Source organism: Odocoileus virginianus, unplaced genomic scaffold (assembly GCF_023699985.2).
Source record: "Odocoileus virginianus isolate 20LAN1187 ecotype Illinois unplaced genomic scaffold, Ovbor_1.2 Unplaced_Scaffold_14, whole genome shotgun sequence".
Taxonomy (NCBI): Eukaryota; Metazoa; Chordata; class Mammalia; order Artiodactyla; family Cervidae; genus Odocoileus; species Odocoileus virginianus.
In genome coordinates this window covers 826,355-1,114,712 of record NW_027224276.1, presented here as the reverse complement: position 1 = coordinate 1,114,712, position 288,358 = coordinate 826,355, and the positions used below count along the sequence as shown (strand labels likewise).

The window sequence follows — 288,358 nt, the reverse complement described above, 5'->3', positions numbered from 1 at the left end:
CCCAAGCCCACAGAGATAAATGGTATTTTCTGTTGCCATAAGTCAGTTTCACTTCTGTGCATGTTTGCTAAGTCACTTCAGTAGTGTCTGACTCTTTGTGACCCTATGGACTGTAGCCTGCCAGGCTCCTCTGTCCATGGGATTCTCCAGGCAAGAATACTGGAGTGGGTTGCCATGCCCTCCTCCAGGAGATCTTCCCAACCCAGGGATCGAACCCATGTCTCTTGTGTCTCCTGCATTGGCAGGCAGGTTCTTTACCACTAGTGCCACCTGGGAAGCCCAAGTTTCACTTCTTGGACTTTCAGTTCAGTCAATTCAGTCACTCAGTCATTTCCAACTCTTTGCAACCCCATGGACTACAGCACGCCAGGCCTCCCTGTCCATTGCCAACTCCCGGAGTTTACTCAAACTCATGTCCATTGAGTCAGTGATGCCATCCAACATCTCATCCTCTGTTGTCCCCTTCTCCTCCTGCCTTCAATCTTTCCCAGCATCAGGGTCTTTTCAAATGAGTCAGCTCTTCACATTAGGTGGCCAAAGTATTGGAGTTTCAGTTTCAGCATCAGTCCTTCCAATGAACACTCAGGACTTAGATCTCCTTTAGGATGGACTGGTTGGATCTCCTTGTAGTCCAAGGGACTCTCAAGAGTCTTCTCCAACACCACAGTTCAAAAGCATCAATTCTTTGGTGCTCAGCTTTCTTTATAGTCCAACTCTCACATCCATACATGACTACTGGAAAAACCTTAGCTTTGACTAGATGGACCTTTGTTGGCAAAGTAATGTCTCTGCTTTTTAATATGCTGTCTAGGTTGGTCATAACTTTTCTTCCAAGGAGCACGCATCTTTTAATTTCATGGCTATAGTCACCATCTGCAGTGATTTTGGAGCCCAAGAAAATAAAGTCTGTCACTGTTTCCATTGTTTCCCCATCTATTTGCCATGAAGTGATGGGACCAGATGCCATGATCTTAGTTTTCTGAATGTTGAGTTTTAAGCTAACTTTTTCACTCTCCTTTTTCACTTTCATCAAGAAGCTCTTTAGTTCTTCTCGCTTTCTGCCATAAGGATGGTGTCATCTGCATATCTGGAGGTTATTGATATTTCTCCCAGCAATCTTGATTCCAGCTTGTGCTTCCTCCAGCCCAGCGTTTCTCATGATGTACTCTGCATTTAAGTTAAATAAGCAGGGTGACAATATACAGCCTTGACATACTCCTTTTCCTATTTGGAACCAGTCTGTTGTTCCATGTCCAGTTCTAACTGTTGCTTCCTGACCTGCATACAGATTTCTCAAGAGGCAGGTCAGGTGGTCTGGTATTCCCATCTCTTTAAGAATTTTCCAGAGTTTGTTGTGGTCCACACAGTCAAAGGCTTTGGCATAGTCAATAAAGCAGAAGTAGATATTTTTCTGGAACTCTTTTGCTTTTTTGATGATCCAGCAGATGTTGGCAATTTGATCTCTGGTTCCTCTGCCTTTTCTAAATCCAGCTTGAACATCTGGAAGTTCATGGTTCATGTACTGTTGAAGCCTGGCTTGGAGAATTTTGAGCATTACTTTACTAGCGTGTGAGATGAGTGCAATTGTGCGTATGTACTCTTTTGTCTGTTTCTTCTTTCAGTCATTATTATGTCTGATATTAGTCCATATTGTTGCATGTATCAGTCCTTTGTTCTTTATTACTGTACAGTTTTTTTATCATATATATATATCATAATTTATTCTTCTGTTGATAGAATTATTTATAGTTTGGTGCTCTTAAATAAAGCTGTTGTTAGTATTCTTGTTTATATTTTTGGTGGACATATGTACTTATTTTTCCTGGATAAATACTTAAGAGTAGGATTGCTGTGCCATATGGCAAATATATGTTTAGCATAATAAGAAACTCCCAAACTGTTTTTCAGTTCTACCAATATATATTCCTACAAGCAGTGTATTGGACTTCCAATCACTTCATATCCTTGCCAGGGCTAGATATTTATAATCTTAAATTTTAACCATTCTGGAGGATAAATAGTGATTTCACATTATGGATTTTCTGTATGTTTAAGTGGTTTTGGTTGTAATGTTCATACCTTTTGAACCAGTAATTCCACTTTGGGGACATTTTCCTAAGGACATAATTTGAAATTCAGAAAAACTTATATGTACATATATGTTCTTTGTTGTGTAATTTATAATAGCCAAATGTGAGAAATAACTGAGATGTTGGGTATTAGAGAAGTAGTTAAGTAATTTATGATACACTTACAATGATAAAATATTCAGCCATTCAAAATTATCTTGTAGTATAATCAAAGCAAGACTTGAAATTGTACATAGAGTATGGTATCAATTATAGAAAAAAATAAATATTGGGTTGGCCAAAAATTTGTTCGAATTTAGACTAACTGTACTTCAACCCCCAGAAAATGAATTTTAAAAATCATTGGGAGGAAAAAAAAAATCAGTGGGAGGAAACACATCAAAATATCTTTGGGTGATGATACCGTGTAGTTTTTTTCTCCTATCTTTATTTATTTTTTCTAATGATCATGTGAGCATTTTAGAATAGCACAAAATGTGAGTAGAGTTTTTAAATAATTTCTTTAAGTATTTGAGCTTTTATGTTCTTTAATACTCTTTCCCTACCTAATCTTTTCTGCAGCATAAAAAATTGCTCTCTTGGGTTTTTTAAACATTTGATTTCTGCCACTGTTTTGAATCTGAAATTATAAAATTGCGTGAAAAAGGCACACTCATGTTATTTCTCCTTCTGAACATCTGATATTCCTATATCCAGTCCAGGACAGAAGATAAAATAGAACGATTCAAGAAAGCAGTTGAGTACTATTCAGTCACAACCAAACTCTCTTCGCTGCCAGTGGGGCCCTCCTCCTTTCTAGGTAAGGCTTCTATCTGACCCCAGGCTGCTCTTTATGTAGAAGAAACTGAGTCTCTCAGAACTCCTGGGACAGAGTGAAATCACTTATTTGTATTGCACCCTCCTAGAAGTTATTCCTATTTGATAGACATTTGCCTTTTGATTTCCATGTAATAAGAGAGATGACATCAAACAGGGCCTTCATTTCTTGAATTTTAGATGGGGTCCAGTGCCATTTCCTTAGCTTGGGCTTCTTCTGGTGCTAATCTCTGTTGTGGTCTGGTATATGTAAAATTGTCCCATCTGTGGGGTCAGGCCTGAATTTGAGTTCTACCTCTGTTATGTACTCACTATGTGATCTTTTCAAGTCACATTTACATGAAATGTAGCTCATGATACTTCCTTAATAGAGTTGTTATCAGAGGAAATAATTTATGTAAGGTTCTTAGTGTAGCTCATAGTAGCTGTTCAATAAATTGTAACTCATATATTCATAATAATTTCTCAGGTGATATGAGGTTACCAGAATGTAGCAGGGTAGAATTATTAGGATTGACTAAAGGAGATATCCCTTTCTTTTTGCTTCAGGTTTTCAAAATAATCGCCTTGGAAATCCTCCCATTCCACGAAATCAAATGGGCACTATCTCTGCTGGGAAGCCTATGGTAAGTATCTTTTAAGAAGCTTGAGACCATTTGATAGCATTAGACTAGGATTGTTTCCCAATTTTTATAATCTGAGTTAAGGAGTTCAGGTGATTCAGTATTATCAGAATGTCAAGGTTATATATACCTATGTCATATTCTCAACTTGAGGCTGGCAGACTCTAAAGAAAACATTCAAATCAGCAACCACTAGGTCATCGTGAATGTAGATTAGCTAATATTGAAAGAATGACTCTAGGAGACATATATTGGTCCATTGTCCTGCCTTTAAGGGATTCTGTCCATACATCACTGTTAAAATTATTTCTTGTGATTCTCAGTATGTTCTTTGTATCCCAACAATTCTAGCTACTGGCCTCATCCACTGTGCCACAACCTTTGGGGGAACCATCTTGGAGCCTGGTAAAATGTTAAATAAATAGCTTTTGTGTCTGTTTCGTCCTTTAGTTTTCTCACCACGTGCCCCAGAGAATGAAATATCCACCACCATTCCCAGTGGGACCCAACTCCTCTCTTCTCTTCTCCCCCCATGCTTTGGGGGAATCCCATGGTTTTTCTGAGGATTCCATGCTGCAGGACAGCCCCTTTGCCAATTGGGCTATCTCTTATGATTCCTCTGCATCCCAGTTTCCCAATTACCTTACTTCTAAAGCCTCAACTCCTTTGGGACCAGACTCTTCCCACTCCTCTTCCTCTGATGGTGATGAGCCAGAAAGAGCCAGCTCTGAGTAAGTAGCTATACAGGCACCCTAAGGAATAGATTTCTGAAGTATCTGTATTCTTTTTCTGTTAACCTAGGTAGAGAATATGGGAAACTGTATGTTCCTGGCTTTTTTCTGTGACTCTTTGCACTTAAGTGAAGTAGCAAAACTCTATGTTTTGTCACTTCATGATCACTTGGACCCTGTACAGGTAGTAATTTTCAGATACCCAGGCCAGTGAGGTAGAAGACAGCATAGCAGCTGGCTAGGGAAGCCCTGGTAGGGGTGTGCTATGTATCATGTCTGTCATCTCTCAGTTTGTGAAGAGGAGTACATTGAACATAAAAAAAAATGAAAGGTTTTATAGAGCTGAAATACTAGAACAGTTGAATATGCAGCTTGATAACTAAAAAAGGGTTCTGAGGATCAAAACAGTGGGATTTTGTATAATCTCATTTTTCTTAGATTATTCCTCCAAGCAGATTATTCCTGGAAGACAGAGCTACTTTGAGGTTTTAATTGTAGTTATTTCCTTAGAACATAAGCAGACTTTAAACATGACTTTTATAAGGTATAAAGGACTCAGAATGGAGCCTATGACTTTTGATTGCTTTGGTTTATATCTGAAGAAAGAAGCTAGGAAGATAGTGATGGCCACTGAGAGGAATGGTATCAGATCCAGTGCTAACCCAGTGTCCTGGCTTCTAGAGGGTTTGTAAGATTCCTTGTAATCAGAATAGACATCTTGAGTTGAAATATCTTTACTAACCTCCTTTCTGTCTTCCACACTTATCTTTTTAAACCTTTTAGTCGCATCACAGAAACACTTCAGCAGCAGCCTGGTTGGGAGGATCCAAATGGTGACAGAGGGTCTTGGGTAGAGCCCATTAATGCTGGAGTTTCAAATGCCAGCCTGGGTGATGGTGAGCCCCACATCCCATCTCTGCTATCTATGTCTACAAGGAACCACATGGACATCACCATTCCACCCTTACCTCCAGTAGCTCCAGAAGTCTTGAGGGTTGCTGAACACAGACATCGAAGGGGTCTTATGTATCCATATATCTACCATGTCCTCACTAAGGTAAGAGAACACATCGACACTTACCTACCTCCCTGCTCTCAACACTGTATTTCAACTTCCTAGGACTGTAGGTTACCAGAGAAAAGTCTGATCTTTGTATCTGAAAGGAGATCAAAGGAGACCAAGTGTGCTAGGGCCCTTCATGTGTCAAGGGTCTCTAGTGAGGTGAGACCAGCAAAAGATGGGACTGTGCAGGAAATGAGACCTAGAGGAGAAGGGTAATTGTGAGGTTTTGGAGAAGACAGTGAACCACATGTGTAAACTCTGGTCTATGGATGAACACACTCTTAAGAAGAGGCATTATAGCCTTGGTCATTACCTCTCCCTGTCCTTCTACTGAGCTATTCCCCTCCTCTAGCCTTACCGTACAAATCCATTTCCCAGCAGGATGTCTAAGATGAATTTTCCCCATTTAGTCAGCTGTAGTTAATCATAGCAGAAACTTTAAAAATGGAATAGCTTTTTCTGTTTTGCATATTGGGTTATTGTTACCATCTTTTTAAATTCCATATATATGCATTAGTATACTGTATTGGTCTTTATCTTTCTGGCTTACTTCACTCTGTATAATGGGCTCCAGTTTCATCCATCTCATTAGAACTGATTCAAATGAATTCTTTTTAATGGCTGAGTAATATTCCATTGTGTATATGTACCATAGCTTCCTTATCCATTCGTCTGCTGATGGGCATCTAGGCTGTCTAATACTCAGCTGGGCTTTTACAACTTCTTTTTAGTCTGAAATCTTTTCTAAATAAAAGTAGAAAATTTAATAGCTAGGCTACAGTTCATTACTTGTTCTTCTCAGCTCAATTCCAAACCTTGAGGTAACTCATTTTCTCCTTTGTCCTGAACCATTTCCTTTTTAGGGTGAGATTAAGATTCCTGTATGTATTGAAGATGAGTGTAACATGGAGCTTCCTCCAGCTGCCATCCTGTTCCGGTCAGCTCGTCAATATGTATACGGGGTTCTTTTCAGTCTGGCAGAGACACAGCGAAAAATGGAACGCCTGGCCATACGGCGGCGGCTACCTGTAGAAGGTAAATGTGGTTCTAGCTTTGACAGTTCTCTGAAAGCTTTGACTCAGAACAAAAATGTCTATGCAAGCACGTCATACTTCTGGCTGTGGAACAGTCTTTGATAAAGTGCATAATTCACCAGAATACATAGTGATATGGGAAATACATTAACTTAAGCCCAAATTCTTTAATCGTTAAGCATTCTTTTACTTATCCATGCTGAACTTCGGGAATGTGGAGATGTATCTGATATGGTCTCTCCTCCTCAGTGTGGTTTTTGTTTTGAGATTTGATCTTGTAGGTAATTAGAGCCATTGAGGTGTGTTAAGCTCCAGAGTAATATGGTCAAATTAGTACATTCAAAAGAGCCAACTAGATTTTTGCTTATGGGAAGATGGAGTAGATGTATTTTTACCTATTCCTCCTGCTATATTAAAAAGCACAAGATGCTCTAGAAGGTGAAGAGGTGACAGATTGGCTAAGAGCCTTGGGCTCCAAGGAGTGAAGCAGTAGTGAGTTCTCTGGGTTTTCCCTGTGTTTTACATATCCCTTGCTGGGTACAGGACAAGCTCACAGCCCAGAAATTCCAACAGCTACAGACCAAGAAAACCAAGTATTTTGGTTTTTTCTAGCCAAAGTACCCAAAGGAACAACCTAGCAATACAGAAGGTGTTTAGATATAACCATTCTACTCCAGCCAGACACTATAGAAAAACTATAACCTACTCTTGCCCCAACCAACAAAGGCCAAATGAAGAACCTGGAATTCTACCTTTGCCATACTACAAGAAGGTATGCCACCTACACCTGCTGTGGAGGTGACAGACATAGCCAGGTGGGAAGCTAGGACTTCTACTCCCACTTGGCAGTAAAGAGACAGCATCCTCCTTCACCCACCAGAGTGTCAACAGAAAAGACCTGCTGAAACACAAAATTTAAATAAGATCCAGAGTCTCTTAAAATGATACCCAAAATATCAAGTTTTGAATTGAAAATCCCTCATTATACCGAGAACCAGAAGGATTTCAAACTCAGTAAAGAAAATCAATAGATTTGTGTTATCAATAGAAAATGAAATCATTGTAACACAACTGATTAAATTACCTGCTAAGGATTTTAGAGCAGCCATGAGAGAGAAATGCTTTAACAAACAATTTTGAACATTGTTTTTCTTCTTTCTATTTTTTTTAATTTTTGGCCATGCTGCTTGGCTTGTGGGATCTTATTTCCCCAACCAGGGACTGAATCCAGGCCCTTGGCAGTGAAAGCATCAAGTACTAACCACTGGACTGCTAGGGAATTCCCTGAACATTCTTAATGCAAATTAAAAACAGAAAGTCTTAGCAAAGAGATCTAATATACAAAGAAGAATAAATAGAAATTAAGAATTAAGAGATACAATAACTGAAATAAAATACACAAAGGATGGGTTAAACTGCAGATTGGAGACAGCAGAGAAAATAATTTTGAACCTAGAGAAAGAGAAACAGAAATTATCTAGTCTCAGTAACAGAAAATACTGAAAAATGAACAGTGATCAGTGGAATTATAGTAAAAGATCTAATATTTGTGTAAATCAGTCTCAGAAGAAGAGAATTACTTAAAGAAATAATTGTTTAAATATTCTCAAATTTGGCAAAAACAAGCTCACAGGGTCAAGAAGCTGAAAGTGAAAGTTGCTCAGTCGTGTCCGACTCTTTGCAACTGCATGGACTATACAGTCTGTGAAATTCTCTAGGCCAGAATACTAGAGTGGGTAGCCTTTCCCTCTCCAGGGGATCTTCCCAACCCACGGATCAAACCCAGGTCTCCTGCATTGCAGGCAGATTCTTTACCTGCTGAGCTACCAGGGAAGCCCAAGAATACTGGAGTAGGTAACCTATCCCTTCTCCAGTGGATCTTCCTGACCCAGGAATCGAACTGGGGTCTCCTACATTGCAAGTGGATTCTTTACCAACTGAGCTATCAGGGAAGCCCCAAAGTGAAAGTGAAAGTTGCTCAGTCATGTCTGACTCTTTGCAACCCATGGACTATACAGTCCATGGAATTCTCCAGGCCAGAGTACTGGAGTGGGTAGCCTTTCCTTTCTCCAGGGGATCTTCCCAACCCAGGGATCGAACCCAGGTCTCCCACATTGCAGGTGGATTCTTTACCAGCTGAGCCACCAGGGAAGCTGAGTGAGTTATAAATAGTATAAACCTAAAGAAATCATGCCGAGATAGATTACAGTCAACCCCTTTCAAATCTAAAGACAGGAAGAATACCATTTTATTGATGTATACTTGAATTATTATGTGTGTAGGTTTTAGGTGTACAGCGAAATTGGTTCCGTTATAGATATTGAACATATTTCAACATAGTTCCCTGTGCTATAGGTCCTTGTTGGTTATCTACTTTATATATAGTAGTGTGTATCTATGAGAGGGTAGCAGGCAGAAAGGCCAGGAGTCTACAAATGGAGGAAATAGGCTGCAAATGTCAGATATTTTTTCTCTCTCTCTTAAGTGGCAGAAGGAAATTTTCCCTTCTCTATACAAAATTAAAAGGAGGGTTCTCTTAAAATTTTGTGTTGCCATGATGGCACCTGGTTCCACCTAATCTTAACTTTTCTCCAACCTTGAGCTAACCAATGCTTTTTTCTTATGGAAATGGTTTCCTTAAGGTATGTTACTGATCTATGTATTTACTCTAGACTCTGTCTTTCTTAAGACTCAGTACCTCAGAACTGATAAGGGCTCAACAAACCAGTATGTTTTACTCATACATTGTTCTCCTAATCTATGTTAATGAAACTATATATTTACTTGGAAACCTGCCTTTCTTCAAGATTCATGTCAATCATTTTATGGCCCAGGATGACTCACCTTGTGCCAATGTTATCTCAAAATGCATGTTGTGGGTGAGGGGCCTGGTGCCACTCTGAGTTTTGAGACATTTCCTTTCTCTAATTAACAGCTTGCTGATAGGTATATAACATACTGCTAAAGGCTAGCAGGGGGCACTCTTTCTGCCCCCTTCTGATGTCTATGTCAGAAGCTTTCTCTATCTCTTTTATACTTTAATAAAACTTTACACAAAAGCTCTGAGCGATCAAGCCTTGTCACTGGCCCTGGATTGAATTCCTCTCCTCTGGAGGCCAAGAATCCCAGTGTCTTTCATGGCTCAGCAACAACCTTTCATCTGTTGATCCCAAACTCCTAATTTATCTCCCCCTTCCCCCTTTGATAACTGTAAGTTTGTTTTCAAAGCCTGTGTGTATGTTTCTGTTTTGTAAATAAGTTCCTTTATATCATTTTTTATATATTCCACATATAAGTGATATTATATGATATTTGTCTTTCTCTGTCTGACTTATTTCACTGAGCATAATATTCTCTAGGTCCATCCATGTTGCTGCAAATGGCAGAATTTCATTCTTTTTTATGGCTGAGAAGTATAACTATGTGTGGTGGTGGTGGTGTTGTTGTTTAGTCGCCAAGTCGTGTATGACTCTTCGTGCAGCACGCCCAGATTCCCTGTCCCTCACCATCTTCCATAGTTGAGCCAAGTTAATGTTGATTGAATCAGTGATGCCATCTAACCATCTCATCCTCTGTCACCCTCTTCTGTCTTCAATCTTTCCCAACATCAGGGTCTTTTCCAGTGAGTTGGCTGTTCGTGTCAGGTGGCCAAAGTATTGGAACTTCAGCTTCAACATCAGTCCTTCCAAAGAGTATTCAGGGTTGATTTCCTTTAAGATTGACTGGTTTGATCTCCTTGCTTTCCAAGGGACTCTCAAGAGTCTTCTCCAGCACCACAGTTCAAAAGCATCAATTCTTCAGTGCTCTGCCTTCTTTATTGTCCAGCTTTCACATCTGTACATGACTACTGGAAAGACCTTAGCTCTTGACTCTACCGACCTTTGTCAGCAAAGTGATGTCTTCTGATTTTTAACACACTGTCTAGGCTCACCATGGCTTCCCTGCCAAGAAGCAATCATCTTTTAATTTCATGGCTGCAGTCACCATCTGCAGTGATTATTGAGCCCAAGAAGAGGAAATCTGTCACTGCTCCCACCTTCTCCCCTTCTTACTTGCTGTGAATAATGGGACTGGATACCATTATCTTAGTTTTTTAATACTTTGGCATAGTCAATGAAACAGAGGTAGATGTTTTTCTGGAATTCCCTTGCTTTCTCTATGATCCAGTGAATGTTGGCAATTTGATCTCTGGTTCCTCTGCCTTTTCTAAACCCAGCTTGAACATCTGGAAGTTCTCCAGTTCACATAATGCTGAAGCCTAGCTTGGAGGATTTTGAGCATAACCTTACTAGCATGGGAGATGAGTGCAATTGTCCAGTGGTTTGAACATTCTTTAGTACTGCCCTTCTTGGGAATTGGGATGAGGATTGACCTTTTCCAGTCCTGTGGCCACTGCTGGGTTTTCCAAATTTGCTGATATATTGAGTGCAGCACTTTAATAGCATCATCTTTTAGGATTTTAAATAGCTCTGCTGAAATTCCATCACCCCACTAACTTTATTGGCAGCAGTGCTTCCTAAGGCCCACTTGACTTCACACTCCAAAATGTATGGCTCTGAGTGAGAGACTACACCATTGTGGTTATCTGGGTCATTAAGATCTTTTTTGTACAGTTCTTCTGTGTATTCTTTCCATCTCTTCTTGATCTCTTCTGCTTCTATTAGGTCTTTACCATTTCTGTCCTTTATTGTGCCCATCTTTGGATGAAATGTTCCTTTGATATTTCCAATTTTCTTTTTTTTTATTTTTTATTAGTTGGAAGCTAATTACTTTACAATATTGTAGTGGTTTTTGTCATACATTGACATGAATCAGCCATGGATATACATGTATTCCCCATCCCGATCCCCCCTCCCACCTCCCTCTCCGCCCGATCCCTCTGGGTCTTCCCAGTGCACCAGGTCCGAGCACTTGTCTCATGCATCCAATCTGGACTGATGATCTGTTTCACCCTAGATAATATACATGTTTCGATGCTGTTCTCTTCAAACATCCCACCCTCGCCTTCTCCCACAGAGTCCAAAAGTCTGTTCTATACATCTGTGTCTCTTTTTCTGTTTTGCATATAGGGTTATTGTTACCATCTTTCTAAATTCCATATATATGTGTTAGTATACTGTAATGGTCTTTATCTTTCTGGCTTACTTCACTCTGTATAATGGGCTCCAGTTTCATCCATCTCATTAGAACTGATTCAAATGTATTCTTTTTAATGGCTGAGTAATATTCCATGGTGTATATGTACCACAGCTTCCTTATCCATTCGTCTGCTGATGGGCATCTAGGTTGCTTCCATGTCCTGGCTATTATAAACAGTGCTGCAATGAACATTGGGGTGCATGTGTCTCTTTCAGATCTGGTTTCCTTGGTGTGTATGCCCAGAAGTGGGATTGCTGGGTCATATGGCAGTTCTATTTCCAGTTTTTTAAGAAATCTCCACACTGTTTTCCATAGTGGCTGTACTAGTTTGCATTCCCACCGACAGTGTAAGAGGGTTCCCTTTTCTCCACACCCTCTCCAGCATTTATTGCTTGTAGACTTTTGGATAGCAGCCATCCTGACTGGCGTATAATGGTACCTCATTGTGGTTTTGATTTGCATTTCTCTGATAATGAGTGATGTTGAGCATCTTTTCATGTGTTTTTTAGCCATCTGTATGTCTTCCTTGGAGAAATGTCTGTTTAGTTCTTTGGCCCATTTTTTGATTGGGTCATTTATTTTTCTGGAGTTGAGCTGGAGGAGTTGCTTGTATATTTTTGAGATTAATCCTTTGTCTGTTGCTTCGTTTGCTATTATTTTCTCCCAATCTGAGGGCTGTCTTTTCACCTTGCTTATAGTTTCCTTTGTTGTGCAAAAGCTTTTACGTTTCATTAGGTCCCATTTGTTTGTTTTTGCTTTTATTTCTGAAATTCTGGGATGTGGGTCATAGAGGATCCTGCTGTGATTTATGTCGGAGAGTGTTTTGCCTATGTTCTCCTCTAGGAGTTTGATAGTTTCTGGTCTTACATTTAGATCTTTAATCCATTTTGAGTTTATTTTTGTGTATGGTGTTAGAAAGTGTTCTACTCTCATTCTTTAACAAGTGGTTGACCAGTTTTCCCAACACCACTTGTTAAAGAGGTTGTCTTTTTTCCATTGTATATCCTTGCCTCCTTTGTCGAAGATAAGGTGACCATAGGTTCGTGGATTTTGATATTTCCAATTTTCTTGAAGAGATCTCTAGTCTTCCCTTTCTGTTGTTTTCCTCTGTCTCTTTGCATTGTTCATTGAAGAAGACCTTCTTATCTCTCCTTGCTATTCTCTGGAACTCTGTATTTAGTTGGGTGTACTTTCCCTTTCTCCCTTGCTTTTTGCTTTTCTTCTTTCCTCAGCTATTTGTAAAGCCTCCTCAGACAACCACTTTGCCTTCTTGCCTTTCTTTTTCTTTGCCATGGTTTTGTTCACTGCCTCCTGTATGTTGTTACTTTGTCCATATTCTTCAGGCACTCTGTTTACTAGATCTAATCCCTTGAATGTGTTCGTCACCTTCACTGTTTATTCATGGGGATTTAAGTTGTATCTGACTAGCCTCGTGGTTTTCCCCACTTTCTTTAGTGTAAGCCTGAATTTTGCTATGAGAAGCTGATGATCTGAGCCACAGTCAGCTCCAGGTCTTGTTTTTGCTGACTGTATACAGCTTCTCCATCTTCAGCTACAAAGAATGTAATCAATCTGATTTCAGTATTGACCATTTGGTGATGTCCATGTGTAAAGTTGTCTCTTGTGTTGTTGAAAAAGGGTGTTTGCTATGACCAGTGCATTCTCTTGGCAGAATTTTGTTAGCCTTTGCCCTGCTTCATGCCCTGCTTCATTTTGTATTCAAGGCCAAACTTGCCTGTTACTCCAGGTATCTCTTGACTTCCTGCTTTTGCATTCCAATCCCCTATGATGAATGTGCTGTGTGCTACGCATAGTTGCTCAGTCATGTTCAACGCTTTGTGACCTATATAGCCCAATAGGCTCCTATGTCCATGGGGATTCTCTAGGCAAGAATACTGGAGTGGGTTGCCATGCCCTCCTCCAGGGGATCTTCTGAACCCAGGATCAAACCAGGTCTCCTACATTACAGGTGGATTCTTTACCATCTGAGCCATCAGGAAAGACTATGATGAATCAGTTCAGTTCAGTTGCTCAGCCATGTCTGACTCTTTGCAACCCCATGAACTGCAGCATGCCAGGCCTCCCTGTCCATCACCAACTCCCAGAGTCCACCCAAACCCATGTCCATTGTGTCGGTGATGCCATCCAACCATCTCATCCTCTGTCATCCCCTTCTCCTCCTGCCCTCAATCTTTCCCAGCATCAGGGTCTTTTCAAATGAGTCAGCTCTCCTCATCAGGTGGCCAAAGTATTGGAGTTTCAGCTTCAACATCAGTTCTTCCAGTGAACACCCAGGACTGATCTCCTTTAGGATGGACTGGTTGGATCTCCTTGCAGTCCAAGGGACTCTCAAGAGTCTTCTCCAATACCACAGTTCAAAAGCATCAATTCTTCAGTGCTCAGCTTTCTTTATAGTCCAACTTTCACATCCATACATGACTATTGGAAAAACCATAGCCTTGACTAGATGGACCTTTGTTGGCAATGTCTCTGCTTTTTAATATGCTGTCTAGGTTGGTCATAACTTTCCTTCCAAGGAGCAAGCATCTTTTAATTTCATGGCTGCAGTCACCATCTGCAGTGATTTTGGAGTCGCCAAAAAAAAAAATAAAGTCAGCCACTGTTTCCACTGTTTCCCCATCTATTTCCCATGAAGTGATGGGACCGGATGCCATGATCTTAGTTTTCTGAATGTTGAGCTTTAAGCCAACTTTTTCACTCTCTTCTTTCACTTTCATCAAGAGGCTCTTTAGTGCTTCTTCACTTTCTGCCATAAGGGTGGTGTCATCTGCATATCTGAGGTTATTGATATTTCTCCTGGCCATCTTGATTCCAGCTTGTGCTTCCTCCAGCCCAGCGTTTCTCATAATGTACTCCACATATAAGTTAAATAAGCAGGGTGACAGTATACAGCCTTGACATACTCCTTTTCCTATATGGAACCAGTCTGTTGTTCCATGTCCAGTTCTAACTGTTGCCTCCTAACCTGCATACAGGTTTCTTAAGAGGCAGGTCAGGTGGTCTGGTATTCCCATCTTTTTCAGAGTTTTCCACAGTTTATTGTGATCCACACAGTCAAAGGCTTTGGCATAGTCAATAAAGTAGAAATAGATATCTTTCTGGAGCTCTCTTCCTTTTTCAATGATCCAGCAAATGTTGGCAATTTGATCTCTGGGTTCCTCTGCCTTTTCTAAAACCAGCTTGAACATCTGGAAGTTCATGGTTCACGTATTGCTGAAGCCTGGCTTGGAGAATTTTTGAGCATTACTTTACTAGCGTGTGAGATGAGTGCAATTGTGCAATAGTTTGAGCATTCTTTGGCATTACCTTTCTTTGGGATTGGAATGAAAACTGACCTTTTCCAGTTCTGTGGCCACTGCTGAGTTTTCCAAATTTGCTGACATATTGAGTGTAGCACTTTCACAGCATCATCTTTTAGAATTTGAAATAGCTCAACTGGAATTCCATTGCTTCCACTAGCTTTTGTTCATAGTGATGCTTCCTAAGGCCCACCTGACTTCACATTCCAGAATGTCCAGCTCTAGATGAGTGGGAGTGATCACATCTTCATGATTATCTGGGTTGTGAACATCTTTTTTGTACAGTTCTTCTAGGACATCTTTTTTTGGTTGCTTCTGTGTCTTGGCTATTGAAAATAGTGCTCCTATGAACATTGGGATGCATGTCTCTTTTCAAATTAGAGTTTTCATCTTTTCTGGATATATGCCCAGGAGTGGAATTGCTGGATCATATGTGGTAGCTCTATTTTTAGTTTTTTAAAGAACCCCAGTATGGTTCTTCATGGTGGTTGCAACAATTTACATTCCAACGAACAGTGTAACACGATTCTCTTTTCTCCACACCCACTCTAGCATCTATTATATATACACTTAAAAGCTTTTTCTTTGGAGTATAATTGCTTTACAATGTTGTGTTAATTTCTGCTGTACAACGAAGTGAATCAGCTATATGTATACATATATCCCCTCCCTCTTGAAACTTCCTCCCACCCCATCCCCATCCCACCCATCTAGGTCATCACAGAGCACTGAGCTGAGCTCCCTGTGCTATATAGCAGGTTCCCACTAGCTATCTATTTTACACATGGTAGTGTATATATGTCAATCCTAATCTCCCAGTTCATCCCACCCTCCCTTTCTCCGCCCCCCCCCCCCACCGTGTCCACAGATCCATTCTCTGTGTCTCTGTCTCTATTCCTGCCTTGTAAATAGGTTCATTTGTATCATTTTTCTAGATTCCACACATGTGTGTTAGTTTTTAATGATGGCTATTCTGACTGGTGTGAGGTGATACCTCATTGTAGTTTTGATTTGCATTTCTCTAATAATTAGCAATGTGAGCATCTTTTTTCATGTGCCTTTTGGCCATCTGTATGTCTTCTTTGGAGAAATGTCTATTTAGATCTTCTGCCCAGTTTTTGATTGGGTTGTTTGGTTTTTCAGTATTGGATGTATGATCTGTTTGTGTAGTTTGGAAATTAAACCCTTGTCCATCCTAAGACAGAAAAATTGTTGAAAGAAGCCAGAGAGAAATGATGCTTTCATATAGAGGGAAATAATACAAATAAAGGCTGATCTTTCATCAGAAGTCATGGAGTCCCTTCCGCCTTTATAAAATTAAAGGCTCCACTGTTAAAGGATATACACAAAACACTCACACAGTCCAAGACTCAGGACAGAAACAATAATTTGTAAGGAGGCTGGATCAGACCAAGTGCTGATTTAGAGAGCCTCCCATAGAGACAAGAGGCAGTTGAAACATCATCGTGCGGACATCAAGCCAGTCGTAGCCATTTTGGGGAGTTCATCCTATCATGGGTATATTTGTGCTGTAAGTGCCATCTTGGGACCTTCCCTTTAGTTTATTAGTGCCTGGACCCAGCCCCACCCACCAGCCAGTTAGCACCAGTCCTAGGATATTCCAGGTCAGAGAGATAGCTGGGCAGATACACAGACCTACCCACCAGTACACTGGCTGCTATACTGAGCTTCCAGCCACACCAGGACCCAGCCCTGTCCAGCTGCAGGCCAACATCAACTCCAACACACTGGGACCTATCTCCACCCACAAATGGGCCAGCACTGGCCTCAGGACCTGACTTCACCTACTAGTGGATAGACAGCAGGCCTTGGACCCTCTGGCCTCCAGCCCCACCCATTAGCCTTTCAAGACCAGCTCCAGGCCTAGAGACAAAGAAGGACATTACATAATGATCTAAGGATCCATCCAAGAATATACAAAAATTATAAACATATATACAGCCAACATAGCAGCAACTAAATACATAAAGCAAATATTAAGAGACCTAAAGGGAGAAGTTGACTGTAGCATATTAATGTTAGGGAACTTGAACATCCTACTTATATCAGATGACAGATCTTCCAGACAGAATATAAATGATACACTGGCCTTAAATGACACATTAGTCCAATGGACTTAGTGGATATATAGAAGTTACATCCAAAAGTAGCAGAATACACATTCTTTTCAAGTGTGCATGGAGTATTCTCCAGGATAGATCACATGCTAGGCCACAAAACAAGTCTCAGTAAATTAAGAAGACTGAAATCATATCAAGCATCTTTTCCAACCACAACAATATGAAGCTAGTTATTAACTACAAGGGGGGAAAAAAGCCTGCAAAAAAAGTCTCAAACATGGAGGCCAAGCATTATGCTACCATGATAAATTGTAGCATAATAAATAATAATAATAATAATACCATATATAAATGATCAATGGATCACTTGATCCATTGATCAAGAAGAAATCAAATAATACCTAGAGACAAATGCAAATAGAAACATGGTGATTGAGTATATGCGGTGGAATGTTGCAAAAGCAGTTCTAAGAGGCATAGTGATGCAAGCCAGCCTCAGGAAAAAGAAAAATCTGAAACAACCTAACCTTACACCTAAAGAAAGTAGGAAATAGGAGCAAAAACCCCAAAGGTAGTAGAAGAAATGATAAAAATCAGAACAGAAATAAATGCCATGGAGACTAAAAATAAGAAAGATCAATGAACTTAACACCTTGTTCTTTGAAGTGATAAAATTGGTAAATTTTCGGCTAGATTCATCAAGAAAAAAAGAGGGCCCAAATCAATAAAATCAGAAATGAAAAAGGAGCAGCTACAACCAACACCACAGAAATACAAAGGATCATAAGAGATTACTATGGACAATTATGCACCAATAAAATGGACAACCTATACCAAGGGGAAGGTGGGAGGAGAGATTGGGAGTTTGGGATTGATATGTACATACTGCTATATTTAAAATAGATAACAAGAATTAGGGAACTCTGGTCAGTACTCTGTAAAATAACCTAAATGGGAAAAGAATTTGAAAAAAGAATAGATGCATACATATGTATAACTGAATCACTGCAGTATGCTTGAAACTAACGCAACATTGTTAACCAACTATATTCCAATATACAACAAAAATTTTAAAAATTAAAAAATAAATAAAATGGACAACTTAGAAGAAAAGTATAAGTTCCTAGAGATGTACAATCTCCCAAGACTAAATCTGGAAGAAATAGAAAATATGAACAGGCCAATTTAATGAAATTGAATCAGTAATCAAAAACTCCCAACAATGACATAAAGATTAAAACAAACCAGTACAACACTGTAAAGCTATTATCCTCCAATTAAAAAAATTAAAATACCTGGGAATAAATCTAAGCAAGGTGTTAAGGGACCTGTTTTCAAGAAATTATGACTTTGATGAAAGAGATTGAAGATGGCACAAACAGAAAGATATAAGTGCTTGTGGAATGGAAGAGTTAATAGAGTTAATATTGTCAAAAACCATACTATCTGAGGTAATCTACAGTTTCAACACAATCCCTATCAAAATACCAACAGTGTTTTCCACAGAACTAAAACAACTCTAAAATTTATATGGAAATACAAAAGACCCAAATAGCCATAAAGTCTTTAAAAAAAAAAGAAAAACATGGAGAACAGTATGGTGTTTTTCCTTAAAAAACTAAAACTAGAACTACCATATGATCCAGTAATCCCACTCCTGGGCATATATCTGGAAAAAGTGAAAACTAATTTGAAAAGATAGATGCAACCCAGTGGTTATAGCAACACTATTTATAGTATCCAAGACATGAAAGCAGCCTAAATTTCCATCAATAGAGTAATGTATGAAGAAGATAATGGAATACACTCACACTCTCTCTCTCACTCACACACACACACACATATTAGGATATTACTCAGCCATTAAAAAAGAATGAAATAATGCCATTTGCAGCAATACAGATGGACCTAGAAATTATCATACTAAGTGAAGTAAGTCAGACAGAGAAAGACAAATATCGTATGATACTGCTTATATGTGGAAAATCTGAAAAGTTGTTCAAAAGAACTTACTTACAAAACCGAACCAGACTTACAGACTTCAAAAACAAACTTATGGTTACCAAAGCGGAAAGGTTGGGGAGAAGGGATAAATTAGGAAGTTGGATTAACATAAACAACGCTTGCGGTAAAGAACCTGCCTGCCAATGCAGGAGATGCAAGAGACATGGGTTCGATCCCTGGGTCAAGAAAGATCCCCTGGAAGAGGAAATGGCAACCCACTCTGTATTCTTGCCTGGAAAATTCCATGGACAGAGGAGCCTGGTGGGTTACAGTCCATGGGATCACAAAGAGTTGGACACAACTGAAGCGACTTAGCATGCACAGCATGCATGCATAAAGCAGATAATCAATAAGGATCTACCATGTAGCCCAGGGAACTCAACTTAATACTCTGTAATAACCTATATGAGAAAACAATCTGAAAAAGAACATATATATGTTATACATATTATATAGTTATAATTATATATCTTGTATTATGTATTCAAGTTCAGATTCTCTACCGCCTGGCTACCAGGGAAGCCTGTATATAATGTGTGTATATATGTATAAAATGGAATCACTTTGCTGTATACCTGACACTAACACAATGTTGTAAATTTTAAAGAAAAGAACAAAACAGGAGGCATCACAGTCCCTAATTTCAAACTGGATTACACACAAAGCTTCAATAATCAAAACAGAATGATACTGGCACATAATCAGATATATGGATCAGTGGAACTGAATGGAGAGCCCATAAATGAGCCCAAAATTATATCAGCAATTTATCTATGAGAAATGAGGCAAGAATATACAATGGGGAAAAAGACAGCCTCTTCAATAAATGGTGTTGGGAAAACTGGATAGCTACATGCAATGGATTAAACAGTTAAACATAGCACCTGAAACCATAAAAACTTCTAAAAGAAACCTAAGCCCTATTCTCTTTGACGTCAGCCTTAGGGTTTTTTTTTTTATATATATATATCTCCTCATGTTAGGTAAAAAAAAACAAAAATAAACAATGGGACTTCATCAAACTGAAAACTCTGTGCATAGCATATGAAACTATCAACAAAACAGGAAGGTTATTCACTGAATTGGGAAAGATTTGCGAATGATCTATCCAACAATGGGTTAATATCCAAAATATACAAAGAATTCATACAACTCCACATCAAAACACCAACCCAATTAAATAATTGGCATAGGATCTGAATAGACGTTTTTCTAAAGAAGACATACAGGTGTTGGTGGCCAACAGGTGAAAAAATGCTCAACTTCTCCAGCCATCAGGGAAGTGCAAATCAAACCCACAGTGAGATATCACCTTACACCTTTCAGAATGGTTATTATCAAAAAGACAACAAATATTTGCAAAGGATGTGGAGGAAAAGGAACTCTTTTTTAAACTTTTATTTTATATTCGGGTATAGTTGATTTACAATGTTGTGTTAGTTTCAGGCGTACAGCAAAGTGAATCAGTTATATGTGTCTCTTTTTTTTTTTGGCCTCACTACTCTGCTTGCAGGATCTTAGTTTCTCTGACCGAGGATTGGACCTGGGCCCTGGCAGTGAAAGTGCCCAGTCCTAACCACTGCACCATCAGGGAATCCCTTGTGTCATCTTTTTAGATTCCACAGTGTGTTTAATTGGTGTCATTAGACCAATTTACTTTACTTTACTTTACCAAGTTATGTATATTTAATGTAATTATTGGCATGTTAGAGCTTAAGTCTGTCATTTTATTTTTACTTGTTTGTTCCATTTTTTATATCTCTGTTTTCCTATCCTTCCCATCCTATAGATATGTGAACTTATTTTAGAATTCCATTTTTATTTATCTATATGTTTTTGAATGTATCTCTTTATATAACTACTTTAGTAGTTGTATACTAATAATACTTTAGTACTTTACACTTAATACTTTAGTGTATTTACTGGGTATTACATTGTATATACATAACTTATCACAGTCTATACTGATGTTGACATTTTACTAGTTGAAGTGAAGTGAACCTGACCTCTATTGCATCTCTTTACCTTTCTCCATTTATAATCATCTTAATTATTTTCTCTACAGACATTGTTACAGTTTTTGCTTACTGTGAGATATAATTTAGAAAACTCAGAAGAAAGAAAATATATTGTATTTATCCATATATTTGCTCTTTTCATTGTTTTTTCTTCCTTCCTGCTAATTCTAAAATTCCTTCTTTTATCATTTCCTTTTTGTGTAGAGAAATACCTGTAGTCATTCTTTTAGGATTGAAGGATATTTTTGTTTTATATAGAATGAGTTTAGAGGCATTCCTTCCTCTTCAATTTTTTTTAAATCATTTGAGAAGGATAGGTGGTAGCTCGCCTTTTAAATTTTTGGTGAATTCACTATCAAATTGTCTAGTGCTGGACTTTTGTTTGTTGGGAATTTTTTTTATACTGATTGAACAGAAATTAATTGTATATAGATTTAACAGAGTTTATTTCTAATTCTGTCAGGATTCTGTATATATGAAGATAAGATTATTCTAATATTTATATGGGAAAAGAAAGGACCTAGCATAGCTAAAACATTTTTGAGAAGGAATAATAATTTGGGAGCAATCACTCTATCTGATTATAAGACTTAAGATGTCACTACAGTGATTAAGACTGTGATTAGCAGTGGTATAGACCAATGGAACAGAATAGAGAACCCAAAAATTGCCTCACACAAGTACAGCCAACTGATTTTTGACAGAGCTGCAGAAGCACTTCGTTGGAGGAAGGATTGTCTTTTTAACAAATAGTACTGGATCAATTGGAAATCCACAGGTGAACAAGTGCCACATATCTAGACTAGTATCTGAAATACTCTGAAAGAAAGTATCTGCAAGAACTCTTGAAACTGAACAATATAAAAATAATCCAATTAGAAAATCAGCAAAAGGCATTCAGACATTTCACTAAACAAGATATATGTATGGAATATAAAGACATGAAAATATGCTCACCATCATTAGCCAGTAGAGAAATGCAAATCAAAACCACAGTGAAGTATTACTACATACCTATCTATCAGAGTGGCTAAAATGAATAATGGTGTTAATAGAGCATGCTAGATTGAGTGTGGGAAAACTGGATCACTCATGATTTGCTGATAGGAATATAACATGATACCACCACTCTGGAATACAATTTGGCAGTTCCTTAAAACTAAAAGTAGACTAAAAATAAGTGTGTAGCACTACATTTTTGAAGCATTTATGCTAGAGAATGAAGACTTATTTTCATGCAGGAACTTATACACAAATATTCATAACACCTTTATCATAATAGCTCCAAACTGGACATAACCTAGATGTCCTTCAAAAGGTAAACCGTGTACATCTATACCATGGCATATTACTCATCAAAATAAGAATGAGCTATTGATACATGCATCAACATGGATAGATCTCAAGAGCATTATGCTGAGTGTAAATGCCAGTCTCAAAAGGTTGCATACTGATTCAATTTATATAACATTCTCAAACTGACAAAATTATAGAGATAGAGAGCAGATTAGTGGTTGGCAGAGATCACGGATGGTGCTGGAGAGCATTGCATATAACCATAAAAGGGGTAGCACAAGAGAGATCTTTGTGGTGATAGAATATTTTTATATCTTGATTGCGGTGATAATTGCATGAATCTACACATGACATAGAACTATACACACAATTGTACCAATGTCTATTTCCTATCTTTGCTATTAAAATCTTTTTATTTTATTTATTTATTTTTTTGGCCACACAGTGCAGGCCTGCAGGATCTTAGTTCCCCAACCAGGGATTGAACCTGTGTCCTGTAGTGGAAGCATGGAATCTTAACCACTGGACAGCCAGGGATCTCCCTATAATCACTTGAAGTGTTTGTGTTCAAGTAATCATTAGTTTACTTAATAATGGCCCCAAGGTGCAAGAGAGTGATACTAGCAGTTCAAATATGACAAAGAGAAACAAGAAAGTGCTTTCTTTAAGTGAAAAGGTAAACGTTCTCAATAATTAATAATTGTTAAGCTCTCAATAATTAATAAGGGGAGGAAAAAATGATATGCTGACGTTGCTAGCATCTGTAGTAAGAACAAAAAGATATATGGTAAGAACAAGTCTTCTACCTGTGAAACTGTGAAGAAGGAAAAAGAAATTTATGCTAGTTTTGCTGTCACATCTTGAACTGCAAAAATTATGGACACAGTACATAATAAGGGCTTAGTTACGATGAAAAAGGCATTAAATTTGTACAATAAGATATTTTGAGAGAGACCACTTTCAGATAACTTTTATTACAGTATATTATAATTGTTCTATTTTATTATTGTTGTTAATCTTTTGCATACCTTTATCATAGGTTTATAGGTATAGGAAAAACCATAGTATATACAGGATTCAGTACTATGCATGGTTTTGGGTGTCCATTGGGGGTCTTGGAATGTATTGCCTATGAATAATGGATGGACTATTATATGACTGTAGAACTATGTAACAGTTAAGCTTTGATTGTTTTTCATTTATAAAATGGGTACTATATTTTGTGATAATATAATCATAATGCTTCTCTCTCAGGTTTGTCTAGAGGAGTAAGATTTACATTTATATATAAAATACTTAATACATACCAAGCATCTGATAAATGCTTACTACTCTCACCATTTCTGCTGCTAACAATAAAAATTATAGTGACAGAAAATACAAAGATGTTGAAGTGTGATGGATTCTGTCAGTTGTGACCAGCAGCAAAGTGCTCAGAGTCTCTATAACCTGTTTTTCAATTTGTCTTTTAGTTCCTTCAGTGATTCTTAAAGAGTGGTCTGCCTATAAAGGGAAGTCACCTCAAACCCCAGAGCTGGTGTCTGCACTGACGTTTCGGGAATGGACTTGCCCCAACCTCAAGAAGCTCTGGCTAGGCAAAGCAGTTGAGGACAAAAACAGAAGGATGCGTGCCTTCCTGGCCTGTATGAAGTCAGACACACCCAGTATGCTCAATCCAGCTAACGTCCCCACCCATCTGCTGCTCATGTGCTGTGTACTCCGGTAAGCCATGTGACCTGGAAGTGGTCAGTTCATTTCTCTTTTACTTTTTTGACATTTCCCTTAAGCAAGTGGTTTTTATGGTATTTTGAAGTGGGAAGGTTTTATGTTGACTTTAGACTTCAGAAACACTGGAATTGATTGCCATGACACATATATGAGCTTCCCTAGTAGCTCAGACAGTAAAAAGAATCTGCCTGCAGTACAGGAAACCTGGGTTCAATCCCTGGGTTGGCAAGATCCATATCCATGTACAATCTCTAGTGATGTTTATTTGTGTAGATTTTTTTTCTTTTTAAACACAAGAGTTATTATGTTGTACATCTCATTCTATTTATTACTTTTTTCACTCAGTGTTCTTTTTTAGATCTATCCATATTCATATATGGTTCATTCCTGATGACTGCTGAATTATATTCCAACATGTACCAATATCACAGTACTTTATTTGTTTTTTGATTGATAGTTTCCAGTTCTTAGGTATTCCAAACAGTGCTGCAGGGAATATCTTTACAGATGTCTCTGTCTCTTTGTGTTCCTGTGTCAGTTTATCTGAAGTGTGCATTTTGGAGAAGAAGTCCTGGATCCTATAAAATGTGCATATGAATTTTTCACCAAATATTACCAGATTTCTCTAGAAATTTGTTCTAAATTATGAGTGGTGCATAAGAGTTTCTGTTTCTTCATATTATTGCCAGTTCTTATATAACTTCTTAGTTTTTGCCAATCCATTGGGTTTCAAGTAGTATCTTTTATTTTACTTAGCATTTATTTGATCTTCTATTTTATATATAGGGCTTCCCTGATAGCTCAGTTGGTAAAGAATCTGCCTGCAATGCAGGAGACCCTGGTTCAATTCCTGGGTCGGGAAGATCTGCTGGAGAAGGGATAGGCTACCCACTCCAGTATTCTTGGGCTTCCCTTGTGGCTCAGCTGGTAAAGAATCTGCCTGCAATGCGGGAGACCTGGGTTCAATCCCTGGGTTGGGAAGATCCCCTGGAGAAGGGAAAGGTTACCCACCCCAGTGTTCTGGCCTGAAGAATTCTATGGACTGCATAGGCAATGGGGTCATAAAGAGTTGGACACGACTGAGCAACTTTCACTTTCACTTTCCTATTTTATATATAATATATTAGCTATTTGTTTTCTAATTCTCTGAAGTACCTATTTATCTTGCAAATTTTCTTTTAGGTTATTTTATCTTTTCCTTGCTGATTATGTAAGTTTTCTTGTGAGATATATATACGTATAGACATACAAATATAGCAGATACCTTTTCTATATCTGTGTGTGTATGTGTCAAATTTCTTTTCCAATCAGCCACAGTTTTTTAAAACTTTATGTACAATATCCTTTTTGAACAAAATTATTTCACTTTCACTGGCTTTTCATTGTTGGGATTTCATACATACAGAAAATTGGGACTTCCCTGGCCATCCAGTGGTTAAGACTCTGTGCTTCAACTGCAGGGGCCATGGGTTCCTGGTCAAGGAATTAAGATTCTGCATGCCATACCATATGGCATGGCCTATATATATACATTAGGCTCCTCTGTCCATGGAATTCTCCAGGCAAGAATACTGGAGTGGGTAGCCATTCCCTTCTCCAGGGGATCTTCCCAACCCAGGGATCAAACCCAGGTCTCCTGCATTACAAAGGCAGATTCTTTACCATCTGAGCCATCAGGGAAGCCCCCCCACACACACATACACACATACACATACATATATGTGTGCTTTGCTCAGTGACTCAGTCATGTCTGATTCTTTGTGACCCCATGGACTGTAGCCCACCAGGTTCCTCTGTTCATGGGATTTTTCCAGACAAGAATACTGGAGTTTGTTGCCATTTCCTACTCCAGGGAATCTTCCCGACCCAGGGATCAAACCCTCTTGTGTCTCCTGCATTGGCAGGCGGATTCTTTACCACTGCACCACCTGGGAAGCCCATATACATACATACATATAAAGAAAAATTGGAAGGATAGTATGGCAAACACTCATATGACCACCACTTAGATTCTATAATTATTAATAATAACAGCTTTATCCAATATAACTATCCCTCTCTCTATCTCTATCCATCCATTTATCTATCCTTTTTGATTCATTTCCAAGTAAATGGCAGATATCAGTACATTTTACCCCTAACCAATGAGTATTTAATTTGATTTTGTCAAACCCATCAATCTGTGCGTTTATGGTGTGTGCTCTGGGGATCTTATTTAATAAATTCTTCCCTACCCATGGGTCATAGATGTTTCTACTTTTTCTCTAACTATGATGTAACTGTTTGCATTATATTTTTATAATATTGCCTTCCATTTCAGGTCTTCAGTGTGTATTTATTCTGTATATGCATTAAGAAAGGGTCTAGTTTTATTTTCTCTACATAATAATCCAGTTTTCCCAACTCCATTTATTAAATGATCTCTTCTCTCCCCATTGATTTGTGTTACCACCATTCCTAGGTACCAAGTTCTTATATATACTTGACTTCATCCCTGAATTTTATTTTGTTCCATTGCCTATTTGCTCCCTCACCAATATCACGTTCATTCATTTATGAAGGGTTTGTAATTTGTCTTAATAGCAGGTAGGTTAAATCTCTACTCTTTGCTTTTCTTGTTTCAGACTTGTACTGACTACTCCTGGACCACATGAATCTTTAATCTTCCATAAATTATTTAGAATTAGTCCATTTTCCATGAAATCTTATTGGGTTTTTTGGTCGATGAATTGGATTTATAGAGTAATTTAGGGAGAATTGACATCTTTATAATGTTGTCCTTCTACCCTAAGATCATAGTTTACCTTTCCCTTTATTCAGATCTCTCTTTCTGTCTTTTTTGAGGTATAGTTGATTTGCAATGTTATATTAATTTCAGGTGTACCAAACTTTATGTCCTAAGTAGAGTTAATATTCTTTCATAAAGGTCTTCTGCATTTTAAATTAATTCCTAGGCACTTGATATATATCATTGTAATTGTTGATGGTATTCAGTTTTTTTTATTAAATGTTCTCATTGTTTATTTGCTGATGTAGAGTAAGTAAATTTTGTACAAAGAGGAAGTCTGTCCTTACAAATCACCAGAGGGTTACAGATTTTTGAGCTTTGAAATTGAACAAACCTTAAATTCTGACTCTGGCACTTTTCAACTTGAATAAGTCACTTTAACCTTTTAGAATATCCATTTCCTCACCATAAATGGGTATAATAATTCTTACTTCTCAGAGCTGTTTGAGGATTGAGATAATACATGCAGGGGCCCTATCACATAATCACATAATAGATGCTTAATATATGTTAATATTCTAACTACCTTGATGTTAAGATTGGTGACTTAACAAGTCTTCCCAATAAGAATAATGGATTATATTCATTCCTCCTAGCTCCTAACACATTCCTGGGTCACAGCCCTACATTATCTCATATTAACTCTAGAATTACATGTTTTGTTTATCTTTTTTTTTTTTCAAAAGTATAGTAGTAGCTCATTTTCCCATTTATTTGATTCTCTGGGTCTTTGAAACACATCCAAGAACATGAAAATAAGTAAAAATGACTTATTAACAGCTCTACCCACTATCACAAAGACTATGCTCTAATAGATTCTATATTCTTCTCCTGAAGAGAACCCCTTAGCCTTCTGATCAACCTCTTTATTCTTAATTTAGACACATTTCTGACAATTTGGTCATCTGATTTCCCAGTGTAGAACAAATTAGAAGCAGAAAATTGTAAGGGAGGTGAGACAGAGAGTGGAATCTATTCTTAGAACCAGCCCCAGGATAGCAATAAGTGATAGGCCACTCCTTAAAAGTAGGGTAAAAAGATATAAAAGATTACTTTAAAAAAGACCTAAGAACCCCAAAAGAAGAGGCATCATTTGAAGTCTTTTAGTGTTGGGGGAACTGGCCTGTAAAAATCAGTAACTCATACAAGATCATTATTAAAGCACAAGGCAATTAGCAGTGTTCACAAAATCAACAAGAACATGTTCTATAATATTACATGTTATATACCTGGCAGTGTGCTAAGTCAACCCTTTGTGTTCAGCGCTTCTAATCCTCATAAAGATCTGAAAAGTGTTATTTATCTCCATTTATAGAAGAGGAAACAAAGGGTCAAAGAGAAGTAACTTACAAAGTTTAGGTAACTAATAAGAGATTTTATATGTAACTATAAGAGTTTGAACTAAAGTCTGTCCAACTTCAAGCTCCTATGCTTTTTAAAAGACAAAATGGTAGAAAATACAGTTTTAAAGATTAACAGAAAATCGTAATGGGAATTTAAAATTAAACTTTTAAATGAAAATTAACTTATCCTAAATACTGCATTGCCCATCAGTGTAAAGACTTTGTAGGAGTATTGAACTATGGCCTGATTGAGTGTTAGGAATCTAAACTCCTCAATTGCTTCTACTAACTGTAGTTAAGAGATACGCTTATGAAAGTAATGCTGGGCAAGTTGTAGCTAAAACTTAAGTTGGTGCAGCTCTTGGACAGTTGGCTTAGAGAAATGAGTATCTACTAGGAAAACTTGGTATGTTTGAGGAAGGCATTAACACATATAATATGTATTAATAAACCCATAAAATGGGCTTCCCTCATAGCTCAGTTGATAAAGAATCTGCCTGCAATGCAGGAAGACCTGGGTTCACAATCCCTGAGTTGGGAAGATCCCCTGGAGAAGGGAAAGGCTATTCACTCCAGTATTCTGGCCTGGAGAATTCCATGGACTGCATAGGCAACAGGATCACAGAGTCGGATGTGACATAGCAACTTTCACCCACTTCACTTAAGACATATAATAGTCACTGCTGAGAAGGGAAGGATAATGAGGAACTCTGTCAGGCTTCTAGGGGTGGGATGCAGCCCTGTTGAATGAGGCAAAGCATGTGCCAAGGCCCTACCATTTCTAGCATAGGTTCATTCCAAACTCAACAATTTTCCAGAAATGCAACATGAAATTGGACAAAGTTTGTCCTCTAGATTCATGGCGAAAATTTAGGCGTCTCTTCAGAGGAACAGTTCTATTAAGAAGCAGAAGATTGATTCATAGCTATAATAAAACATTTGAGTTAATCATGTGCCCTCCTGATATATAAAGATGCATAAGAAATAGTTTTTGTTCACCTGACAGAATAATTCTAAAGTATGTTGGAAAAGCAAATGAATAAGAATAGATTATTATTTTTTAAAAGAGCAGTAAGAGGAGTCTTGACTCAAACAACACCAACAAAAAAGCCAGGGTGTATTATAAACATATACTAAAATGATGTGATACTGGCACAAAAATTGACAGGTCATTGTTTTAGTGCAGCTAATACTGAGTGAGACTCTAGACACATGATAACTTAAAATATGCTAAAGAAAGCTTCTCAAATCAATGAGGAATAGATGAATTGTTAATAATTGTTGAGAAAATTGGGCTGGTATTTGGGGAAAACACATCATGTTAGAGTCTTACTACACATAAATTCTAGACAAATTTGTTATAGACATAAATGTAAAGGAAAAAATAACAGGTAGAATAAAAGGTGAGCAATGATTTACCTGATCTTGAGACAAGAAACACATTTTTTCAATGAAAATAAAGAAGCCCTCAAGCCCAGAGCATTGTCAAAAATAATAGCAAAATCAATGGCAAACAATCAGGTGGGACATATACCTTAGTTGCCTGTGATTGAAATACACCATACCAAAAATTTAACTGGGAGATCTGAGCAATAAAACAACCATAAAGGGCTTGGATAAGCTCCCATATAGTCCTGGGAATCTGAAAGATTGTGTAGATATACATGGCTACATACAGACTCAGGAGGGTCCAAGAAGAGCCCCAATTACATATTCATACCTGGTTGAACATGAGACCTGCACAAGGAAAACAAAAGCCAGACATAAATTGCTTGAATTTTTAATGTATGCCCTAACCTACACATTGATCCCTTTTGTAAAAATGAAAGCTTTATTGGCCCAAGATGTTTCTGCACAACCTTTGACTAATCATTGGCTGATTAATAAGCTATCATGATCCTAGGGAGACTCCTAGGAAGCTGGACTTAAAAATGACATGAATTAAAAGTAAAAATCTGAGCAAGGACATCAGGCTACACATTGCAGGAGAGACAGACTGTCCAGAATTAGTTTAGACATATCACTAAACAAATAAACTAAAAAAGCAGCAACTACAGTGCTTTGGGAAGGAGGAGTCAAAAGTCCAGAGTTGCTATATTATCAAAACTGTCCATTGTCAAATACAAAATTACAAAACTTGCAAAGAAATAATAATATGTGGCTTATACTCAGGACAAAAACCAGTCAATAGAAACTGTCTCTGAGGGCATATGTATATAGGACATAGTAAATAAACACTTTCAAATCAGCTCCTATAAATACATTCAAAGACCTAAAGGAAACCATATCTAAAGAATTAAAGTATGCTGACAATGACCCATCAAATAGAGAATAGCAATAAGAAAATAGATCTATCAAGATGGTCGAATAGAAGGAGACGTGCAACTCACCTTGCCCCATGAACACATAAAAAACACATCTACATATGAATTCTCACTGAAAACTAACTGGAAACTGGCGGAAGGACTCCTGTACAACCAAGACAACAAGGAAAATTCATCCATAATTAGGCAGGGAGGGAAGAAAAGCAATCAGGTCAGGCCCTGTACCCCTGGGAGGGAACTCAGAGGAACAGGGAGATTACGTGGGTGGAGATTCACCCTGGGGAGTAAGCTGTTTGAGCCACAGATTGGGACGGCCCAGGATCCGACACAGGGAAGACAAGCCCTCCTGACTGATTGGAGGACTACAGGGACTAACAACAGTGCTGTGAGAAGCTTGGATTGAGCATGAGAAGCATGTGTGTACTAGCTTACCAGCAAGGCAGGGCAGAGTAAGGACTGCCTCAGTGACTGCCAGGTTTCCCACAACTGCCTCAGTGCCAACCCCAATCGAGTGACTGCTCCAGACCCACTTATCCACAGTGCAGCACAGCACTGGGTCTAGGGCTACCACAACCAGGTAGAAAGCTCAGATGTGGGACACAGAGGCTACTGAGTTCCAAGAGGGGGGGGTCTGGGTGGGGCTGTGATGTCCATCGTTGGTGCTTACTCAAGATCAAAGTGAAAGAGGAAAGTGAAAAAGTTGGCTTAAAGCTCAACATTCAGAAAACTAAGATCATGGCATCTGGTCCCATCACTTCATGGCAAATAGATGTGGAAACAGTGGCTGACTTTATTTTGGGGGGCTCCAAAATCACTGCAGATGGTGATTGCAGCCATGAAATTAAAAGACGCTTACTCCTTGGAAGGAAAGTTATGACCAACCTAAACAGCATATTAAAAAGCAGAGACATTACTTTGTCCACAAAGGTCCATCTAGTCAAGGCTATGGTTTTTCCAGTAATCATGTATGGATGTGAGAGTTGGACTATAAAGAAAGCTGAGTGCTGAAGAATTGATGCTTTTGAACTGTGGTGTTGGAGAAGACTCTTGAGAGTCCCTTGGACTGCAAGGAGATCCAACCAGTCCATCCTAAAGGAGATCAGTCAGTCCTGGGTGTTCATTGGTAGGACTGATGCTGAAGCTGAAACTCCAATACTTTGGCCACCTGATGCGAAGAGCTGACTCATTTGAAAAGACCCTGATGCTTGGGAAAGATTGAGGGCAGGAGGAGAAGGGGACGACAGAGGATGAGATGGTTGGATGGCATCACCGACTCAGTGGACATGGGTTTGGGTAGACTCCGGGAGTTGGTGATGGACAGGGAGGTCTGGCATGCTGCAGTTCATGGGTCCGCAAAGCCTCAGACACGACTGACTGACTGAACTGAAGTGAACTCAAGCAGTACATTAGAAGTAGCCTAAAACTTTTGACGGTGGCCACTCTAGCACAGCTCACCTCCCCATAAGCACCAAGAATCAGTGCAGGCCCCACCTGCCCTGAGTGTGACTCCACAGCAGGGCTGGGGCAGTGGAGGCTGAGGGCAGTAATTGGATGTGAGAGACAATGGGGAGTTGAACCAGGCTGCATCTGAGCAGAGCAAGGGAAACAGTTGCTGGCGCCTGCACAAGCAGTGCCTTGGAGACAGCTTGTACCTCTTTCTACAGCAGACATGAGCTCTGAGCTTGCATGGGCCCCCCTTGCTTCAGCATGATCTCCGTCTGGGGCAAAAGTCCTAGTGCAGGAAGGGGGAAAACACATACCAACTCAGCTAGATCCTAAGGGCTTCCGTTTCAGGATCTTGGGACCTGACCCAAATCCCTGACAGGATGATGATGGCCACTGAGCAGAGAGGAAGCCCTGCCTCACACCAGACTCCACCCGTAGCACCTCCATCTCCAGCCCCACCTCCTACCACGGTGATAGCTGCCTGCACACCCTGAGGAAAGACAATGACTTGCATCCAGATCAAATCCAGCCCTCCCACCAAAGGCATTAGGCACACACAGTCTACATGGGACACTCCCTTATAAAAACATCCCTGCAAGACCACAATAGGTAACGGTTTCACCTAATTTCATAGGCACAGAGAAAGTTTAGCAAAAGTGAAAAGACAGAAGAACTGGTCTCAATTGAAACAGCAAGAGAAAACCCTTGGGAAAACAAATAATGAAAAGAAATAAAGAATTTGAAGCATTAGTAATAATGTTAATTGAATTAAAGAATAGAACAGATGAGCACAGTGAGAATTTTAACAAGAACTTGAAAATATAAGAAAGACCCAATCAGAAATGAAGAATTCATAAGAGTTGGATTCTGAATATACTCCCTTTGAAAGGCCATTTAGATATCTAAATAGAAATGTTCTGTAAGCTGTTGGTCCTTTAATGGACCGGAACCTGGTGGTCCGGAGTCGATGATAAGAAAGTGAAAGAGAGAAAGAAGCTAATATTCCCTGGTTTATGCAGAGAACCAATAAAACCCTAGAACAGGGCTTGCACTGCTCACGAAGGCACAGGGCGCCCTCTCAAGGGGGTCTTGAAAGCCCGGGCAGGAGAATGAGCTCGGCAGGTTTCTACGCTCCAGAGAATTAGCCGGAGGGGGAGAGAGAGAGAGAAAGAAAAAGACACGGGGACCCAAGCTCTGATGGAGCAAAGGTGCTTTAATGATCTTTCTGTGAGTATATATAGGCTGTTGTACAAGGAATTATCTTTCGACAATGATAAAGATCAGAAAACCAAACGTACAGCAACCGTTACCAAGGGAACAAGGGATTAACAATGGTCATAAGGTCAGGAGACAATCCATATCTCAAGAAAGAGGATCGAGACTAAGCAGTTTTGTCATAAGGAGAATGTTTACTGAAGGAGATTCATGCATGTCTCATCCTATGACCTCAGTCCTGGGAGTGGCGTGCCATTCCACTTGTTTCTGTTGCCAGAAACTGATAAGAAACAGCACGTAGGAATCCTCCCATTAAACATCCCCTGACAATTCCCCCTTATTTATTTATAATATTTGTAAAAAGGGTTTTGACCATTTGAGTTTGTTTAGTTTTAACAATTTTTGCATGAAGGCAACAGTAAATGCAAATATAATTGTCAAGACAATCACCAAAATTATAGTTCCAGACCCGATGCTGTGAGTGATGCTTTGAAACCATCTGCATGGGTCTAGCCCAGATAATTGATCAGCTAGTTGTTCAGCTAAAGTTTCCAAATTAGTGGAAGAGGGCAGATTTTTAGAAAAGGTTTCAAAGATTTCTTTTTGTAATATTGTACATTCAGAGAGACATTATCATGTATGTTTTGTAAATGAAATTTGATTTGTTCCCAGTTGTAGGCACTATGATTGAATTGAACAGGAGTAACACAAAATTGAGTAGAATTCCAATCACATTTTAGTATCACTTGTTTTTGTACATCTATTAATTGATCTCCAACCCATTTGATGGCTGTTTTTAGTTCCTGTATTTCATCTTGAATATCCTCATCTATCTGAGCCTGAGTGGCCCACATAGTATGAGCATCTTTAGTCCAATTTTGGATAAAATTATGTGTTTGAATTGAGGTTTGTAAAGCAATGCCAGTGATGGCAGCAGTGGTGCAAATAGCTATTAATCCCAAAATGCCAAGAATCAGCCATCCAATGAATCATTTAGATCACCAGAGCAGTTTAGTAAGTAACCGGGAAGCAAGTCCAGCCATGGGACCTTCTTCCCAGGGCCATTGGAGATTTATTGGTAACCACAGACTATGTCGAGATTGAAGAATCAAAAGGGATTCATTTCTTAAGGAAATAGAAGAGTTAAGACAAGTATATAATTTGCAATTTATACAAGTTACAGAATGTAAAGTCTTATTGAATTGTAAACTCCCTATAGCTAGAACAAAAGGAAGGGGAACACAAGCTTGTATGAAATATGATTGATTATAACAAAAGAAATAGTTACTATGACTACGATTGGTCCCTGTGAAATGTCCAGTCTAAGTCCCAAGTTCTTCAGTGCTCACAGCAAGTTTCCAGATGTCCCATTGTTTAGGCCCAATCTGTTTATCGAGGACGATTCGAGGATGGGGGGGCCATTCCACTGTCAAGCCACCCAAGAAGTCCTTTGTCATGGTAATGCTCCATTGTAGTGTTAGTAACCTTCCATGCTACTTGAGTAGCATAGTCACACACAGTGCTGTTAATATCATCTGAGCAGTTAGATAACCATATACCATGGGGTCCCCAATCAACAATGGTGTAATTGGCCATAAACATTAATTTCCCTGATTTAGCTTGACATTTATCTCAATAAACAGGAGTATATTTAAAGTCTTTATAAGTAAACCCCTTACATTCTAACTTTTGTCCTTTTCCTAGAGTTTTGGTAGTATTGACATGGTTTTCATAAAAGGACAGGGCAGTAAACAGTCCAAGCAATGTGTGGAAGTTCTTTTTTGGAGGCAGGACGAAAGCCCATGTTTGTCGACTAACATTAATACATAATTTTGTTGGGCCCATGCATAAAGGAAGGATTTCATAGCCTAGAGAAATGTTAATTAGTCTTCCTTCTTTCTCAGGATGAGAGGGCCCCTCCAAGCTCCAAGGAGGGGGCATATGTGTTGAGTCATTAGTGGATACAATTGGTCCTATATCTGTCCATTCTACAACCTACAATAAAAGGGGGGTTAGGTATATAAGCCCAATAAGTGTGATTAATCAAGTCAGCCTGAGCAGGGGAAGCAAAAGCAAGCAAAGCAAGCATAGCAACAAAAATATTTTCAGGATTCCAAGGCATTCCCTGTTGAGAAATCAGATTTTCAGCTTGATTAGTAAGGGTTTTTATTTGTCCCCAAGTAGGGAGATCATAAGGTCGATGACATCGAGTGCAGCGTTTTTTGGAAATTTTTAAAGCCGCCATGGCTTGTATTGGAATTTCTTCCTCTTGGGGTTTTTGTTGTTTCATCTCTAGTTTGAATGCTGGGGGCCCCCTTAGGTCGAATCTTCCGAAGAGGAAGCCATGTGAGTTCGTTGGATCCATCTGGAGAAATACAAGCATACCCCTTTCCCTGTAAGATTAGTTTCCTAGATTTCCATTGATTAGTTAACCCATCTTGATACCAAATGGGCAGAGGAAGGGAGGTGTCCTTCAATGCCTCAAAATGTTTTTCTGCTTTTGTCAAAATATCTCCTTGTGGTAAGTTTAAAAAATTTAAAACAAATAAAGCTATATTAACAATAGTTATAGGCTTAAAGAATATATTGCATTGGAATCTAGTAAAGTCTGTTCTGGATAAGGAAGATAAAAGTGTTCCTGTGTATTCCCCCTTTTTTAAATTTTTTATTTGTAGTTTCAGTGTGTGATGTGTTTATTTAACTATGTCTTGTGTTTGTGGATTATAAGGAATGTCTGTAATCTGTTTAATAGAGAATGAATGTAAAAATTGTTTGAACTGTCTAGAAATATAGGCAGGGCCATTGTCTGTTTTTATAGAATTAGGTGTTCTCATTATTGTAAAGTAAGCTAACAGGTGGGTTATAACATGTCGTGTAGTTTCACCTCGGAGAGGTGTGGCCCATATAAAAGAAGAATTTGTATCGATTGAGACATGTAAGAAGGAAGAGGAAGAAAGTTCAGGGCAATGAGTTACATCCATTTGCCATAAAATTCTCTTCCATTTGTCATAAACCTTTTTTATATTTTTGTATTCATCATTCTATTTGTTATTCCTTATACCTTTTTATTAAAAACATATATCTTATTTTTCTTTAGCAACCATGAAGTGTCTTGTATATTAGCATTTTATAGATTGGTGAATATATTTATATTATATTATATATTATAATATATATTTATTTTTATATACAAATATATATTTATATATATATTAATAGTTTAAAATCTCTTTAGTTTTTCTCTAAGAAAAACTTAAATTTTAACATCTTATTTTATTTGGAAATGACCTAGCTATTTATTTAATAAACTTTTATCATTTAGTTTAGTACAACTCTAGAAATTTAAGTTATTCCAATCCTAAGAGATTATTTTAGATAGACATTTTTAAAATACAATTCTTTTTAATAGAGTTTATCTAAAAGTTTTCATCTCATTTATATTTATATATATATATATAAAGAGTTACTTTTTTGTTGACAAATTTAGTTTACCTTAAACCTAGGCACAATAAAAGTATTATACAATGTTGATGACTTAAGACATGTCTTAATTAGATTAGCAAACAAACATTATATTTAATATTGAATATTTTTCAGTTCATGTGAACCTGAATTTAAATAGAGCTCATTTATAAATTAATTTCATATTATCCAAAAACAAAGACATACATTGAGACACAGATAAATTTAGATAGACATAGTTTTCCACTTGAAATTTAAAATATCCTTTTGTTTTATCTTGGTGTTTTTTTTTTTTTTTTTGAGTTTTACCATTTTGTTTATGGTTTGAGTCCCAGAGAGAGTGGGCTGTGTATCCCAAGGACATGATAAGAGTTAACTTTAGGTTTTTTCTTAGGCATGTTTTTGTTTCTTAGAATTTGAGCTCTAAAAAGTATTTAAAATCCAAAAAAATATTTTAATAAGTCAACTTTTTACTAATTGCATGTGTAAGAAGGACCAGTTTTGCAATTTCAAAAAAGATTTTATTTTAATCAGTTTTTTCTGGAGTCTAAAGAATATCATGGCCATTCAGTGTCAAAAATGTCATTTCTCTTTTTTGTAGTCACAGTATATCATTAATGATATATGCATGAGGGAATTGCTGTCACATTGGGTGTAAAGCCTTGGCTACAAAATTTTGACAAATAGTAGGACTGTTAAGCATACCTTGAGGTAACATAGTCTATTGAAATCTTTTATGAGGCCCGATGTGATTAGGAAAAGGGAGAGAGAAAGTGAATCTCTCTCGGTCTAAAGGGTGTAAAGGTATATTTAAAAAGCAATCTTGTAAATCAATAATAATAATGTGCCAATTTTGAGGAATAATATTAAAAAGCAGAGGCATTACTTTGCCAACAAATGTTCATCTAGTCAAGGCTATGGTTTTTCCAGTGGTCATGTATGGATGTGAGAGTTGGACTGTGAAGAAAGCTGAGCGCTGAAAAATTGATGCTTTTGAACTGTGGTGTTGGAGAAGACTCTTGAGAGTCCCTTGGACTGCAAGGAGATCCAACCAGTCCATCCTAAAGGAGATCAGTCCTGGGTGTTCATTGGAAGGACTGATGCTGAAGCTGAAACTCCAGTACTTTGGCCACCTCATGCGAAGAGTTGACTTATTGGAAAAGACCCTGATGCTGGGAGGGACTGGGGGCAGGAGGAGAAGGGGACAACAGAGGATGAGATGGCTGGATGGCATCACCAACTCAATGGGCATGAGTTTGAGTAAACTCCGGGAGTTGGTGATGGACAGGGAGGCCTGGCGTGCTGCGATTCATGGGGTCACAAATAGTTGGATATGACTGAGCGACTGAACTGACTGAGTAGGTGATGGGATCCTGGTTGTAATGCACCCATAGGTTTCATAGATGCATTAACTTTTCTAAGGTCTGTTAAGAGACGCCATTTGTTAGATTTCTTTTTTATAACAAAAATAGGAGAGTTCCAAGGAGAGCAAGATTCCTCAATATGTTTCAATTCTAATTGTGTGTCTATAAGTTCTTTAGTAGCCTGTAATTTTTCTTTCATAAGGGGCCATTGCTCTGTCCAAATAGGCTCGTCATTCTTCCAAGTTATTTTAATAATTGTTTTGTTTGTTAAATGAGCAGTGGCCCCTAGGAAAAATGTGGAATATATATCTGAGTTTGCCATTGCATAAGTAAGTCCCTTCCTATTAGATTAAGGGGTGCATCTATCACATAAGGTCTTAATGTTGTAGGCTGGCCTTTTGGTCCTTCATATGGGTAGATTTGAACATTTTGATAAATTTCTTGTACTTTGGTTTGAGAAATTCCTGCAATTTGGCAAGAGATTTTTTGTATAGGCCAGGATTTGGGCCATAAGTGTTTGGAAATAATAGTAATATCAGATCCAGTGTCAAGACCAGAAAATCTTTTACCATTAATTTTGATATTTATATTTGGTCAGGCATATTCAGATACCAATGATGTCCATAAGGATTGTTTTTGATCTGTACTGCCAAATCTGCCTGTCCATACATCATTAGAGGAGTTAATAGAAATGTAAGGCAAAAGAAGTAATTGAGCAATTTTGTCCCCCCCCCTTTTTGAATTGCCATAGAATCTGAGATGACATCATGATTTGAATTTCTCCTTTATAATCTGAATTAATTACTCCAGGGTGAACAGTAATTCCTTTAGAAGTCAAACTAGATTGGCCAAGTAAAAGACCAAAGGTTTGTGGGGGCAGGGGCCCAAAAAGTCTGGTAGGTATTCTAGAAGGGACTGCTTGAGGGTAAAGGAGAAAATCATTTAGGGCTGGTATATCGATGGCAGCACTGCCAGATGTTGAGGGTTTGAGGGAAAAGATGGAATTTGCCCCTGGTTTTTGTTGAAGGGGACCTGGGGGGTCCCCTGCTTGGAGTTTCCTGGAATAGGTTTTCCTTCAATATCAAATTTAGATTTACACTCTTTGGCCCAATGCATTCCTCTACAGCAGCAAGGGCAAATTTTTGGAGGCTTTTATTAGCCTTCTTAGGGCAGTCCCTTTTTCAACGGTTTTTATCTCCACATGTAAAACATCCTTCATTTTCCTTTCTAAAGGCAGCAGCCATTGTTTCAGCTAGCATTTGCATCTTTTGAGTTTCTGATCCTAGATTGTGACAAGCCTTCAAATAATCAATAATAGTCCCAGTCTCATGAATTGGAGTGATAGCTTTTTGACATTTCTGATTTGCATTCTCATAAGCAAGTAATTTCTCTAGCTGTTTTTTGGTTTTTTCTCCAATTACAGTACAGGAAATAGCAGTTTCTAATCTAGCTAAAAAATCAGCATAATTTTCATTAGGTTCTTGTAATATTTTAGTGTAGCTACTTGTAGGCTCTCCTTGAGGAGTAATTCGATCCCAAGCTTAAAGGGCCACTGTTTTTAATTGTTCATGCAACAAGGGAGGGCATTGTATTTGAGCTTCTATGGCATCAAATTGTCTGGTGCCAGTTAACATTTCAAAAGTAATTTGGTTTTGGGGAGTGCCAGCTCGAGCATTCTTGTTAGCATGATCTCTGGCTATATCATGAAACCACATTGTCCATTGAAGATATTCTCCTGGTTTAAGGAGAACTTTTACTAAAATTTGCCAATCATAAGGAATAAAATTTTAATAGAAGATGTCATAGCATTTAGAAGTTCTTTAGTGAAAGGTGAATGAGGGCCATACATAGTTATAGCCTTTTTCATTTATTGTATGTGAGAAAAATCAATGTCTTCATATTGAGGTATTAGTTGTCTTTGAGCATTAACATTTTTTAACATAGGAAAGGCAAAAAGATCATTGGCCTCAGAGACTTGAGATTGTAAAGCCAGCAATTTAGAGAGCCTCTGTCACAAAGGAGAGTGAGTAAATGTCAATTTTTTGCAAATATGAGTCTGTGTTAAGGACTTATCATTATTATCTAAAAAAGTATTGCCAGTTTTGGTGTCAAAAGGTGTCTCAGGAGAGTCGTTGTCAGAATTATTAGGTTCTAGCAAAGGAGAGACTTTTGGAGTTGCACCTGTTGGCAGAGGAGGAGCATTTGGAGCAGCCAGGGTAGGATTAGTAGGAAAATTTTGAAATATTTTATGTTGTTTTAATTGGGCCTTTTGTAAAGTTTCATCATCTAATTTATATTCATGTTTTGTCTGTTGTCGAATATTGGAGGGCTAGAATTACCTTGAAATGGCAGAATTACAGCTTTAATGAGAGCCCATAGGGGCCAGAAATCAATTGGAATATTTTTTCTCCATCTGGCGGCTCATTCAACATTTTCTTTGACCTGGTGCCAAATTTCTAAATCAAAACTGCTTTATCAGGGAACCAAGGATTACATTTAACCACTGTTTGAAGGCAAGCCTCTATTCATTGGCGTGAAACCAAAAGTCCCTGAGCTTTAAACAAATGGTGAAGTAAAGTAGAGAAATGATGGGGCTTTCCAGCCGTTTGACCCATGTCTTAGTACTTACCGACCTCAATAGGTCCTGAGTCACTCCGTCCGAAATGCCACATATACCAGGTCCCTGTTCTGGGCGCCACTTGTTGTGGTCCTTTAATGGACCAGAACCTGGTGGTCCGGAGTTGACGATAAGAAAGTGAAAGAGAGAAAGAAGCTAATATTCCCTGGTTTATGCAGAGAACCAATAAAACCCTAGAACAGGGCTTGCACCACTCACGAAGGCACAGGGCGCCCTCTCGAGGGGGTCTTGAAAGCCCAGGCAGGAGAGTGAGCTCGGCGGGTTCTCCACTCCAGAGAATTAGCCAGAGGGAGAGAGAGAGAGAGAGAGAAAGAAAGACACGGGGACCCAAGCTCTGATGGAGCAAAGGTGCTTTAATGATCTTTCTGTGAGTATATATAGGCTGTTGTACAAGGAATTTCTTTCGACAATGATAAAGATCAGAAAACCAAACGTACAGCAACCGTTACCAAGGGAACAAGGGATTAACAATGGTCATAAGGTCAGGAGACAATCCATATCTCAAGAAAGAGGATCGAGACTAAGCAGTTTTGTCATAAGGAGAATGTTTACTGAAGGAGATTCATGCATGTCTCATCCTATGACCTCAGTCCTGGGAAGCGGCATGCCGTTCCACTGGTTTCTGTTGCCAGAAACTGATAAGGAACAGAGGATTTATGAGAAACAGCACGTAGGAATCCTCCTGTTAAACATTCCCTGACAGTAAGCAGTGAATGTATGTGTTTAGAATGATAAACTTCCAAGATTATAGATAAATCAAAATAACACTTGTGGTATTTATTTATTCATATGATAAAACACTTAGAACTTAACTGATTCAAGTAGATTAAATAAATATAGTAAGTATAATAAGGTTGTGAAAATTATCAAGATAGCTGAGAAAAAAGAACTTACTACAAAAAGCATACCAAAACAATAAAAACTTAGAATAGGAAAAGGAATAAATGAATAATTCATTAATTTAAGTAAAAAACACACTAGAAAGAATGAATAGCAGACTAAGTGATACAGAAGAATGCATAAGTGATCTGGAAGATAGAATAATGGAAATCACTCAATCAGAAAAACACAAAGAAAAACGAATTTTTAAAAATGAGAACAGTTTGAGATCTCTGAGATAACATTAAGCATACAAACATTCATATTATAGGGGTCACAGAAGGAAAAGAGATAGAAGGGGATCAAAAATCTATTTGATGAGATTATGGCTAGAAACTTCCCTAACCTAAAGAAGGAAACAGATATCCAAATACCTGAAGCACAGAGGGTCTCAGAAAAGATGAACCCAAACAGATCCACATCAACACATATTATAATTAGGATGACAGTCTGAGTGTAAATCAATAGATGAATGGATAAAGTACATGTGGTGTGTTTCTATCTATGTCTCTGTGTGTCTGTGTGTGTATACACACACACATAGACACACACACACACATATATATACACACACACATATATATACTGGAACAATGCTGAGCTGTAAAAAAAGAATGAAATGCTTCCATTTACAGCAATATGGATAGACCTAGAAAATATTAGGCATGATGAAATAAGTCAGACAGAGAAGGACAAATTACTGTATGATGTCACTTATTTGTGGAATTTAAAGTAAAACAAATTAATGTATATAGCAAAACAAAAACATTTTCACAGATACAGAAAACAAACCAGTGGGGAGATGGAAGAGGGAAGTGGCAAGATATGGTTATGCAATGAAGAGATACAAACTACTATGTATAAAATAGATAAGCAACAGGATATATTATATAGCACAGGAACATATAGCCATCATTTTGTAATAACTTTTAATAGTGTAATCTGTAAAACTACTGAATCATGGTCCTGTATACCTGAAACTAATAACAATGTTTAAACTAACTATGCTTCAATAAAAAAAGATAGAAATTATTAAACAAAATAGATATTCTGAAGTTGAAAAGTATGTCTGCATTGAAGTGAAAAATTAACTCAAGAAGTTCAATAGCAGATTTGAGCTGAGAGAAGAAAAACAATCAGAGAATTTGAAGGCATATCAATAGAGATTATCCAATCTGAAGTTCAGTTCATTTCAGTTGCTCTGTTGTGTCCGACTCTTTGTGACCCCATCGACAACAGCATGCCAGGCTTCTGTGTCCTTCACCAACTCCCAGAGCTTGCTCAAACTCATGTCCATCGAATCAGTGTTTTTTTTTTAATATAAATCTATTTATCTTAATTGGAAGCTAATTACTTTACAATGTTGTAGTGGTTTTGCCATACATTGACATGAATCCACCATGGGTGTACATGTGTTCCCCATCCTGAACCCCTCTCCCACCTCCCTCCCCATCCCATCCCTCTGGGTCATCCCAGTGCACCAGCCCCGAGCACCCTGTATCATGCATCGAACCTGGACTGGCGATCCATTTCACATATGATAATATATATGTTTCAATGCCATTCTCCCAAATCATCCCACCCTCGCCCTCTCCCACAGAGTCCAAAAGACTGTTCTATACATCTGTGTCTCTTTTGCTGTCTCGCATATAGGGTTATCATTACCATCTTTCTAAATTCCATATATATGCATTAGTATACTGTATTGGTGTTTTTCTTTCTGACTTACTTCACTCTGTATAATAGGCTCCAGTTTCATCCACCTCATTAGAACTGATTCAAATGTATTATTTTTAATGGCTGAGTAATATTCCATTATGTATATGTACCACAGCTTTCTTATCCATTTGTCTACTGATTGACATCTAGGTTGCTTCAATGTCCTGGCTATTATAAACAGTGCCGTGGGGAACATTGGGGTACACGTGTCTCTTTTAGTTCTGGTTTCCAGCAGTGGGATTGCTTGGTCATATGGCGGTTCTATTTCCAGTTTTTTAAGGAATCTCCACACTGTTTGCCATAGTGGCTGTACTAGTTTGCATTCCCACCCATAGTGTAAGAGGGTTCCCTTTTCTCCACGCCCTCTCCAGCATTTATTGCTTATAGACTTTTGGACAGCAGCCATTCTGACTGGCATGAAATGGTACCCCATTGAGGTTTTAATTTGCATTTCTCTGCTACTGAGTAATGTTGAGCATCTTTTGATGTGTTTGTTAGCCATCTGTATGTCTTCTTTGGAGAAATGTATGTTTAATTCTTTGGTCCAATTTTTGATTGGGTTTATTTTTCTGGAATTGAGCTGCAGGAGTTGCTTTATATTTTTGAGATTAATTCTTTGCCAGTTGCTTTCTTTGTTATTATTTTCTTCCATTCTGAAGGCTGTCTTTTCACCTTGCTTATAGTTTCCTTTGTTGTGCAAAAACTTTTAAGTTTAATGAGGTCCCATTTGTTTATTTTTACTTTTATTTCCAATACTCTGGGAGGTGGGTCATAGAGGATCCTGCTGTGATTTATGTCGGAGAGTGTTTTGCCTATGTTCTCCTCTAGGAGTTTTATAGTTTCTGGTCTTCCATTTAGATCTTTAATCCATTTTGAGTTTATTTTTGTGTATGGTGTTAGAAGGTGTTCTAGTTTCATTCTTTTACAGGTGGTTGACCAGTTTTCCCAGCACCACTTGTTAAAGAGATTGTCTTTTCTCCACTGTATATTCTTGCCTCCTTTTGTCAAAGATAAGGTGTCCATAGGTGCATGGATTTATCTCTGGGCTTTCTGTTTTGTTCCATTGATCTATATTTCTGTCTTTGTGCCAGTACCATGCTGTCTTGATGACTGTAGCTTTGTAGTATAGACTGAAGTCAGGCAGGTTGATTCCTCCAGTCAGAATGGTTGATTCCATTCTTCTTTCTCAAGATTGCTTTGGCTATTCGAGGTTTTTGTACTTTCATACAAATTGTGAAATTATTTGTTCTAGTTCTGTGAAAAAATACCATTGATAGCTTGATAGGGATTACACTGAATCTATAGATTGCTTTGGGTAGTATACTCATTTTCACTATATGGATTCTTTCAATCCATGAACATGGTGTATTTCTTGATCTGTTTGTGTCCTCTTTGATTTCTTTCATCAGTGTTTTATAGTTTTCTATGTATAGGTCTTTTGTTTCTTTAGGTAGATATATTCCTAAGTATTTTATTCTTTTCATTGCAATGGTGAATGGAATTTGTTTCCTTAATTTCTCTTTCTGTTTTCTCATTGTTAGTGTATAGGAATGCAAGGGATTTCTGTGTGTTGATTTTATATCCTGCAACTTTACTATATTCATTGATTAGCTCTAGTAATTTTCTGGTGGAGTCTTTAGGGTTTTCTATGTAGAGGATCATGTCATCTGCAAACAGTGAGAGTTTCACTTCTTCTTTTCCAATCTGGATTCCTTTTATTTCTTTTTCTTCTCTGATTGCTGTGGCCAAAACTTCCAAAACTATGTTGAATAGTAGTGGTGAGAGTGGGCACCCTTGTCTTGTTCCTGACTTTAAGGGAAATGCTTTCAATTTTTCACCATTGAGGATAATGTTTGCTGTGGGTTTGTCATATATAGCTTTTATTATGTTGAGGTATGTTCCTTCTATTCCTGCTTTCTGGAGGGTTTTTATCATAAATGGATGTTGAATTTTGTCAAAGGCTTTCTCTGCATCTATTGAGATAATCATATGGTTTTTATCTTTCAGTTTGTTAATGTGGTGTATTATGTTGATTGATTTGCAGATATTGAAGAATCCTTGCATCCCTGGGATAAAGCCCACTTGGTCATGATGTATGATCTTTTTAATATGTTGTTGGATTCTGTTTGCTAGAATTTTGTTAAGGATTTTTGCATCTATGTTCATCAGTAATATTGGCCTGTAGATTTCTTTTTTTGTGGCATCTTTGTCTGGTTTTGGTATTAGGGTGATGGTGGCCTCATAGAATGAGTTTGGGAGTTTACCTTCCTCTGCAATTTTCTGGGAGAGTTTGAGTAGGATAGGTGTTAGCTCTTCTCTAAATTTTTGGTAGAATTCAGCTGTGAAGCCAACTGGTCCTGGGCTTTTGTTTGCTGGAAGATTTCTGATTACAGTTTCAATTTCCGTGCTTGTGATGGGTCTGTTAAGATTTTCTATTTCTTCCCGGGTTCAGTTTTGGAAAGTTGTACTTTTCTAAGAATTTGTCCATTTCTTCCAAGTTGTCCATTTTATTGACATATAGTTGCTGATAGTAGTCTCTTATGATCCTTTGTATTTCTGTGTTGTCTGTTGTGATCTCTCCATTTTCATTTCTAATTTTGTTGATTTGATTCTTCTCCCTTTGTTTCTTGATGAGTCTGGCTAATGGTTTGTCAATTTTATTTATCTTCTCAAAGAACCAGCTTTTAGCTTTGTTGATTTTTGCTATGGTCTCTTTTGTTTCTTTTACATTTATTTCTGCCCTAATTTTTAAGATTTCTTTCCTTCTACTCACCTTGGGGTAGTGTCCCATAGATTTGGGTTGTTGTGTTTTCATTTTCATTCGTTTCTATGCATATTTTGATTTCTTATTTGATTTCTTCTGTGATTTGTTCGTTTTTCAGAAGCATGTTGTTCAATCTCCATATATTGGAATTTTTAATCATTTTTCTCCTGTAGTTAATATCTAATATTACTGCATTGTGGTCAGAAAAGATGCTTGGAATGATTTCAATTTTTGAACTTACCAAGACTAGATTTATGGCCCAGGGTGTGATCTGTCCTGGAGAAGGTTCCGTGCGCACTTGAAAAAAAAGTGAAATTCCTTGTTTTGGGGTGAAATGTCCAACAGATATCAATTAGATCTAACTGGTCTATTGTATCATTTAAAGTTTGTGTTTCCTTGTTCATTTTCTGTTTAGTTGATGTATCCATAGGTATGAGCAGGGTATTAAAGTCTCCCACTATTTTTGTGTTATTGTTAATTTCCGCTTTCACACTTGTTAGCATTTGTCTTACATATTGCAGTGCTCCTATGTTGGGTGCATATATATTTGTAATTGTTATATCTTCTTGGATTGATCCTTTGATCATTATGTAGTGTCCTTCTTTGTCTCTTTTCACAGCCTTTGTTTTAAAGTCTATTTTATCTGATATTAGTATTGTTACTCCTGCTTTCTTTTGGTCACTGTTTGCATGGAATGACTTTTGCCAGCCCTTCACTTTCAGTCTGTATGTGTCCCTTGTTTTGAGGTGGGTCTCTTGTAGACAGCATATATAGGGATCTTGTTTTTGTATCCATTCAGCCAGTCTTTGTCTTTTGGTTGGGGCATTCAACCCATTTACATTTAAGGTAATTATTGATAAGTGTGATCCCATTGCCATTTACTTTGTTGTTTCGGGTTCGAGTTTATACACCCTTTCTGTGTTTCCTGTCTAGAGAAGATCCTTTAGCATTTCATGGAGAGCTGGTTTGGTGGTGCTGAATTCTCTCAGCTTTTGCTTGTCTGTAAAGCTTTTGATTTCTCCTTTATATTTGAATGACGTCCTTGCTGGATACATTAATCTGGGTTATAGGTTTTTCTCTTTCATCACTTTAAGTATGTCCTGCCATTCCCTTCTGACCTGAAGAGTTTCTATTGAGAGATCAGCCATTATCCTTATGGGAATCTGCTTGTATGTTATTTGTTGTTTTCCCTTGCTGCTTTTAATATTTGTTCTTTGTGTTTGATCTTTGTTAATTTGATTAATATGTTTCTTGGGGTGTTTCGCCTTGGGTTTATCGTGTTTGGGATTCTCTGGGTTTCTTGGACTTGGGTGACTATTTCCTTCCCTATTTTAGGGAAATTTTCAACTATTATCTCCTCAAGTATTTTCTCATGGTCTTTCTTTTTGTCTGAGGGAACTGTCTGAGGTGGACCCTGGAGTGTGTGCACTTCCCAGATCTTAGCTGCTCAGGTCCAGGTTCTTGGGTACTCCACAGAGGCACAGACTTGGTTGGACCTGCGTTTTGTGCCCTTCCCAGGTCTGAGCAGCTCAGGTGACCAGGTACTTGGTGAGCGCAGTCTCCACCAGTTGTGGGGTGCATCTTATCAACTCCCCCTTCCCAGTTGCTCGGTTTTCTGGGTGTACAACAGGTGCCTTCTCAGGTGTGCCGTGTGTCTCTTCTGGGGAGCTGATCTCTGGCTGCAACCCTCCCGGCTGGATGTCAACCGTCCAGAATCCCAAGAAGTCTTGGTTAGCAAGGAGAGCCTACTTGCCGTTTGGTAGAGGATGTCTCTCTAGGGCCATGATTGCCGCCTATTGGCTCTGGCTGCCCCCACCTGCCTGTCTCCAGCAGGGGGTGGGCCGGTCTACAGCCAGCTAGCGCTGCTCAGTCCTTTGTTCTGTGAGAGGGCCTGGCAGTGTCTTAGGTTAGGGCTTTTCGTGGGATAGTTCTCTCTCTCTCTCTCTCTCTTTTTTTTTTCTTCTCTCTCTCTCTCTGGCTATCCCACAGTCTGGGTTGCTATCTCACATTGGCTCCCTCAGATTGCCCTCGGGGCATTCAGGCCTGTTCCTTACTCTAAGCAATGCAGCCCACGCTTGCCTATCCAGCCCCCACTTGCTAGTGGCATATGCATGTCTGGGCTGCTTCTCCACTGGGAGTTGCCATTAGGCACGTAATCTGTGGGTTTTAATTATTTATTTATTTATTTTTCCTCCCAGTTATGTTGCCCTCTGAGATTCCAAGACTTGCCACAGACCCACTGGTGAGAGTGTTTCCTGGTGTTTGGAAACTTCTCTCTTTTTTAAGACTCCCTTCCTGGGATGGATCTCCATCCCTACCTCTTTTGTCTCTCTTTTTATCTTTTATATTTTTTCCTACCTCCTTTCAAAGACAATGGGCTGCCTTTCTGGGTGCCTGATGTCCTCTGCCAGCATTCAGAAATTGTTTTGTGGAATTTGCTCAGCATTCAAATGTTCTTTCAATGAATTTGTGGGGGAGAAAGTGGTCTCCCCGTCCTATTCCTCTGCCATCTTAGGACCACCACCACCCCCCAGTCAGTGTTGTAAAAAGAATTAATAAAAATTGAAAGAGACTAAAAGACTCGTAGGACAATATCAAGCATACCAACATATGCATAATAGATGACCCAGGAGAAGGAGGGTGGTTTGAAAAAATATATAAAGAAATAAGAATTGAAAACTTACCAAATGTGATGAAAAACATAAATCTGCTCATCTGAGATCAAAATCTCCATTTAATTCAACCTCAAAGATTCACACTTAGACACTGTTGAAAAGAGAAAGCCAGTCTTGAAATAGGCAAGAGAGAAACAGCTTGTTACATACCAGAGAACCAGAAGAAGATGAAGAATAGTCACAAGTTAGAAGTAACCTATTTTCACTGTTGGATTAATTAAGGAACAAGAAGTTATATATACATATAATACAATATTATTCAATCTTAAAAAGGAAGGAAATTCTGACACATGCTACAACATGAATGACCATTTAAGATATACTCAGTGAACTATGCCAGTCACAAAAAGACAAACATTTTATGATTCCACTTATATGAGGTATCTAGAGTAGTCAGATTTAGAGATAGAAAGTAAAATGGTGGTTTCCAGGGGATGAGGGGAGGGTGGAATGGGAAGTTACTGTTTAATAGCTATAACATTCAAGTTGGGAAGAAGAAAGTTCTAGAGGTGGGTAGTGGTGGTTATGCAGCAAAATCTGAATGTACTTAATGCTGCTCAACTGTATACTTAAATTCTTAACATGGTAAATATTGTTATATGTCTCTTACCACAAGAAAAACAAAAAGGAAGACAAGGTATGGGACCTCCAGAGTAAAGAGGGTAGGGCAAACCCTATACTGAGCAAAATTATAACTTAACTACTGAAAATTATTTTTCAAATCATTTTACCTTCAGGCATACCACAGCCTAGAAGACAAGGACTCCTTCTCCTCCTAGATCCCATTCTTAAGTTATAGTTTCACCCTGGAATAGGATTACTCCCAGTTCTTATCAACCCCAGCCCTGTGTCCCAGTAGGTGTGGTAAAGAGGCTTATTTAACCAGCCTCCAGTCATGGCAGAAGCTCTAATCCAGGGGCAGCATGCCAATGATACTTGGGTCCCTGATCATTCCCACTGAGCTCATGTGTCAGAAGGAGTTTCCATACTGGGAGGGTCAAGCAAAAAGACGAGGGGCTGCCAACCCATCACCCCATCCTCAGTACCCACTTTCAGAATGCCACTTGTCACTCTAAGAAAAGCAGCCCCAGATCTGGTCCAGTGTCTAGGAGCTCTTCTTAGGGGAAAAAGCAGGCCATAAGAATGAGGAGCTCTATACTTCTACCTAAAGTGACTGCCTTTATTTGGAACACAGTTGATGCTAAGGAATTAACATGAGGCTGGTCACTCCATGATACAAGCAGAATGACAGAGCATCTAGAAGTTTTATAGAGGGAATCAGGGAAATAAACAACCAAGAAGAGCCATCCTAGAGCTCCCCTGGTGACTCAGTGGTCAAGAATCTGCCTGCCAGTGTAGGAGACATGGATTTGATCCCTGATCTGGGAAGATCCCATGTGGTCCCAACTTTTGAGCCTGTGCTCTAGAGTCCAGGAGCCACAACTACTGTGTGGATCACAACAAAATGTGGAAATTTCTTAAAGAGATGGGGCTACCAAACCACCTTACTGCCTCCTGAGAAACCTGTATGCAGGTCAAGAAGCAACAGTTAGAACTGGACATGAAAACAATGGACTGGTTCAAAATTGGGAAAGAGTACTTCAAGGCTATATATTGTCACCCTGCTTATTTAACTTATGTGCAGAGTACATCATGTGAAATGCTGGGCTGGATGAAGCACAAGCTGGAATCAAGATTGCCAGGAGAAATATCAATAACCTCAGATATGCAGATGACACCACCCTTATGGCAGAAAGTGAAGAGCAACTAAAGAGCCTCTTGATGAAGGTGAAAGAGGAGAGTGAAAAAGCTGGCTTAAAACTCAGCATTCAAAAAACTAAAGATCATGGCATCTGGTCCCATCACTTCATGGCAAATAGATGGGGAAACAATGGAAACAGTGACAGACTTTATTTTCTTGGGCTCCAAAATCACTGTGTACAGTGACTGCAGCCATGAAATTAAAAGACGCTTGCTCCTTGGAAGGAAAGCTAGGATAACCTAGACAGCATATTAAAAAGCAGAGACATCATTTACTTTGCTGACAAAGGTCCCTGTCGTAAAGCTATGGTTTTTCCAGTAGTCATGTACGGATGTGAGTAGTTGGACCATAAAGAAGGCTGAGCACCAAAGAATTGATGCTTTCCAACTGTGGTGCTAGAGAAGACTCTTGAGAGTCCCTTGGACTGCAAGGAGATCAAACCAGTCATTCCTAAAGGAAATCAACTCTGAATATTCATTGGAAGGACTGATGCTGAAGCTCCAATACTTTGGCCACCTGATACAAAAAAATGGATTCATTGGAAAAGATCCTTATGCTGGGAAAGATCAAGAACAGGAGGAGAAGAGAGTGGCAGAGGATGAGATGGTTGGATAGCATCACTGACACAGTGGACATTAGCAAACTCCAGGAGATAGTGAAGGACAGGGAACCCTGGCATGCTGTAGTCCATGGGGTCACAGAGAGTTGGACATGACTGAGCGACTGAACAACAATGACAACAGTTAAATAAGTGGGAAAACATCCCTTGTTCATGTATAAGAAGATACAAGATTTTTAAGATGGCAGTAGTCCCCAAGTTTGACTACATATTTACCATAATCCAAAATCCCAGATGGCTTCTTTGCAGAAATTAACAAACTGACACTAAAATTAATGTGTAAATGCAGTGGGCTCAGAGTAGCCAAAACAGTCTTGGGAAAAAAGGCATAATTGTAGATTTACACTTCTTAATTTAAAAATGTAGTACAAAACTACAGTAATTGAGGCAGTAGTATAAGGGTAGGCATATAAATGATGAAGTACATTTGAGTGCCCAGAAATAAACCCTTCCATTTATGGTCAATTGATTTTTGGCAAATGTACCACAATAATTCAGTGGGGAAAGATAGTCATTTTAGCAAATAGTTTTGTGATAACTGGATATTCATATGCAAAAGAGTGAAGTTGGCTCTCCACCTCACATAATATACAAAAATTAACTCAAAATGTATCATAAGCCTATATGTAAAAGCCTAAATTATAAAACTTTTAGAAGACAACACATGTAAATCTTCATGATCTCAGATTAGGCAATGATTTCTTAGATATAGTGCCAGAAGTGTGACAGAAAGAGAAGTACATAAATTGGACTAGATCAAAACTAAAAGCTTAATTCACAGCAAACATTATTTTCAATGGTGAAAAACTGGAAGTATTTCCTCTAAGACCAGGAACAAGACAAGGGCCCAGTCTCACCACTATTATTCAGTATAGTTTTGGAAGACCTTGCCATGGCAATTAGACAAGTAAAAGAAACACAAGGAATCCAGAAAGGAAAAGAAGTTAAAACTACTAGTGTTTGCAGATGACATGATACTATACATAGAAAATCCTAAAGATGCCACCAGAAAACTACTGGAGCTAATCAATGAATTTAGTAAAGTCACAGGATACAAAATTAATACACAGAAATCTCTTGCATTCCTATACACTAACAACAGAAAAAACTCAGAGAGATTAATGAAACAATCTCACTCACCATTGCACCCAAAAGAATAAAATACCTAGGAATAAACCTACTTAAGGAGACAAAAAATGTATGCAGAAAACTGTAAGACACTTATAAAAGAAATCAAAGACACAAATAGATTGAGAGATATACCATGTTCTTGGATTGGAAGAATCTATATTGTAAAAGTAACTGTAGTATCCAAAGCAATCTGCAGGTTCAGTGCATTCCATATCAAATTCCCAGTAACATTTTTCACAGACTAGAACAAAAAATTTTACAATTTGTATGGATATGCAAAAGACCCCAAATAGCTGAAGCAGTCTTGAAAAAGAAAATGGAAAGGAAGGAATTGGGCTCCGACTTCAGACTATACTACAAAGCTATGGTAATCAAAACACTATGGTACTGGCACAAAAACAGAAATATAGATCAATGGAACAGGATATAAAGGCTGGAGATAAACCCACACACCTATGGTCAACTTAACTTTGACAACAGAGACAAGAATATACAGTGGAGGAAGGATAGTCTCTTCAATAAGTGATTCTAGGAAAACTGGACAGCTACATGTTAAAGAATGAAATTAGAACACTTCTTAGATCATACACAAAAATAAATTCAAAATGGGTTAAAGACTAAAATGTTACACCGAATACTGTAAAGCTAGAGGAGAACATAGGCAGAACACTCTTTGACATAAATCACAGCAAGATCCTTTTTGACCCACCTCCTAGAGTAATGGAAATAAAAACAAAATAAACAAATGGGACCTAATTAAACTTAAAACTTTTGCACAGCAAAGGAAACTGTAAACAAGATGAAAAGACAACCCTTAGAATGGGATGAAATAATTGCAAACAAAACAACTGACAAAGGATTAACTTCCAAAATGTATAAGCAGCTCATGCAGCTCAATATTAAAAAAAAAAAAAAAAAAGCCCAATCAAAAAGTGGGCAGAAGACCTAAACAGACATTTCTCCAAAGAAGACATACAGATGGCCAACAAACACATGAAAAGATGTTCAACATTGCTCATTATCAGAGAAATGCAAATCAAAACTACAATGAAGTATCACCTCACACCAGTCAGAATGGCCATCATCAAAAATCTACAAACAATAAATGCTAGAGGATGTGGAGAAAAGGGAACCCTCTTGCACTGTTGGTGGAAATATAAATTGATGCAACCACTATGGAGAACAGTATGAAGGAAAGTAGGAATAAAATTACCATATGACACAGCAGTCCCACTACTGGGCATATACCCTGAGAAAACCACAATTCAAAAGACCACATGTACCCCAGTGTTCATTGCAGCACTATTTATAGTAGTCAGGACATGGAAGCAACCTAGATGTCCATCAACAGATGAATGGATAAAGAAGTTGTGGTACATATATACAATGGAATATTACTCAGCCTTAAAAAGGAATGAAATTGGGTCATTTGTAGAGATGTGGATGGACCTAGACTGTCATACAGAATGAAGTAAGTCAGAGAAAAACAAATATTGTATATTAACACATATATATGAAATCTAGAAAATGGTACAGATGAACCTATTTGCAGGGCAGGAATAGAGACACAGATGTAGAGAACAGACTTATGGACACAGTAGGGGAAGTGGAGGTGGGAGATGAATTGAGAGAATAGCATTGACATGAATGAATATGCATTGAATGAATGACATGCATGAATATGTATTGCCATGTGTAAAATAGATAGCTACAGGAAATAGCTGTATAGCACAAGGAGCCCAGCTCAGTGCTCTGTAATAACCTAGAGGAGTGGGATGCTGGGTGGTAGGGAGGGAGACTCACAAGGGAGGAGACATATGTGTACTTATAGCTGATTCATGTTGTTGTACAGTAGAAACTAACACAACATTGTAAAGCAATTATACTCCAGTTAGGAAATGTAAAAATTGTACTCCAATCAAAAAAAAAATTATACTAAAAAAAAAAACAAAACTAAAAGCTTGTATGGTAGGGACAATGCCACGAAGAAAAGTGAGAACCCAACTCACAGAATGGGATAAAATGCAAATCATATATCTGATAAGTGTCTAAAGTATCCAGAATGTATAAAGAATTCTTACAACTCAATAATGAAGGAGAGATAATTTGATTTAAAAATCAAATGGGCAAAAAAACTCAATTGACATTTCTCCAAAGTAGATATATAAATGGCCAATAAGCATATGAAAAGAGACTCAACATCACTAATCTTTAAGGAACTGCAAATCAAAAATACAATGAAATGCCAGTTTATACCCATTAGGGTGGCTAGAATAAAAAAGACAGACAACAAGTGTTGGTGAGGATGTGGAGAAATTGGAACACTGCTGGTAGGAACATAAAATGAAGACATATTCACACAGAAACATGTTCTTGAATATTTAGAATACCCAAGAAGTAGAAATAACTCAGATATCCATCAACTGATGAATGGGTTAACAAAATGTAGTATAGTCATACAATAGAATATTATTCAATTATAAAAATTTTATCTCAATAAAGCTGTAAAGTAGAAAGGAAAATGAAATAGATTCCCAGATAACCAAAGATTAAGAGAATTTATTGCTGTCAACTTGCCATGTAAGAAGTATTAAAAGCTGTCCTTCACATTGAAAGGAAATGACACCAAATGAATGAATAATAACCACCTGTAGTGGTAGTTACATAGGTATATGTAAAAAGTGGTATAAATATGTATTTTTGTCTTTTGTTCACTTAACCTATTTAAAAGACAACTGCATAAGTCAATAGTTATAAAATTATGTGTTAGTTTTTGAATAACAGCATAATACACACGACAATAACAACACAGTGGAGGGAGAAAAGGAGAGAACTGTATTAGAGTAGCATTTCTACCTTCTACTGGAATTACTTAGTACTAATTTGATGTGGTGTGTCAGTTAAGATGTATTTTGTAATCTACACGGCAACCATTATGAAAATAACTAAAATATAGTAAAAAAAAAAAAAACCAAAATAATTAAAATGCTATACTGGAGAGTATTTAATGCAGTAGAAGGCAGTAAAAGAACAAACAAAAAAGCAAAAAAGGTATGAAACCTATAAATCTAAACATATCAACAACTATATCAAATGTAACTGGACTGAACTTTCCTAGCAAAAGGCAGAGATTGTGAGATTCGATACAAAGCATGAGCTATCTATAGGAGATATACTTTGGATTCAAAGACACAAATAGGTTAAAAGACAAAGAATAGAAGAAAATATACCATGCAAGCAATAACCATATGAGATATAATAGCTGTACTAATATCAGACAAAATAGACTCTAAGACAAGTAATGTTCCAGTAGACAAATAAGAAAATTTTGTAGTAACAAAAGGGTCAGTTCATCAGGAAAATATAATAATTATAAACATATATTCCTAACAACAATGTCCCTAAATACATGAAGCAAAAACTGATAGAATTTAAGAATGAAATAGACACTTCAACAATGATAGTTGAAGGCTTCAATGCCCTACTCTCAATAATGGCTAGAACACCTAGACAAACAGCAAAAATATGGAAGATTCATGAAACATCATCAACCAACCTGACCTGACCTGATAAAAATGATGAATATAGATCCTTCACACTATACACAAAAATGGATCATAGACTAAAATGTGATAGTTAAAACTATCTAATTTACAGGAGAAATTTTTAATGATTTTGGGTTAGGCGAAGATTTCTTAGATACAATAGCCAAAGCAAAATCAACCTAAAAAAATAGATTTCATCCAAATACAAAATTTTTACACTTCAAAAGCCACCATTAAAAAACAGAAAAGACAAGCCACAGACTAGAGAAAATATTTACAAATCATGTATCTGATAAAGGGCTTATATCAGAATATATATAATGAACTCTTAAAACAGACAACTCAGTCTAAAAATGAATAAAAGATGTAAATAGACATTTCACCAGAGATGATATAGGGTTGTAATATAAGCACATGAAATGATTCTCATCTTCAGTAATCATTGAGGAGATGCAAATTTAAAACCATAATGAAACACCACTTCACTCAGCTGAAATGATTATAATAATTTAAAAAAAGACAATGACAAATGTAGGCCTGGCTGCAGAGAATTGGGATTCCTTCATACACTGATGGAAATTTAAAATGGTATAGCTACTTTGGACATTAGTTTGGCATTTTCTTAACAGGTTAAACATAAATATATAAATAGTCACTCAGTTGTATCCGACTCTTGTGACCCCATCGACTATAGCCCATCAGGCTCCCATATGGTATAGCTACTTTGGACATTAGTTTGGCATTTTCTTAACAGGTTAAACATAAATATATAAATAGTCACTCAGTTGTATCCGACTCTTGTGACCCCATGGACTATAGCCCATCAGGCTCCTCTGTCCATGGGATTCTCCAGGCAAGAATACTGGAGTGTGTTGCCATTCCCTTCTCCAGGGAATCTTCCCAACCCAGATATCGAACCTGGGTTATCTGCATTGGCAGGCAGATTCTTGACTGTCTGAGCCCCCAAGGAAGCCCATACAAATAACATATGACTCATTTATTTCACTCCTAGGTATCTGTTGAAAGAATAGGTCCACACAGACTTGCACATGAATGTTCAAAGAAATATTATTCATAATAATCAAAAAGTAGGAACAACTCAAGTATCTGTTAACTGGGAAGTGGATGTGATATGTCCATCAATAAAATATTACTCAGTAAAATAAAACTACTAATACATGCCAGAGCACTGAACCAACCTCAGAATCACTATGCTTCATGGCAATGAAAATAATCAAAGAAGGAACGTTCATGGACTTACCATTGTAAAGCTGTCAGTTCTCAAATTGATCTGTAGATTTAACACAATTCCTATGGGCTTAATGCAAGGTTTTTTATGAATGAAGACAAACTTATTCTAGAATTTATGTGTAAACTTATATAGGCCCTTACAATAGCTAAAACAATCTTGCAAAAAAGAAGTATAGGAATTACTCTACCTAATATTGTAGCCAAAATAATCAAAGACTGGAGTTACTTGCAAAGGGATAAGCACATAGGTCAATGGAACAAAATTTAGAACCTAGAAATGAACAAGACAAGTATACACAAAAGTGTAAAAACAATTCAGTGGAGAAAGAAGGGATAGCCTTTCAACAAATGGTGCTGGAACAATCGGACATCGATAGGCCAAAGAAACAAACGCTTCAATCTGAACCTCACACATTATACAAAAATTAACTCAACCCTGTCTAAAGAAGGCAACCTAGGAACTTGTTTAGAAAACTGGGAATTTTTGAAGAAAGCATTAACCATTCTGTCTCTAGACTGCTGTTCTAATCTACAGATCCCGGACTTGAGTTGTCACATTTCCTGCTTCCAGCCAACCCTGCTCGCTTCAGACTGGCCCCCCATAATCGTAATTGGCAAGAGCCAATTCCTTAATACATATCTTGTTGCTCCTGTTTGTCCTGAATTCAGTGGTTTCTGTGTACTGGTAGACTCCTTGGTTTGTCTCAAGGCTGAAGTCAAGGGGAAATTCTCTCAGCACCAAGGACCTCTCTGTTCAGTCCTGAATGGATTTTTCCCTCCAATTGCAGGGCCTGTGCCTATACTTGTGCCACTAAATGTATAAAGGTATATAGTTATACCACCTCCAGATTCTCATTGTTGAATATATTGTGCAGTGTTAAATACATTGCACCCTTAAAGCCATGTGTCCATTTTAAAAATCTGAAAAAAGGGCCGGCATATACTTGAGGTCAGTGTTTGGTGAATTTAATAAAATAAAAATGATCAGCACTTCTAGAAGTCTATCTTGAATGAATAATCAGAGATACAGATGAGATTTAAATATGTGAATATCTTCATAGTAATTTTATAATAAAAGAAAATGAATAGTATATTTCTAATATTATAAGAATATTTATATAAATTGATAAAACACATGAGGAACATGAAGTCATTTAAAATCATGTTTTTGACAAGTATTTAATGAATGAAAGGTTCTTATAATATTGAATGAAAAAAGCAAGATAGAATATTCTATATGTAGTATGAAAAAGAGAAAAAACTGAGATTTGAGATGCTAGGAAGAAAGAAGCCTAAACTTAACAGCAGTTATAAACATGAATGGTGCCTGTCTTCTCTACCATCTAGATGAAGTAACCAAAGGCAGAGATTCTTTTACTTTATTTCAGAACCTAGCTAGTATCTAGCCCATGGTAGGTTATACTTAGTTTATTAAGTGTCTGTGAAATGAGTAAATGAGCTTTTATCACTTAATAATGCTACTTTTATCTTCTAGATACATGGTTCAGTGGCCTGGCGGCCGAATCCTGCATCGCCATGAGCTAGACACCTTCCTGGCACAGGCAGTTTCTACTCAACTTTATGAACCAGATCAACTTCAAGAACTCAAGGTGATTTGAACTGTCCTCATTTATTTTATGAGCTCATAGCTCTATTTTAGATCTTTTTTTTCCTGCAGCTGGGAAGAAGAGTAAGTTCTGCAGGTAAATGTTTGATTTACTTTAGCCAAATATTTATGTCTATTAATAAACCCAACACTGCTTACATACTGATGGGTGAGAATGGGTAGAAAAAATGGTATTGTGTAAGACTGGTAAGTTGTGGCCCATAGATCACAGTAAGGTTTCCAACTCTTGCAGAAGATGCTACAGGGGACTTATCCTGGTGTTCCCTGTTTGTCTTTGAGTATAGGTCTACCTTCTCTCCCTGGTGGCTCAGTGGTAAAGAATTCACCTGCAGTGCAAGAGGTGCAGGGGACACAGGTTCGATCCTGGGCTGGGAAGATCCTCTGGAGGAGGAAATGGCAACCCACTCCAGTATTCTTGCCTGGAGAATTCCATGGACAGAGGAGCCCATGGGCTACAGTCCATCAGGTCGCAAAGAGTCAGACACAACTGAGCACGCACACAATCTGATACTTGATTTACAATATTACATTAGTTTCAGGTGTTAGCACAGTGATTTGGTATTTTTGAAGATTATATTACATTGTAGACTATTATAAGATAATGGATATAATTCCCTGTGCTACCCTCCTTTTTAAAAATAATACTTACTGAGTGTTAGAGGGAAGTCTAGACAAGCAAGAAGAAGCAAGTAAATCCAGCATAACTGAAGGCAATAGAATATAGTAGGTTAGAGAGTAGGCTCTGAAGCCAGGCTGCCTTGGCTTTGAATCTTAGCTCATTAGGTTGCTAACCTCCGTAGTTTCAGTTTCCTTACTTATAGTATTATAAGGATATTAAATAAAATAATCCATGCAAAACACTTAGAAGAATGCCTAGCATGTTCTAAGTATACAGTACTCAATTAGGTATTAATGCAGGATACTCCTCTTGTGACTTAAGTAGCTATGGTCCTTTGAGACCCTAGTATAAACTAGAAGAAAATCAAGTCTAGTAAGACTTAAAAATCTTGACATGAGATCAACTAAGGAAAGATGAAAACAGTCTTAGACAAACAGTGTTGGTTCCTTTCTACAGTAAATGTGATATTGCTTGGTACTAGAGCAGGTACTGACAACTCCACACCACACCTAGGAGGGGACCTGCATGTCTTAAAATTTTTTAGTAAATATTTTATCATATGGATGTATCATTTAATTATTCTTATTTTGGCCATTTGGTTTCCAGTTTTCACTTACTATATGTAATAATTAACATCTTTATATATTAGAGCCTTATTCACATCTCAACTTCCTTAGAATAGATTCCTTAAAGTAGAATCTCTGAGTCAACAAATGTGACCATTTTAAGGTTCATGATACATAAATACATACATATTTAATTTTAATATACATTGCTCATTAGTTTTATTTGAGTGTGCCATTTATTTCACCATATCCTCATCAGCATTGGATGTTCTTTTGATTTTTTGTCTTGTTTTAATTTTTTTTATTTGACAGGCAGAAAAATTGGTATCTCAAGTGGGTATCTTTTTAAGATTTGAAAGTTGATTTTTTTTTTTTTTGTAATGAGTATCTTCCAAACCATCTCAGGGATAGAAATGGATAGAGGCTGCTTATGTACTCAAATGTCCATATTGAAAAGTAACATGTTCTCATTTACCTGAAATAATCAGCAAAACAGGAATAAGAGCAAATGTAACCAATAACAGCAATTTCTTAATGGTAGTTTTTCCTCTGTGGTGGTTTCAGATTGAGAAACTGGATGCTCGAGGGATCCAGCTTGCTGCCCTCTTCATGAGCGGAGTTGATACAGCCCTGTTTGCCAATGATGCCTGTGGCCAGCCAGTTCCTTGGGAGCACTGCTGCCCCTGGATTTACTTCGATGGCAAGCTGTTCCAGAGCAAGCTAATTAAAGCAGGCCGGGAGAGAGTATCCCTAGTTGAGCTCTGCGATGGCCAGGTACCAGCATGTTGGGTAGCTACTAAGATCAACTGTCATCTGCTGTGAAAGTGAATGGCGGAAAAGGGTAAAGGAGCAGAGACACTGGGGAAGGAGGTAGCAGAAGTGGGAAAATGTGTCTGACCTTAACCTAACTTGGTCAAGGATGGTCCCAAAGGCCCAGGGTCTATGTACATGTTACAAAATCATGTTGGGAAGAGTTTTGGTGGTGGTTTTTTTTTTTTTAATAATGGGCTTCAAGTTTTCATATTCCCTTTTTTTTGCTCTGAGTTATTTTTTCCCCATGGAATGAATGCTCAGATATACTATATGCCTTTCCCCTCATTCTTAGAATTTCATTTCGCTTACTTACAAAAACTAAGTCATTTTTTCAAATGATATTTTTTTGTAAAGAAACTAGTTTGGAAATAGAAGAGGGTAGTAAAATAGATGGCAGAGTAAAAGCAGGGGATACTTTTTGCAATAAAGCCTTGGGAAAGATGAAAGAAGGCAAGGGAAAGGAGCCCTTACTTTCTTCTTTGTCCGTTTGTGGGGAATAAGCTGAGAGATTAGAGAAGAGGCCAGCAAACTACAGAAAGATTTTTTTTTAATTTGAATTTTTATTCCAATAAAACTTTTTGAAACATGGCCACATTCATTCATTCACATATTGTCCATGACTGCTTTCATACTACAATGGAGAGTCAGGTAGTTGTGACAGAAACAGTATGGCCTACAAAACCTATCTGGCCCTTTTCAGAACAAGTTTGCTGACCTCTTGACTAGAGGCATGGACTTCTCCTGGATAGAGGTTGTGGTCTCTGATCCTGAGTATGAGAGAGAAGGTTAAAAGGGTTTGTATGTGTCAAGTTTTGTTCTCTCTTTACGTAATTCTGTTACCTCCCGCTTAAAAAATAACCTAGCCTATTGCTGGCTATGTGATTGGCCATTACTAAATACTCATTGTTGTATTTGTCTTTCTTGACCTAATCATGGTGCTTCATAAGCACTTGGTCAGAACTTAATATGATGGTAGTTTGACATCATGCAAAGAGTGGGAGCTTTGGTGTCAGGCAGGCTTCCCTGAGTATATTACCTTGAGCCATTTAACTCCAGGCCATGATTCTGTTCGTGGGAATAGACTTGTGAGTTTGTACATAGACCACCCAATACTGTGCCTGAAACATAGGAGAAGTTTTAAAAATTGCAGCTGCTATTATTACTCTGTTCCTCATTTGAAGACTGACCTGGCAACCAAAGTGGAGAAGATGAGACAGAGCATACTTGAAGGAGTCAACATGAACCATCCACCACCGCCTTCTCTACTTCCATCACCTACCTTTGTGCCTCCCATGGTGCCCTCTCTCTACCCTGTTTCACTTTACCCCCGAGCCATGGGCCCAGTGCCACCTCCCCCTCAAGGAAGGAGCCGGGGATTTGCAGGTCAGTACCTAAAAATAAGGTGTTTGTCAGTGTCAATCTATTTCATAATAACCCATCCAGTAATTATTGCCAGTTACGGAATCAGCAGTTTCATATATATCTTATCTCATTTACCATCTGTGCTGTAGTGTGGTTTGAAGAGTAGCTTATTGAAATGGAGGGGTGTATCCTGGGGAAGAAAGCCCAGTGACTTCCCAGACTACTCTCCATGGAAGTGATTAGTCCCTAAGGTTTTGAATTATGAAGTAACTGATGTAGAAACCAAGAGTCACATTTTACTTTTGAGAACTGCAGTTCATGTGAACTGGGTCTTCATGGTTGCTGGTTAGCTCACTCATTCCCCATAGACAGGTGTACACAGGAGCTTGCAGGAAGAGCAGTGGGAAGTCAGTAAATGACTAGTGTCAGCAAACAACCATAGTTTGATATACCCATTTCCACTCTGAGAGTAGATCTAACACATTTCCAGAAGCATAGAGAGAAATAAGTCACAATCTGTACCCTCTAGGGGATTGCGTTTTAGTGAGGAAAGCAAATACATACACACACATGTGGATCCACATATACATATACTGGGTTAGCCAAAAAGTTCCTTCATTTTTAAAGTAAAAATAAAAGGGTCTTTCCATTTTCACCAAGAACTTTATTGAACAATGTATTTACTGTTTTGTTCCACTACCTTCTGCCATTTTTCAGGCAACTTCATAATTCCATCTTCCCAAAACTTTTTTTTTTTTTCTTTTTTTGCAAAGAATTGTTCCAGGTGCCTTTTATAGTCTTCCAGGGAATTGAAATTTTTTCCATTAAGAAAATTTTGTAAAGACTGAAATAAATGGAAATCTGAAGGTGCAATGTCTGGTGAATATGGTGGATGAATCAGAACTTCCCAGCCAAGCTGTAACAGTTTTTGCCTGGTCATCAAAGAAACATGTGGTCTTGCATTATCCTGATGGAAGATTATGCATTTTCTGTTGACTAATTCTGGATGCTTTTCATCAAGTGCTGCTTTCAGTTGGTCTAATTGGGAGCAGTACTTGTTGGAATTAATTGTTTGGTTTTCCAGAAGGAGCTCATAATAGAGGACTCCCTTCCAATCCCACCATATACACAACATCACCTTCTTTGATGAAGACCAGTCTTTGGTGTGGTTGGTGGTGGTTCATTTCACTTACTGCATGATCTCTTCCATTCCACAGTATTGTCCAGTATCCACTTTTAATTATCCATCACAATGAAACATTTTCATTATGTTTAAGTAGAGAATCATATGCAGAAATATGGTCAAGAAGGTTTTTTCCACTTAACTTATGTGGAACCCAAACATCAAAGCGATGAACATAACCAAGCTGGTGCAAATGATTTTCAACACTTGATTTGGATATTTTGAGTATGTCGGCTATCTCTCACATGGTGTAACATTGACTGTTCTCAATTAATGTCTCCGTTTGATCCCAATCAACTTCAAGTGGTCCACCTGACTCTGGCACATTGTTCAGTGAGAAATCTCTAGTACAAAACTTCTTAAACCACTTCTGATGTGTTCGATCAGTCACAGCACCTTCTCCATACACTGCACAAATCTTTTTTTTTTTTTTTTGCATTTCAGTTGTGTTTTTACCTTTCTTTTTTAAAAAAATGCACACTGATATGACAGCTGTCACAATACAATCTAACAAAATTGTTTCAAATGAAGTTAAAGACAACTAAGCACTACTAGAGCCATCTTACAGAAAAAAACAAACAAACCTTTTGACCAACCCAATATATACACACACATGTATGTATAAATTATGGTGATATCTGAACTGTGGCTTAATGACAAACAAACATTCTTGCTTAGGTAGGTCAGGTACTGATCCTGATAATTCAAACAACCTTTTTTCCTGGTGAAGCAGTATTTTAATGGGGACATTTTAACATGAAATGTCAAGATTCTGTGATTGGGTGAGAGTGGTATGGTTGAAGTGTTTGTTGTGTATTGCTCATCACTTTAAAAATAGTAAAGCTTGGAAGTCGAAATTTGTCTTAAATTAAGGGTCACAAAATTCAGCATGGATGTTTTAGTTCAAGGATGTGCCTAGGTGAGCAGTGTAAATGTCTGCTCAGTTAGTTCACTCAGGCAATGACTAGGTCTCACAAACCAGGGAGCCAACCCTTCATTCCATCCTTTGAACATGTTTTTACAGATGCCTGCTCTCATTCTTTACATGCTGATTTTATTGTGTCTCAGAAGATAGCTTTAATTAAGGCCAAGTTCTCAGAAGGTCCTCACCATTGTCCCAGCTCCCAGTGATAAAACCTAGTCTCCAATTACTGGTGGCCCCCAAATGCAAGTCTTTCTTGCCCTCTTAGGATTGGCTAGTCACCTAGTTCCTTAGACTCCCATTTTTATATAAATGAGGGGCTCTTTGCTAACAACCTGCTAAGTGAGTGAAGAGTTATTAATATTTGGGTTTTTTCCATAAAATAAAGTTAAAGGCTTACTAGCATTCTCTGTTTTATGAAAGCTTTCTTTTGTGCCAAATTGCAGACCTGTACTCTGTTTGTGAGTTCACACAGAGTTGGAATTTCCTGTTTTAAGATGATATCATGCTATCTTGTCTTTAATTGGTTCTGGTTTTCAACTGTTGCTATTCTTACTTTGTAATCATAAATCACTGTTAGTTTGTTGTTGTTGTTCAATCGCTAAGTTGTGTCCAGCTCTTTGCGACCCCATGAACTGCAGCACACCAGACTTCCCTGTCCTTCACTGTCTCCCAGAGTTTGCTCAGACTCATGTCCATTGAGTCAGTGATGCCATCCAACCATCTCATTCTGTCTCCCCTTCTCCTGCCCTCAATCTTTCCCAGCATCAGGGTCTTTTCCAATGAGTTGGCTCTTCGCATCAGGTGGCCAGAGTATTGGAGCTTCAGCATCAGTCTTTCCAATGAATATTCAGGACTGATTTCCTTTAGGATTAACTGGTTTGATCTCCTTGCTGTCCAAGAAGACCCTCAAGAGTCTTCTCCAGCACAATTCGAAAGCATCAATTCTTCATTAAACTGTTAGTTTAGTTTCATTATTTTTTGTTCTGTTTGGTTATTTGACTAATCCTCCAGTGTGTAGTGACATGCATTTGAATCAAAAGTAGTTTTGGTCTGTTACATGAGGATGTATAAATTCATGTATCAGTTCAGTTCAGTTCAGTTGCTCAGTCGTGTCCAACTGTTTGCCACCCCATGGACTGCAGCATGCCAAGCCTCTCTGTCCATCACCAACTCCCAGAGTTTACTCAAACTCATGTCCATTGAGTCAATGATGCCATCCAACCATCTCATCCTCTGTCGCCCCTTCTCCTCCTGCCTTCAGTCTTTCCCAGCATCAGGGTCTTTTCCAATGAGTTGGTTCTTTGCATCAGGTGGCCAAAGTATTGGAGTTTCAGCTTCAACATCAGTCCTTCTAATGAATATTCAGGACTGATTTCCTTTAAGATGGACTGGTTGGATCTCCTTGCAGTCCAAGGGACTCTCAAGAGTCTTCTCCAACACCACAGTTCAAAAGCATCAATTCTTCGGCGCTCAGCTTTCTTTATAGTCCAGCTCTCACATCCATACATGACTACTGGAAAAACCATAGCTTTGACTAGACGGACCTTTGTTGGCAAAGTAATGTCTCTGCTTTTTAATATGCTGTCTACATTGGTCATAACTTTTCTCCCAAGGAGTAAGCGTCTTTTAATTTCATGGCTGCAGTCACCATCTGCAGTGATTTTGGAGCCCCAAAAAATAAAGTCTGTCACTGTTTCCACTGTTTCTCCATCTATTTGCCATGAAGTGATGGGACTGGATGCCATGATCTTTGTTTTCTGAATGTTGAGCTTTAAGCCAACTTTTTCACTCTCCTCTTTCACTTTCATCAAGAGGCTCTTTAGTTCTTCTTCACTTTCTGCCATAAGGGTGGTGTCATCTGCATATCTGAGGTTGTTGATATTTCTCCCGGAAATACATGTGTACATGAAATAAATTCATTTCCTGCTTTAAAAAGGTAGTTTTGGCCTATAATTTTCCAATAGCTAGATCTTAAGACCTCATTCTCTCTCCACAAATATTGAATGCCTACAGTGTATAGGCTCTGTAGTTGAAAAATGAATCTGGCACACCCCACTTGCTAAAGTGGATGCATGTAGATTTTCAACCCCTTCTGAAATTTGCTTCCACCATGACCCTTTGTTGTTATCAGTCTTTTTATCATAGAGAAATGGAAAAATACATAGAGTAGGTGGGCTGTGGATCTTTCATTCCACCTCTTATCCTACCTTACACTTGCCATTCACTGCTGCCATTGTTCCTCTCTTTCTAGGACTCCATCCAATCCCACCCCAAGGAGGAAAACTGGAGATCGCTGGGATGGTTGTGGGCCAGTGGGCTGGCAGCAGATCCTCCAGGGGGCGAGGCTCCTTTGGCATGCAAGTGGTTTCTGTCGGTGGGCCAGGAAAGGGGTATGTATTTGAACAGGTTGGTATAAGCTAGTATCAATTAAGGTGCTCTTGGGAAAATGCCCAGCTGTTGAACTCTTTTATTAAGGTAAGCGGCATGAACTAACTTTGCATTTTTAAAGCCAGTTTTCAGTTGAGTTCAGTAAACATATAATAAATGCCCTGCCTTGAAACAGTTTTTGCCCTAGAGGAGGACTTGGGACATGGGACAATTCAGTATAATGTAGAAGTGACAGAGATTTACACTGGTAACACAGAGGAGAGGCATCTAACCTAAGAGGGTCAAACTTGCTAGTGGAGGTGAGTAGTTAATTAAGTGAAAATGGAAGTGTGGGCTTTATGTGTTCCTTATGATCACTTTCCCCCCCCCTTTCTAAAGGCATGGAAAAGAACAGACTGGTAGAGGAGCCAAAGGACACAAAAAAGGAAATAAACAAGTAAGTACCTTTTTGAGATGATCTACCTCTTCTTGTTTTTGTTTTTGTTTGCAAGAGATCAGATCCGGCATGGAAACCTGGGAGCTTTCATAGCTTCTCCCAGCATTTGATTTCATCTGCCTACTCTCTAGCAGTCTGTTGAGGGTTAACCTGCCCAGGCTGTTCCCACAGGGCTGCAGAGTGTTATCCTTTTCCCTGAGTGAGGCCACAAAATAGAAACCTGGTACTGTGTCCTAAAGACCTGCATTTAGCAAAGCATTACTACATGAACCATAAAGAGGCCAAAGTGAAATTAACAGTGGGATTCCAACAGCACACCTCAGTTTCTGTGGTGCTACCAGAGATGCTTAGAAAATTGGACTTTTGCCTTTACTGATGATGGAAAAGGAAGAGGCACTGCAATTCTGCTTATTCTTGATGGTTCAGAATGGTCTGAAACTCACTGGTCTTCAAATTCACTGGTCCCCCATCCCCTGTAAAGATCCAAAATCTTGTACTGGCTTCAGACTGCTGGGCTCCTCATAGCATAGTAACTATCATTTCTTAAGTGCCTGCTTTCTCCAAAGCCCTCTACTAGACATTTTACATGTGGTTTCTAATCCTCACAAAGGTCATTGATGAGACCATACTGCAAGGCAATTTTATCATCAGTCCTCAATTCCAGCTCAGCTCTCATATATACAGCCAGCCCTCATTGCATCCTTGTTACTCCCATTTTCTAATGTTTTCTCAAGGAATAAAAATTTGCTTTAGTGTTATTTTGAGTCCAACATGAAACTACAGTGATAAGTCCCCTACACAACGTATTTTGTAATGTACTCCAAAGCCGGAAAGCAGTGACTTTGGGTTTTTCCAAAGCTTCTCAGCTTTTTCCAGAAACTGCTCAGTAAGGGAAAAGGGATTGCACTGTTCAGGAAAACAGATCACTCAGGTAGCCTCCCATAAGGTAATACCCTATAAGATAGTCCTCTCATAAGGTTGGAGAAGGAATGGCAACCCACTCCAGTATTCTTGCCTGGAAAATCCCATGGACAGAGGAGCCTGGTGGGCTACAGTCCATAGGGTCACAAAGAGTCAAACACAACTGAACACACATACATATACATGAGGTAGTACAGCCTTGATGAATTCACCATGATTCAGGGACTGATCAGTAAACATGTATACAGCCTTAAAAACTTGATATCTAAAAAAAAAAAACTTGATATCTTTGGTACAATCATAGTGGATCCATCTTTCAGTGGTTGGCTCACATTAACCAACATCACAGAAATAGCTTTGTGGATATGGCTAAAGGAGTGGGGGAGGGGACGAGAAGGGAGAAGGTGAAAGGTAAAGTACTAATTTACAGTGGAAAGAAATAATTATCACAATATGTTGTATACTTTTCCCTAGTCCCTCTTATAAATACATGTGTTTATTATTTCCATTTTAAACAGGAGAAAACTGAGGCTCAGAAGAATGCAGCATCTTGCCCAAAATGACCATCAAGTTACTGTTAGAGTTGGCATTCCAGCTTGAGCTGACTGATTCCAAAACCCTGTACTATGCTAATTCTGATACAGTATAACAACTGTAATTGTTAGACAAGATTCAGACCTAGGCCTTGCCTGACTCTTGTATGCATGCTCACATGTCTAATCAGATCTTTATTTCTCTAAGAGCAAGCTGCCAAGGAGGCCATGGTATCAGAAGTTTGCCTGAGGCTGTGGAATCAGAACAGTAATATTAGCTAGCAATTATTGAGTTCTTACAGCATGCCGGACACCACCATGCTTTACATGGTGTGTGTCATTGAATCCTTATATGAACCTATGAAATAGATAATATTATTCTCTATGGTTTATGGATACTATTTGATATCTAGTTAATATATACTATTCAGTTCAGTCACTCAGTTGTGTCAGACTCTGCGACCCCATGGACTGCAGCATGCCAGGCTTCCCTGTCCATCACCAACTCCTGGAGCTTACTCAAACTCATGTCCATTGAGTCAGTGATACCATCCAACCATCTCATCCTCTGTCATATACTGTTATTCTCTTCTAGATGGGGAAACTAGGGGGGGAAAAGGGATAATAGATGATCTTAAATTCCTCTTAGCTAAGATTTCTTGGGGTACTGTTATCTACTCTAGAGATAGCCTGGCCAAGGAAATCCTTACATTGACTTTGTTTGTAGCTAAGGCATCTTCCCATCTGAGATAATTAATTGTTCCAGTTTATTAAATCTCCATTACAGTCCTATCTTCATGAGATTATTCCTAGGTCAGTGGAGTTTTGTGTATTCTCAAATTCTTCAGTCCTTTATTTGTTACATTTTTATTTCTTTGTTGACTCATATGGCGAATTCCTTCCATTACTAGTTTCATCTTATTTTCAGGTTCTTGAGAAGCACTTCACAGTAACCTCTATGTTGTATAGGTATTGGAGACAAATGACCTAGCTTTGAATCTGGCAGTGCCACTTACCAGTTTTGTAACTTTGGGCAAGTTACTTACCCTCTCTCTGCCCTAGTTCCCTCATCTATAAAAATGGAAGAATTGGCATCTACCTCAGTATTATTCTGAGTGTTAAATGAGATAATACATGTGAAGTATTTAACATAGAACCTGGTACATGGGAAGTGCTCAACAAAATTAGTAGTTATTATCTATAATGACCACATATTCAGTGGGCATTAGATTTCCATTATGTATTGCGTCAGTGGAAAGAACAATGTCTTTGGGATCAAACAGACTTGGATGCAAGTCTGAGCTTGTCAGTGACCTTGAGCAAGTCATTTTACTTTTTTGAGCCTCATTTGTCTTTCTTACCTGTGAAACCAGCATCAGAATACCTGGCATGCCCAACCACTTAATAATCAGAAACTCTTATTATTCCTAATAATACTCACTGGGAGCCAGTACTGCACTTCAAGGTCATGTAGTTCATGACAATAACATTTCAGGAGCAGTTACCATTGCTGAAATTAAAACCAAGTGATTGTTTTTAGTTATGAAAGATTCTGTGAAATATTGCACATAGATCTTATCATTTGTTTTCTTTTCCTTTTATTTACAAACCCAGCTGTCAATATTGGACAGCGTTGCATGGAAGTTAAGAGAATAAACTTGAGAGGCTGACTGACCTGGAGTGGAATCCTGGCCCCACTACTTTCTACTTGTATCTCCTTGAGCAAGTTACTTTAATCTTTTTGAGCCTCAGCTTCCTCATCTGTAAATGGGATGTCATAATATCTACCATATCAGGTCCCTTTTGGCATTTGAAAAAATACATTGTAAAACTTGGTAAATAGTAGCTGGGCCATTATTGTGTTGTTGTCATTGCCATTAGATTCGAGTTAGATCCTTTTGTTGTCACCCTAAGTTCTCCAGACAGTGTCAGAGTGTACTAGGTGCTAACAAACATTGGGCTTTCTGGTGTTTTTGAAGAACTGAAGCAGTTTCCACAGGCTAGCTTATCAACATGCTTGGGAAGGATCAGCCAATTTTGGGATTACCATTCCTACTGACTATCTCTGTTTTTGACAGAGCTTTTCAGATGGAGTTTCTAAATCCCTGGAGCCTCAACAAGGTCGGTCTCGCTCACAGGTAGATGGAAACAGTGGCACATTGATCAAGGAAGAGAAGAATGATCATCTTCCACCTCCATCACAGTGTGCCTTATCCAGAGACAGCAGTGTGTGTAATAACGGTAACCGGTACTTCCCCGGGAAGAATGGCGAGAAGAGCCGCTTACAAGAGCAAAAGCTAGGAACTGTGACACATCAGAAAGAGGAGTAACAAGCAAGAAGATGGCTTCAGCAGATCAGGAAGAGGGGAAAACCTATACTTCTCTGATTTTAGGCCTAAGTTAGAGGAAGACATGACATGCTTACCCTAGTTTTGTTCAGGATTTTGATGGGGGTGTTCTTTTGTATCCATCTTTTCCCCTTCCCTGTCTTTTTCTGGGCTTCCAGACTCAGCAGTCTGTTTCTAGAGAAGCTCTGATCAAATATGAATGGCAACAAGACTAGTTCCTATTCTCAAATTGAATATATAGTGCCAATATTCTCTTTACCTCCCCTGGGAGGCCATTAAGGCACAGACTATTGGGTATCATCACGTAAGGACCTACAGAAAAGGTCTAGCTTTGGTTTTCTGAGTCTTTATTATGATGTTCATTTACAAAACCCATGGGATGGTGGATACAGCTACCTATGGCTTCCTAACTTGGTTTTTTCTTTATGAACTGGTAGGGCCTTCGTATATAATCAGTATCCACATCCTTCTAACTCTTTTCCCCACTCACCTATGCCAGGGATTTATACTACCGCCTCTAGCTCTGGCCTGACAATCAGATAGGTAGATGTTTTCAGGGAAGTGAGGTAGTATTGGTTATTTTATTTTTTTTATTCTTTTTTTAATTTTATACACTTAAAATAACTACCAATGGCCTTTGTACTGGGGGATTCAAGTGAGTCGAAAAAGTACTGGGCAGATTTTTCCTGCCTCTGAACTAAAGCATTATTTGTAAAATAGAAGATGTGGTGCAGTTCACCCACTCCCTGCTTCCCACTCCCTGCAAGGGTGGGAATCAATGTAATGAAGTGATGTTCTAAAGGGAACTCAAAAGACTGTGTGTGTGTATGTGTGTGTGTGTGTCTGTGTCTGTGTGTGTGTGTGTGTGTCTGTGTGTGTGTGTGTGTCTGTGTATATATATGTTGTATATATATATTTATATACATGCACACACATACATGATGATGTCCCAGAAGATTTACTGAATTTCCCAGAAATGCTTCCACTGCTATGGAGTGGTGGGTTTCAGAAGACCACATTTTAAAAATCCTTACTAAGTCATAGCCCATCACAATTACGAGAAGATGGGCTTCTCTAAGCAGACAAAAAGTACTTTCCAGAGATTGCCTGTTCAGAACAACAAACAGTTGGGTTGTCACAAGCTTAATCTTGATCAGAGTCCTCACATCCCCTATCATAAAAACAGGAGGTTGGAGTAGGATTGGGAAGAGTTGGGCATTTTCTTATGAAGGAGCAGCCTGGTTGGGAAAGAGAAAGAGGATGGAAGGTAATTACCAGGGCTTGTAGCCAGTTTGGGGAAATCTCATCTGAAACTCTAGGATCAAACTGGCCTTAGGCTAGAATTGATTGCCATGAATCCCTGAAGGAGAGCAGGTAGAAAGTGTGAGGAAACCGACAATTTGATTTTACATGCCTAGATTGTTTCATTTATTCATTGACATTTTGACTACTGGATCTTTTCATTTGCTTTGCAAGGAAGACTTCAGAGGACTCTGGCCTGGGCCAACAGGGGTATTCTATGAAAAGTTCCCAGCCCCCAAGTAAGATCAGAATCTGCCCAGGACAAAGAATCTGTTCCTCTTTGCCAGAGATACTCTTGAAACAGCCTTGCACTTCCAGTTTCCCTCCTCAGCAGCCTAAGTATGAGGGACGGGAACAAGGCTTGCAACAGATTAGCATGTGTCTTCATTCAGGAATTGAGGCTTCTAGCCTCATACACCTCCTTTTTGGGCTTTATAATATTCTTGCCCAAGAAGTACCATTTCTACAGGAACACAACTGACTAGACTTCTAGCAGGGTCCTCTCTCTTTTTAAAAAACCTCACACACCTTAACCCAGAGCAGGTCCTTGGTGACATTTTTCCAGACAACCAGAAAGCTGTTTGCTTACTGCCCGCTTACAATGAGTGTATCATCATGAAAGATTGAAGATGCCTCAGACTGTTTTATCCTAGTCTGGCCCAGTTTAAGAGAACCCACAGTTTGCAGAGGTGGGGAGGTCTAGAATGCCTCTTCCCTTACCCAGATACTTCTTACATAAACCAGAGCAGGATGACAAGAATGCACACCCAGGCAAATGTAACCAATAATAAAGTGTACAAAAGCTTCCTCTATGGAATTGGCTCCCGTAGTTTTCCCCGCTCTTCTCCTAGCTGCCCAATCTTTTACAACGTCTTGACGGCTAGGACTTCTGTGTCCAGCAAGAGAAGGATTTAGTAGCGAACTTACATGACTTGGAAATTTTTTTCTGGAACCACAGAGGGAGGAATCCTTTGGAGCTCTAAAAGTAACCAGAATCATCGAGCTGTGTTAACTAGCTAGCTAGCTCCATTTTCTATTAGGAAGTACTTGGAGTTATATGGAAATGTATTTTCTTCAGTTGCAGTTTCTGTGAATCTTGAGTCTATTTGAAATGATCAAATGACAGTATTGTTAACTCTCACAGCATTAAGAAGATTTATTATTTAGTAGGCATTCACTGTGAGAAGTAAAACTACTGTTTGACAGGGATGATTCCAGTTTGCCAAAAGGCTTGCTTTTCTCCCTTCCACACACCTCTACTTTATCCTAGCCTGGCCCAGGATGAAACAAGTGACTCACTTACAACTTTGATTTTTATTTAGTTTCAGAATTTTGGATTTGTAAGGTTACAAGAAAGAACTATAAAGGGTCATAGTCCTATATTTTATCTGCCAAGACATATAATTTAGAAGTCAGAAAGACTAAGGTTTATCACTGGAAGATTAACTTTTTCTAGTTTCAAGATCAACTTTTTCTAATTTCTTTCAAATTCAGGAACTGAGTCTGCTCTTTGTTGTGAGTACCACTTGAAGAGACTGTCATCCTTCATTTGAGGTTCAACTTCTGACTATGATGTGGCCTTTCTTGAACAAAGTCATACATCATTTAGGAACCCCCAAAAATGACCCCTTTACTTTGTAGGGCCATAAGCAAAAGCACTCTGGATATATACAGCCACAGATCCTCAAGGACTTGCAGTTCTTGATTTCTGCTGGTGTATCTTGGGGTCAGCCTATAACTCCCACCTTTATTCAGTGGCCAGTCTAGTCTGGACCAGGCCTGATAAACTTCTGCTCACTTGTACCATTTTCATTCTAAGCCAGTAGGACTTTGGGTATACTTTAAAACCCAAGAAATGGCACTTGCTTTGGCTAGTGACATTTGATTTTTGTCTGCATCTTGATTTCCTGGCATCGTTGGCCAAGTCACATTAACTTGTTTTAATCACTGAGAAAAACAGTCGTGTAAGGCATTAGAGAAGGTGGTTAAGAAGGGGCGTGGGGAATGAATGTTTATGTAGGGTAGAAAGAATGTGGAATTAACTGCTTGGCTATAGAGATCCAGTCCACTGGAACCTTAGAAGGCTTCTGTAAGCATGTCAGTGCTACCCTTTCAACCTTTAAGACTCCCCACCCCACATCAAAATGACAATACAAGTAGACCACAGTTTAAAATAGCTAGTTAATTCTACTAAGGTTTAATCATTCTACTTGTTCAGTTCCTAATGCATATTTCCCAAATACGCTTGGGGTTTTGGGGGGTAAGTTCCCACTGTTCTATTGTGTGTCACCCTATATTTTTCTCTCTCTTGTGACTTTGGCACCTTCTTTTATTTGACTTTCCATTTGCTTTTCCCTTAGCTTATTGCTATAGTCTGCTGGTGCAGGTAGGCTCAGTGTACCTATTCCCCTATTACTGCTAATTATCTTCAGGATTGTCAGAGGTTATTTTGCTGTTCTAAGAAAAGAACTTCATATTTTTTTTACAAAACATTTTTTCCAAGGTAAAAGCAAAATAAAATACCCCCTGTGCTAGGGTGTCCACTGCAGCTTTTGACATTGCCCTTGTACTTTTTTATAGATGCTCTCTTTGTCCGTGTTGGTAGTAACTGATGACTAGTGGATTTTCATGTAAATGAAACAAATTACACATTTCACTTTTTATTAATCTTTCATAACCCTGCCAAAGCTGATGACTTAATTTTAGTTACTTCCCAGAAGACACTTCCTCATCCACCTTTTATTTTATTCTATTCTATTTCTAGAATAACATACTAGGTAAAGAAACTTTAACTACAAGGATTCATTGATTTTTAGTGCTCCATGAAATAAATGATGTTATTGACAAAAGTAAAATCTTTCATTGTTTTTTCCTGTGTTAATATCTCTTCTCCTGTGCTCTTGACAGTGTGTTTAGTGGATGGATAATATGTATTTCTCTTCCAAATTCCCTGCCTTTTTTGGCCCACCTCACCACAAAAGCTCCATAGTTTATTAATGTAAGTTTGAATGGATGCTTCTTAGGGGAAACTGCAGGAGTTAAGGAAAGTGTTTCAGAAAGGAATGAAAATGTCTCAGGAGTTGTTCTGTGATGGAAATTGGTCTGGTGTTCTGTTAATGCTGATGGAAAGAAACTTACAGTGCTTAATAAAAGTCTATTCTTTTAGTTAAAAAATGTGAAATAATTTTGGGTGTGTGAAGTTTAATTTCTTCTCCCATTTCTGGACTTTTTTCTGTAAATGGAGGATATACTTGTCTCAATTCAGAAGTGTTACACAGAGACTTAAGAATCTGTTTGTAGTTGAACATTATGGCAAGAGAGCCAGTACAAGAATCATTAAAAGGAAGGGCATATATAGTTTCCTGCTGAACTTCTTTATTTGGATGTTCTAAAGGCACCTTTGACTTCACATTTCCCAAACTAAGCCTATCTTCTCTTCCACAGCCTGCTTCTCTCCATGAGTGACACTACCTTCTACACAATTGTCTATACCACAAACCAACCTGGGAGTTATCCTTGATGCATGCCTTTCCCTCATTTCTCAAGTCCAGTTTGTGACAAGATCTGTTGGTAACACTCAACCATCTTTCTTTTTCTCACAGCTGTCTCTTTCATCTCCCCACTTGCTGTTGCTTAATTCAGGCCTCCTTATGTCTCACCTGAATTGTTGTAGTTGCTCCTCTGCCTTATTCCTAACCAGGCAACTGTGAGCAAATTTTGTGTCTACGTGTATGTACCTTTTCCCAGTGAAAGAGTGCATACCTTTTTCAGTTGCTTTAAGAAGTCTTAAGAAGTTAAGAACAACTGCTTTAATACATCACGCTTATCAGCTTCCAGAGAAATCTGTCCGAACATGCTACATGCCTGCTTCCATGGTGCCTTCATGATCTGGCAGCCTCATTTCCTGCCACCCCAACTTACTCTAGCTACACTAAAGCGCATTCTACACATTACACTGTTAATATCCATTTCTTCTCATTTGCTTATATCATTTCCTAGAATCCCTCTCTCTTCTTATCTCTGGTACAGTGTCAACTTTTCCCTCCAGATTCAGCTCATGTCTTTTTGGTTCTTTTCCTGATCCCTTACTGGGGATCCCTGTACAGACTCACCACAGCCAGTCCCTATAGCACTTCACTGCATCTCTGCCACTAGACTAAACTTGAACAACTTTGTTTTGGCATCTGCCACCATGCATGCACTTAGAAATGTTTGATGACTAAATTAAGGACAGCTAAAACATGTTTGAAAATGTTCTATGGTGCAAAACAGATTGTAGATTTTTGAGGCAGAGGATGTGTTGGTGGCAAAATGCCGAAAGATTGAATATGAAGGTTCATCACTGAATGCTATTCATTTAAGTGTGCTTTTATTTTTTTTTTCATTTATTTTTATTAGTTGGAGGCTAATTACTTTACAGTATTGTAGTGGGTTTTGTCATACATTGACATGAATCAAGTGTGCTTTTAAATGGGGCTCTTAAAAAAAAAGAAAAAAACAGAGTCCTGACTTCCCTGGTGGTTCAGTGGTAAAGAATCTGCTGTCAATGCAGGAGACATGGGTTCCATCCCTGATCCAGGAAGATCCCACATGCTACAGAGCAACTAAGCTACTGAGCCTGTGCTCTAGAGCCTGGGAGCCGCAACTACTGAAGCTCATGTACCCTAGAGCCAGTACTCCACAACAACAAGAGAGACCACCGCAATGAGAAGCCTGCACACCTCAACTAGAGAGTAGCCCCTGCTCACCGCAACTAGAGAAAAGCTTGCACAGCAGTGAAGACCCAGCACAGCCAAAAATAAAAATAAAATTTAAAAGAGAGTTAAAAAAATTTTTAAAAAGAGTTCTGAGTCATCTATGAGCAATAGACTGATGCTTAAAGCAGAATCTGAAGCCAGGACTCTAGAGTAGATTCTTACCTTACTGCTTCTGCTGAGTATTGCTAGCTAGGCTTGACCTCTGTGACTGCTCTGTGCCCTGAGTGTACAGGTTGCAGAAGGAAATAGCTGAGCCTAAAGGCAAGCATTAGAGGTTACTGAAGTTTGTAAACACTTTCCCTTAAATGAAAACTCATTTGTAAAACTTTGTTTTAAAGTTGGTTCATTATGACTATAGATGTTTTTTCCTAACCTTTGCTCTCTAGGTGTTGGGTCTCAGAATTTGATAGTGGGAGCCTTGATAATCTGTTCATCTTTTAAACCTTGCTAATAAAGATGAACAAATGTTCACATGGACATGGACTAGTCTAATCAGATGGACCAAAGAGGTTACTTTTCAGAACCTATTTTCATATCTAAACTGAGTCACTTCAGACCAAAACAGAGCTCATCCTTTTCTAAAATACTACTATCTCTGTAATACTTCTAGGGTTTGACATCATTGGGAAGGCACAGTGCAATTTAAGACATAGATTGTTACATCTATCATGGCTGGAAGAGTACTTATTCATATAGTGATACATGTGCATTTCCTTTTTCACTAGTTTCATATTCCTAGGCTTTCCTTTTGTTTTTGTGGTGCTTATAAGGAAAACAGGCAGAATCTGATAAGAAAGTTGTAGTCAGTTGAAGAGACTTTAAAATCAGTAAGTTTCTTGCTGTCATAGGATGAGCAAATGAGGGATCAACTGCAGAAACTGGGCATTCAAAATACCTCTCCTAAAAACCAGTCCCACAATCCTATTTTGGCAGAGTATGTGAAGAGGAGACCCAATTTCTAAATGAAGAAACTTTGCCTTTTCTCTCTCATGTTGAAAAGCTGACATACAATGTAGGTGATACTCTGTCCCTTAACTGTGCCTTTTTTTGACTTTGTATATGTTGAAAGAGAGAATATCTTTTGAGGAACATGTGTCAAGCAGGAACCTTGACATGGATTTGGTTTCAGTTGTTTTAAGGCTTAATTAATGAAATGCTTTTATCAGCTTTCCAAACTTTTTTATGTATGAATACAACAGACTGAGGAGCTGGATCTTCTGCTATACTCACGTGCCTAAAGCTATCATTACTGTCTTGGAAAAGTGGCAAAAGATAACATAAAATCTTTGTGTGAATTAGTCAGTAGGGTCTGACACACGCTAACAAGGTTCCTGACTAGTGCCTCAGTTTTTCAGCACCTTAAGCATGATAAGGGCTTCCCTGGTGGCTCAGACAGTAAAGCATCTGCCTGCAATGCAGGAGACCCAGGTTCGATCCCTGGGTCGGGAAGATCCCCTGGAGAAGGAAATGGCAACCCACTCCAGTACTCTTGCCTGGAAAATTCCATGGACGGAGAGAGCCTGGTAGGCTACAGTCCATGGGATCTCAAAGAGTCAGACATGACTGAGCAACTTCACTTCACTTCACTTCAAGCATGATAAAATTTAGTCAACAATAAAGTGAGTGTTTCAACTAGAAAAAAGAATTTGATAGTGGGAAATCTTTACATTTGGCCTTTAAAAGTTACTGTTAACTGAGGACCTATTAGGTACCAAGCATAGTACTAGGCTTCTCAGGTGATGCTAGTGGTAAAGAACCTGCCTGCCAATGCAGGAGACATAAGAGACGTGGATTCAATCCCTGGGTTGGGAAGATCCCCTGGAGGAGGGCATGGCAACCCACTCCAGTATTCTTGCCTGGAGAATCCCATGGACAGAAGAGCCTGGCGGGCTACAGTCCATGGGGTTGCAGAGTCAGATACTACTAAAGTGACTTAGCACAGTACTGAGAGTAAACTTTGGCAGGTTGATAAGAAGTCCAAGCCTAAGACCCCTTTAAGGAAGAGGTAAACATTCTTTTTCACATTCTTTTGCTTAGACAAGTAGGCCTCATAGGCAGCAGTATCTCTTGTTCAAGGACATGCCTTTTTTTGAGCTTTGGATGTATGTTATGGGAAAAGGTCTGGGTAAAAACTTCCACAGCCTTGAGCTCTGGGTTAACCTGTTCCTTCTGGCTAATCTCGTGCTGATGTCATCCCAGGATGTATGTTACAGGAAAGGATCAGCAAAGTTCTCACAGCCTTGAGGTATTTTTTATCTATTCTCAGCAGCTAGTTGAGAAGTGTATAAAGCCTTGCTTAAACTAGTGAGGTGGGTTCTCTCCTCCTGCCCCCTTCTGATGTCTATGTCAGAAGCTTTTTCTGTCACTTTCACTTTAAATAAAATCTACACAAAGCTCTGAGTGACTGAGACTGTCTTTGGTCCTGGAGTTAAATCTTCTCCTTCAGAGACCATGAATCCCACGGCCCTGTTCACCATTTACCGCTAAGCTATCATTTGGGTGCTCGTCCAGGATCTTCAAGACAAGGTAAGGACACTTGGAGCTCTAGTTCCTTTGTTCTCCTAGTAAACACGTTTTCTGCTTTGTTAACTCTACAGTGTGCCTGTGCAAGTGATTGACTGAAAGCCAGAAATGCACAAAACAAGTGCGAAGCGAGAGTAGAGCCCAGTTTGTGTTTCTGTGGCACCTCATAACGACTGAGGGCAGCCCCAAAGGGGAGCCTGTCGAGGATTTATACTGACCTGGCGATACCAAGAGGCAGCCAACATCCCCGTGAGGGGAGCGGCCAGGAATGGATGAAGTGTATGGACCAAACTTTGTTTTCTCAGTCACCTTTTCCTGGTCTTTTTGACCATTTTATAACTGCCTGGAGAAATTGAAACTACTAACCTAATCTGTCAAATCATAGACTTTCAAGGGACTTGCCATCCATTCTGTTACTGTGTACTGTTACTTAGACCTCAAATTTGGATTGACAGTCACAAAGCACCTAGTCTTGCTAGAAGCCAAAAGTTACACCTGGGTTGTCTTTTCATGCACTGCAGACAGGAGCACATTTGGGAGCTGGGTGGAGCTCTGGCTCCAGGAACATCTCTCAGGCTAGAGGTTGCTCTCTTAGCTGCCTGCCTCGGGCCAACACCCTGAAAATGAATCCTTGTCACAGCTGTGCATCTGGTCTATATGGATGGAGGCACTGCTGGCAACTGTGAGATTTCTGAGGACACAGATTGGGAATTCCAGGATCTGGTCAGATTGGAAGTGCAATGGGCTTCATTTGGTAAGGCTGGCTCTTAGTGGACCAGAGGAGGCTCTCCAGTGGCTTTTGTCTCAACTCCTTAGATATTCTTTCTGTGGAATCTGTGGGAATGAACTGGAAGGACTGGCCCTAATAGCTCAAGGACAAAAATCACTTTTTCCTCACTGGCTGGCCCTTTACCACATATACCTTTTTATCACATATCACCCCAGGTGGCATCAGAGGAGGAGCAGAAATCAGGCAAAGGTGTTAATGGTGAGGAACTGGACATCAATCTGGGATGCCATCAGGTCTACCCCTGGTGCATCTGCACCCCACCTCGGTGGTAGAATGGGGAGGGATGGTAATGAGACACCTGCATCGGTAAGTTCAATTCAGTTCAGTTGCTCAGTCGTGTCTGACTCTTTGCAACCCCATGGACTGCAGCACACCAGGCTTCCCTGTCCATCACCAACTCCTGGAGCTTGCTCAAACTCATGTCCATCGAGTCAGTGATGCCATCCAACCATCTCATCCTCTGTTGTCCCCTTTCCTCCTGCCTTCAATCTTTCCCAGCATCAGGGTCTTTTCCAGTGAGTCAGTTCTTCCCATCAGGTAGCCAAAGTATTGGGGCTTCAGCTTCAGCATCAATCCTTCCAATGAATATTCAGAACTGATTTCCTTTAGGACTGACTGGTTTGATCTCCTTGCTGTCCAAGGGACTCTGAAGAATCTTCTTCAACACCACAGTTCAAAAACATCAATTCTTCAGTGCTCAGCTTTCTTTATGGTCCAATTCTCACATCCATACATGACTACTGGAAAAACCATAGCTTTGACTAGACAGACCTTTGTCAGCAAAGTAATGTCTCTGCTTTTTAATATGCTGTCTAGGTTTATCATAGCTTTTCTTCCAAGGAGTAAGTGTCTTAATTTCATGGCTGCAGTCACCATCTGCAGTGATTTTGGAGCCCAAGAAAATAGTCTGTCACTGTTTCCATTATTTCCCCATCTATTTGCCATGAAGTGATGGAACCAGATGCCATGATCTTAGTTTTTTTAATGTTGAGTTTTAAGCCAGCTTTTTCACTCTCCTCTTTCACTTTCATCAAGAGGCTCTTTAGTTCCTCTTCGCTTTCTGCCATAAGGGTGGTGTCATCTGCATATCTGAGGTTATTGATATTTCTCCTGGCAATCTTGATTCCAGCTTGTGCTTCATCCAGCCTGGCATTTTGCATGATGTACTCTGCATATAAGTTAAATAAGCAGGGTGACAATATACAGCCTTGATGTACTCCTTTCCCAATTTGGAACCAGTCCATGTTCCATGTCCAGTTCTAACTGTTGCTTCTTGACCTGCATACAGATTTCTCAGGAGGCAGGTCAGGTGGTCTGGTATTCCCATCTCTTTTAAGAATTTTCAACAGTTTGTTGTGATCCACACAGTCAAAGGCTTTAGCATAGTCAATGAAGCAGAAGTAGATGTTCTTCTGGAATTCTCTTGCTTTCTCTATGATCCAACAGATGTTGGCAATTTGATCTCTGGTTCCTCTGCCTTTTCTAAATCCAACTTGAACATCTGGAACTTCTCAGTTTACATATTGTGAAAGCCTCACTTGGAAAATTTTGAATATTTGCTGGTGTGTGAGACAAGTGCCATTATGCAGTAGTTTGAACATTCTTTGGCATTGCCTTTCTTTGGGATTGCAATAAAAACTGACCTTTTCCAGCAGTGGCCACTGCTGAGTTTTTCAAATTTGCTGGCATGTTGAGTGCAGTACTTTAACATCATCTTTTAGGATTTGAAATAACTCAGTTGGAATTCCACCACCTCCACTAACTTTTTTCATAGTGATGCTTCCTAAGGCCCACTTGACTTTGCACTCCAGGATGTCTGGCTCTAGGTGAGTGACCACACCAGCGTGGTTATCCAGGCCATTAAGATCTTTTTTTTGTATAGTTCTGTGTATTCCTGCCACCTCTTCTTAATGCCATTAAGATCTTTTTTTGTATAGTTCTGTGTATTCCTGCCACCTCTTCTTAATATCTTCTGCTTCTATTAGGTCCATACTGTTTCTGTCCTTTATTGTGCCCATCTTTGCATGAAATGTTTTCCTTTGGTATCTCTAATTTTCTTGAAGAGATCTCTAGTCTTTCCCATTCTATTGTTTTCTTCTATTTCTTTGCATTGATCACTTAGGAAGGCTTTCTTATCTCTCCTTGCTATTCTTTGGAACTCTGCATTCAGATGGATGTATCTTTCCTTTTCTCCTTTACCTTTCACTTCTTTTCTCAGCTATTTGTAAGGCCTCCTCAGACAACCATTTTGCCTTTTTGCATTTCTTTTTCTTGGGGATGGTTTTGATCACTGCCTCCTGTACAATGTTATGAACCTCCATCCATAGTTCTTCAGGCACTCTATCAGATCTAATCCCTTGAATCTATTTGTCACCTCCACTCAATCATAAGGGATTTGATTTAGGTCATACTTGAATGGTCTAGTGGTTTTCCCTACTTTCTTCAATTTAAATCTGAATTTTGCAATAAGGACTTCATGATCTGAGCCACAGTCAGCTCCTGGTCTTGTTTTTGCTGACTGTATAGAACTTCTCCATCTTTGGCTACAAAGAATATAATCTATCTGATTTCAGTATTGACCATCTGGTGATGTCCATGTGTAGAGTCTTCTCTTGTGTTGTTGGAAGAGGGTGTTTGCTATGACCAGTGTGTTCTCTTGGCAAAACTCTGTTAGCCTTTACCCTGCTTCATTTTGTACTCCAAGGCCAAACTTGCCTGTTACTCCAGGTATCTCTTGACTTCCTACTTTTGCATTCCAATCCCCTATGATGAAAAGGACATCTTTTTTTTGGTATTAGTTCTAGAAGGTCTTATAGGTCTTCATAGAATTGTTCAACTTCAGCTTCTTCAGCTTTAGTGGTTGGGGCATAGACTTGGATTACTGTTGGTAAGGGACAGGTTAACTCTGGCCAGGGAAGGAAGCTTAGGTGGAAGACCTGTCTCCACCCCCATCTAGAGCAGGGAGGGACGCCTCTGGTAGAAAAAAGCCATGGCACTGGGCACCGCTTTTTTCTCTCTTACAGATGGGAGCTAACAGTTCCAGAACCACCCCCTTTGAATTGTATCTTGGAAAAACCGGGAAAAGTTTCATCCTCAGAGCCTAAAAAGTCCCTTATATACAGGCTTTCTTTAAGAGAAGACCTCACCTACCCAGAGAGACAATCCCTGCTGGGACAACATCTTATCAGTCAGTCTACCCCTGTCATCAGAGCCAATTTGAACACTGGTTTAAATTTTAGCTATGAAACTATGACTACAAAAAGAGAGATGACATTTTTGACACTGAATGGCCATGATATTTTTTAGACTCTGGAGAAAACTGGTTAAAATGAAATATTTTTGAAATTGCAAAACCAGTTTTTCTAGCACATGCAATTAGGAAAAAGCTGACTTGTTAAAATGCTTTTTTTGGAGCTTCAATCCTGCCTGAGAAACAGAAAACATGCCTGGGGAAAAACCTGAAGTTAACACTAACCACGTCCTTGAGATACACAATCCACTCTGTCTGGAACTCCAACCATGAGCAAGTTGGTAGAACTTCAAGCCAAGGAAAAAAAAAGGGCAAAAAGACATTTTAAATTTCTAGTGGAAAACTGTGAGGTCTGTGTTTGTCCTTGGACAATATTGCTGAAGCCTAATTGGCCTACTAAAGAGAAGTAAGCACTTACAATCAAACAATTCTAAATTCAAGAAAATTAAACTAAAATGAATTTCAGGCTTGTGTGAACTGGGAAATATTCACTATTGAATTGATACCTGGTATTGATGTTTGTTTATTGATCTAATTGACATAGACATTGTGAAGATACTTTTGCAAATGACATAGCTTTGGGTGATTTATATTTACCAGTCTACAAAATGATGATATAAAGTACAGTTCATGGTTGCTGAAAGAAAGTAGGACGCTGTGTTTCTCAATAAAAAGGTATAAGGAATGAAATTACATTCTATTAAGAAAAAAGGAAGTAAATCTGAACTTACAGGTGGCTGTTCTCTGAATGGGCAAATAAAGTGATGAATACAGAAAAATATAAAAAAAGGTTTGTGGCAAATGAAAAAAGGTTTGTGGCAAGTAGAAGAGAGTTTTGTGCAGGACACAAGTTTCTTAAGACATTAAACTGCCTTTGAAATCTTTTATTGTTACTTTGACTAAGTGAATAACTATTGTTTCACAGTGAATGTAAGCTGGTACCAAACTGGAATTTGGTTTTCTCTCCCTGATTAAAAGAACAAAGTTTTCTTGGAATATGGCTTTTGATAATGGACTATGGCGCACATAAACAAAGCTCATTCTGCTTCTACAAAATTAACCCCTCATCAGGGCATTTAAAATGGATAAACAATGGCTGTAAACCAGTCAGGGCTATGGGAAGTCCAAGATGGCTGCTTGGCTTTTCCCGGCTCCCTGACAAACCTCACTTTTATTTGATAGGACAAAGCCTTTCCTGGCTGCAGGGTTAATATCTCACAATGGAAAAAATGGTTAAAATGTGTCTTCTGCAGTCTCCAGCGATTGGGGCACCCACTTTGCTGCACAGGTCATACAGACATTGGCAAAAACTTCATGAGCTTCTTCGAGACTATTGCTTTCACTGATGTCCTTGGTCATCCGGCAGGAGTGGCAGAATAAAGGGGTTGGTTGCATGGGATTGAATAGACTGCAAAATATGACTACAATTTTCATGACTTTTTGTCTGATGTATTACTGTCTTCTAATCTTTGTTTTCAGATATAAAGAAGCTCTTCTTCTCAAGTTACTGATGGTTTAAAACAATTTAGTGATTTACACCTGTGGGTAAAATGATCGCATTTTTCTCTCTCTCTCTGCCTCGTCGCTCCAGAAATTGGAGACACTTGGGTTCTGAACAGCCTTATCAAGGTAAAAAAAAGACTGTGTCCCAACATATACAGAAATCTCAAAGTATACTGGGGAGCTCTAAAAGAAAAATCACCCAACTGATGTCAGGCCTGTGGTATCTATCATGTTTCACTGAGTATTACACTCTAGTTTTATTAATTAAGGTCTATATTTACTGACTCGCTTCTGAGTTAGTTCCTTGTGGTTATGTTATATTGCTAAGAAGTTTAATTAAGTTATTTAAAAGGACACTCTGAGTTTGTTTCTAAAGCTTCTCTCAGTAACCAGCCTTTGAATAAAGATCAGATGCTCCAGGATCTACAACCAGGAGGTTAACAACAGGCTATAGTCATTTAACAAACTAAGTCAGATGACCTGGAGATATCACTGGGCTATACCTAATGAAGTTCTTGACTTAAGTTCTTACTTATTGATTTTACTATTACTGCTAACTATATTGTTTTCTATATTGCCTGTTTCAAGAAGTGTTGTCCCTTACATTATCAAGTGTGTGACTGAGCCACTGATATAATGATGGTATACAGTTCCATATAAAATCCATAATTATAATGGTGTGACTCTGTATATGAGAAGAAGCAACAAGAGGGAATATTTTCCTGGACCAAGAGACTAGTGAGACAGGTGCAGTCCAGAGACTTTTGCTACTCACAGGGCCTAGTCCAGTAACAGCACATTGAGTGGCCTATCAGTGAAATCTTCAACAGATCTGGGAATGAGCCTTCCCAGCACCATGGGACAAGATGGTCATGAAATGCCCCGCAAACCATGGTCAAACTCATGGCCATAAAAGGGCCCTGCTCTGGAAACTGGCACTTGCTATCTGCCTCTACAAAGATTAACTCATGGACACTACAGCTGCTGACCTTCAACATCCCCTGAAAGGAGTTCCGGGTGAAAATCAGAAATTAGGCACTCGCTCTGTGCTCTGGAAAAATGGACACAGCAGGCCTTTGGATAGTTAGATATTTTCAGGTAAAAAAATTTTTGAGCCCAAATTCTTGCATCTTCTCATACCTAGAAAAACACTATCTAAATTGTTAATGGTGACAACTACTTTGGCTTATATGTTAATACCACAATAAGAGGCTAAAGCCTACTTGGACAAACTTAGACAATTAGCTATGACCATAGTGAAAGTGAAAGTCACTCAGTCGTGTCCAACTCTTTGCAACCCCATGGACTATACAGCCCATGGAATTCTCTAGGCCAGGATACTGGAGTGGGTAACCTGTAAGTCTCCCTAAAACAGCTGTCTACATAGGGGTTCAGACTCATTCTTCTAAAAAGAAATGGTAAGATTTATTTTGTCTGTTAAATTTCAGGTTGTCATTCTTTCAACTACTTCTAACTGGGTTTGTTATACCTACATTCAAAATGTATATGAACATGCCAAATGGCTCCATTCTTATAAATAGGGCAGCCCAAGTGTTGACTCTATCTAGACCAGGATCAAAGTTACTACCAAATGTAACCTGATTCTTACTCTTGCTTGGACTGCTGATTACAATAATTCTTTTACTGATTTTTGGTCTCTGCCTTTTAATCTACTTGTCTAGTTTGTTCTTTCTAAAGGATACAACAGCTTCCCAGACAAAGTAACATGATGCAGAGATTCTGGTCACTCTTCAAAATGGACTCCCCTGATGTTCCACTCTGGTCATAGATACAATCTTGGTTTACAAGCTCTCCTTGGTGAAGAACTATCTTGACTGTAATAGTTGTAATCATTCTGATTTTGCTGTTTGTTCCTTACATCTGTAACTGTGTAACAAGATTTGTCTCTAACCGTCTGAAAACACTTAAATTACAAATGATTGTTCATGCTCCTACAATTTCTACTGCCTCCTCTAGCTATTACTTGGGATCCTTGGATCAGAAACCCTAAATAAAGGGGTAATGAGAATACGCTGCTTCAACAACTTAGGGTCTGCCCCCCTCACCCGCAGGAAACAGTTACTGACAGATTTCTCCACCCCTTTCCCCTCAGCAACAAAAAGGGGAGACTGAGAGAGTTAATTTAGGCAGGTTGATAAGGAGTCCAAGCCTAAGGCCCCTTTAAGGAGGAGGTAAACATTCTTTCTTTTTCACATTCTTTTGCCTTAGACAAGTAGGCCTTGTAGGCAACAGTATCTCTTGTTCAAGGACATGCCTTTTTTTTGAGCTTTGGATGAATGTTATGGGAAAAGGTCTGGGTAAAAACTTCCACAGCCTTGAGCTCTGGGTTAACCTGTTCCTTCTGGCTAATCTCGTGCTGATGTCATCCCAGGATGTATGTTACAGGAAAGGGTCTGGGCAAAATTCTCACAGCCTTGAGGTATTTTTTATCTATTCTCAGCAGCTAGTTGAGAAGTATATAAGGCCCACTTAAACTAGTGAGGTGGGTACTCTCCTGCCCCCTTCTGATGTCTATGTCAGAAGCTTTTTCTGTCACTTTCACTTTAAATAAAATCTACACAAAGCTCTGAGTGACTGAGACTGTCCTTCAGAGGCCACGAATACAGCAGCATCACTCACCACTAAGCTGTTCAGTACTAGGCTCTTGTATATTGTTTCTAAACCTTGAACAACACTGCAAAGTAAGTGCTATCCTCACTTTACACATGGGCAAACTGGTTCAGTATTACATAAGTTCACACACAACTAATAAGTGATTAAGAACCAGAGTTCTAAATCTAAGTTTGTGTTGACTAAGTAGATAATACTGAACCCTGCTCAGCATTCCTTCCTCCTATGGCAGCAGTTAAGCCTAGTTTTTTCCCCTTTGGGAAACTTCTCCTCCCAATCTTGGGGTAGAGGTGGATTGACCATCAGTCACATGGTTTCACCTCCCTCAGTGCAACAATGGGTATATGACCCAAGCAGCACCAATTGTGTTATTTTCATGGACTTGAAGGAGAACGTGACCAAGAAGGCAGATATCTCTCCTAAAATCACAAGCATTAAGAATAATGTGAGCCTGGAACATTGTCTTCTATTTATATCTTCAACTAATCTCTATTTGTGTGTAAGAAATAGGAAAATTCTGTGCTCATTTATTAGGAGCAGATGCAGAAAGTGATCTTTTTGAGGGATTACGATGTGCCAGAGAGAATTCTAGGTACTTTATACCTTTTAAAATTTTTCATTTTATTATTAAGTCCTTATACATTTATAATCTTCAACTCTAGAAAAGGGGAGTTTATCAGTTGTATAGCCTAGATTTTGCTGCTATGTGTGTATGCATACTCAGTTGCTCAGTGTGTCTGACTCTTTGTGACCCTTTGGACTGTAGCCTGCCAGGCTCCTCTGTCCATGGGATTTTTCAGGCAAGAATACTGGAGTGGGTTGCCATTTCCTCCTCCAGGGGATCTTCCTGACCCAAGGATCGAACCTGCATCTCTTGCATTGCAGGTGGATTCTTTATCACTGAACCATTGGGGAAGCCCTTTGCTGCTATAATAATCCCGAAATCTCACATAATAAAGGTATACTTCTTGCTCATTATGTCCAACATAGATTGGCAGGGGAGCTCTGTTCATCCAAAGCCACTTGAAAACTCAAACCAACAGAAGCCCCAGCACTGAGTTAGGAAGGGATGTGACCAAAACACACACTGATCCTTACAGCTTAAAATGTCACCCATCACTTCTCTCTTCATTACCCAAGAAATGGCCCACATGGTTGCACCTAATTTCCTGGAGGTGGAAAGTACAAACCTACTATGTCCCTGAAACATGGAAGAAATAAGTTTGGTGAGTCAAAATAATAGCATCACAGGGAGAAATGACCCATTTCTGGGTAGATTTGATTCATTGCCTTTTTTTTTCCCCTGGGTTGGCAGTTTATTTTTTTTTTTTAAAAAAGCAGTTATCTTATTTTCTTCCTTGACCATCATTTTCCTTAACAGAAAAGGTTACAAAAAACTGGGGAAGGGGGTTATATTATCTTTGCAGACTGAAATATTTGCGGATGACCCGTAACAATGATTCAAAAGCTCCTAGGTTTACTCCTGAATCCTTTGCAAAGAGCAAAGGACAATGCAAGAAAGAATTTTGTTTACAACAAGCTCCTAATACAACCTTGATTATGACAGTGCAGTGGTTACAATTATGTTCACGATGGGATATTCCTTGCCCAAACACCAGACAGGCTAAAATCACTTGGCTGCTTACAAACTGGAGGAACAAGTGCAAGCAGTCATCTGAAAAGCGAGAACCAGAATGGGTAATGCTTCTCTGACATCAGCGGCTTCTCACCTGGGCCACCCTCCCTCACTTAGAGTCCTGGTCTTTCGTTTCATCTAAGAGGGCAGAGCGGATCCCCAGCTTTTTCAGTTCTTCCACCAGGTCCCCGTTCTGGTGCATCTGCAGGAGAATGTCACAGCCCCCCACGAACTCGCCGTTAAGGTACACTTGCGGGATGGTGGGCCAGTTGGAGTAGTCTTTAATGCCTTGCTGGAGCTGGGGGTCATCCTGCACGTTGTAGGTCATGTAGTCGCAGATGCTGTGCTGTCGGAGAATCTGCACCACCACGTTGCTGAAGCCACACTGGGGTTGCTCCGGCGTCCCCTTGAGGAAGACCACCACCTTGTCCTTCACCAGCAAGTCCAGGTGCTCAGATGAGCTGCTGCCACCCTCAGGCCAGGGCCCTGCAGGCCACTGCCACCGGGCCCAGGGACCCACTCCAATTAATTGTCTTTTGATTGGTTGCCACTGCCTAACCACTTCAGTTATTATACCTAAAATTTGTAATGGAATAGTAAAGCATTCATTCCCATTCTAGTGTCATAGGGCTTCTCTGCATGTGCACTGAAGTGGATATAATCTGGTGGTAAAGCAAGCATTGAGTTTAGCTCCCACTAGCCCACCCTGTGGGAGAAGGTAATGGCAACCCACTCCAGTACTCTTGCCTGGAGAGTCCCATGGACGGAGGAGCCTGGTGGGCTGCAGTCCATGGGGTCGCAAAGAGTCGGATATGACTGAGAGACTTCCCTTTCACTTTTCACTTTCCTGCATTGGAGAAGGAAATGGCAACCCACTCCCGAGTGTTCTTGCCTGGAGAATCCCAGGGACGGCAGAGCCTGGTCAGCTGCCGTCTATGGGGTCGCACAGAGTCGGATACAACTGAAGCAACTTAGCAGCAGCAGCAGCAGCCTACGCTGTGAGGGTGGTCCTGAGGATTAAATGACATAGTGTATGTAAAATGCCTGGCATATAATGCAGCCTCAATAAATGTTAGCTGTTACAGGTTTGGCCAGGGCGTGGGGGAAGAGTTGGTAGTAGATGAAAGACTTGTCTAAGCTCCAGGTCCTGATTTCCTCATAACACATTTCTCCCTGGCCTATAATCTGGCATCAGCCCTTCCTATTTGAATGTGGCTGCTTCCAAAGGTGATGTATGCACCCTGTCACCAAGTCCACAGTTTTCATACAGGCATCTTGCTGAGGCCTTCCACAGCAATTGACATTGAAATACAACCCATTCATGAAACTCTCTGGCTTCCTTGACACTTCTCTGCTGTTTTGCTTTCATTTTTTGACTATTTAAAAATATTATTATGTACTATTTAATAAGGGCTTCCCAGGTGGTACCAGTGATAAAGAACTCACTTGACAATGCAGGAGACTAAGAGGTGCGTGTTCAATCCCTGGGTCGAGAAGATCCCATGGAAGGAGGGCATGGCAACCCACTTCAGTATTTTTGCCTGGAGAATCCCATGGATAGAGGAGCCTGGCGGGCTACAGTCCATAGGGTCACAAAGAGTCGGACATGACTGAAGCGACTTAGCACACTCACATACATTATTTGATAAATGCAAAAGGATATGTAACATATGTTATGAAATTCAATAAGAAACTGAACTCTCCTGAGCCCACTGCCCAACCTAAGAACTATCCCATCTCTCTGCCTTCCCCAGAGGTAACCAGTATTTTCACTTTTAGTTTTCATTCCCTTGATTTCTTCTTAAATAGTTATATCACATATGTAATTATTCTTGAACAATATATTGTTAGGTTGTACTTGCTTTCTAATTTTATAAAAATGTTATTTTATGTAGGTTCTGCAACTCCCTTTTCTCATCCAACTTTTTTTCCTCTAAGACACAAACATATTGCTGCTGTAGCTGTAGTTAATTTTTCGCTTCTATATAGTATTCCATTGTGTGAATATACAACAATTTATCTACCCATTCTTTTTTTTTTTTCTTGGAGTAAAAATTTATTTGACCAAAATGTAGAAAAAGTGATACTATTACATATGATACAGTTGCAAGAATCTAAATGGAAAGTGTGGGTTTTATTCAATTGCACAATTTGCTAGTGTATCTCTTGCATAGTGTGGTACTTAATAAATGGGAGTGAGGGCAGAGGATTCAGATAAGCTAGAAGCAGGGTGATTCTTTTAGTCAGAATTGTAAACTTGAGTTGGCCCCCACACTGCTGGGGAATGTGGAATGTTTCAGCTCTGAGATGTTAACTGAGAAAGCAGAAATATAACAAAGATAAAACGTGCAGCCCTGTCTACAAAATACTGCATTTCCAGTTTAATCAGGAGTTTCTTGGTTTTTTATTAACTTGGTCCTGAAAAAGGAATTAAAATTCTAAATAAGTAAATCTCCAACTTGCCATTCCCTCGAGTACAGAGGTGATGAAGTTGGGTCAATTACTTCTTTTATTTTTACTTTGTAGTCTGAGAAGGCCATTCTGTCCAATATTTGTTCATAGAAAAACAGTCTTGCTCAATTACTGATGGCTAAGCAGTCTTTCTGAAAAAGACAGCTTCTCCTAATAGGACTGAATTCTCCAACATTCATTTCTCCTGAGTGAATGGCCTCATATCAAAGCAGATAAGCATGTGTCATTACTGGAATAATAAGCTCCTCAGAGAACAACTTTAGAGTGAAAGAAACATATAGAAGAGTATATCAAAGATCAGTCCAGAAAACATTTGGGTAATTATTATGACTTTTTTCCAAGCATTCTCACACTGACTACTCAGATAATGTTCTGAATGGTGGAGTGTGGAAAAGAGCCAGGATGATCAGGTTAACCTCTTGGTAGTTTATAACTTCCCACAGTAACCGCACCCCGCTTTTTTGCTCTGGTGGAAAATTGCCACCCATTTTAATGTAGTGTTGGGAAGATCCACTGGAGATTTTAATATGATGATCACTGGCCTCCTACAGTGTGACCAATGGTGGAATTCTTCAACCTTTTAAACTGACCCATGACCAGATGTCGGAATCTGTGTTTTGAAAGTATGGGGTTGTCTATTCTCCCAGGAACCAAATGCCCTCAGTCTTAAAAGGGAGTATGTATGCTCAATATGAAATACCCTGCCTACCTTAGGAATATATGCAATGTAAGTGTAAAAATAGAGCTGAAAAAACTGGTGCCACTTGAAAAAAAGAAAGGAGTAGACTTAACTGGTGCTCAAAGTTTCTCTGATACAAAATATTTTTCATGTATTCATAATTTGCTTGACATTTCCAGCAAAGCGAAGAGGCAATAACAAAAGAAACTTCTTACAAGAGAAGAGAAAGACACGGCGCTCTGGAGTTTCTGTTGGAACAAGACTCTTCTGTTTTGGTTATATACAGTTTAGTTCGTTTAGTGTCTGATCCAGTGTCTGATGTAAGCCCACGTTCTCTTCTTTGGCCTGGGCAAGTTTTTCTTCCAGGTCATCAATTCTCTTTTCCAGTTATACAACTGTTCTCTCTGCAAATTTGATATGGGTCTCAGCCTCTTTCAGTTTGTCCGACAGAAGTTTAATTTCTTCTTCATATTTGTCCTCCTTTTCAGAATACTTTAAAGATGCAGCCTCTAGTGACTTCAGGTTGTTAGTGACATTCTTAAGTTCTTCCAGGTCACCACATTTTAGTTCAGATACCTCACACTCTTCCACCCTCTCCAGCTCGCCCTCCAGGATGACCAACTTACGAGCTACCTCCTCGTATTTGCGGTCGGCCTCCTCAGCGATGTGCTTGGCTTCTTTAAGCTGCATCTCCTGAATCTCCATCTTCTCCTCATCTTTCATGGCGCGGTTCTCTATCACCTTCATCCCTCTCTCGCTCTCATCTGCAGCCTTTTCTGCCTCCTCCAGCTTCTGCAGGGCTGTGGCCAGTCATTCCTGAGCCCTGTCCCATTCCTCGACAAGCTGGATGTGTGAATTGAGAGCTGCCACATCATCTTGGTCTTTCTCGTGCTGCTCACGCTCGCCATCCAGCTCCCACTGCAGGCCCTGCATGTAGTCCTCTGCCTCATCTGCTTGCTGCTGCAGGGACTGCATCTTGCATTTCACCACCTCCACGGAGTTGAGGCCAGCCATGGTGCAGAGGTGTACACAGTGGGCAGCGGTGGGTGCTCGGCTCTGGTCAACTCTGGCAAGCTCTACCCATTCTTATTTCCATCAATTTTGCCATGAATGCTTGTGTACATGTCTCCTGCTGGGACCTAAGGCAGGCAAATGCTGTTTTATAAGATAGTGACAAAATTATTTTTAGAAGTAGTATTAAGTGGGAATAGTAATGCCTGCTTTACCTCCCTTATAGGTAGTTGTAAGAGTAACACAAGCTAGTGGATGTGAAAACACGTAATACATTAAGATGGCACAATTAGCATGCTGGTTTTGAGGCCAAGGTCAGACTCCTGAAGGATGTGTCATGTGCATATTGGTTTCAAGGACCAGAAAGACTGTTCCATATCAATTTAAAGTATTTCTAGAATTTTCTCATGATAAAGACTAGACTCTTAGATTCTGAGGCAGATGTCTGTTTGTTTTCCTACCTGATCAGCAGCCTTTCCTCATTTCTTCCAATAACAGCACCTCAGTTTTCCAAAGAACTACCTCTGTTCCATTTTTTAAAGTGTCTCAAGTGCCCCACTCTCCCTAGCCAGCTCACTGGAGTTTATTACTGCTATTGTCATGTCTTTGTTTCTTTGCTTTATCTTGCTTACTCTTTAAAAACTTCTTTCACTTCTAAGTCCAGCATGATAAACTGATTACAAAAATGGTCACAGCTGTTTGCACCTCCCTGTATGTACACCTTTTGCAGCTCTTCCCTTTAAGAGATGGCATCTGTTTCTCTACCCTTCAAATCTAGAATAGTCTTGTGTTTTCCTTTTATCAATAGAATGTTGCAGAAGTGATATATCAGTTCTAAGCCTTGCATGCTTCTGCTCACTTTATTGGACCCCTGGAGTTACCATAGGAATGAGCCTGTGCTAGCCTTCTGGAGGAGAGACCCATTTGTCTAGCTATATCCAGCCAGACCAGCTTAGACCTGTCAGTCCTCAACCAACCCACCAGCCACAGATACATAAGTGAGCCCAGCTAAGATCAGCCAAGCCTAGTGCAGATCAACAGAGCACTGACCTATAGACTCATGAGCAACAATACATGGTTTGGTTTCAAGCTACTGAGTTTTGGATGGTTTATTATGCAGCAGTTGCTAACTCACACGTCCAGCAATACAATAAAAAATACGTTTTATGCAGAATCTGGTTGTTTAGTAGGAAGGCCCTTCAAGATATTTATTCTTCTGTACTATCTCTCCCACTGTTTCTCCATTTTCTTAGAATGTCTCTTAAGATTAGCATTTCTCAGAGTTTCTGTTTTCAGCCACCTTCTCACTATTCTTTCTCCCTGGTCAGTTTCATCCTATCACATGGCCTCAGCTCTTACAGATGACTCCCAAATCTACCTCTATGTGAACTTTACTGAGCAGAGTCAGAGTTCAAATGGTCTACTGAACAAGTCTATATAATATTCTCCCAGAAAAATCATGACTCAATATGTTCAAATGTGAAGTCTTACTCACACTCCTTCATTGTTTCCTATACCTCCTCCTCCTCTAGCTTGATTTCTCTATCTCTAGATAGTGTCACTACCATCCTCACATCACCCAGGCCAAAAAGTTCATCACCTAAGACTCTCCATATGCCCAATCATTCTACAATGTCTCATATCTGTCCCTTCCCTCTATCTTCATAGTCCCTCCTCCTTCTGCTGCTTCTTTTCCCTCTTTTCCTCTTTCTTTGTTCTTGCTATCAAAGTGTGACCAGTAGTCCAGCAACATCAGCGTCATTTGGGGAGACTATTAGAATGCAGAATATTGGGCCCCACCTAAAGATCTATTCAATCAGAATCTGCATTTTAACAAAATCCCTAGATAATTCATATGCACATTAAAGTACAATAAGCAACTCCCTAGTTAAGTCTCAATCAGGATAGGTATAAGTCCTCACCAGCATATATACTATGCACCATGTTAGTGGCACTCAAGCCTGGCTGCACATCAGAATACCTGAGAAGTCTTCAATTTTCCATTTATCTTTTCATTATTTAATCTTTTAAAAAATAATATATTTATTAGTTGTTTCTTCAATAGAGAAATACAAAGAAGGAAATTAAAGTTGAATTATGCCTTGCCCAGATAACACCAAATGACTTTTCTTTTTTGACAAAAGGAAAATTTACCTAAGGTTAGGCAACTCAAACAGAATAAAATATAAAAAATGAGGACCGAAAAACTGCTAGCACCACCTCAGTTCCAACTCTTTTTCTCAAATATTGCTGTTCTTAATCAGAATTAACCTTCCAGGAAATAAGTAAGCACATACCTGCATATATGTTTATTCTTTTGTTTAATCATCATGATTTTTATATTTAATATATCTTAGAGATATTTTTCTACAAGCATATACAGAGTATTTCATAATTGTTAAACCACATGGTATTCCATTAGATGGATGATTCCATCTGATGGATCAATTCCCTATTGACAACTGCTTTGACTGCTTCCAGTTTTAGCTATTACAAACAATGCTGCAATTATCATCCATTGGTATGTGTGTGTGTGTATGTGTGTGTGTGTGTCTGTATCTGTGTCTAGTCGTGTCCAACTCTTAGTGACTCCATGGACTGTAGCCTGCCAGGCTCCTCTGCCCATGGGATTTTTTTTCCATTTATTTTTATTAGTTGGAGGCTAATTACTTTACAATATTGTAGTGGTTTTTGCCATACATTGACATGAATCAGCCATGGATTTACATGTATTCCCCATCCCGATCCCCCCTCCCACCTCCCTCTCCACCCAATCCCTCTGGCCCATGAGATTTTTCAGGCAAGAATACTGGAGTGAGTTGACATTTCCTTCTCCAGGGGATCTTCCTGACCCAGGGATTGAACCTGCATCTCTTGCATTGCAGGTGACTTCTTCACCTCTGAGCCACGAGGGTAGTCTATCCATCAGCATATGTTTTGATAAAGTTCTGCAAGTATATCCATAGGGTAAATTTTTAGTCCAAAATTGCTGAATATATTGGTTAGGATGCTTTTGGTTACAAGTAACAAAGCACAATTCCAGGGATAGGGTGAGCTAGAGCTACCCAATTTCTTTAAGTCTCTCTGCTGTGCAGTCCCTACTTTATCCAAGTAGTTTTTTTCAGTGTGATCCCTGGACCAGCAGCATCAATCTCACCTGAGAATTTCTTAGAAAAGGAAATTCTTTGTCCCTACCACAGACCTGCAGAATTTGAAACTCTGAGAGTAGATAAAGATCAGTAATCTATGTTTTAACAGATTGGGTGATTCTGATGAACACTAAAGACTGAGAACCAGTGCTTTAGCCAAGGTGCCAATGAAATGGCTGACAATGGCAATGGAGGCTTTGAATCTCTTCCTTAAGTCCAACAGAGAAGAGAAAACTCTGATCCAACATTCCAAGTAAGTAGGACTCCCGTGGTTCTCCCTCACTGACTTGCTTAGGTCACAAGTCCTCTGAACTAATGATGTCTGTGGTCAGAAGAACTGAGAGTAAAATCTGTTTACCCACAAATACATGGGCTATGAGTGGAAAGAACAGACACAAAAATAAAAATCTACAACTTCTTGGCAAGGAAAAAATGGGGAATGTTTGCTGAGAAGGCACGAGCAATGCGTACAACGTTCAAAGAATATCTGCATGTTTTATTTTGATATATTCTACCAAATTATACATCAAAAAAGTTGTAACAACTTCAAGCCCACCAGTAGCATATGAAAACATCTAGTATTTCTTCATACCCTGACTTGCTGTTTAATCAAACTTTAAACAATTCCCAGGCTTATAGATAAAGATGGCATTTTATTGTTTTGATTTATATGCCTTTACTCATGGATGAAATTAAACATCTTTTCAAATCTCTATTGATGTGTGCATGTCTTTATAGATTACTAGCTTATTCTTTAGCTCACTTTACTATTGGGTTTTGTCTTTTTTATATTAGTTCTTCTGAACTCATTGTAAATTAAAGAAATTAGCCTTTTATTATATATGATGCAAATATGTTTTCCCAGCTTTGTTGATCTTTTGAATTTGTTTATGGTATTCACCCCCTCCCCCCACCAAAGCTTTAATGTTATGCAGTGAAATTCATCAGTATTTTTCTTTACTGGAATCTGGATTTGGGATTTTGCTTTAAAAGGGCCTTCCCCCATGTCCACCTTTCCAGGTGAACATCAGTCAAGTCTGTAAAGCTTTTAAAAATTAAGGATGCTGGGCCTCCATTCCAGACCTAATAAAGCAGACTTTTTAAATGTGACCCTCTGTACTGGGTTGAATAATGTCCTCCCAAACTGTGATTGTGACTTTATTTAGAAATATGGTCTTTGCAGATATAACCATGTTAAAATGAAATCATATCACATTAGGGTGGACCTTAGCCCAATGACTGAGGTCCTTACAAGACAGAAATTCAGGTACACACATGTGATGATGGAGGCAGAGTGATACACCTACAAGTCAAGGAATATCAAAGACTACAATCACCAGAAGCTAGAGACAAGAAAGGATACTTTGCTAGGGCTTTCAGAGTAAGCATGGCCCACCATCACCACTTCTGGCCTCCAGAACTGTGAGACAATAAATTTCTGTTGTTTTAAGCCACTCAGTTTGTGGTACTTTGTTGTGGTAGCCCTAGGAAACTATATACACTCTTATTTGTTCAGTCGCTCAGTCATGTCTGACTCTGCAACCCCATGGACTGCAGTACACCAGGCCTCCCTGTTTTCCACCACCTCCCAGAGCCTACCCAAACTCATATTCATTGAGTCAGTGATACTATCCAAACATCTCATCCTCTGTCATCCCCTTCTCCTCCAGCTTTCAATCTTTCCCAGCATCAGGGTCTTTTCCAATGAGTCAGCTCTTTGCATCAGGTGGCCAAAGTATTGGAGCTTTAGCTTTAGCATTAGTCCTTCCAATGAATATTCAGAGTTCAGTATGAAAAGGCAAAAAGATATACACACTCTATATCTAAATTTAAAAATAAATCAAGTGTGATTCCAAAACACCACAGGTTGAGAAACACTGGACAAAATAATAGTCATAACCATCCTTGACTTACTCAGTATTTAGTAAGAGGAGAAAAACAGAATGACTGAAATATTTCTCCTTTAGAAAAGGGAGTCCTGGGTGTTGTGACAATCCTTTGGAAAAAATTAAGTCATCATTACCAAGTTCACTATAATAAACTCTAAATGTGTTCTAGAAGCTAGGGACAGGACAAAATCCCTACTTTCATGGAGTTTTCAATCTAAGGAGAGACAGACCATGAACATATAAACAAAAGTTGGGTAACTTCAGTAAAAGGTGATCTATGAAGAAAATAAATTTAGGTAATGAACTAGGGCACATCTTAATGTAGAGAGGGTGGTTAATTTAGTTAAGGTTGTCAGGAAAGGCCTTTTGGAATAAGTAATATTTGAGCTGAGCCCTGAGGGTGTCAGCCGTAGGAACATCTTGGGGGGAAAAGAGTTCCAGATAGGAGAAATGCAAAGGTTTTGAGAAGGAAATGAGTTTAAGGTAGGTTAAAGACCTAAATGAAAAGCACTATAACAGAATGAGAAAAAAAAGATATGGTTGTTGCCTTGGATAAAAAAAGGTCTTGCAAAGCAATAAACAAAACAGAAAATCCACAGAAGACTGATATAAATATCCTGTATGACAACACAAACCATAAACATGGTACATACTATTGGAAAATATCAGCTATATAATAGACAAAGGATTAATATCCAGAAATATAAATGACTCTGACAACTCAATATGGAAAAAAACAAACAACCTGTAAGAAAAACTAGGCAAAGGTTACAAACAGTTCACAGAGAATAGGCCAATAAACATCAAATAAAAAGATGCTCAACTGCACTAGTGACGGAAAATGCAAAGTTAAAAACAAACACAAGTTGCCATTTTTTTTTCTCCATCAGATTGGCAAACAGTTTAAAGGTTGGAGTCTTAGAAAATGTGAAGCTACACTGCTGATGGGAGTGAAAACTGACATAATGCTTTTGAAAGGCAATTTGGCAGTATGTATTAAGATTGAAACTATCCATACTCTATGGCCCAGCAACTCACTTGTGAGTGTCCACCTACAGAAACATGCCTGTGCACAAGGAGGCCCTTACTAATATGTTCACTGCAGCTCTGTATTACTGAAAAATTAAACCACTGTAAATATCCATCAGGGAGTGGAGAAATAAATCAAGAGCCAGGATGACCCAGAGGGATGGGATGGGGAGGGAGGTGGGAGGGGGTTTCAGGATGGGGAACACATGTAAATCCATGGCTGATTCATATCAATGTATGGCAAAAACCACTACAATATTGTAAAGTAATTAGCCTCCAACTAATATAAATAAATGAAAAAATAAATAAATCAAGAGCCATCCAAATCATGGAATTCCCTGAACAAGAATTCAAAAAAGAAGAACAAGGTTGATTATTTTCCTTGTAGAAAGATCCCCAAGATGTTGCTAAGTGGAGAAAGCAGTTGGCCAAATGATATGGACAGTATGATCCCGTTCACATGGAAATGACTGATATCTACAATAACCTCCATTTTCTGTGTTGTTATCTTGTTTCTACCCACCCCCACCTCCTACTCCCAGTTAAAAGGAGTTTGGTTAGGGCAGTAACTGTTTGAGTGGCTACAATTCCCTCAAGTCATCTCACAATTACCATCCAGCAGGAGTGAGAGCCTGCTACATAATTTGTAGGGCCCACTGCAAAATGAAAATGGAGGGTTCCTTGCTCAAAAACTAGGGGAGAGGTGGGATGTACAGTTAAAGGCATGAAAATAAAATGTGTTTTCTTTAAAAATATTTTATTACTTATAAAACATAATGGTGATAATAGTGATACCTGAAAAATAATTTACAAATTGCAGAACAATATTTTTATAATTTTATAATAAAATAAATAACATGTTACTAATGAGATACCTTGATTGATCATAAGATTTTTCTGCCTCTCTTTCCTGCAAATTCAATTACTTAGTCATTTTAGCAAGCTCATTTTGAACCAATATGATTGAAGGCAACATCAGTCACAAGATTGTAAATATTTGAAACTTTTCATTTTGATAAGGAGCTTTCTGCTGATGCATTGGTGCTGCTTTTGTAGGCTGTGACAACAATGGGATAGATTCCTGATAAATTATTTCAAAATACAAATTTTCACACATCTAAACCTGTAGATTCCTGTAGAACACCTCTAAAAAGACTTAACTCTTCATACAGATCAGTTTTGTCCAAGTCTAAATCTAATTTTAAATATAATTTTTACAATGCCATTTAATGTTTCCTCTGACACTTCATGTAACTTGTGGAGGTATGCTATATAGACTGAATGCTTGTGTCCCTGACCCCCAAAGTCATATGTTAAAATATTAACCCCCACAATGTGATGGTATTAGGAGGTGGGGCCTTTGGGAGGTGATTAGGTCTTGAGGGTGGGACTCTTATAAATGAGATTAATGACTTAGTGAAGTTGCCCAGTGTGTCCGACTCTTTGTGACCCCATGGACTGTAGCCTACAAGGCTCCTCTGTCCATGGAATTTTCCAGGCAAGAGTACTGGAGTGGGTTGCCATTTCCTTCTCCAGGGGATCTTCCCGACCCAGGGATCGAACCCGGGTCTCCCGCATTGCAGGCAGACGCTTTACCATCTGAGCCACCAGGGAATAGTGCCCTTATAAAAGAACTCCAAAGAGCTCTTTCACCCCTTCACCCACACAGCAAGAAGATTACCATCTATGAGCCAGACACTAAGTCAAGCTAGCACCTTGATTTTGAACTTCTCAGCCTTCAGAACCATGAGAAATAAATCTTTGTTCATTAGCCATGCAGTCTATGGCAATTTTATTATAGCAGCCTGAACAGACTAATACAAGGTCATACAGGAAATGAAAATGGCTTCATAATTTATTTATAATTTAAAACATATTTGTATTCATTCTACCAGTATACCTTCAATTATAAGGAAAACACTTTTAAGTTATCTTCCTCATTAATAATTGGTTAATCCAAAGTTTTTATTTAATGTGTCTACTTTGATGATTTTTAAATTTAATTTTCATTTCCTAGTCTGTGGATATTTGCTTTGCAATTTTGCACTAGTTTTCAAAATGAGATATCCTACACTGCTCAAAAAATTCTAATAACCACACCTCAAAGTAATTTACTTTGAAGGCAAACCATTCAATATAACAGAAATCCAAGTCTATGCCCCAATCACTAATGCTGAAGAAGCTGAACGGTTCTATGAAGACCTACAAGACCTTCTAGAACTAACACCAAAAAAAGATGTCCTTTTCATCATAGGGACTGGAATGTAAAAGTAGGAAATCAAGAGATACCTGGAGTAACAGGCAAGTTTGGCTTTGGAGTACAAAATGAAGCAGGGCAAAAGCTAACTGAGTTTTGCCAAGAGAATGCACTGGTCATAGCAAACACCCTTTCCAACAACACAAGAGATGACTCTACACATGGACATCACCAGATGGTCAATACTGAAATCAGATTGATTATATTCTTTGTAGCCAAAGATGGAAAAGCTCTATACAGTCAGCAAAACAAGACCTGGAGCTGACTGTGGCTCAGATCATGAACTCCTTATTGCAAAATTCAGACTTAAATTGAAGAAAGTAGGGAAAACCACTAGACCATTCAGGTATGACCTAAATCAAATCCCTTATGATTATACAGTGGAAGTGACAAATAGATTCAAGGGATTAGATCTGATAGACAGAGTGCCTGAAGAACTATGGATGGAGGTCTGACATGCACAGGAGGTAGTGATCAAAACCCAATAAAAAGAAATGCAAAAAGGCAAAATGGCTGTCTGAGGAGGCCTTACAAATAGCCAAGAAAAGTGAGAAGCGAAAGGCAAAGGAGAAAAGGAAAGATATATGCATCTGAATGCAGAGTTCCAAAGAATAGCAAGGAGAGATAAGAAGGCCTTCCTAAGTGAACAATGCAGAGAAATAGAGGAAAACAATAGAATGGGAAAGATCATCGATCTCTTAAAAAAAATTAGAGATACCAAGGGAATATTTCATGCAAAGATGGGCACAATAAAGGACAGAAATGATAAAAATGTAACAGAAGCAGAAGATATTAAGAAGAGGTGGCAAGAATATACAGAAGAACTATATAAAAAAGATCTTAATGGCCCAGATAATAATGATGGTATGATCACTCACCTAGAGCCAGACATCCTGGAATGTGAAGTCAAGCAGGCCTTAGGAAGCATCACTATGAACAAAGCTAGTGGAGGTGATGGAATTCCAGCTGAGTTATTTCAAATCCTAAATGATGATGCTGTGAAACTGCTGCACTCAATATGCCAGCAAATTTGGAAAACTCAGCAGTGGCCACAGGACTGGAAAAGTCAGTTTTCATTCCAATCCCAAAGAAAGGCAATGCCAAAGAATGTTCAAACTACTGCACAATTGCACTCATCTCACATGCTAGCAAAGTAATGCTCAAAATTCTCCAAGCAAGGCTTCAACAGTATGTGAACTGAGAACTTCCAGATGTTCAAGTTGGATTTAGAAAAGGCAGAGGAACCAGAGATCAAATTGCCAACATCTGTTGGATCATAGAAAAAGCAAGAGAATTCCAGAAAAACATCTACTTCTGCTTCATTGACTACACCAAAGCCTTTGACTGTGTGGATCATAACAAACTGTGGAACATTCATTCTTCTTTTTTGGAACATTCATTCTTAAAGAGATGGGAATACCAGACCACCTTACCTGCTCCTGAGAAATCTGTATGCAGGTCAAGAAGCAACAGTTAGAACCGGACATGGAACAATAGACTGGTTCCAAATTGGGAAAGGAGTATCATCAAGGCTGTATATTGTCACCCTGTTTATTTAACTTATATGCAGAGTACATCATGTGAAATGCCAGGCTGGATGAAGCACAAGCTGGAATCAAGATTGCCAGGAGAAATATCAATAACCTCAGATATGCAGATGACACCACCTTTATGGCAGAAAGCAAAGAGAACTAAAGAGCCTCTTGATGAAAGTGAAAGAGGAGAGTGAAAAAGCTGGCTTAAAACTCAACATTCAAAAAATTAAGATCATGGCATCCAGTCCATCACTTCATGGCAAATAGTGGAAACTTCATGGAAACAGTGACAGACTTTATTTTCTTGGGCTCCAGAATCACTACAGATGGTGACTGCAGCCATGAAATTAAAAGACACTTGCTCCTTGGAAGAAAAGCTATGATAAACCTAGACAGCATATTAAAAAGCAGAGACATTATTTTGCTGACAAAGGTCCATCTAGTCAAAGCTATGGCTTTTCTAGTAGTCATGTATGGATGTGAGAATTGGACCATAAAGAAAGCTGAGTGCTGAAGAATTGAATGCTTTTGAACTGTGGTGTTGGAGAAGACTCTTGAGAGTCCCTTGGACTGCAAGGAGATCAAACCAGTCAATCTTAAAGGAAATCAGTCCTGAATATTCATTGGAAAGACTGATGCTGAAGCTGAAGCTCTAATACTTTGGCCACCTGATGCAAAGAACTGATTCCTTAGAAAAGATTCTGATGCTTGGAAAGACTGAAGGCAGGAGGAGAAGTGGATGACAGAGGATGAGATGGTTGGATGGCATCACCAACTCGATGGACATGAGTTTGAGCAAGCTCTGGGAGTTAGTGATGGACAGGGAAGCCTGGCGTGCTGCAGTCCATGGGGTCGCAAAGAGTTGGACATGACTGAGCAACCGAAATGAACTGAACTGAACTGAAAGTTATTGTTCTGCAGTGTCTGTGAGTACCTTTTTATTTTGTAATAATTTACTGACAAAGTTTACTGCCTGAATGCTAGCAGTTCCTGACCCAGTTCTCAGGCCAGAGTTAATATTTGTGTATAGTGGAAGGGACAGGTTCTGTGACAGAAGGGCAAGATTGCCTCTCACCACAGGTCCCATCACTACCCCCATGCAGAAGCCATCCTTTCTCTCAGGGCTATGGCTACTGATACCTCTGCTGCTGCTGCTGCTGCTACTGCTGCCACCACTGTCATTGGCTTAACATCCCCCACTCCAGGCCCCATAGTGCCCCAGACTGCCCCTGATTTGCTTATACATACCAGGCACTGCCATGTCCACAGGCTGTGCTCACTGCCACTCAGTATATCTCTTCTGCTCATGTATGTGCTCCACTGTCACACTGGACCATACTTTAAAAGACACAAGTTGAAACACAAAATTAAGAATGTCAAGACAGTGACAGGAGAGCATTAAATCAAGCCTGAAGTCCTTTCTGGGAGTATAGCTCTGTATATCTGGCACACCCCAAGATGGCCATGGAGGAGTGGGCTGGTGTTCTTAGTTACCTACTATGGCACCTGGGGGATATCTTGTTAGTTTTCATTCCAAGTGAGTGTAAACCCTATTTTGCTTCTGTGATTCAAATTATGCAAAAAACTGTTGATCACCTTCTACTATTATATGGATCTTAGAGTCACCAGTTCCTGTTATATTCACAAATGGAGTGGTGAAAAGCCTGGAGTCTTGTCCTGTATCACCAGGAACCCCAGCTTGCATACATACTAGCCGTATGGCCTCGAGCAAGTGGTTTTAAGTGTCTACACTCAGCTTCCTCATCCATAAAATGGGGATAGTACTACTACTAGTACCTACTTCATTGGGTTGCTGTAAGGATTGAGTTAATGCATATAAAGAGTTTAGAACAGGTGCTTAACACAATAACTTCTCAGATAATGTTATTTATCGTTACTCTGTCTTCTGTTTTCACTGTCTTTGTACTTTCAAGTCTATTTTGGAGCAAGTCTGTTCTTATGTAATGCTTTCCCATCCCCCCCCCCCCCCCGTTTTTCTTCATGAATTTTATAGTTCACTTTGGCCCTCATATTTTTTTATCTCAACAGTTATATGTATGTATATTTAGACAGATGAATCAGAAAAGAGCTTGCTGAGGTTCCTTCTAGGAAAGCAGGGATTGAATGGTGGTCAGGGTGGATCTTCAGCTTGTTTGAATGTTAATTTACAATGGGAATGCATTTACTATTGTTTATGTAATTAAAAGTAAATGTTTACAGCTGTTAAGTGGAGGTAGGGTAGAGGAGGAAAGTTTCCAGGGCAGCCTTGTGCTATGGCGGCCAGTTCAGATCATGCACTGATGATGTAAGGCACAATTGGAGCACACATTTTCAGGGCATCAGCGGGCTGCCTCCCAACCAGGGCAGTGTGAGTTACTTTGTCAGCAAATCTAACTGGCTCGATTTAGCCCCCTGACAGCTTTGCTTTCCCCATTATCTTTTATCCCACCAACCTTACCACCCAAGATCACTGAGGATAATTTTAGGGATGGGTACCACTGTACCTAGGTCAAACACCACCTCCTGTGAAGCCTTTCTCGACACACCCACTGAATACATTTGAATTAAGTGGTTCCCTTTCTGTTTATACATGTTATTCATACCTCTAGTTAGCACTTGAGAGGGTTTGACCTTTTAAGCCTTGTTATTGTTCATTGAATCTTGCCTTCCTAATTAAATTGTACAGGGTCTCTAATTCATGTCTGGAGACCCCACCCCCAAACCCCACCAGTCCATCATAAATGTTCAGGAGGTGTTATTGAGAGAGAGCCCTGAAATGGCCCCACAATCAAATTAGGGACTTTACACTTTTTATTCCTTCTATCCTGTCCCTGGCCAGCTCTTCCTGTTATTCAGGTCTTCTGCTCACATGTCAGCTTCTCCAAGAGGCCTTCCTTGACTATTTAAAATAGACTATGGGCTTCCCTGGTGGCTCAGACGGTAAAGCATCTGCCTATGCCAACAATGCGGGAGACCTGGGTTCGATTTCTGGGTTGGGAAGATCCCCTGGAGAAGGAAATGGCAACCCACTCCAGTACTTTTGCCTAGAAAATCCCATGGATGGAGAAGCCTGGTAGGCTATAGTCCATGAGTTGCAAACAGTTGGATACAACTGAGCAGCTCACAACTGAGCGACTATTTAAATCTTTGTCTCATAACTTGTTTTATTGTCCTCACAGCACTCACTGCAATTTAAAATTCTCTTACTTAACTCAATTGTCTTGCTCTCTGGAATGTGAACCACAGGAGGGCAGGGACCTTGTCTGAATCCTCAGTGTCTAGAACAGTACCTTGTATATAGTTGTTGTTCAGTCGTGCCTGATTCTGTGCAACCCCATGGACTGCAGCATGCCAGTCTTCCCTGTCCTTCACTGTCTCCCAGAGCTTGCTCAAATTCATGTCCATTGAGTTGGTGATGCCATCCAAAAATCTCGTCCTCTGTTGTTCCTTTCTCCTCCTGCCTTCAATCTTTCCCAGCATCAGGGTCTGTTTCTAATGAATCAGCTCTTCACACCAAGTGGCCAAAGTACTGAAGCTTCAGCTTCATCATCAGTCCTGCCTGCCAGTGAATATTCAGGATTGATTTCCTTTATGATTGAATGGCTTGATCATTTACAGTAGGTGTTCAATAAATATATGAATAAATTGTACATGACTATTGACTGATCTCCATGAAGAATGTTAATACCACCAGGGCCAGGACCTTATCTTGGTTACTACTACATCCTCACACCTAGTACAGTACCTAGTGCATTCTAGATGCTCAAGAATTGTTGGGTAAGTGAATTAATGTTCGACACACTCTTTAACCCAGCATATTCAGAACTGAGTTTAGTCTCTTCTGCACAAAACCTGCTTTTCCTTCTATGTATCCTGGCTCAGTCAATGGCATTATCATCCAGAAATGACACCCAATCCATAAATGAACTCACACTCCTTTCACTCATTCACCTACTATTTTCAATTAGTCTCCTAGCCCTGGCTATTCAACCTCCAAAATAGCCCACTTATCTGATCATTTTCTACCCCCTGCTGCAACTATTCTGATTCAGGCCTCATCTTTTTTTCATGACTATTCCAACTGCCTCCTCTCTGCCTTCCCCCTTTTCTGCCATTTATTATGGAATCCTTCATAAATTTGTATGTCATACTCATACAGGGACCATGCTTAATCTTCTCAGTGTCTTTTCAATCTTAATATATGTGCTGCTTAAGCAAACATCCTTTTGCCTTCGTGTGAAGTTAAGAAAGCTTAGCTGCAGGGTTTGTCACCTGCCATATGGTTATGTGGTTATATGTTTTATAAAGTTTAGAAAGTGTAATTAAACCACAATTGGTTAAAATTGCTGTCCCTTTCTACTAAGAGTTTTCCTGGTCACATTTTCCTTGTAGGTGGTGTTGGAGCTGCCTCAGACATTTTTGAGATTCAGCTAAGTAGAAGTTGATTTGTGGGATAAATTTAGTTTGGGTTTAGTGGGGACATCTATATGTTTGTGGCTTTTCCATTTATTCTTCCAGGTGTAAGAATGACTTCTAGAAAAACTTTACCTTTTAATGTAATTTTGCATTTGCAAGTCTATATTCTTTTCCTAATGAAATGAACCTCACAAACTGTATAAGCTTTAGGTCCCACTAAACCTGGATTGTCCTCTGTCTAAGCCACAAATGTGACCCTGTTGCTTCTGCTCAAAAACTATAGTAATTTCTTATTGCTTACAGCATAAAATTTGTCAACTTTTTTGTAAATGTTTTCCCATGTGCATCCATGCATCTGTACACAATGTTTGCTTGTGTGTGTGTGTGTGTGTGTGTGTGTGTATGTGTGTGTCTGTGCATGTGCACGCACTCAGTGGTGTTTGACTCTTTGCAGCCCCCATGGACTATATAGCCCACCAGGCTCTGTCCATGGGATTTTCCAAGCAAGAATACTGGAGTGGGTTGCCATTCCCTTCTCCAGGGGATCTTCCCCACCTAGGGATCAAACCTGCATCTCCTGTGTCTCCTGCATTAGCAGGCAGATTCTTTATCACTGAGCTACCTGGGAATCCCATTTGTACATCATAATCCTTTTACATACAATGTTCTTGTTAATTTAGTGAACTTTTATATACTCTCCAAGTCTCTCTGAAATCTTCCTTGACATCATCAAGCAGCTTCTGAGGCACTTTCTTAGCCTCATTCTACATTTTGCAACAGGTATCTGTGTACTTATTGGATGCTGTATTCCAACCATTTACCTGCAGCCTTGTCTCCTGCACTGGCTGGCAATTTCCCACTGCAGTGTCCCTCTTTTTCATCATTCTATCCCCAGGGCCCCCTCATCACTTAGGAAATCAGTGTGCACACACGTGTTTTCTTTTCTAAAGCAGTGGGACCCATTAAGAAAATGAAATAGAGGATTCTTAGAGAATTTTCTAGACCGTCTGAGAAAACCAGCGCCACCCTGAAGCATGTGTGTGGAGTTCCATCCCCTCAACCTATTCTACTCCATCCTCAAGCTGCAGTGAGAAAATCACGGGACAGGTATATGGAAACCCTTCAATTGTATCTGAACTGAACTAGGGGGGTGGTGTGGGTGTGAAAGTTGCTCCTTTGGGTCTGACTCGTTGTGACCCCATGGACTATACAGTCCACGGAATTCTCCAGGCCAGAATACTGGAGTGCACAGCGTTTCCCTTTTCCAGGGGATCTTCCCAACTGAGGGACTGAACCCATGTCTCCCATGCTGCAGGCGGATTCTTTACCAGCTGAGCCACCAAGGAAGCCCAGACGGGGTTGGGGAGTACCAAAGAATAGAGATTTCAGAGGGAGCTGGGGAGTTGACAGAGGCTCTATGGAAGGACTGAGGGCAGGACCCCGGGGGTAGTAGAGAGTGCAAGGTTCAACTTTCCGGCTCTGAAACTCAAGCAACTTGGCTTCCCTAAGCCTGTGTCTTCACTCGGGGATGATAGCTTCTCTTGCAGACCTGGAGACCCTGTGAAACAGGCCGACCTGCTGAAGGTGCTCAGTGAACAAGAGCCTCGGTGAGTACTCGCCCTCTCCCCCCTCCCCCACGCTGCCGCCACCTATTAAGTTTGCGGCGCACAGTTGTAGAGTTCACGCCCTCTCATAAGGAAAAGCTGGGGAGGAGTGAGAAGAGAGAGAGTATGTGTGTGTCTCAGTGTCTGTGTTGGTGGTGGGTGCTTAACTCCCTGCCTGCCCGGAGGAGGGGTAAGGCAGGGAAGACTCTGGCCCCACTCAAAATGGAGCCAAGTGCCTGCCTCGCCTAAGATGGCGGCCCCTCCGCCTCTTGGTTCCGGGTCCTCGGCGTCGACTGGGTACCTGGGGAGTCCAGCGGGTCCAAAGGTGGCCGAGCCCCGCCCTGCTTCCCAAGGTGACGCTCCGCCCCTCGTGGCGTCACGCGGGAGCCGGGGCCCGCCTCTGCCGCGGTTACCTCGCGAGTCCGGACCTCATAAGATGGCGGTTGGGTCGCCTCCCCACGGCGGTGCCGCCACTCTCAACATGGTAGCTGTTTACCCCGTATTTCTCCTGCTCTCTCCGCCCCAACTTCCTCGTTGTTTTGAATAAACTTTATTGACTACTACGAATTGCCTAACACCGCCACTGAGCATCTCCCAGCGACTTTCCGGACTGCTTTTCTCCAACCCGGCCGCCGGTTCGTCTCTTTCTTCATTGGTTTGCTCGCGGCGATCTCCTGCCAGCCCAGCGACGCCGCCGCTAGCCCGTTCATTGGGTGGCCGCCGGACTAGGCCCGAGCCGAGGGCTCCAGTAGGCCCTAACGGCCGGGCCCGAGGCAGAGCTGTGGAGAAAGCTGCCCTGAAGCACCGCGGGGCGGCCAGCGAGACCCAGCGGGTGGCTCGAGGGTAAGGCGAGTGAGGTTCGCCGCGTTGCCGTGACGATCCCACAATTCGGCGCGCGCAGCCTGTGGGGCCGGAACTGCCGGCCGAGCCTCCCGCTGATCAAGGCGCTGAGCCGCTCCGGAGCGAGCCTGGCCGCCGGCAGTTGGGTAGGACTGAGCTGCGCGGGCTTGAGGACTCTCTGCAGCTTTACGGATGAGGATGTCCCTGTAGGGTTCGGGACCGAAGACGTTCTTGTCAGGTTTGGGGCATGAGGAGGTTCCTGTCAGTTTGGGAGGCGTGAGGAGATTCTCCTAAGTTTCGGGGGCTGGAAGGATATTCCTGTCACTTTGGGATCTGTGATGAGATACCTGTCAGTTTTAAGGGGGCAGAGGAGTCTTGGTCAGTTTGAGGGGGGCTGTGAGGAGATGTCTGCCAATTTCAGAGCTGTGGGAGGAAAATCCTCACTTGGTTGCGGAGTGTGAGGAAATTCTAGTCAGTTTCAGGGGTTTTGAAGAGAACTATTTGAGTTTCTGGGGTGCAACAGAAGCCTGTCAGCTTTGAAGTAGTGAGTGAGCTGATCAGTTTTGAGGTTGAGATTTATTTCAGTTGTTGGGGTGATGAGACTCCCGTCTGGTCGTGGATGGAATAAGTTTGAAAGTGAAGGAGCAGATCATTTAAAACTCGGAACACGACCCCAGAACTGTGATTTTAGTTGGGCGCCTAGTCTTGTCTGCCTCGTTCCTGTAGGCATCGAGGTAATTCTCGAGTAATCTTAGGACTTCCAGGGATCCCTATTCTTTCTCTTGTTGCCTCTATTTTTGGAGTGAGAGAAGGGGCTTTTTCTAAGATACCCCCAGCCTCATCCTCTAGGCTGTCGTTTGCGTCATAATAAAGAGAGCCCTGGGAAGCAGCGTTGCTAACAAGGAGAGGGTGCAGTTAGAGATTAAAGGAGCTTCCTGAAAAGGCGTCAGATCTTTCCCTGAAATCCGGAAAGAAGTTATCACTGACCCAGGGGGCTGAAGGAGGTAAGGAGGGGAAATAAAGCTTCGAGAGCAGAGCGCTGTTCTTTATTTGTTAAAGCGGCCCGTGGACTTTCTCCAGTTGCCCCCTACAGCTCCAACCAGCTGTGTTGCATCCCAGCGGCAGCGGTAACTGTCCATATGAGAGCTGAGGGTTGGTACCCTGGGGGACCTGATTCACTCTGTAAAAGTGTCGTTTGTGCCCAGGCTTGGTCCAGAGGGGACGCGTGCTGCCGCCTCCTGCTCCTTTTGAAGCTAAGAACCTGGCCCACTGCAGAACGCTCCAAGGCCTGGTGAAGATGGCTTCAGTACCAGTGTATTGCCTCTGTCGGCTGCCTTACGATGTGACCCGCTTCATGATCGAGTGTGACATGTGCCAGGACTGGTTTCATGGCAGGTAAGGAGGGCAGGGCACCCTGGATAGGGTGCAGTGGCCAGGTGCTCACAGGCTTGCTCCTTTCTCAACTCTGGTTCAGGTTCCTCCTCAGAAACTTAATTTCCCCTCTCTCAGGGATAGTTAGGTCCAACCCACCCCCAGACACAGGTTCTTACATCCCTCCTTGTAGATTATGGCCTGGCTTAACATTGACATTTGGTTTCTCCTCTTTTTTCTTTTCCTATATATATTTCTACTTTGAATCCTTCTTCTATTTTTTTTTTTCTTAGAAAAATACTTTCTTTTCAGTTACAAAGAATGTGTCATCTTTGTATTCTGGTAATTTTGTTTTTCCTCAGAGGCTGGCTTTGGGAGAGACTGTACTGCATTTTTGAGATATCTGAGTCCAACAAACATGGATTTGAGTTGTGGTTTTGCAGCTTACTATCAGAGTGACCTTGGACAAGTTGCTTTGCTTCTCTGAGCCTCTTTGTCTTCAGGCAGACAAAGTGTTTTCTTTATCTATTAGATAAAATATATCTAATACATCCTTCCTCTTTATTTAAAGCATTTTTGCATGCACCTAGTAAATGGAGGCAGAAATGCAATAGTATTTTATTTCTACAGTATTAGCTGCAGAACCATCCAGGTAAATTGAATTAGGCAGAGGAGATACTGGGTAAAACAGTAGGGTAAAACCACTAATGAATTCCCTCCAGGTAACCATGTGTGCACATAAGCACCTGTCACCCAGGATTCCAGAAAGGTAGTGTGTGGAATAAACCTGTAATATTATCCCATTATTGGGACTTATGTCCCAGCTCTGGAAAGAAAACCATGAGAGGATTTGTACATTGGAGTACAACAAAACAGTGTATGGCGCCCTCCTGCTGTTGCATGTTGTTAGGTTCTAGAATTTTCAGTTGTTATCAGTCCTTTTCAAAGGGAGGCTTCACAGGGGCTCTAGTGACCTGCCAATGCAGGAGACACAGGAGACGTGAGTTCAATCCCTGGGTCAGGAAGATACCCTGGAGGAGGAAATGGCAACCCACTCCAGTATTCTTGCCTGGAAAATCCTATGGACAGAGGAACCTGGCAGGCTACAGTCCATGGGGTCGAAAAAGAGTCAGACATGACTTAGTGACTGACCACTTGTGCACTTTCCAAAGGAGGTGTTCCTGTTACCACACCCAAGACCAAACTGAAGGTGTTGGTACTGGTAAAATTCTACTCTTAGCAGGGACTGCCCCATGCAGCACATCCAAATTCATATTGAGCTGATCTTTGTTGAGTATTTACTGTGTGCCAGGTGCAGAGTTCTATTTACTGCCTCATATTATTTTATTTAAGATGGGACAGACTTAGATGATGGGGCCTTTTTCTTTCCCCTGGAAATGGGATTAAGATGTCTTTCAGAAAAAAAAAAAGATGTCTTTCAGGATTTCTGGTATCTTTGCTAGTGCTGATCAAGTCATTCCTCTGCTTAAAATTCTTTCAGTGATCCTCCTACAGAATAAAAATCAGTCTCTTTTGTGTGACAGACAAAACCTTTTGTGATATACTTGTTCAGTCTCATTTACCACCACTCCTCCTCCCTTGTTCTTTATATCCCAGAAAGACTGAACTACTTATAGTTCTGGGGAGATTTTATACTTCGTTGTGCCTCTTTGTCTTTGCACATGCTATTCCCACTAATGTCCTTCCATTTGCAACTCATAGCGTACCTCTTTTGTAGAAGGCCTCCTTTTAGGTTCCCATGGCACTATGTATGTTCTATTGAAAGTAATTATTTCATCATATCATAGTTATAAATATATTGTTGTCACTCATTAGCAAGAGCTACCTCAGGGCAGAGATGCAATCTTTCCATATTTGGTATCCTCAGAACCTAGTTCAATGCTAAACATGTAATAGATGCTGAGTACATTTTTCAATGACCAAATGAATGAATCTTCTTGATTCATTGCCTGTGGCCCTTGCTTTGGATTGTGTAGGTTTAAACCTGAGAAGTGAACTTCTGCACACAGTACAGACACCCTAACTCTGCATTGTGGGAACAGGAAATAGAAATGAATGCTTCCTGAGTGCTTACTGTGTGCCAGGCTCCATGACAGAGACTTGGCATCCATTTATCTCATCTAATGCAAATCCAAGCCTGAAAGTTAGATATTTCATTTTCAAATAATATTAAAAAATTTTCCCTGATTGTGTAAATGAGACATGCTTATTGTAGAAAATACAGGAAAAGAGTAAAGAAGGAAATAAAAATCATCCATGGGCCTTTTATCCAGCACAATCTACTGTTTAATTTTTTGTTGCATTAACTCCCATCGTTTGACTTAGAATATAAACATATATTTTATTGGGTTGGCCAAAAGGTTCATTTGGGTTTTTCTATAAGAGGTTATATATATATATAACCTCTTATAGAAAAACCTGAACCAGTTTTTTTGGCCAACCCAATACAATGTGGGATTGTATTATAAACACCATTTTGTAACATGATTTTTATTCCTACTTAACATTATAAAGTTAAGGTCATTAAATATTGATCTAAACATGATTTCTGATATCCCATCATATATCTGTGTCATCATTACTCGGTCATTTCCTTTGAGGTTGGATACTTGGGTTGTTTCTACTTTTTTATATTATAAATAATACTATGATATGAGGTAAACTTAAGGGTTTCTGGAAATGTTTGGCATTTTTATTTGGGTGCTGGTTGAAACAAAAAGGAAAACATTGTGGTAAGCATCTTTCCACAGTAGAGACCTGACATTTATATGGAGTACCACTGAGGCCTTTAAGAATTCCAAATTTACAATATGAAAATGTGTTTATGGTCCAGGCCCCTCCTTAATCACATTTTTGTGGTGAGTCCTGTGTTTCTGTGCATACCCTGCCATAAGTTAACTGCCTTAATTTTTTTCCCCATGAAAGAGACCAAAATTTTATCTCTTACCGTGCTTTTCTTTGAACTGCCAGAGAATAAGGAAGCCAGCTGAGAATCAGGTCCTTGGTTGGTGGCTATTCTTGGTTACTAAGTGCATTGCGCACATGCACACAGATGCACATGCACACACACACATACATATACACACATCCTAAGCTCAAAGTACTTTAGTATAATTGAAAATTACTAAATATTGTGCATTTTTCATGGTTGCCCACAGTAGTTAAGCCCACAGATGCCTGTAGATGATATAAATCTGTTCATATCTCTGATGACTTCCAAAGGCCAGATTTCTTAAAGTCCAGTTAGGGGTTAGTAATGCCATGTTACTTCCTGGAAAGGTTATAACAAGAAAGATGATTATTCCATTTTGCTGGTGAGAATCTGGAACTCATGGAAGTTAAGGTACTCTTTGAGTCTAGATTTGAACTTAGAATTATCTGGCTTGAGACCAGATTCTCAAAAGTGGAAAAAACAAGGTATAGCTCCATTCGCCTATTGTAAAGGGCTGGATTTTGAAGAGCACTTTGATTTGTAGAGCAGTGGTTCTCAAACTTTAGCATGTATCAGAATCACTTAGAAGACCTCTTAAAAAATGAGATAGGTAGGCCCCACCTGCAGGATTTCTGATTCAGTATGTGAGTGGGAGCCACTCTCAGAACCACTGATTTAGAGTATTATTCTGTCTCAATTCCTTCCCATTCTGTGGAGTGTGACAGCTTCTGATATTGTGGGATGGGTGGGCTAACATATCATAACTGTACACTGTTGTTCTCAAAATGTGGTTCATTAACTGGAAATTTGTTAAAAATGTGAATTCTTGGGTTGGAACCCAGCAGTCTATTTTAACAAACAGGTAGATTCTGATATATCCTAACTTTTGAGAAACCTTGTTGTACACTAGTGGGGGAAGTTAGTTGGCAAGCATATATCTGGGGCTTTGACAAAACCTCACTCCTTTACAGTTTTCCTATCTATAAAGGAAGTATTGTTGGCACATCCCCAAGGTGGTGGCTGTGGTGTGAACTCTTAAACTCTAGGGAAATTGGCACTGGCTTCAGATCTGGGTTCAAATTCTGACTCTGTTACTTTTTAGTAAAGGATTTCATCTCTGTGAAGTCTCAGTTTCCCCAAGAGAGGTTGTGATGATTTAAATAAAATGGTAGTGACCATTGTTTATTGAGTATTAGCTAGTCTGCCAGTCATTATGCCAAACACTTTACTTATGAAACTCCAGTACTTTGGCCACCTGATGCGAAGAGCTGACTCATTTGAAAAGACCCTGATGCTGGGAAAGATTGAGGGCAGGAGAAGAAGGGGACGACAGAGGATGAGGTGGTTGGATGGCATCACTGACTCAATGGACATGGGTTTGGGTGGACTCGGGAGTTGGTGATAGACAAGGAGGCCTGGTGTGCTGCAGTCCATGGGGTTGCAAAGAGTCGGACACGACTGAGTGACTGAACTGAACTATCTTTAGTCTTTTTTTTCTGAGTTTTAAAATTATCAATTAAAAAAAAAATATCAATTCAATTCATTTAATAGTTATAGGACTATTTAAATTATCTATTTTATATTGGATATGTTGTGGTAGTTTGTGCTTTCCAAGGAATTGATTCATTTCTTCTAAGTTGTCAAATTTAGTGTGTACAGTTGTTCATAATATTCCCTTATTATCCTTTTGATGTCTGCAGGCTGGCTCTGTGGTGACATCTCATTTCATTCTGATATCTTCTTTTTTTCTTTTCAGACTTGCTATAGGTTTGTCAGTTTTATTGATCTTTTCAGAGAGCAAGCTTTTTATTTCATTGAATTTCCCTATTGTTTTTGTTTTCAGCTTCACTAATTTCTACACTTTATTATTTCCTTCCTTCTGCTTGCTTTAGGTTCATTTTGCTCCCCTTAATGTCTTGCAATGGGAGCTTAGGTTATTGATTTGAGACTTCCTATATTCTAAGTATTTAGTGCTGTCAGTTTTCCTCTTAGTACTGATTTAGCTATGTCCCTCAAATTTTGATGTTTTCCTTTTCATGTAGTTCACTCTAATTTTTAATTAGGTTAGGTACTTCATGTTTGACCTGTGAATTGTATAGAAGTATGTTGTTTACTTTCCAGGTGTTTGCAGATTTTCCTGTTATTCTGTTACTGATTTCTGGTTTGTTTCCATAGAATATACTATGTACAATTTCAGTTCCTTTAAATTTACTGGGGTTTGTTTTACGGCCCAGGATATGGTCTGTCTTGGTACGTGTTTCCACGGTCACTTGAAAAGAACGTATGTCCTGCTGATGTTTGGAGGAGTTTTCTGTAAATGTTGATTTACCCCTGTTGATGGTGTTGCTGAATTCCTCTCTGTCTTTGCTGATTTTCTGTATAATTGTTCAGTCAGTTGTTGAGAAAGAGGTGAAGCGTCCAGGTATAATTGTCAATTTTTCTATTCTTCCTTTCAGTTTTATCATTTGCCTAATACCTTGCAGCTTTGTTGTTTGATGCAGATGCATTTAGGAGTGCTGTGTCTTGGTGGATTGACCCTTTAATTATTATGTAACATCCTTCTCTGTCACTGCCAATTTTCTCTGCATGGAAGTCCATTTTATAGGATATTAATATAGACTTTAAAATATATAGACTTTAAAATATAGACTCCTTTCTTTTGATTAATGGTTGCCTTGTGTCTTTTTATATCCCTTACTTTCAACTGACACCATTATATATAAAGTGAGTTTCTTGTAGACAGCGTATAAGTTTGGAATTATTTTTTTCCACTCTGCTAATTGCTTTAATTGGTATATTTAGACCATATATACTTAATGCAATTATTGATGTGTTATGGCATAAGTTGGTAATTTTTTTTGTTTTATTTGTTTTCTCTGTTCATTCTGTTTTCTTTCTCCTGCTTTCCTTTGGGTTACTTAAATCTTTTCAAGAATTCCATTTTGATTTATCTATAATAAATTTAGATATAGATATATATAAAATAAACATAAATATAAATTTATCTATAATGTTTTTGAGTGTATCTCTTTGTATAGCTTTTTCAGTTCTTGTTCTAGGCATTGACATAATACATACATAACTTATCACAATCAACTTTTATAGACATTTTACTAGTTTGAGTGAAGAGTAGAAATCTTATTTTAAATTTCTTTATGCTCCCCTGCTATAGTTATCTTAAATATTTCATCTATATATGTTGAGAACCATATCATATAGTAGTATAGTTTTTGCTTCAACTGTCAAACATGATTTAGAAAACTCAAGTGGAGAAGGAAAATATATTGTATGTACCCATAGTTTCAGTCTTTCCCTTGTTCTGTCTTACTTCTTGGTGTTGTTAAGAGTCCTTTTATCATTTCCTTTCTGTTTAAAGAACATCCTTTAGACATGCTTTTAGAATTGGCCTATTGGCAACAAATACTCTTAGTTTTCCTTCATATAAGAATGTCTTGATTTCCCTAGAATTGCTGAGGGGGTCTTTTCATTTGATATCAGATTCTAGGTTTCTAGTTCTTTTCAGCCCTTGAAAACTTGTGCTACTGCCTTTTGGCTGCCATGGTTTCTGTTAAGAGATCTGTCATTTAAATTGGCATTCTCCTTTAGGAAATGTCATTTTTCTCACTGATGTCAAGATTTTTTCTTTGTCTTTTTTTATGTTCAGAAATTTGATTTATTTTTTTTTTTTGACTGTACCACATGGCTTGTGGGATCTTAGTCCCTGAACAAGGATCAAACCTGGGCCACAGCAATGAAAGCACCGAGTCCTAACCACTAGACCATCAGGGAGTTTCCTGATTATGCTATTTCTGAGTGTGGATTTCTTTGGGTTTGTTTTTTGTTTTAGTCTACAGGTTGCTGAAGCTCTGTTCTTTTTTCTCAGTCTATTTTATTTCAGTTTTATTGAGATGTAATTGACATACAGTACTGTCTAAGGTATAGAGTGTAATGATTACCACAATTAGGTATAGATGTGATAACTATACCACAGTAAGGTATAGAATGAAATGATTACCACAATTAGTTTAGTTAACATCTATCAACTCATGTAAGTACAAAAAAGAAAGGAAAACTAAGCTTTTTGCTTGTGATGAGAACTTTTAGGAATTACTCTTAGCAATTTTCAAATATACCATGCAGCAGTGTTAACTATAGTCATCATGTTGTGAATTATGTCCTCAATACATATATATCATATAACTGGAAGTTTGTACCTTTTGACTACCTTCATGCAATTCTCCCACCCCACTCCCACCTCTGGAGGGTAACCACAAATCTCACTTTTTCTGTGAGTTTGTTTTTTTTTCATATATATATATATAAATGAGATCATAGAGTAGTCTGACTTATTTCACTTAGCATAATGCCTTCATGTATCTGTTGGCCATCTTTGTGTCTTTGTGAAAATGTCTATTCAGTTCGTCTGAATGTCTTTTGTTTTAATTGGAGGATAATTGCTTTACAATATTGTGTTGATTTCTGCCATATATCAACATGAATCAGCCATAGGTATACACATGCCCCCTCCCTCCTACCTCACACCCCATCCCAACCCTCTGCTGCTGCTGCGAAGTCGCTTCAGTCATGTCCGACTCTGTGCGACCCCATAGATGGCAGCCCACCAAGCTCCCCGTCCCTGGGATTCTCAAGGCAAGAACACTGGAGTGGGTTGCCATTTCCTTCTCCAGTGCGTGAAAGTGAAGTCACTCAGTCGTGTCCAACTCTTAGCGAGCCCATGGACTGCAGCCCACCAGGCTCCTCTGTTTATGGGATTTTCCAGGCAAGAGTACTGGAGTGGGGTGCCATTGCCTTTTCCCAACCCTCTATGTCATTATAAAACACCAGGTTTGAGCTCCCTGTTCCCACTGGCTCTCCATTTTGTGTATGGTAAAGTACATATTTCAATGCTACTCTCTCAATTCATCCCACCCTCTCCTTCCCCAACTGTGTCCACAAGTCTGTTCTCTATGTCTGCGTCTCCATTGCTGCCCTGCAAATAGGCTCATCAGTACCATCCTTCTAGATTCCATATATACATGCATTAATATATGATATTTTTTTCTCTTTCTGACTTCACTCTGTATAATAGGCTCTAGGTTCATCCACCTCATTAAACTGAGTCAAATGTGTTCCTTTTTATGGCTGAGTAATATTCCATTGTATATATGTACCACAGCTTGTTTATCCATTCATCTGTCAGTGGACATCTAGGTTGCTTCCATGTCCTAGCTATTGTAAATAGAGCTGCAGTGAACATTGGGGTACATGTGTCTTTTTCAGTTTTGGTTTCCTCAGGGTATATGTCCTGGTAGTGGGATTGCTAGGTCATATGGTGGTTTTATTCCTACTTTTTTTAAGGAAATCCATACTGTTCTCCATAGTGGCTGTATCAACTTACATTCCCACCAACAGTGCAAGAGGGTTCCCTTTTCTCCACACCATCTCCAGCATTTATTGTTTGTAGTTTTTGATGATGGGCATTATAATGACATAATATCTCATTGTAGTTTTGATTTGCATTTCTCTAATAATGAGTGATGTTGAACATCTTTTCATGTGTTTCATCTGCCAACTTTTTAACCAGATTTTTTTTGCTGTTGACCTGTAGGAGTTCCTTTTTTTTTTTTTTTTTTAATAATAACCCCTTATTTAATATTGAACATATGATTTGCAAGTATTTTCTCCTGTTACATAGGTTGCCTTTTTATTTCTGCATAGCAGAAACTTTTTAGTTTGATGTGGCCAAACCAAATTTTTTATTTATTTTTGATATTATTTATTTTTTATTTTGTCACTTTGTGCTTTCAGTGTCACAGCCAAAAAATTATTGCCAAGGTCCACATTAAGGAGCTTTTCTCCTGCGTTTTCTTCTAGGCGTTTCATGGTTTTCTGTCGTACATTCAAATCTTTAATCCATTTTGAGTTAATTTTTGTGAGTAATATAAGTCAGGGGTCTATTTTCATCCTTTTACATTTGTTTTTTTTTTCTTTTTTAAAATATAAATATATTTATTTTAATTGGAGGCTAATTACAATATTGTATTGTTTTTGCCATACATTGACATGAATCTGCCATGGGTGTACATGTGTTCCCCATCCTGAACCCCCCTCCCACCTCCCTCCCCATCCCATCCCTCTGGGTCATCCCAGTGCACCAGCCCCGAGCACCCTGTATCATGCATCAAACCTGGACTGGCGATTCATTTCACATATGATAATATACATGTTTCAGTGCCATTCTCCCAAATCATCCTGCCCTCACCCTCTCCCACAGAGTCCAAAAGACTGTTCTATACATCTGTGTCTCTTTTGCTATCTCACATACAGGGTTATCATTACCATCTTTCTAAATTCCATATATATGCGTTAGTATACTGTATTGGTGTTTTTCTTTCTGGCTTACTTCACTCTGTATAATAGGCTCCAGTTTCATCTACCTCATTAGAACTGATTCAAATGTATTCTTTTTAATGGCTGAGTAATATTCCATTGTGTATATGTACCACAGCTTTCTTATCCATTCGTCTGCTGATGGACATCTAGGTTGCTTCCGTGTCCTGGCTATTATAAACAGTGCTGTGATGAACATTGGGGTACATGTGTCTCTTTCAATTCTGGTTTCCTCAGTGTGTATGCCCAGCAGTGGGATTGCTGGGTCGTATGGCATTTCTAGTTCCAATTTTTAAAGAAATCTCCACACTGTTCTCCATAGTGGCTGTACTAGTTTGCATTCCCACCAACAGTGTAAGAGGGTTCCCTTTTCTCCACACCCTCTCCAGCATTTATTGTTTGTAGACTTTTGGACTAGCAGCCATTCTGACTGGCATGAGATGGTACCTCATTGTGGTTTTGATTTGCATTTCTCTGATAATGAGTGATGTTGAGCATCTTTTCATGTGTTTGTTAGCCATCTGTGTGTCTTCTTTGGAGAAATGTCTGTTTAGTTCTTTGGCCCATTTTTTGATTGGGTCATTTATTTTTCTGGAATTGAGCTGCAGGAGTTGCTTGTATATTTTTGAGATTAATTCTTTGTCAGTTGCTTTGTTTGCTATTATTTTCTCCCATTCTGAAGGCTGTCTTTTCACCTTGCTTATAGTTTCCTTTGTTGTGCAAAAGCTTTTAAGTTTAATTAGGTCCCATTTGTTTAATTTTGCTTTTATTTCCAATATTCTGAGAGATGGGTCATAGAGGATCCTGCTGTGATTTATGTTGGAGAGTGTTTTGCCTATGTTTTCCTCTAGGAGTTTTATAGTTTCTGGTCTTACATTTGAATCTTTAATCCATTTTGAGTTTATTTTTGTGTATGGTGTTAGAAAGTGTTCTAGTTTCATTCTTTTACAGGTGGTTGACCAGTTTTCCCAGCACCACTTGTTAAAGAGGTTGTCTTTTTTCCATTGTATATCCTTGCCTCCTTTGTCGAAGATAAGGTATCCACAGGTGCGTGGGTTATCTCTGGGCTTTCTGTTTTGTTCCATTGATTTATATTTCTGTCTTTGTGCCAGTACCATACTGTCTTGGTGGCTGTGGCTTTGTAGTAGAGCCTGATGTCAGGCAGGTTGATTCCTCCAGTTCCACTCTTCTTTCTCAAGATTGCTTTGGCTAGTCAAGGTTTTTTGTATTTCCATACAAATTGTGAAATTATTTGTTCTAGTTCTGTGAAAATACCGTTGGTAGCTTGATACGGATGGCGTTGAATCTATAGATTGCTTTGGTAGTATACTCATTTTCACTGTACTGATTCTTCTGATCCATGAACATGGTATATTTCACCATATATTTGTGTCCTCTTTGATTTCTTTCACCAGTGTTTTATAGTTTTCTATATGTAGATCTTTTGTTTCTTTCTGTAGATATATTTCTAAATATTTTATTTTTTCATTGCAGTGGTGAATGGAATTGTTTCCTTAAGTTATCTTTCTGTTTTCTCATTGTTAGTGTATAGGAATGCAAGGGATTTCTGTGTGTTGATTTTATATCCTGCAACTTTACTATATTCATTGATTAGCTCTAGTAATTTTCTGGTGGAGTCTTTAGGGTTTTCTATGTAGAGGATCATGTCATCTGCAAACAGTGAGAGTTTTTACTCATTCTCTTCCAATCTGGATTCCTTTTATTTCTTTTTCTCCTCTGATTGCTGTGGCCAAAACTTCCAAAACTATGTTGAATAGTAGTGGTAAGAGTGGGTACCCTTGTCTTGTTCCTGACTTTAAGGGAAATGCTTTCAATTTTTCACCATTGAGGATAATGTTTGCTGTGGGTTTGTCATATATAGCTTTTATTATGTTGAGATATGTTCCTTCTATTCCTGCTTTTGGAGGGTTTTTATCATAAATGGATGTTGAATTTTGTCAAAGGCTTTCTCTGCATCTATTGAGATAATCATATGGTTTTTATTTTTCAATTTGTTAATGTGGTGTATTACATTGATTGATTTGCGGATATTGAAGAATCCTTGCATCCCTGGGATAAAGCCCACTTGGTCATGATGTATGATCTTTTTAATATGTTGTTGGATTCTGTTTGCTGGAATTTTGTTAACAATTTTTGCATCTATGTTCATCAGTGATATTGGACTGTAGTTTTCTTTTTCTGTGGCATCTTTGTCAGGTTTTGGTATTAGGGTGATGGTGGCCTCGTAGAATATGAGTTTGGAATTTTACCTGCCTCTGCAATTTTCTGGAAGAGTTTGAGTAGGATAGGTGTTAGCTCTTCTCTAAATTTTTGGTAGAATTCAGCTGTGAAGCTGTCTGGTCCTGGGCTTTTGTTTGCTGGAAGATTTCTGATTACAGTTTCAATTTCTGTGCTTGTGATGGGTCTGTTAAGATTTTCTATTTCTGCTGAGTTCAGTTTTGGAAAGTTGTACTTTTCTAAGAATTTGTCCATTTCTTCCCAGTTGTCTATTTTTATTGGCATATAGTTGCTGATAGTAGTCTCTTATGATCCTTTGTATTTCTGTATTGTCTGTTGTGATCTCTCCATTTTCATTTCTAATTTTGTTGATTTGATTCTTCTCTCTTTGTTTCTTGATGAGTCTGGCTAATGGTTTGTCAGGTTTTTTTTTTTTTTTTCATTTATTTTTATTAGTTGGAGGCTAATTACTTTACAATATTGCAGTGGTTTTTGCCATACATTGACATGAATCAGCCATGGATTTACATGTGTTCCCCATCCTGATCCCCCCTCCCACTTCCCTCCCCATCCCATCCCTCTGGGTCTTCCCAGTGCACCAGCCCTGAGCACTTTCCCAGGTTGGATGCATGAGACAAGTGCTCAGGGCTGATGCACTGGTTTGTCAATTTTATTTATCTTCTCAAAGAACCAGCTTTGAGCTTTGTTGATTTTTGCTGTGGTCTCTTTTGTTCCTTTTGCATTTATTTCTGCCCTAATTTTTAAGATTTATTTCCTTTTACTAACCCTGGGGTTCTTCATTTCTTCCTTCTCTAATTGCTTTAGGTGTAGAGTTAGGTTATTTATTTGACTTTTTTCTTGTTTCTTGAGGTAAGCCTGTATTGCTATGAACCTTCCCCTTAGCACTGCTTTTACAGTGTCCCATAGGTTTTGGGTTGTTGTGTTTTCATTTTCATTTGTTTCTATGCATATTTTGATTTCTTTTTTGATTTCTTCTGTGATTTGTTCAGCAGTGTGTTGTTCAGCCTCCATATATTGGAATTTTTAATAGTTTTTCTCCTGTAATTGACATCTAATCTTACTGCATTGTGGTCAGAAAAGATGCTTGGAATGATTTCAATTTTTTTGAATTTACCAAGGCTAGATTTATGGCCCAGGATGTGATCTATCCTGGAGAAAGGTTCCATGTGCACTTGAGAAAAAGGTGAAATTCATTGTTTTGGGGTGAAATGTCCTATAGATATCAATTAGATCTAACTGGTCTATTGTATCATTTAAAGTTTGTGTTTCCTTGTTAATTTTCTGTTTAGTTGATCTGTCCATAGGTGTGAGTGGGGTATTAAAGTCTTCCACTATTATTGTGTTATTGTTAATTTCCCCTTTCATACTTGTTAGCATTTGTCTTACAGATTGCGGTGCTCCTATGTTGAATGCATATATATTTATAATTGTTATATCTTCTTCTTGGATTGATCATTTGATCATTATATAGTGTCCTCCTTTGTCTCTTAACAGCCTTTGTTTTAAAGTCTATTTTATGTGATATGAGTATTGCTACTCCTGCTTTCTTTTGGTCTCTATTTGCATGGAATATCTTTTTCCAGCCCTTCACTTTCAGTCTGTATGTGTCCCTTGTTTTGAGGTGGATCTCTTGTAGACAACATATATAGGGATCTTGTTTTTGTATCCATTCAGCCAGTCTTTGTCTTTTGGTTGGGGCATTCAACCCATTTACATTTAAGGTAATTATTGATAAGTATGATCCCGTTGCCACTTACTTTATTGTTTTGGGTTCGAGTTTATACACCCTTTCTGTGTTTCCTGTCTAGAGAAGATCCTTTAGCATTTGTTGGAGAGCTGGTTTGATGATGCTGAATTCTCTCAGCTTTTGCTTGTCTGTAAAGCTTTTGATTTCTTCTTCATAATTGAATGAGATCCTTGCTGGCTGCAGTAATCTGGGCTGTAGGGTTTTTCTGTTTCATCACTTTAAGTATATCCTGCCACTCCCTTTTGGCCTGAAGAGCTTCTATTGAAAGATCAGCTGTTATCCTTATGGGAATCCTCTTGTATGTTATTTGTTGTTTTCCCTTGCTGCTTTTAATATTTGTTCTTTGTGTTTGATTTTCATTAATTTGATCAATATGTGTCTTGGCATGTTTCACCTTGGGATTATCCTATTTGGGACTCTCTCGGTTTCTAGGACTTGGATGACTATTTCCTTCCCCATTTTAGGGAAGTTTTCAACTATTACATTCTCAAGTATTTTCTCATGGTCTTTCTTTTTGTCTTCCTCTTCTGGGACTCCCATGATTCGAATATTGGGGTGTTTAACATTGTCCCAGATGTCTCTGAGGTTGTCCTCATTTCTTTTAATTCTTTTTTCTTTTTTCTCTCTGTTTCATTTATTTCTACCATTCTATCTTCTACCTCACTTATCCTATCTTCTGCCTCTGTTATTCTACTGTTGGTTCCCTCCAGAGTGTTTTTTATCTCATTTATTGCATTATTCATTATATATTGACTCTTTTTTATTTCTTCTAGGTCCTTGTTAAACATTTCTTGCATCTTCTTGATCCTTGTCTCCAGGCTATTTATCTGTAACTCCATTTTGTTTTCAAGATTTTGGATCATTTTCACTATCATTATTTGGAATTCTTTATCAGGTAGATTCCCTATCTCCTCCTCTTTTGTTTGGTTTGGTGGGCATTTATCCTGTTCCTTTACCTGCTGGGTATTTCTCTGCCTTTTCATCTTGTTTATATTGCTGTGTTTGGGGTGGCCTTTCTGTATTCTGGCAGTTTGTGGTTCCTCTTTATTGTGGAGGTTCCTTGCTGTGGGTGGGGTTGGACGGGTGGCTTGTCAAGGTTTCCTGGTTAGGGAAGCTTGTGTTGGTGTTCTGGTGGGTGGAGCTGGATTTCTTCTCTCTGGAGTGCAATGAAGTGTCCAGTAATGAGTTTTGAGATGTCAGTGGGTTTGGTGTGACTTTGGGCAGCCTGTATATTGAAGCTCAGGGCTATGTTCCTGTGTTGCTGGAGAATTTGCGTGGTATGTCTTGCTCTGGAACTTGTTTGCTCTTGGGTGGTGCTTGGTTTCAGTGTAGGTATGGAAGCTTTTCATGAGCTCTTATTGATTAATGTTCCCTGGAGTCAGGAGTTCTCTGGTGTTCTCAGGATTTGGACTTAATCCTCCTGCCTCTGGTTTTCACTCTTATTCTTACAGTAGCTTCAAGACTTCCCAATCTGTACAGCACCAATGATAAAACATCTAGGTTAATGGTGAACAGTTTCTCCACAGTGAGAGACACCCGGAGAGGTACACAGAGTTACATGGAGAAGAGAAGAGGGAGGAGGGAGATAGAGGTGACCAGGAGAAGAGGGGGAATCAAAAGGGGAGAGAGCAAGGTAGCCAGTAATCACTTTCTTATGTACCCTTCACAGTCTGGATCCCTCAGAGATGTTCATGGAGTTACATAGAGAAGAGAAGAGGGAGGAAGGAGACAGAGGTGGCCAGAGGGATAAAAGTGGGAATCAAAAGGAGAGAGACAGATCTAGCCAGTAATCAGTTCCCTAAATGTTCTCCACAGCCTGGAACACACAAAGAGATTCACAGAGTTGGATAGAGAAGAAAAGGGGGAGGGAGGAGATAGAGGTGACCTGGTGGAGAAAAAGGAGAGTCCAAAGAGGGAGAGCATAATCAAGCCAGTAATCTCGCTCCCAAGTAAAATGGGTACTGAAGATTGGGTTCTTAAAGGTACAAAATTGATAACAAATACCAAAAAGCAAAGATTAAAAATGTAGAGTAGAGGTTAGATTTTCAAAAATAATACAATATGAAAGAAAAAATCAAAGTCACAAAAATTATAAAAAATATATATAGATATGAAGTTTGCTTTAAAAATAGGGTTTTTTTGCAAAGTAATAATATGTTATAAAAATGAAAAAGGAGTAATAGAGGACTTAAAAATAGAAAAATTTAAAAATTAAAGAAAAATGATAATAGTAAAAATGTATCTAGGACTTTCTCTGGTGGTGTTGTGGACAGTGTGGGGTCAGTTCATTTTCAGATAGTTCCTTGATCCGACTTATACTTCTCAAGATCTATAGGCCCTTTCCTATGTAGTCAATGCTAACTGCAGGGTTTTAATCTATTGCACCTGTCACTTCCAAAGTGGTTCCCTCTTTATTTTAGCTTCTTCTGTTTGCTGGTCTCTTCAGTGCCTAATTTCCACCCTGACACAAGGGGGCGGTGGTGGTCACTTATTTAGGCTTACTTGTTCAGTTGTGCTGTGGGGAGGGAGGAACACTGCAAACAAACATCACTGGTGTGTGTGGGGAGTGCTCACAGTGTCTGGACCACACTGGGTTTGCCTCTGCTCATGGCATGTGTGCTTTCCCGGTCTACACTGTTCAGGCTCCAGGTTGCTCTGCTGGGAACTGTCTGAGGCCGGCCCTGGGTTGCGTGCACTTCCCAGGTCTAAGTCGCTCAGGTTCAGGTTCTTGGGTACTCCACAAAGGTGCAGACTTGGTTGGGCCTGCGTTTTGTGCCCTTCCCAGGTCCGAGCAGCTCAGGTGACCAGGTGCTTGGCAAGCGCAGTCTCCCCCAGTTGGAGGCTGCATCTTATCACCTCCCCCATCCCAGCTGCTCGGTGTTTTGGGTGTACCTCCAGCACGCCTTCTCAGGTGTGCCGTGTGTCTCTTCTGGGGAGCTGATCTCTGGCTGTGACCCTCCCGGCGGATGTCGACTGTCCAGAATCCCAAGGAGTCTTGGTTAGCAACGAAGCCTGCTTGCAGTTTGGTAGATGATGCCTCTCTGGGGCTGTGATTGCCCCCTTCCAGCTCTGGCTGCCCTCTGCCTGCCTGTCTCTGGTGGGGGATGGGCTGGTCTGCAGCCAGCTAGCTCTGCTCAGTCCTTTGTTCTGTGAGCGGACCTGGCAGTGTCTTAGGTTAGGGCTTTTCGCGGGATAGCTATCCCACAGTCTGGGTTGCTATCTCAAGTTAATTCCCTCAGATTGCCCTCGGAGCATTCAGGCCCGGTCCTTATCCTGAGCAGTGCAGCGTGCGCCTCCCTGTCCAGTCCCTGCTTGCTGTAGTGGTAGATGTGAGCATCTGTGCTGCTTGTCCACTGGGAGTTGCTGTTAGGCATGTAATCTGTGGGTTTTAATTATTTATTTTTCCTCCTGGTTATGTTGCCCTCTGAGGTTCCAAGGCTCACCACAGACTCGCCAGTGAGAGTGTTTCCTGGTGTTTGGAAACTCTCTCTTTTTTAAGACTCCCTTCCCGGGATGGATCTCTGTCCCTACCTCTTTTGTCTCTGTTTTTATCTTTTATATTTTTTCCTACCTCCTTTCGAAGACAATGGACTGCCTTTCTGGATGCCTGATGTCCTCTGCCAGCATTCAGTTGTTTTGCGGAATTTGCTCAGCGTTGAAATGTTCCTTCGATGAATTTGTGGGGGAGAAAGCGGTCTCTCTGTCCTATTACTCCACTATCTTAGGACCGCCCCTCCTTTTACAGTTGAATATCCAATTTTCCCAGCACCATTTAAGAGACTGTCTTTTCTGCACCGAGTATTCCTGACTCCCTTGTCCAGTATTAGTTGACCATGTATGCAGGGTTTATTTCTGGGCCCTTGATACTGCTCCTTTGGTCTATGGGTCTGTCTTTATGCTAGTACCACACTGTTTTGATTACCATAACTTTGTAATACAATTTGAAATCAGGAAATGTGATACTTCCCACTTTCTTCTTTATCAGAATTGCTTTAGCTATTCTGGGTCCTGTGTGGTTCCATATAAATTTGAATATTGTTTTTTCTACTTCTTTTAAAAAAATACCATTGGAATATTTTTAAAAATTTATTTTTAATTGAAGGTAATTGCTTTACAATATTTTGTTGGTTTCTGCCATACATCAGCATGAATCAGCCACAGGTATACATATGTCCCTCCCTCTTGAACCTCCCTCCTGCCTCCCACCCCATCCCACCTTTCTGTATTGTGACAGAGCACTGGATCTGGCTCCCTGAGTCATATATCAAATTCCCACTGGCTACCTATTTTACATATGGTAGTGTATATGTTTCAGTGCTACTCTCTCAATTCAAAAATATGAAATGCTCCATGAATTTGCATGTCATCCTTACACTGAGCAGATGACCCACAAACTGGAGAACAATTATACCAAAGAAATTCTCACACTGTTGTGAAAGTTCTAGGGCCCACAACAGATTTCCCAACCTGGGGATCTGGCAAAGGGACTGAGAACCCCCAGGGAATTTTACTTTGAAGGCCAGTGGGATTTGATTACAGAACTTCCACAGGACTGGGGAAACAGACTCTTGGAGGGCACAAACAAAACCTTGTGTGCACCAGGACCCAGGAGAAAGGAGCAGTGACCCCACAAGAGACTGAGCCAGACTTGCCTGTGAGTGTCCAGGAGTCTCCGGCAGAGGCATGGGTTGACAGTGGCCTGCCATGAGGGCAGGGGCACTGACTACAACAGTCCTGGGAGCTGTGGCATGCTGGCATAAATCCTTTTGAAGGAGGTCACCATTACCCCTACCTCAGGCCAAACTAAAGGTAGGGAACAGCCCAACCCATCAACAGAAAATTGGATTAAAGATTTACTGAGCATGGCCCTGCCCATCAGAGCAAGACCCAGATTCCCCACAGCCAGTCCTCCCTCCCATCAGGAAGCTTCCACAAGCCTCTTATCCTTATCCATCAGAGGGCAGACAGAATGAAAACCACAATTACAGAAAACTAATCAAACTGATCACATGGATGACAGCCTTGTCTAACTCAATGAAACTATGAACCATGCTGTGTAGGGCCACCCAAGATGGATGGGTCATGGTGGAGAGTTCTGACAAAACGTGGTCCACTAGAGAAGGGAATGGCAAACCACTTCAGTATTCTTGCCTTGAGAACCCCATGAACAGTATGAAAAGGCAAAAAGATATGACACTGAAAGATGAACTCCCCAGGTTGGTAGGTGCCCAATATGCTACTGGAGAAGAGTAGAGAAATAGCTCCAGAAAGAATGAAGAGGCTGAGCCAAAGCAAAAACAGTGCCCAGCTGTGGATGTGACTGGTGATGGAAGTAAAGTCTGATGCTCTAAAGAACAATATTGCATAGGAACCTGGAATGTTAGGTCCATGAATCAAGATAAATTGGAAGTGGTCAAACAGGAGATGGCAAGAGTGAACATCAACATTTTAGGAATCAGTGAACTAAAATGGACAAGAATGGGCAAATTTAATTCAGATGACCATTATATCCACTACTGTGGGGAATAATCCCTTAGAAGAAATGGAGTAGCCATCATAGTCAACAGAAGAGTCCAAAATGCAGTACTTGGATGCAATCTGAAAAATGACAGAATGATCTCTATTCATTTCCAACACAAACCATTGTATATGATAGTATCTCTAGTCTGTGCCCAAAGTTTTGGTGCCAAAGAAGCTGAAGTTGAATGGTTCTATGGTGACCTACAAGACCTTCTAGAACTAACACCCAAAAAAATGTCCTTTTCATTATAGGGGACTGGAGTGCAAAAGTAGGAAATCAAGAGATGCCTGGAGTAACAGGCAAGTTTGGCCTTGAAGTACAAAATGAAGCAGGGCAAAGGCTAACAGAGTTTTGCAAGAGAATGCACTGGTCATAGCAAACACCCTCTTCTAACAACACAAGAGGAGACTCTACACATGGACATCACCAGATGGTCAATACTGAAATCAGATTGATTATATTCTTTGCAACTGAAGATGGAGATGCTCTATACAGTCAGCAAAAACAAGACCAGGGACTGACTGTGGGTCAGATTATGAACTCCTTATTGGCAAATTTAGACTTAAATTGAAGAAAGTAGGGAAAGCCACTAGACCATTCAGGTATGGCCTAAATCAAATCCCTTACAGGGGAAGTGATAATTCAAGGGATTAGCTCTGATAGTGACAAATACAGTGGAAGTGACAAATAGATCGAAGGGATTAGATCTGATAGAGTGCCTGAAGAACTGTGGATGGAGGTTCATAACATTGTACAGGAGGCAGTGATCAAAACCATCCCCAAGAAAAAGAAATGCAAAAAGGCAAAATGGTTATCTGAGGAGGCCTTACAAATAGCTAAGAAAAGAAGAGAAGTGAAAGGCAAAGGAGGAAAGGAAAGATATATCCATCTGAATACAGAGTTCCAAAGAATAGCAAGAAGAGATAAGAAAGCTTTCCTCAGTGATCAATGCAAAGAAATAGAGGAAGACAATAGAATGGGAAAGACTAGAGATCTCTTGAAAAAAATTAGAAATACCAAGGGAACATTTCATGCAAAGATGGGCACCGTAAAGGACAGGAGCAGTATGGACCTAACAGAACCAGAAGATATTAAGAAGTGGTGGCAAGAATACACCAAAGAACTACACAAAAAAGATCTCCATTACCCATATAATAATGATGGTGTGATCACTCACCTCAAGCCAGACATCCTGGAATGAGAAGTCAAGTGGGCCTTAGGAAGCATCACTATGAACAAAGCTAGTGAAGGTGATGGCATTCCAGCTGAGCTATTTCAGATCCTAAAAGGTGATGCTGTGAAAGTACTGCACTCAATATGCCAGCAAATCTGGAAAACTCAGCAGTGGCCACAGGACTGGAAAAGGTCAGTTTTCATTCCAATGCCAAAGAGAACGTTCAAACTACTGCACAATTGCACTCATTTCACATGCTAGCAAAGTAATGCTCAAAATTCTCCAAGCCAGGCTTCAACAGTACGTGAACCAAGAACTTCTAGATGTACAAGCTGGGCTTAGAAAAGGCAGAGGAATGACAGATCAAATTGCCAACATCCTGTGGATCATAGAAAAAGCAAGCGAATTCCAGAAAAACATCTGCTTCATAGACTGTGAATGCCTTTGACTGTGTGGATCACAACAAAGTGTGGAAAATTCTTTAAGAGATGGGAATCCAGACCACCTTACCTGCTTCCTGAGAAATCTGAATGCAAGTCAAGAAGCAACAGTTAGAACCAGGCATGGAACAACAGACTGGTTTCATATTGGGAAAGGAGTATGTCAAGGCTGTATATTGTCACCCTGCTTATTTAATTTATATGCAGAGTACATCATGTGAAATGCCAGGTTGGATGAAGCACAAGCTGGAATCAAGATTGCCAGGAGAAATATCAATAATGTTAGATATGCAGATGACACCACCTTTATGGCAGAAAGCAAAGAGAACTAAAGAGCCTCTTGATGAAAGTGAAAGAGGAAAGTGAAAAAGCTGTTTTAAAACGTCAGCATTCAAAAAACTAAGATCGTGGCATCTGGTCCCATCATTTCATGGCAAATAGATGGGGAGACAAGGGAAACAGTGATAGACTATTTTCTTGAGCTCCAGAAATCACTGTAGATGGTGACTGCAGCCATGAAATTGAAAGACACTCGCTCCTTGGAAGAAAAGCTATGAGAAACAATCTAGACAGCATATTAAAAAGCAGAGACATTACTTTGCCAGCAAAGATCTGTCTAGTCAAAGCTATGGTTTTTCCAGTAGTCATGTATGGATGTGAGAGTTGGGCCATAAAGAAAGCTGAGTGCTGAATAATTGATGCTTTTGAACTGTGGCATTGGAGAAGACTCTTGAGAATCCCTTGGATTGCAAGAAGATCAAACCAGTCAATCCTAAGGGAAAAAATCAGTCCTGAATATTCATTGGAAGGACTGATGCTGAAGCTGAAGCTCCAATACTTTGGCCATCTGATGCAAAGAACTGACTCATTAGAAAAGACCTGATGTTGAGAAAGATTGAAGGCAGGAGGAGAAGGGGACAACAGAGGATGAGATGGTTGGATGGCATCACTGACTCAATGGACTTGAGTTTGAACAAAGCTCCAGAAGTTGATGATGGACAGGGAAGCCTGGAGTGCTGCATTCCACGGGGTTGCAAAGAGTCAGACACAAGTGACCAGCTGACCTGACTGACTTGCACAGGGGCCATGGTAATCTTCTCTGTATCATTACCATTGGAATCTTGATAAGGATTGTTTTTCATCTGTAGATGGCTTTGGGTAATGTGGACTTTTTAACAATATTGATTCTTCCAATCCGTGAACCCAGGATATCCTTCCATTTCTTTGTGTTTTCTTCAGTTTCTTTCACTGATGTCTTATAGTTTTTAGTGTAGAGATCTTTCACCTTCTTGATTAAATTTATTCCTAAGTAGTTTATAGTTTTTGGCACTATTGTAAATGGGATTGTTTTATTTATTTTTCAGATATTGTTTTTGGTGTATAAACATGCTACTGATGTTTTAATATTAATTTTTTAAATTAATTTTTTGGTTTTGGTTGTGCTAGGTCTTTGTTTCTGCATGTGGGCTTTCTCTGTTGCAGTAAGCAGGGGTTTCTCTTCATTGCAGTGTGCAGGTTTCTCATGGGTGGCTTCTCTTGTTGTGGAACATGGGCTCTAGGCCCATGGGCTTCAGCATTTTTGGTGCATGTATTTAGTTGCCCCGTGGCATTTGGGATCTTCCCAGATCAGAGGTTGAATTGGTGTCCCCTGCTTTGGCAGGTTGATTCTCAACCCCAGGGAAGTCCCACATGTTAATTTTTTATCCTGCAACTTTACAGAATTTATTGATTAGCTATAACAGTTTTGGGATGGAATTTTAGGATTTCTTATATATAAAATCATGTCACCTGCAAACAGAGATAATTTTGCTTCTTCCTTTCCAATTCTGATGCCTTTTTCCCCTCCCTTGCCTGATTGCTCTGGCTGGGATTTCTAGTACTCTGTTGAATAAAAGTGGTGAGAGTGAGTATCCTTGTCTTGTTCCTGATCTTAGAGGAAAAGCTTTCAATCATGTACCATTGAGTCTGATGTTAGCTGCGGGCTTATCTTATATGATCTTTATTATGTTGAAGTACATTTCCTCTATATGCCACTGAGTGTTTATAAATCAGTGTTGAATTTTGTCGAATGCTTCTGTATCTTCTTTTGAGATCACTTTTTTCTTCATTCTGTTAATGTGTTGTATCACCTTTATTAATTTCTTTATGTTGAACCAGCTTTGTGTTTCAAGGATAAATCCCGTTTGATCCTGGGAAATGTTCCCTTTAGTTTGCTGCTGAATTTGGTTTGCTAGTATTTTATTGAGAATGTTTCCATGTGTATTCATCAGGGATATTGACCTGTAGTTTTCTTTCCATGTAGTGTTCTTATCTGGCTTTGGTATCAGGGTAATCCTGGCCTCATAAAATGAGTTGTGAAGTGTTCCTTTCTCTTTGATTTTTTTAAAAAAGTTTGAGAAAAAATGGTGGTAATTCTTTAAATGTTTGATAAAATTTACCAATGAAGCCATCTGGTCCTGGCCTTGTCTTCTCTTTGGGAAATTTTTTTTATTTATTACTGATTCAGTCTCCTTATTAGTCTCTTCAAATTTTCTGTTTCTTTCTGATGCAGTTTTGTCAGGTTGTATGTTTCTAAGAATTAATCTATTTCTTCTAGGTTGTCCATTATTTGACTTACAGTTGTTCATAGTTCAATCTATTTTCTTTCTGTTGTTCAGATTGGATAGTTTCTATTGTTCTGTCTTTAGGTTTACTATTTTTTTCCCTCTGTTGTCTACATTCTTCTGTTGAGCCCATGCAGTGAGTTTTCATTTAAGTTGCTTTAGTCTTTTCTAAGGGCTTCCTTGGTGGCTCAGTGGTAAAGAATCTGCCTGCCAATACAGGAGACGCAGATTTGATCCCTGGTCTGGGAAGATTCCCCTGGAGAAGGAAATGGCAACCCACTCTGGTATTCTTGCCTGGGAAATCCCATGGATAGAGGAGCTGGTGGGCTACAGTCCATGGAGTCTCAAAAGAGTCAGACATGACTTAGTGACTAAACAACAACAGTTTTTTCTAAAAGTGAAATTGGTTCTTTTCTATATCTTCTATTTTTTTGTAGAGATTCTAGTTTTTGCTTATACTTTTTATTTATTCATTTCTGGCATGTTTGTAATTGTTATTGAAGCATTTTTGTGGTTTTTCCTTTAAAATCCGTCAGGTAATTCCAGCATCTGTGTCACCTCATTAGTAAGATTACTGATTTTCTTAGTTCATTGAAGCTGTGTTTTTTTTGTTGTTGTTCTTGATAACCTGAGTCATTATTTTCATTAATATCCTGAATATTTTGGGTATTATGTTATGAGACTCTGGATATTATTATATCTTATGTATTTGCAGACTTCTTTAGACACTGCACTTCATTGTCAAGGTAAGGGGTAGGTACTACTCTTTACTGCCAGGTGGAAGTAGAAGCCCAGGTTCCCCCACTTGCTGTCTGTTGGCACTCACTACCTCAGGTCCTGCTGTCATCTGGTCAGGCTGCCTTCTCTACATTTTTCAGAGTCATCTTACCTTTTATTTTTCTTAATGTCTGAGATTTTTAGCTGTACTTAGTGAGAGTAATAGGGAGAAGTGCATTTACTACATTATTCCTCAACCAAAAGTGACCAATTAATCTTTCAAATAGCTCTTTGGAACTGTTATTTTCTCTCATGAAGTTAAATAGCTTGCTCAAAGCTACACAGCCAGTTAGTTGTTCAACCACAAGTCAAACTTGGGTTCCTTGGACTTTTGCTGTAGGATATAATACTGTAGATAGTATAAGGCACTGTTAGGTTAAACCATTTTCAAGTGGGAGATAGAGAAAATCAGGCTTATAAGCTCACACACACTCCACATTTTTGTTCCAAGTGAAATCAGGTTAAAGTGGATACCACTCTCTTTAAAGCAGCAGAAGGGTAACCCACAGCTTTCAGAGTGTGTAGCAAAGGGAAGGGAAGGCCTAGCATTCATATTCAGAGTTTACTAGATGCAGTGTATGGGCTGCTGAATCCCTGGCCTGGAGAAAGTCTTGTAGGGTGTGGAGTTAGAAGGATCAGAAGGACAGCCTGCTCTGTCAGGGCTCATAGGTTGTCTTTGGAGTGGCATATTTTTTAAAATAAATTTTATTTTTTAATAATTATAGATTCATGAAAAGTGAAAGTGAAGTTGCTCAGTCGTATCTGACTCTTTGCAACCCCATGAACTGTAGCCTACCACACTCCTCCATCCATGGGATTTTCCAGGCAGGAGTACTGGAGTGGTTGCCATTTCCTTCTCCAGAGGATCTTCCCGACCCAGGGATCGAACCTGGGTCTCCCACATTGCTAGGCAGACGCTTTACCGTCTGAGCCACCAGGAAAGTCTCAGCCAGTCCTTTACATTCTTTTTTTTTTTTTTTTTTTAGGAAGTTGCAAAAAATGTATGTGGAGGGCCTTTGTACCTTTACACGGTTTCCTCCATGGTGGTATCTTATATAACTGCAATGGTACAACCCATCAATCTTATTCCAATTTCACCAGTTTTACACATACTCATTTGTGTATATGTGTATATAGTTCTATACATTTTATCATACTTGTAAATTCATATAACTACCAAAATCCAGATTCAGAGCCATTCCTTCACCAGTGGGGTAGCATACTTTTTGCCCCAACTCATCTAGGAGAAATTTGGGATGGCGAATATGTACCAAAGGATGGGTAGTCAGTATCCAAGAGGAGTTATAAAAATTCAGACCAGAAGACCTCATAGGCATGATGCCCAGGAATGAGTTATGGGAGCTAAATGAACATCTGCTTTTGGTAATAGAGGAATAGTGATGAAAAACTGGCCTGGAATCCTAACTTTTCCTTTTACTAGCCCCATTTCTTTAGGTAGGTCATTTCGCCTCTCTAAGTGTCTGCTTTCTCAGCTTTACTCATATATTTAAATTTTTTTTTAATTGAAGTGTAGATTTCACAGTAATTGCATTAGTTTTGGGCATTCTGTCTTAGCTTTAAAACAGAAAGAATCTCTATTTCATTGGTTGTTATGAAGATTAGTAAGAGAACCTCTGTAAAGTGCCTAGCACAGTCCTAGCACATAGTAGATACCCAGTTCTGGCTGTCACCTAGAATATTCATGAAATAAATATTTCTTGAGTATTTACTCTTTGCTAAGGAGTGAGCTAAGAGCTGTAGGAGATAGAGATGAATGACACACAGGCTGTGACCTCTAGATTATTTCATGTTAGAAAACAAGACGAATTCATTCATTTATTCACTCATTTATGGACTTACTTATTCAGTAGGTGTGTGCTATGGTATTTTCTAGATACTGGGAGAGTGGATACAGCAGTGAACATGAGACAGTAAGCTTACAGATAAATATATAGTGTGTTTGGCTTCCCTGGTGGCTCAGACAGTAAAGAATCTGCCTGCAATGCAGGAGACCTAGGTTTGATCCCTGGGTCGAGAAGATCCCCTGGAGAAGGGAATGGCTACCCACTCCAGTATTCTTGCCTAGAGAATTCCATGGACAGAGGAGCCTGGAGGGCTACAGTCCTTAGGGTTGCAGTTAGACATGACTGAACAACTAACACTTTCGCTTCACTTTCATATAGTGTGTTAAGTGATAGTGCTGTAGAGAAATGTAAAGCAAGATGAAAAGGAGTGCCATCTCCAGGGCTGGAGGCATAGTTATTTTATTGGTGTATAGGGTGATTATATGGGTGACACTTGAGCAGAGGCCTGAAGGAAAGTGAGGGAGGGAAGTTAAGGAAGAGGGTTCCAGGTAGAGGAAATAAGGGACCTGAGTGGGGAGCACGCCTGGCGTGTTACCATTCCAATTATAGCAAAGAAGCCAGTGTTACTAGACAGAGTGAAGAGAGAGTAGTAGAAGCTGATGATAGGGGCTGGGAGTGGGGATGGGGGCATAAATCAGGTAGATCAGTGGTTCTCCAAGTAGGACCAGCAGGATCAGCATCACCTGGGAACTGGTTAGGCAAAGTCCATTGTCCTACCCCAGACATACCAAATCAGAAACTGGGGGTCTACTCCAGAAAGCTATGGTTTAACAAACCTTCCAGGTGATTCTAATGCACACTCAAGTTTGAGAACCACAGGTATAGGGCCCTATGACCCGTTGTTAAGTTGTTTTTATGCCAAGTGGGGCGGGAACCACAGAAAAATTTTGAGTGAGTGAGAGTTGTGATCTGGTTTAGGCTTTGGCTGTTGTGAGGACAGACTCAAGATGAGGAGTATGAGATGAAGCAGGGAGAGTTTGGGATCACTGTAGATCATTATTTCTTAAAGTGTGGTCCTTGGACCAGCAGCATCAGCATCACCTGGGGTCTGGTTAGAAATGCACATTTCTGGGCCCCACCCCAGATCTACTAAATCAGGATCTCTGGAGATAGACCTAGGAATCTGTCTTAACAAGTTTTCCAGGTGTTTCTGATGTGCCCTAATATTTGAGAAAACACTCATCTAATTAGGGAATGGTAATTTGGACCAGAGTCAGTGGTGATGAGAAGTGATTAGATTTTGAGTATATATTGATACAGTATTTGCTGTGAAAGGAGTCAAGTTTTTGTTTTGAAGGGCTTTGGTATACAGGGGAATAGAGTAATAAGCGATAACAGAAGGGGTCACAAGAGGATTTTTTGTTTGCTTGGGTTTTTTGGGGAGATAGAGGTGATACCTTGTTTGTGTGCATGTCAGAACATATAGAATAGTTCTTTTGGTGCATCCAGAATTTAGTGAAATCTGTTATTGGCAGAGTTATGTGCCAGAGACTGGGTAGACCAGAAAAGAAACTTCCCTGGTACACTGAAACTTGCTTAGTGTTCTTTGTACTCCTCCAGTTCTATGTGCTTGGAGGCAGGGGGAATTGGTATGAATGGTGCGTGCCTCAGCATCTAAGGATGAGTCATCCCTGTTTTTATAGATTGTGCTTGGCCTGATCAAGATTGTTGCAGGAACCAGAATTTGACTTGGATTTTCTGATAATTTTTGAATAATGAAGAAAAGTAAAATATGTTGTTTTCCTCTTTATTGATGAAAGAAGATATTGTTTTTCCAGACATAGGTGGTGACAGCACTTGGCTTTTTGGACATCCTCAGAGAGCAGAGCTTGAGCACATAAGAAGCTAGACAGGATACTGAGCAATCTTGTTACCTCTTAAACGCCTCCAGCCCTTAGTCCCCATCTTAGTTCCAAACCCTGGAAGGGTTAAATGCCCACTTTTGTATTCTTATAGCACTTGTACTCTGCTAATAACCCTACGTTATATTCTGATTATATATTGTAGTGGAATAGTAGAGTCAAACGGATCCAGATTTTTATCCTGCTCTTTTATTTATTAGTTTTGTAATGACCAACAAGTTATTTACCCACTCAGATTTCTCATCTGTTAAGTTAGAATAATATTAACAATGATGTGCCAGGTACTCTCAGTTTCTTTACCTACTTGAGCTCATTTAAGCCTAACAACCCTATGAAGTGAGGTACTATTAATATTCTCATTTTATAGATGCTGAGGCACAGCAAGGTTAAGTAAATTGTGTAAATTCACACAATTAGTAAGTGGCAGAGGTGAGATTTAAACCCAGGCAGTTTTGCTCCCAAGTTTGTACTTTTAAACTCTGTGTTTCTGAATACTGTATACATGCCCTGGTTTGTTGTAGAGATTAAATGTGATAATATATGGGTGATAATATATTCATAGCTCACTTTTCTCCTCAATTCCTTTTATGAAGACATCAGATTCACTCACCATCCCCTTACCCTGCTTTATTTTATAGCATTTATGAAACTATTTTTCACCACCTGTCTCCCCCTCTAGAATGTCCACTCCATGAGGGCAGTAGCTATTTTCAATCAATGTTTATTGAATTTGTGCACCAACTTACATCCAAATACTGAGTACCTGCCATGTGCCAAGCTCTGTGGTACATGTTAGGGATCATTCATCTTAATCTTGAGACCTGGTGTTGTGATAATTGTCCTCCTCACTAGGGAAGCACAACAGCATTTAGGAACCTTGATCCAGGTGATAATTATTGAGACAGTGCAGCCAGAAGCCTGATGTTAGATGTTATCTAGCCCAGTGAATTGGATTGAATAATAAGCTGACTTGGGAGATGGATAAGGTGCGGACTTGGGGTGAACAAGAGATGCCGTCTGCTGTATGTAGTAGAGGCAGATAGCAAGTAAACAGGCAATAGCAAGTCTGTAGGGTGAGTGCTGAAATAAGGATAGGTGGTGGGGGGTGGGTGGCATGGGAGTAGGGAAGAGAAAGGGAAGGAATGTTCTGGGCACAAGGAGCCATGTGTGATGAGTGCCAGAGACCAGAAAGAGCTCAGCACTGAGAGTTGAGCTGGGTTTTTAGAGCAAGGCTGGCTTCATGGTACGTGTGACAACTGTAGTCACACACAGCCTCATATTTGAAAGGGGGCCCCATACCCATGCTTGAGGTTTAATGCTGTGTGGTTGTTATCTTGAAATTCCTAATAATTTTACCTTTGAATTTGTGTTTTTTATGTGAAGTTCAATGGGACAGTGTAGTTTGTCCTGGAGACCTGGAGCTTTAGCTCACCTGTGGTCCTACTTCTTGCTGCTTCCCTGCCTCCCTGAATTGATTCTCAGCTGGCTGCCTGTATCACCAGGCTTGGGTGCAGTTGCTAGAGTCAGGGTCAAGTTGAATTTGGACATGTTAATTTGAAGTGCTATGTAAGTGGGCTATCCAGTAGAAATATCCAGGAGACATTTCAAGTGAGTGATCTGAAACTCACCAGAGAGATCTGGTTTGCAGTTGTAAGTACATAGAGGGCACATGGAGCCCTGGGAGTGAGTGAAACCAACAAGGAAAAATGAGAAAAGGGTGCCCAAAGCAAGAGGACCTAAGAAATGTCAACATTTAAGAAGGGAACAGGAGAAAAAGAGTGCACTGAGAAACACAAGGAGCAGCCAGAGATGTAATTAAGATCACATCACATCCCTGCTCGTAATCCTCTGGTGGATTTCACCCAGTTCTTCACTCAGGAAAAGCCAAAGTTCTTTATGATGGTCTACAGGACCCTATTGCATGAGCTTTTCCAACCTGTTATTGTCCCCCTTGCACTCTCCTCCTCTCTGTTGCCTTAATAATCTAGGCAGACTCCCACCACAGGGCCTTTGTACTTGCTGTTCTAATTGGGATGCTCTTCTCTCATATACATATGGCTTGCTCCTTTACTTCCTTCAGGTCAAAACAACAATTCAAAAGTTGTTTTGTCGGTGAGTCCTTCCCTGGCTGCCCTACGTAAAATTCCAGCACCACTGTGATTCCTCTTGCCACCACCCCCTCCCACCCCATGGTGTGTGTCTGTATACTTGCTTACACATGCATACATATTCCCCTTTTGCTTTATTTTTCTACTTAGCTTCTCTTACTATCTAAGGCACAATATATTTCACTGATATATTGAGTTACTTTGTTTCTTGTCAGCATCAACCATTAGAATGTCAGCTTCTAAAAGAATACATTTGAATCAGTTCTAATGAGGTAGATGAAACTGGAGCCTATTATACAGAATGAAGTAAGCCAGAAAGAAAAGTATCAATATAGTATACTAACGCATATATATGGAATTTAGAAAGATAGTAACGATAACCCTATATGCGAGACAGCAAAAGAGACACAGATGTATAGAACAGTCTTTTGGACTCTGTGGGAGAGGGCGAGGGTGGGATGATTTGGGAGAATGGCATTGAAACATGTATATTATCATATGTGAAACAGATCGCCAGTCCAGGTTCAATGCATGGGACAGGGTGCTTGGGGCTGGTGCACTGGGATGACCCAGAGGGATGGGATGGGGAGGGAGGTGGGAGGGGGGGTTCAGGATGGGGAACACATGTACACCCGTGGCTGATTCATGGCAATGTATGGCAAAACCACTACAATATTGTAAAGTAATTAGCCTCCAATTAAAATGAATAAATTTATTTTAAAAAAACTAAAAAAAAAAAAACCAAAATATGTACCAATCATACCACTGCTGAAAATTTTATCAAACTAGTCAAAAAAATTAGTGAATTTTGAGTTAAGGGCCAAAATCAAAAAATTTGCAAAATTCTTTCACCATATAACACATTTGGACCTTCAGTTCAGTTCAGTCACTCAGTCATGTCCCCCTCTTTGCAACCCCATGGACTGCAGCACGGCAGGCCTCCCTGTCCATCACCAACTCCTGGAGTTTACTCAAACTCTTGTCCATAAAAAAAAAAAAAGAATGTAGCTTCTTAAGGGCAGGGATTTTTGTATGCTTTGTTCTGTGGCTTTGTCTCTCCAGCACCAAGACCAGGGCCTGGCAGATGCTCATTAAATGTTAGCTTGAGGAATGGAAGTCAAGTAAAGAGAGCACAGGGTCAGTACTGTGGCACTGCTGCTAGGTCAAGTGAGATAAAGGAAAGAAGTACTTATTGCATGTATCAATAAGGAGGTTAAGATATCAGTGAGGTCTGTTTTTACTTTTGAACTGTGGTGCTGGAGAAACTCTTGAGAGTCCCTTGGACAGCAAGGAGATCAAATCAGTCAATCCTAAAGGAAATCAACCCTGAATATTCATTGGAAGGACTGATGCTGAAGCTGAAGCTCCAGTACTTTGGCCACCTGATGGAAAGAGCTGACTCATTGGAAAAGACCCTGATGCTGGAAAAGATTGAGGGCAAGAGGAGAAGGGGATGACAGAGGATGAGATGGTTGGATGGCATCACTGACTCAATGGACATGAGTTTAAGCAAACTCTGGGAGATAGTGAAGGACAGGGAAGCCTGGCATGCTGCAGTCCATGGGATCACAAAAGAGTCAGACATGACTTAGCAACTGAACAACAAAAAGACTAAAATCAGACTGTAGCAGTGGGTGAGAAAGTGTACACAGCAACCTGAAAAAATTCTTTTTATCAGTTTGGCCCTGGTAAAACGTCTCTGGATACTACCAGTTGGCGAGGAATAGGAGGGAGACTTTTTTCTAAAAGATTTTTTTTGATATGGACCATTTTTACAGTCTTTATTGAATTTGTTATAATGTTGCAATGTTGTTTCTGTTTTATGGTGTTTTTTGTTTTTTGCTTTTTTGGCCAAAGACAAGTGGGGTGTTAGTTCCCCAACCAGGGATTGAATCCACACCCCCTGCATTGGAAGATGAAGTCTTAACCACTGGATCATCAGGGAAGTCCCAGAAGGAAACTTTTCACTGTATAACACTTCTGTACCTTTTGAGTTTCATAAAATGTATAATTGATACTTATTTAAATAAAAGTCATTGTGAAGCTGCATAGGTTAAACAAAGAAGATATTCAGCTTTTAAGTGACAAAGAAGGGCAGACAGGAGGGAGGGAGGGTGTTGTTTTTTTTATATCTGTAAAGATTAGTGAGCTGGTTTAAATGCTATTATGAAGGAGAAAGTAGAGAGGGAGAGGTTGAAAATATCAGGGAAAGAAGAGTTAATTTATTGAGAAGGTAAAAATGTGACCCAGGTAGAAAAGCTGACTTTACAAAGAAGGGAAGAGTTCTTTTGTTGTGACAGGAAGAAAAGAAGGTGTAGAAGGAAGTGGATTTGGTGTGGAAAGTTGAGGTAGTTCCCCTCTGTTTACTTCATTTTATCTAAGAAGTTGGAGGCGAGGTCATTTGTTGAGAGAAAAGAAGAAGGTAGTGGGGTCAGAGATTTGAAATAGCCACTGTGGATAATGGGGGAGAGAACTGAGCACGGAAATATAGGAGAATCATCAGGCAGTATTACCCAGATTTTTTAAAAATAGGCTTTATTTTTTAGAGTAGTTTTAGGTTCACAGCCAAATTGAGTGGAAGGTTCAGAGATTACCCGTTTGCCTCCTGCCTGCACATGCATAGCCTCCCTCATTAGCAACATCTCCCACCACTAGAGCGGTACATTTGTTAAAGTAGATGAACCTATGTTGACACATGATTTACACCCCAAATCCATAGTTTACATCAAGATTTACTCTTGGTATTATACATTCTGTGGGTTTGGGGCAAATGTATAATGACTTGTACCTTCCATGATATTGTTTTAGTAGCAGAATAATTTCACTGCTCTAAAAATTCTATGTGCTCCGCCTATTCATCTCTCTTTTCCTGCCATCCCCTGGCAACCACTGATCTTTTTACTGTCTCTATAGTTTTGCCTTTTCCAGAATGTCATGTAGTTGGAATCATATAATACGTAGCCTGATGGTGTTCTTTCAAAGTTTCTTTCGTATCTTTTCATGGCTTGATAGCTCTTTTTTTTCAGTGCTGAATAATGTTCAACTGTCTGAATTACCAGTTTATCCATTCACCTACTGAAGGACATCTTGGTTGCTTCCAAATTTTGAATTATGAATAAAGCTGCCATAAACATCTGTGTGCAGATTTTTGTGTGGACATAGTTTTCAGTTACTTTGAGTAAATGCCAGAGAGTGCAATTGGTTTTGTAAGAAACTGCCAAATTGTATTCTAAAGTGGCTGTGTTTTGCATTCCCACCTGCGAAGAATGAGAATTCCTGTTGCTCCACCTCCTTGCCAACATTTGGTGCTGTCATTTTTCTGAATTTTGGCTATTCTGGTAGGTGTATAGTGATATCTCATTGTTTTAATTTGTATTGTCCTATTGATATATGAAGTGGAACACCTTTTCATATACTTATTTGCTATCTGTACATCTTCTTTGGAAGGTATTTGTTCAAATCTTATGCCCATTTTTTAATTGGGTTGTTCATTTTCTTACTGTTGAGTTTTAAGAGTTCTTTGTGTATTTTGGATAACAGTCCTTTATCAGATATGTCTTTTGCAAATATTTACTGTCTTTGGCTTATCTTTTCATTATCTACCTTTCACAGAGAGGGTTTTAATTTTAATGAAGTCTGGCTTATTAATTCTCATTTTTCACAAGACCGTGCCTTTGGTATTACATCTAAAAAGTCATTGCCAAACTTAAAGTTATCTAGATTTTCTCCTATGTTATCTTCTAGAAGTTTTATAGCTTTGCATTTTGTATTTCGGTCTGTGGATCTATTTTGAGTTCTTTTTTTGTGATGAGTATAAGGTCTGTGTGTAATTTCATTTGTTTTCATGTCCAGTTGTTCTCCACCATTTGCTGAAAGGCTGTCTTTGCCACATTGTATTACCTTTGCTCCTTTATCAAAGATCAGTTGACTCTGTTTCTGGGCACTCTGTCCTGTTCTATTGATCTGTTTATTCTTCCATCAGTGCCACACTGTCTTGATTATTGTAGCTTTTTAAAATTTTTGCTGCACCATGCAGCATGTGGGATCTCAGTTCCCTGACCAGAAATTGAACCTGCTACCCCTGCATTGGAAGCACAGTCTTTACTGCTGGACCGCCAGGGAAGTCCTGATTACTATAGCTTTACAATCAGTGTTTGAGTCAGGTAGCATCCATCTTCCAATGTTGTTCTCCTTCAATGTTGTGTTGGTTATTCTATGACTTAGATATTTTGGACAGTCAGTTTATTGTGGCACCAATCCATTGAATGATTTTTGCCTTCTAGCCATGTTCAGTGGTTCAGTGGATTGAGCCAGGGCTTGGATTTGCATGTGGGAGTGATATAAAGGCAGTGGGGCAAGTGAGTTGAGTGTATCTGTAAGAGAATGGTTGACGTGAGGAATGATGGAATCTATAAACTAGATAGGGAAGAAGGGTGAAGGCAATAGTAGTCAAACGGGTGAAAAGTAGAATCAAGAGATTTTGAGGGCAAAGAACAAATGTAAAGAATGAGAGCTGAATGGATGACCTTGTGGTCAGAGAGTGATGTGTGCATTTTGTATTCCAGAGGTGGAGCAGTTGCAAGTATTGATAGGGTTTTGGGGGATGGCCATGAGAATTGGTAGCTGAAATTGGGGTGAGATCTCTGAAGATGAGAAGGTCAATGTGCTAAGAGGCTGGGATGTTAGGTCTCTATATCCTTTATTATGTTACGTGAGAGGTTGGCAGGACTTGAGATGGAGAGGAATCTGTGAGCAAGTTCTTCAATGAATGAAAAAGGTATGTTTGGGAGATGAGTAACTGACAGTGAAGAGGAGTGGGAGGAGGTATAGATGAATGATATGGAACTCAGAAGAGGAGGAGATCTTATACAAGGATAGAGGAGAGATAATTTCAGAGTCTCACTGGAAAGTGAGGGGGACGTCCACCCCCAGCCCAGCCCTGAGTTGTAAGGGTCTGGGAGAATGTACAACTTCTGCCTGACCAAGTTCTAACACAGTGCTTCTGAGACTTTCTGAGGTGAAGGACCAGGGTATTTTTTTTTAACTTCCAATCTGTAATGGACTAATTCTTTTATGAAATAAAATGTCCCCAATTTATTGATGTGCAACAGATTTACAGGGTTAGCAGTGGGGAAGGTGGTGGCGTCCTGATCCCAGGAAGTCAGTTCATGAGCGTGGTCTTGAACCAAAATGGTTGGAGCTCTGCCTTATTTTTATGCTCCCTGTTCTGTGTGGCTGACCAAAGATTTTAAGAGTTAGATCTTAGCCAGAAGATTTTTAGAGGGCTGCTGATGACTTCTTTGGTGAGGAAGGGTTTACATTTTGTGAGATTACTAGCTCACATACGTGTAAACTCAGATTTTCAAAATTATATCTTTCTCAGATATTATAATATGAAATTAATAATGCATGTTCATTGTAGAAAATTAGGAAATACAGATAAGGAAGAAAAAATGGTTACCATAATCCTTCACTGAAAGGGAACCACTGTTTTCATTCCTTTTCATTTAATAAATTGTTTAATAAAGTTTAAATGTTTGATTTTATGTAGGAATAATATTTTAGATATACTGGTTAAATAAAATATTATTAAATTATTATTAAAATTAATTTCACTTGTTTCTTTTTACTTTTTTAATGGGGCTATTAGAACATTTAAAATTACTTATTTGACTCACATTATATTTCTGTCAGACAGCAGTGCTCTAGAGTCTCTTCCAGCTTTGACCATTCTGAGTCTTAATGAAGCTTTATTGTCTGTACATTTTTAGCTCTGTTGTAATTATTTTAGACTGTTGTGGTGTAATAGAACTTTTTGCGTTGACAAAACAGTTTGATAATCTGCCCAATATGGTAACCACATGTGGCTACTGAGCACTTGAAATGTTTCTTGAGTGATAGAGGAACTGCATTTAAAATTTTACTTAATTATGTATTGAACAGCACAGTTCTAGACCTTATAAAAAATAAAATTTCTGCAAACATTGGCTGATTTTCTCTTTTCTAGTTGTGTTGGTGTTGAAGAGGAGAAGGCTGCTGACATTGACCTCTACCACTGTCCCAACTGTGAGGTCTTACATGGGCCCTCCATTAGTAAGTAGATCTTGGGATTTTAAAGAGAAGACAATCCAGAGAGACAAAGCAAAGGAAGCTTGGAAGGGAAATTGCCTTTGCCTGAGTGCTTCAGATTTGTCTTCCTTGGGAAACAGAAGCTTACGTAGGCCCTGTAGGCTAGCAGCTGCTCCACTGAAAGGACAGAAATGCAGTTTCACCTCCCTCCATTATTTAGGGATTCCCCAAAGGAAGCACCTATCCTCACCCAGTGCTTTTCTGAGTCCATGAGGGCTTCCTTGACTCCAGATGCTCCAGGGTATTGTTAAATTGGAAGAGAAGCAGGATCTGCTGAGGCTTTTGCTTTTAGAACCATATCCTGTAGCCATTTTGACTCAGTCTCTTGTCTTTTTCTGGCTTAGTGAAAAAACGCCGTGTATCTTCCAAAGGCCATGATACACACAAGGGGAAACCAGTGAAGACGGGAAGCCCTACATTCATTCGAGAGCTCCGGAGTAGGACCTTTGACAGGTGAGGACCTCCTACTCCAAGGGCCAGTGAACGCTACTGCTCTGGGAAGCTGGGACCCAACTCTTCTCAGCTTTTCCACTGGCTGTCCCACTAGGTGCCTCTATCATTTGGGGATGTCTGCAGGGCTCTGTGAGTTCCCTTTGTGGGGAGATCTTCTGTTTTAGTCAGTTTCTGAGAAACATTGTTACAGTTTCATTTGATGTAGAGAGTATGTTAAGGTCTACTTGTAGAAACTTTGAGTAGAGAGGCAGTTTTTGCCTCAGTCAGGAGAGGATATTTACATGTACCCAGGGAATGCTCTAACTAGAAAGAGTCTTAGCAACCAGGAAGTTTAATTCTCTCATTGTAGAGAAGCGGAAACTCTCTGGGAAAATACTTTTTTGAGTAGCCATGTATTTCTTTTATAATCAAGAAAAAATTTGTTTCCTTAAAAAATTAAGATTGGCTTATTGAAAATAAATTACTTGAACAAAAATAATGAGTTAGAAAAATTAATGAATAAAACACTGTCTTTTGCTTAGTTTTTAATTCTTTTGACCATTTTCAGCTCTCCTGTAAATGAAATGTTATTTAGGATTATAAGTGTTTCTTCAACTTAATATTTGTTTTATTTAAAGGCAATGAGTCTTGTTTTTACCCTACCCCCTCAGATCCCTTCTCCAAAGTCAACCAATTTCTTGTGCATTCTTTCAGAAATAGTTTTTGCTTATACAAACATACATGAATGTATGTGTTGCCCCTTTTTTTAAATTAAAAGACACAAATAGAAACACTGTTCTATATCTTGCTTTTTTAAAAATCTAAATTCTGTATCTTAGAGATCAATCCATAACAGCATATACCAATGTTCTTCATTCCTTTTCATGGATAGTTAGTACTCCATTGTATGAATGTATAATTTATTTAAGCAGTCCTCTTGATGAACATTTAAATTGATTCTAGTATTTTGCTATTAGGAAAAAAATGCTGCAGTGAATGTCTTTGTACTTAAGTGTTTGCATATGTGAGTGAATGTATGTGTAGATTTACTACCTAAAAGTAAAACTGCTAGGTCAAGGGGTATGTGCTTTAAACATGTTTGTAGATATTGCTAGGTTGTTTCTAATGTGACCACATCATTTCATACTCCCACTAAACAATGTGTGAGGGTGCCTATTTCCCTATTATCCTGGCTAACACTATTTATTATCAAACTTTTTTTGCCTTTCTGATAAGACAAAAAATGAGATTTCACTGTCTCCATGTGGATTTCTTTAGTGATTAAGGAAGCATGTATATTATGATGCATTTATAAGTCATCTTTATTTTTTTTCTCTGTTACTTATCAGCTTACATTGTTTGACAGTTTTTCTGTTGGGTTACTTCCTATTTCTTACTGATTTGTAATAGCTTTCCATGCAGAAAATTTTTAATTTTAGGTAGTTAAATTTACTTATTACTATTTTTAGTGGCCACTGGGCCTTGTCTTTTTCCATAATTTTTTCTACCCTCTGGCTTTATTTTTTTCTAATTTAATCTTTGTTCCATCTAGAATTAGGTAAAGAATGAGCCAGACATTGATCTTAATATTTTTCCAGATGTTTATCCTAACACAATTTGTCAAATAGCCCATCTTTTTCTCCAACATGGTTTTAAGAAAACCAGAAACCCCTGTTTTCTAGTTAACTAACTATGTATGTCAAGAGAGTGGTTGTAAAAATTGTTTTTGTTTTCTAAATCAGTCTTTTCTCTATTTTCCAGTATTTTTAAATGGGGTGGTACTGCTCTGAAAGTGAAAGTCGCTCAGTCATGTCTGACTCTTTGCGACCCTATGGACTATACAGTCTGGAATTCTCCAGGCAAGAATATTGGAGTGGGTACCTGTTCCATTTTCCAAGAGATCTTTCCAACTCAGGGATCAAACCCAGGTCTCCCGCATTGCAGGTGGATTCTTTACTAGCTGAGCCACCAGGGAAGCCCAAGAATACTGGAGTGGGTAGCCTATCCCTTCTCCAGGGAATCTTCCCGACCCAGGAATCAAACCAGGGTCTCCTGCATTGCAGGTGGATTCTTTACCAGCTGAGCTACCAGGGAAGCCCAAGGTGCTGCTCTGGGTTAGTGTAAATCAGCTAAACTTGTCAGATACGTCTTTTCTTCCGGGGCAGGCTGTTGACTGATTTGTTCCTTTGTCATCTAGACAAGAGCATCATATTGACAGGATATCCTGGATTTAACTTCCCACCTCTGCCAGTGGCCTGGCTTCTTGCCTTAAGGTCATTTATTAGCTGGGATGTGAAGTTTATGCCACTCCTTAATTGCCAGCCCACATTAGGTCCCCTTAGGAAGACCCCACACCTTTGGTGAGTGAAAGCACCAAGTGAGGCCTTCAGTAGCAGAGCTTGTAGGGTTCACGCTTTCTCTTTTGTGGCCCACAGTTCAGATGAAGTGATTCTGAAGCCCACTGGAAGTCAGCTGACCGTGGAATTCCTGGAAGAGAATAGCTTCAGTGTGCCCATCCTGGTCTTGAAGAAGGATGGATTGGGGATGACGTTGCCCTCACCATCATTCACTGTGAGGGATGTGGAACACTATGTTGGTAAGCACCACAGACCCTCTTAACTGTGACATTGTTCACTCCCAACAAAACATATGACCCTTCCCTTCCAGTTTTCATTTCTTTTCTGGCCGTGTTGGAATTCTGAAGTGATGTACCTTGCCCAGAGTCATTCTTAGGCAAAGCTAGAACCAAAATCCTGGTCTTTTTTCCTTTTCCTCGTAATAGACCACAAACTCCAGACTGAGCCCCATGTTTTACCTGGGGAATTCCAAAGATTTTTATGACCTCTCTGTACTCTGTTGAGATGAGAAAGCCTTTTTTTTTTTTAATTTTTCACCCATCATGTTCTGCCCACTGACTTTTTTTTTTCCATTTATTTTTATTAGTTGGAGGCTAATTACTTTACAACATTGCAGTGGTTTTTGTCATACATTGAAATGAATTAGCCATGGATTTATATGTATTCCCCATCCCGATCCCCCCTCCCACCTCCCTATCCACCCGATCCCTCTGGGTCTTCCCAGTGCACCAGGCCCGAGCACTTGTCTCATGCATCCAACCTGGGCTGGTGATCTGTTTCACCCTAGATAATATACATGTTTCGATGCTGTTCTCTTGAAACATCCCACCCTCGCCTTCTCCCACAGAGTCCACAAGTCTGTTCTATACATCTGAGTCTCTTTTTCTGTTTTGCATATAGGGTTATCGTTACCATCTTTCTAAATTCCATATATATGTGTTAGTATACTGTAATGGTCTTTATCTTTCTGGCTTACTTACTTTTGCCCTCATATGCTAGTTGTATTCTGGACATGAGTTTTAGGGGAGAGGAAGAGAAGTGAGGAAGCAGGACCCAGGCAGATGGATTGTACTGTGAGACCCTGTGTCAGGCATTTCTGTTGCCCTAGAATGTCTGGACCTGGCACATAGGTCTAAGCAGAATGTGAGGAATACCTACCCCCACTTCCCATATGTGTCTGACTCTTTGCGACCCCATGGACTGTAGTCTGCCAGGCTCCTCTGTCCATGGGATTTTCCAGGCAAGAATACTGGAGTAGGTTGCCATTTCCTTCTCCAGGGGATCTTTCTGACCCAGGGATTGAACCCAGGTCTTCTGCATTGCAGGCAGACTCTTTACCATCTGAACCACCAGGGAATCCTCCACTTCCCATATATGTGTAGACAAATACATTGAGAGAAGTTTTCAGTGTAAGGTCACTCTAGGGACCGGTTAGGGGATGAGTGTTCCCTGGTCCCTGAGGCTACTTGGTGCAGAGCCTATCTCTTTATTCCAGGTTCTGACAAAGAGATTGATGTGATTGATGTGGCCCGCCAGGCTGACTGCAAGATGAAGCTTGGTGATTTTGTGAAATATTATTATAGCGGGAAGAGGGAGAAAGTCCTCAATGTTATTAGTTTGGAATTCTCTGATACCAGGTAAGAGGGGCAGGGGTAAGTAAAAAGCCTCACAGAGTACCTAGGACTTGTATATACTGAGTATGTATTAGTGTTCCTCTCCCTTCCTCCAGGTGGTTTCTTCCTTTGGCATGGCGAGCTGGTTTATACTTTCTAGGGTAGTTGCTCACATTATAACAACCAAATCATGTTTCCCCTTTACAGTTTCTAGCATTGGATAGATTATTCAGTGGCTGTTTTAATTAATTTTTGTCTCTTTCAAGATCCAGGACAGCTTCCTTAGACCTTTTTTTTCTGGTATGTAGATTGTGGCATGGTCACTGTTTAACTCCCAGGATAGCTCCACTGTCCCAGGTAAACACTTCTTTACCTGGAACTGAGCTTTGACAGGTTTCTCTACTTAATCTTCATAAAGAAGACACTATGACATAGGGACAGTACAATACTGTTAAACACCATGTGCCAAGTGAGTGGGCCTGGGTGTGGAGATTCTGAGCATTCAGTGGAGGAAATGATCACCTTTGACTGGGGATGGCTGTGGAGCTGGAACTTGGAACTTCCAGAGCTGAGTGGAAAGAGAATGCTGACTTGTCTTACAAAAATAAGTGTACTATGTGCTCTTGGGGATTCTGTGGAGAGAACTTCTTTGTCTTCTCTGATTCTCACTAGGATGGGGGGCATTTTATACTGGCTTCAACTGTCAATTCCCAGTCAGCTGACATCTGCTCTCCACCCCTTCCTTGATAGGCTTTCTAACCTTGTGGAGACACCCAAGATTGTTCGGAAGCTCTCATGGGTGGAGAACTTGTGGCCAGAGGAGTGTATCTTTGAGCGGCCCAATGTGCAGAAGTACTGCCTCATGAGCGTGCGGGATAGCTATACAGACTTTCACATTGACTTTGGTGGCACCTCAGTGTGGTACCATGTCCTCAAGGTAAGAATGGGTATGGTTTCTGAAGACAGCCAGGCCTTGGGCCTCCCTGTTTGTTTCAAGTGGTTGCATAAAACAGGCTGCTAAGGCCTGCCTGCATCCCAGATTCTATTTGGGTAACATTTACACATAACTACTCTTATCAGGGTTGGGTATTGAGTGGATATGCAGTATAAGTTGTCTCTGCTTCATAGTTTTGATGATTAACTTTAAAAAAAAATAACAAGAGATTTCTAAGGTTTTTTCTGTTATCTTAATTGAACCAATCTGTACTCCTACCTCTAGGTATGGAAATGTCCATATTTACTACAAAAATTTCTGGTAACATGAGACACTCCCCCTCCTCCCAAATTTATTGAATTATAATTTTTGTACTATGACATTCATCGATTTTAAGTGTATAGTTTGATGAGTTTTGACAATTGTATAAATAGTTGCATGACTGCCACCACTGAAGATAGAGCATGTATGAGGTGTTTGGGTTTTTTTTTAAGTTTTATTTATTTATTTTTGGCTGCACTGGGTCTTCATTGTTGCACATAGGCTTTCTCTAGTTGCAGCAAGTGGGGGCTACTCTCTAGTTGTGGTGCATGGGCTTCTCATTGCAGTAGCTTCTCTTGTTGCAGAGCATGGGCTCTAGGGCACATGGGCTTCAGTAGTTGTGTCATACAGGCTCAGTAGTTGTGGCTTGCAGGCTCTAGAATGCAGTTCAGTAGTTGTGGCACATAGGCTTAGCTGCCCCAAGACATATGGAATCTTCCCGAATCAGGAATCAAACCTGTGTCCCCTGCATTGGCAGGTAGATTCTTAACCACTGGACCATCAGGGAAGTCTGAGATCATTTTTTTAAATGTCAGCCTTCCTATAGTTTCCCTTTTCGTGGTTGTTACAGTTTTGTAATTAGCATGTTGATTGTCAGTGACTAAAGGATTTTTGAGGTCTGGTAAACAAATTTCTTAAATAACTTATTGTTTTCTACCACTGTTCATGCTATTTAGTTTTTTTATCAAAAATGCCAAGAAAAGAGCAAAAACTTGGCTATGGCTCTTGTCCAAATGATCACAAATCCTGAACTAGTTGTTTATCATGAAGAAATTGGAGTGTGTAAATGAAAGTGCTATTATGCAAATGTTATATTTAACTGTTTATTTTATTTTTTTACTTTTTATATTGGAGTATAGCCATTAACAATATTGTGATAGTTTCAGGTGGACAGCAAAGGGACTCAGCCATACATATACATGTATCCATTCTCCCCCAAACTCCCCTCCCATCCAGGCTGCCACATAACATTGAGCAGAGTTCCCTGTGCTATACAGTAGGACCTTGTTGGTTATCCATTTTAAATACAGCTGGAGATCCCACACTCCCTGTCTCTTCCCCCATTAGCATTTTAATTTTTAAATAGATTTTACAGAAAAATTGCTAATAGGAAGATTACCTGTGTGCCCTTCACTCAGATTCCTATGTTACTATTTTATTATATTCTCTTTCTCTGAAGCAAACAATAAAATAATCTTACATATATATTTTTTCTGAAACACTCGAAAGTATTTGCAGACATGATGTCCCTTTATCTTGTAATAATTCAGTGTGTATTTCTTAAAAACAAGGGTATTCTCTTATATCATCACAATATTGTTATCAAAATCAAAATTAATATTGATAATAGTACTATTATCTAATCTACAGATCTGATTCAAATTTCTCCAGTTGTACAGTAGATATTTTCTAGTGTTGCTTTTCTACACTGAAATGTATTGTCATGAAATATTGGTTAAACTAGTCAAGCTATGGGTTGGGAAGATTTTTGTGCTAGTGGGTTTTTCTTTCTTTTCTGCCAAACTGCCCATGTGGTGATTATCCAGGCAAAGCATAATTAAGAAATAAAATGTTCTTCCAACAGATAATCACCCAACATATAATCTTCCAGAAGTCCTTGGGTGATTACTGAACTTTTAAACTTTTATTAGCTGTGATTGCAGGTGTGAGAAGAAACACTCTCTGCAAATGGCGTTTAAAGGCAAATTCAATTTTCTTCTCATTAGTAATGTGGCCTTAAATTCTCCTGGGGCTGATAGTATTGATCTGCTCATCTGTAGAGGACATTTTTCATTTGGTATTCCTGGAGCCTTTGGTGTGCTTTTGTCTTAAGTTGATAATTTTGTTTGAAATGCCCTTTCCAGATTGTTTTTGTTAGTCTTATAGAAGCTTAAAAGTACAAAGTGAAAAGGAACTTTTGAAGTTTTCCATATTTGTATATAAATGATCCTTGAACAGAAAGAATTCTAGCATACTACATGGTCCTGGAACATGAGAGAATATTCTTTTGGAGACTCCCTTAATAGCTTTGGCCCTTCCATCTTTGTTTCAGGGTGAGAAGATCTTCTACCTGATCCGTCCAACAAATGCCAACCTGACTCTCTTTGAGTGCTGGAGCAGCTCCTCTAACCAGAATGAGATGTTCTTTGGGGACCAGGTGGACAAGTGCTACAAGTGTTCTGTGAAGCAAGGACAGACACTTTTCATTCCTACAGGTCTCCCCTGGGCCCCTCTGGGAGGGTTTGAGGAATGTGGGAAGAAGAAGGGAGCTGTGGCACCAGAACCAACACCTTCCCATAATGTTTTGACCTGAATGTGAGATACCCCTCTCATATCAGTTATAGGCTCAGAATTGCACATCAGAAAAATTCAAGTGGTGACCAAAGTGGTGACCAGTGTGCTTGTTTGGGGAGGTCCAGGAGAAAATTGATAGGCTTCTATGCACTGAACTGATGTCAACTTGGTGGACAGAAAACAGGACTCTCTCAGCCCCATGACTCTAGAGATAGTGACTGGAGAGACTGGCATTGTAAGCTATAAGTCAGAATGACCTGGGTGGGGATAGTTTTAGTTTTTTTTTTTCCTGAAACAATAAATGCCTAGGCTTTACCCCTAGAATTATGAATTCATAGGTCTGAAGTGGGATCTGAGTGTGGCTATTTTGGGGGAAAAAACCTAGCTGTCTCCATTTGGGGAAAGTTGACATCTTTAGTATGTTGCATCTTCCATGAACACAGTGTGTCTCTCCATTTATTTAGGTTTTTCTTGACTATCTAATTTCTTAATTCCTTGATTTCAGAATTAGTGTTAAATTTTCTCCAAATGTTCAGTATAATTCTCTACTGCAGCCACACGGACCTAGAGCTTTCCTTTTGGGAAAGATTTTAATTAGCATTCAATTTCCTTAAACTTTATTAGGCTATTCAAATTATTTTATACTGGGTGAGTTGTAACAGTTTGTGCTTTTGGAGCAATTGGCCCATCTTATCTAAGTTGTCAAATTTATATGTGAAGAGTTGTTCATAGTATTTCTTATTCTTTTGATATCTTCTAAGTCTCTAGTGTACCCTCTTTTCATTCTTAATGTTAGTAATCTGTGAATTTCAATTTTGTTGAACGTTTAAAAGAATCATCTGTTGTTTCATTGTGATTTTCAGTGTAGTCTGTTTTCAATTCATTGATTTCTGCTTTTATCTTTTTTCCTTCTTTCTGCTTACTTTGCATTTATTTTGCTCTCCTTTTTTTCAGTCTTGAGATGATAGCTTAGATTATTGACTTAAGATTTTTTTTCCCTTTTAATAAATTTCCCCCTCAGCATGGAATTTAGCTATGTCACATATTTTGATATGTTGTAGTTTTCATTTTGTTATTTTAAAAGAAATTTATTTATTTATTTGGCTGTGCTGGGTCTTAGTTGTGGCATGTGGGATCTAGTTCCCTGACCAGGGATCAAACCCAGGCCCCCTGCATTGGGAGCACAGAGTCTTAGCCACTGGACCACCAGGAAAGTCCCCTAAATGTGCCTTTTAAAAAGTTGAGATATAATGCACATACCATTAAAGGTATGTGCATACCAATAACATATTGTTAAAGGGTACAATTCAGGTTTTCATTAAGTTGTACAAACATCAGCACTAATACCAGAAAGTTTTCACTGCTTTAAAAAAGAAACCTTGTACCTATTAGCAGTCACTCCCAAGTCCTTCTCGCCAGCCCCTATCAGCCACTTTTGTACTTTTCTTTGTGTATGAATTTTCCATTTCTGAATAGTTAATGTAAATGGAATCATGCAGTATGTGGTCTTTTATGTCTGGATTCTGTCATCCAGCATAATATTTTCAAGGTTCATCCATGTTGTACCATGTATCAATACTTCATTCTTTAAATGGCTGATAAGTACTCCATTTGTAAGGATACACCACATTTTGTTTATCCATTCATCATTTTATAGACATCTGGGTTTTTTTTGCCTTTTTCCTATTATAAATAGTGCTGTTATGAACATTCATGTACAAGTTATTGTGCTAACAGTTATTATATTTTCAGTTCTCTTGGATGTATCTATTTAGGAAAGGGATTGCTGAGTCATATGGCAACTCTGTGTTTAACTTCTTAAGGAATTGCCAAACTATTTTCTAAAGCAGCTGCATTTTACATTTCTACCAGTGATTTATGAGAGTCTCAGTTTTTCCACATCCTTCCCGACACTTGTTGTTGCCTATCTTTATGATTATAACCATTCTGGTGGTGTGAAGTAGTAGCTCACTGAGATTTTTATTTTGTGTTTCTTTAATGGCTATTGATTTTAAATATTTTTCTGCGTGCTTATTGGATGTTTATATATCTTTTTTAAAAGAAATATCTAATCAAAACTTTTGCCCATTCTTTAATTAGGTAATTTATCTTTTGTTGTTGAGTTGTAAGAATTCTTAATGCATTTTTGGGGGGAAAAAAGAATTCTTAATGTATTTTGGATTAGACTTTTATTGGATGTATGATTTGCAAATACTTTCGCTTATTCTTGGAATTGTCTTTTCACTTTCTTGCTGTTGGTCTGTGAAGCACAAAAATCCAGTTTATCTATTTTTTTTCTTTGCTTGTGCTTTTGGTATTATATCTAAGATAACCATTGCCTAATTCACAGTCATGAAGAGTAACACCTGTGTTTTCTTCTTAGTTCTTACATTTATGTGCTTAATCCATTTCAATTTAATTTTTGTGTATGGTATGAGATACGGGTCCAATTTCATTCCTTTGCATGCAGATGTCCAGATGTCCTGGAACCATTTGAAAAGACCATTCTTTCCCCATTGAATTGTCTTGACACCTTTGTCAAAAATCAATTGACTATAGACAATTGATAGACATATGTTAGACATATAGACATATGTTGGTTTATTTCTGAACTTCCAATTCTATTCCATTGATCTATATGTCTATCTTTATGCCAGTACCACACTGTCTCAGTTACTGTACATTTGTAGTAAGTTTTGAAGTTGGAAAGTATCAGCCTTCCAACTTTGTTTTTCACCTTTAATTTCCATATAAATTTTTTAGCTTCAGATTTTGTATAGTTTTTTTTAGTGTTGGCTCTAGTTTTATATGTGTGAATATATTTGTGTATACATGTATACACATGCATATGTACATGTATAGATAAATATGTACATGTGTTTACATGTGTAAATATGTCTATATATGTATATACATACATACATATATGAATCTTACCACAGGCTACTGGTATTGACATTTTACCAGTTTGAGGAAAGGGTTGAAACCTTACCTCTTTTCACATCTCTTTACCCTTTAAATGTATTTGCCTTAAATATTTCCTCTGCATACATTAGATCCATATCACATCATGCTTTAATTTTTGTTTCAACTGTCAAACATAATTTCAATACCCATATAGCAGGAAAGTCTGTTGTTTTTACCTGTATTTTTACTCTTCCATTGTTCTTCCTTCCTGGTGTTCCAGGATTCCTTCTCTTATTTCCCCTCTGTTTAGAGTTTCAGGGTAGGTCTGCTGGCAATAGATTCTCTTAGTTTTCCTTCATCTGTAAATGTCTTGATTTCCCTTTCACTCCTGAAAGATATTTTTGCTGGATATTAGGATTTTGGGTTGATAGTTATTTTCTTTCAGTACTTTAATGTTGTGCTGCTTCCTTCTAGCTTCTGTATGAAAAGATTTTGACTATCCTTCAAATTATTTTTTCTACAGTATGTGTTATTTCTTGCTACTTTCAATATTTTTTTAGTTTCTCAGCAATTTGACAATAATGTGTGGATTTCTTTGGGTTTATACTATTATGTGTTCACTGAGCTTCTTGAATTTGTAGGTTTATGTCTTTTGCCATATTAGTGAAGTTTTTAGCTATTATTTCTTCAAATACTTTTTCATCCCCACACTCTTTAACTTTTCTTCTGGGTGTTTGATGCTATGAATATGACACATTTTGCTGTAATCTCACAGGTTCCTGAGACTTTTTTTATGTCCCATTGTATGGTTCTTTATTTTTTGGTCTTTTAAAAAATTTTTACTGACATATAGTTGATTTACAGTGTTTCAGGTATACAGCAAAATGATTAAATTTTATGTATATATATTCTTTTTAGATTATTTTCCATTATAGGTTATTATAAGATATTGAATATAGTTCCCTGTGCTATACATATACAGTAGGTTCCTTATTGGGTTCCTGAGTTTATTTTTCACTCAGTCTGTTTCCTTTCTCTTTTTTATGTTGGGTGCTGTTGCCCTGTTTTAAAATTCTGTGATTCTTTTCTTCATTGTCTCCATTCTTCTGTTGAATCCATTGTTTCATTATATATTTCAGATGAAGTATTTTTTTAGTTCTATAATTTCCATTTGTTTATTTATGGCTTCTCTCTCTACTTCTTTTGCTTGTTTCTAGCATGTTTGTAATTGTTCATTGAAGCATTTTTATGATGACTGCTTTAAAATTCATGTCATATAACTCTAACATCTTTGTCTAACATTATATTGTTATTTTTCTGTTACTCAGATCTATTTGTTTATTCTTATCTTGATTTGATTACATTGGTTTTATAGAATGTTTAAGGCAAGTCACACCCCCCACCCCCATACCCATATGCTTTCCTCTTTATAGTTTTGTATTCCCAGGCATTCATTTACCCATCTTTAAATTCTTTGCTGAGTTTCACATGGTTGGTTTTTTTTTACACTGGACACTTGGCAACTGGTAAATTGAATTTGTCTACCAGAGATTTGAGTTGGATTCATTTGCTTCTTGGTACATATTCCCACAACTGGGGGCAATCTGCTTAGTTCTACAAGCATTTCATGTTTACTCTCTGCCCCAACATTGTGCTAGGTGCTAGAGATTAAAGATATGTATAGGCCATTTCAGTATAATGTTCTAATAGACACAATAGAGGTATTCACCAGAAGTTTGGGGAGCACAGAGAAGAACACTTAGTCTGGCCAGAAGTTTGTAACAGTCTTCTCAGAAGAGTGACACCTGAAGGGTAAGTAGGTACTGATAAAGGAAATAAAGGCATAAAAGACCTCTCAGATTAGGGAAAGGCATAAGCAAAGCAAACATGTGTGAAGCAGTTTATGAATACTAGAGCCTAAAGACCAAAGGCTGGGAGCAGATGAAGCTGAAAAGATTTGCAGGCTGAACTTACTTCAGAGGCAACTGGGGACTATTAAAGATTTATTTGTTTAATTTCTAATGAAATATTTTAGATGAAGCAAAAGATATAAAGAATAATATAGTGAACATTTATGTGTTTATAACTTAACTAAAAATATAATATATTGCAAACATATTTGAAGCCTTCTATATATCTCTCCTCAATTTCCCATTCTGCCCTCTCAGAGCTAGCCCTTGTCCTAAAGTTGATGATATCATTCTCCTGCATTTTTATCCCTTTATTACATAGGTAATGCCTTACTAAGCAACTAAGCAGTGTATAGTATTGTTTTACATGATTTTTTGGGGGGGAGGGGGTGTGGTCTTAACCTCCAATCACTAGGGAAGTCTCTGTTTCACATGTTTTTGTTATATAAATAGAATCATATTACATGTATTTTCTCAACATTTTTCTCTGAACATTATAATTGTGAGATCCTGTTGATACGTGTAGCTATCGCTCATTCATTTTACTTGCTTTCTATTATTCCACTCTACAGCAATTTATCTATTCTCCTGTGGATGTACATTTCATTGAAGAGTTTCAAGCAAGAGATGATATGGGCAGATTTGTATTTTGGATATATCACTTAGGATTGGGATTTGGAAGACAGACTTCAGAGATCAAGATTGTTGTGGATCAGTGGTTTACAAACATTTCAGACTCTGGATCTCTTTATACCCTTAAATATTATTGAGGATCCCAAAGAACTTTTTTTTATGTGGTTTATATGTATTCATATTTACCACATTATAAATTAAAACTGATAATTCCAAAATATTTATTAGTTCATTGAGAAAAAACAAGAATAAACCCATTATATGTTAGCATAAGTAACAATTTTTATGGAAAATAACTATTTTCAAACTAAAAATTTAGTTTAAAGGTTGACCTTTACATTTCTTCAAATATTTTTAGTGTTTGGGTTAATAGAAAACTTAAGGCCCTCAAATCTGCCTCTGTGTGTTATGATATCATGTCCTATAGCCTTTGAAAAACTCCACTGTATACCTATGAGAGAATGAGAGTTAAAAAGACAAATAACATCTTAGTATTATTATGAACATAGTTTTGACCTTGCATATGCTCTGAAAGAGGCTCTAGGAGCCCCAGGATTCCCTGTATTACCCCTTAAAGAACCACTGGTATTAGAGGAGACAGTTTGGAGGCTGTTGTAAGTAGCATAAGTAAGAAATGATGAGGGATCTGAACCAAACCATTAGGATGGATGGATGAAGAAGAGGAGATGAATATGAGAGAGATTTAAGAAGGAAAATCAGGAGGTCCTAGAAGGCAGTATAGGGTCAAGGGCAAGGAAAATAATTTAGTTTCTTCGCAATCAACCTGTGAAGTGGATATTTAGCTAGAAAATGGCAGGATTTGAACCCAGGTCTAACACAAAAGCTTTTTGTTTTACTTAGGGCAGAGTTCGAAGAGGTAGTCATAGCATGGAGATGATGCCTTTCTTATTGATAAGAGAGAGGATAGGTGAGGCACCGAAGAGATTTTGAAGTATAGAGAGGAGGATGTAGAAGGAGTTTATTAACCCTATAGGTTGGTCCAGTACAGGGTTATAATGATGGCAGACTTGGCCAGGATGGGTGTTGGGAATGTGGAAGAACCTAGAATATTCTGAGTTACTGCCAGACTAGATGCTCTAAGGTATTGTGTTTGAGCTGAGTGGGCAGTGTAGATGTCCAAAGGAAGAAAGGCCCCTTGCCAGCTATGATTTTTGCCTTGTTACACTGCAGGATGGATTCATGCTGTGCTGACCCCTGTGGACTGCCTTGCCTTTGGAGGGAACTTCTTACACAGCCTTAATATTGAAATGCAGCTCAAGTGAGTCCTGAAGCTCTGGTGATCCCAAGTTGGCCATTTCCATCTGCAAGAGTCCTTGAGTTCTCCCCTGTAGTTAGGAGTAGAACATAGAAGGAGGCAAGATGATCATAAAGGAATGGATACTGGTTCCTGTTGATGTTCAGTGGAGGATGAATACCTCTTCCTCACTTAACAGTTATGTGACTATCAAGTCACATAATCTTTGAGCTCAAATTTCCTAACCCACAAAGTAAAGTCTTAAAGGATAGTTGTGAGGATTAGCAATAATGGATGCAAAGCATCCAGAACAATACCTGATACATAGTAGATGCCCAGTAAACAGTATCCTCATCATTGTTATTGTTGTAACTACTTCCTCCAGAGCCTATGAGATTGAGAAGCGGTTGAGCACAGCAGACCTCTTCAAGTTCCCCAACTTTGAGACCATCTGTTGGTATGTGGGGAAGCACATTCTGGATATCTTTCGAGGTATGGAGCCCTTTGCCAACTGCCCTTTTTGCCCTGTTCTTATAACCAACACCTCAATCAAGATACAGTACTTTTCCATCACCACAAAAATCTCTGTAGTGCTACCCCTTTATAATCTCACCCACTCTTTCCCCTTGAACTATCCATAACTTCAGGAAACCACTGATCTGTTTTTCATCTCTCTAATTTTGTCATTTCAAGAATGTTATAAAAATGGAACTGAATGTTGTGATCTTTTGAAATTGGCTTTTTTTTTACTAAGTATAATGTAGGGCAAGGCATGGATTTTAAATATCTTATTTAGTAAAAGGAGCTGAGAAAATTGGATCACAGTAAAATTATTCCTATTCTTAAAATAAGAAACTCAATCTGAATAGTGTCAGAGTTCTCTGGATATCCATCTCCTGGGGACAAGGCCCAGTCCTACACAGACTTCATTGGTTTGGTCTTGGGTATCAGCCCAAGTAGAAGCCAGCCTACTGGGTTTCTTTTTTCCTGGTTTGCTCTGAAATAGAGTGGCTCCCTTACTCAGACCTGAGATTTCCCAAGTGACTTGGCCAGAAAGAGTTACAAAGAACCTCAGAGGCCAATGAGTATAGTCTCTTATGCAATACTTCAAGCCCTTATTCTGCCACCTAGATAGACTGTCATGTAAGTGTTCATTCAGGGGCTAGATGACTAACTGCTTATTATCTGTTCTGAACAGCTTAGTTCAGTAGAAAACTCTTTTTTGAGCCTAAATTTGGATGTTTGTTATAATCTCCTCCTGGAGTAACTCAGAAAAAGGCATTAATGGCTCTTCAGATCTGTGTAGGTGGCAATCATGGTCCTCTTGAGTGTTCATATTTTGAAACCCAAGGGGCAGAGTAGTGTAGAAGGAAGACAGGTGTCAGATTCTGACAGACGTGGTTTCAGTCTTGGCTTTGTCACTTACCAGGTGTGGCCTTTGTATTCTTTGCCTCTCTGGGCCTTATTTTCTGAACTATAAAATGAAGATGATATCTGGCTTACAGGGTTGGGTATAGGATTCAATGAGATAGTAGATGTCAAGGTACTCATAAAATGAACACCATTATAAGAACTGAGATCTGGAGTTGTTCTCAGAACCTTGAACATTTTCTCTGGTTGCCTGAAAAAAGTAAAAAGTCCTTCACTTCCCTGCATGGTTTCTTTGACACTGTACCTTCCTCTTTCCCCCGGTAGGTTTGCGAGAAAACAGGAGACACCCTGCCTCCTACCTGGTCCATGGTGGTAAAGCCCTGAACTTGGCCTTTAGAGCCTGGACAAAGAAAGAAGTAAATATACTTATTTCTCTATCTACTTTAGAGGTCTACTGTCAGTAGGGACTGGCTTTGGGAAGATCTTCTGGGGAGGTAGAAGATACCAGGGAGGTTTGTGGGCTCCTGGCATTAGAGTGGAGGACAGAAGAGTATTAAGAAAGAAAAACTTCACCTGTAATTTTAACACTCACAGAGGGAATTAACATGTGGATATATTTTGTTTTTTTTGTAATATGCATTTTTAAAGCATGATTGCTATCACCCTGTACATATAATTTTGTATCTGAATTGATTGGTTTATCTTAATTTTTCTGTGTCACCAAGTTCTCCAGAAATATTGATAGTTACGTGATATTCTTTTGTTGGGATGTAACATCCTTACCTAACCACTTGTTTATTGTTGCTTCCTTTTTATTTATTTATTTGGGGGATAGTTCTAAAAAATCGTGAAGTAAATATCTATTTGCATTAGTCTTTGTCCTTCATCTCTTGATTGTTTCTTCAGGATAGATTCCTAGAAGAGCAGTTGTTAAATCAAAGTATATGAAAAATGTAAGACTCTTGATGCATGCTGCCAAAATGGCTTTTTAGGAATATACCAATATCCATCTCTCCAATTGAATACTAAACAACTATAAAAGAAATTAAGGAAGCTGTCTATGTACTGATTTGGGAAGACCTCTAGAATTTATCATGTAAAGGTGTCTAACTGTGTGTATAGTGTGCTGGCTGCCTTATGTGTAAAGGGGGGGAGGGGACAAGAACTATATTTGTATGTGCTTGTATTTGCCTGAAAACACAATCTGGAGGGATTCAGAAGAAAGTAATAAAAGTGATTACCTGTTGGGGTGGGCTAGAGGGGTTGATGGCAGGGACAAAGTCTTTTCAATATATATCTTTTTATATTGTTTGATTTTTGAGCTATGTGAATGGATTACCTACTCAAAAAGTTGGATTTATTTTAAAAAAAAAACAATTTTAAGCAATGCAAAAAAGGAAATATCAATATATTATTTTTTTAAATTATTTTTTTATTTTTTCCATTTATTTTTATTAGTTGGAGGCTAATTACTTTACATCATTGCAGTGGTTTTTGTCATACATTGAAATGAATTAGCCATGGATTTACATGTATTCTTTTATACTTCTGATATTCGTGTAGATTCCTTCCCCTGCATATAGTAGTATGAGGAGACTCTTCAGCCACTGAAGGCTTAATTTGCTCAATTTCCCCTTTTTCTGTTGACAACCTTCCCCTCAAATATTCTTGGACTTCATGTTTTGGGCCTTCTCTTGCTCCATGGAGTCACCTGCACCTGGACTTTAGCCTTCGATTCTGTTTTGCCACATCCCTCAGGTGTGGCTGCCTTGGGTTTCATTTCTGACTGCATCCCACCAGACCCTTCTATGAAGTGAACTTCTGATTGACTCTGTCTCAGGAACACCTTTAAGGGAGGGAGGTGGGTAGGTCCTGAGCACTCATGTCCTGGGCCAGGATGGCCTCAAGGACCAAAGAATGGCTCTAGACAGTGTGACCAGAGGGAGCTGGAAGAGAGGAGGACATAGAACTGAAGAGCCCACACTCATGGAAGAAAACTTTTGTGAAGTGCAAATGACTTCCGTGAGAAACACTTGCTCCTTCACTTTTCCAGAGCCCCTGGGCTGGGAGGAGGGAGCTGTCAGGGTTATCCAGTTGGGTCACATGGGTTCTCAGTCCGCATTGCTGCCCAGCCACTGAAATAAATTCCAGATGATTGAAAGAGTTAAACCATGGGAAGCAAGGAAGAAATGCTGAGGAATTTTTATCAGTACTCTCTGGATACAGAATTCACGTCAAAACTGGTAGAAGAAATCACAGAGGAAAAGAGGTCTGTCTGCGTAAAGATGTAAATAAAATCATTAATGAATTAAAAAAGCGATAACCAACAGGTCCCTCCCTGGGTTGTTGTTGGGCTAGCTGTGGGCCTATAGCTGCTCAGCACTGAGTTCTGTGCTCACGAGTGAAGAGGCTGGGTTCTTCCTGAGATTCTTGACTTTCTGAGGGGGGTATGGTTCAAGCCCACAACTAAGTTCCTCACATCTCTTGACACTGTCCTTTATGTTTTGCAAATATTTCCTCCCAGTCAATGGTTTGCCTTAACAGTGTTTTTTTAATAAGTCTAATTTATCAGTTTTTCTTTTATGATTCATAACTTTTTATGTCCTAAGAAATCTTTGCCTAACCTAAGGTCACAAAGATTTTCTCCTCTCTTTCCTTCTAAAGGTTTATAGTTTTAGTTACAGCATTTAATTCTATAATCCATTTTGAGTCTGTGTATATCTGATGCAAAATATAGAATGAAGGTCTTTTCTTGCATGTGGATATCTGATCAGTCTAAGTACCATTTGTTAAAGAGACTACCCTTTCTCCATTGAATTGCCTTGGTAACTGTTGAAAATCAGTTGTTTCTTATGTGTGGATCTATTTCTCATGCCTTTTGTTTGACAGGCTCTGCCAGACCACGAGGATGAAATCCCAGAGACAGTGCGGACTGTTCAGCTCATTAAAGATCTGGCTAGGGAGATCCGCCTGGTGGAAGTAAGGAGCATGGGAACAGGGAAGGCGTTTGGAAAGGGCTTAAGACTCAAGTGGCAGGTCAGGCTTTTGCAGCTGGCATGGGAGCTCAGGGGAAGGATTGAGAAGACCACACCAAGGACCCTATTCATTCATTCAAATAATTATTATGTGCCTCAAGTATGCCACATGTTGGGCTAGGTGCTTAGGACACATAAATAACTACAGTGCCTGCCCACGAAGAACTCACAATCTAGTAGAGTACCCTGGGCAAAGTTAACCTGCCTGAGCCTCAGTTTCCTCATCTCTAAAGTGGCTATAGCTAATAACTACTGAGGGATTGTTAAGAGGGTTGAATAAGGTAATATAGGTTGAGCAAAAAGTATAAGACTGGGCAGATAGTGGGTGCTCAATAAATTCTGATGGTGGGTCATGTGGTTGTGGGTGGTGGAGGTCATAGTAGTAGTTGTTGTTATTAATATTTTGACTCAGTCTCTGCATTCTACAAAATGACAGTTCTCCCGGGTTGAAGATGATTACAAAGCCATGTTTCAACAGGTGGCATATACCACGAGGCAGTGAGGTGTAGTGGTAAGAGACTCAGAGAAACTTGGGTTCTGGTTCCTGCTCTGTCACTTGCTAGCCGTTCAGGGCCTCAGTATCCTTATCTGTAAAGTGGCGACAATACCACCTTTTCAGAGTTTTGTTATAATTATCTAATTATGTAGAGCCCCTCGCACAGTGCCTGGCAGAGTAAGTACTCAATAAATGTGAGCCATTGTTGTTACTAGACTTTGCAGTGAAGAGAGAACTCAGTGTGGGCTGGTGAAGTAGCAGAGGCACCAGAGGAGAATGGGACTTGAAGTTTCAACTTTCCTTTAGCTCAGAAGCTAGGCACTAAACATGCTAAAGGGTGGTCAGAGTGCGCTACTGGGAAGTTGGACTTCTAGCCTCACCTCTTGCAGCATGTTTCACTGCCTGCACCATTACACCATGGCTTACATTGCCCGCCTCCTACCTCATTTTCTTCCACTTCCATCTGTCAGAATCCATCAGGGTTTAGTTAAAATGCCTGTCTTTTCTCTGGCTATATAAGTTTTGTATACACGGAACTTTGGGCTGGTTGGAAGAGGACTTAGAGGTGGATCATATCTTTTTCACTGAATTTCAAATGTTTTGAAGAAGTGAAATCCTTTTTTTCAAATGAAAGCTTATGTGGAAGCTCAATATATGCAACCAATTGAAGCATAACTACTATGAATAAGTAGCAGTTACGAAGGTGGGAGGCTTAGAACCCCACTTGCTTCTCTTATTTGCCTTCCACCTACCTCCAATCCCCAGGGCTCTTCCCAAGAAGTTCAAAGAAGCCACAGAACATCTTTTCCAGTCTGCTCCTTTAAATTTACAGCTGAGCAAACAGATCCCCAGAGTAATCAGAGAACTTACCCTTGGTCACAGAGCTAATGAGTAGCAGATTTAGAACTAGAAGCACTCTTCTCTTAAATCCTGTAGTCCTTAGAGTTGGAACCACACATTTTAGTACTCTATTTTCTGTCTCATGTCAGCTGCTCTTGGAGTCTTTTCTCTCCAATTTTGATAGTAGTGCTGGGCTTTTTCTCTGCTCGTCTTCTTACTCGTCAATGGCTGGGTAAAGAAATGCCACCCGGTAAATTCTTGATGACTTATTGTGCAAAAACTAGGGTGTGCATAAGTGCCTATGTGGAGCATCTTTAAGCCCCTTCATGGCAGTACCACCAGTGCCATGAACAGACCTCTGCTCTTAGTGTAGAAAGAACCCTTGAGTAAGCTCTAACCCCTCATGTCCTAACACTCTTGTAGGATATCTTCCAACAGAACGTTGGGAAGACGAGCAATATCTTTGGGCTGCAGAGGATCTTCCCAGCCGGCTCCATTCCCTTAACCAGGCCAGCCCATTCCACTTCAGTATCCATGTCCAGGCTGTCACTGCCCTCCAAAAGTGGTTCAAAGAAGAAAGGCCTGAAGCCCAAGGAATTCTTCAAGAAGGCAGAGCGAAAGGGCAAGGAGAGCTCAGCCTTGGGGCCTGCTGGCCAATTGAGCTATAATCTCATGGATACATACAATCATCAGGCACTGAAGACAGGCTCTTCCCAGAAAGCAAAGGTGGGTGCTGGCCAATGGGTTCAGCCCAACCCTTTTGGGTCCCTTGGAAGAGCAGAGTATCAAAAGTAAAGGCTCTCCTGTCCTCCCACCTCCCTTAGGGCCCCTGGTGTTTGGCTACCAGTCCCACTCACTTAACAGGCATTTATTGAGACCTTGTCTATGCTGGGCACTGTGATAGCTGCTGCAGACAATAACCCTCAAGAGGCCAACAGGCTAGTGAGAAAGATAGGCATAAAAAGAAATGAGTGCAATGAGATGTTGTGGATGCCACAATTAAGTGTGAGTGTGGGACCCTGAGACACAGGGGAGGGGATGATTGTATCTGGGTAGGGATGATGGTCAGGAGCTCTTCTCAGAAAACATGACACTTGAGCTGATCTTGAAATGCTAGGATAAGAATGATACTTGAGTACATGGTATATGAGTGGCAGGTTGGAGTCTTGAACAGACTTTTTAGAAAAGTCCTCCTCCAGGGCCCCACCTTGCTTAAAGATTGTGGTAACCTCCATGGTCATGTGAAGATGCTCCACCCTCCTTTTAGGGAACATGTTTTGCAAGATTGATAGGTTTCCCCTGAACCAGCCATACATTCTCAACCTTCTGCTCTTGTGACCATTTGGGTTGGGGGTGGGGGGACAGCATAGTTGAAGACCTTGGTTCAGGTGGTTTTGATAGTGAACTCCACCAGTAAAACCAGAGGGAACTGGTTATTCTGATTCACATGGGAGTTCCAGACAGGTGACAACTGAGCCTCCTCCTCCTGCAGTTCAACATCACTGGCACCTGCTTGAATGACTCAGATGATGACTCACCAGACTTGGACCTTGATGGGAATGAGGGCCCGCTGGCCTTATTGATGTCTAATGGCAGGTGAGGTGGGAAGAAGAAGCAGAGATGCTGGGATTTTCGGTAGCAATATGCCATTAAGACAAGGCATGGAATTGGGACCTGGGGCTGGGACATGGGTGAGGGAGGGACTGTACTTTGGGAAATACCCAGATATTATCAGAAAACATTGCTTAGTACAGACCACCATGGTAGTGTTGGGAGTGGGTAAGAGGAGAGGTCTGGAACTAATTGGCAATTCTGAGAAAAATCTTGTATAAGTTCTAGAAATTTCATCAAGTCAGTAGATCAGAACTGTTGGCAGGAATAAAAAATAATATACTGGTTAAGAGCATTAGTTTTTTATATACCTTTTGTGATTCAATTTTTAGGAACTTATTTTGCAGAAATATTTGCCAGGTGTGTAAAGAGAAATATTCAGTGTTCACTATATCATTGTAATAGTAAATAGTTGGAAGCGTCCATTAATAAGGGTTGGATAAATTATGGTACATCTATGGAATAGAATACTGTGTAACTTAAAAAGAGTGAGTTTAGTATCTATTGATGTGAAAAGATTTCCAAGATACATTTTAAGTGAAAAAATCAGGTTGCAAGATAGTATATGGGAATAGTTCATTTTAATTTTTTTAAAAGGCATGTATGCATATGTGTGTATGTAAAAAAGTAACATATAGTCTTTTACATTTGGCTATATTGGTTAAATCTATTTATTTGGCTGTATTGGATCTTAGTTGCAGAATGTGTGCTGTCGAGTTGAGACACACAGGCTCCAGAGCGCATGGGCTCAGTAGTTGTGTGTGGTCTTAGTGGCTTTGTGGCGTGTAGAATCTTAGTTCCTGATCAGGGATTGAATTCCCTGCATTGCAAGGTGTATTGTTAACCACTGGGCAACCAGGATGTCCCTTGCCTTTATTTTTAATTTAACTTTTTAAAAGAGGTTTAAAATTTATGCAGTTTAAAATTCAAAAAGTATGAAAGAATACATAGGAAAAAATTTTGCTCCCACCCTTCTCTGTTGTCCAGTTTTCCTTTGCATACATGGAACACCAGTGTCAGTGCTTTCCTTCCAGAGATGTTTATACACATTCACACAAATAAATATATCAATATTTGTTACATATTTTACGCTTGTCACACCAAACTTATAACAGTAGTTATCTCTGGAAAGTAGGATAGGGGAGGCAAGAGAGGAAATTTTCACTTCAAGTATTTGAATTTTGTACAGTGAGTATATATTAGTTTTCTCAAAATAATTTTTAGCAGACTGTTTTCTAACAGAATAAAAGCATATCTTGACAAAAAGCTTGGGCTTGGGAATCAGACAATTCCGAATTTGAATTCCAGCTCTGACACATATTCCCTATGGCAAGCTAATTAACATATCTGCATCTCTGTCTTCATTTTATCTGTTCTATAGATAAAACTTATCTTAGGGTTGTTGGAGGACTAAATGAAGTATTGTATGTAAAGTGCTTATTGCAGGTCCTGGCACATAGTAAATGTTTAATAAATGGTTGATTTTATAAATGTAATAATGAATTTGAAAATGAAAGATGACAGTGGTGGTGATGATGATGATAGTTGTGGGTATGGCCAGAAGCTAACTAGGTTGTCAGAAATCCTCAAACATGTAGGGAGGCAGAGGAAGATGGTAAAAGTTATTTTCTGGACACTCAGAACACCAGACAGGAGCAGTCAAGAGCTAAGTATAGAGTATGAACAGTGTAGGAACACAAGGGAAAAGGATACCTTACAGCCTTTTTGTAAGAAACGATTGTTTTCAGATCTCAAGGGTGAGTATAGTAAGTCTACCTGGCTGGGAAATACAGGATAAGTGGTGTGAAGGCAGGGCAGATTCTGAAAGCAACAGAACTATTTTTGTGATTTGAAAATGTAGTTACTGAAGAATAAGATAGACTGAGCATTGTCTTTGTCTAGAACCTATGGTTAGTCTGCTGGGGAAGAGAAAGTTGAAAGTCCCTAGGTTCCAGCCTGTAACGGTTATTAAGGACATGAGACGTTTTCCCTTTCCTCATCAGTCTTCCTTGTGCTGCTTCTAGTACTTCCTTCCACCTACTAGAGGCTGCTGCTAAGTGAACCTAGGGAGTCAAGGTACAGTAATATTTACAGATGATATGATACTTATTATGTCTGATCTTTTCTCCAGAATAGTGCCATGTTTTGTGGGGGCTGAGGTGCAAATGAAACAAGATTGGCTGTATGTTGATAATTACTGAAACTTAACTGGGTCCTAGATACATGGGAGTTTTTAATATTTTGTATATGTTTGACATTTTTCATAATTAGAAGTTAATAAAAGATCAAGGTTGAATAGCTACCATTTATTGAACACCTGCTCTGTGTCAGACTCTATGTTAGCAATCTACATATATTACTTAGTCCTTACAACAACCATTAGGGGTAAGTGTTGTTATCCCTATTTTACTAATGTGGGAAAGTGAGACCCAGAGAACTAAAAGATTAGCTACCATTGGGCCACTTGTTATATGTCAGTCTCTACATTAGCTCATTAATCCTCCCAGCAACCCTTTGAGGTAGAAAACAGCTAATTCACTAAAAGCCAATTCACCAAATGACTATTTGTTGAATGTATACTCACTTACCAAAAACTGGTTTCTCTTGACTTACAAGGCTTATTTGAGCAGTTTGTACTGGTTAACATTGTTTACCATGTTTGGTAGAATTATTAAGATTTAAGCTACTTTTGAGTTCTTTCTGCTTTATATATTTTAACACTTTTTTTGAGATATAATTTACATATCATACAATTAACCTTTTTTAAAATTTTTATTTATTTTTATTTTTTTTAAATTTAATTTTATTTTCCATTTATTTTTATTAGTTGGAGGCTAATTACTTTACAACATTGCAGTGGTTTTTGTCATACATTGAAATGAATTAGCCATGGATTTACATATATTCCCCATCCCGGTCCCCCCTCCCACCTCCCCTCTCCACCCGATCCCTCTGGGTCTTCCCAGTGCACCAGGCCCGAGCACTTGTCTCATGCATCCAACCTGGGCTGGTGATCTGTTTCACCCTAGATAATATACATGTTTCAATGCTGTTCTCTTGAAACATCCCACCCACAGAGTCCACAAGTCTGTTCTATACATCTGAGTCTCTTTTTCTGTTTTGCATATAGGGTTATCGTTACCATCTTTCTAAATTCCATATATATGTGTTAGTATACTGTAATGGTCTTTATCTTTCTGGCTTACTTCACTCTGTATAATGGGCTCCAGTTTCATCCACCTCATTAGAACTGATTCAAATGAATTCTTTTTAATGGTTGAGTAATATTCCATGGTGTATATGTACCACAGCTTCCTCATCCATTCGTCTGCTGATGGGCATCTAGGTTGCTTCCATGTCCTGGCTATTATAAACAGTGCTGCGATGAACATTGGGGTGCACGTGTCTTTTTCAGATACAATTAACCTTTTTTAAGTGTATAATTAAATGACTTTTAGTAAACTTAAAGAATATGCAACTGTCACCACAATCCAATTTTGGAACATTTCTATCACATCAAATAGATCACTCATATCCACTTACATTCAGTCCTGGTTTTCTTCCCCAGAGCCAGGCAACCACTAATCTTCTTTCTATCACTATGAATTTGCCTTTTTAGATACTTCATATAAATAGAAGTCATTTAGTTCCTATGTAAATGTAGTCTCTTGTGTCTGCTTCTTTCACTTAACATGTTCCTAAAGTTCATCCATGATGTAGAATGTATCATTAATCGATTTCTTTTTATTGCTAAATAGTATTTCATTGTGTGAATCTACCACATTTACTTTATCAGTTCTCTAGTTGATGGTCATTTGGATTGGTTATGCTTTTTGACTGTTATGAATAATGGTGCTTTTGAGCATTTGTATGCTAGTTTTTGTGTGGACATGTTTTTGTTTCTCACTTAGGAATAAAATTTAGGGTCATTTGGTAACTCTGTTTAGCTTTTTAAGTAACTACCAAAATTTATCCCAAAGCATCTACCATTTTACACCCTCACCAGCAATTATGAGTTTTTCCATATATTGGCTAATGCTTGTTATTGCCCGTCTTTTTTATTACAGTCATTCTGATGGATGTAAAGTGGTATCTCATTGTGGTTTTAATTTGCATTTCCCTAATGACTAATGATGTTGAGCATCTTTTCGTGTGATTATTGGACATTTATGTATCAACTTTAGAGAAATGTCTGTTCAGATCTTTTGCTTACTTTCTAATTCGTTTTGTTTGTCTTTGTTGTGTTCTAAGAGTTATCTAAATATTCTGGATACACATCCTTTTCTAGATAAATAATTTACAAATATTTTCTCCCAGTCTGTGGCTTGTCTTTTCATTTTCTTAATGATGTCTTTTAAAGCACAAAAGTTTTGAATTTTACCTAATCCCAGGCCACAAGGTATTTTCCTACATTTTCTTCTAGAAGTTTTATAGTTTTAGCTTTTACATTTAGATCTATGATCCATTTTTAGTTAATTTTTGTGTGTGATATAAGGTAAGAGTTCACATTCATTTTTTTTGCATGTGATATCCACTTATTTCAGTGTCATTTGTTAAAAAGACTATTCTTTCTCCACTGAATTGCCTAAGCACCTTTGTCAGAAATCAGTTGACTATAAATTTAAGGATTTAGGTCTAGATTCACAGTTCTGTTCCATTCATTTTTATCCTTAAGCCAATATCATACTACCTTGATTACTGTAGCTTTATAGTAAATTTTGAAGTTGAGTAGTATAAGTCCTCCAGCTTTGTTCTTTTTTGAAATTGTTTTGGCCATGTACATATCCTTTGTATGCCCATATACATTTTAGTATCAGTTTATTAATCTGCACAAAACTAGATGGATTAGATAGGATTGCATTGAATCTATAGATCAGTTTGGAGAGAACTGCCTTTGTGTGAGACTGTTTTTATGTTCTCCTTCACTCTCTCTCCAGTACCAAGAGGGTGAAGAGCTTATCCAAATCTCGGCGAGCGAAGATCGCGAAGAAGGCAGACAAGGCTAGGCTGGTGTCAGAACAGGTGATGGAGGATGAATTGGACTTGGATTCAGATGATGAACTGCAGATTGATGAGAGACTGGGGAAGGAGAAGGCGACCCTGATAATAAGACCAAGTGTGTACTTGTTCTTTTTCTTTCTCGCCCTGCCCATTTCAGTTTGGTTTTGGTCCCTTCAGTAGACTCAAGACCTTAGGCCTGAGCTTGTTGGCTTTCTGATTTACCAGCTCTGTAGGCTTTCTTTGCTCTGGAGATTAATTTATAAACTAATTCGTAACCTCCTTAAATTACTTATCTGTGGTCATTACTTTCAGGAAAATTATAGTTTTATTCTCTTTCTCCTGGGTATTTGGCTCAGATGCTAACCTTAGCTTCATGGTAAGTACATTCTATTGCTTTCTAGAATTTCCCCGAAAGCTGCCTCGTGCGAAGCCTTGCTCTGACCCCAATCGAGTTCGTGAACCAGGAGAAGTTGAGTTTGACATTGAGGTAGGAGCCTTCCCTGTTTCTTATCTTCTGCTTGTTCTGGTTACAAAACCAGAATATGATTTGTCATTTTAATTGAGGTTGGGGGAGACATCCTATGCATTCAGTTCCTAAAATATTTATAAAGTGAAAGATTGTGTGCTAAGTGCTCCTGAACATATAAATGGAAGATTATACTTTAGTTGAAATATTTTAAAAATCTTTAATATAAAGTAGAATAAAAGGCAGTGTGATGTAGTAGAAAGAGTATCTGATTTGGAATATCTGATTGTGACTTTACATACATATTTAACTTCACTGAACCTTAGTTTCCTTATCTGTAAAATGGGAGTTAGTACTTGCCTCACAAAGATGCTTCAGAGACTAAGATGAAAAAACAAATATTCTGCTTAGTACTTGGTAGATACTTGGTGCTCAGAATATATTAGTGTCCACTGTATATTAGGGCCTGGGCAGCTGAGGTGATATCCTTTTTCTCCAACAGGAGGACTATACAACAGATGAGGACCTTGTAGAAGGGGTCGAAGGCAAGCTTGGAAATGGGAGTGGAGCCGGTGGAATTCTTGATCTGCTCAAGGCCAGCAGGCAGGTGGGGGGACCTGACTATGCTGCCCTCACGTGAGTACTGGCTTTGTTCTCCCCTTTCTAGGTGATCAGACAACACACACCCCTACCTGCCACCTTTGGCTAGGTCAGCCAATCAGTAGATATTAATTGAGTCATTTAAAGCGACAAAGAATTATCTAGGGCATTTGGGCTGAAAGAATAAAGTAGACATGAAATCTGTCCCAAGATATTTAAGATCTGACTTAGAAAGGATGTACAGCCTTCAAGGGCAATGAGTTTGGGGTTCTTTGGAAGTCAGAAGAGGCATGGAAGGAGAGCTGGGCCTTTTCTGGATCTCGTTTTTTTTTTTTTTTCTTTTTAAAAAAAAGAACGCAGCATATGTGAATAGGAAGGGAGGTGCACCCTTGTTCTTGCCACCTTGCCTGCTGTCTATGGAGAGACTTCAGTCAAGAAGGACTGGCCTTTTTATGGAAATAGTCTTTGATACTATTTTGATCTTTAGTTTGGTTTATAGTTTTTCACTTGGGATGATTCTCTCCTGCTTGTTCCCACCTTGACCCAGGCAGCTCTTGTCCCTCCTCCCTGACTATTCTGATGACTAGTTTTCTCTGACAAGTAGAGATACTCCTTCAGCATTTCTCCTCTGTCCCTTACAGCGAGGCTCCTGCCTCTCCCAGCACTCAGGAGGCTATCCAGGGCATGCTGTGCATGGCCAACCTGCAATCCTCATCATCCTCACCAGCTACCTCCAGCCTGCAGGCCTGGTGGACCGGGGGGCAGGACCGAAGCAGCACGAGCTCCAGCAGTGGGCTGGGCACAGTGTCTAGCAGTCCTGCTTCCCAGCGCACGCCAGGGAAGCGGCCCATCAAGCGGCCAGCCTACTGGAAAACTGAAAGCGAGGAGGAGGAGGAAAACGCCAGTCTTGATGAACAGGACAGCTTGGGAGCATGCTTCAAGGATGCAGAGTATAGTAAGGGCAGCTGAGCACTGGCGTCAAGGCCAGGAGGGCTCCCCCTAGCCCCAATCTCAATCCCAAATCCAATCCAGGACAATCTGTAGTGAGCAAAGGCCTGGCCATAAGCCTGATACTCAATTTCTCTGTGCTGTATTTTCTTAATCTGTAAAATGGGAGTATCTCACAAGTTGATGTACAGACTACCTGGCACAGTGTCTTGCTTATGGGAGGCCCTAAAAAAATGATAGCTATTATAGGGACTTCCCTGGTGGTTCAGTGATTAAGACTCCGTGCTCCCAATGCAGGGGGCCTGAGTTCAATCCCTGGTCAGGGAGCTAGATCTTGCCTGCCACAATAAAGATCCAGTGCAGCCAAATTTAAATAAGTAAATTTTTTAAATAGTAGCTATTATCCATTTTTAGCATTGTCCAGTTGTCACTGCAGGTGACTCTTTTTTCCCTCTTGCCTATTATACTTCTATTTGTTATTGTTTAGTTGCTCAGTCGTGTCCGACTCTTTGCAACCCCATGGACTGTAGCCTGCCAGGCTTCCTCTGTCTATGGGATTTCCCAGGCAAGAATACTGGAGTGGGTTGCCATTTCCTTTTCCAGCAGATTTCCTGATCCAGGGATCGAAACCATGTCTCTTGCATTGGCAGATGGATTCTTTATCACTGAGCCACAAGGGAAGCCCCTTTACTTCCATTACCTGTATCATTTGTGTTATGTGTTGTTCAGTTCATCTCTTGCAAAGGTACATGATGACTTTTTAGTGGGCTTTTCACATTTAATAGATGACTCCTTTTTAAAACTAAAATGTATTCAGTATGCAGTGTATAAAGCACTTTTTTTTATAGTGCAACTAAGTTGTAGGTTTTCATTTTAACATTATTTTAAAAAGTAATCCTAGTTGACCAAAATTAGGACAGAGAAAGCAAAAATTCCCTTTGACTAACATTCTTCCCTCTCTGAGGAAGTTATCCAAAGGTAACCTTTATTATCAGTTTGAAGTATACCTTTTAATTTTTTGTGTTTATGCCCATTTGTAGACATAAATAGAGGTATAGTTTTGTTTTGTGTGTATGTGGTTCTACAACTTTCTTGGATTTCTTTCAACATCAGTACGTAGAGGTCTACTTCATCAATGCATTGAGATTTACCTGCTGCATAGTAGTCTGAAGCATAGGTGTACCATCATATGTTTACCTGTCCCCTACAGGTTAACATTTAGGTTGTTTCTAATTTTTAGTATTATGAAAATTCTTGTAAATAACCTTTTGTTTTTAGTGCCAGTTAGCATTTCTCTAAGGTAGCTAGACCTGCTGAATTGAAGGGTATATACAAAATAAATGTTAATGGTGCTGAATTCCCTCCACAAGGGTCAGTATATGAGCAGTGTATGAGAAATACCTGTTTCCCTACAGCCTTACTAACAGTGGATGTTATCAGCTTTTTTAATTTTTAACCAATCTGATGGCAAAAACTGGTGTCACAGTTTGTTTTATATGTTTATTGACTTCTCCTTATTCCTTTCCTGTGAATTAATTACTGTTATTCACTTATTTTTAGAATGTTAGCTTTTCTTATTGATTTATAAGAATTCTTTATATATTTTCAATTTGTTGGAGTGTTTTTTATATATTCTGCAAGTGTTGAAAAATATTTTCTTTTAGTCTGTTGCTTGTATTTTAATTTTACTTATATCTTAGTGTGTAGTAGATTTCAGTTTTTACATAGTCGTCTTTATTAACTATTTGTATTTTATGTTTTGGTAAGAAAATTTCTTACATTTTCACCTAAAAAGTATATAGAAGTTAAAATTTTAGTTTTTTTCTGGAATTAAGTTTTATGAATTGTGAGAGGTAAGAATCTAATTTATTATTTTCCACATGGATAGTCATTTGCCCCAATACCATTTATTGACTAGTTCATCAATTATCCCCTAATTTGAAGCTCTTCTTCTGTCTTAAACTAAATTTCCTTATATGTGTGGATTTCTTTCTTTTTTTTTCCTTAGGGGATGGGGTGCTGAGTGGCTTGTGGGATCTTAGTTCCCTGCAGGGATTGAACCCATACCCTCATCAGTAAAAGCACAGAGTCCTAACCACTGGACTTCAAGGAATTCCCTGAATTTGTTTTTCTGCTCTATTCCTAAATAGCTATATTACTTTGCACAAGCTAATTAACTTCTCTGTTTTAATAGTACTTACCTCTTAGATTGTTGTGAGGAATAAATGAATTGTACATAAAGCAATTAGAACATTGCCTAGCACATAATAAGTGCTGTGTGTTAGATATTACTAATAATACTCTGTTCCATAAAACCGATTTGTCCATTCCTGTGGCACTACCTCATAGGTTAGTTACTACAGGCCTTGTGTCTGGTAGGGCAAATCCCCTCTGCAGAACTTGGCAACATTACCAAGCAAGTTCTCCTAAGGAGAACAAGGATGTTCAGCAAGTCCATTATTTATTTCTGTGTTGTACTGTGATTGGTCTTAATTTGTTGCCAAGTTTCCCTGGCTACTCAATCTACCTTTAGCAATCACATTGACCTATAGGATTAGGGTTAGGGAAACTAACCTTATTAAGTTAGGGTTGGGGAACTAACCTTAATAAGATTACCTTAAGTAATCCTTGCCCAGTTTGAGCCCATTTGCATTTGCACCCAGTATTGTACTGGGTAATCAGTGGATCCTTTGTAGCCTTAAAACTCTGCCTGGGCTTCTTTTAGAAGTAGGTTCTTGAGGGTATTTGCTCAAGATAGATAGCATCTTCATTAAATTAAAATCTGATCTAGAGCCTAGTCATCAGCAGTCTTTGTTGTTGTTTTCAGACATAGGGAGAAGTGTCTTCACAACTTCTTCATGTGCACTTTCCACCATCCTCCTCGCCCACTGGAGCTTAATTTTGTAGAAAACAAAGCCACCATTTGCCTTTCCTGATAGGAGGCACTATTGCAGGATTTTTAACTTTTACATGTAGATCTTCATATATAGGTTTTCTCTGAAATGTGAAAAAACTTACCACTGATTGGTTAAAAACAACATGCCAGGGAAAATTGCTTTTGAACCAATGCAACTTCTGGATGACATTGCTGTCATTCTGCCATTTACCTTTGAATAGTCACAAAACAGGCCATCTTGTCCTTTTGTCTTCAAACCTGGTCTATCTCTATTCAGGCTTTCTTGTATATCTCTTCTTCAGTTTATTACTTTGTATTTTATTTTATAGTTTGATTCCCATTGAAAATGGCACTCTTTTATCTATCATATTTTCCAATTGGCTGTTGCTAGTATGCAGGAAAATAGTTGATTTTTCTATATTGTTCCTGTGTTGCCTTACTATTCCTCTTGTTAGTTCTGTTAGTTTTTCAGGTAATTGTCTTGGGCTCTTGAAGTAGGTGATCTACGTCCTCTATCTTAGTTTGCTAGGGCTGTCATAACAAAATACCACAGACTGGATGGCTTGAAGTGAAGTGAAGTGAAAGTCTCTCAGTCATGTCCAACTCTTTGCAGTCCCATGGACTGTAGCCTGTCAGGCTCCTCTCTCCATGGAATTCTCCAGGCAAGAATACTGGAGTGGGTAGCCATTCCCTTCTCCAGGGGATCTTCCCAATCCAGGGATTGAACCCAGGTCTCCCACATTGCAGGTGGATTCTTTACCATCTGAGCCAACGAGGAAGCCCAAGAATACTGGAGTGGGTAGCCTATCCCTTCTCCAGGGGATCTTCCTGACCCAGGAATCAAACCAGGGTCTCCTGCATTACAGGTGGATTCTTTACCAGCTGAGCTACCAGGGAAGCCCACAGAACAATAGAAATTATTCTTTTCACAGTTATAGAGGCTAGAAGTCCAAGATCAAATTATTAGCAGAGTTGCTTTCTCCTGAGGACTCACCTTGGCTTGCAGATGATCTCCCTCTTGCTACATTTTCACGTGGTCATCCCCTGTGCATACGGGCTCTTGTTGTCCCTCTGTATATCCCAATCTCTTCTTAAAAAGGACCAGTCAGATTGGGTAAGGGCCCACCGTAGTGGCCTCATTTTAATCTAATTATCTCTTTCAAAGCCTTATCTCCAAATACAGTCATACTCTGAAGTACTAGGAGTTAGGAATTCAACATACGAATTTTGGAGGGAGGACACAGTTATCCCATAACACGTCCTTTCTTTCTGGTATTCATACCTCTAGATTTTTCTAGTTTTATTACAGGTGGTGGGGGCATCCTTATGTTGTTTCTGACTTTACAGGTAATGTTGCCAGTGTTTGTCCAATCAATATATAGGGCTCTGTAGGTCTCTGGTAGACTACTGTCATGAAGTTTAGGAGAGTCTCTATCTATAGTTTGAGAGGTTTTTGTTTGTTTTAAAATTTGGAGTGGAATTAGGTTTTATCAGATTTGGGGGGACATCTTTTGATATAAACACACAGTTTTTCTCTTAATTTGCTAATAGTGATTTACATTAATAGAATTACTGATTTAGAATTGATACTTCTGTCTTAAAATTAGCTATATTTGGGTCTTCCCAGGTGGCGCTAGTATTAAAGAACCCACTGCCAATGCAGGAGACAAAAGAGACCCAGGTTCAGTCCCTGGGTCAGGAAGATTCCCTGGAGGAGGGCATGGCAACCCACTCTAGTATTCTTGCTTGGAGAATCCCATGGACAGAGGAGCCTGGCGGGCTACAGCCCATAGGGTCACAAAGAGTTGGACATGATTGAAGCAACTTCACACACAATTTCTGGTTTTATTTTATTCCTTTTTCTTAATGCACTTTGTACAACATCTTAAGTTGAAAGCTCTGTTCATGTATTTTCGGTCTGTGTTCCCTTTTGATAAAATATTTTTTAAATTTTATTTTTTAAATTAGCATTTAAGTAAAATTGGCTTTGTTGATATACACATGCTTAGATTCTTGTAACCACCATGATCACCACTACTACCACGATGAGTAGAATATAACCCCTCCAAAGTCTCTTATGTTATCCCTTAGTAGTCATGCCCTCCCTCTACCCCAAACTCATGGCAACCACTGTTCTCCATCACTGTGATTTTGCCTTTGCCAGAATGTCATATAAAGGAATTATATAGTATGTAATATTTTGAGACTGACCTCTTTTACTTAGCATAATGCCTTTAAGATTCATCCATGTTGTCGCATATTGATAGCTTGTTCTTTAATTGAAGAATTGTATGGCTCTACCACAGTTTCATTTTGTTATTTTGGGTGAGCCATGTGGCATGCAGGATCTTAGTTCCTTGACCAGGGATCAAACCCATGCCCCCTGCAGTGGAAGCACAGAGTCCTAACCACTGGACTGCCAGGGAAATTCCTCTAACACAGTTTCTTTATCAGTTTACCCATTGAAGGACACTGGATTGTTTACAGCTTTGGGTAATTATGAGTTGGGCTGCTGTAAACATTTGTGTGCAGGCTTTTGTGTGAACATGAGTTTCCCTAGGGTAAATACCTAGCAATGGTATTCCTGAACAGTGTGGGCAATAGATGCTTTAACTTTATTGGAAACTGCCAAACTGTTTTCCAGTGATTGTGCCATTTTACATTCCCGCCAGCAATATGTGAGAGTTCCAGTTGTTCCGCATACTCATCAGCACTTGGTATTGTTAGTACACTTATTTTAGTCATCCTAATAAGTGTATGGTGATATCTCATTTTGTGGCTCATCTAATGGCTAATTATGTTGAACATCTTTTCATGCATTTATTTGCTACTCATATACTCTTTTTTGAAATGTCTTTAAACAGACACTTGGAACAACTACTGCCTTTTAAAAAATTAGGTTGTTTAACTTGAGCTTTGAAAGTTCTTTATATAGTCTGGATTCAAGTCTCTTGTCAGGTATGTGATTTGCAAATATTTTCTCCCACTCTGTGGCTTGTATTTCATTCTCTTATGACTTTCTTAAACACATTCACATTCTAAAAAGTCTAGTTTATCAGTTTTATCTTTCATGGCTTATGCTTTTATTTAACAACTCTTTCTATAAACTCAGGTTGCAGTTTTCTCCTTTTTTAACCTAACAACTGTATGGTTTTAGGTTTTGCATTTCTATCTGTGTTCCATTTTGACTAAATTTTCACATAACGTATGACGTTTAGGTTAGGTGAACCTTTTTTTGGCATATGGATGTCCACTTGTTTCAAGACCATTTCTTGAAAAGGTGATTTTTTATTTTTATTTTTCTATTGACTTGCATTTGTACCTTTGTCAAAAGTGGAATGACCATATTTGTGTGGTTCTGTCTCTGATTTGTTCTTTTCCATTGATCTTTGTTATCAATCCCTTTGTCAAAACCTCACTGTCTTGATTGCTGAAGCTTTATAGTAATTCTTTTTTTTTAAAGATTTATTTATTTTTGGCTGCACTGGGTCTTCGTTGCTGTATACAGGCTTTCTCTAATTGTGGAGATTTGGGTATATTCTTCGTTGTGGTGTGCTGGCTTCTCATTGAGGTGGCTTCTCTTGTTGCAGAGCACAGGCTCTAGGACGCGGGCTTCAATAGTTGTGGCACATGGGCTTAGTTGCTCCACAGCCTGTGGGATCTTCCCTGGACCAGGGATCGAACCTGTGTCCCCTGCATTGGCAGGCAGATTCTTAACCACTAGACCACCAGGGAAGCCGTATAGTAATTCTTAAAATCAAGTAATACGACATCTTCAATTTTGTCTTTCCATAAAATTTAAGAGTCAGTTTGTCTGAATCTACAACAATTTCTGCTAGGATTTTGGTTGAAATTATGTTAACTATATAGATCAATTCAGAGAGAATTGTGATCTTTATTTTTTATCAAGGTGAAATATATAGCTAAACACACACATATGTATATATAATTAAACATGAAATATATAATTATAAACATTTTTAAAGTTTACAATTCAGTGATATTTAGTGCATTCACAGTGTGGTGCAACCACAGCCTCTCTCTGTTTCCAATATATTTTCGTGGCCTCAGAAAAATACCCTGGATCCATTAAATAATTGTGTCCCATGTCCCTACTCATCTCATCCCCTGGTAACCACTAATCTGCTTTCTGTCCATGTGGATTTGCCTATTATGGATATATCATATAGTATGTGATCTTTTGTGTCTGGCTTCTTTCACTTACCATAATGTTTTTAAGGTTCATCCAAGTTATAGGACATATCAGTGTTTTGTTTCTTTTTATGGTTGAGTAGTATTTCATTGTATGGATATACTATGTTTGTTTATCCATTCATCTTCAGGTAGGCATTTCGGTTATTTCCACCGTTTGGCTGTTATGAATAACACTGCTGTAGATGTTTGTGTGCATGTTTCTGTGTGGACACATGTTTTCATTTCTCTTGGACATATACCCAGGACTAGAATTACTCAGTCCTATGGTAATTCTGTGTTTAACTCTTTGAGGGACCACCGAAACATTTTACACAAGAACTGCAAGAGAATTGTAACCTTAGATATGTTGAATCTTCTAATTTGTGTGCATGATATGTTCCTCCAACCTCTTTGAAAAATTTCAAAATGGTTCCTCATCCTTCACTATCTCCTGGAGTTTGCTGAAACTCATGTCCATTGAATCGGTGATGCCATCTAACCATCTCATCCTCTGTCACCCCCTTCTTCTCCTGCCCTCAATCTTTCCCAGCATCAGGGTCTTTTCCAGTGAGTTGGTTCTTCACATCAGGTGGCCAAAGTATTGGAGCTTCAGCTTCAGCATCAGTCCTTCCAGTGAATATTCAGGGTTGATTTCCTTTAGGATTGACTGGTTTGATCTCCTTGCAGTCCAAGGGATTCTCAAGAGTCTTCTCCAGCACCACATTTGAAAGCATCAGTTCTTTGGTGCTCAGCCTTCTTTATGGTCCAACTCTCACATCCATACATGACTACTGGAAAAACCATAGCTTTGACTATAGAACCTTTGTTGGCAGAAGTGATGTCTCTGCTTTTTAATATGCTGTCTAGGTTTGTCATAGCTTCTTTTTTGGTATATTCTTTGTATTTTTTTGTCTAGATGATTGTGATCATGTCATGTGCAAGTAAGGACAGTTTTATTCCTTTCTTTCCAATCTTTGTTTTCCTTCTTGCCTTTTTGTTCTGGCTAGGATTTTCAAGCACAATGTGGTGAGAGTGAACTAACACCCTTGCCTTGTTTCCAATTTAAGGGAGAAATCATCTTTTCACTATTATGATGTTATCTGTATAGGTTATCAAGGTAAGGAAGTTCACTTCCATTCCTTTTTTGCTGAGTTTTTTTTTTTAATGAATGGGTGTTGAATTTTTGTGTTTTTATTCCACCAATGTATATAATCATGTTGTTTTATTCCTTTAATCTGTTACTGTCATAGGTTACATTGATTGATTTTCAAATATCACAGAATTGAAATCACAGATAGACCTTAATTGCTAATGATGTATTATTATTTTTACATATTATTGGATTTGATTTACTAGTATATCACTGAGGATTTTTGTGTCTTTGTTCATGAGGGATATTGGTCTATAATTTTTTTTCTCATATTTTAGTTTTGGTATCAGGGCAATCAGTGCTGGCCTCAAAGAATGAGTTGGGAAATGTTCCTCCTCTATTTTCTAGAAGAGATAATATAGAATTAGTGGGTTTTTTAAAATGTTTAGTAGAATTTTTGAGTGAAACCACCCAGGCCTAGGAATTTCTTTTCAGGTTTTAACTATGGATTTATTTTCTTTGGTAGATATAGAATTATTCAGATTTTCTATTTTGTCTTGGGTAAGTTTTGATAGTTTGTGATATTCAAGGAATTGGTCCATTTTAGCTAAGTTGTAGAACTTATGAGCATAGAGTTGTTTGTAGTTTTCCTCTATTATCCTTTTAGTGTCCATAAGGTCTTTAGTGATATTTTTAATTTGATGTTATTTTTTTTCATTTTTATTCTTAATATTAGTAATTTGTATCTTTTATTGTCATTCTTGCTGTCATCTTATCAATTTGGTCTTTTCAAAGAACAGTTTTTGGTTTCACTTAAAATTTATTAAGATTTGGTTTTTTCACATGGGATTTAGTCTATCTTGATAATTTTGTGTTGTGAACTTGAGAAGAATGTGTATTCTGCTACTGTTGGGTTGAATGTTCTATCAGTTTCAGTTTAATCATGTTGATTAGTGATAATCTATATCTTTGCTAATTTTTCATCTACTTATTTTCTTGATTACTGAGAGAGATGTGTTGAAGTCTCCAAGAATAATTGAGAATTTATCTGTTTACCCTTTTAGTTCCATCAGTTTTTGCTTTGTACAGTTGGAAGCTCTGATGTTAGGTGCATCCACATTTAAAGATTGCTATGTTTTCTTGTCATGTTTACCATCTTTTCTATCCCTTTTCATCCCTGCTAATTTTCCTTGGTCTGAAGTTACTTTATACATTATTTATTTATAACTGGATATTTGTGCCTTTGACCACCTTCATCCAATTCCCCTACTCCTCACCTGCTGCCGCTGGTAACCACAAATCTGATCTCTTTTTCTATGACTTTGGGCTTTCTTTTTCAGGTTCCACATATAAGCGAGATCATATATTATTTGCCTTTCTCTATATGGCTTATTTCACTTAGCATAATGCCCTTCAGTTCACATATGGTAGGATTTCCTTCTTTTTCCTTCCTTCTTTCCTTAGGAAATAGTAGTATTCATTCATTTGTATGTGTGTGTGTGTGTATCACATTTTCTTTATCCATTTGTCTATTGATGGACATTTAGGTTGTTTGATTGATTTTCTTATGTTGAACCACTCTTGCATTCCTGGAATAAATCCCCCTTGGTCATAGCATGTAATGATTTTAATAGGCTGCTGAATTTGGTTTGCTAGTATTTTGTTGAGGATTTTTACATCTATATTCATAAAGCATATTAATGTGTAGTTTCCCTTTCCTGCAGTATCTTTTTCTGGCTTCGGTATCAGGATCTTATAGAATGAGTTAGCATGTGTTCTCTCCTCTTCTGTTTTTTGAAAGAGTTCGACAAGGGTTGATGTTAATTCTTCATTAAATGTCATGTATGGATATGAAAGATGGACTATAAAGAAAGCTGAGCACTGAAGAATTGATGCTTTTGAACTGTGGTGTTAGAGAAGACTCTTGAGAGTCCCTTGGACTGCAAGGAGATCCAACCTGTCAATCCTAAAGGAAATCAGTCCTGAATATTCATTGGAAGGACTGATGCTGAAGCTGAAACTCCAATACTTTGGCCACCTGATGCAAAGAACCAACTCATTGGAAAAGACCCTGATGCTGGGAAAGATTGAAGGCGGGAGGAGAAGGGGATGACAGAGGATGAGATGGTTGGATGGCATCACTGATGCGATGGACATGAGTTTGAGTAGGCTCTGGGAGTTGGTGATGGACAGGGAAGCCTGGTGTGCTGCAGTCCATAGGGTTGCAAAGAGTCAGACAGGACTGAGTGACTGAACTGAACTGAACTGAACTGAGAAACCACCAGTGAAACCATCAAATAACCTTAACTTTTCTTTGTTGGAAGCCTTTTGATTTCTGATTCAATCTCTGTACTTAATATATGTGAGTTCAGATTTTCCACTTCTTCAGTCAGTTTTGGTGATTTGTGTGCTTCTAGGAATTTGTCATTTTGTATAGTATATCTAATTTGTTAGCATACAATTGTTCATGGTATTCTCTTACAATCCTTTTTATTTCTGTAAAGTTTGCAGTAATGTCCCCACTTTCATTTCTCATTTCAAGTATCTTTGTCTTCTCTTTCTTCTTCTTTGTTAGTCTAGCTAAATATTTGCATGTTTTGTTGATTATCTTTCAAGCAACCAAGTTTTTATTTTGTTGATTCTGTTTTTCTTTTTTTATTTCACTCATCTCTGCTCAGATCTTTATTATTTCCTTCCTTCTGTTAGCTTCAGATTTAGTTTGTTCTTTTTCTAGTTTCTTAAGCTGTAAAATTAGGTTACTGATTTGATATCTTTCTTCTTTTTTAATATTGTAAGCATTTACACACACAAATGTCTCTCTCAGCACTGCTTTTGCTGCATCCTGTAAGTTTTGGTATATTGTGTTTTGGTTTTCCTTCCTCTCAAAGTTTTTAAAAATCAACTTGTGATTTTTTTCCTCTGATCTATTGATTTTTTTGAGTATATTGTTTAATTTTCACCAGTTTATAAATTTTCCAGTTCTGTTACTGATTCCTAGTTTTATTCTATTGTTTTTGGAGAGCATACTTTATATGATTTCATTCTTTTAAATTATTGAGACTTGTAGGCTAAATTATGGTCTATCCTGGAGAATATTCCATGTATACTTGAGGAAAATGTATATTTTGCTGTTTGGGGGTGAAGTTTTCTGTATTTGTTGGTTAGGTCTAGTTGGCTTATAGTATTGTTCAAGTATTCCGTTTCTTTTTTGATCTTCTATCTGGATGTCTTATTCACTATTGAAAGTAAGGTATTGAAGTTGCCAGCTATTATTATAGAACTGTTTCTCCTTTCAAGTATGTCAATATTTGCTTTATATGTTCTTGGTTGAATGACCTTTTTATTACTATGTAATACCCTTCTTTATCTCCTGTAACAATTTTGTACTTAAATTCTATTTTGCCAGATATTAGTATAGCTACCCTAGCTCTCTTTTTGGTTCCTATTTGCATGGGATACCTTTTTCCATCCTTTCACTTTCAACCTAGTTGTTTCTTTGGACCTAATGTGAATCTCTCATATGTAGTATACAGTTGAATCCTGTTTTTGATCCATTCTATCTTTCTTTGCCTTTTGGAGGGGGAATTTTTTAAATAATTTTATTTATTTATTTATTTATTGGCTGTAGTGGGTCTTTGTTGCTTTGTGTGGGCTTTTTCCAGTTGCAGTGAGTGAGGGGCTACTCTTCGTTGTGGTCTGTGGGCTTCTCATTGTGGTGGCTTATTTTGTTGCAGATCATGGGCTCTAGACATGTGGGCTTCAGTAGTTGCAGTATGCAGGCTCAATAGCTGTGACTTGCAGGCTCAGTAGTTATGGTGCACAGTCTGTGGTGCATGATCTTAGCCACTCTGCAGCATGTGGAATCTTCCTGGACCAGGGATCAAACCTGTGTCCCCTGCATTGGCAGGCAGATTCCTACCCACTGTGCCACCAGAGAAGTCCTGAAGAGTGAGTTTAAACCATTTACAGTTAAAGTGATTTCTGGTATGGAAGGGCTTACCTATGCTATTTTGTTATTTGTTTCAATATGTCTTTATATTTTTTCATTCCTCATTTCCTAAGTTACTGCTTTCTTTTATATTTAATTGATATTTTGGGGTAGTATACCAAATTGACTTACTCAGTTCCTTTTTTATGCTTTTTAGTTTTCAAAAATGGTTACCCTGAGGATTACAACTAACATTCTAACTTTATAACAATCTAGTTTGAATTAATACAATCCAGCTTCTATAGCATTCAAAGACTCTGCTTCTATACAGCTCTCCCACCCATGTATGTTATTTTTGTCACAAATTACATCTTTAAACATTGTGCTCCTTTTGACATAGATTTATGGTTACTGTTTTATACATTGGAATCTTAAATAATGTAGAAAAAAAGAGTTAGAAATCACAAATACAACAATACTGACTTTTATATTTACCTCTGTAGTTGCTTTTATTGATGTTTTTCTATACTCTCAAATGTCCTTTTATTTCACTCTGAAGGACTTTGTTTAACATTTCTTAAATGGCAGATTTATTAATGGACTACCCCAGCCTTTGTTTACTTGAGATGTCTTAATTTGCCTTCATTTTGGAAGAATTGTTTTTCCAGATATACTTTTGGTTGACAGTTTTTTCTTTCAGCACTTAAAATATATCATCCCACTGTCTTCTGGCCTCCATTGTTTCTGATGAGAAATTGGTTGTTTTATTGTGCTGTCTTGCTGCTTTCAAGATCTTCTTCTTTGTCTTTTTTTGATAAAGTAGTTCTATATTTTCTTCTTCCATATCTTTGTCTATTGACAGTTTAAATATAATGCATCTCAGTGTGACTATCTCAGATTATCCTACTTGGAATTTGTCGAACTTCTTAGATGTATATTTTCATGTATTTCATAAAACTTGGCAAGTTTTTGGTCATTGTATCTTCATATAGTTGTTCTGCCTTTTTCATGCTTTCCTTTCCTTCTGACATTGCCATATGAATATGTTGGTTAAAGTTGATAGTGTCCCAACGGTCCCTTTACCTCTGTTCATTTTTCTTTTTTCTTTATTTCTGCTCATCAGATTAGATAATTTTTTCTTCATGTTTGCTGAGTCTTTGCCTACTCAAAATCTGCTTTTGAATTCCTCTAGTGAGTTGTTTATTCAAGCCATTGTACTTTTCAACTCCAAAACTTCTATTTGGTTTCTTTTTATATGTTCTATTTCCTGATTGATAGTCTCTTTTTAAATTGAGACATGGTTATTTTGTTTATCATATTTAAGACAATTGATTTAGTCTTTGTATAGTAAGTCTAATGTCCAAGCTTACTCATGGATAAGTTTTATTAATTTTTTTTTCTGTAAATGGGACATACTTTTCTGTTTCTCTGCATGCCTTATAAATTTTTTTGTTGAAACCTGGACATTTTGAATATTACAGTGTGATAACTGGTAATCATACTTTCCTTTCTCCCTAGAGATTAACTGTTGTTGCTTATTGTGAGCTACAGTTATCTATTTACTTAATGACTTTACAAATGAATTTTTGCAAATACTGTGTTGTTGTGTGTGGTCACTGAAGTATCCATTTCATTGCCTCAGCAGTCAGCTGAGGTTTCCTGAAAGTTTCTATAAGTGCCTTAATTTAGCAGGTGTTTTCTTTGTTAAGCATTCCTTTTGTTGTTGTAAGTTTTTGATTGGATTACAGAATCCCCCAAAAGTTTGTTATATATGTTTTTGACACCCTAATGGTTGCTTCACTGGAGGAACAACAGATCCTTGGAGCTCCTAATTCCATCATTTTTGGAGGGGGCATCATTCCTCTCACCCTCATATTTTTAATATGCGTATTTTAACTTGTGTTTTTTAAATGTCTGAAATTAATTATTATCTACATCTTATTTCATCTTGAATAAGACATGAACCTTAGAGTAGATTTCCTTTTGTATATTACTTTATACCTATTATCTCTCAGTCCTCAGAACTTTGCAAGGCAGATAGCATCTATTATTTCAATTTTATGGTTGAAGGTAGTGAGACTTAACAGAAGTTCTCCTTGGCTACAAAACTAGTGTGTCAGTCCAGATTTCAAACTAATTGTCTGATCCTGAAACTCAAGGTCTTTCTACCATACCACACTTCTTCTTTCCTTTAGGTGGAAAAAACTTTTCAAACTCATTGAAATAATCGACAAACCCAACATTGACAGCCATTAGGCCAGTAGGGATGGAACCTTTGTCAAACAACTCTATTACCGGTAGTCTTTTCTTTCTAGGGACAATTAATAAAATTTTTTAAAAATTTAATGACTCAGGAGGCAGAGGTTTTACTTCTTTGCTCAAGGAAGAAGGCCTGAAAAACAGACTCATTTTCCTACAGAGAGGCCCATCTGGAAGGAACTATGAGAGTGGATTCCTCTCTCTGATGAAGTAGAATTCTAGAGAAGTTTGAAACTGATCATTAGTAGGAATGGGAAAATTAGGAGGAAATTTTCACTAAGAAGAAATTTTCCCTCTCATTTTGCTTTTCTTTTAGGTTTAGTAGCAGTAGAGCTTAACCTCATCAGTAGGACCTTTCTAGACTTTCTTCCTATTAAATCATATAGATGTTGTATATATATGATAAAACTGGGTGTTTGTATGTATTTGTATAGGATACAATATATGTGTGTGTGTTGTCATTCACATCATTCAATTCCAGTAATCTTATTCCCAGTTCAGCCTAAGTGGTCTTTTTGTTCCCTTTGCATGAATGTGTGAACCAGTTCTTTTTCCATTAATTTAACAAACACTTACTGAGCAGCTACTCTGCACTGTGTTTGGCTCCCTTAGTTTAAAATCAGATAATACATATGCTTGCCCTCACAGTAAATTGGAGGTGGCAGATTTACTAATCATCTCTTACATACTATATAACAACTCCAATAGAGGTATACACAGGATGCTATGGAGAGTTGAGGAGGCATCTGAAAGAGATTAAAAGAAGAGGGAAAGCTTATTTAGGAAGTGAATCTAAAGCTGAATTTTATAGGGTCATTAATTCATGAAGTTACTCTTTAAATGGTTGTTGGGCGAGTGAAATCAAAGTTAGATGATGCTGGGAGAACATTTGCAGTCAGGGTGCACAAAGTAGAAAGACATGAAAAGTATGTGGCATATTCAGGAATTCCTACAGTTGAGTATGGATTAGGTAAAGGGTCCACATGTAGGGGAGTGGGAGGAGCCCAGGTAGGTATCATTCTGTTGTCACTATTCTGGATGAGATCTCAGTTTACCCTGCTTTTCCCTCTCACTGCAGTTTACCCTTCCCTGGAGTCTGATGATGATGACCCTGCTTTGAAATCTCGACACAAGAAAAAGAAGAATTCAGATGATGCTCCATGGAGTCCTAAAGGTGACCCAGTATTCTGTCCTTAAACTCTGTGGGGGCGGTTGGGGAGGAGATAGACTGGCTAGGTGGGACATTTAATAATAGGAAGACACTCATTTGATCAGTGTCTGCTGTATGCCAGGTACCATGTTAGGTACTGGAACAAAAATGATCAATAAGAAACAAAGTTCAAAAAATGAAAAAAAAAAAAAAAAAAGAAACAAAGTTCATGCACTCAGATCAGCAAAGCCAGAGGTAATGGAGCATGTTGCTTTTGATATTATATGGCTTGAGGTGAAAGGAGGAAGACCTTGAACAGAGTTCAGCAAGCAGTCAAAGGCTCCTGAGAACATTCAGCTACCATCATCCAAGCCCTTTGGTAATAATATTGTTGTCAAAGGAGGGAAATTCTGCTGACTGTTGAGCTCTGCAAGGCTCAAGGCTCCTTAGATTGTCACCTGTACTAGCTAAGAGTCCACCTCTGAGGAAGGAAAAATGATTGTTGAGTTGAATATGGAATTTAGAGGGTAATAAAACAATTTTATTCATTTCACTGGTTGGGTGGTTTTTACAGTGGATGGTATGTCAGTTAGCCAAACCACTCAAAATTTAGTGTCTTACAACAATAGTTGATTGTTTCTCATGATTCTGTACATTGGTTGAACTATTATTCTAGTTCTGGACCAGATTGCCTGGGGCTGGATGGTCTAAAAAGATCTCCCTCAGGTATCTGGGACCTAATTTGGGGTGGCTAGGGCCTTTCTCCATGGGCTCTCTCATCCGCTAGGAGGAGATCAACCGTAGCTTTTTCACATGGTAGGAGAAGGGTATCCAGGAGCAAGAGAGGATAAGCCCAATGTGTGAGCACTTTGCAAGCCTCTGCTGTGTTGTTTTCTATTGTCCTATTAGTCAAAACAAGTTACATGGCCAAGCTTTGATTCCAAAAGTGGAGAAGTAGATTCTATTTCTTGGGAGTGGGAGCTGTAGTGTCTTCCTTTGCATACAAGGACATGTGAACAAATTGAGAGCCATTATTGCAACAGTCTGCCATAGAGGGTACTGGCATTGCCATAGAGGGTACTGGATATTATCTTATCCCTGTGGTTTTCTAGGAAATAAAGGGCTTTCTGTCCCCACCCAGCCTTATTTGACCTTTCTGGTAGTTGCTTAGGATTGGGGGAGTGGGCAGGCAGGACAGTCCTGGGAAGTGTTCTCTTAGTGAGTCAGTCAGCAAATGTTTCTTTTTTTCTTCCTTCAGGCCTCTTTTATGATTTTATTTTCTCCTATACTTTCTGGCTTTTAGCATAATAGAAAATTTGGAAAATACAGTAAATCGAGGAAAGGATAAAGAAGAAATTACCCATGATTCTGCTACCCAGAAACAGCTATATTTCCTTCTAGTCTTTTTTTATGCATTTTTCTTTTTAGGGTTGAAAGCACAGTCATATATCCTGTTTTAAAATTTTTTTGCCTTTTAGTCAAAATAATGTCTGTATCTGATAGCAAATAGTATAGAGGAGTTTAGGATGAAATATAGTGGTCTGCCTCTGCTTTCCCTACTTCCAATCCCATGCTTGAGAGGCAACATTGTCATTTTCATTTTTCTGGTAGTTGAGTCCAAAACCCAAGATGATAGGGTTTATACTACCATTTCTTGATTTATTATCTTAACCTCTATTTCTCCTTCCATTGGCTTTTGTCATTCTCTCTTGATTACCTACTGTCTAAGATGTGTACATTAATGCTGCTATTCTTTTTTTCTTCCTACAACCTTCTGTAAGCTGTACATTTTTGTTTATATTGTCATGGTTGTTAACACTGTCTTGTAATTAATACTCCATGTTGACTAGAAGTTGACTGTAAAAGTTGAAAACAAGTAAATATATCTGGCCTTTTAAATATTATATCATAAACATATCCCTATGCCATTATTTATACATAGTATTTTAATGGCTACAAAATATTCTATTCCATGAATATACCTAATTTACCTAACCTCTCTAATATGGAACATTTAGCCAATTGCCAAATTTTTACAATTAGTGATAACATTTGGAGTGAACATTTTTCTATGTAGATGTGTCTCTATTTATATGCTTAGGATAGATTCCCATGAAACTCTTGAAGTGTCGAGTCAAGAGTCTCCCTCCCACCCCTGTTCCACAGCCTTCCAGTTCCCCACCTGGAGTCAACGGCTGTTACCAGTTTCACATGTATCCTTTTAGACATAGTCACATGTATCCTTTTAGATGTAGTCACATGTATCCTTTTAGACGTAGTCACATGTATCCTTTTAGACGTAGCATGTACAAGTAAATGCATGTATATATTTTCTTTCCCCCTTAACTCAGTTGGAAGCATACTTTGTATACTGTTAGGTGCCTTTACTTTTCTCATTTAACAATTACATGTTGAAGATTGTTTACACTCCCACAAGCAATACATGAGTCTGCCTGTTTCCCTACACTCTTACCAATATAATTTGTTAATACGAATGTTTTAAAAGCTCTTGATATGTATTACCAAATTGTTTTCCAGAAAGGTTTTATTGGTTTATGCTCCCACCAACCATGTGGCCATGTGTGAGAATATTTGTTTATGAATCCTCATAGCTATTGAGCATATAGCTAAGAATAGTCTTTGTCTATGAGTAATAGGAACCTCTCAGGCATCCTTAGCGAGTGCTTATCCCTCCAGTGGAAGGGTCTTGAGTTGCAGTTAGGCAGAAGAGGAAGAACAAAAGGAGAAAGGAATAGGCCTGATGGGCATCCCTCCCCAAGGAGTTTTAAGTTCTACTTAAAAAAAAAAAAACTCCTTGGCTGAAATTGTGTCATGGCCAATGTTATCTGTTAAAAAGGCCAGGAAGTGTGGTTTTTAGTTAGATACCAATTAGCTAAGTTGTTCCACAAAGTTATATTTTTTATTAGTAAGCAGGAAAGGGAGAATGATACTGGGTTGAAAACAAGCAGTCTTTATTTTTTTGACCTTTGGTGATTCACAAGCAAACAATAGCATTTCACCGATTTAATTTGAATTTTTTGATTAGACATTTCCTATATGTTTATATTAGCATTAGAATTTCTTCTTTTGTAAATTTTATGTCTGACTTTTTCTCATTTATTCATGTAGGTCTTCAAGATTTTCAGAGGCCCTCTTTATATATAATAAATAGTCAAATATATATAATTTATTTATACTTTTTCCTCATTCTACATAAAAAATATGAATATTTCTATGTCAAAACGTGATCTTATCCATTGTTTCCCTTTTCAGAGAGCAGATAATTAATGCACACCACTGTATTTTTAATATAAGTATGCATATATGCATGTATATTTCTCTAAAGAGAAAGCCAATAACTTTTATCATATTTTCAAAGTAGATTCTTAACTCAGAAAAGATTGAGGCAGTTTACTAAAGATTTTCTCATTAAAATCAATAATAAGACAAATATACCCATCATCCCTGCTGTTATTTAGCACTGCTGTAGAAGTTCTAGACAGCATAATTAGGAATGAAGCAGAAATAAGAACTATAATTATTAGAAATTAAGAGAACAAATTATCATGATATGAGGCACCGTACGGGTGGCAATCCTGATCATTGTATCTGTAGCAACTTGCAGAGTGCCTGGCACATGGGAGATAATAAGTATTTGACAAGTGAAAGAAATGATATAATTGTATAACTAGAAAAATGTAAGGAAATCAGCTGAAAAACAACTAATATGAGAATTTAATAAATTGGGCAATCTCTGCATATAAGCCACATATCTAAGAATCAGGAATTGCCAATATCAGTAATAAGCATAATACACTGAGGGGGAAAAAAGATCCTATTGACAATAACAACGATTATATAAAATACCCAAGAATAATCTTAAGAAGATATGTGTGAGACTTATGTGAAGAAACTTCAAAACATTACTGAGGAACATATAAGAAGACCTGAATAAATAGAGTTATAGCATGCATCTGATTATAAAGACTGATTTTTATAAAGGGTCATTTAATTAATATATATACTTAACACTATCCTAAATCAAAATCCTAATGGAATGTTGTGGAGAACTCAATCTAAGATTAATTTAAAAGAGTAAACAGATATGATGAAAAGAAATTAGCCTTTTAAGATTTAAATATACTATATTTCTATAATAATCAAATTAAATGGTTACAAGTACAAGAATAGTGAATATTTTTTCCTTTGTGTTTGAAGAATTCTTATGAAAAATTTCAAGTATACACAAAATTAAAGAGGCTGGTATCATGAATACTCATATACTTATTACTGAGATTTAACAACTGATGTTTTACTATATTTGCTTCATCCGTTTTTTTTTAAGCATTTTATGGGAAATTTCAGACATCAGGACATTTCTGTTTCCTTGCTTACTTTATGTCTAATTGTTCTATCCATTAGAGAAAATAGGGTATTGAAATCTCTAGCTATTGTTGTTGAATTATCTGTTTCTCCCTTCAGTTCAGTCAGTTTTTGCTTCATGTATTTTGGACTTCTGCTGTTAAGTGCATATGTGTTTATAGTTCTCATACCTTCTTGATCTACTGACCCTTTTATCATTAAAAAATGTCCTTTGTTTTTAGTAGCAGTCTTTTTCTTAAGCAATTAAGTCTATTTTTCTGATATTAGTATAGTTTTGAATCTGAAATGTGTTTCTTGGAGACAGCATATATTAAGATTATGGTTTTTTATCCATTCTGCCAATCTGCCTTTTAATTGGGGAATTTAGTTCATTTGTACTCAGTGTAATAACTGACAAAGTAGGGTTCACATTGTCCATTTCTCTGTTTGTTTTCTCTGTTTTATTTCTGTTTTGTTCCTCAATTCTTCATTTCTGCCTTCTTTTGTGCTTAAAAGCTACTTTCTATTGTCCATTTTAATTTTTTTCTATATATATTTGAGTTATTTTTTTAGTGATCTAAGGGATTAACATTAATATCTTAATTTATACAGTTTGAATTCAGAGTAACATCAACTTAATTTCAATGATATATGAAATCTTTGCTCCTGTATATTAATAGTTCCATTCCTTTTAACCTTTATGTTATTACTGTCACAAGTTAAATATAACATTTTTATAAATTGTGTGCCCATGAGTATACAGTTATAATTATTGCTTTATGCAACAGTCTTTAATTAGGAGGAAAAAATGGGATGCAACAAAAATATGTTTATACTTCTTTTTATATATATGTATATATATATAGTTACCTTTACTAGCACATTTTATTCATGTGGATTTGATTTACTGTATAGTGTCCTTTCATTTTAAGCTGAAGAGCTCTCTCTAGTATTTCTTATAGGGCAGGCCTACTAGCAGTGAACTCTCTGGAATATTTTTGCCATTTTTTAAGAGTGATCAATTATTATTATTATTGGCCACACTGTGTGGCATGCAAAACTTCCTCAACCAGGGATTGAACTTGCACCCCCTACTTTGTAAGTGTGGAGTCTTTAACCACTGGGTCACCAGAGAAGTCCTATATTTGTTTATTTGGGAATATTCTGATTTCTTCTTTTTTGAAGGATAATTCTGCTGGATTTAGATTTCTTGGTTGAAAGTGATTTTCTTTGAGCACTTTCATTATGTGATCCTACTGCTTTTTATCTAATTCCATGGCTTCTGATGATCAGTAAACTGTAAGTCTTTTATGAGTCACTTCTCTTGCTGATTTCAAGATCCTCTGTCTTTGGTTATGATATATAAACTCTTTGAGTTTATCTGTCATGAAGTTTGTTGAACTTCTTGGATATGTAGGTTAGTTTTTTTAATCAAATTTGGGAACATTTCAGCCATTATTTCTTCAAATAGTCTTTTCACTCTTTTTTATTCTCTCCTTTGAGGCTCCCATATGTGTATGTTGATAAATTTGATCACATCCCACAGATCCCTTTGGCTCTGCTCATTTTCCTCATTCTTTTTTCTTTCTGCTTATTAGACTGGGTAATCTCAAATGACCTCTCCTTAAGATCACTGAATCTTCCTTCTGCCTACTCAAATCTGTTGTTGAAACCTTCTAGTGAAATTTTCATTTCAGTTACTTTTCAACTCTAAAATATCCATTTGTTTCCTATTTATGGTTTGTCCCTTTATTGGTATTTCTTTATTTGGTAAAATATCATTCTCATATTCTCCTTTAGTTCTTTAGACATGATTTCCTTTACCTCTTTTAACATGTTTGAAATAGGTGGTGTAAAGTCCTTGTCTAGTAGGTCCAACTTTGTTTAGAAAGTCATGGAGAGTTTTTTTTTTCTTGGTTACTTTTTCCCTGTGTGTTGCTACCCTTTCTTGTTTCTTTGCATATCTTCTAAATATTTTTGAAAACTAAATGTTTAAGTTAATGTGGCAACAACTCTGGAAATCAGATACTCCCCACTTCAATCCCCAGGGTTTGTTTTGTTGCTACTTGTTACTTATTCATGGAATTTATTCAGAAAAATCACTGAAGTAGAAGTTTCTACTCAGTTAGCTTAGTGGTCAGCTGATAATTGGATGGTGATTTCCCTAAATGCCTGGAACCAATAAGTCTTCCAGGACTTGACAAGGGGCTCTGTGTTCATGTTGGGACATATCTTCAGCACTCAGGCAGACAATTTACAACTCTACCTTAGCCTTCACTTCCTGCTTTGCACAGCCTCAAAGTCAGCCTTTCCAGATTATGCTCACAGCCCCTCTGCATGCAGAAGTGAGATTTTAGAAGCCCTTAATTGCCATTTTTGCTGATGTCATTCCATCATGACCTACTAAATATCAATGATTCAGTATTCATCTCTATGCAAATGACTTTTTCTTCTGTAATCGTAGTACTATTATTTGACACCTGAGTAAAGTAACATTTATTTCCTAATATCATTTAATACCAAATGCTTATTCAAATTTCCCCCAGTTATATAAAAAATATCTTATATAATTTACTTATTTAAGCCAGAATCTATTCAAGAACTATACATTTCATTTGTTTTTTATAACCACTTAATCTTATTCATTATTTAAAATTTTATGAGAATTTTCAAGTGTGTAAATGTAAGAGAGAACATAAACACCCATATTCTCAATACTTTGATCCTACAGTTGTAATATTTTCCTGTATTTGCTTCATTATCTATATCTATCTGTCTATAGTTTTTGCTGAGCGACTTTAATGTGCAGCCACCGTAACATAGTATCTTACCCCTTAGTACTTAAGTATCTCCTAAGAATAAGAACACCCTCCTGCATAACCATACTACCTTTGTTATACTTAACAGTTAATAATTCTCTGAGATCTTTTAATAACCCAGTCCATGATCAGATTTCCTCAACTATCCCTACAAAATGTCTTTTATAGTTTCCCCCAAAAAATCCGGGTCTGGTCAGGAGGTTAATTTTTTTTTTCAGATTAAAATAACTTGCTCATGTGTTAACAGGTCAGGATTTTGGAAAGGACACAAGGGGGACAGCTTGTGTCTATTCCTTGATGTCTGGGATCTCAGCTGGAATAATTTGAAGACTGGATGATCAAGAGTTTGGATCATCTAAAGTTTCATTAACTCATGTCTGGTGCCTGGGCTGGGAAGACTCAAAGGCTAGAAGTACCAAGCAGAGTGCCTTTATGTGACCTCTGCATGTGATGGTTAATAGCTTCCTTACTGCCTGATGGCCTCAAGGCAGTCAGACTTCTTATGTGGCTGCTTAGGGCTCTTAAGTGTGAGTGTTCCAAGAAGCAACATGGTAACTAAAGTTGCTTTTTCTGACATAGTCTCAGAAGTCATGCAGTGTCACTTCTGTCACATTCTATAGGCTACAAAGCAGTCTGCTCAGGTTCAATTGTGAGGAAACATAGACCCCCCCCCCACCTATTAATAGGAAAAGTGTCAAAGAATTTGGGATCTTGTTTTAAAACCACCACACATAGAAAGTTATGTTGTTTAGTTGCTAAGCTGTGTCCTGCCCTTTTGTAACACCATGGACCCCTCTAGGCGCCTCTGTCAGTGGAATTTCCCAGGCAAGAATATTGGAGTGGGTTGCCATTTCCTTCTCCAGGGGATCTTCCTGATCCAGGGATCAAACCTGCATCTCCTGCATTGTAGGTGGATTCTTTACCACTAAGCCACCAGGGAATCTCTACAAAACTATAGAGAACACTATAAAATACACTCAAGAATCCATGACTGAAAATTGTGCAGTAGCATTTTTGCTAGGTTGGCTCCAGATCATTTTTAAAACAAATCAAACATCACCTTTAAAGAAAGGACTTCACCCTCCTGAATTGCCTGTTCTAGAATTGGCATACTGCTTATACAGAAAGTCTCCTTTATGGTAATAACAATAGGTAACCAACCAAGGGATCTTTAAATATAAATCCAATAGTACCACCACTTCTTTTTTTCTATGACTTTTTTTTTCATTAATTAAAAAAAGTGAAATCCCATACACCCACCACTGAGAATCAAGTTATAAAAATTTTGCCATATTTGACTCATCTATAACTTTCTTTTTTTAAGACTGTCTAAAGCAAATCCCAGATAGTGTCACTCCCTTCCTCTCCACCACATACTTCAGTATGCATCTCTAAAGTATACATTTTCTCACATAACCACTGTCCTGTCATCATATATAATAGCAATATAATAATTTGATAATTTGCCTCAATGTTACCTAATACTAACTCTGTAATCAAATTTCCTTAACTGTGTAACAAAAAAGCACTTTCATAGTGGATTTGTTTAAATCAGGATCTAAACAGGGTCCATATGGCATTTGGCTCTCTTATTTTTTGAATCTCTCTTAATCGAGAGAAAGCCCTTCCTTTCTTGTTTGATGCTGTTGAATTGTTACAAAAACTAGTGTAATTGTCCTGTAGCACACCCCACCTTCTAGATTTGTTTGCTTCCTTGTGACATTGTATTTTTAAAGAAACCAGGCCAGTTATCTTGTAGGATGATTGTTTGCCCTCAGTGTCATTTAATTTTTTAAAAATCTGTTGTTTCCTGAAAACTGGAAGTAATATGAACTGCTTACTTGATGTCAGGTCTTTGGCAAAACTACTTCCCGGGTGATGCTGTAAATTTCCTATTGCATTACATTAGGAGGTGCATGAAGTTTGCCATCTTGCTGTTAGTGACGGTAAGAGGTGAACTCCTGATCTCACCATTATAAAATTCTTTTTTTTTCTCTTGAGACTAGCAAGTAATCCATAAGATAATACTTTGGTACTATCTGAATATCCAGTTCCCTAAAATCAGTTAATTCATTAGGGCTTGCAAACCTGTGGTTTTCTTCCTTTTTTAAAAAAAAAATATTTTTAATTGGGGGAAATTGCTTTACAATGTGTGTTTGTTTCCACCATACAATAACACAAATCAGCCATAATTATACGTATATCCCCTCCCTCTTGAGCCTCCCTCCCTTCCCCCATCCCACCCCTTTAGGTCATCATCACAGAACACCAGGCTGGGCTCCCTGTGTTATGTAGCAGCTTCTCAGTAGCTATTTGTTTTACACATTAAGTAGTATATATATGTCAACACTACTTTCTCCATTCATCCCACTCTCTCCTTCCCCCACTGTATCCACAAGTCCATTCTCTATATCTGAGTCTCCATTCCTTCCCTGCAAATAGTTCCTCAGTACCATTTTTCTAGATTCCATATATATGTGTTAATATGTGATATTTGTTTTTCTCTTTCTGACTTACTTCACTCTGTATAATAGGCTCTAGGTTCATCCACCTCACTAGGAACTGACTCAAATTCATTCTTTTTTATGGCTGAGCAATATTCCATTATATACATATGTGCCACAGTTTCTTTATCCATTCATCTGTTGATGGACATCTAGGTTGCTTTCATGTCCTAGCTATTGTAAATAGTGCTGCTATGAACATTGGGGTACATGTGTCTTTTTCAGTTATGGTTTTCTCAGGGTATATGCCCAGTAGTGGGATTGCTGGGTCATATGGTAGTTTTATTCCTAGTTTTTTTAAGGAATCTCCATACTGTTCTCCATAGTGGCTGTATCAATTTACATTCCCACCAACAGTGCAAGAGGGTTCCCTTTTCTCCACATCCTCTCCAGCATTTATTGTTTGTAGATTTTTTGATGATGGCTGTTCTGACTGGTGTGAGACGATACTTCATTGTAGTTTTGATTTGCATTTCTCTAATAATTAGTGATGTTGAACATCTTTTCATGTGTTTACTGGCCATCTGTATGTCTTTGGAGAAATGTCAAACCTGTGATTTTCCAATATTGTTATTCCTTCTACATTTATTAGCTGCCATCTTCTGTAAAGAGCTTTCCCTCATCATCTGGGGTTGTTTGGTTATCCTGAAATACAATTCCTATATAAAATGTAGGATGAATAACTATTTTTTCATTCAAGATTGTTAAGACAGTATAAAAAAGGTTTTACAAAAAGATGATCTTCAGGAATTCATAGCCTGGTTATTAGACAAAATAGCACACATTAGCATTAGGGAACGACACTGGATGGTATGTGTTATGTATTAAGTGACTTGTACATAAGTTCAAAGGAGGGAGGGGTCAGTGTGAGCCAAAGAAGCCCTAGATGTTTTGCATAGAAGATTGATTTTGGCTTGCCTTTGAATAATGGGCAGGTTTTAAAGACGTGGACAAAAGGGAAGTGGGTACTCCAGGCAGTGTGGATATTGGGGAGGAGGGCACAGGGGGAGAGGATGAGCTGTATATGTTCTGGAGGTATATATAATAAGGAAACCATTCTGTCTGTAGAAGCTGAGGATATAGGAGTGGAAATAAGGTTAGGGAGGTAGGTAGGGAGTAGAACATGGACAACTTTACATGCCAGTTCAGGGATATTAACTTTTATCTTTTAATCAGTGTGTGTTTTGTGTACCTTGGGCATTTGTAAATTAGCCTTTTACCCATTGGGAAGCAAAATCTGGCTTTGTAAAAAGCTAGATGGAGGAAAACTAAGGAGACACCTTTTGGGGGCTCAGGGGTCATGAATATGATTGGTATTCAGATAAATGTCTTCATCCTGTTCTCTCTGCAGCCCGTGTGACCCCAACTTTACCAAAGCAGGACCGTCCTGTGCGTGAGGGGACCCGGGTAGCTTCTATTGAGACAGGCTTGGCTGCAGCAGCTGCAAAGTTGGCCCAGCAGGTAGGTGCTGACACTTAGGTAATGACTCTGCCACTGATCATAGTTTGATTTAGAGTCTCAAAACTCAGACCTTCAGGCTGATAGGATCCCACTGTTCTCACTGGGAAGTGGGTAACTTGTGATCTTTATCCATGGCATTCCAGCTCTCTCCTATATCCTACATATCCCAAATGACAAAGCTACTTCCACAGGTCACACAGTTGACATGATTTAGGGTGAAAGAAAATAAGGGGCCAGAGAAAAGTACTTGCATGTATCACTTGGGTGTGTGAAAACCTCTCATATGGGAAGGACCAGGTGTCCTTGGGTGAGAACATTTGGCTTCAGATGAAGCTCTGAGGAGGTGACTCAGTTGAGTGCACTCAATTTCTCAGACTCCCATTAGTATGGGATTTTTTTTTTCCGGAAAGAGGCTTTTCTTATCCTCTATACCTTGATATTGCCTTGATCTTCACCCTCTGCTTCCCAAGAAAGCTTCACCCACCAAGTTTTGCCCTAGAATCAAGTTGACTTCCTAGCATGTTATCGTTTTCAAAGTTCTTAAATGTGCTCCACCTGGGAGCAGTTGGAGGTGAGTCTTATGGTTCTCTCCTTATCAACATCCCCTTATATCCCACATCCTATAGCTTAGAGCATTTATTCACCATCAGCTTTATGTTAGGTGTTTCCATGTACAGTGTTTCATGTAATCTGTCCAGTAGCCCTGTTCAATAGGCAATATTTTCATCATTTTACAGGTGAAGAAAATGAGGCTCTCTTTAAGTGACTAGTCCAGGATAATACAGCCAGTAAATGGAGGAGACAAGATTCAAACTCATATCCTCTAACTTCAAATTTCATGTTACTTGCTGTTTAAATAAAATGAAATAATTAAATGTCTATATGATTCAGTAATTACATCCTATTTAAATTAACTTTTATTAAAAAATTTTAAAAAATAAATTAACTTTTGATAGAATGATGGTTTTAATATGATGTTCTGTGAAGTTCTAGAGTTACTTAGAAATGTCTTGGAGACTTTTGATGGGAGCCAGCAGAAACCAACCAGGCCAAGTGGCCATTCTTTGTCCAGAACTTCTCTGTTATGTGTACCATGTAAGATGTAATTTGAAAAAAAAAAAAGAGATTTGACTGCTTTAAATAAACAAATTAATTAAAGTTGTAAAAACTCTTAGTCCCTTCTGAGGAGTTCACTTCTGGTTGAGTTCATCAGGGATGACCTCAAATAAGAGGTTTTGAATTTGGGAAGGGTTTTGCAAGCTAAATTTTGGAGGGGATAGGGAAGCATTCCAGGATAAGGGAATTCCTTGGTACAGCACACAAGGCCTTCTTGATTTGTTCTCTGGTTACCTCTCCTCCCTGACCTTGTGTCAGCCCTTCATGTATGCCATTTATACCAGTCATACTGTTGCATTACGGTGTTTATATTCATTCTGTGTATCAGATTGTCTCAGGCCTCTGTGCCTTTGCACAAACTGTTCCCTCTGCACATTGGGAATCATGCCTTCTTAGATGCCTTTACGTAACACCCCTTCACACCATCCACCACCAGTTTATTTCAGTGGCCTTCTGTGCTTCCATAGCATTCTCTCATGATACTTATAGTGTGTACTTTTCTGTGTTTCTTATTAAACTGTAAGGGCCTCAAGGGTGAGGACATGTCTAATTTAACTTGGTATCCCTACTATGTTAAGCATGTGTTTAGTCATTGTTGATTGAATGAATGAATGGATGGATGAACAGATTTTTCTGGATTATAGACTTCTTGTTGGGGAATGGAGTAAGATAGAGTTTAAAAAATGCATTCTGGAGCCAGCTGCCTGAGTTCAAATCTTCACCCTTTCACTTAAGCAAGTAACTTAATTTCTCTGTGCCTCAGTTTCCTCATAGACTCTATCTGAGGATTAGCTGAGGTAATATGTGTAAAAGCTCTGAGAACAGCACTTGCCACAGAGTAAATACTATAGCCACATTAACTTTTCATCATTATCATTACGGTTAGCTAGGTATAAGTGGCCAGACTGTGGAAGACCATGAATGTCAGGCCAGGGAGTTTGTATTTGGGTGGGGACTTGCTAATGGCCTTTTGAACAAGGGAATTGATAAGGTAAAAGTGGCCCTGTCATAAGATAGATTAGTCTTCTGTGGGGGAATCTGGATGAAATATATATGAGAAGGAGATTAGCAACAAAGGTAGAAAAATTTAAGTGACCTAGGTGTGAAGAGATAATTTCTGGATTTCAGATGAGAGAAATGGGGTCAGAAACAGGGTTCTTGATATCGATGGAGTAGCAAGCACTTTGGCTGAGAAAAGAGACTCTGAAGACAGATGGTTCCCAATTTGGGATTATGTGACACAACTCTTTATTCATCCCTCCCATTTTTGTTCCTATATGTGTGTATGTTAGTCGCTCAGTCATGTCTGACTCTTTGCGACCCCATGGGCTATAGCCCACCAGGCTCCTCTGTCCATGGAGTTCTCTAGGCAAGAGAACTGGAAAATGACTTAATCTTTCTGTGCCAGTTTCTTCTCATAAAATTGAAATTATAATTCTTCTTGCTTATGTTTCATATGAGTATTAAATGAGTTAAATTATAGAACAGTGCTTGGCATGTATTACTGATATTATTATTCTTGTCCCCTAGAAATTCCTATGGTAGCCACAGACTGTCAGATCTTCCAAAGGCAGGAATAGGCCTCTGTTGCCAAGAGAAGGCAAAGAAATGTAATCACTAAGTTGGTCTGTGTGGCTGTGTAGCATTTCAGAAGGTGAAGTCATTCACATGCTCCCAGCCCCACTTTTCCAGGTTCTCGGGGGTCTGGGTACTCATTATAAAGGTACTCACTACACAGTGGATAGTATATCCATAGAGGGATGGATGGGTGAAACCCAATATATTGCAAGAAGTGACACAACTCCTTATTCATCCCTTCCATCCAAAATTGAGATTTTAAGATCTAGTAACCTGAAGGACTGTCCTTTATTAAAAGAAAAAGACCAGAAAGAAGATGTAAGAGATGAAGATAAAATAATAAGTTTACCACTTACTGAGTACCTATTATTTGCTATGTGTTTTTATATTATTTGATGTTGCCAACAACCCTGGAAAACAGCTATTGTTTTGCTCATTTTACAGATGAGGCAATTTCAGAAAGGTTAGTAGCTTGACCAAGGTCATCCAAATTAGGGAGCACAAGCATAGATTTAAACCCAAATTTATCTCATTCCAAAGCTCCTGCTCTTTCACTTGCAGATGTCCCATTTTGAGAAGTGTGCAGGGTGGGTATTTTAATATACCTAGTTGAAACCTGAACCCAACAACTCTTCAGCTGTGTGGCTTTGGGCTCAAGTTACTTAATATCCCTGTACCTCAGTTTTCTCAGTGTAAACTGAGAGATTTTCCTTCTCAGGGATGTTCTAAGGATTATATAAGGTCAAACATTCAAAGTGCCTCAGCTGCTAGCATAAATTTAGCTATTATTATTAGGCATGTCCTTGGTCCACCTCATAAATGGCAATGCTAGGACCGAAACCCAAGTTTCTGAACTCATTTATCCTTCTGTTGCCACTGTACTAATTAGTAGCAGTGATGACTGAAGAATGGATGGTACTAAAGGACCTGTGGTATTGGAAGGCCTGTGTGTTGTATGTACATACATCCAAGCTAAGCAGGGTAGTTGGGGGGGAACCATACTGACCACCATTTAGTTTCCTTTCTGGGGAATTTTCTTCTCTTTTATTCATTCCTAAATTCTCCCCTCTTACTTGGCTTGTGTTTTAGGAGCTACAGAAGGCCCAAAAGAAGAAATACATCAAGAAGAAGCCTTTGTTGAAGGAGGTAGAACAGCCTCGCCCTCAAGAGCCCAATCTCAGCATGGCAGTACCAGCCCCAACTCTGGCTGCTACACCCCAGCTTCTCACCTCCTCATCGCCCCTGCCTCCTCCTGAGCCTAAACAAGAAGTGCTCTCAGGAAGTCTTGCTGACCATGAGTATACTGCTCGTCCCAATGCCTTTGGCATGGCCCAAGCAAACCGCAGTACCACACCCATGGCCCCAGGTGTCTTCCTGACCCAGCGGCGCCCTTCAGTTGGCTCCCAGAGCAATCAAGCAGGACAAGGTATGACTGCCACATGGTTGTAGAACTGAGAAAGATCTTAGGATCACTGGCTTCAAACCCTAAGCCCTCTGGTAAATTAAAACACCCAGGAGGGACACTGATGGGCAACCTAAGATGCTTGGATTTGACCTCATAGTTCGTGAAGAGACATTGGTATTAAGCAGAGATTAACTCAGATGTGAGTTTGGAAAGATCTTTCTGGTGGGCCAAAGTGGAGGGTGAGCTGAAGATGGGAAGTCTAGGAAGGAGATGCATACACAAGCCCAGACTGTAGTGAAGAGAGGCTAGGGCTCTGGCAGAAGGAATGAAGGAGGGGATAAATTGATCAAATATGGAAGAGTTCACGTGGGACGTAGGAGGTAGTTTGATGTGGGGAAAAAGGATGGGGAGGGTTCAAGCCCTCCTTTTCCTCACTTTGGCTCTGAGAGTACACAGCTCAAGGGTGATGAGATTGGTGTGGCATTGGGGTGAGGAGGATAAGGGTTTCTAATGAAGCAAGGCCCGGAGGGTGGCAACTTCAGGGACACTGAGCTATAATCACTAACCAGGCACTTGTTCAATCCTGATGGGCAGGATAAGAGGATGGGGAAGCACAATCACCTCCTTGCAGAATTTAGGAAGGAAAATGATTGGGACTAAAGAAATCAGGGGGAAAAAGAATCAGACAGGGTAACCAGAAAGTCTGTAGCCACTGCAGGAGGTCATAGAAGGAAGAGCCAAAGCATGTGGTGTTGGATGGAAGTAATTAAGGAGGGCTTCTTGGCCCAAGATGGTCCTGGAGCCAGGCATAAGGATGGGGAGGCTCTGTAGGCAGAGGAACAGGATGGGGATGGCTCAAGGACAGTTGGTGCTGGAGCTGCTGCCATCACCCTTACCATAGCCTTTGCTTACTTCTCCTTTCCCCCACAGGAAAGCGTCCCAAAAAGGGCCTGGCTACAGCAAAGCAGAGACTCGGCCGTATCCTGAAAATCCACAGAAATGGCAAACTGCTTCTGTGAACCCCTTTGTGTTCTGCCCCTCACCCTTTCATCCCCATTGCCTTCTCCGTTGTCAACTCTCGGGGCACTCCTGGATCCTACCTGCCCCGGACAAGGTGCTGAGGCGCATTGTCCTGCTTTCTTGGAACTGACCAAAGGCACGGACTCTTCCACGGGCCACTTCACCTATTCCCACAACTCCCTTCCCCACTTCCACTGGAGCATCCTGCCTTTCTTTTCCATATCTCTGAGTAGCAGGTAAATAAGAGAGTTTTCCAGCTGACTAGAACCCTCTTTTCTGCTATTCCAATCCATTTCCCTTTCACCAGCCTTGTCTGCCCTTTACTCATCCCTACTTAAAGCTGGAAGGCAGAGTGAGAAGAAGAAGCATGAGGAGAGCCTGGGCTCCTTGGTGTTTCCCTGGTCATGAAATGGGAGGCCCAGCACTCAACACTTTCTGCAGTTCTAGCCCTGTCTCCAGAAGCCTACCCATCTCTGCCCATTCTCCTTCCTCCCCTCAGCCCAGTGGATGCGTCTCACTCAAGACTCATTCCTGGGAAAAGGCTCTGGCTTCAGCCCCCTCTTGCCAAATGCTTTATGGAAATAAAGAGGAGGGCCCAGAATCTTCTTACTGCCCCATTTCCAGGGTGGCCTAGAAAGCCCATGGGCTGACTTCATTCATCTTTGGAAAGAAGAAAGATTCCTGTTACTCTCAAGGTGGGGACAGGACCAACACCCAAGACTTTGGTTGAGACTTTGTAGCCTGTTGGAGGAAGCTATTTTTGGGTGACTATAGACAAAGCCACCTCTCCCAGGGTGAGCTCTAGGGATTTGCGTTGAGTTTGAGGTACTGCAGAACATTATCCACATAGCTTTGGCTGGGCGCCAGAAGGCAAAAAAATCTCCCAGAAGCTTGAAAGCATCTGCCACTGAAGCAGATAGCCCTTGCTCAATAGCCTGATCCCTTCACCTATACCATGGAGCACAGCCTGACCTTCTGGAGAGGATGTGGCAGGACAGTTTATCTCGGGTTCTCCATCAGGAGCCTCCCTGCTTCTCTCCTCACCTTGAGGTCTTGGTCCGAAGAAGGCTACAGAACTCACACTTTCACTCTTGGGGCTCTATACTCCCAGATGTCAGGTAGATGCTCAAGCAGAGTGCTGACGGGTCACTCAGAACCCCGAGTATAGGAGTGGTGATGCCCCTCTGTAAAGGAGCAGATCATCTGATCTTCCCACCCTCTCTTCCCTTTGTGAATGTTTCTATTGTCCAGACAGAGCCCACCCCCTTCCTGGCCCTCCCCCAGCTCTCTCCACCTCTGCCTGTCTTCCCTCCCTGGTGACCTGGACTGGATGGAGAATGTCTCCCTCTTTCCATTTTTGGCACTACCCAAGTGGAGTGCTTCCTTGTCCTCTACCCCCCACTTTAATGTCACCTCAGTTTTCCCAGTGCTTCTGGGGAACCTAACAGCTACCATGCAGGCTGCAGGGAATATGTGAGGCTTCCTTAGTCATCTTCATGTCACCATTTTGTCTTTCTGTTCTCCACAGCCCCACATCTACTCTCCTTCATTGGAATCAGGGGTCCCTTAGCCCCATTTGCTTTTTCTGTCTTTTGGGACCCTGGGGCCAAGCAGTCCTCCATCTAGTTACACCAAAGGCAGAAAAGCCTGGCTACCTCCCCCCTAGCACTTGGGGTTACCACTCCCCTCCCCTCTGTTTCTGCCCAGCTTTGCTTTTCTTGGGGATTTCAGAGCAACAGAGGGTAGTGACGGGAGGGAGGGAGGGCAGCCTGTGTCCCTGTGTAGGCAACTGCCTGACTAGGCCCTGACTGCTGTAACCAAGACCAGGACCCCAGCCCTTCTGCCCATTAACAACTTCCTCCCCTTGCTCTTTCAAAGGCAGCTAATTACTAGCATATTCCCCCTGGTTCCAGGCCTCTTTCCCCTCTGTTTCTTTGTTAAAAGTTTCTGTGGAGCTGAAACCCAACCTCAGTTTGACTGGGTTTCTGTTTAATTTAGTTGGGCTCTCAGAGCCTGCTGTTTGTTGTCTTGTGTTTTAAATGAAAAGCAAGTTTACCCTCAGATTTATGCTTTTCCAAAGAGGCTAGTGTATTTTTTTTTTAATGTTTCAGGTTCTAAGTGAGTTGGGAAGGGATTGGGAGTGGCCATAACCAAGGTTTAGAACATGGTGAGAGAGTTACCTCTGGTCTCTAATCCCCAGCACAGAGCTGGGGGTTGGAAAGGGGACAGGGAGAGAGGATTTCTATTTACCTTTAATATATTTTTACAGAAAAGCAATTTAAAAACAAACCCACCGCTTCTGTACATGTCTAAATATATTTTTAGAAGTGGGTAGGATTGTGAATTTCTGATGCAGGGCCTTTTTATAAACAGGTTAGAATAGCATCATACAGACTTCTGTTGTTTTTTTTCCCTGTTTTTTTCTTATGTTGTGTTACTAATGTAATTTATATTTTTTTTTTTTGATCCTTCTTTTCCTATAGAGATAAAAGTGATTTATCTTGGCAATTGCTTTGCTCGGAATTCTTTTTTTTTTTTTTTTTGGTGGTGGTGGTGGGAGTGGTGGGGTGTTGGGGTCCAGGAGTATTACCTTCTGTTTACATTCCCTCTGTCGCTTCCATCAACTCAGCTCTTCCCTCGTGCCCAGCCTTATACCTGAGGTGGGGATGGGATAGGATCCCTGCCCTCACAGGAGACACAGTTCATACACCAAAAACAGATAATCGAAAGTACAGTGAGCAGAAAAGTGTGCAACAATTCAAAGGGGCCTGACAAGTTTGTTGGGAAGGCTTTCCATAGCTTCCATGGGCTATTTTTACTGGCTATACCTGTATCCTCTTTCTGTGAATGTGGAGTTGTGGGGTTTTTATTTTTTACTCCCCTTCTTTCTCTCTGACATGCTTCTCCAGACTGCACTTGATTACTGTGTTTAGGGCCACTGCACATGATATAATTATTAGAGCTAGCATATCATGCTTATTTCCTTGTGCCAGACGTTGCTCTTAGCATTCTATTTATATTCATTTCATCATCTCCAATAGCTTCATCCTACTGATGAAGGAATAGGCAAAAGAAACTTCTGGCATCACACATCTTACAAAGTGGAGCCAACCTGGTTCCACACTCTGTGTTCTTATCCTGTCACTCTGTTCTAGCATCTGTCACTGATAACTGCTACCATTTAAGTGCCTTTTCTGTGCGAAGGGTTGGGCTAGGGATTTTACCTGGGATATGTCATTTAATCCTCACTGACAACCCCAGGAGATAGTTATTAGCCCTATTTTACAGTGGAGGTGACTGAAGCTTGCCACTGGCCTTCCATAGTAGGATCTGCCTGACTTGAAAATCCATGTTCTTTCCTCTCATCATGTCAGAAGATCTTTAGCAGCTCAGTGACCCAGTAAATGTTTATTGAGCACGATGTAGCATTGAGAGTATGTCCTGAGGAGAGCCTCAGGGGTGATGTTGGAAGCCTCAGTTCCAAATTTACCACCACCTGGGCTCTCTCTCAGAGAAGGCAATGGCACCGCACTCCAGTACTCTTGCCTGGAGAATCCCATGGATGGAGGAGCCTGGTAGGCTGCGGTCCATGGGGTCGCTGAGAGTTGGACACGACTGAATGACTTCACTTTCACTGTTCACTTTGATGCATTGGAGAGGGAAGTGGCAACCCACTCCAGTGTTCTTGCCTGGAGAATTCCAGGGACGAGGAGCCTGGTGGGCTGCCGTCTATGGGGTCACACAGAGTCGGACGTGACTGAAGTGACTTAGCAGCAGCAGGACTCTCTGTGACCAAAGGCAGGCTGCTTACTGTCTGAGGGTCACCGTAAAAGAAGTTTGAACCCAATCAGGATTTCTTTATCTTGGAGATTTTGCTTCTGTGTCGCTGGGGTATGGCTGGCTGGGTTTAGCACCTACTGGTTAAATGACTTCCCCCCAGCTCTCGGAATATGAATCTTGACATTGGGCAGGATTTAGATAGAGAAGATTCTTGTCTGGAGTATGGGGAACTGTGTCTCCTGGTAGAAAGCAACAGGAAAGAGGAGGGATTTTAGAGCCCTTGCAGGAATGGTGGGCTGGGTTCTTTTTGTCACCAACTCCCACCCCATCCTTTCCAGTAAGGGGACAGAGTATTGTCACCAGCCTCAGAATAGCAGATAGGAGTCTTGGTCACCTTACTCCCCATAGGATAGGAGGTACCAGCAGATAAGAGGCTTCTGTCTGAAAAATGGAAAGCAAACAAGAGCACCCAACTTCAGTCTTCTCTCCAATGTGAAGTGGAAAAGTGCACAGAACTTGTCACTAAGAGCCTGCCTTCTCAATGACTAACCAAGTAATTTGGGGGAGATTGCTTGTCTTAATACCAGTTTCTACATTTGTCAGATGGAGTTATCTCAGCTATGAAGCCTCTGATGCATTGTCACTCCTAAACTTCCTGGATGTTGTGATGCCCAAACTGAATCTCTAGTCCTGACCTGTCCTTACTACACACCACACACACTTCTGCTTGCCTGTGTTGTATTTCCTGCCTCAAGTACACAGGCTCCTCCCTTTCCATCAAGACCTTGTTCATGCCAAGTTGACTGAAATGGCATTTGCTCTCCAGTAAACTGAGTGGAGGAGAAGAGCACCATATGGTACAATGTGGTGATAGAAATGAGCACAGGATGCCGGTCAGGGAATCTGTCAGGGAAGCTGGGAGTTCAGACAAGGCTTCCTGTCTGGGGGTGGAGTGGGGGGAGAGGGGAGCAGGGGGAGGGTGGGTGGGATGTTTGAAGCTGAAGGATGAAAATTAATTAGCCAGTCAGGCAGAGAACAGTGGGAAGAATATTCCAAACTAAGGCAATAGCATGAATAAAAAACAGGAGTGGAGGCAAAAAAGAAAAAAAAAAAAGAAAAAACAACCCACATGCATATAGAGGACAGGCAATTTAGTATAACTGTAGCTCTGACTTTCATCTTGGGGAACATACAGAGTCTCCAAAAGGGAATGTGTAGTTTGAGAAGTCATATGATCAAAATTGATTAGTTTTTTGGCACAATATTTATTTTAGAACCTCAGATAATGGAGGATATTTCATTTGATGTTTGTCCAAAGACTTAACTGTATCCTGTGAATGACAGAGAACCATTAAAGGGTTTTAAGCAGAAAATGGCATGATCCAACTCGCTTTTTAAAAAGATCCTTTCTTTTTACTGAAAGAAGCATGTGGAGGGAACCATCTTCTAATGCCCTATCAAATACCACTCCCCTAAGGAAGCCTTCACCCAGTTCTGTAGTTGATTCTGACCTTTTTCTGGACTTTTGCATCTCATAAAGGGTGGATATTCCAGGTCATTTCCAGGAGGCTGACCCATGGAGTCAGCCACTCATACAACACAAGAGATAGAAGTTGCACTTCTCTATCCCCATTTTCAGCTTTAACTCTCAAGAAAGTTCTCCTTTCCTATAGGACCACAACATAATGCCAGCACTCAACAATGAATGTGGTAAGAGAGATACAATATCCATTTTATATTTTCCTTGTCAGGAGTCCAGCAAGCCTCTGTCATATTCCATCCCATTCTGTCATACACAACTTTTCAGGGTTATCTCCCAAAAGTCATTTTATCATCTCTTCCTGCATAAAAACATCTATGGCTTCCCACTGGTTTTTACACATGAGTTTCAAGGCTTTTCAAACCTGCCCCAACCTGGAGACAATGGGCTGTGATAGAAGGAGGATCTGCCTGGGAGTTGAGAAAACCAATGACTCAATTCCAACTCTGCCAGCTATGGGATCTTGAGCAGGTTGCTTCATGTTCCCTTGACTCAGTTTCATCATTTATAAAAATGAAGATAGAGGATTGTTGAGAGTGTCATTAACCCTATCAGTGTCTTTAAAGAACTTAATTCTATGCCTGACATTCAGGTAAATCAAGTTTAATTTTTCCCAGTTAAAATGTGCACAACAATGCCTGGATGTTTCCCAGGTGGCTTAGTGGTAAAGAATCCACCTACCAATGCAGGAGACATGGGTTTGATCCCTGGGTCGGGAAGATCCCCTGGAGGAGGAAATGCAATCCACTTCAGTATTCTTGCCTGGAGAATCCCATGGACAGAGGAGCCTGGCAAGCTACAGTCCATGGGGCCACAAAGGAGTCAGACACAACTGAGCGACTGAGCAGGACCACTACCAACAAGGCCTATAATCTTAACAAAGATTACAGAGAAAGCAAACCTTAAGGGAATTGGAGAGAATATTTCAACCTGAGGTGGAAAATCAAGTTGGCTTCATGAGGAACATGTTTTAAGGACATAGAGAGATGACTGAGTTAATTAGTATGGTAAGCCTTACACTCTTTTAGAGGAAATACAACTAAATCTATGACACAAAGTTGTTGAAAGGTGCCAGATTATCATTCATGCCAGTTCAATATCATTGGTTCCATTCTACAGTGATTTATCAAAGCTTTTGTGTCAGGCCCTGTACATGCCTTTGGAGGACTTGATCCTAAGACACATGTATGTGGTTTAGTACCCAGACTTGGAAATCCAAGTACAGCAATGCTAGGATAAATACTATGTTACAAATTAGTATAGGATGCTATGAGAGCATGAAGCAGACCAAACCTAGTCTGAGGATCAGGAAAGACTTCAAGAAAGAAAGAACACCTGAGTTAACTATTGAAGGGTATTCACCAGGCAAGAGAAGGCAGAAGAATGAGTTGCAATGGCATTATAAGCAAAAGTAGAAAATCAAAGCTTCTTGGCGTGTAGGTGGAACTATAAGCTTTTGAGTTGGGTTGGTGTACAGGCTGGGGTTAGATGGCACATGTTGGGGGATGAAACAGAAGAGTTGGCAGGAACATGATCATAGAGGTCCAGTTTATGCTCCAGGATGTTTTTTCTGGTGATCCTTGGGGTGGGGAGAGACAAAAGCAGATTAGTGTGGAGGCCAGTGTGAAGGTGGTTGCAAGATTCCAGTTAAGATGCAGTGAGGTCTAACCCAGGGCAGTGGTTATGAAGATGCTAGAGGTGTTAACCCACCCTTCCCTTTTTTCCCCTTGATATTTTACTATAACATTTTCAAACATTCAGAAAGTCAAAGTAATTGTACAGTGAACACCCATATATCTACCATCTAGATTCTACAATTAGTGTTTTACTACACTTGCTTTGTCAAACCTATTATATCTATTCATCCCTCTATCCATCCATCAGCCCATCTTATTTTTATGCATTTCAAAATTTGATACCTGTACACATTCCCTTAAACATTTCTGCATGCATGCCATAAACTAAAGTTCAATGTGTTTGTGATTCTTTTTTAGCTAAAATATTCACACAATGAAGTGCATATACCTTGAGTATAATTTCATGTTTTGATAAATGTATATATACCTGTGTAATGAACACCCCTGTCAAGACACAGGACATTACCATCCACCCAGAAAGTTCCCACATGTTTCTTTCCAGTCACAACCCTTCTCCCTTCCACAGTAGGCCTTGTTTGAAAGGATAAAATTTGAAAATAGGTGATCCGGGTGGAGAGAAACTGGATGGCTTCTCTTTTCAGCAAAATCACAAAGGCAGGTAGTCATGGGGGATACACAAGCTTTAGTAAACAAGCTTGAATGGATAGATGCCTTTCAGCCTCCCTCCTCTCCCCTTCCTGGGCCTCATCAATGCATGAAATGGTGAGGCAGAGAGGAATTGACTCAAGGGACTGCCAGGCCCTCAGGAACTAACAATCTTGTGAGGAAGACAGAAACATAGTCATAATTCTATGTAACAGATGTTGAATGTTGTACCAGGGTCAGTGCTATAACAGGAAAGAATGGAAAATGAGATAAAACAGCACAAAAGTTCTGCAAGTGTTTGGAGTGTGTGTAGGTGGGTGGAGAAGGAAGAGATAAAGCAAGTGGCTCAGACTTTGGAGGGACTGGAGGAGCTCAAAGGAAAAAGGGAGGAAGAACCGTTAACAGCCATGAAAAATTTCCTGGAGGTGAGAGGAATGATGTTGACTTTGGTAACATGAATGGTAGACACAAAGATATTTTAAGTTCCAAGTAACAGAAAATGCAGGTCAAGCATGGGACATTGGCTTATGTAATGGAAAAGTCTAGAAGTATGTGGATTTTAGGCACAGTTTCATCAGAGCTTTGGTTCTGATTACTTCAGATCTCTCTTCTGTATGTGTTAGCTTTGTCTTTGGGATATTTCTTCATGGTTAAAAGATGGCTGCGCACAACAGCAAAGGAAACCATTAAAAAAAAAAGTGAGGAGATAACCTACAGAATGGGAGAAAATATTTGCAAATGATGTGACTGACAAGGGCTTAATCTCCAAAATATACAAATAGCTCATACAACTCAGTAACAAAAAAAACAAACAACCCAATTTAAAAATGAACAGAAGATGTAAATAGACATTTCTCCAAAGAAGACATGGAGATAGGCACATGAAAAGATGCTCAGTATCACTAATTATTAGAGAAATGCAAATCAAAAAGCTCAATACAATGAGGTACCACCTTACACTGGTTAGAATGGCCATCATTAAAAAGTTCACAAATAATAAATGCTGGAGAGAGTGTGGAGAAAAGGGAACCCTCCTACACTGTTGGTGGAAATGTAAGTTGGTGCAGCCCCTGTGAGAAATAATGTGGATGTTCCTCAGAAAAGTAAAAATAGAATCAGCGTATGATCCAGCAGTCTCACTCCTGGGTATATACCCAGAACTATAATTCAAAAAGGTCAAAAAGAAAAACACCAATACAGTATATTAACACACATATATGGAATTTAGAAAGATGGTAACGATGACCCTATATGCGAGACAGCAAAAGAGACACAGATGTAAAGAACAGACTTTTGGACTCTGTGGGAGAAGGCGAGGGTGGGATGATTTGAGAGAGTAGCATTGAAACATGTATATTATCATATGTGAAATAGATGCCAGTGCAGGTTCAATGCATGAGACAGGGTGCTCAGGGCTGGTACACTGGGATGACCCTGAGGGATGGGATGGGAAGGGAGGTGGGAGGGGGCTTCAGGATGGGGAACACATGTACACCCATGGCTGATTCATGTCAGTGTATGGCAAAAACCACTACAATATTGTAATTAGCCTCCAATTAAAATAAAAACCAAAAAAAAAAAAAGATACATACCCACCTATGTTCATAGCAACAATATTCACAGTAGCTGGAATATGGAAACAACCTAAATGTCCATTGACAGATGAATAGATAAAGAAGATGTGGTACATATATACAATGAAATATTATTCAGTCATTAAAAAAACAAAATAATGCCATTTGCAGTAACATGGGTGCAACTAGAGATTATCATACTAAGTCAGAAAAAGACAAATACCACTTATGGAATCTAAAATATTGCACAGATGAACCTATCTACAAAACAGAAACAGACTCACAGACATAGAGAACAACTTGTGGTTGCCAAGCGGAAGGGATGAGGGAGGGAAGGACTTGGAGTTTAGGATTAATAATGAGAAAAAAAGATGGCTACTACACACAACACAGTGCTTCCATTTGTGCTAATTTGCCATCTTATACTTCCTCTTTGGTGAAGTGCCTGTTGAAATCATTTGACATTTTTTATTGGGTTGTTTGCTTACTATTGAGCTTTGAGAGCTTTTTGTATGTTTAGGATACAAATTATTTGTTGGATATGTGATTTGCAAATATTTTCTCCCAGTCTTAGCTTATCTTTTTATTATTAGTACCTTTTACTGAGCAACAGTTTTTAATGTTGATAAATTCCAATTTATCAATTTTACTTATTTTATGAATTGTTATGTTTAAGAATTCTTTGATTAACCCTAGGTCATGAAAATTTTCTCCTATGTTATATTTTTAAAAATGTTTTACATTTAGATCTATGATCCATTTTGAGATATTTTTGTATACTGTAAGAGGTTAGGTTAAAGTTCTTTTTTTGCCTATGAAGTGTTCAATTGTACCAACATTGCTTGTTGAAAGAACTCTCCTTTCTCTGTTGAATTACCTTTGCCCTTTTGTAAAAATTCAAGTGGCCATACTTGTGTGGGTCTATTTATGCAATCTCTATTCTATTCCATTAATCTTATGCTTTTATACTTCCACTAATACCATACTATTTTAATTGTAGCTATATAGTAATCCTTAATATCAAATAGAGTTATTCCTCCCACTCCAGTCTTCTTTTCAAAATTGTTTATCTATTTTAGGGCCTGTGCCTTTTCATGCAAATTTTAGAATAAGCTTTCCTGTGCCTGAACATATCTTGCTGGCATTTTGAAAGAAATTACATTATATCTATAGAACAATTTGGAGAGAATTGACATGTTGCTGAGGGGTTTTATTTATTTATTTATTTATTTTTGGTTGCACTGGGTCTTCATTGCTGTGCGTGGGCTTTCTCTAGTTGCAGGGAGTGGGGGCTACTCTTCGTTGTGGTGCACAGGCTTCTCATTGTGGTGGCTTCTCTTGTTGCCCAGCACAGGCTCTAGGCATGTGGGCTTCAGTAGTTGCAGCACACAGGCTCAGTAGTTGTGCATGGGCTTCAGTAATTGTGGTGCATGAGCTTAGTTGCTCTGAGAAATGTGGGATCTTCCCAAACCAGGGATGAAACCCGTGTCCCCTGCATTGGCAGGCAGATTCTTATCCACTGAACCACAAGGAAAGTCCTTGTTGAGGGTCTTTAAATATTTTTAGCATTTTATTTAATTTTAAATTGAAATATAATAAGTATAATATATATAAAGAGACAGGCACAAACTCTAAATGTCCAGATTAAGAAATTGTCATAAAGTGGGCGGCGCGCGGCCCTTAGGCCGCCCTCCAGCCCATTTTCTGCTCCTCGCGCGCGGCCGAAAAACCCGCCACGACCCGCCGGCCAAGTCCAAGATCGGGCGCGTGGCGACCCCTCCCGCCGTGGATCCTGCGGAATTCTTCGTGCTGACGGAGCGTTACCGGCAGTACCGCCAGACGGTGCGCGCCCTCAGGCAGGAGTTCGTGACCGAGGTACGCAGGAAAGCGCACGAGGCCCGGGCTGGTGTCCTGGCAGAGCGCAAGGCGCTGCAGGAGGCCGCTGAGCACCGCGAGCTGATGGCCTGGAACCAGGCGGAGAACCAGCGGCTGCATGAGCTGCGGATGGCCAGGCTGCGGCAGGAGGCACGGGAGCAGGAGCGGCGGCAAGCGGAGGAGGCGGCCCGGGAAGCCCGAGAGGCGGAGGCCTGGGCCCAGCTCAAGGAGCGGGAAGTGCTGCAGCTGCAGGAGGACGCAAAAAACTTCATCACCCGAGAGAATCTGGAGGCACGGGTGGAAGAAGCTTTGGATTCCCCCAAGAGCTACAATTGGGCTATCACCAGAGAGGGGCTGGTGGTCAAGCCACAGCACAAGGGCTCCTGAGGTCCCAGTGAGGACAATACCCACCCAGGGACCATGGAAGTAAAGGGGTTGGGTCTGATCTGAAATAAAGCAGTTGGTGTTTCTGATGAAGGAAAAGGTTCTACCTATTCCAGTGCAGCCTTCACTTTGGGGCCTCAGCTCCTGCCACTTGGTCAGAAACTCCACACATGCAGTGCTGTATTCTACACCCATGTGCAACTCTCAGTAAAGCACCAGACCTGAGAAGTTTCTGTCTCACAGAGAAGCTTAGTCCCCTCAACAGCCAGGTTGTCTCCTGAGTATCCTCGGGATCAGTGGTTGGCATTTTGCAGTCCTTGGACAAAATCTGGCCTATTGCTTGTTTTTGTGAATAAAATATATTGAAACACACACACACACACACACAAAGAAATTTTCATAAAGTGAACACATTCCTAACATGACACCAAAAACAAAAAAAGAAAAATTTTGATAAATTGCATTAACATTTTGTTCTAATACCCTGTTTAGAGGATTAAAAGGCAAACTAAAGACTGGGAGAAAATATTTGCAAACCACAAATCTGACAAAGGACTCATATCTAGAATATATAAAGAACTATCAAAACTCAACATTAAAACACATGTAAAAAAAATCAGATGTCACTGAAGAGGATATATAGATGGCAAATAAGCATGTGAAAAGATGTCTAATGTCATTAGCCATTAGGGAAATGCAAATTGTGCCTATGTTGGGACATCTCTACACACCTATTAGAACAGCTAAAATAAAAAAATAATGAAAATGCCAAATGCTGACAAAACTGAGAAACTAATTCTGTCATACATTCCCGGTGGGAATGTAAAAAGATACAGCCACTCTGGTAAACAGCTTTTCAGTTTCCTAAAAAACTTATCACATGACCCAGGAATTTGACTCCTGAACATTTACACTAATGAAATGAAAATGTCTGCACAAAAACTTGTACACATATGTTCATAACAGCTTTATTTATTATTTAATAACCAAACACTGGAAATGAACTTTTGATATACACAACTTGTATGGGCCTTAAGGTCATTATGTTGAGGAAAAGCCAGTCATGTGTTGTATGTCAGAGTGTAAATGGTTTAAACAAATTGATACATCTGTGCCATTGAATACTATTCAGCAAGTGGTAAACTCTTGGTGCATACAACTTGAATGGGTTCCAGGGTCATTATGCTGAATGAGAAAAATCAATCTTAAAATGTGATATACTGTATGATTCCACTTATATGATGCTCTGGAAATGACAATTATAGAAATGGAAAAAAAGATTATTAATGTTTGGTAACGATTAGGGATGGTGGCAGGGGAAGTGAGAAGTATAACTATAAAGGGGAAACATGAGAGAGATCCATATGGCAATGGAATAGTTCCATATCTTGATTGTGGTGGTTATATGAATCTACACATGATAAAATGACATAAACACAACAATGCAAAAAAAAAAGTTAAATTCCTGATTACACACACAAACTATGCTATAATATTGTATTATAATTAAGAAGATTCATCCATTATAGGAAGCTGTGTGAACATGAGATCTCCTGAACTATCTTTGCAACAGTCTTTATAATTTCAAAATAAAAGTTTAAAAATCTAAGTCAAACCATATCATTCCTCAGCTCAAAATTCTGCAATGATTCCTTTGTTGTTGTTGTTTAGTCACTAAGTCATGTCCAACTCTTTTGTGACCCCATGGACTATAGCCTGCTAGGCTCCTCTGTTCATCGGGATTTTTCAGGCAAGAATACTGGAGTGGGTTGCCATTTCCTCCTCCAGGGGGTCTTCCTGACCCAGGGATTGAACTCTCTCTTCTGCATTGGCAGGCAGGTTCTTTACCACAGAGCCACCAGGGAAGACTGCAATGATTCCTTATCTTAGAGTAAAAGTCCAAATCCTTAGCTTCCTTACGTGTTGTCCCTGTCAACTCTCTGGCTTCTTCCACTCTCACTTCATGCACTCTAGTCAAGGCGCACCAGCCTCCTTGCTGTTCCTTGAAAGTGCCAGGCATTCTTCTGCCCTTGCTCTAGTTAGAAATTTATAAACCTCAGTTCTGGGGATTTTTCTTTACTTTTTGATCACATCTCTCCTTTTTCTCCTGTAGTTTTTGGAATCTCTATTATTTTGAAATTAGCTCTTCTGGTCTGGAGTTCTTTTTTTTCTTGTTTCTTTCCTATTCCCCAACCCCCTTTCTTTCCCTTGATACATATTAATTATTTGGATTTACTTCCTGGAAGATTTCTTCAAACATATTGTCCATCCTTCTAGCAAGTTTTTCATTTCTGCTAAAGTATTTTTCCCCAAGAGCACATTTTTTGTTCTTTTAAAAATAGTATTCTGTTTTTGTTTCATGAATATATCTTGAAATCATCTAAAGATTTCTTTCTTCTGAGAAATGGTTAATAACTTTAAAAAAAAAGTTTCCTCTTATTGCATAGTTTCCTTCAAGTTTCTTCTCGTCACTCTTTATCTTTCATGTTAGACTTTCTTCAGGAGACTAATAATCTGTTTGAACATGTTCTCTCTTTTATTAACTTTTTATTTTGTATTGGAGTATAGCTGATTGACAATGTTGTGATAGTTTCAGGTGCACAACAGAGCAACTCAGCCATACATATACATGTATCCATTTTCCCCCAAACTCCCCTCCCATCCAGGCTGCCACATAACATTGAGCAGAGTTCCCTGTGCTATACAGTAGGTCCTTGTTGGTTATTCATTTTAAATATAGCAGTGTGTACATATCCATCCCAAACTCTGTCACTATCCCTTCCTCCAGGTTACCATGTTTGTTCATTCTACAAGTCTGTGACTCTGTTTTCTAAATCGAAAACATTGTATCATTTCACTTGTATCATTTCTTTTTTTGATTCTACTATAAAGGATATCACAATATCCCTTTGTCTGACTTACTTTACTCAGTATGAAAAACTCTAGGCCACAAAGCTATAGTCATCAAACCAGTATGGTATTGGCAGAAAAATAGAAATATAGATAATGGAACAGGATAGAAAGCCAGAAATAAACCCATGCACCTATGGTCAATTAATCTATGACAAAGGGGAAGACTACACAATGACTACACAATGATGCTGGGAAAACTGGACAGCTACATGTAAAAAAATGAAATTGGATCACTATAAAACTCTTAGAGGGAAACATGGACAAAACATTCTCTGACATAAACTGCAGCAGTATCTTTTTGGACCCAATTTCCATAATAATGGAAACAAAAGCAAAAATAAATCAGACCTAATTAAACTCAAAAGTTTATGCACAGCAAGGGAAACCATAAACAAATAACCCACAGATCGAGAGAAAATATTTGCAAATGAGGTGACTGACAAAGGATTGTTGTTGTTTAGTTGTTCAGTCGTGTCTGACTCTTCACAACCCCGTGGACTGCAGCAGGCCAGGCTTCCCTGTCCTTCACCATCTCCTGGAGCTTGCTCAAACTCATGTCCATTGAGTCGGTGATGCCATCCAACTATCTCATCCTCTGTCATCCCCTTCTCCTCCTGCCTTCAATCTTTCCCAGCATCAGGGTCTTTTCCAATGAGTCGGCTCTTTGCATCAGGTGGCCAAAGTATTGGAGCTTCAGCTTCAGCATCAGTCCTTCCAATGAATATTCAGGATTGATTTCCTTTAGGATTGACTGGTTTGATCTCCTTGCAGTCCAAGGGACTCTCAAAAGTCTTCTCCAACACCACAGTTCAAAAGCATCAATTCTTCGGTGCTCAGCTTTCTTTATGGTCCAACTCACATCCATACATGACTACTGGAAAAACCATATTCTTGACTATACAGACTTTTGTTGGCAGTGATGTCTCTGCTTTTTAATATGCTGTCTGGGTTTATCATAGCTTTTCTTCCAAGGAGCGTCTTTTAATTTCATGGCTGCAGTCACCATCTGTAGTGATTTTGGAGCCCAAGAAAATAAAGTCTCTCATTGTTTCCCCATCTATTTGCCATGAAGTGATGGGACCAGATGCCATGATCTTTGTTTTTTGAGTGTTGAGTTTTAAGCCAGCTTTTTCACTCTCCTCTTTCACCTTCATCAGGAGGCTCTTTAGTTCCTCTTCACTTTCTGCCATAAGGGTAGTGTCATCTGCATATCTGAGGTTATTGATATTTCTCCCTGAAATCTTGATTCCAGCTTGTGCTTCATCCAGCCCAGCATTTCGCATGATGTACTCTGCATATAAGTTAAATAACAGGGTGACAATATACAGCTTTCATGTACTCCTTTCCCAAAGGATTAGTCTCCAAAATTTACAAACAGCTCATGTGGCTTAATATCATCAAAACAAACAACCCAATCAAAAAAAATGGGCAGAAGATCTAAATAGACATTTCTCCAAAGAAGACATACAGATGGCCAAGAGGCATATGAAAAGATGCTCAACATCACTATTAGAGAAATGCAAATCAAAACTACAATGAGATATCACCTCACACCAGTCAAAATGGCTATCATCAAAAAATCCACAAACAATAAATGCTGGAGAGGGTGTGGAGAGAAGGGAACCCTCCTACACTGTTGGTGGGAATGTAAATTGGTACAGCCACTATGGAGAACAGTATGGAGTTTCCCTAAAAAACTAAAAGTAGAGCTACCATATGACCCTGCAATCTCACTCCTGGCATACATCTGGAGAAAAACATGGTCTAAAAGGATAGATGAACCTCAGTGTTCATTGTAGCACTGTTTACAATAGCCAAGACATGGAAGCAACCTAAATGTCCATCAACAGAGGAATGGATAAGAAGATGTGGTACATATATACAATGGAATATTACTCAGCCATTAAAAAGAATGAAATAATGCCATTTGCAGCAACATGGATGGAAATTGAACCCTGTTCTAATATAGGCTTCCTAATCTCAATTTTGTCTATACTTTGCCATTCCAGAGACCCTCTTCTAAAAATAATCCTGAGTCTTTTGCCAGGAAACAAGAGGTAAGTTGGCTAGTCCACAGAATTTAGAGGGGATCTGAAAATCTAAATACATCTTAAACAGACTTTCACGCACTCCTTCTGTTTTTAGCTCCACTTTCATTACCACTTCCAGACGTAACTGAAGTATCCCAGTGGCCTTTTCTATAGAAATAAAAAAGTCAGTCATAAATTTATCTGGAATTGCAGGGGACCACAAATAATTAAAACAATCTTGACAAGTGCAAAGTTGAAAATTTCCTATTTTAAAATGTAATATAAAGCTAGAGTAATCAAAATAGTGTGACACTGGCATAAATATAGATATGTAGGCCAATGAAATAGATCTGAGAGTCCAGAAATAAACCCATACATATATGGTTACTTGATTTTTAACAAGTGTTACATGACCATTAAATTTTAAAAGAATACTCTCTTCAACAAACGGTGCTTAGCTAGCTAGAAATCTACAAGCAAAAAGATGAAGTTGGACCCATATCTCACACCATATACAAAAATTAAAATGAATCAAACAACTAAATGTAAGAACTAAAAATATTAAAATGTTAGAAGAAAATATAGAAGTAAATTTTTATGACCTGGGTTTGGCAATGCATGATTAGATAGGATATTAAAGGACAAGCATAAGAAGAAAAAAATAGATAAATTGGACTTCATCAAAATTTAAAACTTTTGTGCATCAAAGGACACTATGCTGAAAGTGACAAGATAACTTACAGGAAGTTTTGGCAAATCATATCTCTATTAAGGATCTAATAACCAGAATATATAAAGAACTTTTACAATTTAACAACAAAAAGACAACCCAATTAAAATATAGGCTTGAATTGACTCTTCTCCAAGGAAGATATATAAGTGGCCAATAAGCACATAAAAAGACATTCAACATTATTAGTCATTAGGGTAATAAAAATACAAACCAAAGTGAGATGCCACTTCATACCCACTAAGATGGCTGTAACAATTTCAAGAAGCAGAAAATTACTATTGGCGAGGATATGGAGAAATTGGAACTCTTGTATTTTGCTAATGGGACAGTAAAATGGTGTAGTCACTGAGAAAAAGAGTTTGGCAGTTCCTAAAAATAGTTAAACAGAATGACCAAGCAAATTCACTTTTAGGTGTATACTCACCCAACTGAAAACAGATATTTAAACAAATACTGGTACATGAATGTTCATAGCAGCTCTATTCACAATTTCCATCAGCAGATGAATGGATTTAAAAAATGTGGTATACAATGGAATATTATTCAGCCTTAAAAGGGGTGAAGTAATGAAACATACTACAATCTAGATGAACATCACCTTCCACCACTAAATCTATAAACCAATTTCTATTTCCTCCAACCTTGTCTCTTTCCGTCCTGTTATCTAAACGTTACTCACTCTTCTGCGCATAGTTCCTTTCCTGCACTTTCAGTGTCTTGCTTTAGTGATTATCTACTTTATGTGGCTGTATTATATTTCCATCTCTAAAGGACCCATCTCATGAGTATAAAATACACTTATGTATATTAAAAAGTAGTCAATGTGGCACTGTTCTTATTTACTGACTATTCACGCACTTCTCCACCCACATCAGTCAAGCTGGGCCTCCATCACTTGCAAATGGCATTCTTCTAATACACTAATGACCAATACAGTAGATGCTAAACTCAATGGCCATTTTTAGTCTTTATCTCATTGACATCTTATCAGCATTGAAAGCTTATAACTCTCTCACATTCAAATCACTCCTGGCTTTATATTCCTTGATATAACAGTCCTTGATATAACATTTTCCTCATATCCTCTAGTTAGTTTACTGAGTCTGTTTTGCCAGATATTTTACTATATGCAACCATTAAATTAAAAAAATTCCTCAGAGGTTTTTCCTAATGCTCTTCTGTATATTATGTTATCCTCCTGAGATCTCATGCATACCTACGGATCTAAGTACCACCTGTGTGCCGATATTGGAGAAGGAAATGGCAACCCACTCCAGTATTCTTGCCTAGAGAATCCTGTGGACAGAGGAGCCTGGTGGGCTGCCATCTATGGGGTCGCACAGAGTTGGACACGACTGAAGCGACTTAGCAACAGCAGCAGTGCTGATATTTTTAATGTTTTTGATGAGAAAATCAAGCAATACAGAAAAGAACAAAGAAGAAAGAGAAAAAACACACACACTAAAATGCCACACTCCAAATCAGTCATTAACATTAGGTGAACATTATTTCAGGCATCTACCAATGCATGAGAAAATGCTATTTATTATGTTCTTCTATAAGATGATGCACCAGTGGGAAGTTTTCTTCTGTCCGTTGGGTTGTGTTTTCCTTCAAGCCAAGTTTTAAACCTATCTTTGCATATTATGTTCCTGTTTACGTTTTTGCTTTACTATGTTTACATAATTGCCTTTCTTTTCATCTTGCTCATATTTAAAAGGAAAACTGTGCAGTCTGCTGTTTTCTCTGATATGGGATGGATGAATATACTCACCTGATCTGAAAATTTTTGCCCTCTTCTCAGGACTATACTGTAAGATACCTAATTGTCTATGACCCTATAACTTAAGGAATGGTGAGAATAGTGGTGGTTGTGAACAGACTTGAAGGGTCTAGCCTCTACCACTGTTCAAATTTATGGCATGAGGTTAGTTTCCTTCCTTGTTTTGTTGTGACTTGATGTGCTTTTTTTTAGCTGATTTTTGCAGTCTTTCTTCTGGTTCCAAGTTTAGTAGACATTGGAGGTGTGAAATTCTGTGACTTGACTGTATGCCACCATGCTTTTCCCTGGCAGCTCACAATATAATTCCATAGTTCAAGTCTGGACTTCCCTTTTGTTCTCTAAATCCATGTAACCAAAAGAGTCCTTGACATCTCCCTTTCTATGTTGTGGCAATCACTGACCTTGGCCTATCCAACAATTTCCTGCCCCACCTTTCCCATGCATAGATCCCTTGATTTCAAGGAGGAAATAAGAACTGTTCTAAATGAGTAATACTGTGCACAACCCTCTTAGTTATTGATTAGCCTAAGGGTGGGCATGCAAGGGAGGCTAATGTGCTATAAGAGGAATTCTACTAGGGAGAAATTTCCCTTTCTGAACCAAATGACAAGGCCTCAAAGGAAGAAAACTTTTTTCCTGCTTTTTTCTTCTTCCTGCCTTGGACTTGAATGCATTTGTGATTTGAACAGCATTTGTGACCATGAGGGGAAAAGCCAAGAGAATTATGGAGATGTTGGCATTGACATTTTAAATCACAGAACCAAGTCCAACAGCCACCCTCGTCTAGACCTTTTGTTTTATGAAAGTTTAAGGCCCATTTGTTTAAACTACCCCTAATTGGGTATTCTGTTGGCGTCTGCATTGGTAGCAGCAGCCAAAAGAATGACTAACCGTGACACATTTATTGCACACAGCTCAAAATGAACATCATAAGTGAACTCAGGATCCTCTCCACTGAACTTGATTCTCTTTCAGTCTTTCACTTTAGTAACTTTTATACCATCCACCCAGTAGTCTAAGTCAAAAAAAATGGGTTTCCCTTAAATCTCCCTGCCCTGCCATCCCCCACCCCCACCACACACACCAACATTCTATCACCAAATACTGTCAATTCTATCTCATAAATATCTCTCCAATCGTTTCTTATCAGCTGTCACCAGTCCAGTCCAACCCAGCAGCATCTATTGCCTGAACTATTGAAAAATGGTTCTTACCACATCTCCTCTGACCCATCTTCAGTATGATCCCCAAAACCAGCAATCATGATGTCTTTAAAGAAGCATATCTGATCAAGTCCATCCTCTTCTTTAATATTCTGTAATGATTTCCCACATAACTTGGAGTTAAAGTCCAAACTCCTTACAGGGACTATAAGACCTTAAGGGATGTGATCCTTGCCTGCCTCTCCAGCTTGCTCTCAGACTTGGTCCTCCTCAATCTCCAGACTGGCATTACTGGCCTTCTTTTACTTTTGCAGCCACTTTAAGCTCTATTTCATGTCTATTTCATTATATATATATGTACACACACACACATATATATAGTATTTATTGTGTACAGCATGCTCAGTCATGTCTAACTCTTTGCAACCCCATGGACTGTAGTCTGCTAGGCTCTTCTGTCCGTGGGATTTTTCAGACAAGAATACTGGAGTGGGTTGCCATTGCCTACTCCAGGGGATCTTCCCGACCCAAGGATCGAACCCACGTCTCTTGTGTCTCCTGCATTGGCAGGTGGATTCTTTACCACTGTGCCACTTGGGAAGACCATAATATTTATTATATAATTATATATTCTATATAGTATGTGCTATATATTATATAATGCATAATTGTATAATATATAAAACATTATTATAATATCATGTTATATAATGTATATAATTCCCTCAGCCTAGTATACTTTTTCCCCAATCTTTGCCTCAATAACTCTTCCTCATCATTTGGATCTTTTCTAAAATGGCATTTCCTTAGAGAGCCTTCTATGGACCCACGAGACTACATCAAATCCGTCACTGAATGCTACCACAGCACCATGTTCCCTTTCAGCACATATAACTTCTAATTACTTACTGTTTTCCTGCTGGACTGGAAAGCTCCTTGAGCACAGGCACCATGTCTGCTTTGAAACAAAAGCGTCATCCTCCCACAACTGATCTTTAAACCTACATTAGTTCTGAACCCAGCCTCTTCCTCCTGTTACAAGGGAGAAAATGTCTCTCCTCCTGTCCCTTCACTTGTACTTTGGATCCCATCATCCCCCGACTTTTCAAACACTTTGAACATGTGACTCCAACCCCTGCCTGCAAGCACACCCTTTTCAGAATCAGTAATCTGCCCATCTCCTCTGGGTCACTAACATTAGTATTTAAGCATGTTCTAGTAGATCCCATCTTAAAAAGAAGGGGGAAAAAAAACCCTTGCTTGACTCCCCATCTGCCTCCTGCTACTCTACTGCTTTTCTACTCTCCTTCATAGACCATTTTACACTGAAGAGATAGGCAAAACTTCGAGATTTAGACAATACTGAGTGGTCATAAGAATATGGAGCAAAGATGCCATCATTGTAGAGAGTAGAATTTAGATAGTTATTTAGAATAACTGAGTAAAGTCAAAGATACCCATAATCTATGACAGCAAATTCCACTTTTAGTTGTGTATCATAGAGCAAAGCTTTTTCAAAATACTCACTATGAAACTTTAGTAAATATATTGTGAAATTAATTTAGTGGGTTGTGACTACCATTAAACAAGTGAACTAAAAGAAAACAAATAGAAAATGTCAGATTGCATTGCCAGTAGTAAGGGTAGGAATTGCTTTATGAAAATTTCATTTACATGTACATGGGTGTGTATGTATAAGTATGTGTATGCATACTTGTGTTTTAAGGCACAATATATTTCTTTCTGGGGTCCTTGTCAAAAAAATTTGAAAAGCATGGTCCTAAAGAATCTCTTGAACATGTGTCAAAGGATATCTGTACAAGAGTGTTCGATGCAATGTTGATTCAAGCCCTAGGAAATAGCCTGGCTGGCTTGCACAGAGAGCTCCCTATAATTCACCTAATCATTAAGAACTTCCTTCACAGTAGTGACCCTTCAGTAAGCGTTCACATGAGACACAATTATTCTCAAATTCTGGGCCCATTCAGAGAGCTGCATCCACACACCTCCTCCACAAATCTTATCACCAGTCCGCCAGTCTTATTCCATCTCGCAGTCATCAACCACAGCCCCATATATGAGTGTAAACCCCCACATCAGTCCTCTGTACTTTTTGGAGAAATGGGCAGACAGTAAGTTTACCAATGTTCTCACTGTGAGAATTTCGCTTTCCCCACTGTACTCCAGGGCCGCATCTCATCGGGACTATAGTATTGCAGCAATTCATTTCTACGTGGTTCCAGCACATTCTGTAGAACCTTTCATTAGACTACAGTCTTTCTCCCCAGTCACCAGGTTATAAGAAACTCCCAATGAACCCCTCTGTGTGAGTTGTGGAACAGGTGGCAGCAGAGAAGAATAAAAGCCCAATTTTGCATATACCATTTCCCTTTGATGATCAAGTTCTGCTTATGACATGAGACTTTATGGCTTAGTGTATTAGTCAACATCCAGTGCATGAAAGGCAGTTCAGGTCACTTGGCCATCTGGTTTCTCAAGGTCAGTCTCTACCAGGGCCAGTAGCAAGCTAGGTGCAGTATCTCAAAAAAAGACAATAGCTACTTGCTTGTGGAGACATGGATTTGCTTCAGCTGATTTGAAGGGTCCACTGATTTGATTATCTTATCAAGGATTACTGCAGACTCCCATATGGCATCACGATCTGTTACAAATACTTCAAGCACCATTGGATTTTCTTTGTCATAAGGGTTTGGTGGCAGGACTGCTTGAATTGCAGTGTGGGACAATCAGAGAGCCTTCATTTGCTCTGGGCCCTATTTGGTACTGGCTATTTTTCTTGTCACCTACAAAATGAGTTGGAGCAGGACACCCAAAGATGGAAGATTTTATCTTCAACATCCAAATTGACAGACCAAGTGTTGTGCCTCATTACTGGTAGAAGATGAAAGGAGGAATGATCACTGCACACATTCTATCATAGTCCACACTGGAGGAACTATCTTGATGTGTCTCAAGCCACTGAACCTCTAGCAATTTCACAGAGGTAGCAGGCTCCTGTAACTCCAAAGGATTTAACTCAAAGCCTCTAGAACCTCAAAAATGTTTCCAAGGTATCTAGAGGGTATTGCTCCTTCCTCTCCCTTAGGTCCTATCAGCAGGATGTCATCAACAGTGGACTAGCATAATTCCCACTGGATGGTGGTGTGGTTAAAATCTCCAAAGACTAAACTGGAGCTCTGACTTGGAAATATGCTAGATCTCTGGACAGGATAGGAAATGTATAGGACTTTCTATGTCAGGAAAATCAAACTGCTTTTAGTGTTTTCTGCTTCCTGGAATCTAGAAAAAAGTATTGATTTGCTTCAGGAAAGAGGCCACATCAGGGATGGCAACTGCTGTGGAATTACCACCTGATTATATTTATGATACTCCAGAGTCACACTCCAAGTCCATCCATCTCTTACACGGCTAAAATTGGAATGAGAATAAGATACAAATCACTACCTCTGCATCTTTTAATAAATAGTTTGTCAGTGGCATGAAATTTCTGATATTTCCACAGGCATGTGATATTGCTTTTTGTAATTTTTATTTTTTAAATTATGAAAGTATGATAACACATTTACAGGAGACTTGGAAAATACAGAACAAAGTTACATATATAGTTCCACTATATTACAATTATTTTTAAGTAGATAAATTAAGATTTTTAGTTGGAGTTTCAATATCAAACTCTCAAAAATTAATAGAATGAATATACAGAGAAGTAGAAGGATATAGTAGACCTGAAAAGCACTGTGAACCAATTCAACATAATTAAGATTTATACAATTTTCACACAACAGTAGGATACAAATTCTATTCAAGTTCCCATAGACTGTAAACTAGGAGACACTGGAACATACCCAGGGACATAAAACAAGGTGCAAAAATTTCATGGTCTAAAGGTATTGAAATCATACAGAGTCTGTTCTCTTATCACTGTGGAATTATGTTAGAAATCAAATCAAAAGATATTTGAAAATGACCCACATATTTTCAAGTGCAATGTGATTTATTTAATTAGCCTCCAACTAATAAAAATAAATGAAAAAAAAATAACTGAATGAAAAAAAAGAGAGATTTTCAACTTAGGCAGTGAAAACCTCAATAAACTTGGACAAAAAACACAGAGGTGATTGCAGAGAAGAAAGCATTTAAATGAGAAATTAGTATCAAAATGAGAAATTAATATTAAAGATACTTTAAACAAAATCCCATGTATTTGGAAATTAAATGTCCACTTTTAAATGACCACTTTTAAATGATGGTGTATCTAAGAAGCCATCACAGTGATATTGCTTTTGATTTGGTATATTGGTAGAGGGTGGACAATCTAGTGACTTCTTAACCCTCTTACTCCATGGGTTAAAGAAACAATGTAGAGATTTCTCCAGTTTCTTCCAGTTCAAAATTCATTGTCTGACCCTTATAAGCCTCCCTCTGGCTGATGGACCACAGTGGCATTCTGTTTTCCAAGGAAAAGTATTAGCTTAGAGTTAGTACTCAATAACCATTAAAAAGTTCAGGTGTTTCCCTTTCTGTAGTGTACTGGAGTTTCAGCTTCAACATCAGTCCTTCCAGTGAACACCCAGGACTGATCTCCTTTAGGATGGACTGGTTGGATCTCCTTGCAGTCCAAGGGACTCTCAGGAGTCTTCTCCAACACCACAGTTCAAAAGCATCAATTCTTCAGCGCTCAGCTTTCTTTATAGTCCAGCTCTCACATCCATACATGACTACTGGAAAAACCATAGCTTTGACTAGACAGACCTTTGTTGGCAAAGTGATGTCTCTGCTTTTTAAAACACTGTCTAGGTTGGTCATAACTTTTCTTCCAAGGAGCAAGCGTCTTTTAATTTCATGGCTGCAGTCACCATCTGCAGTGATTTTGGAGCCCAAAAAGATAAAGTCTGTCACTGTTTCCACTGTTTCCCGCTTTGACATACTCCTTTCCCTATTTGGAACCAGTCTGTTGTTCCATGTCCAGTTCTAACTGTTGCTTCCTGACCTGCATACAGATTTCTCAAGAGGCAGGTCAGGTGGTTTGGTATTCCATCTCTTTAAGAATTTTCCACAGTTTGTTGTGGTCCACACAGTCAAAGGCTTTGGCATAGTCAGTAAAGCAGAAGTAGATGTTTTTCTGGAATTCTCTTGCTTTTTCAATGATCCAGCAGATGTTGGCAACTTGATCTCTGGTTCCTCTGCCTTTTCTAAATCCAGCTTGAACATCTGGAAGTTCATGGTTCATGTACTGTTGAAGCCTGGCTTGAAGAATTTTGAGCATTACTTTGCTAGCATGTGAAATGAGTGCAATTGTGCAGTAGTTTGAGCATTCTTTGGCATTGCCTTTCTTTGGGATTGGAATGAAAAGGGCCACAGCCCTTTTCCAGTCCTGTGGCCACTGCTGAGTTTTCCAAATTTGCTGACATATTGAGTGCAGCACTTTCACAGCATCATCTTTTAGAATTTGAAATAGCTCAACTGGAATTCCATCACCTCCACTAGCTTTGTTCGTAGTGATGCTTCCTAAGGCCCACTTGACTTTGCATTCCAGGATGTCTGGCTCTACCTGAGTGATCACACCATTGTGATTATCTGGGTCGTGAAGATCGTTTTATGGTATAGTTCTTCTGTGTTTTCTTGCCACCTCTTCTTAATATCTTCTGCTTCTGCATCTACTATTTCTGTCCTATGCTGTGCCCATCTTTGCATGAAATGTTCCCTTGGTAGCTCTAATTTTCTTGAAGAGATCTCTAGTCTTTCCCATTCTATTGTTTTCCTCTATTTCTTTGCATTGATCACTGAGGAAGGCTTTCTTATCTCTCCTTGCTATTCTTTGGAACTCTGCATTCAGATGGGTGTATCTTTCCTTTTCTCCTTTGCCTTTCACTTCTCTTCTTTTCTCAGCTATTTGTAAGGCCTTGTCAGACAACCGTTTTGCCTTTTTGCATTTCTTTATCTGGGGATTGGTCTTGATCACTGCCTCCTAAAATGTCATGAACCTCCATCCATAGTTCTTCAGGCACTCTGTCTATCAGATCTAATCCTTTGAATCTATTTGTCACTTCCACTGTATAATCATAAGGGTCATACGGTACTCTTCATTCTTTCTGGAGTTATTTCTCCACTGATCTCCCATAGCATATTGGGCACCTACCGACCTGGGGAGTTCATCTTTCAGTGTCCTATCTTTTTGCCTTTTCATACTGTTCATACTGTTCATGGGGTTCTCAAGGCAAGAATACTGAAGTGGTTTGCCATTCCCTTCTCCAGTGGACCATGCTTTGTCAGAACTCTCACCATGACCCATCCATCTTGGTTGGCCTTACACAGCATGGCTCACAGTCTCATAGTTTTCTGTAACTGTGGTTTTCAGTCTGTCTGCCCTCTGATGGAGAAGGATAAGAGGCTTATGGAATTACATGTAAATCCATGGCTGATTCATGTCAATGTATGACAAAAACCACTACAATATTGTGAAGTAGTTAGCCTCCAACTAATAAAAATAAATAAAAAAGAAAGAAAGAAAGAAAAAAGACTCTGCACTTCCACAAAAAAAAAAAAAAAAGAAGCTTATGGAAGCTTCCTGATGGGAGAGACTAACTGAGGGGAAACTGGGTCATGTTCTGATGGGGCAGGGACATGCTCAGTAAATCTTTAATCCAATTTTCTGTTGATGGGGGTGCTGTGTTCCCTCCCTGTTATTCACCTGGGGCCAAAATTCTCCAAGCCAGGCTTCAACAATATGTGAACCATGAATTTCCAGATGTTCAAGCTGGTTTTAGAAAAGGCAGAGGAACCAGAGATCAAATTGCCAACATCTGCTGGATCATCAAAAAAGCAAGAGAGTTCCAGAGAAACATCTACTTCTGCTTTATTGACTAGCCAAAGCCTTTGACTGTGTGGACCACAATAAACTGTAGAAAATTCTGAAAGATATGGGAATACCAGACCACCTGACCTGCCTCTTGAGATATCTGTATGCAGGTCAGGAAGCAACAGTTAGAACTGGACATGGAACAACAGACTGGTTCCAAATAGGAAAGGAGTATGTCAAAGCTGTATGTTGTCACCCTGCTTATTTAACTTCTATGTAGAGTACATCATGAGAAATGCTGGGCTGGATGAAGCACAAGCTAGAATCAAGATTTCTGGGAGAAATATCAATAACCTGCAGATGACACCACCCTTATGGCAGAAAGTGAAGAAGAACTAAAGAGCCTCTTGATGAAAGTGAAAGAGGAGAGTGAAAAAGTTGGCTTAAAACTCAACATTCAGAAAACAGAGATCATGGCATCTGGTCCCATCACTTCATGGCAAATAGATGGGGAAACAGTGGAAACAGTGGCAGACTTTATTTTGGGGGGGCTCCAAAATCACTGCAGATGGTGACTGCAGCCATGAAATAAAAAGATGCTTACTCCTTGGAAGAAAAGTTATGACCAACCTAGACAGCATATTAAAAAGCAGAGACATTACTTTGCCAACAAAGATCCATCTAGTCAAGGCTATGGTTTTTCCAGTAGTCATGTATGGATGTGAGAGCTGGACTATAAAGAAAGCTGAGTGCAGAAGAATTGATGCTTTTGAACTGTGGTGTTGGAGAAGACTCTTGAAGAATCCCTTGGACTATAAGGAGATCCAACCAGTCCATCCTAAAGGAAATCAGTCCTGAATGTTCATTGGAAAGACTGATGTTGAAGCTGAAACTCCAATACTTTGGCCACCTGATGCAAAGAGCTGACTCATTTGAAAAGACCCTGATGCTGGGAAAGATTGAAGGCGAGAGGAGAAGGGGATGACAGAGGATGAGATGGTTGGATGGTATCACTGACTCGATGGACATGAGTTTGAGTAAACTCCAGGAGTTGGTGATGGACAGGGAGTCCTGGGGTGCTGCAGTCCATGGGGTCGCAAGGAGTCGGACACGACTGAGTGACTGAACTGAACTGAAACTATGGTGGAGGTAATGAAGATAATGGTGACTTCCTTCAAAAGGTCCCATGCATGCACTGCTACACTCAGTGCCCTCAACCCTGCAGCAGGCTACCGCCAATACCTCCAATACCACCACCAATACTACCGCCAACACCTCCACCCCATACCTCCACCAGAGACTCCTGGACACTCACAGGCCAGTCTGGGTCAGTCTCTTGTGGGGTCACTGCTGTTTTCTCCTGGAGCAGCAGCTGTGTGTCACTGGAGTGGCAGCTGCACAGTGCTGGAGCGACTGTGAGCAGATACCCCACATCCAAGGACAGAGAAGCCCCAGAAAGTCGGTAGGCACTGGAACTGCATCTGCATGGCACTGGAACAGCTGTGAGGAGATACCCCACGTCCAAGGGCAAAGGAGAAGCCCCAGCAAGATGGTAAGAGGGGCGAAATCACATTTAGAATCAAACCCCATACCCACCAGAGATGCTCAGAGGGCTCAAACATACCTGTGTGCACCAGGACCCAGAGACCCCACAGAGACTGAGACAGAACTGTGTTTGAGTGTCTCCTGTGGAGGTATGGGTCAGCAGTGGACTGCCACAGGGACAGGGGCTCTGGGTGCAGCAGACTTGGGTATGGCATAAGCCCTCTTGGAGGAGGTCGCCATTAACCCCACCATAGAGCTGCCAGAACTTACACAGGACTGGGGAAACAGACTCTTGGAGGGCACAAACAGAACCTTGTGTGCACCAGGACCCAGAAGTGTAGTCCTGAGAAGGGGGCAAAAAGTTTCCAGGTCAGGTGAGCATACTACTTCATCTACCCCATATCAGAGAAAATAGTGGACTGCACACAGTTGTTTTTTTTTAATGTGAGCAAGATGAAAGGTAGTTATGTAAATGTAATAAAGCAAAAAAGTAAACAGGAACATAATATGCAAAGACAAGTTTAAAACCTAGCTTGAAGGAAAATACAACCAAGGGATAGAAGAAAATTTCCCACTGGTGCACTGTCTTATAGAAGAACTTAATAAACAACATTTTCTTATGCATTGGGAGATGCCTGAAATAATTTTCACCTAATGTTAATGACTGATTTGGAGTGTGGCATTTTAATGTGGTTTTTTTGCTATCTTCTTTGTACTTTTCTGTATTGATTGATTTTCTCACAAGGAACATTAAAACAAATCAGCACATGGATGGTACTCAGATCCATAGGTATGTGTGCGATCTCATAGGACAATAGCATAAATATACAGAAGAGCATTAGGAGATATCTCTGAGGAATTTCTTAATTTAATTGCTGAATAAAATAAATTTTTTTTTGGCAAAATGGTATGAATGTGTTATACAGAAAGTTAAGGCCAGGTGTTCAGAATGGGAGAGAGTAATCAACTCTGTGTAAAATGCTGCTGAGTGGTCCATGAGATGAGGACTTAAACATAGCCATTTAGTTTACAAATTTGTTGGTCATTGATGATCTGAGAAAGAGCAAATTTAGAAATGGTGGGGGCCTGAATCAGAATTAAGGAGGTTGAGAAGCACTTGATTTATGAGGAAATGAGAACGCTGTCATGTAGACTATTCTTCTAATATATTTACATTGAAAATACAGCAACACAAAGGGCTAATCAACACTTCAAAATTCTGAGAATGCTGAACAGACGAAGAAACTTCAGGTGGTGGGTCAAGTTTAGATAAGGGGAGGGTTTGGTACAAATAGAGATAGGCTTACAGAGTTGGTGGTGGAGAACATGTTTTTTCAGATGAGAGCTTCTATTTTCTCTGTGAAGGAGAAGATTAGGCCATGTCCTGGGTGTGAGGGAATAGGTGGTGGGGTGAGAGATTTGATGATAATGGAAGTATAAATTCACAAGAGAAGTATGATAGACTCACTGGGTAGTTTAAAGGGTTTATTTGTCACCATTCATCTAGAGTAGTGGCAATGTGCTACATTTTATGACTTTCTACAGCTATTCTTGGGAGCCAAGTGCAAGCAGAGAGAGAACACAGTCACCTGTGATTGTGATGTTTCTAACGTTTGCGAAGAAAAGTCAATGGAGAAATGGAATTGGCAGGTATTTGCAAGACAGTCATTGAAAGTATGAACCATGGATTCTAGTTTGGGTAAGGGAAAAAGGACACAGGAGAGAGGAAAATGAATGCAAGAGAGTAGATGTGTCAGTTCTATCAATCTTGATGAAGTCTAAGAAGTGAAAGCAGTGGAGTATCAAACTATAAGGAGAGAAGAGTAAGATGTTTAATAGGATGTTTCTGAGGTGGATAAATTTGTTTGTGGTAAAATCCAGAATGTGATTGTAAGCATAAGGAACTGAGATGAGTGGAGGGAAAAGGGCATTAGAGATGAGATCATGGAAAGGATGTTGGCTAGAATGAATATTGAATTTATCAGGGGTGTAGCAGGAGTTGAGATGAAGAGGACTGTGAGACAACTGCCAAGGTTATACAGGTGTGAAGCGATGTGTCTAATAGGTTTGCAGGTGACAGTAATGAAGAGTTTTAGAAACAAATGGCCTCAAAGAAGCATAGTGTTATTCATGATAGAGACAGGGTATTGGTTGGCAGTAGCATTGTGAAATCATAAGGTCGCCATCTTTATGTCTCTACTCTGTTATAAGTGGGGAAGATGAGAATGAGCAGCCTGCACTGCAGAGAGCTGCTGTATACATATGGTGACTGGGTATGGCTTGGGTGAAATGAAGGCAGGAGGAGAATATTCAGAGAAGTTGAGAATGTAGGAGAGTTTGTGCATCATAGTGCAGAATTTCCAGGGAGCATGTTGTAAGGATCTGAGAGAACAAGGAGAAGTGGTAGAGTGCACTATGTAAAAGGAGAAGACAGAACATTAGGGATATAGGGAAAATGAGAAAATGCATTGATTTGGACAGTGACCAAGGAATACAGGGATTAGAGGCAGAATAGAATTACATCACTAGATTGTCAAGACAGTAAATTCTGACTCTAGGTTAATGTTCACTAACACCATTGGAATTCTGTTGCAGTCTGGTAGAGAAGCTCCAAAGCCAGCATAATAGACCATGTGTTTCTGGCCCCAGAAACTTTAAGGACCCTCATGCTGAAAGGGTATATGGAGTGCTGTAGCTTAGCATACTGGCTACAGGGTAGAGAGGAGGATGCTGTATGGTCAGGTACACTGTCTAATTGATGGAGTGATTCTGTGGATGGGGATCAGTTTCGGCAAGTCCATGGTCCTGAGAGTTGGATGTTGGTGGTCAGTACAGTCCTGGAAATGTTTAAAGGAGTTAATGTAGGTTCAGAGAGTTTAAATAACTTGCCAAGGACACATCTAAAAAATGGAAGAGCTGAAATTCAAAATAAGATCTGTTCTTGTGAATCTAAAATTATTTCAAAATAAAAAGGTTTTTTAAAAGGTTGATGAAAGCAGATCTACATAATTTGAACCACTGCCCTGACTTTTCAGATAGAAAGGGATACCTATTAAAGAAAAAGTATCAAACTAATATCAGTGGTTTCATTCCCAAATCTGAATGTTAGAAAATAGTGGAGCAATTTCTGGCATTGGCTAAGGACAATAGAGTCTTCCAAAATGAAATAAAAGTTGGCAAGTCACAGCAGGAGTTGTCACCAGAAAAGCCCCAAGCCTCAAAAACAGGGACTTGTGTACAACTTAACTGAGCGTGCCAGGGAATCATAGCTCCTTTGGAAACCCCCAGGTTCCCTGACAAAGATACCAGCCCTAGACAGAAATGGGCTGATGTAACGAAACAGATCCTTGTGGTCAGTTATCTCCAGTGTTCCTCTCAGGACTGTCCCTTGAGGACAAGGACAGGGGAAATCTGCCAGGAGGTAGAAACTGGGGTAACCAGATTTGATAACAAGAGATTTGTTTCCCTTCCAAGGATATAATCCAACAACTGCTGACCATGACATTCATAATTCTGTCACGTATGTGCCCTGCTGAGTGCAATATATATTCTCTGAACAAATGAAGCTGAACTAAAGGTTTTCTTTTTTCTTTTCTCTTCTTTCCTCCCTTCTTCCCTCCCTGCTTCCCTTTCTTTCTTTCAATTAAAGTTTTGTTGTGGTTGCACCATTTTTCTTCCACCATTTTGATGAGTCAATCTTCTGAGTCTCTCAGGAATTTGGTTTATTTGGGTATAATTCTTATGGTATTTAAGATGATATGAAGAGTGAAAATATGTATATGTATGACTGATTCACTTTGCTGTACAGTAGAAACTAACATTGTAAAGTAACTATACTCCAAAAAAATTAATTAAAAATTTTAAAAGATGATATGACTGTCAGAGGACCCAGGGATAAAGGAACCTTTCTCCAGACCACTGTTAAAACTCCCTATAAAGTTCCAAGTGGAGAAACATATGCAGGGGAAAATGACAAATGAAAAATAAGATGGAACACTAAATGCATGCTAGCTTGATATCACCTATTCTTGTACCACAAAGTGTTCTCCAGTTTTTTCTCCTGTTAAGGGTCCCCCTCATGCTCCCTCCTGGTCACTAAGGCTCTTCAAATATTAGCTAATATCCCAACTTTTAACATATTAGATAAGTTTTACATGTTTTTGAATTTTATGTAAGTGGAATTATATAGTATGACAGTCTTTTTTTCTCTAGCTTCTTTTGCTAAACACTGTAAAATTCAATCCTGTTGTGTCTAACAGCAGTTCATTTATTGTCATTGTTACAGAGTTTTCCATCTTGTAATGCACACTTTTTTGTTAAAATGAGAACAATTCCAAAGTAAGGAGGCTTTTAAAAATCATTGATATGAGAGAGGAAGAAAGTGCCAGTGATTGACTTCTGACTTGACAGAACAACCTTACAAATAATTATTTAAAACCTTTAGTAACACAGAGATATAAATTGCAACTTTACAAAGGTAAAAATTTATCAAGACAGACAACCAATCAGAATTGCAGGCTTCTCTTAGAGACTATTTTCACAGGACCTGTCAACAATTTCTCAAGCTTTTGGAATTATACAAGATCCTGTTGTACAAATGATATTTCCAAGGTTAAATTTACAAGGAGAGAGAATATAACAATTGATAACAGCTATTCTATACACAGAAATCTCTCTTTTATACAAAGAAACAAAAGTTACATTGTTGTGAATATTTTCAACCTAAAAACACTTTATCAAATTACATTTTTAAAATAGTTTGGGATAAAGAATGGTAACTCTGTAGCTACAGAGGGAAGGAACAACTGCATCTATTTATGAGACTCTTTTTAAAAAAATAATCTTTTATTGTTAAATAAAACATAGATATGAAAACCAAATGGATCAAATGTATGGCTTAATTAATTATTATAAGATTAAAACCACTCAGGTGTGAAATAGAACTTTGCCAGTCACCTAAGAAATCCCTTCCATGTGCCACATCACACAGACTGTCCTGTCCCCAGTAAGAAACCACTACCCTGACTTTTATAATAATTAATTCCTTGTAATTTTTGTAGTTTTATCACACAAATGTGAATCCCTAGACATAATTGAATGTTGGTCATAAATCTATAGATTCCTTTTGCATCTCTTCCACTTCCTTACCATTTATATTTATACTAATATTTACTACCAATACAATTACTAAAGATATTAAAGCACTTTGGGCACATATTCTGCCCATTTTCCTCCACCACCAGTTTTTGAAAATAGTCATACCATTTTTATATTGTTATATATTCTATATAACACTTTGTCCCACTCAACGGACATCGATTCTTAGTTCTACAATAATTAGATACTTAATGCTCACAACCAGTCCTTATGTCTGGTTAAGCACATATCTTGTTATCTGGAGCTGCTTCTCTGGTAGATTCTTCCTCAGGAAGAATCATAATCTTCCTCATGAGAATCATAGTCTCTAAGTCTTGCTTATTGATAACAGTTGCTCTGTGTTATTTATAAGTCAGTTTTGTTGGATATAAGATCTTTAGCTAAAACTTTCTTTCATCACATTAAATATATGGCCCTCTTTTCTTTTGGTATAAAATGTTTCTGTTGAAAAATCTGATGGTAATCTAAATTTGTTCACTTTGTAGGTCACAAGTTCTTTTTCTCCCCAAATGCCCAGAATATTTTCACATTAAAAAAAAGACCCAGGAGGAGCCAAGATGGCGGAGGAATAGGACGGGGAGACCACTTTCTCCCCTAACAAATTCATCGAAAGAACATTTGAACGCTGAGCAAACTTCACAAAACAACTTCTGATCGCTAGCAGAGGACATCAGGCGCCCAGAAAAGCAGCCCATTGTCTTCAAAAGGAGGTAGGACAAAATACAAAAGATAAAAAGGGAGACAAAAGAGCTACGGACGGTGACCCGTCCCGGGAAGGGAGTCTTAATAGAGGAAGTTTTCAATCACCAGGAAACCCTCGCACTGGCGGGACTGGGGGAAGTTTTCGGCAATCTAACTGGGAGGAAAAATTAAATAAGGCCCACAGATTATGTGCCTAAAAGCAACTCCCAGCAGAAAAGTACCCCAGACGCCCACACCCGCCAGCAACAAGCGGGGGCGGCATTGCTTAGGGTAAGGACCGGCCTGAAGACCCTGAGAGCAATCGGAGGGAGCTTTTTTTAAACGGTGGGACAAAATTAACCGGCCGGAACACACTGCCTGCGGTTCGCAAAACAAAGGGACTGAGAAAGTCCAGAAAAGAGCCGGCCCGTCCCCGCTGGAGGTAGGAGGCAGGGGGAAGGGGAAAAGGGCAAACTCAGTCCCTGAGAAGCCACCCCCTCCCACACTGCAAACAGGCCCCCGGTTCCTATCTAAAGACTTCCTGAGACCCGACTGGCGGCGCGCGCTGGGGTCGCGGAGGGGAAAAGCGCCGTACCCGGAGAGAGTGCGCCCAAGCCTCTGGCTGCCTGGGCCGCTCAGGCCAGGAAAGGCACAAAACGCAGGCGCAACCGAATCCGCGCTTTTGTGGAGTACCAGAAAACTGGAACCGCACTCAACGCAGGGCCCGCTCCATATAGAGCAGCCAGGAGCCTGAGCAGTGTAGACGGGGAAAGCACTGACACCTGTGAGCGGGGCAAACCCAGTGTGGCCGGTGAGTGCTAGCCACACAGAGCGGTATCTGTCTGCAGCGCCCCGCCCTCCCCGTAGCAGGACTGAACTGAACTAGCGAACCTAAATAAGAGATCACCTCCGCCCGCCTGTGTCAGGGCGGAAATTAGACACCAAAGAGACGGCAAACAGAAGCCAAAATAAACAAAGGGAACCGCTTCAGAAAGGACCGGTGCAACAGATTAAAATCCCTGAAGGTAACACCGACTACACCGGAAGGGGCCTATAGATATCTAGAAGTGTAAGCTGGAAAGAGGAGCTATCTGAAATTGAACTGAACCTACGCTGACCGCAACAACCTCAGAGAAATTCCTAGATATATATGTTTTTTTTTTTTTAATTTATAAAATTAAAAAAAAAAATTTTTTTTCTTTCCCTTTTTTTTATTTTTTATTTTTTCTCTTTTATTTTCTTTTAAAATTCCCTATTACTCCCCCATTACTCCTCAACTTTCATTTTCATATATTTATACGATTTTTTTAATTAGGAAAAAAAAATTTTTTTTCTTTCCTTTTTTTTAAAATTTTTTATTTTTTCTCTTTTATTTTCTTTTAAAATTCCCTATTACTCCCCCATTACTCCTCAACTTTCATTTTCATATATTTTTACGATTTTTTAATTAGGAAAAAAAAATTTTTTTTCTTTTTCTTGTTTTTCTCTTCTATTTCCTTTTAAAGTCCTCTAATACTCCTCTATTATTCCTTAATTTTCATTTTCATTTCACTATAACCTTGCCAAAAAAAAAAAAGAGAGAGAGAGAGAAACCCTATTTTTAAACCAAACTTCATATACATTTCTAATTTTTTTGTGTGTTTTTGTATTTGTTTTTAAATATTGTACTTCAAAGAGTCTAACCTCTACACTAGATTTTTAATCTTTGTTTTTCAGTATGTGATATAAATTTTGGACATTTAAGAATCCAATATTCAGTTCCCATTTCTATACAGGAGTGTGGTGATTACTCTCCCACTTTTGACTCTCTGTTTTCTACCTCAGAACACCTCTATTTCCTCCTTTCCCCTTCTCTTCCCAATCCAATTCTGTGAATCTTTGTGGGTGTCTGGGCTACAGAGAACACTTTGGGAACAGATAACTGTGTAGATCTGTCTCTCTCCTCTTGAGTCCCCTTTTTCTCCTCCTGCTCACCTCTATCTCCTTCCTCCCTCTCCTATTCTTCATGTAACTCTGTGAATCTCTCTGGTTGTCTCTCACAGTGGAGAATCTTTTCACCATTAACCTAGAAGTTTTATTATCAGTGCTGTATAGTTGGAGAAGTCTTGAGACTATTGGAAGAATAAAACTGAAATCCAGAGGCAGGAGACTTAAGCCCAAAACCTGAGAAAACCAGAAAACTCCTGACTACACGGAACATTAAGGAATAAGAGACCATCCAAAAGCCTCCATACCTACACTAAAACCAACCACCACCCAAGAGCCAATAAGCTCTAGTACAAGACATACCACGCAAATTCTTTAGCAACGCAGGAACATAGACCTGAGTGTCAACATACAGGCTCTCCAAAGTCACACCTAACACAGAGACCCATCGCAAAACTCATTACTGGACACTCCACTGCACTCCAGAGAGAAGAAATCCAATTCCACCCACCAGAACGCTGACACAAGCTTCCCTAACCAGGAAACTTTGACAAACCAATCGTCCAACCCCACCCACTGGGTGAAACCTCCACAATAAAAAGGAACCACAGACCACAAGAATATAGAAAGCCCACTCCAGACACAGCAATCTAAATAAGATGAAAAGGCAGAGAAATACCCAACAGCTAAAGGAACATGAAAAAAGCCCACCAAGTCAAACAAAAGAGGAGGAAATAGGGAATCTACCTGAAAAAGAATTTAGAATAATGATAATAAAAATGATCCAAAATCTTGAAAACAAAATGGAGTTACAAATAAATAGCCTGGAGACAAAGATTGAGAAGATGCAAGAAAGGTTTAACAAGGACCTAGAAGAAATAAAAAAAAGTCAATTAAAAATTAATAATGAAATAAATGAGATCAAAAACACTGGAGGGAACCATGGGTAGAATAACAGAGACAGAAGATAGGATAAGTGAGTTAGAAGATAAAATGGTGGAAATAAATGAAGCAGAGAGGAAAAAAGAAAAAAGAATCAAAAGAAATGAGGACAACCTCAGGGACCTCTGGGACAATGTGAAATGCCCCAACATTCGAATCATAGGAGTCCCAGAAGAAGAAGACAAAAAGAAAGGCCATGAGAAGTTACTCGAGGAGATAATAGCTGAAAACTTCCCTAAAATGGGGAAGGAAGTAGCCAACCAAGTCCAAGAAACCCAGAGAGTCCCAAACAGGATAAACCCAAGGCGAAACACCCCAAGACACATATTAATCAAATTAACAAAGATCAAACACAAAGAACAAATATTAAAAGCAGCAAGGGAGAAACAACAAATAACACACAAAGGGATTCCCATAAGGATAACAGCTGATCTATCAATAGAAACCCTTCAGGCCAGAAGGGAATGGCAGGGCATACTTAAAGTAATGAAAGAGAATAACCTACAATCAAGATTACTCTACCCAGCAAGGATCTCATTCAGATATGAAGAACTCAAAAGCTTTACAGACAAGCAAAAGCTGAGAGAATTCAGCACCACCAAACCAGCTCTTCAACAAATACTAAAGGATCTTCTCTAGACAGGAAACACAGAAAGGTGGTGTAAACGTGGATCCCAAACAACAAAATAAATGGCAACGGGACCATACCTATCAATAATTACCTTAAATGTAAATGGGTTGAATGCCCCAACCAAAAGACAAACGCTGGCTGAATGGATACAAAAGCAAGACCCCTGTATATGCTGTCTACAAGAGACCCACCTCAAAGCAAGGGACACATACAGACTAAAACTGAAGGGCTGAAAAAAAATATTCCACGCAAACGGAGACCAAAAGAAAGCAGGAGTTGCAATACTCATATCAGATAAAATAGACTTTCAAATAAAGGCTGTGAAAAGAGACAAAGATGGACACTACATAATGATCAAAGGATCAATCCAAGAAGAAGATATAACAATTATAAATATATATGCACCCAACATAGGAGCACTGCAATATGTAAGGCAAACACTAACGAGTATGAAAGAGGAAATTAATAGTAACACAATAATAGTAGGAGACTTTAATACCCCACTCACAACTATGGATAGATCAACTAAACAGAAAATGAAGAAGGAAACACAAACTTTAACGGACACAATGGACCAGCTAGACCTTATTGACATCTATAGGACGTTTCACCCCAAAACAATCAACTTCACCTTTTTCTCAAGTGCACAGGGAACCTTCTCCAGAATAGATCACATCCTGGGCCATAAATCTAGTCTTGGTAAATTCAAAAAGATTGAAATCATTCCAGTCATCTTTTCTGACCACAGTGCAGTAAGATTAGATCTCAATTACAGGAAAAAAATTATTAAAAATCCAAACATATGGAGGCTAAACAACACGCTTCTGAATAACCAACAAATCATAGAAGAAATCAAAAAAGAAATCAAAATATGCATAGAAATGAATGAAAATGAAAACACAACAACCCAAAACCTATGGGACACTGTAAAAGCAGTGCTAAGGGGAAGATTCATAGCATTACAGGCCTACCTCAAGAAACAAGAAAAAAGCCAAATAAATAACCTAACTCTACACCTAAAGCAACTAGAGAAGGAAGAAATGAAGAACCCCAGGGTTAGTAGAAGGAAAGAAATCTTAAAAATTAGGGCAGAAATAAATGCAAAAGAAACTAAAGAGACCATAGCAAAAATCAACAAAGCTAAAAGCTGTTTTTTTGAAAAAATAAACAAAATTGACAAACCATTAGCAAGACTCATTAAGAAACAAAGGGAGAAGAACCAAATTAACAAAATTAGAAACGAAAATGGAGAGATCACAACAGACAACACTGAAATACAAAGGATCATAAGAGACTACTACCAGCAGCTCTATGCCAATAAAATGGACAACTTGGAAGAAATGGACAAGTTCTTAGAGAAGTATAACTTTCCAAAACTGAATCAGGAGGAAATAGAAGATCTTAACAAACCCATCACAAGCAAGGAAATCGAAACTGTAATCAGACATCTTCCAGCAAACAAAAGCCCAGGACCAGATGGCTTCACAGCTGAATTCTACCAAAAATTTAGGGAAGAGCTAACACCTATCTTACTCAAACTCTTCCAGAAAATTGCAGAAGAAGGTAAACTTCCAAACTCATTCTATCAGGCCACCATCACCCTAATTCCAAAACCAGACAAAGATGCCACAAAAAAAGAAACTACAGGCCAATATCACTGGTGAACATAGATGCAAAAATCCTTAACAAAATTCTAGCAAACAGAATCCAACAACATATTAAAAAAATCATACACCATGACCAAGTGGGCTTTATCCCAGGAATGCAAGGATTCTTTAATATCCGCAAATCAATCAATGTAATACACCACATTAACAAATTGAAAAATAAAAACTATATGATTATATCAATAGATGCAGAAAAAGCCTTTGAAAAAATTCAACATCCACTTATGATTAAAACTCTCCAGAAAGCAGGAATAGAAGGAACATACCTCAACATAATAAAAGCTATATATGACAAACCCACAGCAAGCATCACCCTCAATGGTGAAAAATTGAAAGCATTTCCCCTGAAATCAGGAACAAGACAAGGGTGCCCACTCTCATCACTACCATTCAACATAGTTTTGGAAGTGTTGGCCACAGCAATCAGGGCAGAGAAAGAAGTAAAAGGAATCCAGATAGGAAAAGAAGAAGTGAAACTCTCTCTGTTTGCAGATGACATGATCCTCTACATAGAAAACCCTAAAGACTCTACCAGAAAATTACTAGAGCTAATCAATGAATACAGTAAAGTTGCAGGATATAAAATTAACACACAGAAATCTCTTGCATTCCTATACACTAACAATGAGAAAACAGAAAGAGAAATTAAGGAAACGATACCATTCACCATTGCAACAAAAAGAATAAAATACTTAGGAGTACATCTACCCAAAGAAACAAAAGACATATACATAGAAAACTATAAAACACTGATGAAAGAAATCAAAGAGGACACAACAGATGGAGAAATATACCGTGTTCATGGATTGGAAGAATCAATATTGTCAAAATGGTTATACTACCCAAAGCAATCTATAGATTCAATGCAATCCCTATCAAGCTACCAACGGTATTTTTCACAGAACTAGAACAAATAATTCCACAATTTGTATGGAAATACAAAAAAACCTCGAATAGCCAAAGTAACCTTGAGAAAGAAGAATGGAACTGGAGGAATCAACCTGCCTGACTTCAGACTATACTACAAAGCCACAGTCATCAAGACAGTATGGTACTGGCACAAAGACAGAAATATAGATCAATGGAACAGAATAGAAAGCCCAGAGATAAATCCACGAACCTATGGTCACCTTATCTTCAACAAAGGAGGCAAGGATATACAATGGAAAAAAGAGAACCTCTTTAACAAGTGGTGCTGGGAAAACTGGTCAACCACCTGTAAAAGAATGAAACTAGAACACTTTCTAACACCATACACAAAAATAAACTCAAAATGGATTAAAGATCTAAATGTAAGACCAGAAACTATAAAACTCCTAGAGAAGAACATAGGCAAAACACTCTCCGACATAAATCACAGCAGGATCCTCTATGACCCACATCCCAGACTTTTAGAAACAAAAGCAAAATTAAACAAATGGGACCTAATGAAACTTAAAAGCTTTTGCACAACAAAGGAAACTATAAGCAAGGTGAAAAGGCAGCCCTCAGATTGGGAGAAAATAATAGCAAACGAAGCAACAGACAAAGGATTAATCTCAAAAATATACAAGCAACTCCTCCAGCTCAACTCCAGAAAAATAAATGACCCAATCAAAAAATGGGCCAAAGAACTAAACAGACATTTCTCCAAGGAAGACATACAGATGGCTAACAAACACATGAAAAGATGCTCAACATTACTCATTATCAGAGAAATGCAAATGAAAACCACAATGAGGTACCATTACACGCCAGTCAGGATGGCTGCTATTCCAAAAATCTACAAGCAATAAATGCTGGAGAGGGTGTGGAGAAAAGGGAACCCTCTTACACTGTTGGTGGGAATGCAAATTAGTACAGCCACTATGGAAAACAGTGTGGAGATTCCTTAAAAAGCTGGAAATAGATCTGCCATATAACCCAGCAATACCACTTCTAGGCATACACACTGAGGAAGCCAGATCCGAAAGAGACACGTGCACCCCAATGTTCATCGCAGCACTGTTTATAATAGCCAGGTCATGGAAGCAACCTAGATGCCCATCAGCAGACGAATGGATGAGGAAGCTGTGGTACATATACACCATGGAATATTACTCAGCCATTAAAAAGAATTCATTTGAATCAGTTCTAATGAGATGGGTGAAACTGTAGCCCATTATACAGAGCGAAGTAAGCCAGAAAGATAAAGACCATTACAGTATACTAACACATATATATGGTATTTAGAAAGATGGTAACGATAACCCTATATGCAAAAAAAGAAAAAGAGACTCAGATGTATAGAACAGACTTGTGGACTCTGTGGGAGAAGGCGAGGGTGGGATGTTTCAAGAGAACAGCATCGAAACATGTATATCTAGGGTGAAACAGATCACCAGCCCAGGTTGGATGCATGAGACAAGTGCTCAGGCCTGGTGCACTGGGAAGACCCAGAGGGATGGGGTGGAGAGGGAGGTGGGAGAGGGGACCAGGATGGGGAATACATGTAAATCCATGGCTAATTCATTTCAATGTATGACAAAAACCACTGCAATGTTGTAAAGTAATTAGCCTCCAACTAATAAATAAATAAATAAAAGACCCAGTAATTTTATGAGAATATATCTTAATATTGGTCTCTCTGGGTCAAAAATTTCTATTACGTGGTGTGTTCTTTTAGTGTGTAATGGAAGGGCTACATGGTTCTGTCTTCCCTTTTTCCTGTTAGTTGACTGTTGGTGATGCAGTTGGTCTGGCCTGCTTTGTCCCCCAGCTCTTGGCATTTATATCTTCTTTCATTTCTTTCATCAGCAACACATAATTTTCATCATACAGACCTTGTACAATTTTTGTTAGATTTATACATAAATATCATATTTCTTTTGGAGCAATTGTAAACAGTATTACCTTTTTACATTTTGTTTTCCATTTGATCATAGGTTATAGAAATGTGGATGATTTTTGTTTGTTGACCTTATACTGTGTGAAGTCACTGAACTCATTTTTTAACTGGTTGGGTTTTTTTGTATGTTCCTTTCATTTTCTGCATAGACAATATTGTCTGTGAATAGAGATAGTTTTATTTCTTCCTTTTCAATTTGTATTACTTTTTTTCTTGTTCTTGCTTCATTGCAGTGATTAGATCTCTTGCTACTGTGATGAGAGTAGACACCCTTGCATTGTCCTCAATCTTAGAGGCAGAGCATTTAGCCTTATAATGGCATATATTTTTGCCTTTCTATGTTGTTCACGGGGTTCTCCCAACAAGAATACTGGAGTGGTTTGCCATTCCCTCCTCCAGTGGACCACATTTTGTCAGAACTCTCCAAGTATCTACTCGTGTTTCACTGACTACGTGAAAGCCTTTGACTTGTGGATCACAACAAACTGGAAAATTCTTAAAGAGATGGGAATACCAGACCATCTTACCTGTCTCCTGAGAAACCTGTATGTGGGTCAAGAAGCAACAGTTAGAACCTTACATGGAACAATGGACTGGTTCAAAATTGGGAAAGGAGTATGACAAGGCTGTATATTGTCACCCTGTTTATTTAACTTCTATGCAGAGTACATCATGAGAAATGCTGGGCTGGATGAGTTACAAGCTGGAATCAAGATTGCTGGGAGAAATATCAACAACCTCAGATATGCAGATGATATCATTCTAATGGCAGAAAGGGAAGAGGAACTAAAGAGCTCTCTGATGAGGGTGAAAGAGGAGAGTGAAAAAACTGGCTTAAAACTCAACATTTGGGAGGGGGGATCGGGATGGGGAACACATGTAAATCCATGGCTGATTCATGTCAATGTACGGCAAAAACCACTACAATATTGTAAAGTCATTAGCCTTCAACTAATAAAAAATGAAAAAAACAGAAACGAAAAATAAAACTACAATAAAAAAAAACCCCTCAACATTCAAAAAATGAAGATCATGGCATCTGGTCCCATCACTTCATGGCAAATAGAAGGGGGAAAAGTGGAAGCAGTGACAGATTTTCTTTTCTTGGGCTCCAAAATCACTGCAGATGGTGACTGCAGCCATGAAATTAGAAGACACTTGCTTCTTGGAAGGAAAGCTATGACAAACCTAGACAGTGTATTAAAAAGCAAAGACATCACTTTGCCGACAAAGGTCTATATAGTCAAAGCTATGGTTTTTCCAGTAGTCATGTACGGATGTGAGAGTTGGACCATAAAGAAGCTGAGCACCAAAGAACTGATGCTTTCAAACTGTGGTGCTAGAAAAGACTCTTGAGAATCCCTTGGACTGCAAGTGGATCAAGCCAGTCTACCCTAAATACTCGTTGAAAGGACTAATGCTGAAGCTGAAGGTCCAATACTTTGGCCACCTAATGTGAAGAACTCATTCACCTAATGTGAAGAACTCATTCACCTAATGTGAAGACTCATTGGAAAAGACCCTGATGCTGGGAAAGATTGAAGGCAAAAGGAGAAGAGGGTGGCAGAGGATGAGATGGTTGGATAGCATCACCGATTCAATGGACATGAATTTGGGTGAACTCCAGGAGATGGTGAGGGATAGGGAAGTCTGGCGTGCTGTGGTCCATGAGGTTGCAAAGAGTCGGACCTGACTTAGCAACTGAACAACAATTTAGCCTTATGCCATTAAGTATGATGTTACCTGTAGGGCTTTTCTTTTTTAAAAAAGATCTTTTCAGGTTGAGGAAGTTCCTCTCTGTTCCTCGTATAGTAAATGTTTTTCTTCTTATAATCATGAATAGACTTGGATTTTGTTGAATCCTTTTTCTGTGCAAGTTGATGTGCCAATCCCATATATCATTAGGATAAAGAAGGTCATATGATGACTATTATTATTTTTTCTCCTGCTGATATGCTTGATTGCATTGACTGAATTTTGACTATTGAACCAGACTTTCACACTTGGGGTAAAACCTACATGTTTGTGCCATATTATTCTTTTTATATATTATTGGATTCTATTTGCTAAATTTTTGGAGAATTATTTAAAAAAATTTTTTTTAGTTGGAGGATAATTGCCTTACAATATTGTGTTGGTTTCTGCCGTATATCAACATGAATCATGAATCAGCCATAGTTGAGGGGAACTCTTGAATCTATATTCAGGATACTATTCATATATAGTTTAATTTTTATATGCAGTCTTTGTCTTATTTAGTATCAGGTTAATTCTGACATCATAAAATGAATTGTGAGGTTTTCTCTATTCTTCCATGTTTATGTAAAACTGATGTTATTTTCTCTGAATGTTTGGTAAAATTGTCGAGTAAAACCACCTAGTTGTCAAGTTTTTTTTTGGAGAGTTTTTAATACATATTTTCCCTTAATGATTATATCAGTATGTATATTCAGGTTGTCTTTATCTTCTAGGTTAAGTTTTGGTAGTTTTTGGTTTTTGAGAACTGGCTTATTTCTGCTCAGCTGTCAAATTAAATGAGTATAAACTTATTTTTAGTATCTCTTACTTTTTGATTTTTTAATAATTGTGGTAAAATATACATAACATAAAGTTTACTATCTTACCATTCTTAAGTATACAGTTCAGCAGATTTAAGTACATTTACAGTGTTACACAACCAATCTCAAGAATTTTTTCATTTTGCAAAACTAAAACTCTCTACCCATTAAACAACAACTCTCCATTGCCCCATTTCTCCAGGCCCTGGAAACCACCATTCTACTTTCTGTTTCTATGAATTTGACTACTCTAGATACCTCATATAAGTGAAATAATACAGTATTTGTCTTTTTGTGACTGACATGTTTCATATAGCATAATGTCTTCAAAGTTCATCCACTTTGTAGTGTATGTCAGAATTTCCTTCCTTTTTTATTTAAGGCTGACCAATATCCCATTGTATGAGTATACCACATTTTGTTTATCCATTCATCCATCAGTGGACACTTGGGTTGCTTCCACATTTTGGATATTATAGAAAATGCTGATATGAACATGGGTGTACAAATATCTCCTTAAGATTTTTATTTAAATTATTTTGGATATATACCCAGAAGTAGGAATTGCTAGGTAGTATGGTAATTTAATTTTTAATTTTTTGAGGAAACATCATACTGTTTTCCATAGTGGCTGCACCATTTTACATTCCCAGCACAGTATACAGGATTCCAGTTCTCTATATCTTCACCAACACTTCTTCCCTTTTCTTTTTTTTTCTTAATAATAGTCATCCTAGTGGCTGTGAGGTAGTATTTCACAGTGGTTTTGATTTGCATTTCCCTAATTACTAATGATGAGCATCTTTTCATGTGCTTATTGGCCATTTCAGTATATTTTCTTTGGAGAAATGTCTATTCAAGCCCTTTGTCCATTTAAAAAATCAGATAGATTGTTTTTGTTGTTTTTGAGCTGTAAGACTTCTGTATTATGTATACATGATATATGTATCATGTATTCTGGATATTAAACTGTTATGGGAGTGGGTCCTCCCCAAATTCATGTTGAAGCTCTGGTCTCCATATCTCAGAATGTGATTAAATTCAGAGATAGGGTCTTTAGAGAAGTGACTAAATTAAAGTGAGGCATTAGAGTTGTTCCTTAAAAGAAGAGGTAATCTGAACACACAAAGACACACGAGGAGTATACACAGGACAGGACAGCCATGTGAAGAGGCAGCAAGAGGGTAACCATCTGCAAGTCAAGGAGAGAGGTCTCAGAAGTACCCAATCCTGTTGGCACACTGATCTTAGACTTATATCCCACTGAACTATGAGAAACTAGGTTTCTTTTGTGTAAGACACCCAGATATGGACTGAATTATGTACACCTAACGTTCATACAAACAGCTGAGAAAAGAAAAGCAATAGGCAAAGGAGAAAAGGAAAGATATACCCATTTGAATGCAGATTTCCAAAGAATAGCAAGGAGAGATAAGAAAGTTTTCTTAAGTGAACAATGAAAAGAAATAAAGGAAAACAATAGAATGGGAAAGACTAGAGATCTCTTCAAGAAAATTAGAGATACCAAGGGAACATTTCATGCAAAGATGGGCACAATAAAGGACAGAAATAATATGGACCTAACAGAAGCAGAAGACATTAAGAAGAGGTGGCAAGAATACACAGAACTATACAAATAGTATCTTCATGAGTCAGATAACTATGATGGTGTGATCACTCATCTAGAGCCAGATATCCTGGAGTGGAAGTCAAGTGGGTCTTAAGAAGCAGTGCTACAAATATAGCTAGTGGAGGTGATGGAATTCCAGCTGAGCTATTTCAAATCCTAAAAGGTGATGCTATTAAAGTGCTGCATTCAATATGCCAGCAAATTTGGAAAACTCAGCAGTGGCCACAGGACTAGAAAAGGTCAGTTTTCATTCCAATCCCAAAGAATGGCAATGCCAAAGAATGTTTAAACTACTGAAAAATTGAGCTCATTTCACATGCTAGCAAGGTAATGCTCAAAATCCTTCAAGCTAGACTTCAACAGTACATGAACTGAGAACTTCCAGATGTACAAGCTGGATTTAGAAAAGGCAGAGGAACCAGAGATCAAATTGCCAACATCTGTTGGATCATAGAAAAAGCAAGAGAATTCCAGAAAAACATCTGCTTCATTGACTATGCTAAAGCCTTTGACTGTGTGGATCACAACAAACTGGAAAATTCTAATCAACTGATTCAAAATTGGGAAAGGAATATGTCAAAGGCTGTGTATTGTCACCCTGCTTATTTAACTTATATGCAGAGCACATCATACAAAATTCTGACCTGGATGAGATGGTTGGATGGCATCACCAACTCGATGGACATGAGTTTGAGCAAAGCTCCAGGAGTTGGTGATGGACAGGGAAGCCTGGCATGCTGCAGTCCATGGGGTCACAAAGAGTTGGACATGACTGAGTGACTGAGTGACTGAACTAATATTGATAACTGAAGGGGAAAGGGAGGATGGGATGGATTGAGAGATTGGGATTGACATATATGCTGTACAATGTATAAAATAGATAACTAATGAGAACCTACTGTATAGCACAGGAAACTCTACTCAATGCTCTGTGGTGACCTAAATAGGAAGGAAATCCAAGGAAGAGGGGATATATATATATGTGTGTGTGTGTGTGTGTGTGTGTGTGGCTGATTCACTTTACTGTACAACAGAAATTATCAAAAAGCAATTATATTCCAATTAAAATAATTAAAAATTTAAAAATAGAAAATTTGAATAATCCTAAAACAAGTGAAGAAATTGAATTGATATTTGAAATCATCCCCAAAAGACAAGCACAAAACCACAGAGTTTCACTAATTCTAGAAAATATTTTTAAAAGAAATAACATCAATTTGTAATAAACCCAGAAAATAAGGAAAAAGAAAGTTTCTTCCAACTCCTTCTATGAGACCAATATGACCTTGACACCTTGATACAGAAGCATCACAAGAAATATAGATAGAGCTATATCCCTCATTAATATAGATGTAAAAATTCTCAATAGAATATTAGGAAACCAAATCTAGAAACACATAAAAAGGATTATATACCATGAAAACTTTGGATTTATCTCAGGAAGGCAAGGTGGGTTTGAAACATGAAAATCAACTAATATAATTAATTCACCATATGAAAAGAATAAATGGGAAAATTGATGACCATGTCGACAGATGTAGAAAAAGCACTTGACAAAATTCCTCATCACCTACTGACATGCAGTGTTGTTAGCCATACAGTAGCGTCCAACTCTTTGCGACCCCATGGACTGTATCCTGCCAGGCTTCTCTGTCCATGGAATTCTCCAGGCAAGAATACTGAATACCAATTCCATTCTCCAGGAAATCTTCTGGGATTGAACCTGGGTCTCCTGTGTCACAGGTAAATTTTTACAGTCTGAGCCACCAGGGAAGCCAACTGACATGAAGCCCCAGCCACAATTCAACTTCCCTGTCACAACCTGACCCTGTCTTATCTGCTCTGCATCCCTCTTTATGTATCTCACCACCCCTGCCCACCATCCTTCTCTCTCACCAGCCTTCTCTGACAACTCATTTCCTTAACTCTGGTTATGTTTTCCACAGCCCACACCCACCATCAGCCATAATACTCACCTGTTCCTGACTAATATCATCCATGGTACACTTGTTGTTGTTCAGTCGTTGAGTTGTGTCCAATTATTTGTGACCCCATGGACTGCAACATGCCAGGCTTCCTTGTCCCTCACTATCTCCTGGAGTTTGCTCAAACTCATGTCCATTGAGTTGGTGATGCCATCCAACCATCTCATCCTCTGTCACCCCCTTCTCCTCCTGCCCTCAGTCTTTCCCAGCATCAGGGTCTTTTCCAATGAGTTGACTCTTCCCATCAGGTGGCCAAAGTATTGGAGTTTCAGCTTCAGCATCAGTCCTTCCAGTGAATATTCAGGGTTGATTTCCTTTAGGATTGACAGGTTTGATCTCCTTGCAGTCCAAGGGACTCTCAAGAGTCTTCTCTAGCACCACAGTTTGAAAGCATCGATTCTTTGGCATTCAGACTTCTTTATGGTCCAACTCTCATCCATACATGACTACCAGAAAAACCATAGCTTTGACTATATAGACCTTTGTTGGCAAAATGATGTCTCTGCTTTTTAATACACTCTCTAGATTTGTCATAGCTTTTCTTCCAAGGAGCAAGCGTCTTTAATTTCATGGCTGCAGTCACCATCTGCAGTGATTTTGGAGCTCAAGAAAATAAAGTCTGTCACTGTTTCCATTTTCCCCCCATCTATTTGCCATGAAGTGATGGGATCAGATGCCATGATCTTAGTTTTTTGAATGTTGGGTTTTAAGACCAGCTTTTTCACTCTCCTCTTTCACACTAATCAAGAAGCTCCTTAGTTCTTTTTAACTTTCTACAATTAGGTTGGTATCATCTACATATCTGATGTTGATATTTCTCCTGGCAATCTTGATTCCAGCTTGTGATTCACCCAACCTGGCATTTCGCATGATGTACTCTGCATATAAGTTAAATAAGCAGAGTGACAATATACAGCCTTGACGTACTCCTTTCCCAATTTTGAACCAGTCTTTTGTTCCATGTCTGGTTCTAACTGTTGCTTCTTGACCTGCATACAGGTTTCTCAGGACAAGTAAGGTAATCTGGTATTCCCATCTCCTTAAGAATTTTCCAGTTTGTTGTAATCCACACAATCAAAGGCTTTAGCATAGTCAATGAAGCAGAAGTAAATGTTTTTCTGGAATTTTCTTGCTTTTTCTATGATCCAATGGATGTTGTCAATTTGATCTCTGGTTCCTCTGCTTTTTCTAAATCCAGCTTGTACATCTGGAAGTTCTCGGTTCATACACTGTTGAAGTCTAGCTTGGATTTTGAGCATTATCTTGCTAGCATGTGAAATGAGCAAAATTTCATGGTAGTTTGAACATTCTCTGGCATTGCCTTTCTTTGGGATTAGAATGAAAACTGACCTTTTCCAGTTCCGTGACCACTGCTGAGTTTTCCAAATTTGCTGGCATATTGAATGTAGCACTTTAACAGCATCATATTTTAGGATTTGAAATAGCTCATCTGGAATTCTATCACTTCCACTAGCTTTGTTTATAGTGATGCTTCCTAAGGCCCACTTGACTTCACATTCCAGGATGTCTGGTTCTAGGTGAGTTTTCATACCATCATCATCTGGGTCATTAAGATCTTTTTTATATAGCTCTTCTGTGTATTCTTGCCACCTCTTCTTAATCTCTTCTGCTTCTGTTAGGTCCATATTATTTCTGTCCTTTATTGTGCCCATTTTTGCATGAAATGTTCCCTTGGTATCTCTAATTTTCTTGAAGAGATCTCTAGTCTTTCCTGTTCTATTGCTTTCTTCTATTTCTTTGCGTTGTTCACTTAAGAAGGCTTTCTTATTTCTCCCTGCTATTCTCTGGAACTCTGCATTTGATTGGGTATATTGTTTCCTTTCTCCTTTACCTTTCCCTTCTCTTTTTTTCTCATTATTTGTAAGACCTAGTCAGACAACCATTTTGCCTTGCTGCATTTCTTTTTCCTAGGGACAGTTTGGTCACTGCCTCCTGTACAATGTTACAAACCTCTGTCCATAGTTCTTCAGGCACTTTGTCTACCAGATCTCTCCACTGAATCTATTTGTCACCTCTACCTTATAATCATAAAGGAATTGATTTAGGTTATACCTGAATGGTCTAGTGGTTTTCCCTACTTTCTGCAATTTAAGCCCATATTTTGCAATAAAGAGCTTATGATCTGAGCCAGTCAACTCCCAGTCTTGTTTTTTACTGACTGTACAGAGCTTCTCCATCTTCAGCTGCAAAGAATATAATCAATCTGATTTCATTATTGACCATCTGGTGATGTCCATGTGTAGAGTTGTCTCTTGTGTTGTTGGAAGAGGTGTTTGCTATGACCAGTGTGTTCTCTTGGCAAAACTCTGTTAGCCTTTGCCCTGCTTCATTTTGTACTCCAAGGCCAAACTTGCCTATTACTCCAGGTATCTCTTGACTTCCTACTTTTGCTTTTCAATCCCCTATGATGAGAACATTTTCTTTTGGTGTTAGAAGGTCTTGTAGATCTTCTTGAACCATTCAGCTTCAGCTTCTTTGGTATTAGTGGTCGGGGAATAGACTTGAATTACTATGATATTGAATAGTTTGCCTTGGAAATGAACCTGGGTCATTCTGTTGTTTTTGAGATTGCATCCAATTGCATTTCATACTCTTTTGTTGACTATGAGGGCTACACCATTTCTTCTAAGGGATTCTTGCCCACAGCAGTAGATATAATGGTCATCTGAATTAAATTTGCCCATTCCCATCCATTTTAGTTCACTGATTCTAAAATGTTGATGTTCACTCTTGCCATCTCCTGTTTGACCATGTCCAGTTTACCTTGATTCATGGACCTAACATTCCAGGTTCCTGTGCAGTATTGTTCTTTATAGCATCAGACTTTACTTTCACCACCAGACACATCCACAACTGAGTGTCATTTCTGCTTTGGCCCAGCCTCTTCATTCTTTCTGGAGCTATTTCTCTGCTCTTCCCCAGTAGCATATTGGACACCTACCAACCTGGGGAGCTCATCTTCCAGTGTCATATCTTTTTTCCTTTTCATACTGTTCATGGGGTTCTCGAGGCAAGAAGAGCTTCCCTTGTGGCTCAACTGGTAAAGAATCTGCCTGCAATGCAGGAGACCTGGTTCAATTCCTGGGTTGGGAAGGTCCCCTGGAGAAGGGAAAGGCTACCCACTCCAGTATTCTGGCCTGGAGAATTCCATGGACTACAGTCCATGGGGTCACAAAGAGTCAGGCATGACTGAGTGACTTTCACTTTTACTTTCAAGGCAAGAATACTGAAGTGGACCACGTTTTGTCAGAACTCTCCAAGACCCATCTGTCTTGGGTAGCCCGCACGATATGGTTCATAACTTCACCATGTGATCATTTTGGTTAGTTTTCTGTGATTGTGGTTTTCATTCTGGAGGCTGTGGGATTGTAGTTCTTGCTTCTTCTGTCTGCCCTCTGATGGATGAGGATAAGAGGCTTGTGCAAGCTTCCTGATGGGAGGAATTGTCTGTGGGGAAAACTGGATCTTACTCTGGTAGGCAGGGTCATGCTCAGTAAAACTTTAATCCAATTTTCTGCTGACAAGTGGGACTGTGCTCCCTCACTGTAGTTTGATCTGAAGTGACCCAGTCCTGGAGTCTACAGGCTCTATGGTAGGGCTAAAGGCGACCTCCAAAAGGACTTATGCCAACAAGCACGTGCCTTCCAGGACTGCTGCTGCCAGCGCCCCTGACCCCATGACAGTCCACTGCTGACCCACACCTCCACAGGAGACTCCCAAATACTCACAGGCAGGTCTGGCTCAGTCTCTTGTGGGGTCACTGCTCCTTTCCCTGGGTCCTGGTTTGTACAAGGTGTTTGTTTGGTTTTTTTTTGTACAAGGTTTTGTTTGTGCCCTCCAAGCCTATTTACCCCAGTCCTGTGGAAGTTCTTTAACTAAATCCTTCTGTCCTTCAAAGTCTAATTTCCCGGGGATTCCTAGTCACTTTGCCAATTCCCAGGTTAGGAAGTTTGAATCAGGGCCTAGAATCTTCACAACAGTGAAAGAACTTCTTTGGAATTATTGTTCTCCAGTTTGTGTGTCACCCACTTAGTGGGTATGGGGCTTGTATTTAACGTGATTGGGGCCCTCCTACAATCCCGTTGCAGCTTCTCCTTTGTCCCTGGACACGGGGTATATATATGTATATATATATTTTTTTTATGGGGTATATTTTTTGGTGGGCTCCAACATCCTTTTGTTGATGGTTGTTCAGCAGGTAGTTGCGATCTTGGTGTTCTTGCAGGAAAAGATGAGTGCACGTCCTTTTATTCCACCATCTTATGTATATGGTACATTTAGGTAGTGACAATTTGATGTCCTGCTTCTTGAAGGTCTGTAACAGTCTAAAACAACATAAATTCATTTCTCACAGTTATAGAGGCTAGACAAGTCCAAGATCAAGTTCCAGCATGGTTGCATTCTGGAAGATATCTCTTCCTGGTTCATAGCAAGCACCTCATTTCATCTGAAACTTTGTCAGAATGGCCTTTATCAATATTTTTACCAACATTCTGTTCATGACCACTTAGGTATTCTCTAAGAAGACTCAGGCTTTCTATACAGCCCTCATCTTTTCCTTCTGGTCAGTTCAGTAGAATTGCCTTTGAATGTCTGTTCACAGCAATGCAGGCTTTTTCTTCTAGTCTGCACCTCCAAACTCTTCCAGTCTTTACATATCTCCTAGTTCCAAAGCCACTTCCATATTTTAAAGCATTTGTAATCAAGATTTATTTCTCACAATTCTGGAAGCTGGAAGTCCAAGATCAGGTTTTGGTGAAAGCCGTCTTCCAGGTTGCAGACTGCTGACTTCTCACTGTAATCTCAGATGGCTGAAGGGGTTAGAAATGTTTGCAGGGTCTCTTTTATAAGGACACTAGTTCCACACATGAAGGCTCCACTCTCATAACCTAATCCCTTCCCAAATGCCATCAAAGACCATCACCTTTAGGAGTCAGGATTTTAACATGTAAACTTGGAAGAGACACAGTCAAACTACAGCAATAACATTAAACAAGATATTGAGTTTGTATCAATTATGTAAATCCATCTATAAATAATTTCTGCCCTGCTTTATACTTTCCTATACTTTGAACATTTCTACAGCAGGAAACTTGTATATTGGGGTTGAGGGGAGGTCAAACAAAATAATTTGGAAAAGGGTAAAGGAATCTAGAATAGTGATAGGGGTTTGTAAAAGCAGAGCTCATTGAAGACAGATTCCAATAATCTGCCTAGTAAAAAGGATGGGGACAATGGGAGAAGATTCCACTCCACTCCCATGGGAGTGGGAGAAAGCCTTCACTTCTTTTTTTAAAATTAATTAATTTATTTTAATTGGAGGATAATTTCTTTACAATATTGTGTTGGTTTTTGCCATACATCGACATGAATCACCCATGGGTGCACATGTGTCCCCCCATCCTGAACCCCCTCCCACCTCCCTCCCCACCCCATCCCTCTGGGTTGTCCCAGAGCACTGGCTTTGAGTGCCCTGCTTCATGCACTGAACTTGCACTGGTCATCTATTTTACATATGGTAATATACATGTTTCAATGCTATTCTCTCAAATCATCCCACCCTCACCTTCTCCCACATAGTCCAAAAGTCTGTTCTTTACATCTGTGTCTCTTTTGCTGCCTTGCATATAGGATCATTGTTACCATCTTTCTAAATTCCATATATATGTGTTAATATACTGTATTGGTGTTTTTCTTTCTGACTTACTTCACTCTGTATAATAGGCTCCAGGTTCATCCATCTCATTAGAACTGACTCAAATGCATTCTTTTTTATAGCTGAGTAATATTCCATTGTGTACCACAACTTCCTTATCCATTCATCTGCCGATGGACATCTAGGTTGCTTCCATGTCCTAGCTATTGTAAACAGTGCTGCAATGAACATTGGGTACATGTGTCTCTTTCAATTCTGGTTTCCTTGGTGTATATGCCCAGCAGTGGGATTGCTGGGTCATACAAGCCTTCACTTCTTGTCCTGTTCCCCTCCTGGGACCAGGAGGAGCAAAGATATAAGAAGATCATAGGCGAGACCATGGCCCAGCTACAAGACCTGAAGTATCATCACCTGGCCAAGAAGTCAGAGGTGAACGACAAGAACCATGAGATGGAGGAGATTCTTAAGAAACTGGAGGGGCACCAGCAACTGAGTACGGGTCTTGGCTTGGGGGAAGTATGCAGTATGGGCAGCTTGCCGGATTTGGATCTCACCTATCCCCCTGGATCTTCTTCAGAAATGACCCATTTACAGAAGCAGGTGACAGCCATTGAGACCAAGCTTGAACAGAAGTGCAGTGGCTGCCACAACCTGCTACAGGCCTGCAAGATGCAGGACATCAAGATGCCACTGTCTAAGGGCACCATGGATGATATTAGTCAGGAAGAGGTGAGTATCATGGCTGGTGGTGGGTGTGGGCTGTGAACAACATAACCAGGGATGGGGGATGAAGGTCGCCAGGGAGGGCAGGTGAGAGAGAGAAGGATGGTGGGTGAGGGTGGTGAGTGACAAAAGGAGGGATGCAGAGGAGATGAGGCAGGGTGAGGCTGTGAAGACAGGTGAGGTGAAAGGTAATAGCCTTGATGTGAGAGGGCAGTTTTGGGGGTAGGGCGTATATCAGTAGGTGCAGAAGGAGGTAAGCTAGTAGAAGAGGAAATCATTCATTAACCTCAGGGACTTGAGCTAAAATAGTTCCAGCAGGTAATGGATACTGGTTGTTGTTGTTCAGTCACTCAGTCATGTCCGAATCTTTGCAACCCCATGGACTGCAGCACACCAGGCTTCCCTGTCCTTCACTATCTCCCAGAGTTTGCTCAAATTCATGTCTATTGAGTTGGTGATGCTATCTAACCATCTCATCCCAAGAGCAAAGGAAGATGGAAGCTGAGGGTCCTGAGGGATGGTAACTTAGCTGCAGTGAGAGAGGTTGGTCAGGAGAGGATTGGGTAAAGGACAGCAGCAACGCAAAGGTGATGAAGCATAGTTATGGGAAAGGGAAAGACACGAGCCAATAGAATAGCCAAGGCATTTTATCCACTGGAAGTGAAGCTTGATAGCAAGGGGGCAGGACTGTTAACTGAGAGAGGAGGTCTGCAGATATCTTGTCTTTGACCTGAACATGTATCTCAATCCTGCATGTGTTTCTCCCCCCATTCTTCCCAAATAGCATTTCCATTTAACTCAGCAAAATCTTCTGAACACTAGCAGTGTGCCAGGCATCATGGTAGCACATGCTATAACCACTCCTAATCCTAAGCACAGCCTTGCCAGGCAGGCATGGTCCCACATTACAGATGAGGGTTTGTGGGTTTAAATGAGGATTCGAGCAACAGCATGTCTTGCCCAGGGTCACAACATTAGTCAGTGTCTGTTGAACTCAGGTCTTTCTGCCATCAAAACTGCTCTTTCTTCTGCCACAAGTGCTTTCTATCGAGATGCTTCTCAAAGACACTGAAGGCTGAAAAGAACCCCCCCTCCCCTCCAGCCCCCTCTAGAGGAGTACTCTTATGGCCAGTCAGCTGCATCTGACTCTCCGTCTCACTATTGCTGGGTAGCTCCCAAGGGGAGGATTCAGTGAGTGGTTCCCAACAGACTTCCAATATCTGTGCACGAGAGGCCCTCATGGTGATTGACTATGGTGACCTGTGTGAGGATCTGAAGGTGAGGTTCAACCTTGGGCGGTGGGGCCATCCTCCCAGCTGTCCAGAGAGAGGGTCAACCCATCTGGGGGCCCTATGGAGACAGACCATGCCTGGAAAGAAGGGCAAATTGGCAAGGGGGATGGAGTTGTGATTTAGGTTCTCCCCTCATATGCACACACAGACACAGGCACATCTTCTACCCCCCACTCCCAGCTGCTCCCATCCCTGCCTGTTACCAGTCTTCCCCTTCCACCTGTGTACACAACTCAGCCTAGATACATGGAGAACAAGCTCCTGTACAGTGAACAGATAAACTCTGGAGGTTCCTCAGGGCTCTGTCCCAGGCATCCTTTCCTTACGTGGGGTTCTCATCCTTCGTATCTCCTCTCCCAGGACTTCAGCTGCTATCTCTATGTTAGGTCCCACAGGTACCTCAAACCCCAGCCTTCCTCCCCAAATCTGCCTTTTCAGTGTCCTTGACTCTCTCTCTCTCTCAGTTTGCACGTATAATGAATTAGCAAGCCCTGTCGATTCTACCTTCCAAATATCTACGTAATTCTACTTTTCCCTGTTTCCACTCTATTGCAGACTGCTTTCATCTGTCACATGGACTACTACAGGAGCCCCTTAAATAGTTTCTAATGCTTTCCAAACTATCGTTATAGCCAGAAGAACTTGATACTTTTTAAAAAACTTTTTCTTATGAAAAATTTCAAACAGATACAGAAGTATAGAGACTGATATAATGAACCCCAAGTACCCATCATCCAGCTTCAACAATTAGCAACATATGATCAATCTCATTTCTTATACCGTTCCCTCTTCCCATTGGCATATCTTAAATAAAATTCTAGATATTATTTCATTCATAATTATCTCAGCATATATCTCTAGAATAGAAAGACTACCCCCCAAATAAGGACTCATTAATATCACCTCAGTCAGTCAGTCAGTCAGTTCAGTCACTCAGTCGTGTCCAACTCTTTGCGACCCCATGAATCACAGCACGCCAGGCCTCCCTGTCCATCACCAACTCCCGGAGTTTACCCAAACTCACGTCCATCGAGTCGGTGATGCCATCCAGTCATCTCATCCTCTGTCGTCCCCTTCTCCTCCTGCCCCCAATCCTTCCCAGCATCAGGGTCTTTTCCAATGAGTCAACTCTTCGCATGAGGTGGCCAAAGTATTGGAGTTTCAGCTTCAGCATCAGTCCTTCCAATGAACACCCAGGACTGACCTCCTTTAGGATGGACTGGTTGGATCTCCTTGCAGTCCAAGGGACTCTCAAGAGTCTTCTCCAACACCACAGTTCAAAAGCATCAGTTCTTCAGTGCTCAGCTTTCTTCACCTAGTATTCATTAAATGTTCATATTTCTATGAAAGTCCAATCAACTTTTTCTTACACTTTGTATGTTTAATTAGGATTCATATGACATCAATATGTTACAGTGTTACAACTAGTTGATATATTACTTGTGGTGTATAACATTTTCCTATACTTCTGTATTTTTTCCTGTTATTTATGAGAAGAAAATAACTGGATCATGTGTACTATAGAGTTTTCTATGCTCTAAGTTTAGCTGATTATGTCCCATCAGTTCAGTTCAGTTCAGTCCCTCAGTCATGTCCAATTCTTTGTGACCCCATGGACTGCAGCATGCCAGGCTTCCCTGTCCATCACCAACTCCCGGAGCTTGCTCAAACTCATGTCCATCGAGTTGGACATCTCATTTTCTGTTGTCTCCTTCTCCTCCTGCCTTCAATCTTTCCCAGCATCAGGGTCTTTTCCAATGAGTCAGTTCTTCACATCAGGTAGCCAAAGTATTGGAGCTTCAGCTTCAGCATCAGTCCTTCCAATGAATATTCAGGACTGATTTCCTTTAGGATTGACTGATTTGATCTCCTTACAGTCCAAGGGACTCTCAACAGTCTTCTCCACAGTTCAAAAGCATCAGTTCTTCGGTGCTCAGCTTTCTTTATGGTCCAACTCTCACATCCATACACGACTACTGGAAAAACCATAGCTTTGACTAGACGGACCTTTGTTGGCAAAGTAATGTCTCTGCTTTTTAATATGCTGTCTAGGTTTGTCATAGCTTTTCTTCCAAGGAGCAAGCGTCTTTTAATTTCATGGCTGCAGTCACCATCTGCAGTGATTTTGGAGTCCAAGAAAATAAAATCTGTCACTGTTTCCATTGTTTCCCTATCATTTGCCATGGAGTGATGGGACCAGATGCCATGATCTTAGTTTTTCGAATGTTGAATTTTAAGCCAGCTTTTTCACTCTCCTCTTTCATTGTCATCAAGAGGCTCTTTAGTTCCTCTTTGCTTTCTGCCATAAGGGTGGTGTCATCTGCATATCTGAGGTTATTGATATTTCTCCCAGCAATCTTGATTCCAGCTTGTGCTTCATCCAGTCTGGCATTTTGCATGATGTACTCTGCATAGAAGTTAAATAAGCAGGGTGACAATATACAGCCTTGACGTACTCCTTTCCCAATTTGGAACCAGTCCATTGTTCCATGTCTGGTTCTAACTGTTGCTTCTTGACCTGCATGAGCTTCCCTGGTGGCTCAGATGGTAAAGCATCTATCTGCTTGCAATGCGGGAGACCCAGGTTCAATCCCTGGGTCAGGAAGATATCCTGGAGAAGGAAATGGCAACCCACTCCAGTATTCTTGCCTGGAAAATTCCATGGATGGAGAAGCCTGGTAGGCTACAGTCCATGGGGTCACAAAGAGTTGGACATAACTGAGCGACTTCACTTTCACTTTCTTGATCTGCATACAGATTTCTCAGGAGGCAGGTAAGGTGGTCTGGTATTCCTATCTCTTTAAGATTATGTCCCATGATACTATTTAATGTGTTCTTCCATCTCCTGTATTTCCTGTAAACTGATTGTTAAATCTAGGGTTTCATTGGCTATAGGTTCATTTTTCATTTGTGACAAGAATATATCATAGGTGGTGCTTGTGTACTTGTAAACTTCCTCTTGTATCTCATCAGGTGATGCTTGATGTCAGTTCTCTTTCTCTGTAATGTTAAAATGGACAAATATTCAACATTACTTATGAAGCATTCTTACCAAAAACTCAAACATGGATCTGATCCAGATTCTATAGCCAGCAATTATTTTTTAAAAACCCACTGATGCCAGAGGAACATGTCAAATAAAAGCTCGTAGCCAAATCCAGAATATGGAAAACTCTAAAGAACAAGAGACCTAGTCTCTTCTATAAATAAACAAAAAATTAAGAAGAAGAGAGGGAAAGTGTTACAGACTGAAAGACAAATCAGTCAACTGGAATGACAGGCATCACCTGAATCCCTTGCAAAGGAACTAGAGAGGGGGAAGTTATACAGTAAATGAGAATTAAGAGATACGTGCAACTTATTTGGAACCTGATTAGAAAAAAAAATGTAAAAAAATTTTTTATGAAACAGTCAGGACAATTTAAACATTGACCAGATATTTTATGATATTAAGGATTTGCTGTTAATATTTTTTTTCATTTATTTTTATTAGTTGGAGGCTAATTACTTTACAACATTGTAGTGGGTTTTGTCATACATTGACATGAATTAGCCATGGATTTACATGTGTTCCCCATCCCGATCCCCCCTCCCACCTCCCTCTCTACCCGATCCCTCTGGGTCTTCCTAGTGCACCAGGTCCGAGCACTTGTCTCATGCATCCAACCTGGGCTGGTGGTCTGTTTCACCCTAGATAATATACATGTTTCGATGCTGTTCTCTTGAAACATCCCACCCTCGCCTTCTCCCACAGGGTCCAAAAGTCTGTTCTGTACATCTGTGTCTCTTTTTCTGTTTTGCATATAGGGTTATCATTAGCATCTTTCTAAATTCCATATATATGTGTTAGTATACTGTAATGGTCTTTATCTTTCTGGCTTACTTCACTCTGTATAATGGGCTCCAGTTTCATCCATCTCATTAGAACTGATTCAAATGAATTCTTTTTAATGGCTGAGTAATATTCCATGGTGTATATGTACCACAGCTTCCTCATCCATTCGTCTGCTGATGGGCATCTAGGTTGCTTCCATGTCCTGGCTATTATAAACAGTGCTGCGATGAACATTGGGGTGCACATGTCTCTTTCAGATCTTGTTTCCTCGGTGTGTATGCCCAGAAGTGGGATGCTGTTAATATTATTTGCATGAAAATGGTATTGCAGTTTTTCTTTCTAAAGTCCCTATCTTTTACAGCAGTGGTTTTCTTTTTCTTTTTAGCAGTGGTTTTCAATTGGAAGGGGAAGAGGATTTTCCCCCCAAGAGGATATTTGGCAATGTCTCAAGTCTCTGTTTCTTTGTCAGAACTGGGGTGTTCACTACCAGCATCTAGTGGGTAAACATGAGGGATGCTGCTAAGCATTCTACAGTGCACAATACAGCAGAACACAGAAACCATTCATCTAACCCAAAAAGTCAATAGTGCCAAGATTCAGAAACTGTTTTATTGATACATAGTGAAGTAGTTGAAGTATTTGTGGTTGAAACAATATACATATTGCTTTGCTATAAAATAACTGAGTATATGGGACTTCCCTGGTGGTCCAGTGTTTAAGAATCCATCTTCCAATGCAAAGGACATGGGTTGGATCCCTGGTTGGGGAGCTAAGCTTCCATATGCCCAGGGACAACTAAGCCCACATGCTACAACTACTGAGCCTGCATGCTCTAGACGCTGCACCACAACTAGAGAGAAGCCTGTGCACCAAAAAAGAAGAGCCCATGCTCTGCTACAAAAGACCCCACATACTGTAAGAAAGATCCTGCGTGCCACAGCTAAGACTCAATAGCTAAATAAATAAATAAATGTTTTTAAAAAAACAATAATAATTGAGTATAGAAAGGGAATTAATGGCAGAGTGTTAGCTATGAGTTGACAAATAATTTTTCTAACTTCATCAAGATATAATTGACATATAACATTGTGTAAGTTTAAGGTGTACAATGTGATGTACTATGTGATTTCACATGTATATATTGTGAAATGTTTACCATGATAAGGATAGGTAGCACATCCTTTACCTCACATAATTGCCATTTTATTGTTATTTTTGATGAGAACATAAAAGCTCTACTCTCATAACAACTTTAAAGTATATAGAACAGTATTTCTAACTATGGTTATCAAAACTTATTCATCTTGTACCTTTGGCCAAAATCTCCTCCTTTCCCTCAACCTTCAGCCCCTGGAAACCTCCCTTCTACTCTTTATTTCTTCGAGTTCTGTGTTTTTAGATTCTATATATAAGTGAAATTATATAGTTTGTGTGTTTCTCTAACTTATTTAACTTAGTGTAATGCCCTCAAGATCCATCCATATTGTCACAAATGGAAGAATTGGCTTCTTTTTAAGACTAAATATCATTCTGTTGTATATGTACCACATTTTCTTTATCTATTTAGCCAATGGTAGACACGCTGTTTCCAAGTCTTGGCTATCATGAATAATGCTTTAATAAACATGGGAGTGCAGATATCTCTTTAAGATAGTGATTTCCTTTGGATAAATACCCAGAAGTGAAATTTCTGGATCGTATATATGGTAGTGCTAATTTTAATTTTTTTGAGGAAACTCCATATTGTTTCCCATAGTGGTTGTGCCAGTTTGCATTCCCACCAACAATGCCCAATGGTTCCTTTTTCTCCACATCCTCCATAACACTTGTCTCTTGTCTTTTTGATAATAGACATTCTAAAAGAAGTGAGATAATATCTCATTATGGTTTTGATTTGCAGTTACTTGATGATTAGTGATGTTGAACATCTTTTTATGTAACTGTTGGTCATCTGTGTATGTCTTCTTTGGGAAAATGTCTACTAAAATTCTCCTGCCCATTAAAAAATCCAATTACTTGGAGGCTTTTTTTTTATTGAGTCATATGAGGTTTTTTTTCTATTTTGGATATTAATCCTTATCAGATAGATGATTTGCAAATATTTTCTCCCATTCCATAGGTTGCCTTTTCATTTTGCTGATGTTTTTTGCTGTGCAGAAAGCTTTTTAGTTGATGTAGTCCCACTTGTTTATTTTTACTTTTGTTGTCAAATCCAAAAAATCACTGGCAAGATCAATATTAAGGATGTATTTCCTCATATTTTCTTCTAGGAGCTTTATACTTTCAGGTCAGATATTTAAGTCTTTAATTTATTTCAAGTTTATTTTTGACTAGTGTAAGACAGGAGTCCAATCTCATTCCTTGGCATGTGAATATCTGCTTTTCCCAGCACTATTTATGAAAAAGAATAATAAATGCTGGAGAGAGTGTGGAAAAAAGGGAACCCTCTTACACTGTTGGTGGGAATGTAAATTGGTGCAGCCACTATGGAAAACAGTATGGAGTTTCCTCAAAAAACTAAAAATAAAGTTGCCATATGATCCAGCAATTCTACTCCTGGGCATATACCCAGACAAAACTAAAATTTGAAAAGATATATACACTATGTTCATAGTGGTAGTTTGAACATTCTTTGGCATTGCCCGTTTTGGGGATTGGAATGAAAACTGATCTTTTCCAGTCCTGTGCCACTGCTGAGTTTTCCAAATTTGCTGACATATTGAGTGCAGCACTTTCACAGCATCATCTTTTAAGATGTGAAACAACTCAACTGGAATTCCATCACCTCCACTAGCTTTGTTCCTAGTGATGCTTCCTAAGGCCCACTTGACTTCACAATCCAGGATGTCTGGTTCTAGGTAAGTGACCACACCATCATGATTATCTAAGTCATTAAGATCTTTTTCTATAGTTCTTCCGTGTATTCTTGCCACCTCTTCTTCATCTCTTCTGTTTCTGTTAGGTCCATACCATTTCTGTCCTTTATTGTGCCCATCTTTGCAAGAAATGTTCCCTTGGTATCTCTAATTTTCTTGAAGTCATCTCTACTATTTCCAATTCTATTATTTTCCTCTGCTTCTTTGCATTGATCACTTAGGAAGGCTTTCTTATCTCTCCTTGCTATTCTTTGGAACTCTGCATTCAGATGGATATATCTTTCCTTTTCTCCTTTGCTTTTTGTTTCTCTTCCCTTTTCTCAGCTATTTGTAAGGCTTCCTCAGACAACCATTTTGCCTTTTTGCATTTCTTTTTCTTGGAGATGGTTTTGATCACTGCCTCCTGTACAATGTTACAAATCTCCATCCATAGTTCTTCAGGCACTCTATCAGATCTAATCCCTTGAATCTATTTGTCACTTCCACTGTATAATCATAAGGGATTTGATTTAGGTCATACCTGAATGGTCTAGTGGTTTTCCCTACTTTCTTCAATTTAAGTCTGAATTTTGCAATAAGGAGTTCATGATCTGAGCCACAGTCAGCTCCTGGTCTTGTTTTTGCTGACTGTATAGAGCCATTTTTGCCTTCCTCATTTATCTGTGAATGCTTCAATAAATCTCCATCTCTAAGCTAAGTGTGTCTGTTCTTTGTAATCTAAAAGAGGTTAACACTGTGGTGTGCACTTTCGATGGGTGGAGAATAGGGCAGAAGGTCTTACAAGCAGGTTTGAACCAAAACACAAGTGGGAATTCATTCATTCTTTTCTCGCCCTCACTGGCACAGGCACTTTTCATTCAATTACTTATTGGCTTATTTTTCCTCATTCATTCATCCAGTCATTCATTTACTCACTTATTTCTGGATGACTCATTCATTGACTTATTAACATATCATTCATGCAGTAATATAAGCATTTGCTCATTTGTTCTTTCCAGTATTCACTTGGTCATTACTTTGCCATCCATTCATTCAGCAAGCATACATTGAGCTCCTGCTGCATGTCAGGCCCTGTGCTTGCTTCTGGAGATATGATATACTCCCTAAACTCCAGGAGTTCACAGTTTACCTGGGGGCTCACGTAAGTAAGCAGATAAGTGAACCAACTGTGACAAATGATCTAACAAGTGTAGATGAAGCAGAGTAGAGAAAATAAGACCATTAGATGGTTTTTCCTGAGATGGGGTGGAATGGAGGGAGTATTCAGGAAAGCCTTGATAGAGAAGGGGGAACAAAGTACTGAAGGAAGAGTTTCTGTTTACTATGTTGAAATGGGGGGAAAGAATATTGCTATCAGAAGAACTGCCTAAACAAAGATATATAGTGTGAAAGCACATAGATTTTTGGGAGGGAGCAGTGGAAGAAGTGTGGAAGCCAGGCAATCAAGCTTAGCTTTGATTCTGTGGGCAACTGGAAACTGTAGAAGGGTTTGAAGCAGGGAAGTGACAGAGTCAGATTGGCATTTTAGGAAGATGACTCTGATAGCAGGTGTGAAGGATGGTTGGTGGCATGAAACACTGACCTAAACAACATACTTGAAGAAAGAACATGTAAGTGTCATAATTAGAGGCATGAATGTAGACTCAGGAGTCACTGAGAAGGGAGGAAGTTCTACCAGTGGACTAAGGAAGACTTTTTGGAGGAAGTGGAATTTGAGCTAAGCCTTGAACAATAGAGAAAATCCCAACTCATGGAGGTAAGGAGTAATATTTTTTCCAAGCAAGGAGATGAGTGTAAGTATGGGAAGTTTGGATTAACAAATATTCCAGTTTGACTGCAGTAGAACTGTATTTAAGGGAGAGGTAGGAAGGGAGACTGCAAGGTTTCTCAAAGATTTTTATATTCTGCTGCCATTAGGTCTGCAGAAACAAGGGGATTTGGAAGGAGGGAGTAAGTATTGGGCAGGAATGTCCTTTTCCTGTTTTTTAAATATTAATTTTAAATACATGTTCATTTTAAAATAGAAGTAATACATACACATTGTTCAGAAAACAAATAAATAAACTCAAATCAGTATAAAAAGAAATGAAAAGAGTACTGACCCACAGGCCCCCATCCCTACTCTACCATCTTTAATTATTAGCAATCACTTTTAGTTATTTCTTCTGATTGTTATCTCCACTTCTAAATAATATGCCAGATGATGTGTCTTTTATGTCTTGCTATGACAGATGAGGATTTAGATAATTCACACAAAGTTCATCTCTTGTCCTTCCTACTTTAATATAATTCAGTTTCTTATTAGATAACTTTCTGAATTTAAGCAACACTGTGATTCCTTGTCCCATGATCTAGAGACAATTTTTCTGGACCAGAATTTTGTTAGATGATACTTTGCTTTTTGCCTTCTTCCCCATCGTTCAACCTCTCAAATTCTGTCATCTGGTCTTTTATGTCAAAGTTGGTAACATTTAATTCTGTTCTGTAATCATGATTAAGGCTTTTCTTGTGTGTTTTGTCTATAGTTTGATCCTAGAAGTTTAAAAGCAATAAACAGTTATTACATTAATATGACTATAAATATTGTTCAATACTAAGCCAATCAATGTACTTTTATCATTTTTTCCTTGTAGCAGTTTTTTCATTTTTTTCTGAGGTTTCTGATTCTGTTTCTATTTCACTGTTTTATTTTTTCATATATTCCATTTTCTCTTTTCAAATACATCACCCTGCTGCTACTGCTAAGTCACTTCAGTCACGTCCAACTCTGTGCAACCCCACAGACGTCAGCCCACCAGCTCCCCTGTCCCTGGGAGGGATTCTCCAGGCAAGAACACTGGAGTGGGTTGCCATTTCCTTCTCCAATGCAGGAAAGTGAAAAGTGAAAGTGAAGTCGCTCAGTCGTGTCCGACTCTTAGTGACCCCATGGACCGCAGCCTACCAGGCTCCTCCATCCATGGGATTTTCAGGCAAGAGTACTGGAGTGGGGTGCCATTGCCTTCTCCACATCAGCCTACCACCCCCCAAACAAAAAAGACCTTCTTCTTGGAGCCCTCCATCCCTTTCTCAAATCTGAACTAGTTGCTCTTCAGGCCTGATGCATGACTAACATTTTGGGACTTTCCTTCACAGCTTTCCTTGGTTATATGATTATTTATTTGTGGTTCCTAAGGGTTTTGTTACGTCTGTTTTCTCCATTGTTTTGATAGTGTACATCCTCAAGTAACTTTCTCAGAAAGGTTATGTAGGAGGTAGATTTATTGGTCTTTGCATATCTGAAAATGCTGTATTCCATTTTTATACCTGGCTATAAAATTTTATTTCTTTTGGGGTTTTTTGTTTTTGTGGGGTTTTTTTGGCTGTACCTTGAGGCATGGGCAGAATATTAGTTCCCTGAACAAGGATGTAACTCATGTCCCCTGCAGTGGAAACATGGAGTCTTAACCACTGGAGAACCAGGGATGTCCCCTAAAATTTGAGATTCAGCATCATCTTCCCATAGAACGTTGAAGTTTCATTGCTTTTTTGTTAATTTACCCATCTATTTCTTCTCTCTGGGATCTCAATGACATGAGTGTTAGATTTTCCCTTATAATGTCACAGGTCCCTGAAGCTCTGTTCACTTTTTTTCCTAGTCTATTTTCTCTGTTTTCCAGTTTGGGTAATTTCTATTGTTCTCTATTCCAATTAACTGATTCTTTCCTCTGTCCCCTCCTTTTTGCTGTTAGCTCATTCATTGAGTTTTTCGTTTGGGTTATTGTATTTTTCAGTTCTAAAATTTCCATTTGCTTCTTCTTTATATCTTCTATTTCTTTACAGACAGTTTGTATTTTTTCACTTGTTCTAAGCATATTCTTAATTCCATTGGTTTCTTTTCTGCCTCACATATCCTAGACTTGGTGCTGGATAAGATGGCAATTACATAATAACCGTGCATTGAGGCATTTTTATGATGAAAATGAAAGTTGCTCAGTCATGTCGGATTCTTTGCAACCCCAGGACTGTAGCCCACCAGGCTCCTCTGTCCGTGGAATTCTCCAGGCAAGAATACTGGAATGGGTAGCCATTCCCTTCTCCAGGGGATCTTCCCAGTATAGAATAGAACCCAGGTCTCCGGCACTGCAAGAGGATTCTTTACCGTCTGAGCTGATGGGGCTCCTTAAAAAACACTTGTCGGATGGTTTTTAACATCTCTGTCATCATGGTGTTGGAAGTCTATTGAGTGTCTTTTTTTCATTCAAATTGAGATTTTCTTGGTTCTTGGTATGATGAGTGATTTTCTATTGAAACATGGGGATTTGGGGTATTGTGTTAAATATGAGGATTATTTAAATATCTTGTTTTACCTTGCTTCCTCAGACACTGTTCCAGCAGTGAAAGAGGAGACGCTTACTTGTTACTGTCAGATGGGCATGGAAGTCCAGGTTCCCCACACAGTGTCTGTTCATATCCCAGAGGGAGGGTTTCCTTATTATTCTTGGGTGAGGATGTGAGTTCTGGTTCCCTACTCAGCCTTCTCTAACACTACCCCAGTGAGGAGCAGAACAGCTACTCTTTATAGCCAGCAAAGGTAGAAGGCTAGACTCCCTGCTTGGCCTTTGCTGGTGGAGCCACAGTTTTTCCTGTGGTGTTTGGCTGGAGTAAAGTGGTTATTATGTAATTGCCATCTTATCCAGCACCAAGTCTAGGATACGTGAGGCAGAAAAGAAACCAAGGGAAATCACCACCATGTCGCTTCTCTGCTACTGAGGTCCTCAGCAGGTTTGCCTTCTTTTCGCCACCTCTCAGTCTTCTTATGATTATATGTAATGTACCAGGATTTTAGCTATCCTTGAGGAGAGGAATAGGGAAAAGTACTTCTATTCCATTCACTCCCCCTCCTTAAATAGTTATTTATTGAAAACTGTATTCATGGTATTTTAAAATTTCCTAAATTATGTGTTTAAGTTTGAGGATTTGTCATTCATTGCATTGGTCATTGTTTAGGCCTCTTGATTTTGAAGTTCTTTTTTTTTTTTTTTTTGCATTTATTTTTATTAGTTGGAGGCTAATTACTTTACAATATTGTAGTGGTTTTTGCCATGCATTGACATGAATCAGTCATGGATTTACATGTGTTCCCCATCCTGAACGCCCCTCCTACCTCCCTCCCCATCCCATCCCTCTGGGTCATCCCAGTGTACCAGCCCCGAGCACTTGTCTCATGCATCCAACCTGGGCTGGTGGTCTGTTTCACCCTTGATAATATACGTGTTTCTATGCTGTTCTCTCAAAACATTCCACCCTCGCTTTCTCCCACAGAGTCCCAAAGTCTGTTCTGTACATCTGTGTCTCTTTTTCTGTTTTGCATATAGGGTTATCGTTCCCATCTTTCTAAATTCCATATATATCTTTAGTATGCTGTAATGTTCGTATCTTTCTGGCTTACTTCACTCTGTATAGTGGGCTCCAGTTTCATCCACCTCATTAGAACTGATTCAAATGAATTCTTTTTAATGGTGAATAATATTCCATAGTGTATATGTACCACAGCTTCCTTATCCATTCATCTGCTGATGGGCATCTAGGTTGCTTCCATGTCCTGGCAATTATAAACAGTGCTGTGATGAACATTGGGGTGCATGTGTCTCTTTCAGATCTGGTTTCCTCGGTGTGTATGCCCAGGAGTGGGATTGCTGGGTCATATGGCAGTTCTATTTCCAGTTTTTTAAGAAATCTCCACACTGTTCTCCATAGTGGCTGTACTAGTTTGCATTCCCACCAACAGTGTAAGAGGGTTCCCTTTTCTCCACACCCTCTCCAGCATTTATTGCTTGTAGACTTTTGGATAGCAGCCATCCTGACTGGCGTGTAATGGTACCTCATTGTGGTTTTCATTTGCATTTCTCTGATAATGAGTGATGTTGAGCATTTTTTCATGTGGTTGTTAGCCATCTGTATGTCTTCTTTGGAGAAATGTCTGTTTAGTTCTTTGGCCCATTTTTTGATTGGGTCATTTATTTTTCTGGAATTGAGCTGCAGGAGTTGCTTATATCATTTTGAAGTTCTTTAATTCTGAGAAATTCTCTTATATTATTTCTTTGATATGTTCCTCTTTTCTGTTTTTCATACTGTTCTCTTCTGGAACTCATTACAGTGGAATGTTAGACCTTCTGAATTTATCTTTTGTATTTTTATCTGTTTTCTCTACTGCTGTCACCCTTCTTACCTCCATCCCTCCCCTTCATAGTTTTCTCTCTCCCTTTGTTTTTGTTTACTTTCTGGAAGAAGATTTAACTTTATTTTCCAACTCTTCTCTTGCATTTCTTTTCTTTCCTTCTTCCTTACTCCCTTTATTCTTTTCTTTCTCTCTTTCTTCCTTCTTGCACTTGGTCTTTTTTGCCCCATGTGGGCTTCCTCTAGTTGTTGGGAGTGGGACCTGCTCTCTAATTGCCATGCGCAGGCTTCTCTAGGCATGTGGGCTTCAGTAGTTGTGGCTCTAAAGTGCAGGCCTAGCAATTTTGGCACATGGGCTTAGTTGCCCCGTGGCATGTGGGATCTTCCTGGACTAGGGATGGAACCCATGTCCCCTGCATTGGCAGGCAGATTCTTTTTTTTTTTTTTTTTAATTTTTATTAGTTGGAGGCTAATTACTTTACATCATTACAGTAGTTTTTGTTATACATTGATATGAATTAGCCATGGATTTACATGTATTCCCCATCCCAGTCCCCCCTCCCACCTCCCTCTCCACCCGATCACTCTGGGTCTTCCCAGTGCACCAGGCCCGAGCACTTGTCTCATGTACCCAACCTGAGCTGGTTATCCGTTTCACCCTAGATAATATACATGTTTCAATGCTGTTCTCCTGAAACATCCCACCCTCTCCTTCTCCCAGAGTCCACAAGTCTGTTCCATACATCTGAGTCTCTTTTTCTGTTTTGCATATAGGGTTATCGTTACCATCTTTCTAAAGTCCATATATATGTGTTAGTATACTGTAATGGTCTTTATCTTTCTGGCTTACTTCGCTCTGTATAATGGGCTCCAGTTTCATCCATCTCATTAGAACTGATTCAAATGAATTCTTTTTAATGGCTGAGTAGTATTCCATGGTGTATATGTACCACAGCTTCCTCATCCATTCGTCTGCTGATGGGCATCTGGGTTGCTTCCATGTCCTGGCTATTATAAACAGTGCTGCGATGAACATTGGGGTGCATGTGGCTCTTTCAGATCTGGTTTCCTTGGTGTGTATGCCCAGAAGTGGGATTTCTGGGTCATATGGCAGTTCTATTTCCAGCTTTTTAAGAAATCTCCACACTGTTTTCCATAGTGGCTGTACTAATTTGCATTCCCACCAACAGTGTAAGAGGGTTCCCTTTTCTCCACACCCTCTCCAGCATTTATTGCTTGTAGACTTTTGGATAGCAGCCATCCTGACTGGCGTGTAATGGTACCTCATTGTGGTTTTGATTTGCATTTCTCTGATAATGAGTGATGTTGAGCATCTTTTCATGTGTTTGTTAGCCATCTGTATGTCTTCCTTGGAGAAATGTCTGTTGAGTTCTTTGGCCCATTTTTTGATTGGGTCATTTATTTTTCTGGAGTTGAGCTGGAGGAGTTGCTTGTATATTTTTGAAATTAATCCTTTGTCTGTTGCTTCATTTGCTATTATTTTCTCCCAATCTGAGGGGCAGGCAGATTCTTAACAACTGGACCACCAGGAAAGCCCTACATTTCTCTTCTTTTTGCCAATCACATTTTAAAATTTCCAAATATCCATTCATATTATCTTTTCCTTTCTTATAGCATCCTGTGCGTGTTTAATGGATGCACTATTAACTTGATCTTTCTGGGAATAATAGAGGTATTTTTGTATTTCATTGTGTTCTTTGAAGTATTTATTTCCTTTGGGATTTGTTTTTCCCTCATTTGCTTATTTTGGTCTCTTTCAATTTGTAGTCTTTTCTCAAATGCCTGGTGATCTATAGTTGTTTGCTCAACTATAGATTAAGTCTAAGAATGCAGAAATAAAACTGGATTCAAAATGACTATACTACCCAAGGAAATCTATAGATTCAATGCAATCCCTATCAAGCTACCAACAGTATTCCTCACAGAACTAGAACAAATAATTTCACAATTTGCATGGAAATACAAAAAACCTCGAATAGCCAAAGCAATCTTGAGAAAGAAGAATGGAACTGGAGGAATCAACCTGCCTGACTTCAGGCTATACTACAAAGCCACAGTCATCAAGACAGTATGGTACTGGCACAAAGACAGAAATATAGATCAATGGAACAGAATAGAAAGCCCAGAGATAAATCCACATAACCTATGGACACCTTATCTTCGACAAAGGAGGCAAGGATATACAATGGAGAAAAGACAATCTCTTTAACAAGTGGTGCTGGGAAAACTGGTCAACCACCTGTAAAAGAATGAAACTAGAACACTTTCTAACACCACACACAAAAATAAACTCAAAATGGATTAAAGATCTAAATGTAAGACCAGAAACTATAAAACTCCTAGAGGAGAACATAGGCAAAACACTCTCTGACATAAATCACAGCAGGATCCTCTATGACCCACCTCCCAGAATATTGGAAATAAAAGCAAAAATAAACAAATGGGACCTAATTAAACTTAAAAGCTTTTGCACAACAAAGGAAACTATAAGCAAGGTGAAAAGACAGCCCTCAGATTGGGAGAAAATAATAGCAAATGAAGCAACAGACAAAGGACTAATCTCAAAAATATACAAACAACTCCTGCAGCTCAATTCCAGAAAAATAAATGACCCAATCAAAAAATGGGCCAAAGAACTAAATAGACATTTCTCCAAAGAAGACATACAGATGGCTAACAACCACATGAAAAGATGCTCAACATCACTCATTATCAGAGAAATGCAAATGAAAACCACAATGAGGTACCATTACATGCCAGTCAGGATGGCTGCTATCCAAAAGTCTACAAGCAATAAATGCTGGAGAGGGTGTGGAGAAAAGGGAACCCTCTTACACTGTTGGTGGGAATGCAAACTAGTACAGCCACTATGGAGAACAGTGTGGAGATTTCTTAAAAAACTGGAAATAGAACTGCCATATGACCCAGCAATCCCACTTCTGGGCATACACACCGAGGAAACCAGATCTGAAAGACACATGCACCCCAATGTTCATCACAGCACTGTTTATAATAGCCAGGACATGGAAGCAACCTAGATGCCCATCAGCAGATGAATGGATGAGGAAGCTGTGGTACACATACACCATGGAATATTACTCAGCCATTAAAAAGAATTCATTTGAATCCGTTCTAATGAGATGGGTGAAACTGGAGCCCATTATACAGAGTGAAGTAAGCCAGAAAGATAAAGAACATTACAGCATACTAAAGATATATATGGAATTTAGAAAGATGGTAATGATAACCCTATATGCAAAACAGAAAAAGAGACTCAGATGTACAGAACAGACTTTTGGACTCTGTGGGAGAAGGCGAGGGTGGGATGTTTCGAGAGAACAGCATTGAAACATGTATATTATCTATAGTGAAACAGATCACCAGCCCAGGTTGGATGCATGAGACAAGTGCTCGGGCCTGGTGCACTGGGAAGACTCAGAGGGATTGGGTAGAGAGGGAGGTGGGAGGGGGGATCGGGATGGGGAATACATGTAAATCCATGGCTGATTCATGTCAATGTATGACAAAACCCACTACAATATTGTAAAGTAATTAGCCTCCAACTAATAAAAATAAATGGAAAAAAAAAAAAAAAAGATGAATAATATATTTCCTTTTATTAAAAAAAAAAAGAATGAAACTAGAACACTTTCTAGCACCATGCACAAAAATAAACTCAAAATGGATGAAAGATCTAAATGTAAGACCAGAAACTATAAACCTCCTAGAGGAGAACATAGGCAAAACACTCTCTGACATAAATCACAGCAGGATCCTCTATGACCCACCTCCCAGAGTAATGGAAAGAAAAGCAAGAATAAACAAATGGGACTTAATGAAACTCAAAAGCTTTTGCACAACAAAGGAAACTATAAGCAAGGTGAAAAGACAGCCCTCAGAATGGGAGAAAATAATAGCAAATGGAGCAACAGACAAAGGATTAATCTCAAAAATATGCAAGTAACTCCTGCAGCTCAATTCCAGAAAAATAAGTGACCCAATCAAAAAATGGGCCAAAGAACTAAACAGACATTTCTCCAAAGAAGACATACAGATGGCTAACAGACACATGAAAAGATGCTCAACATCACTCATTATCAGAGAAATGCAAATGAAAACCACAATGAGGTACCATTACACGCCAGTCAGGATGGCTGCTATCCAAAAGTCTACAAGCAATAAATGCTGGAGAGGGTGTGGAGAAAAGGGAGCCCTCTTACACTGTTGGTGGGAATGCAAACTAGTACAGCCACTATGGAGAACAGTGTGGAGATTCCTTAAAAACCTGGAAATAGAACTGCCATACGACCCAGCAATCCCACTCCTGGGCATACACACCGAGGAAACCAGATCTGAGAGACACATGCACCCCAATGTTCATCACAGCACTGTTTATAATTGCCAGGACATGGAAGCAACCTAGATGCCCATCAGCAGATGAATGGATAAGGAAGCTGTGGTACATATACACTATGGAATATTACTCAGCCATTAAAAAGAATTCATTTGAATCAGTTCTAATGAGGTGAATGAAACTGGAGCCCATTATACAGAGTGAAGTAAGCCAGAAAGATAAAGACCAATACAGTATACTAAAGATATATATGGAATTTAGAAAGATGGTAATGATAACCCTATATGCAAAACAAAAAAAGAGACACAGATGTACAGAACAGACTTTGGGACTCTGTGGGAGAAGGCGAGGGTAGAATGCTTTGAGAGAACAGCATCGAAACATGTATATTATCTAGGGTGAAACAGATCACCAGCCCAGGTTGGATGCATGAGACAAGTGCTCAGGGCTGGTTCACTTGGAAGACCCAGAGGGATGGGATGGGGAAGGAGGTGGGAGGGGGATCGGGATGGGGAATACATGTAAACCCATGGCTGATTCATGTCAGTGTATGGCAAAAACCACTACAATATTGTAAAGTATTAGCCTCCAACTAATAAAAATAAATGGGGAAAAAAAACTGGATCCAAAGCTCCGTGTATGGGGTACAGGGCTAGGTGACTGGTGGCTTACCTTTAAAATGATTGGAAAATAGCTGACTACTATGGTGCACCAAAATACAAAGATCTTTCTCTGAGCTTGTTCAGTTTCCTTAGATAAGAAATGTCTGGTTTTGCCTAATGGGTAGACACCTGGCTGCTGTGAATTGTACAGAGGGGTGGGTTAACAGTTCGATATACAGCTTCCCAATTTATCTCCATTTTCAGACCCACATCTCACTCGTACTCAATATCATACCTGGCATTGTTAAGACCCAAGACACTCCCAAGACACAGAAAGACTCCCAAGACACAGAAAGATCAACTCCTCCTCAGTGGTATCACCTCCATGCATACTCCAGGTTGTGGCTTCCTCCACTATGTTTCATCAGTCATCATTCCTCCATTTACTTCCTTTCTTCCAGACATTTATTTTAACCTCTCTTTCACTAATGAATCTGCTCCTGATGGACATTCTCTTCATCATTGTGTTTTTATATTTTTAAAAATTCCTTTACTATCATTTTAGCAAGATTTCAGTTGGGAGTGGAGATAAACATGTGGTAAATCTGCTATCTTGTCCTAGAAATCTACTAGTCTACTTTTAATTGTTTTTTACTTTTCTGATATAAATCTTCATATCTTTAAATATTTATCAACTTATCACTTTTAGACATTATCTGCTGACTTCCTGTTATTAATACAACCCAACTGCCCTCCTCTCATGCCCCCAATATATAAACATGTCATTAATTATATGTCCTCTGTTTCTTACCTTTATACCTTTAAGTAACAGACTTACACTCCCTCTTTCAATCTCTCAACTTTTGTCACATATACTTTTATATTAGCAAAGTTATTAATATTTGCATTTTGTTCTATAACCAAAACTAAATCATCCATACCTTGCCAAAAAGTCATTCTAAAAGTTTAAAGTCAATAAAGTGTTTATGTTGTTATGATTATGTAAATGTTGTTCCTAATGCTCCAATCAGTGTCCTAGGATTACATTTCTTTTCTCATACAGTTTTTTGTTTTTTTCCTGGAGTTTCTAATTGCCTTTATTTTTCCCGTGTGTTGCCTGACTTTATCTCCTTCTTAAGTTTTTACAAATTCTTAAGCAAAGTACAAAATGGTTTGAATCCCCTTTTTCCCCAGATACCTCCCTCCTGGAAACCCTCAGTCTTCCTGCTCCAGTTTGGACTGATTGCTCTGCAGGCCTCTGGTACAACTGTCATCCTGGACATTCCTTCATTACTCTTCTGGGTTGGACCAAATCTTTCCTGGACCTCATATTTTCCTCTTTCTTAGTATACTTCTTTGTAGTGACCTTTGTAGTTATTCTCCAACATCCATTCCCTTCCTCCCCCACTGTATAGCAGCTATGCAATTTGAGTGGAATTACCAACTCTAGGTATAGAACTTTATTCATATAAACCAATCTGAGTAATCCCCCCTCTTTGCCACAATGATAATTGGTTCAGAGATGATCCAGTCACTGAAGGTTTTGTTCAGATTTTTTTTAACTATTTAAAAAAAATGAAACAAAGATGAATATTTTTAATGATAAAAGGTACAATTCACAAAGAAGATAGACATCATAAACCATTAGACACCTAACAACAAAGAAACAAAGATACATAAAGCAAAAATCAGAAGAAATATAAGGGAAAAAAAAAAATATAATCATAGTGAGACATATTAACATTTCTCTGAGAATATTTTATCAAGTGCAGAAAAAATAAGAATAAGAGCATCTTGAATGATGTCATTAATAATTTAAATATAATAGATTTATATTTATTAATTTATATTAATCTTATATCCTACACAAATATATTTAAAATTTTGTATCTCATACATTGTTATTAGATGTCCATAGGACATTTAGAAAAACTGGCAAAAAGATAAACATTACTAAATTTCAAAAAGTAGAATTCTTTTTTTGTGATTCAGTTATACATATACACATATATTATTTTTGAAATTATTTTCCATTATAGGTTATTATAAGATATTGACTATAGTTCCCTGTGCTATACAGTAAACCTTTGTTGCTTGTTGCATATCTATTTTTTTTTAAATTAGAAATCTAGCATTCTATTCATACTAAGTCAAACAAGTAGAATTTGAATAAAAATGTCAAACTTTTTAGCTAGGGGAAAATTCATGCTTTATAAAATATATATATTATACATATTATTTATATATATGTATACAAAGCTTTTCTACTATGCTTAATAAAGGCTTGAGAAAGAATATCTTTGAAAAAGAAGAGATGGAGAAATTGGAAAACATTCCCTGGTAGCTCAGCTGGTAAAGAATCCTCCTGCAGTGCAGGAGACCCCAGTTTAATTCCTGGGTCAGGAAAGATCCCCTGGAGAAGGGATAGCTACCCACTCCAGTATTCTTGGGCTTCTCTGGTGGCTCAGATGGTAGAATCCACCTGCAATTTGGGAGACCTGGATTTGATCCCTGGGTTGGGAAGATCCCCTGGAGGAGGGCATGGCAACCTACTCCAATATTCTTGCCTGGAGAATTTCCATGGACAGAGGAGCCTGGCAGGCTGCAGTCCATGGGGCCACAAAGAATCAGACACAACTGAGTGACTAAGCACAGACTAAATGAAATGGGAGCACTGAATATGAAATAGAAAAAGTGAAATGAAACTAGATAAAAATAAAAGATCCTCATATAGTCCAGTTGTTTTTAAACATGGCTGCTCATTAGAAACATATCTGGAGCTCTGGAAAAAAAAGCATACCTGGGCATTTGTATTTTTCAAAAAAATCCAAGATAAGTCTGATATGCATCTGGATTTTAAAAGGTGATTACAAGTTTTTCTATTGAATGGTAGTTTGGTGATATAGAATTCTATTATTAAATGGTAGTTTTGGTGATATAGAATTCTATTATTTTTCTGTTGACCAATCATGATACAATGGTATTGAGTAATAGTTACATAATCACAATAGTAAAAGATGTTTATCAGTTTTCACAATCAATAGCCAGACAAAAAATAAAAGATAATTATAATTGCAAGCCATAATGGGAACATGATTAACCTAACAATATAAAATAATTACATACAATTTGGGGGGGTCAAGCAGAGTGATGTGGTAAGTGGAAGTGCATACATGCACATGTTTTCATCTGCTCAGCCAGTCTATGTCTTTTGGTTGGTGCATTTAATCCATTTACATTTAAGGTAATTATTGATATGTGTTACAATTTTCTTAATTGTTTGGGCTTTACTTTCTGTGGGATTCGCTGGTGGCTCAGATGGTAAAGAATCCGCCTGCAGTGTGGGAGACACAGGTTCAATTCCTGAGTTAGGAAGATCCCCTGGAGAAGGAAATGGCTACCCACTCCAATATTCTGGCCTGGAGAATTCCATAGACTGTATAGTTCATGGGGTCACAAAGAGTTGGACATGACTGAACTACTTTCGCTTTATTTTCTGTAGTAGGTCTTTTCCTTCTCTTGTTTCCTGCCTAGAGAAGTTCCTTTAGCATTTGTTGTAAAGCTGATTTGGTGGTGCTGAATTCTCTTAACTTTTGCTTGTCTGGAAAGCTTTTGATTTCTCCATCAAATCTGAAGGAGAGTCTTGCTGGGTAGAGTATTCTTGGTTGTAGGTTCTTCCCTTTCATCACTTTAAATATATCATGCCATTCCCTTCTGGCTTGTAGAGTTTCTGTTGAGAAATCAGCTGATAGCCTGATGGGAGTTCCCTTGTATGTTATTTGTCATTTTTCCCTTGTTGCTTTTAATATTTTATCTCTGTCTTTAATTTTTGTCAGTTTGATTACTATGTGTCTCAGTGTGTTCCTCCTTGGGTTTATCCTGCCTGGGACTCTGTGCTTCCTGGACTTGGTTGACTATTTCCTTTCCCATGTTAGGGAAGTTTTCAGCTATTATCTCTTCAAATATTTTCTCAGGTCCTTTCTCTCTCTCTTCTTCTGGGACCCCTATAATGTGAATGTTGGTGCATTTAATGTTGTCCCAGAGGTCTCTTAGGCTGTCTTCATTTCTTTTCATTCTTTTTTCTATATTCTGTTCTGTGGCAGTGATTTCCACCATTCTGTCCTCCAGGTCATTTATCCATTTCTTCTGCCTCAGTTATTCTGCTATCAGATTCCTTCTAGTGTATTATTCATCTCTGTTTGTTTGTTCTTTAGTTCTTGTAGGTCTTTGGTAAACATTTCTTGCATCTTCTCAATCTTTGCCTCCATTCTTTTTCTGAGATCCTGAATCATCTTCACTATCATTATTCTGAATTCTTTTTCTGGAAGGTTGCCTATCTCCACTTCATTTAGTTGTTTTTCTGGGGTTTTATCTTGTCCCTTCATCTGGGACATAACTTTCTGCTTTTTCATGCTGATTAACTTTCTGTAATGTGGTTTTGTTTTAGTCACTGTGGGACTGTGATTATTCTTGCTTCTTCTGTCTGCCCTCTGATAGTGGAAGCTAGCTTTTGTTCAGATTTTAAGGGAAGAGGTAGCCTGTCTTCTCTTGAACATGAAAACGGAAGCATGTAGCCTGGTCAGTGCTGTTAGCCATCTTGTGAACATGTGGAAGGTCTACCTTGAGAATGGGGCTGACAAATGGAGAAGGCGGAGTCAAGAGAGTTACAGAGAAATGAACCATACTCCTGATCATACCAGGCCTGAAATCTTCCCTGCCTATGGACTTGTCAGTTAAGTGAGCCAATAAATTGCATTTATTATTTAAGCCAGTTTGAGTTGGATTTTATATTGCTTGAGCATGAAAGCACTATAAGTTATACTTGTTGCTGTCTCCTTTTAGAGAAAGAATGAGTGCACTTTTTTGTTATATATGAAAGCTTATTTTTAGAGTAAGTCTGGGAAGAAGGGTATATGTGGATGTTGGACAACCAAAGGAGAAAACTCTATTGGCTACCTAGTATCTAAATCTCCATCCTGTTTGGGAGGATTCCCCTTCATGTGAGTCTCAATGAGACACAGGACCCCACTTCCTCTATGGTAACTGAAGATGGTCAGACTTCCTTTCCCTGTCCACCAGGCAGCAAGGGCTGAATACTCTGTTCATGGCTTTGAATCCAGAGTGAGCAACACAAAGGAGACAGGATTATACAAGATTAACAGGTAGATGACAGATTAGGAGAATATATTTGTAATGTGCAAGACTGATGAAAGATCAATAAGTAAAAAAAAGTAAATCCAGTAGGAAAATGGCAAAAGGAAATGAGTAATTAACAGAAGGAAAAACTTGAATTAACACAAGAGGAAACTTGAATACATTAAGAGATTTTCAACTCTGCAAATAATTAGAGAAATCAAAATTAAAATAACATTGAGAAATCAATATAAGAATAGCAACATGGGGAAAGTCAGATATCATCAAAGTGCTGATGATGATGAGAGGAAAAGAAAACTATGGGTAGAGTGTAAAATGGTACAGGATTGGACCTGTGTCTCCTGCATTGCAGGCTAATTCTTTACCACTGAGCCATCAGGGAAGCCAACATTGTTTATGGTAGTGAAGAACTGGAAGCATGCTTATCTACCATGAGACTGGATGATCAAACTGTGACACATCTATAGGATGGAATACGTAAAATTATAAAAAGAAAATGGCTGAATTTATGTTTAGCCGCATAGATAGGTCTCCAAAACCTGAAGTTGAATGGAAAAGGTAAAAAAAGAGAATGAGATTTAAAGCACAAATTTACCATTTTTGTAAATGTAAAACAGCATTATAATATCATGGATGTGCATATATGTAAATAGATCTATGGAAGATGAGTTGGAAGTGTGTATACATGGCATACACTAGAGTCACTCACTGAGGTGGGCAGGAAAGTGGGGCTTGGGGTGGAAACTAACAGGAAAAAATAATGAAAATAATGAAATCAAGCAAAAGAGAGGCCTTGAATGGACTGATGAAAATAATATGCCATGAACTGAAGAGCATGATTAACACAGTCCTGAAGTTGACCACAAGTAAGTGAGAATAGACAGAAAGATGATTAGAATTTGTCTTCAGTGGCACATGATGGTAGGATGATGTCCAGGGATCAGAGTAGCGGGGCTCACAGTGCCCATAGCAGCATTCGGACCCAGCTGTTCCCACAGTGTGGCCTTAGCTGTGGCTTCTCCTGCCTGATTCTCCAGACTTTTGTGAGCTACAAAAGTGACCTTGCAATAAGTCCCTCTTCTGCTTAAGTCAACTAGAGTCAGTTTCTGTCACTTTCACCTAACAATCCTGACTGATACGTCACATATTTTCTTGTAGGACATTCTCAAGTAATTTCTTAATAAAGGTAAATTTTTGTACTTAAAAATGTAGCATTATTTGAATTATATATTTAAATGATAGTTTGACTTTAAAATTCTATATTAATTTTTTTCTCTAAATTTTGAAAATGTGTGCTTGCTGTTTTAAAATGTTACAGTGATCAGCCCAGAAGTGTGGTGTTTTAGCCCCCATCTGTTTTGTTAGACACTTGGT

The 288,358-nt window shown here is 39.2% G+C and overlaps 2 protein-coding genes, 1 non-coding gene and 3 pseudogenes across 9 annotated transcripts in view; 3 read left to right on the top strand and 3 right to left on the bottom strand.

Moving 5' to 3' along the window:
- The window catches only part of FAM120C (family with sequence similarity 120 member C), a 128,099-nt gene extending 56,697 nt beyond the window's left edge, over positions 1-71,402 (top strand). Inside the window, exons 10-21 of the mRNA XM_070462802.1 lie at positions 2,772-2,889; positions 3,456-3,532; positions 3,980-4,260; positions 5,044-5,317; positions 6,187-6,358; positions 23,688-23,937; positions 58,364-58,478; positions 60,245-60,454; positions 61,675-61,876; positions 66,215-66,353; positions 66,730-66,787; positions 70,320-71,402. Of these exons, the coding sequence (XP_070318903.1) occupies positions 2,772-2,889; positions 3,456-3,532; positions 3,980-4,260; positions 5,044-5,317; positions 6,187-6,358; positions 23,688-23,937; positions 58,364-58,478; positions 60,245-60,454; positions 61,675-61,876; positions 66,215-66,353; positions 66,730-66,787; positions 70,320-70,571 (2,148 nt within the window). The 3' untranslated portion in view covers positions 70,572-71,402. The remainder of the gene's footprint in view (positions 1-2,771; positions 2,890-3,455; positions 3,533-3,979; positions 4,261-5,043; positions 5,318-6,186; positions 6,359-23,687; positions 23,938-58,363; positions 58,479-60,244; positions 60,455-61,674; positions 61,877-66,214; positions 66,354-66,729; positions 66,788-70,319) is intronic.
- A 17,606-nt stretch (positions 71,403-89,008) lies between these two features.
- On the bottom strand, positions 89,009-90,009 carry LOC110126800 (glutaredoxin-related protein 5, mitochondrial pseudogene; annotated as a pseudogene).
- Positions 90,010-92,377: 2,368 nt separating this feature from the next.
- LOC139033522 (tropomyosin alpha-4 chain pseudogene) lies at positions 92,378-93,161 on the bottom strand (annotated as a pseudogene).
- Positions 93,162-107,116: 13,955 nt separating this feature from the next.
- Positions 107,117-107,220, bottom strand: LOC139033525 (U6 spliceosomal RNA). The gene has a single exon (XR_011486078.1). It is a non-coding gene; the product is annotated as a U6 spliceosomal RNA (small nuclear RNA).
- A 1,786-nt stretch (positions 107,221-109,006) lies between these two features.
- Positions 109,007-208,129, top strand: PHF8 (PHD finger protein 8). Of its 7 annotated transcripts, none has more exons than XM_070462809.1 (22): positions 109,007-109,025; positions 111,068-111,257; positions 146,940-147,025; positions 147,406-147,514; positions 149,929-150,089; positions 151,346-151,487; positions 152,214-152,400; positions 154,772-154,934; positions 161,655-161,742; positions 162,104-162,210; positions 163,414-163,505; positions 165,979-166,068; positions 167,884-168,186; positions 168,953-169,056; positions 174,009-174,187; positions 174,474-174,559; positions 175,041-175,174; positions 175,780-176,093; positions 191,532-191,627; positions 202,640-202,749; positions 206,533-206,869; positions 207,779-208,129. In XM_070462809.1, exons 2-22 carry the CDS (start codon positions 111,160-111,162, stop codon positions 207,865-207,867), a joined length of 3,075 nt encoding a protein of 1,024 aa, XP_070318910.1. In that variant the 5' UTR covers positions 109,007-109,025; positions 111,068-111,159; the 3' UTR covers positions 207,868-208,129. The 7 variants fall into 7 exon arrangements, with proteins under 7 accessions (XP_070318910.1, XP_020732313.1, XP_070318911.1 ...); XM_020876654.2 differs by lacking the exon at positions 109,007-109,025 and adding an exon at positions 109,436-109,865; XM_020876659.2 differs by lacking the exon at positions 109,007-109,025 and adding an exon at positions 109,588-109,657.
- Positions 208,130-218,625: 10,496 nt separating this feature from the next.
- On the top strand, positions 218,626-219,636 carry LOC110126802 (small ribosomal subunit protein mS26 pseudogene; annotated as a pseudogene).
- Positions 219,637-288,358: the final 68,722 nt, after the last annotated feature.

What these genes read in the sequence shown, in the direction of transcription:
- PHF8 (XM_070462809.1), top strand. Translation starts at nt 111,160, where the DNA reads ATGGCTTCAGTACCAGTGTATTGCCTCTGTCGGCTGCCTTACGATGTG. An exon ending in CAGGACTGGTTTCATGGCAG is followed by an intron (nt 111,258 to 146,939) that starts GTAAGGAGGGCA and finishes TCTCTTTTCTAG; the next exon opens with TTGTGTTGGTGTTGAAGAGG. An exon ending in CATTCTGGATATCTTTCGAG is followed by an intron (nt 162,211 to 163,413) that starts GTATGGAGCCCT and finishes TTCCCCCGGTAG; the next exon opens with GTTTGCGAGAAAACAGGAGA.